Below are 288,358 nucleotides of genomic sequence, written 5' to 3' on the forward strand. Positions count from 1 at the left end.
CACCATCTTTCCTCACAGAACCTGACCTTTTCTGCTCTGAGCTTTTTCTGAGCGTAGGTTTTTTTTATCAACTCCTCTGGAGATTACCAGGAGTGCTGCTATCTAAAGATACATCTTTTCAGAGAGACAGTCCTGAAGCATCCAAACTACAAGGCAAAATGCACTCTTTGTACAGCAATGTGTTTCTGTGTGGTTTGCAAGATTTCAGACTGGTTTAAGTAAATAATAGATAGTGCAGGACCAGATAGTCAACAATCTTGCATCCCCTGTGCAAAATACACAAGCTACTGTAGCTGTCCTACTATCTGTAACCACAACATTTTACCTAAATAAGAAATAATGAGTGTATTTGCTTGCGCAAGCGCCTTGTGTGTTTTTAATCCTACAAATTAAAACACAATGGTAAATTTAGACAAATAATGCAGCACAAGATGAATGCAGTGGAAAAGCAAAGCAACCATTTTAAACGCAACAATCAAAAAAATATACTGTGTAAATGTATGAATTAAAACCAAAAGACACAATACCACTGTGACAAAAATGTAACTGACAACAATTGAATTGTCAACCGCTGAATTGATAAGCATTGAATTGACAATGCAAAACACTTTTTTTTACCTGCACGCTGTATGAATATATAATGAGATGGTTTTTTTCGAAGGACTCTGGCTTTCTTTCAGATAGTGGTTTTGGTTGGGTGGGAGGGAGGCAATTACTAGACACACTCTTGCTATCTAGAGGTTTTACAGTGCATTCAGGAAGTATTCAGACCCCTTCCCTTTAAAAAAAATGTTGTTACGTTACAGCCTTATTCTAAAGTTGATTAAATTCATTTTTTCCCCTCATCAATCTACACACAATACCCCATAATGACGAAGTGAAAACAAATGTATGAAAAATAAAAAACAGAAATAACTTATTTACATAAGTATTCAGACTCTTTGCTCTGAGACTCGAAATTGATATCAGGTGCATCCTGTTTCCATTGATGATCCTTCAGATGTTTCTACAGCTTGATTGGAGTCCACCTGTGATGAATTCAATTGATTGGACATGATTTGGAAAGACACACACCTGTCTATATAAGGTCCCACAGTTGACAATGCATGTCAGAGCAAAAACCAAGCCATGAGGTCAAAGGAATTGTACATATAGAGCTCTGAGACAGGATTGTGTTGAGGCTCAGATCTGAGGAAGTGTTCCAAAAAATGTTGACAGCATTGAAGGTCCCCAAGAATACAGTGGCCTCCATCATTCTTAAATGGAAGAATTTTGGAACAACCAAGCCTCTTTCTAGAGCTGGCCACCCGGATAAACTGAGCAATCGGGGAGAAGGTCCTTGGTCAGGGAAGTGACCAAAAACCCGATGGTCATTCTGACCGAGCACCAGAGTTCCTCTTTGGAGATGGGAGAACCTTCCAGAAGGACAACCATCTCTGCAGCACCCCATCAATCAGGCATTTATGGTAGAATGACCAGACGGAAGCCACTTTTCAGTAAAAGGCACATGACAGCACACTTGGAGTTTGCCAAACGACAGTGAGACAATGAGAAACAAGATTCTCTGGTCTGATGAAACCAAGATTGAACTCTTGGGCCTGAATTCCAAGCATCATGCCTGGAAAAAACTTGGCACCAACCTTACAGTGAAACATTGTTGTGGCAGCACCATGCTGTGGGGAAGTTTTTAATCGGCAGGGGCTGGGAGACTATTCAGGATCAAGAGAAAGATGAACGAAGCAAAGTGCAGAGAGATCCTTGATGAAAACCTGCTCCAGAGCGCTCAGGACCTCAGACTGTGGTGAAGGTTCACCTTCAAACAGGACAATGACCCTAAGCACACAGCCAGGACAACGCAGGAGTGGCTTCGGGACAAGTCTCTGAATGTCCTTGAGTGGCCCAGACAGAGCCTGGTCTTAAAAATGTGATACGTAAATGCTATATTTATTTTTACCTGTTTTCGCTTTGTGATTATGGGGTGTTGTGTGTAGATTGATGAGGAAAATGTTTTATATAATCAATTTTAGAGTAAGGCTTTAACGTTAAATAAAGCGGAAAAAGTCAAGAGGTCTGAATGCACTGTATATCCAATGCTACTGAGACTTATTTATTCACATCATAAATAGATCATGGTATCTGTCAGATGAAAACAGCCCAGTTGGGTCCAGCCCTCAGGTCCATATGCATGGTGCAATCCCAAGACCTTAAGCTTTTATTTTATCCAACATGTAATAAATGATGATTGGATTATTCCTGGAGAAGACCAAATGTACTGTGTACAGTATCATATCATATCAAATGTCATCTGTCATCCTTTCCCACCACCCATTACAGAGTAACTACTGTTGGCACATAATCTGAAGAGTTTGTTTATTAATAGGATGTCCACATAAATACCATAATCACACAGATTCCCGGCCATACAATTCTCATAAAAAATAACCACTATAACTTAATCCAATTCATCAGGATGAAAAAAAAAAACACTTTCTAGCATACATTGGAAGACAACACTATTGGAGCCGTGGGACTGTCTTGAGAGCCCATGGCCATAGGTGCTTGTTATCTGACAAACTGAAGTTTCTCCCTTACTTGCACTTTACCACCATTTACACATTTATAAAACCAATAATATTTACCAATGACCAGAATATTTCACATTTTCTAAGGCTCGATGCTGGATGCATTGTTAATACAAAACAAGCTGTTTCTAGAATGCTTATTGTTTGTGTTGTGCACGCAGTCTTGCATCGGTACATCTAAGGTGGGCTGTTTTCGTTAACCCCGTCCAGTGCCATAAACGGGTCACCACTCTGGCGAGGTGATTATCCTCTAGCCTGGGTAATGGTACTCACTGACAGCACTTAATGAAAATGAATGTTGAGCTTTAAGACTCCATATACACACAAGGAAAGGAGCAACTCTCTGTTTCCAGTGGTTTTAATAATACTGTATCTTTAGACCCGCTATGAATCCCAACACAAACAGGGCTAAGGAAGAATGTAATCAACCTGAAACTATGTCATTATGAAGGGTTACTCATGGAAAATGCTTGTATAGCCTCCAGCATCTTCTTAAAAACGTCACACAAACATGTCAATCAGGAGATACAATGTGTTAGTACAGATTCAACATAAGGCAAACTTCCTACTCTACTTTCTGACAAGCAATATCATGTCTCCAACATGACACTTAATTTCAAACCAACTTCAGGCCAGTGCAGAGATGGATGGTGTCTGCTTTCTTTGAGCAGCCCATTAACTATATTAGAACCAAAGCCTCTGACCAACCCTCAACTAGCTTGGCATCTGCCAGCCTTCGCCCCTCTCCAACAGGAAGCCCCACCACATTTTGGCAATGTGATGATGGTGATGATAATGGTGATCATAGGGATCATGCTCCAGCTTGGTTCATGGGCCTATAATTCCTCTAATGAGAATGAATGAAGGCCTTTAAATCCCTGATCCACACCAGAATATGGATCAGTGCCCTCTTAACCTGACCATAGCCCAAAGAGCACTGACTTAGTTCATCCCCAAATACTTTTTTTACCTACTGACTGTCTCTCAGATCTCTATCACTATGGTGTCATTTTGGGAAGGGGCCTGACAAAGGCTTACACTGTTACCTGGACATCTTAAATGGCAAAAAAGATACAGTAATTCTGTGGTTTCATGTACTGTGTTTGTATGTTTACGGTGACGTATTGTAACAGAAACTGATGTAACAATGCTGTTTCCATTTGATTGACAAGGGAGCAATGGGGCGGTCACAGTTTGGATGCAACTTTTATATTCCAATGTGACATCAATCTCTCTGATGGTATTCGTCATAGTGATTCGTAGTCATGACAGGATGGCCAGGGTTTTGAAGGTACAGTATAACAGTAGGATTATACAGCACCAAAACAGGCACATAAACTGTTAAGCTGATGCAGCAAACACATTTTATCAGATCAATGTCTTCCAGACTTATGATCAACATTTGATGAGACATTTCCATATCTTCTGGCAATAAAGTGCATTTTCCACTTCATATACTTTAAGCCTTACAGTGCCATAGTGCAGGACACAGTAATCAGAGGACTTGCTGAGTCTGTTGGTTTACATGCAACTAAAATAGAACTAATCATCGATATTACACACGGATGTGGAAATCCATCCAAATATCAATTTCAAGTGAGACAGAGAGAGATGTACAGTTAGCGCCGGCATAATATGTGTATGCATGTGTGTGTAGACTTGTGTGTTACTATAGTCCTATTCCAGGGAAGGCCAAGGCATTGGCAGTCAATGCTAATGTAGCATGAGATATCTGAAACTATAGCAATTTATGGGCTTTGTTTCTGCTGATACAGCCTGGCTGTCAAAATCATCAGTGTGCACACAAACATTGGTCCTGCTGGAGGCACAGAAACACATACAGAGCAGACATGCTGAGAAAAGAAGAGAATGCAAGAGGGGGTTTTCTCTTTCTTTCTTTCTCTCTGCCATTCAGAAATTATCTTGTGTTTCCTCTACTTCCAGAGCAGCAAAGCTCCATCAATAACAAATTAGGATTTGGGGTGGAAAACTGTCACTCACTCCCCCCAATGCCTGCTTACTCAGATAGTGTAAAGAATTGAAGTACAATTGCTAAGAACAATTTTTGCATATTTTGCAGCCAAAATGCACAAAAAATACTAACTTCAATGAGAAAATATTTAGTTCCCCAAATACAATGTGCCATTATTTGACAAATGTCAAGTTTAGACAGTTTCTTCAGGGATGCAGAATGGCTGATGGAGTCTTTTTACACTTTAAAATAATGACTGACATATTTTTGAATTTCATTGGCACTGGTTGGCTTGTTCATACATCCTTAGGGTGCATCATTATCATTATGGTCATCGTCATCATCATTTTTCCTCGTCAATGTTTTCTGAGAAAATAGGCTTACTGAATATCTCAGTGGTGAAAATAAAATGTTTTTCCATATCTGAGTTGATCAATACATCACCGAGTTGAACAATGTCATCCACCTATGTGTCAACTTTAGATTAGTCTGCTCCCCAACTCTGATATAGTGTCTCCTTATAAAGAGTAACCATATGTGGTAATCTGCTGATGTGTCAGAACCCTACTGATGAACTGAGGAGCAGGGGAATTGAGCTAGAGTGTCATAAGTGATCTGTTGCTGATGATAAGGATGACTGTTCAGACAGATACCTCACCGTGGTTTCTCCAGTGGCAGCCTCTAACATAACGGTTTGTATCAGGAGTAGTTGTCAATAGCATCAGAGTGATTGGATTTGTGCCTCTGGGCCCTGTGATAATTACACTGCTGGTGCATCAATGAGGATTTATTGGGCTTCGCTCCACGGTGCACAAAAGAGCCTGTCTTTAATCATGGCGGGGTAAGAGGCTTCGACTTTTTAGCAATGGCCAAGAGGCCCGTAGTTTCTTTATCCTCCACTGATGATTATGGGAGATTAGCATGACCAGGATGGACAGAGCATTGGATATGTCATACAGACAGTGTGAAATACAGAGCCACAGTCATTATCTTCAGTGTAGATGGAGTGTTTATAATCACTGGTCCAGAGCGGGATGCTTGCCATCCAGGCAGAGTTACAAAGAAAAAGCCATATCTCAGACTGGCCTATAAAAAGAAAAGATTAAGATGGGCAAAAGAAAACAGACACTGAACAGAGGAACTAATTGATAATTGTCTGTCCAGTGTCTGTGTTATGTTGCCCATCATAATCTTTTCTTTTTATTGATCAGTTGAGATATGGCTTTTCCTTGCAACTCTGCCTAGAACGCCAGCATCCCGGAGTCACCTCTTCACTGTTGACGTTGAGACTGGTGTTTTGTGGGTACTATTTAATGAAGCTGCCAGTTGAGAACTTGTGAGGCGTCTGTTTCTCAAACTTGACACTCTAATGTACTTGTCCTCTTGCTCAATTGTGCACTGGGACCTCCCACTCCTCTTTATATTCTGGTTAGAGACAGTTTGCGCTGTTCTGTGAAGGGAGTAGTACAAAGCGTTGTACGAGATCTTTAGTTTCTAGGCAATTTCTCGCATGGAATAGCCTTCATTTCTCAGAACGAGAATAGACTGATGAGTTTCAGAAGAATGTTCTTTGTTTCTGGCCATTTTGAGCCTGTAATCGAACCCACAAATGCTTATTCTCCAGATAATCAACTAGTCGAAAGAAGGCCAGTTTTATTGCTTCTTTAATCAGAACAACAGTTTTCAGTTGTGCTAACATAATTGCAAATGATCAATTAGCGTTTTAAAATGATAAACTTGGATTAACTAACACAACGTGCCATTGGAACACAGGAGTGATGGTTCCTGATAATGGGCCTCTGTACGCCTATGTAGATATTCCATTAAAAAATCTGCCGTTTCCAGCTACAATAGTCGTTTACAACATTAACAATGTCTACACTGTATTTAAGATCAATTTGATGTTATTTTAATGGACCAAAAATGTGCTTCTCTTTCAGAAACAAGGACATTTCTTAGTGACACCAAGCTTTTGAATGGTAGTGTAGAAGAATAATAATGAAGACATCAAAACTATGAAATAACACATGTAGTAAACAAAAAAAAGTGTTAAACAAATCAAAATATATTTTATATTTGAGATTCTTCAAAGTAGCCACCCTTTGCCTTGATGACAGCTTTGCACACTCTTAGCATTCTCTCAACCGGCTGCATTAGGTAATCACTTGGAATGCATTTCAGTTACACGTGTGCCTTGTTAAAAGTTAATATGTGGAATCTCTTTCCTTCTTAATGCGTTTGAGCCAATCAGCCCTATTTGGTAAAAGACCAAGTCCATATCATGGCAAGAATAGCTCAAATAAGCAGAGAGAAATGACAGTCAATCATTACTTTAAGACATGGAGGTCCGTCAAATAGAAACATTTCAAGAACTTTGAAAGTTTCTTCAAGTGCAGTCACAAAAACCATCAAGCGCTATGATGAAACTGTATCTCATGAGGACCACCACAGGAATGGAAGACCCAGAGTTACCTCTGCTGCAGAGGATACGTGCATTAGAGTTACCAGCTTCAGAAATTGCAGCCCAAATTAATGATTCACAGAGTTCAAGTAACAGACACATTTCAACATCAACTGTTCAGAGGAGACTGCGTGAATCAGGCCTTTGTGGTCGAATTGCTGAAAGAAAGAAACCACTACTAAAGGACACCAATAAGAAGAAGAGGCTTGAAGAATAGACTTGCCTGGGCCAAGAAACACGAGCAATGGTCATTGGCAGAAATTAGTATTTTGGTCGGAAGAGTATAATTTTGAGATTTTTGGGTTCCAAGCGCTGTGTCTTTGTGAGACGCAGAGGAGGTGAATGGATGATCTCTGCATGTGTTCTCTGCATGGTTCCCACCGTGAAGCATGGAGGGGAAGGTGTGATGGTGTGGGGGGTGCTTTGCTGATGACACTGTCAGGGATTTATTTAGAATTCAAGGCACACTTAACCGGCATGGCTACCACAGCATTCTGCAGGGATACACCATCCCATCTGGTTTGTGCTTAGTGGGACTATCATTTGTTTTTCAACAGGACAATGACCCAACACACCTCCAGGCTGTGTAAAGGCTATTTGACCAAGAAGGAGAGTGATGGAGTGCTGCATCAGATGACCTGGCCTCCACAATAACCCAACCTTAACCCAATTGAGATGGTTTGGGATGAGTTGGACCGCAGAGTGAAGGAAAAGCAGCCAACAAGTGCTCAGCATATGTGGGAGCTCTTTATACACTGTTGGAAAAGCATTCCAGGTCAATCTGGTTGAGAGAATACCAAGAGTTTGCAAAGCTATCATCAAGGCAAAGGGTGGCTACTTTGAAGAATCTAAAATATATTTTGATTTGTTTAACCCTTTTTTGGTTACTACATGATACCATATGTGTTATTTCACAGTTTTGATGTCTTCACTGTTATTCTACAATGTAGAAAATAGTGAAAATAAAGAAAAACCCTTGAAGGAGTAGGTGTGTCCAAACTTTTGACTGGTACTGTATGTACTGCAGATTAGGCTCCTAAGAGGAGGAACGGGAGGACCATCCTCCTCAGTGAATAAATTATTTTTAAATTGTGAAACATTAAAAAAGTTATCCTTTACTAAATAACTATACTACATATATTCATGGCACCAAATAATTGATTAAAACACACTGTTTTGCAATGAAGATCTTCAGTAGATTCAACAGCACTCTGTAGGGTAGCACCGTGGTGTAGACCAGGTCTGGGAAAAGGCCGGCCCGTGGGTAGTGTGCAACCCGCGACCTGATTTCAATGTGGCCCACGGAATCATGCTCAGATCACATAAAGAATTTGCGATAGTAAAGTTTTGAAAAATGTATTTGTTATTCAAATTAAAAGCCCCGCGAATACTTGCCTTTGTGCAATGATTTATCTCCCACCTCTTGTGGGACATTTATTTTGAAGGCACATATAAATAACAGCTGCACAGACAGACAGTGACTGACAGGCTGACACAGTTACAAATAGTAGCTAGCTAGAAATTGCGCAAAAATTTGTTTTTCAAAGATTTCAAAGAAAAGGAAAGTAGACAATTAATGTATGTTTTTTTGGCCTTTTTGCACAACAGATGTACAGCCTTGTCAAATCCTTCAAGGGAAAATTACTCCTCCTGACCCTCTAAGTAGAAGCCAACAATCTCACCAACATTCCGACACTACTAGTCTGATCCATATCACATGACCAGCGGGAGAAGTATACATCGCTGCTGCGTGCTTTGAACGGTGAGTAGTTTTTAGGATTTCAAAGTATTGGAAAATGACATGCTGTTGGTTTCCTCTCCTTTCACCTTCAATGTGGATAACACTCTCATTGACTTGCAACTTGAGCTTATTGATCTTCAGTCAACCTATGTATGTGATGAAATATAACAAGTCAAGGCAATCTTACTAACTCTCACCTCTCAGCAATCCTGCGCATAGCAACGTCAGAAACTATACCTGACTTCACTGCTCTAGTCAATGCCCATCAGAGACTTAACTCTTCACGCTGATTGAGTAGTTTAAATGTAATGTTGAGCTCTCTCTTGTTCTTGTGTTTTTATGCATACCCGTTAACAAGAGTTCTGTCCGTGGTGCTGAATGCACAGTGTACTTTTCCCTCTGTGTAGTTTTTTCATGTTTAATAATGAAAATACCTGCCAAAAGTAGAACATGGATGTGGGTTATTTCTGTGCATGTTAAAAAAGTAAAATAAGTAGCATATCTGGACGTTATTTACAGTAGATATATCTGTCAACACAGTTGACACATGATGTATAATCCTGTAATTTGATTCTTGCATGCAATGGCAAAAATATATTCTAATGTGGCCCTCCATGGAAAATAATTGCCCAGGCCTGGTGTAGACAGATTACAGATAGTTTCCGTCCTCCTCTGGGCACATTGACTTCCCAGCTTTACTCCTGAACCTTTATAAGCACACATTAGCAACACCTGATCTGTTGCTGTGGTTGTGTGCATCCCTAACATGGGGAATGTAATCAGTCAGATATCTGGGCGAAGAACCATAAATAATCCTGTTTACCAGACCCAGTCTAATCAGGGACACCCTAGCCTCAATGTGCAGCCAGTTGAGTTCCTGAAAGCAGCTCCTGCCATTGTAAGTACTTGGACTCACCTTCAATACTACCCTGATCAGCTTATTCTGGGCTATCTGGAGCTTCCCCTTCAGAAGCTTAGATAAGCCCCCAAACCATGAATTGCCACCATAGTCAAAATGGCATTGAATGAGGGCAGATGCTAGTGTAACAGTATAGCTTCCGCCCCTCTCCTCGCCGCGAACCAGGGACCCTCTGCACACATCAACAACTGACACCCAGGAAGCATCGTTACCCTTCACGCCACAAAAGCCACGGCCCTTGCAGAGCAAGGGGAACAACTACTTCAAGGACTCAGAGCGAGTGACGTCACCAATTGAAACGCTATTAGCTAACTAGCTAGCCATTTCACATCGGTTACACTAGCATTCTTATGGAGTCCTTATCAAGCAGCATGGACTTTCTAGCCAAAAACTTGGTCCTGGCATTAACCCCACCTAGAACTTTCGGGGCCATGGTCAAGCTTCCATCAAGGATACACCTCAGGTAGCTAACAGAGATTTTGGCAGTCAGTGTCTCAGCCCCTATCTCCACTCTGATTTCAGAGGACCTACACAATTTAGGCCTGGACCCAGAAAGAATTGCCTCAGTTTTACCTAAGTGCAGAGATAGCATATTATGTCCAAGCCATGTGCTAATGTTAGTAAGCTCTGTGCTAAGTATGCTCTCTAATATGGTTTTACTTAAAAAGTGTAGAGTTATCTGCATAAAGAAAAAGATGACAAGAATAAGCATCTTTCATATTGCTTATCTACAGTAAAAACAGTAGTAGCCCAAGCACACTCCCCTGCGGAACGTCACAGCTTATTCGTTTTGCCTGAGACAGTGAACCAATAACCGCCACCATTTGCTCCCTACCTGACAAGTAGGACTTTACCCTGCCTAGAGTGATACTGCTTAACTCCAGTTTGGAGATTAGGAGGCAGTGGTTAACTGTATCAATGGCCTTCTGTCAGTCAAGCAGTACCATTCCACAAAGATTTCCCTCATCAATCTCTTTACTGATGAAGTCAGTCAAGTAAAATTTACATGAATCCGTGCAGTGTTTTTCTAAACCCCTGACTGAAAATCATACATTAGGCTTTGTTTGTTGACATATTCATAAATCTGCTCATGAACAACTCTGTCCAGGATCTTTGAAGTTACACTGAGAATAGAGACCTATAATTCCCTATAATATCCCCTTTTTTTACAAAAGTATAACTTTAGCTTGTTTCATGTCCTTGGGAAAGATGCATTGTTCAAGAGAGAGATTAACGATATGCGTGATACAAGTGGAAATGTGCTCAGCAGAATCTCTAAGGAACATTGCAAGCATATTATCCAGGCCTGTGGCTTTGGAGCGCTTAAGCTTTGCTATCATACTGGCTACTTTGGCCGTTGCTACCTTTGCAAAAGAAAGTGTTTGCTTGAACCCACAACTCGGCATAATACTTCTTGACTTCCATACAAACCAGAACTGGTGGGCAGCTTGGTGGGCAGCTTGCTGGCAACAGAAGTTTAAAAAATAGTTGAATTCATTGGCAACTTCTGATATTTTTATGTACCATCTTCTCCTGATGTTCAGTCCTATACTGTTGAATTTGGTTTTGGTAGGACAAACTACAGCTTAGTTCCTTGAATGATTTCCAAGCTTTTTAGGGTAATTTTTGTTCTCAGTGATTTTATCTGAAAATTCTCCCCTCTTAGCTTCATTCATCTTGTGCTGTGCTTCATTTCTGTGGTGTTTTTATAGGCGAGAATCATACTGCTCTTGAGAGTTCTAAAATGTCTTAGATGCTTTATTCCTAGCTTGGATAGATTCTAGGATATCATGATTAAACCAAGGCCTAGACCCCTGCTTTAATATGAACTGTCTAATGGGAGCCAAAGCATTCACCACATTAAGGAGTCTACATTTAAAGGCTTCCCAGGCAATGTCTATGCTACACTCACACTATCCAGCACAGGTTACCAATCAATTTTACCCAGTTGCTCCCAAAGAATTTCAACACAGTATTTTTTGAGTGCTCTGATTCGAACAGTTTTGTGACAGTTAAATATATGTTTTAAAAACCTAGCGCAAAATGTAATAAAATCTACACTGATTCCATAGACTATTATTCCACTCTGCTATATTTTGGATGATCAGTTTTAAGTCAATCGTACTTTACACTGTTCACATACCCTGGAGGGATCTTTTATCATTTGGGTCAGAGCAAATGATCTACAGAAGTGCAATAATACATTGTGGGTTGGGTTATGCTTTTTTCAAACATCAGTATTGAAATCCCCTAACAAAATGATTTCCTTCTCCAGAGAATCATTACAGTTTGACAACATCTTTTTGAGACCTTCATAGAATGTGTTCTGATTGGGCAGCCTGTAACACACCCCCAAGAGCCAGCAGCATACCACCCTGCATACCACTGCTGGCTTGCTTCTGAAGCTAAGCAGGGTTGGTCCTGGTCCCTGGATGGGAGACCAGGTGCTGCTGGAAGTGGTGTTGGAGGGCCAGTAGGAGGCACTCTTTCCTCTGGTCTAAAAAATATCCCAATGCCCCAGGGCAGTGATTGGGGACACTGCCCTGTGTAGGGTGCCGTCTTTCGGATGGGACGTTAAATGGGTGTCCTGACTCTCTGAGGTCATTAAAGATCGCATGGCACTTGTCGTAAGAGTAGGGGTGTTGACCCCGGTGTCCTGGCTAAATTCCCAATCTGGCCCTCAAAACCATCACGGTCACCTAATAATCCCCAGTTTACAATTGGCTCATTCATCTCTCTCCTCTCCCCTGTAACTATTCCCCAGGTCGTTGCTGTAAATGAGAATGTGTTCTCAGTCAACTTACCTGGTAAAATAACGGAAAAATAAAATTAAAATCGGATTGGTTTTGGGAAGGCAAATATCCAGCTAGACAATCTCCAGTTTATTGATTAAGTCCGATCTGACGTTATAAGCAATGTCCGATCTAACAAAGGCATATATCCCCCACGGTCCCGATTCCAATCCTTCCTGACAACAGAGTAATTGCCTATCTCAATTTCTGAGTCACAAACAGATTAATACAACTCTGTATCTGTAAAGCAGATGACATCCACCTCTGATTTACGAACCAGGCGTACTCAAAATGTAAGCCTTTCTTCCCAAAGGCCTTGTTGAATAGGGTATGTACTAGCATGCTAGCAGAATACCCATACACTTCCAGTCATTGCGCTAACGCTAGTTAGCATGGGCTTGCGAAACTACCTCTAACTCTCTGTATCTAGTATGAAGGAAGTTAATCTGACTCTGGGGAAGTAGATAAAGGGCCTCATTGCCAAAATCCCTTATTATCCCTTTAACCCCATGTTCGCAGGAGGTGGATGGGTGCATAGGCCGTTTGATGGTGTTCATGATAAACTGAGGACCAGTGCATTGATGGATTTCACCCTATAAGAGAAGGCATGGAGTTATAAGATCTCCAACATTAATTGGCGTTTCAGACTGGTCTTGGATGATTGTTATGGTTTGTGCCAAGGTGTAATGAAAGGTTGGTATATAACATTCCTTCCAAATCCGAAGTGCTGGATGCCATCAGAAGTGTTGACATGCCTGAGAAGTTGCTGAGAATTTACCAGTCTGTTATTTAGATTGCAGATGTGAATACTTCTAGTGAGGTTTAAACTAAACACATCAAGTAAAAGGTCTGCCACCATGCCAAACTTCCCGATCGCCACCTTGCTTCTTGGGTTCTACCAGGAATCTGTTAGTAATCTATTGTCTCAGACTGAATTTTTCTGAATTGAAATTCCAACGTGAGTTAGAAGAGCACAAGAACAGTGGTGTGTGTGTGTGTGTGTGTGTGTGTGTGTGTGTGTGTGTGTGTGTGTGTGTGTGTGTGTGTGTGTGTGTGTGTGTGTGTGTGCTCCTACATGTACAGGCGGTAGAGAGTCCCAGCCCTTGGCCCAGGCGTGTGAACAGAGTCATTCTGAGGAAGATTTTATTTATTTTTTATTTTTATTTCACCTTTATTTAACCAGGTAGGCTAGTTGAGAACAAGTTCTCATTTGCAACTGCGACCTGGCCAAGATAAAGCATAGCAGTGTGAACAGACAACACAGAGTTACACATGGAGTAAACAATAAACAAGTCAATAACATGGTAGAAAAAAAAAGAATCTATATACAATGTGTGCAAAAGGCATGAGGTAGGCAATAAATCGAATAATTACAATTTAGCAGATTAACACTGGAGTGATAAATCATCAGATGATCACGTGCAAGAAGAGATACTGGTGTGCAAAAGAGCAGAAAAGTAAATAAATAAAAGCAGTATGGGGGGTGAGGTAGGTAAATTGGGTGGGTAGTTTACAGATGGACTATGTACAGCTGCAGCGATCGGTTAGCTGCTCGGATAGCAGATTTTTAAAGTTGTTGAGGGAGATAAAAGTCTCCAACTTCAGAGATTTTTGCAATTCGTTCCAGTCGCAGGCAGCAGAGAACTGGAAGGAAAGGCGTCCAAATGAGGTTTTAGCTTTAGGGATGATCAGTGAGATACACCTGCTGGAGCGCGTGCTGCGGGTGGGTGTAGCCATCGTGACCAGTGAACTGAGATAAGGCGGCACTTTACCTAGCATAGCCTTGTAGATGACCTGGAGCCAGTGGGTCTGACGACGAACATGTAGCGAGGGCCAGCCGACTAGGGCATACAGGTCGCAGTGGTGGATCGTATAAGGTGCTTTAGTAACAAAACGAATGGCACTGTGATAAACTGCATCCAGTTTGCTGAGTAGAGTGTTGGAAGCTATTTTGTAGATGACATCGCCGAAGTCGAGGATCGGTAGGATAGTCAGTTTTACTAGGGTAAGTTTGGCGGCGTGAGTGAAGGAGGCTTTGTTGCGGAATAGAAAGCCGATTCTTGATTTGATTTTGGATTGGAGATGTTTGATATGAGTCTGGAAGGAGAGTTTGCAGTCTAGCCAGACACCTAGGTACTTATAGATGTCCACATATTCTAGGTCGGAACCGTCCAGGGTGGTGATGCTAGTCGGGCGTGCGGGTGCAGGCAGCGAACGGTTGAAAAGCATGCATTTGGTTTTACTAGCGTTTAAGAGCAGTTGGAGGCCACGGAAGGAGTGTTGTATGGCATTGAAGCTCGTTTGGAGGTTAGATAGCACAGTGTCCAAGGAAGGGCCGGAAGTATATAGAATGGTGTCGTCTGCGTAGAGGTGGATCAGGGAATCGCCCGCAGCAAGAGCAACATCATTGATGTATACAGAGAAAAGAGTCGGCCCGAGAATTGAATCCTGTGGTACCCCCATAGAGACTGCCAGAGGACCGGACAACATGCCCTCCGATTTGACACACTGAACTCTGTCTGCAAAGTAGTTGGTGAACCAGGCAAGGCAGTCATTAGAAAAACCGAGGCTACTGAGTCTGCCGATAAGAATATGGTGATTGACAGAGTCGAAAGCCTTGGCCAGGTCGATGAAGACGGCTGCACAGTAATGTCTTTTATCGATGGCGGTTATGATATCGTTTAGTACCTTGAGCGTGGCTGAGGTGCACCCGTGACCGGCTCGGAAACCGGATTGCACAGCGGAGAAGGTACGGTGGGATTCGAGATGGTCAGTGATCTGTTTGTTGACTTGGCTTTCGAAGACCTTAGATAGGCAGGGCAGGATGGATATACAGTGGGGAGAACAAGTATTTGATACACTGACAATTTTGCAGGTTTTCCTACTTACAAAGCATGTAGAGGTCTGTAATTTTTATCATAGGTACACTTCAACTGTGAGAGACGGAATCTAAAACAAAAATCCAGAAAATCACATTGTATGATTTTTAAGTAATTAATTTGCATTTTATTGCATGACATAAGTATTTGATACATCAGAAAAGCAGAACTGAATATTTGGTACAGAAACCTTAGTTTGCAATTACAGAGATCATACGTTTCCTGTAGTTCTTGACCAGGTTTGCACACACTGCAGCAGGGATTTTGGCCCACTCCTCCATACAGACCTCCAGATCCGTCAGGTTTCGGGGCTGTCGCTGGGCAATACGGACTTTCGGCTCCCTCCAAAGATTTTCTATTGGGTTCAGGTCTGGAGACTGGCTAGGCCACTCCAGGACCTTGAGATGCTTCTTACGGAGCCACTCCTTAGTTGCCCTGGCTGTGTGTTTCAGGTCGTTGTCATGCAGGAAGACCCAGCCACGACCCATCTTCAATGCTCTTACTGAGGGAAGGAGGTTGTTGGCCAAGATCTCGCGATACATGGCCAAATCCATCCTTCCCTCAATACAGTGCAGTCGTCCTGTCCCCTTTGCAGAAAAGCATCCCCAAAGAATGATGTTTCCACCTCCATGCTTCACGGTTGGGATGGTGTTCTTGGGGTTGTACTCATCCTTCTATTCCTCCAAACACGGCGAGTGGAGTTTAGAGCAAAAAGCTCTATTTTTGTCTCATCAGACCACATGACCTTCTCCCATTCCTCCTCTGGATCATCCAGATGGTCATTGGCAAACTTCAGACGGGCCTGGACGTGCGCTGGCTTGAGCAGGGGGACCTTGCGTGCGCTGCAGGATTTTAATCCATGACGGCGTAGTGTGTTACTAATGGTTTTCTTTGAGACTGTGGTCCCAGCTCTCTTCAGGTCATTGACCAGGTCCTGCCGTGTAGTTCTGGGCTGATCCCTCACATTCCTCATGATCATTGATGCCCCACGAGGTGAGATCTTGCATGGAGCCCCAGACCGAGGGTGATTGACCGTCATCTTGAACTTCTTCCATTTTCTAATAATTGTGCCAACAGTTGTTGCCTTCTCACCAAGCTGCTTGGCTATTGTCCTGTAGCCCATCCCAGCCTTGTACAGGTCTACAATTTATCCCTGATGTCCTTACACAGCTCTCTGGTCTTGGCCATTGTGGAGAGGTTGGAGTCTGTTTGATTGAGTGTGTGGACAGGTGTCTTTTATACAGGTAACGAGTTCAAACAGGTGCAGTTAATACAGGTAATGAGTGGAGAACAGGAGGGCTTCTTAAAGAAAAACTAACAGGTCTGTGAGAGCCGGAATTCTTACTGGTTGGTAGGTGATCAAATACTTATGTCATGCAATAAAATGCAAATTAATTACTTAAAAATCATACAATGTGATTTTCTGGATTTTTGTTTTAGATTCCGTCTCTCACAGTTGAAGTGTACCTATGATAAAAATGACAGACCTCTACATGCTTTGTAAGTAGGAAAACCTGCAAAATCGGCAGTGTATCAAATACTTGTTCTCCCCACTGTAGGTCTGTAACAGTGTGGGTCCAGGGTGTCTCCCCCTTTGAAGAGGGGGATGACCGCGGCAGCTTTCCAATCCTTGGGGATCTCAGATGATACGAAGGAGAGGTTGAACAGGCTGGTAATAGGGGGTGCGACAATGGCGGCGGACAGTTTCAGAAATAGGGGGTCCAGATTGTCAAGCCCAGCTGATTTGTATGGGTCCAGGTTTTCCAGCTCTTTCAGAACATCTGCTATCTGGATTTGGGTAAAGGAGAAGCTGGGGAGGCTTGGGCGAGTAGCAGCGGGGGGGGGCGGGGCTGTTGGCCAAGGTTGGAGTCGCCAGGAGGAAGGCATGGCCAGCCATTGAGAAATGCTTGTTGAAGTCTTCGATTATCACGGATTTATCGGTGGTGACCGTGTTACCTAGCCTCAGTGCAGTGGGCAGCTGGGAGGAGGTGCTCTTGTTCTCCATGGACTTTACAGTATCCCAGAACTTTTTGGAGTTAGAGCTACAGGATGCGAATTTCTGCTTGAAAAAGCTGGCCTTTGCTTTCCTGACTGACTGCGTGTATTGGTTCCTGACTTCCCTGAACAGTTGCATATCGCGGGGGCTCTTCGATGCTATTGCAGTTCGCCACAGGATGTTTTTGTGCTGGTCGAGGGCAGTCAGGTCTGGAGTGAACCAAGGGCTATATCTGTTCTTGGTTCTGCATTTTTTGAACGGAGCATGCTTGTCTAATATGGTGAGGAAGTAACATTTAAAGAATGACCAGGCATCCTCAACTGACGGGATGAGGTCAATATCCTTCCAGGGTACCCGGGCCAGGTCGATTAGAAAGGCCTGCTCGCAGAAGTGTTTTAGGGAGCGTTTGACAGTGATGAGGGGTGGTCGTTTGACCGCGGACCCGTGGCGGATACAGGCAATGAGGCAGTGATCGCTGAGATCTTGATTGAAGACAGCAGAGGTGTATTTGGAGGGCAGGTTGGTCAGGATAATGTCTATTAGGGTGCCCATGTTTACGGATTTAGGGTTGTACCTGGTGGGTTCCTTGATGATTTGTGTGAGATTGAGGGCATCAAGCTTGGATTGTAGGACTGCCGGGGTGTTAAGCATATCCCAGTTTAGGTCACCTAACAGAACAAACTCTGAAGCTAGATGGGGAGCGATCAATTCACAGATGGTGTCCAGGGCACAGCTGGGAGCTGAGGGGGGTCGGTAGCAGGCGGCAACAGTGAGAGACTTATTTCTGGAGAGATTAATTTTTAAAATTAGAAGTTCGAACTGTTTGGGCATAGACCTGGAAAGTATGACAGAACTTTGCAGGCTATCTCTGCAGTAGATTGCAACTCCTCCCCCTTTGGCAGTTCTATCTTGACGGAAAGTGTTATAGTTGGGTATGGAAATCTCAGAATTTTTGGTGGCCTTCCTAAGCCAGGATTCGGACACGGCAAGGACATCAGGGTTGGCAGAGTGTGCTAAAGCGGTGAGTAAGGCAAACTTAGGGAGGAGGCTTCTGATGTTGACATGCATGAGGCCAAGGCTTTTTCGATCACAGAAGTCAACAAATGAGGGTCACTGGGGACATGCAGGGCCTGGGTTTACCTCCACATCACCCGAGGAACAGAGGAGTAGTAGGATGAGGGTGCGGCTAAAGGCTATCAAAACTGGTCGCCTAGAGCGTTGGGGACAAAGAATAAAAGGAGCAGATTTATGGGCGTGGTAGAATAGATTCTGGGCATAATGTGCAGACAGGGGTATGGAGGGGCGCGGGTACAGCGGAGGCAAGCCCAGGCACTGGGTGATGATAAGAGAGGTTGTATCTCTGGACATGCTGGTCTCAATGGGTGAGGTCACCGCATGTGTGGGGGGTGGGACAAAGGGGGTATCAGAGGTACGGAGAGTGGAACTACAGGGTCCATTGCAAACCAAAACAATGATAATGATAACTAGCCTGAACAACAGTATGCAAGGCATATTGATATTTGAGAGAGACATACAATAAGGCATAAAGTGATTGCAGGTCTTGATTGGGAGAGCTAGCTAAAACAACAGGTAAGATAACAGCAGCAATAACAGGGTGCTAGTCTAACACAGCAACAACAGGTAAAAATGGCGACGACTAGGCAGAGAGGGTCGGATTAACTACACACAGATCCTGAGTTAAAGCACAGAGCCGACAGATAAAACACAAATAAACAGAATGGAGTACCGTGAATTAATGGACAGTCAAGCATGCATCAGCTATGTAGCCAAGTGATCATAGTGTCCAGGGGGCAGCCGTAGATGGAGCAGGGAGGCCTCCACTAAGCTAGCACGCGGCGTTTAAAGTTAGTAGCCCGGGGGGTGGTCTGCTCAGACGGAGGGGGTCTGCTCAGACGTGGTCGTGTCGACAGAGAATCCAGAGAATCCAAGCCGAATGGCGAAAGAGAGGTTGTGAATTGTAGAATTGTGTTTGCTAACTGGTGCTAGCTTCGTGGCAGTGGCGCTAACTGCGCTAGCTGCAAGCTAGCTGTGAGGATCAGAAGTAGTGGCTCAGGGATTACGGCAGGAATCCGGCGTTGTTGTCGAGAGACAGTCCGATGCTGGTAAATTGGTGAGTAATATCCAGGCTAATAACAGGGCTGGTGTCTGTGCAGAAGGTAAAAGCTACTAGCAGCGGCAAAAAAATGGCTAAATTAGCTTGTAGCTGATTTAGACCAGTTGTGATGGATTGGCAGGGCTCTGTGTCGGCAAAAAAAAGGTCCAGTCCAATTGGCAAAAGAGGTATTGTAGCCCAAGAATTCGCTGGTAGACCTCTTCGGCTAGCCGGCAGATGGGCCTAGCTCGAGGCTAGCTCAAGGCTAACTGGTGCTTGCTTCGGGACAGAGGTGTTAGCCAGTAGTAGCCACTCGGTTGCAGCTAGCTAGCTGTGATAATACGGTGTAATTGTCCAGAGCTTGCGTCAGGAATCCGGTGATGTGGTAGAGAAAAAGCAGTCCTATATGCTCTGGGTTGATATCGCGCTTGCAGACTGGCAGGTATTGGCCCGGTATTGAAGCTGGCTGTGTCCGAGTTAAGGGCGAAGACCGCAGCAGTGGCTAACTGACTACTAGCTAGTAGCTAGTTATCTGGCTAGCTTCTGATTGGGGTTACGGTTCTAAAGTATAAAAAAAAAGATGACTCCCACAGTGTGTAATTAAACAACAAACTGCCTCACTAAACATGGCCGCTGCCCTGCTCATCCACAAACTGGCATCTGTGCCCAACACCACCAGACTGGCAGTCTTCACCCACTTCTCATGGTACTCATCACTCCGTCAAACAAGGTAATGAGCATCAGAGGGGGACACTGCACCAAACCATCAGCCTGACAGGCTATAATCCAGACTCTGAAGTGTTTGTTTCACCTGAAGTAACACATCTAAAAGTGCCTCATAATGGCTTTCAGAGACAGAAAGGTAGAAGCTATTAGCATAGTGTCGTGGTGGGTAAGAAAGTTTTGAACTATTTAGTCTCTCCCTGTGCTGTGATCATATTTCAACGTGTACGGTATGGTGACGTACCTGCCTGCTTAGTAATACAAACAAGTCCTTGTGCTGGTCAACTTAAGTACCTCCTAGCCTATCTCCCTCTTAAATATTTGAGGAGTTTTGTAAGTATGCTAAAGAACATGAATCATGGGGATTTTTATTTTTCTGTATGAAGGGAGGTCGTTTTTCAGCTTTATTTCCTGTCCCTGTTTAAATGTGTTTTCCCCACCATATTGATCTCATTATCATAATCCTTATTGCCTAAAAGCATTTCATAAGCAGTTGGTCCAGCTGCTGACATGATGAAGGAACCCACTGCTTGCCAAAGCTGCAAACAGAAGAAAAAAAAGAAAGACATTAAATTGCTCCCTCTGAATTGCAAATGCTGCCACTAAGGAAAACATTCTGATGGATATGCATCATTTTTCAAATTGAACAAAGAAAAAGAAAAAGCATAAGATTTATACTTTTAGCCATAAAGCTTATTATGACATAGTTTTTTTTATTTTAGAGAGAAAAAGGGAGAAAGAGGAAGAAAGATGGAGGACGGGGAGAACAGTGTTAGGTACTGTAGTGATTCAGAGGTCATGCATTATTTAAGCAGTTGCACAAAGCCCCAGGTTTTTGTGCATTAATTAAGGGTTAATCAGCCTGTCTCAGTCCCCTTTGAAGCCCACCCAAGTACCTACCTGACGACACAAAGTCCAAACAAACCACAACATTTTAAATGAAATGGTAGAATTTAACATTTAATCAAATCGGTTGCAAACAATGCAACCTTATTTTTGTGTGAGTTTGGAAATCATTTTTTGCTTTGGTGTTTAAGCATGGTTACCTGTATGAAATAGCCCCAGACTGAGCACGTTATATGATTCGCTCCCAGCCTTCGGCAGTCAAAGCTGAATAATTTACATTGTGCTAAGGTCTTCGTGCCTGGAATGGCTAATGCCAAGAAAGGAGGGATGAAGGGAGGGAGGGAGGGAGGGACAGATAAGACAGGATGAGAAAGAGCTACCACCCCTGTTGGAATGTGACACAGAGTGGGTGTGTCTAGGGATGGGACAATGTGGCATGCTGGGATATCTGCCAGTCTTGCTGAGTCACACAAGAGTTGCTCTTCTAAGCTCTATTCAGTTGTGTCTGTCTCTATGTACCATGATCCAAACACTGTCTGTGTTATTTACATATAGTATAGCCCTGTCCACAGCCTGCTCACTAAAAGTGATGTCTTGGCTGTCTGTCATCCACCAAACAACAATGGAGTATTTTATTTAATAGAAAGGACATAATTAATGTAATTCATTCAAGATGGCAGATCAGTGTCTGGAATTGGGAACATTAGACAAATAATGAATTTACATTACCCACTAGAAAACAAAGTCAGACACGGAGAACACAGTGACAGACACAAATACACTTTTGGCTGCTCTTGCTTCTTTTGAAGTAATTGAACCTTTTACTGCAGTGGGCTATATCAGGGTCACACACAGCGTTTGTTGGTAGTCTTAAACAAATCTACTTTGAAACAAAAGTAAACACCTCACACACATGGTAATGGGTTTAAAAGAAGAAGACACCTGTACCATGTCAGATACAGAGTTGGAATATATTCAATTTTGAGTCTGCATCCCAATATTACACTTTACATACATCACAGAATACTAAAATATAACAAAACCATTTGACATAGAAACACCGGATTTTCTGCAGAAAATATATATATAATGTTTATTAAATATGAAATTAGGAAAAAAGTATTGACATTCCACCCATGAAGCCACTAGATAGGACTTTGGTCATTTGACTGCAGGAAAGAGCTACAACTTCAAGAATAAATGCAATCAATTGCAAATGATATATTCATTATTAAACAATGACTCAATATGAATCTTCATACTGCATGTCAATAATGATCTTTAAATGATATTTAAATTGTGTTTTACTAATAAAGCATGTTATAAAAAATCTAAAGTGCTAAGGTAACTATAATCCCTAATATAGAGTTAAAGTTAATGAGCTGTTAAATTCTAAGTTCTGGTACAAATCCAGTCAGACACCAAAATATTTATTCACCACAATGGGCGTTGCAGCTGCAAACGCACCCATACAATTCACACAAGCATACAGTGCATTCGGAAAGTATTCAGACCCCTTGACTTTTTAACACATTTTGTTACGTTACAGCCTTGTTCTAAAATGTATTAAATAGTTTGCGATTACAGCCTCGAGTCTTCTTGGGTATGATGCTACAAGCGTGGCACACCTGTATTTGGGGAGTTTCTCCCATTCTTCTCTGTAGATACAGTCAAGCTCTGTCTGGTTGGATGGGGAGCGTCGCCGCATAGCTATTTTCAGGTCTCTCAAGAGATATTTGATCAGGTTCAAGTCAGCGCTCTCGCTGGACCACTCAAGAACTTTCAGAGACTTGTCCCAAAGTCACTCTTGCATTGTCTTGGCAGTGTGTTTAGGGTCGTTGTCCTAATGGAAGGTAAACCTTCGCCCCCAGTCTGAGGTCCTGAGCGCTCTGGAGGACGTTTTCATTAAGGATCTCTCTGTACTTTGCTCCGTTCATCTTTCCCTTGATCCTGACTACTCTCCCAGTCCCTGCCGCTGAAAAACATCCGCACAGCATGATGCTGCCACCACCATGCTTCACCGTAGGAATGGTGCCAGGTTTCCTCCAGACATGACCCTTGGCATTCCGGCCAAAGAGTTCAATCTTGGTTTCATCAGACCAGAGAATCTTGGCTTCCGTCTGGCTACTCTACCATAAAGGCCTGATTGTTGGAGTGCTGCAGAGATGGTTGTCCTTCTGGAAGGTTCTCCCATCTCCACAGAGGAACTCTGGAGCTCTGTCAGAGTGACCATCGGGTTCTTGGTCACCTCCCTGACCAAGGCCCTTCTCCCCCGATTGCTCAGTTTGGCCGGGTGCCAGCTCTAGGACGAGTCTTGGTGGTTACAAACATCTTCCATTTAAGAACGATGGATGCCACTGTATTCTTGGGGACCTTCTATGCTGCAGAAATGTTTTGGTACCCTTCCCCAGATCTGTGCCTCAACACAATCCTGTCTCGGAGCTCTATGGACAGTTCCTTCGACCTCATGGCTTGGTTTTTGCTCTGACCATGCACAGTCAACTGTGGGACTTTATATAGACAGGTGTGTGCCTTTCCAAATCCTGTCCAATTAATTGAATTTACCACAGGTGGACTTCAATCAAGTTGAAGAAACGTCTCAATGGTGATCAATGGAAACAGGATGCACGTGAGCTCAAATTCGAGTCTCATAGCAAAGGGTCTGAATATTTTTATTTAAATAAGTGTATTTCTGTTTTATTTATTTTTATTTGCAAACATTTCTAAAAACCTGTTTTCGCTCTGGGATTGTGAGTGTGTGTAGATTGATGAGGAAAACATGTAATTTAATCAATTTTAGAAAAAGGCTGTGGAAAAAAAGGAAGGGGTCTGAATACTTTCCCGAATGCACTGTATATTTATACCTTCCAATTAGGTGGAATCACCTCCTTGTATTTTGAGGATAAACAATCAGTTTCTGTTGCTGGGCAAGAACTGAGTCTCGTCCTCCTATTGCTGTTATCATGGCCCAGCCTAAGTCAGGAGGCTTTGTGCTTCTCCGTGCCTTTCACAGGACTTCTTATCAGTCAGGAGAGGCCCACATTCTACTGTCTACTGCAGTCAGCTAAATAATTACACTTCTCATACACAAAGAGCTTTAACCTAACACTACTTTAAATCCAATATATAAAAACCTCAAAATTCATACTAAGAGTACAGTGCCTTGCAAAAGTATTCACCCCCTTGGAGTTTTTCCTATTTTATTGCATTACAACCTGTAATTGAAATTGATTTTTATTTGGATTTCATGTAATGGACATACACAAAATATTCCAAATTGTTGAAGTGAAATGAAAAAAATGACTTGTTTCAAAATATTCTAAAAATAAAAAAACGGAAAAGTGGTGCATGCATATGTATTCACCCACTTTGCTATGAAGCCCCTAAATAAGATCTGCTGCAACCAATTGCCTTCAGAAGTCACATAATTAGTTACATAAAGTCCACCTGTGTGCAATCTAAGTGTCATATTATCTGTCACATGATGTCACGCTCGTCTTCCTCCTCGTCTGAGGAGGAGAAGTTTGAAGGATCGGAGGACCAATATGCAGCGTGGTATGTGTTCATCTTGAAATTATTAACACAGAGAACACTAAACGAAACTAAACGAAACTATACAAAAATAACAAACGAACAACGAACGTGAAGCTATAATGAGAAATGTGCTGACACAAGCAACTAACATAGACAATCACCCACAAACCACAATGACAAAACAGGCTACCTAAATGTGGTTCCCAATCAGAGACAACGACTAACACCTGCCTCTGATTGAGAACCATATCAGGCCAAACATAGAAACAGACAACCTAGACATACAACATAGAATGCCCACTCAGATCACACCCTGACCAAACAAAACATAAAACATACAGGCTCAGGACAGACGGGCGGCTCTAGCGGCTCAGGACAGACGGGCGGCTCTAGCGGCTCAGGACAGACGGGCGGCCCCGACGGCTCAGGACAGACGGGCGGCTCAGACGGCGCTGGACAGACGGGCGGCTCAGACGGCGCTGGACAGACGGGCGGCTCAGACGGCACTGGACAGACTGGAGACTCTGGCGGCGCTGGACAGACAGGCGCACCTGTAGGGAGGAGACGGAGAGACAGCCTGGTACGTGGGGCTGCCACAGGACCCACCAGACTGGGGAGACCTACAGGAGGCCTGGTGTTTGGAGGAGGCACCGGAAGGACCGGCCTGTGGGGGAGCACTGGAGCTCTGGTGCGGAGCCTTGGCACCACTCTCCCAGGCTGGATAACTACTCTAGCCCGGACCCTCCAGAGTGCAGGCACAGGTTGAACCGGGCTGTGGGTGAGCACTGGAGATCTAGTGCCTACTACGCGCACCTCTCCCTTGGGCTCCACTCCCACATTCGCCCGGCACGAGCCGAGCGCAGGCATAGGACGCACTGCACCCTCCCAGCGCCCCGGAGACACAGCACGCAGAGCCGGCGCAGGATACCCTGGACCGAAACAGCGTACCGGAGACCAGACACGCTGAGCAGGCACAATACGCCCTGGCTGGATGCCCACACTCGCATGACACTTTCGGGGGGCTGCCCTATAGCGCACCGGGATATGGGCACGTACTGGCGACATCGTGCGCTTAACCGCATAACACGGTGCCTGACCAGTAACGCGCTGCTTACAATAAGCACGAGGAGTGGGCTCAGGTCTCCAACCTGACTCTGCCACACTCCCCGTGTTCCCCCCCCAAAACATTTTGGTGCTGCCTCTCGTACCTGTCGCGCTGCCGTGCTGCCTCCTCATATCGCCGCCGCTCAGCTTTCGCTGCCTACAGCTCTGTCTTGGGGCCAGGGTCCTTTTCTGTCCAAAATCTCCTCCCATGTCCATGAGTCTGGAGATCGCTGCTGCCCGATACCACGCTGCTTGGTCCTTTTGTGGTGGGTGATTCTGTAACGTCCATCGTTAGGAGAAAGAGAGGAGGACCAAGGTGCAGCGTGGTAAATATATATTTTAATAAGGATACTTGAACAAAGAACAAAAAAACAATAAACCGACAAACGAACGAAGACGAAACAGTCCCGTATGGTGACAACGCAAACACAGGAACACAGTAACAGGAACAATCACCCACAACCCACAATACAAAACAGGCTACCTAAATATGGTTCCCAATCAGAGACAACGACTAATTGAGATTGAGAACCATATCAGGCCAAACATAGAAACAGACAACCTAGACATACAACATAGAATGCCCACTCAGATCACACCCTGACCAAACAAAACATAAAACATACAAAGCATACTATGGTCAGGGCGTGACACATGATCTCAGTATATACTGTATACACCTGTTCTGAAAGGACCCTGAGTCTGCAACACCATTAAGCAAGGGGCACCACTAGGGAGCTCTCCTAACAGGTCAGAGACAAAGTTGTGGAGAAGTACAGATCAGGGTTGGGTTATAAAAAAATATCAGAAACTTTGAACATCCCACAGAGTACCATGAAATCCATTATTAAATAATGGAAAGAATATTGCACCACAACAAACCTGCCAAGAGAGGGCAGCCCATCAAAACTCACAGACCAGGCAAGGAGGGCATTAATCAGAGGCAAAAAAGAGACCAAAGATAACCCTGAAGGAGCTGCAAAGCTCCACCACAGAGATTGGTGTGTCTGTCCATAGGACCACTTTAAGCTGTACACTCCACAGAGCTGGGCTTTACGGAAGAGTGTCCAGAAAAAAAAGTCATTGCTTAAAGAAAAAAATAAGCAAACACGTTTGGTGTTCGCCAAAAGGCATGTGGGAGACTCCCCAAACATATGGAAGAAGGTACTCTGGTCATATGAGACTAGAATTGAACTTTTTGGCCATCAAGGAAAATGTCTGGCACAAACTCAACACCTCTCACCACCCCGAGAACCCCATCCCCACAATGAAGCATGGTGGTGGCAGCTTTATGCTGTGGGGATGTTTTTCATCGGCAGGGACTGGGAAACTGGTCAGAATTTAAAGAATGATGGATGCCGCTAAATACATGGAAATTCTTGAGGGAAACCTGTTTCAGTCTACCTTAGATTTGAGACTGGGACAGGTTCACCTTCCAGCAGGACAATGACCCTAAGCATACTGCTAAAGCAACACTTGGTTTGGTTTAAGGGGAAATAGTTAAATGTCTTGGAATGGCCTAGTCAAAGCCCAGACCTCAATCCAATTGAGAATCTGTGGTGTATGACTTAAAGATTGCTGTACACCAGCGGAACCCATCCAACTTGAAGGAGCTGGAGCAGTTTTGCATTGAAGAATGGACAAAAATCCCAGTGGCTAGATGTGCCAAGCTTATAGAGACATACCCCAAGAGACTTGCAGCTGTAATTGCTGCAAAAGGTGACTCTACAAAGTATTGACTTTGAGGGGGTGAATAGTTATGCACGCTCAAGTTTTTTTGTCTTATTTCTTGTTTCTTTCACAATAAAAAATATTTTGCATCATCAAAGTGATAGGCATGTTGTGTAAATCAAATGATACAACCCCCCCAAAAAACCAATTTTAATTCCACATTGTAAGGAAACAAAATAGGAAAAATACCAAGTGGATTCTTTCGCAACCCACTGTATGTAATGATATGAAACAAGATAGATTGTAAATGACTGTTCTATAAAACTATCACCTCTAACCCCCAGGCTACTATTGAACCCTTTTGGAATCATTCTTGCAGTCAGAGACAGGCCCCCTTTGTACTTTCCCTCTGCCCAAATACAATGCACATACTGTAGATCATTCCATCTAACACATAACACCATAATTGCTAATGCTAGGTTAATTATACAATTCGAAACCGATTTAAAACGCTCTCAAGTCAGTCACATTGTCTTTTGTGTGTTTGTGTGAGTGTAAAATAGGTTGTTCTCTCCATTCCCTTCTGGCACTGACCTTGGATGGCTCTGCTTCTCCATCACAGGTGAATGCACTTCAACAAAGGTGCAGCCTCCTAGCTCAGCCTGCTCCCAAAGGCCCCAGGAACTGCAAGATGGGGAAAACAAAAATACAACTGTGGATTATCCTTTTTTCCCTCTGTTTCTGCCTTCTATCATTTAACAAAGGGCAGAAGTAAAGGAGGTTCATGTTGCATGAACAGTTCGTCTCAAATAGGGAACATTAGATAAGATATGAAATTAAACAACAAACTCAAACAAGTCAAACAGATTAGCTGCACCAAACCAACAATCATTCTAAGGAAACAACAAAACCCAACACATATGAATATTTATCACCAACAACATTAAAATGTGCCCTTGAGAATGTTTTGCTCATGCAATTAAATTGGAAAAAGACGAAGCCAGTAAATAGTGATTCTGTTTGATGATTATCTTTTATTTGTGCCGATGAGTGTCTCTAATCACATTGGAGATGGAATGAAAGTGGAAGACCACAGGCTGCTCAAAGTTAAACCAGAGAAGATAAGAAACTTCAGCAGCCTGTAATTGGACCTCATTGATCCGTTGGGTTTTATAGATCATTATCATGTCACATTATGTAAATGTCTCTTCCTCACAAGAGCATTAGCAAATATCCCGTTCCTTTTATTTAAATCATCGTGGAACAGCTGCCGTGGACCTTTATGACTCACAGGGTAGAGTGGCAGTGGCAGCCAAGTACACAATGCATGACCATGTTTAAGGCAGGTGCTCTTGACATGTTGAGAATGTAAACATGGCAGTGAAGCCACAGAGAGTACCGTGTGGAAAGCAGTGACTCTGTTGTCAATAACAAAATTGGAAGCGATGTTAATTTGTGAAGGACCTGTTCTCATTGTTTCAATTCCATTCACATGGTGGTGAGATGTATTGATCTAAAGCTGACCTTGATGTTAGCATATTGTAGTGTATCCACTGTGAACTGAGTATGTGCTTACACACTTGAGATTAGCGGCCTGCCCATGTTCTACCCGTGTGAGCTTGTGTCCATGGAGACCCCGCAGGCAGAGACAGATGGAAAGGCACTCTCTGCCACACACAGATGCCCACCTCTTAGCTATCTTTACCATGTCTTCATAGGACAAAACACAGAGTGGAAGAAATATAGGCTCTTTATGTAAACACAATCACAGAAGAAGAGAAACCGCTAGTAGTAAAACCAAAACACAGCAAATCGGTGAGCCTGAACAGCCACACTGACAGCTTTGAGTCTGATTCAAAAATCACATCTAGTGTAATCTCGATTAACCCAGAACTAAAGTCTACTGTAATTGGTCAGCTGCTCGATGAAGTTCTGTGTCCAGAGAAGAGAAGAGATGAAGAAACGTTAAAACAAGGAGCGGAACAGGAACGAGGATCTCCACCCTCTCTCTTTGCAAGAGATTACATCTAATGTGAGATTGCATCTAATGTGTGGGATATATGTTTTGTGACATCTTTCAAAGGATTATGGCAGTGCAGTGCCAAAATGTGTATATCAACAACTCAACAATCCTCCTCTTTGATCTCATCTGATGGAGGTGCTTTGTGCTTTTTGTCTTTCGGGTAGTTAAACAATCACCCATTTATCTGTTTCCATGTACAGCCACTTCCAGCAACCTCTGCTACATGGTTTGTAACACAAGCCTCCAGATTGGCCCACAGCTTGGGGTAAAGGTTAATGGAGTAGACCCACAAATAAGGATTCACCGGCTCCAGCTTGTGTTGCTGCAACCTTGGCATCAACACCTCCTAATTCCTGGAGAAAACCTGGAAAAAAAAGATATGGTAACGTAAAAAACAGAACTTGTTCTTTATCTTCAGCTTACGTTATGATCTTTTTCTCTGTATAGACCGTTTCACAGATGATTCCCATTCAAGTGTCATCACCTGAATTTGGTGTCAGGAAGACAAACGCTTGAGGCAGATGGAGGTGATTGTGGCAGAGTTAAGATCAAAGGAAATGGGTTTATACATGATCCAGCAGCACTAAGAACATGGCCTGGCTTAATGTGAACATGAAGGTGATAGAACAGGGCTGTCCATCACCCTGGAGATAGTTGCCTGACGGGGAGGATTCTGTCACAGCCACTTTGCATACACATGCTGCAGACACACACACACATATGCCGGGTCTCTACATTCGCCATCTATTCAGGTGTTAATCAACGTGGACATCCATTAAAAGGTTATTGTTTTCTAAACTCATTAGTTCTTTCATCCTTAGAGATTTCAGTTTCTGTCTTCTTTATAGATCATTATTATGTCACATTAAGTAAATGTCTTTTTCTCATAATGTAACGGCTTTCTTCCAGGGGTGAAGGAGAGGACCAAAGTGCAGCGCGGTTAGTGTTCAACATGTTTAATTTGACGACAAGTGAACACTACAAACAACAAACAAAACAACAAACCGTGAAAACCGATACAGACCTATCTGGTGCAGAACACAAACACAGAGACAGGTAACAAACACCCACAAAACCCCAGTGAAACCCTGGCTGCCTTAGTATGACTCAATCAGAGACAAACGATACACACCTGTCTCTAATTGAGAATCATACCAGGCCGAACACAAAACCCAACATAGAAATACAAAACATAGACTACCCACCCAACACTCACGCCCTGACCAATAAAGACATACAAAACAAGAGAAAACAGGTCAGGAACGTGACACATAAGAGCATTAGCAAATATTCCGTAAATTTTATTTAAATCATTGTGAATCCAGAAATATGAGTTAATGGCTGTGCTGATTAGGTACTGTAGGTACAGTAAATATATGTCAATAAGGAAGAGCCTGTCAGTCGCACTTTTTTTGTGCATGAAAAATATACAATGCACCATCATATCTGAATCCAGTACCTCAGCTCCCTACAGCACAGTTTAAAGAAGGTATCAGTGAGGGACCTTAAAAAGACAATTGAAAGATCAATCCATAAAGTGCAGAGCGATGACACAGGTGTGCCCATGGGCTGTATTTCCCGAGGAGGAGAATTCACAGCCGTGGTCCATGGGCTGTATTTCCTGAGGAGGAGAATTGACAGCCGTGGTCCATGGGCTGTATTTCCCGAGGAGGAGAATTCATAGCCGTGGTCCATGGGCTGTATTTCCCGAGGAGAATTCACAGCCGTGGTCCATGGGCTGTATTTCCCGAGGAAGAGAATTCACAGCCGTGGTCCATGGGCTGTATTTCCCGAGGAGGAGAATTCACAGCCGTGGTCCATGGGCTGGCGCTGCTGCTGGATCCAGAACTTCACAGGCTATTTATTGTTTCACCCCTGTCAGCAGAATAGTCTCGGCTGGTTGAACTCCATCCAAAAGTAAACTCATCAGCCAAATTGGATGGGAGCGGATACATAAGTCCCTCTACAGGGTGGTGTGTTTTAAAAGGAGCAGAGAAAGTGTCAGAATAGGTGTCTGGCTCCATTTGAAGGAGTGCGCTGAACACAGGTAAAATGTCACAGCCTTTTTGGTTAATGCCCATCAAGGGGATAGGGAGTATAAGCAGGAAGGGATTCCAGCATCGTCGACAGACTCCGTGAAAGATATTTAGATAAAAAATGTACCATAAAAGACAGCTATGATCACGGTGACCTATTCATGTCCCTATGCCATTCTGAGGGATGGAGTTACTGAAAAGGTTGTATCCAGTTCTCTCAACTCAACAGAACTAACTTTAATTGGCCTCAACTCCACTAAACCCACTCCCCTAAACTCCACTCCACTTTCTAATGCTCAAGGCCTTTCATCTAATGTAAAATGTTTTCCCAATATGCTAGCATTGATTCTTAATGAATTTGAGAAGTGTTAGTGTTATTTCTATTGATGTCACAAAAGGCTCTGTGATAACATGTTACTCTGGCAGCAGCATGGGGTTCTAAGTAAACTCGAAATGTTCCTGTGAGTGGTACACACTGAACAACATTATAATGTTTGATGAACTACTGTGTGCTCAGTTACACATTGTTATACTGTATGCTCTGAATGCCTCCAACATATTTCAAAGATGTTACACTCAAACCCTTTTAACACCAGAACCTCCAAGGGTTGACACCTACATAAAGTGCCAAGTGCTTTCAAATAAAACATCTAAAAATACTACACACATGAAATGATCAAATGAGACATGAAACATGGCATACATATTTAATATGACAATATGTTATATTCCTTTCTCTTCATATCTGTAAAGTCTGTTTCACCTTGGAGTTAATAAATGTTACTACCCCAGAGTCAATGACACATTACACATTCAGCTGTGTTATTGCTTGTTTTAAAACATCCAGCACTGCAAATGTTGCATGGGTGGTGCCGAGGGAATAGAATCGACAAAGTGCCACTGGCATTCCAATAGAGATTAGTGTCAGAACCCACATAGTAAAATGCCACAGACATCAACAACAAACAACAACAGCTAAAATATAGTTTTAGATCAGAAATTTACTGGCTACATATTTTACAATATTTTTACTGGATACATTTATCCTTGATTACTTCACCAGAGATGTGTTAGAGTTCAATATCCTGAAACTTCTGCAGAAAAATAAACAGGAAATATCTCCTCTAGTCTTGAAGTTATTCTTAACATTTAGCAAGCATGCTATCCCTAACTAGATCAACTGTGAGCTTTTGCTTGTTTTTCCCTATACAGTTACAGACAAACCTGAAAGACTATGATTGAGTATATGTACATTTACAATTGAAGTTGCAGGATATACACTGAACAAAATGTAAACGCAACATGTAAAGTGTTGGTCTGGTTTCATGAGCTCAAATAAATAGTCACAGAAATGTTCCATATGCACAAAAAGCTTATTTCTCTCAAATTTTGTGCACAAATTTGTTTACATTCCTGTTAGTGAGCACTTTGCCAAGATAATCCCTCCACCTTACAGGTGTGGCACATCAAGAAGCTGATTAAACAGCATGATCATTACACAGGTGCACCTTGTTCTGGGGACAATAAAAGGCCAATTTAAAATGTGCAGTTTTGTCACACAACACAATGCTACAGAGCATGCAATTGGCATGATGACTGCAGGAATGTCCAACAGAGCTGTTGCCAGAGAATTTTATGGTAATTTCTCTACCATAAACTGCCTCCAACGTCGTTTTAGAGAATTTGGCAGTATGTCCAACCGGCCTCACAACCGCAGACCACATGTAACCACGCCAGCCCAGGAATTCCACATCCGGCTTCTTAACCTGCGGGATCGTCTGAGGAGGGGTGAGGAGTATTTCTCTCCATAATAAAGCCCTTTTGTGGGGAAAAACATATTCTGATTGGCTGAGCCTGGCTCCCCAGTGTGTGGGCCTGGCTTCCAAGTGGGTGGACCTATGCCCATAGCTGCAATCATGGCTGCCCAGAGATGTGAAACCCATAGATTAGGGCCTAATGAATCTCTTTCAATTGACTGATTTCCTATGAACTATAACTCTGAAAAATCTTTGAAATTGTTGCATGTTGCATTGATATTTTTGTTCAGCATATACAGTACCAGTCAAAAGTTTGGACACACCTACTAATTCAAGGGTTTTTCTTAATGTTCTACATTGGAGAAAAATAGTGAAGATATCAAAACTATGAAATAACACATATGGAATCATGTAGTAACCAAACAAGTGATAAACAAATCAAAATTAATGTTATATTCTTCAAAGTAGCCACCCTTTGCCTTGATGACAGCTTTGCACACTCTTGGCATTGTCTCAAGCAGCTTCACCTGGAGTGCTTTTCTAACAGTCTTGAAGGAGTTCCCACATATGCTGAGCACTTGTTGGCTGCTTTTCCTTCACTCTGTGGTCCAACTCATCCCAAACCATCTCAATTCGGTTGAGGTCAGGTAATTACAGAAAATTGTAAAAATAATATATAGTTGAAGTCGGAAGTTTACATACACCTTAGCCAAATACATTTAAACTCAGTTTTTCACAATTCCTGACGTTTAATCGTAGTAAAAATGTCCTGTCTTAGGTTAGTTAGGATCACCACTTTATTTTTAGAATGTGAAACATCAGAATAATAGTAGAGAGAATGATTTATTTCAGATTTTATTTCTTTCATCACATTCCCAGTGGGTCAGAAGTTTACATACACTCAATTAGTATTTGGTAGCATTGCCTTTAAATTGTTTAACTTGGGTCAAACGTTTCGGGTAGCCTTCACAAGCTTCCCACAATAAGTTGGGTGAATTTTGGCCCATTCCTCCTGACAGAGCTGGTGTAACTGAGTCAGGTTTGTAGGCATCCTTGCTGGCACACACTTTTTCAGTTCTGCCTACAAATTTTCTATGTGATTGAGGTCAGGGCTTTATGATGGCCACTCCAATACCTTGACTTTGTTGTCCTTAAGCCATTTTGCCACAACTTTGGAAGTATGATTGGGGTCATTGTCCATTTGGAAGACCCATTTGCAACCAAGCTTTAACTTCCTGACTGATGTCTTGAGATTTTGCTTCAATATATCCACATCATTTTCTTTCCTGATGATGCCATCTAATTTGTGAAGTGCACCAGACCCTCCTGCAGCAAAGCACCCCCACAACATGATGCTGCCACCCCCGTGCTTCACGGTTGGGATGTTGTTCTTCGGCTTGCAAGCCTCCCCCTTTTTCCTCCATACATTATGGCCAAACAGTTCTATTTTTGTTTCATCAGACCAGAGGACATTTCTCCAAAAAGTACGATCTTTGTACCCATGTGCAGTTGCAAACCATAGTCTGGCTTTTTTATGGTGGTTTTGGAGCAGTGGCTTCTTCCTTGCTCAGCGGCCTTTCAGGTTATGTCAATATAGGACTCGTTTTACTGTGGATATAGATACTTTTGTACTTGTTTCCTCCAGCATCTTGGAATTATGATACTGTGATTTATAAGTGAAATAACCTATCTGTAAACAATTGTTGGAAAAATGACTTGTCATGCTGTTACGTCCGTCGTTGAATGAATGAGACCAAAGTGGAAAGTGTTCATGATATTTAATACTGAAAACACCGACAAACCAACAAAATATATATTAACTTAAAGTTCTGCAGGGCAGACAGCAACTGTGCAAAAACAAGATCCCACAAACTAGGGTGGAAAACAGCGATAGACAGCTGCCAACAAAGAAATAGAAAACTAGAATGCCCACCCAAATCACACCCTGACCTAACCAAATAGAGAAATAAAAAGGCTCTCTAAGGTCAGAGCGTGACAGTAGCGTGACAGGACTCCGGCCGCAAAACCTGACTCTATGAGGGAGAGTCCGGGTGGGCATCTAGCCTCGGTGATGGCTCCGGTTCGGGGCGTTCACCCCGCTCCGCTTGCTGATCCCTCCACTTCCGTGGAACCGGACCGTGGATCGTCGCCGAAGGCTCCGGACAGTAGACCATTGCCAGAGGAACCGGACCGTAGATTGTCGCTGAAGGAACCAGACTGTAGATCGTCGCCGGGGACTCCGGACCGTGGATCGTCGCCGGGGGCTCTGGACTGCCGACCGTCGCCGGAGGCTCTGGACTGCTGACCGTCGCCGGAGGCTCTGGACTGCTGACCGTCGCCGGAGGCTCTAGACTGCAGACTGTCGCCGGAGGCTCTGGACTGCAGAACGTCGCCGGAGGCTCTGGACTGCAGAACGTCGCCGGAGGTTCCATACTGTGGACCGTCTCAGGAGGTTCCGGACTGTGGACCGTTTCAGGAGGTTCAGGACTGTGGACCGTCTCAGGAGGTTCAGGACTGTGGAGCGTCTCAGGAGGTTCCGGGCCGTGGATTATCACTGCAGGCTTCGTGCCATGGATCATCACTGGAGGCTTCGGGCCATGGATCATCACTGGAGGCTTCGGGCCATGGATCATCACAGGCTTCGGGCCATGGATCATCACTGCAGGCTCCGGGCCATGGATCATCACTGGAGGCTTCGTGCCATGGATCATCACTGCAGGCTCCGGGCCATGGATCATCACTGGAGGCTCCGGGCCATGGATCATCACTGGAGGCTTCGGGCCATGGATCATCACTGGAGGCTCCGGGCCATGGATCATCACTGGAGGCTTCGGGCCATGGATCATCACTGGAGGCTTCGGGCCATGGATCATCACTGGAGGCTTCGGGCCATGGATCACCACTGGAGGCTTCGTGCCATGGATCATCACTGGAGGCGCCGGGCCATGGATCATCACTGGAGGCTTCGTGCCATGAATCATCACTGGAGGCCGGGTGCGTAGAGCTGGCACAGGATGCACCGAGCTGGAGAGACGCACTGGAGGCCTGGTGCGTACAGCGGGCACAGAGCTTACCAGGCTGGGGAGACGCACTGGAGGCCTGGTGCGTAGAGCTGGCAAAGGGCTTATCGGGCTGGGTAGACGCACAGGAGATCGTGTGCGTGGAGCTGGCACAGGATATACTGGGCCGTGAAGATGCACCGGAGGTCTGGAGCGCAGAGCTGGCACAACACATCCTGGCTGGATGCTCACCCTAGCCCGGCAACTGCGTGGCGCTGGCACAGGACGTACAGGGCTGTGAAGGCGCACCGGGGACACAGTGCGCAGGATATCCTGGGCCGAGGAGGCGCACTGGAGGTCTGGAGCGTAGAGCTGGCACAACGCTTCCTGGCTGGATGCTCACCCTCATATACTGGTCAAACGTTTTAAAACACCTACTTATTCAGGGGTTTTTCCTTATGTTTACTATTTTCTACATTGTAGAATAATAGTGAAGACATCAAAACTATGAAATAACACATATGGAATCCTGCAGTAACCAAAAAAGTGTTAAATGAATCAAATTTGATTTTATATTTTGAGATTCTTCAAATAGCCACCCTTTGCCTTGATGACAGCTTTGCACACTCGTGGCATTCTCTCAACCAGTGTCAACTGGAATACTTTTCTAACAGTTGAAGGAGTTCCGACATATGCTGAACACTTGTTGGTTACTTTTCCTTCACTCTGACTCATCCTAAACCATCTCAATTTGGTTGAGGTTGGGGGATTGTGGAGGCCAGGTCATCTGATGCAGCACTCCATCACTCTCCTTCTTGGTCAAATAGCCCTTACACATCCTGGAGGAGTGTTGGGTCATTGTCCTGTTGAAAAACAAATTATAGTCCCACTAAGTCCAAACCAGATGGGATGGCGTATCGCTGCAGAATGCTGTGGTGGCCATGCTGGTTAATTGTGCCTTGAATTCTAAATAAATCACCAACAGTGTCACCAGCAAAGCACACCCACACCATAACACCTCCTCCTCCATGCTTCACGGTGGGAAATACACATGCAGAGATCATCCGTTCACATCTTACAAAGACACGGCAGTTGGCACCAAAAATCTCCAATTTGGACTACAGACCAAAGACTAATTTCCACCGGTCTAATGTCCATTGCTCGTGTTTCTTTGCCCAAGCAAGTCTCTTCTTATTGGTGTCCTTTAGTAGTGGTTTCTTTGCAGCAATTCGACCATGAAGGCCTGACTCACACAGTCTCTTCTGAACAGTTGATGTTGAGATGTTTCTGTTACTTGAACTCTGTGAAGCATTAATTTGGGCTGCAATTTCTGAGGCTGGTAACTCTAATGAACTTATCCTCTGCAGCAGAGGTAACTCTGGGTCTTCTTTTCCTGTGGCGGTCCTCAAGAAAGATAGTTTCATCATAGCGCTTGATGGTTTTTGTGACTGCACTTGAAGACACTTTCAAAGTTCTTGAAATGTTCCATATTGACTGACCTTTTTGTCTTAAAGTAATGATGTACTGTCGTTTCTCTTTGCTTATTTGAGCTATTCTTGCCATAAAATGGACTTGATCTTTTACCAAATAAAGCTATCTTCTGTATAGCCCCCCTACCTTGTCACAACACAACTGATTTGCTCAAACGCATTAAGAAGGAAAGAAATTCCACAAATTAACTTTTTACAAGGCACACCTGTGAATTGAAATGCAACCTCATGAAGCTGGTTGATAGAATGCCAAGAGTGTACAAAGGTGTCATCAAGGCAAACGGTTACTATTGGAAGAATCTCAATTATAAAATATATTTTGATTTGTTTAACACTTTTTTGGTTACTACATGATTCCCTGTGTGTTATTTCATAGTTTGATATCTTCACTATTATTCTACAATGTAGAAAATTATAAAAATAAAGAAAAACCCTTGAATGAGCAGGCATTCTAAAACGTTTGATCTTTAGTGTTTATATAAGCATCCAGTTTAAGTTTCCAGTGAGGCTCATGATTATCATCTTGTATCTAAATCAGTACTCAGATGATCAGGTTATGATCTTGAGTATGTGTCTAATCAGCATCACTCTGTAGTCAGTTACACATGGTTCCAGCGGTAATAAATGCAACGCAGGATCTCAGTAAATTCCCTCAACGTACATTGGAGACTGGCAACAACAGCCAGCCAGTTCAGCACCTGAACAGCGATCAGGACGAGCTTCTCGTTGCACTCCATTGCACTCCAATGCGCCCTGCTTCCATTTCAGCACTGGACAGCGACTCTGGTCACGCATGCTGTTTGAGTTATTTGCACAATAGTGAAACTTGATAAAACAGAGGGACGGCAAATACGCTATATTAACTTGTTTCTTTCTTTGGGTTAATGTTGTATTCCCAAAACTAAAGTGGCATACAAACACCGATGCAAAGGTTCAGATATTATTTGATGTAACAATCCATCAAACAAACAGCCTTACAGCACAGAGTTGTTTATTACTCTCATTGCATGAGAATTCAACCAACAGCACGGGCAAAACTGTAGGTTTCTGCATTAAAGACGGGAGGTAAAGTGCACATTATCCGTAATTAGTTCTGCGACGAGGAGCCGCGGGAGACGTCCGATAAAAATGACAGCCATGACCGGGCATCTTGTTCCATTAAGTGTCGTTGTGCGCAACCCCTATTTATGCTTGAAACCTTCAGAGACTAAATGCGCCGCATCCAGCCAGCCAATGTGACACGCTCAAATTAACTTTATTCCCCAACCAACCCAAGTTCTGAGTTGCTTTTTTAATCGCAAATAAAATTGAGGACTGGTGCATACTATTACCTGGTTTCTATTCTCCGTGGTGTCTAGGCTATTGCGTTTTCTCTCTCGTACATTAGGCTACAGTAAAAACACAATCTCAAATCGCACAATCAAACAATTGAAAACGGTGAAAGTACATGTAGCCTTCCATTAGGCATAAATCTAGGCTAGTGTGCTAATTGCTACCGTGCAAGAGAGTGTCCATTGTCAGCATCAGAGAATGTCCCTTTCTCTCTGACTATATTTTTTCAACATATACACAGCCGGCAGAGACGTGTACTGTATGCTGAGGGAAAGCCGAGGGAAATATATATTTATGCGGGGGTACTCTCTCACCAGAAGAGGGCATTCCGATTCTGCCTGAAAAAGTTGCCGTGATACACGCGGAAGTGTTAACTACTCAAACGCTTGCACTTATGTTCTATCTGGTTTCAGCGAGGAGGAGAGATAATAGAGGTGAAAGGGGGAATGTTCATCCTGAATGATTTTGGTTTGTTTACCGAGTTAAACTACCGTTAGCAGACCCTTTGAATTTTCCTCTGATCAGGTAAAGCTTCTTTAGGTGTGAATACCCTGTCAGTCATCGCAAGATTTATATGTCGCTTTTCACTGGGGAGATCTTCTGGTGTTCACAAAGCCTCTTGGGCAAATCGTTGTTTGCGCTTTATGAGATAATGGATGGATAGAGAGTGACGAGAAAGTATCAACTGGAATCTTTCAACTGTCATGCTTATTTTTGGATTGTCATTTGTGACTTGGATGTGGCATTGTTTACTCTCTGTGGCGCTGTTGATATTGGACCCAACAATTTTACGCGGGAATTATGTGCACGGATATGATAGAAAACTAGATCGGGATTTTCGTCTGTCGTTGGGAATAGCGAGATATGTTCCATGGTGAATCTAAGGGATTGACACACGGATACCCCTCTGACTCGCTTAAATTCCGGGGTCAGCGACGGGCAGGTGCGTGTTGGAATCGGCGGCTGCGCGCAGTGACTGGGGTCGTGGATTAGAACCACACCGTTTGAGGAGAGCGCGTGTCATGCGGACTCGGGTGTCGCACGCTGGAAGGCTTTAAAACCTGTGGCCAGGAGCTGACAGATAAGCGGATATGGGTAAGTAGGCTATATGTGCCTGTAAATGTATCATATCTGCTTCATGTAGGGAAAACGAGAGTAAGCTAATGCGTCTTTTCCCTAAAATTCTCTCACACAATGCCAGTAACGCGAAATGATCTGGGATGTTCAGAAAAAAAAAAGTATTATTGCAATTTCGAGATTTCACAAAGCATTGTTAATTTGTAAGTGTTATAAAACCAATTCAGCACACTCTTATCGTTTTGAATAGCCATGATGTGCCCAAAACAGTCAACAGTCACAGAGCTGCAATATGGTTCGTTTTTTCTATCTCCTTGCGGTATTACATGCGATGAATGTCTTTGTGAGATTAACAATTGGACACATAACAAATACGCAAATATGCCGTTCTAGCTTAGCCTGTGATTGCATCTGAAATAACTGTTCCGTTTACAAAAAAGCTCTATAGTCGAATGCATCCGTTCATTAGCTTATGTCTAGAGCCTCCTATTTCTTCTTTACTGCTTTAAGAAGCAGACTGAATCCAGATCATTGATTGGGACTGGAATGCTAATCATGTTTTATGTTGGATGCAAGTCAACTTCACAAAGCGTGGTCCTGCATAATTATCGACAACCCGTTCATGGTTGTGTTTTCCTTCATTTAGTGATCTAAACGTGTCAGTAGTAGCCTATGTCCAACAATAACCGAGAACAGATCATTTGAGTTTCATGAGTATATATGCGTTTTGTATTTGTATTTATTGTGGATACCCATTAGCAGCAGCTACTCTGCCTGGGGTCCTGCGAAATTAAGGCAGTTATTTACAATTAAAAACATTGCATTACATTTCACAACTGATTTCACAACAGATTAAGTGTGTGCACTCAGGCCGCTACTCTTCCACTACATACTACAACACAAAATCCATGTACGTGTGTATAGTGCGTATGTTATCATGTGTGAGTGTGTATGCGTGTGTCTGTGTTTCTCTTCACAGTCCCCGCTGATCCATAAGGTGTATTTTATTCTGTTATAAGCTGTAATTTTTTTATCTGTAGGTCGATACATTAAGCAACATGCAGATTAATTACGCAGATAAACTTTACTCATGAGATCATCATTTTGCTTTGCTATATCAAATCATACATATAGGCTAGTCGTGTGTGCACCTGCTCTTTGATAAGCGGTGAAGACAGTCTGTTATGTCCTCTCTTGCTCTTTGGTCGTTGAGAGACGATTGGGAAGCATTTCTGTTATTTGACCTGGCATCTACAATAGGCTTAATGAATGCAATTTGGAGCGCGAACAGCCTGCAAATCGTGCATCAAATTGTGTGAGCATGTTCGCTCAAGTGTGTGTGTGTGTGTTCGGTGCGTGTGTCTATGCATGTGGTTGCTTGAGTTTCTGAGTATTTAAATCATCAGTATGTTTGTGTTGACAGTTCATTTAGGCCTACGTGTTTTTCTCTCTGTCTTTGCTACCTCTGTTATTGTCGCCCGAGGTATAGCCTAATCTCCACAGCCTTTATTTAACTTACACAGATGGCCAAGTGCACTGGCTATGCAGTGCCATTAATTGTAAGGTGGCACGATGTATCGACCTACAGTAGGCTACTGCACTGCATCGATACATTGTTTACCTAAAGGAACATTGGAATCAAAGAGCCATTGAAATATGAATGGGCTCAGTTTTAAATTGTACAATTGCTCTGAAATAACAATAATAATAATTCTAAATGCTCACATATAAATATGACTACACATTATTTAATAGTTAGTTTTGCACTATCCTGTTCACTCCTAGGAAAAAAAAGATTCTGGATAGAACATAGAAGGGTTCTATTGCTTGCTTCATATATGGCACCCCTAAAGGTTCTATATAGGACCCTTTTATAGGGTGCTTTGATCAAAAACCCAGGGGTTCTTTACTGAACCATAATTGGTTCCATATAGAAGCCTTGGGTACCATATATATTCCATTTCTATGGAACCAATTTCAGTTCTATATAGAACCTTTAGGGGTGCCATATATGAAGCAAGCATTGCACCCTTTTTGGTTATATCTAGAACCTTTTCTCTAAGAGTTTAGTCTATATAGATATAGCTTGAGCACTTGGAATTGCTAATGACAATGCAGGATGGATTGCATTGATCGTGCTTTTACTCTCTTCCTTAGGCAACAGGCAAAATACTCGTATACTTGTACTTTAATGCATTGTTTCCTGTTTTTTGTTTGTTTGTTTGTTTGTTTTCTATGAATATGCTTCTCAATCCAACCTGGTCTCAGAGCATTTCATATTATTCTGTATGTAAATCCGAGAAACTCAATTTCGTGTGATATGTCACGTTTCATATGGTATGTATTAATTTGTGGATGCCCATCACCATTTGTTACTAATTACAACTCACATTATATGTTCCCGAATTTGCAAAACGTACAATATTTGAGAAATTTGCAAAACATACTATACAAATTAGCGAAACCTATGATATCTTACTAATTTTAACTAGGTTGCTAACATTAGCTAGCTGGCTAACATTAGCTAGACTAGGGATTAGGGTTAGAGGTTAGAGGTTAGGGTTAAGTTTAGGAGTTAGGTTAAGGTGTTAGGGTTAGGGGAAGGATTAGCTTAAAGGGTTAAGATTAGGGTTATCTAAAAGGGTTAAGGTTAGGGTTAGGGAAAGGGTTAGCTAAAAGGGTTAAGTTTAGGGTTAGGGGAAGGGTTAGCTAACATGCTAAGTAGTTGCAAAATAGCTAAGAAGTAGTAAGTAGTTGAAAAGTTGCTAATTAGCAAAAATGCAAAAGTTGTCCGTGATGAGATTCGACCTCGTAAACCTTTATGTTGCTAGACATTCCCGAATATATCCCTACCCATCAACCCTGACCAACCACCCTACTTTCGTTTTGCCTTAAGTAACCATCTGTCTATGTAACCATACCAAACGTAACATTTGCTATGTTATGTCTAGTCTATGAGACCAGGCTGTTTCATCATATCCCCCATTTGCACAACATACTTGCCAGCTTGCAATACAATATTTCAACCACTAGCAGATGCATATGTATGGTCTAGAGTTTATGGGGTGGAGAGCACATTCTCACATCAAGTACATTTTTTATCAATGCCAACTTTTGTGTGAACTGGCGCACGCACATTTTGGGGTAAATTTTGTATGTATGCTCGGTTGAGGCCCATGGGGCCTCATTTATCAAAGGGGTGTGGGCACATAAAAGACTCTAAAACTTGTGTGCGCCAGTTTTCCCGCAAAGGTTTTGAACTTGATGGAAAGTGTGCGTATCTCCACGCAAATCTCAAACCATGCATGCACACAACTTCTAGAAGGTTGATCTACTGTATTGCAAGAAATAGGCTTATTTTTCATTTGGGGAAATGGGAGGTGTTTGATGCACTGGAATTATACTATTGGTAGGCTAATAAAAGCATTAGATATAGACCTGATGATAAAACAGAACCATTTGCCCTGGGTAAAGAGATTGCATAGCAGCATGTTATCTAATGTGTTTATTTCACTTTTATTATAGGCCTAAATCATAATCATATTGCAGGACATGTCTCTCCTTTTCTGACATAACTGGTTTAAATTATTCCCACTACAGAAATAGTAGGCTACCATTTATCAATCGCTCATTCAATAGCAAAGCATGCTCAAAAGTACTGTACACTGAACGAGAATATAAATGCAACATGTTACAATTTCAAAGATTTAACTGAGTTACAGTTCATATAAGGAAATCAGTCAATTGAAATATATTCATTAGGCCTAAATCTACGGCTTTCACATGCCTGGGAATACAGATATGCATCTGTCGGTCACAGACACCTTAAAAAAAAGGTAGGGGCGTAGATCAGAAAACCAGTCAGTATCTGGTGTGACCATCATTTGCCTAATGCAGCGCGACACATCTCCTTCACAATGAGTTGATCAGGCTGTTGATTGTGGCCTGTGGAATGTTGTCCCACTCCTCTTCAGTGGCTGTGTGAAGTTGCTGGATATTGACGGGAACTGGAACACGCTGTCATACATGTTGATCCAGAGCATCCCAAACATGCTCAATGGGTGGCATGTGTGGTGAGTTTGCAGTGGAAGAACTGGGAAATGTTCAGCTTCCAGGAATTGTGTATAGATCCTTGTGACATGCATTATCATACTGAAACATGAGGTGATATCGGCAGATGAATGGCACGATAATGGCTCTCAGGATCTCGTCATGGTATCTCTGTCCATTCAAATTGCCATCAATAAAATGCAATTATGTTCGTTGTCCATAGCTTATGCCTACCCATACCATAACCCGTGGGGTACTCTGTTCACAGCGATGACAGCAAACCGATCGCCCACACGACGCCATACATGCTGTCTGCCATCTGCCCAGTAAAGTTGAAACCGGAATTCATTTGTGAAGAGGACACTCCTCCAGCGTGCCAGTGGCCATCGAAGGTGAGTATTTGCCGACTGAAGTTGGTTACGATGGTCAGGTCAAGACCCTGGTGAGGACAACAAGCATGCAGAGGAGATTCTCTGAGACAGTTTCTGACAGTTTGTGCAGAAATTATTAGGTTGTGCAAACCCACATTTTCATCCGCTGTCCCTCTGGCTGGTCTCAGATGATCGAAGGTGAGCATTTGCCCACTGAAGTTGGTTACGACGCCAAACTGCAGTCAGGTCAAAACCCTGATGAGGACGATGAGCATGTAGATGAGCTTCCTTGAAATGGTTTCTGACAGTTTAGTGCAGAAATGATTCGGTTGTGCAAACCCACATTTTCAAATGCTGTCTGGGTGGTTGGTCTCATACGATCCCACAGGAGGTCCTGGGCTGGTTACACGTGGTCTGCGGCTGTAAGGCTGGTTGGACGTACTGCCACATTCTCTAAAACAACGTTGGAGGTGGCTTATGGTAGAGAAGTGAACATTAAATTCTCTAGCAACTGCTCTGGAGGACATTCCTGCAGTCAGTATGCCAATTGAAAGCTCCCTCAAAACTTGAGACCAAAATTTGGTAAAGGAGAAATGCTCACTCTCAGGGATGTATTCAAATTTGTGCGCAAAATATGAGAGAAATAAGCCATTTGTGCATATGGAACATCTTTTATTTCAGCTCATGAAACATGGGACCAACACTTTACATGTTGCCTTAATATTTTTGTTCAGTGTAAATAGAACAGTAAATTGACAGTATGTGACAGTATGGGTTGGCTACTGTTTTGCTGTGCGATAGGTTTAGGAGCACGACATCAAAGTCTATTTCATTTCAGAGCCTGTAGGCTACAAAGGCAGTATAGAAAAACCCAATCATGTATTGATAAACAAAATGTTGAATAACAATTTGTCTTTCGCATAGAGTTGTGGGTTGTTGCATTTACTTTTAATTTGTTTGAAAGGACAATCAAATTTGTAGAATACACAGCTACTGTTTGGAACTCGCTAAGCAGCATGCATTTTTTATTTGGATAAGTCACAACAACGTTCTGCCCACACCTCTACAGAAATCAAATTTGCCATTGATTTTTTGGAGGGAACTTTCATGGCCCAGTTCCACATCTCCAAATCATACAGCAAATACATTTTTTATTTATTAACAAAAAAGGTGAATGGAGGGCGTTTTCCAGTCGAGGTTGTGGCGCTCGTTTTACGACCGCACATATAATATGGCTCTGATTTATCAATGAAAACATGCCTGTATGTTGCATGTGACAGTTTGATAATAACAATAATTTTTTGCGCACACAAATCCTAGAACCTCCACGTACGCCAGAATTTAGTATGAAATGTACGCATGGTTGATAAATGAGGCCCCCGGAGAGGGCAGCAGGGCAGGGGTGGCTCTGAGAGAGGATGTGACAGAGTCATCAATAGTGTTGTGAGTGCTGGGGGTTGATTGGTTATTCTCAGTCACTCCACCCTGACGGAACCCTTCCCGCCAGGGGAAATCAGAAAACAGACACAAGGACAAAACAACTCTACACTAACACACGTCTCTGTGTGCGTGCACGCACATTTGGATACTGGTGTATTGAGGAGAATCCACCACAAACTTTCTCTTCATCCAGTTGCCCTTGTTTGTACTGTAGACCACCTACTTCAGTAACTGCAAATAGCCAATGTATCTGCTCTGCATTTCTGTGATTACACAAAGACATCTGCGTATCCTCAGAACATTGGGGCAATACACACAGGACAGGAAGCGCTGGTTCCCAAGCACCAGGGAAATGGGACTGCTTTGGCTGGCTAGTACTCATCTCAATGTTAATTGGAGACTAATAGGATGGCTTAGGCTGGTCTGAGGGGACGTCCTTCCCTAAGCGTTAGGCTCGTGTCCAGACACAATGTGGGCATGGCTGCGCCTGATAGCAGTTTTGTTAATGGCAAAAAAACACAACAATGAGCCACTTGGGTGTTCAAAGATCATAGCGTAGTGCATATTTGCCAGGCTATGATTTATTTATCTTGACAGTAGGTCAGCTGTGTGCTCTTCCTCTCATTCTTTGTTAAAGTTTAAAAACAAAAGGATCCATATCCCTGCCATCGTAGTTGTATTGTAGTAGTCTTAGTAGTAGTGGTAGTAGTATTGGTAGTAGGAGTAGCGGAAGCAGAGAGATTCTGTTATTATAAGGGGATAAGTAGTAAATTGACTTATACAGTTAATCCTAGCATGGCAATCACAATAAAAAGCAAAGGTGTACCAAGGATATGGGGAACAAACCAATGATTGGAACATGGATGATTATGGCTATGCAGTTCAAGGGGAAAAAATAACAACTGAAGTGGTAATGGGAGAGTGTTAGGAATGAAGAGGTGATATATAGTTAATCGGCTGATATGGTAACCAAATGGTAATGATAAGGGAAGTATGGTAGAGAGGTGGTTCTCGCTACACACAGCTCATGAGTGACACCTCTGAAGGCGACCTATGTTCCTCTCCGAATAAGATAAGAGGATATGAGGAGAGGAAGATGGCTTAGTGAATCATTAGTGCACAGAGTGCTCATTAAACCACACATAGTGTCAGTCAGGGCATAAAGGTGCCGAATGAAGAAGGCTCAAGCTAAAGTATGTATCTCACAAGCTATGTTAATAAAGCTACACATCTCTTAGGAGGATGTGTAAATGTACACTAAATCTGATGAACACACAATTCATTTAAGCTGCCCACAATATATCACATGAAAGACATGGAAAAACATGCAATGACATTTTCTTTACAGTAAATAAACAATGTTGTGTTCTATAATGTTGAATTGCCTAATTAGAGTAAAAAAAATACAAAACTTTGTTTGTTTTTGAAACACAGGAATATACATTTTTTGTTGTTCTGTTGTACTGATATTTTAACAAATTTGACATGAGTAAAAAAACACTGCAGATAGAGAAATCATGTGTTAAGCTTTTGATCAGCATTTTCTTGTTAGTAATTTATCTACTAGACTAGAGACTAACTAAAGACTAACTAAAGACTAACTAAAGAAAACAAAAGAATTGATGGAGGACCTGGTTCAATCAAAAGCTGTCATACATTATCTTTAGAATCCCAAGGTTCACACACATACACACACACACAAACAAACAAACAAACAAACAAATAAACAAACAGAGAGAGAGAGAATCAATCAATAACATGTATTTTATAAAGCCCTTTTTACATCAGCAGTTGTCACAAAGTGCTTACAGTGCATTGGGAAAGTATTCAGATCCTTTTTCCACATTTTGTTACACTACAGCCTTATTCTAACAAACAGTTTTGTATCAATCTACACACAATACCCCATAATGCCAAAGCAACATTTGTAAAAATATTTTTTATATTTTTTAAAATATTTTTTTAGCAAATTCATAAAAAATGTTATTTTTTAAATATCACATTTACATAAGTATTCAGACCCGTTACTCATTACTTTGGCAGCGATTACAGCCTCGCGTCTTCTTGGGTATGATGCTACTAGCTTGGCACACCTGTATTTGGGGAGTTTCTCCCATTCTTCTCTGCAGATCCTCTCAATATCTGTTAGGTTGGATGTGGAGCGTTGCTGCAGGTCTCTCCAGAGATGTTCGATCGGGTTCAAGTCCGGGCTCTGGCTGGGCCACTCAAGGACATTCAGAGACTTGTCCCGTTGTCTTGGCTGTGTGCTTAGGGTCATTGTCCTGTTGGAAGGTGAACCTTCGCCACAGTCTGAGCACTCTGGAGCAGATTTTCATCAAGGAAGAAGGATGCTTGCTCTTTGGGGTTTTAAGCTGGGTATCTGTATACTGTACATTAATACTATATGCCTATGGATTCTTGAAGAGTAAATAAATTATTTGTGCCTCATAAGCTTAGTTCAACTGTCTTACCTCATCAGAACCCAAAATATAAGCTTGTTTGACTCCAGTGTTTGTAATAAAAAAAAAAATGGAAACAAACACTGTAGGCTCAAAACATGGTTAAAACTATACATTTGATATCATGGATTTTTCCAGGCCCGTTTCTCAGCTGTTTACAAAAGAGGGGTGATTGCTTTTGTTATTCTTTCAACTAAGAATTTTAGCTTTAAGCCTCAAGTACCGTCAAAGGTATTTTATTATATCTCACTGATACTCTGGGTTCATAATTTGTTCAGTTTTGCAACACATCTGAAACGTTAGCATGCAGACACCATCACTGTCACATTTCCCATCATAGAGGAACATCTAGGATGATTGGAGTGTCACACTAACCACGTTTCCATCCACGGTTTTTATGTGAGTAAAGTCATACCGTGTAAAAAAATAACAGCTGTAATGGAAACTTTCGGTACAGTTTGATAAATGCTGATATACTCTGTAATTTATTATTTCGGTACAGTTTGATAAATGCTGATATACTCTGTAATTTGTTATTTCGACATGGTGGGATATTTTTGTGTCAATAAAAACAATTATGCAAGAAATGGCGGTGGAAATGCCTTTATGTGCAAATATTGATATAATAACCATTATATTGAAGTAAACTTGGAGTCAAGTGATGATATGGTGTGTGGTCCTCCTACTACGACTGGGGAAGCCATGCAGTTTATTAGGCTACAGATGAAATAAATTATGATGAACTTCACAAGGTGGTGAACGTGCATGGTGATGAGCTTGATGCTCCTTTACAATAAATATATCGTAAAGATATTATTCTGGTTACATGATGATTGATGCTTAATATTCTCACTCTTATCCATAATAATTTCATCATGTAGACTATCCTATCCACACAGCCTACTTGCACTGTATCTGTGAGCTGTTGTCTAGAGCACACGTGTCAAGACCAGAGTAGGTATATTTGCTATTTTATAATTTTTTATTTAACTAGGCAACTTCTAACACAACAGTTTTTGTGACAAAACTATCGAGTTAAAAATGCAATGGACATGCGTTGAACTTTAGATTTTTATTAGGTACCTGAAAACTTAAGCTGAAAAGTACATTTTGTGTGCACTATGTCAGCACGCACAGATTTCTCTCCTAAACAAGTCTGTTTGGTGGAAACACTACAGGTGGGAAAATACGCATATTTTCTTTATGCTGATGTTTTTTAAATATTCGCATGAAAATCTGTCGCCAACCTGCCTATGACATACATGTGATAACCAATTAAACACAACTATGGGCTGTATTAAACCACACATTCATCCTACCTTTTGATTAAAGGATGTTAACCAGGTATTACAGGGGTTTAGCCCAGAGAAAAGAGCACACAACCAGTGGATGCACTCCTCAAGAGGAAATCAATGCATCTTAATGACAGATCGTTAGTGACTCTGTAAGGGGAGTGCTTTTAATGGAAACAGCTCACTCTCACCTACGGACAAAGACCGATTGCACTGGGCACACACTGGTTGAATCAACGTTGTTTCCATGTCATTTCAATGAAATTACGTTGAACCAACATGGAATAGACATTGAATTGACGTCTAGGCCCAGTGGGATATCAAACCTGGCTACAGTATACTGACCGATTCTCATTATCACCATCAGTGGTTCAATAGTCTGCATCTGCAGTATTTCTTCTATATCATTTCTAGTCCCAAGTAGCAGTAACATTATATCTAAGGACACAGCACAGCATGATCAGATTAATGTTTTTGTCTGTCCTTATATTCAAATGGTTAGTGTACAGTGTTAGTGTACATGTACATGTACAGGTAACTACCAACATAAAGTGTCTTAATAGGGCATTCGGCCAACACGAGCCAGAACAGCTTCAATGCACTTTGGCATAGATTCTACAAGTGTCTGGAACTATATCAGAGGGATGCGACACCATTTTTCCATGAGAAATTCCATCATTTTGGTGTTTTGTTGATGGTGGTGGACAACGCTGTCTAAGGGCCACTCCAGAATCTCCCATAAGTGTTCAGTTGGGTTGAGATCTGATGACTGAGACGGCCATGGCATATGGTTTACATCATTTTAATGCTCAAACCATTCAGTGACCAATTGTGCCCTGTGGATGGGGGCATTGCCATCCTATGGGGGCGTAGCCATGGTAGCCAAAATAATGGCCTGCCCAGCATTTTTATACATAAAATAAAACGTTATTTGTCACATGCGCCAAAAACAACAGGTATAGACTTTACTTTGTAATGCTTACTTACGAGCCCTTTTCTGGAGTGGCCCTTAGACAGCGTTATACAAGGAGTACCGGTACTGAGTACTGAGTACTGAGTCAATGTGCAGGGGTACGAGATAGTTGAGGTAATATATAGAGTACATGTACTGTAGGTAGGGGTAAAAGTGACTAGTCATTCAGGATATATAATAATATGAAGAGTGTTAAAGAGTGTGGAAGTGTGTCAGTGTGAGTGTGTGGGGCGTCAATATGCATGTGTGTGAGAGTATGTAGTGTGTGTGTGTGTATTGGAGTATCAGTGTGGTGTGTGTGTGTGTGTGAGTGTATGGGTAGAGTCCAGTGAGTGTGCATAGATCCAGTGCAAGTGGGTCAGTGCAAATTAAGAGGGGGTCAATGTAAATAGTCCGGGTGGCCATTTGATTAACTGTTCAGCAGTCTTATTGCTTGGTAGTATAAGCTGTTCAGGAGCCTTTTGTTCCCAGACTTGGCGTTCCGGTACCGCAGTAGCAGAGAGAACAATCTATGACTTGGGTGGCTGAAGTATTTGACTTTTATTTTTTTACATGACCCTAATCATGGTGGGATGTTAATTGCGTAATTATCTCAGGAACCACACCTGTGTGGAAGCACCTGCTTTCAATACACTTTGTATCCCTCATATCCCTCAAGTGTTTCTATTATTTTGGCACTTACAGAACATTTATATATGTTGCTTGTGCACAGCAGAATTGTTTAACTCCATAGAGTTTTTAGAGAGCTGACTCTTTATTGAACTTGGTGGAAGTGAACACCATGATTTACTCAGACACCTTAACTATTCTGTTATGGTTCAATGTGAAGTGGCTAAATTCTAAATTGATACTCCTCCAGATTTGTAAACACAACCGCCAGCTCCTGAATGTTAATTTGCTGGGAGCCGGCTTGCTTTTACGACTTCTTTTGTTTGCCTTAAGCACTGTGGCGGCTTGTGGGAAGACTAAATTCAGACAGAGACAGGTTGCAGTTAAAACCAAATTAAAACCACCATTTTCTTCACCTGTTGAATACATTATATCTGAACAGTAAGCAGATAGTGGTAGTCTTGGGTGCTGAGGAATAATTGACCCACATGGTTGATAATAACATGGACCATCATTGCCACCCACATTTAACGTGACAGATGGGTTGTTGTTAGATGCGTTCAGTAAAAAGTGATATTCTCTCTCTCTCTCAATCTGTCCCTCTCTGCAGGCTCTGCTATGCGGCGCCGCTGGCTGATGGTACCGCTGCTCATGCAGGTGTGGCTGGCTGCATCTCCGTCCCTCAGCGAGCGCCCATGCCCCAAAAGCTGTCGCTGCGATGGGAAAATCGTCTACTGTGAGTCAAGCGCCTTTCGTGATGTCCCCAAGAACCTCTCAGGGGGCTGCCAAGGCCTGTCCTTACGTTACAACAGTCTGGCCAGTCTCAGAGCCGGACAGTTTGTGGGCCTCAACCAGCTCATCTGGCTCTACTTGGACCACAACTACATTGCCTCTGTGGATGTACTGGCTTTCCAAGGCGTTCGGAGGCTCAAGGAGCTGATCCTGAGTTCCAACAAGATCACAATGCTCCACAACACCACTTTCCACCCTATACCCAACCTCCGCAATCTGGATCTGTCTTACAACAAACTGGCGGCCCTGCAGCCGGGCCAGTTCCAGGGCCTCCGCAAGCTCCTCAGCCTGCACATGCGCTCCAACTCCTTGAAGAGCATCCCCGTGCGTCTGTTCCAGGACTGCAGAAACCTGGAGTTCCTGGACCTGGGCTACAACCGCCTGCGCAGCATCACCCGCAATGCCTTTTCAGGCCTGCTGAAGCTGACCGAGCTGCACCTGGAGCACAACCAGTTCTCCAAGATCAACTTCTCCCACTTCCCACGCCTCTACAACCTGCGGGCGCTGTACCTGCAGTGGAACCGCATCCGCTCCATGAGCCAGGGCCTCACCTGGACCTGGACCTCCCTGCAGAAGCTGGACCTGTCTGGCAATGATCTGCAAGAGGTGGATGCTACGGTCTACCAATGCCTGCCCAACCTTCAAACACTCAATCTGGATTCCAACAAACTGACCAACGTGTCCCAGGAGACCGTGTCGGCCTGGATCTCCCTGACCACCATCAGCCTGGCGGGGAATGTGTGGGACTGTGGCCCTGTGATCTGCCCCCTGGTGGTCTGGCTGAGGAACTTCAAGGGGAACAAGGAGACCACCATGATCTGCGCCGCCCCCAAGGAGGCCCAAGGTGAGAAGGTCATGGATGCCATAGACACCCACGGTGTGTGTCGGGCTACCGCCATCACACCCCTCACAGCCAGCACCCGGCCCACCCCCTCTAAAGGCCCAGACCAGACAGAACGCCACCCAGCCTACCCCACGCCCCACACCGGAGCTGGGAAGAGGGGAGAGGAATCCAGAGGTGGCCCTACATCTTCAGCTGTCACCCCGCCCATGGAACCACCACCTGAGCATGAGTTTGAGCCTGTGTCCTTTCACAAGATTGTGGCGGGGAGCGTTGCCCTGTTTTTGTCTGTGGCGATGATCCTGTTGGTGATCTACGTGTCGTGGAAGCGCTATCCCAGCAGCGTCAAGCAGCTGCAGGAGCACTCTGCCGCGGCTCGCAAACGGCGGAAAAAAGCCAGAGAGACAGAGCACACGCTGAGCTCCCCACTGCAGGAGTATTATGTGGACTACAAGCCCACCAATTCGGAGGCCATGGACGTGCTTGTCAACGGGACTGGCTCCTGCACCTGCACCATCTCAGGCTCCAGGGAATGCGAGGTATGAACCACACCATCCGCCACCCCTCCTAAACAAATCTCTTCCACAGCGAGGCTACCTGAGGTAAATTCTTACACTGCTTTTGATAGATATTAACATATGTGGCTTTTACTTTAGTATCTCCCCTCTTGGATTGACTGTATCTATTTTTTAGAGGTTAGGAATGGTGTGTTGTGACGGGTAGCAGTTATGCGTCGCTTTGGGATCGCTTTGGGAATTCCTTGAGTAGTTTTCATTGTGTTCAAAGAAGAGTTTCGGTATTCACTTACACCCTTGTCTCTGTTGAGAGGAAAACATTGTTTGATGTAAAATTTTGATGAAACGCAAATAAGTAGAACCAATTACATTTACGATCCTAAATAATATCACTAGCTCAAAGTGTGCTGCTGGCTTTTTGTGATAAGTGATAGCTTTTTTCCATGAATTCTGAGAGGTAGTTTCAATTTCTTATTTAGGTTTTTTCTCCAAAATGGCAAAGGCATTGTTTTGTGTGTGTTTACCTTATCTCGGGTCTGTTTTTGATGAGCCACTTTGTTCAGATTCGTCCCTGGACACATGTTCGGGATGCTAATGGTCACTGTTGTGACAGCAAAGAGGTTCAAACTCCATTGATGACTTCATCTTATTCCTGATATAGCAATGACTCACAATGTATTTCCATCTTTGCCTCTTTTTCTTCATCTTACATTCATAATTACAGGTGTAAGTTACACACACTCACACAGGCCGTGTCCGTAGTCTTGCCTACTACTTACTAAAACGACATACTGTGTGCTAATACTTTTTAAAAGGCACTGTTTGGTTTAACAAATGCAGTGAGCAACACATCTCAGCATACTGTACGAGGCTCATCTACACTAATAATGAGTCATCTAATGCACAAGTTGCGTTTATTCCAGCCATTGGTTCATTTTGGTACAGCATGTCACCTTATGTGATTATCAGCTGTTGTCAAACACGCTTGGGTCTAGAAAGACGATTCTCTTCCTCAATAGTGAGCAGCAAATTCTAGTAGATGAAAGCCAAAATGAGTATAACATCCTGGCAATTAAAGCATACAACATTTTCTAAATGTCACATACTACAAGACGTTCTATTTTCACAAACCCCACATGCCTACTATTTAGAACGCAAGTGCAGGTTTCAGACATGGCCACGGCCTCACAGCCACACACGGCCTCACAGCCACACACGGCCTCACAGCCACACACGGCCTCACAGCCACACACACACACACACACACACACACACACACACACACACACACACACACACACACACACACACACACACACACACACACACACACACACACACACACACACACACACACACACACACACACACACAGTCTTGTACAGCTAACCTTGTGGGGACATACAATTCAGTCCCATTCAAAATCCTATTTTCCCTAACCCCTAACCCTAAACCTAACCCTAATCCTAACCCGTACTCTTACCCTAACCCTAACCCTAACCCTAACCCAAAAACCTACACTTTATCCTAACCCTAAACCTAACCCTAGCGCCTAACCCTAACCCCTACAACTAACCCTAGCTCCTAACCTTAATATTTAACTTAATTCTAACCATAACACTAATTCTAACCTTAACCCTTAACCCCCTAGAAATAGCATTTGACCTTGTGGGGACTAACAAAATGTCCCCAGCTGGTCAACTTTTTGTTCATTTACTATTCTTGTAGGGACTTCTGGTCCCCACAAGAATAGTTAAACACGTCCACACACATTACATTACATTTAAGTCATTTAGCAGACGCTCTTATCCAGAGCGACTTACAAATTGGACACACGCACACACGCACACACACACACACACACACACACACACACACACACACACACACACACACACACACACACACACACACACACACACACACACACACACACACACACACACACACACACACACACACACACACACACACACACACACACACACACACACACACACACACACACACACACACACACACACACACACACACACACACACACACACCTCAAACCCCTCCCCACAAACAAACACACACACACACACACATTATAGTGAAAACAAAAAAGGGACCAACCCAGCTCTGAAACGTCAGAAAGCATTTTAACCTTACTATAAAATGCTAACCTTATTATAAAATGATTAGCTAGCTGCTCTATAGTATGAGTCACTAACGATGTCCAAAGTATGATGTAGGACTGCAACATTTCCATTTACAGCAACTTGTCCTCTAAACAAAATAGACAAACAACACACACCACACACACCACACTGTGGTACATGTACTACTGCAAAGATGCAGTGTCTGAAACTCCCATAAGGAGTGCCACTACTTGGGAATGTTTAAAATTAAAATAAACAAATGTCCAGTTATTTTTTGACAACATGGCAGAGTCTCAACAGAGATAAACTAAGCATACATTTCATTGTAATTTAAAAGTTTCCATGAACTCCTACGGTCTGTTCTGTCCTCTAAGTTGCACCATCTGAAAAAGTTTGGTTTATTTTTAGGATTGTATTATATATAATGTGTTGTTTCTCTCAGATAACTTGCATATGGCCTCAAATACGGATCTGAATAAACTGGTCTAAGATCAGTGTTCTCTGTGTTCAATGTGACTGTTAAGCTTTGATAATGCTAAGTGTCTTTTTGTATTCTGATGCTTGCCTTTGAAAACAGTCTGTCTGTCTGTCTGTCTGTCTGTCTGTCTGTCTGTCTGTCTGTCTGTCTGTCTGTCTGTCTGTCTGTCTGTCTGTCTGTCTGTCTGTCTGTCTGTCTGTCTGTCTGTCTGTCTGTCTGTCTGTCTGTCTGTCTGTCTGTCTGTCTGTCTGTCTGTCTGTCTGTCTGTCTGTCTGTCTGTCTGTCTGTCTGTCTGTCTGTCTGTCTGTCTGTCTGTCTGTCTGTCTGTCTGTCTGTGGATTTTGTGGCTTTGATGAGTTGGCCCACTCATATGCTTTTTTAAATACTTTGTTCCGCAAAATGTTAGCCTTACATGGAAGGTAATTGCTCAAAATGGTTCTTCAGAAAGTACAAAGTTAAAAGATACATTAATATTCCACTGCAATTTCAGGTTATTTTCCCCTTCTCCTTTTGGCAACTCTCATATTTATTCAGGCCTAAAAATGTGACAAGCAAAACAGTGTCTGCTAAAAGGATACAAAAACTTCACATTAAAGTATAATGATACATTTTTCTAATGACATCAGGGTCTTCCCTGAGGTAAATTTATATTTATTACTTATCAATATCAGGGTCATAAAGTCAGATTGTGAATTGCTTGAAAGCAAATACACCTCAAACACTCTGAGGCTTGCCGGGGGCAAAAATATTATAGAAAAACGTATAGATGCTAGTGTCTTCGGTCGACAATTAGGCATGTGTGGGACTTCAAACATTCACCGCTAGTGAGAGAACAACTCTCTCATCCTCCTAATCCTGTCTCTTACACACTGCGGTTCTGTGCCGTCGCCTTTCGCAGCGCTGTTTGATCCGTTCTTAATGAGGGTGTTAGATCACCAATATAGCAATCACATTACCTGGAAAGGAAGCAAAGACTGCTCTCTTACTTGGCACTCTGAATTTATACTCGCTACCTTGCTATCTCTCCTTCTTTCTTTCTCTCCTTGTCCTGCTCATGTTATTATCTCTACATCTTCCGTTCTTATTCTCTTATTCTCTGGCCTTTTCTCCTTTTTTTCCTTTTAAAATATACTTATACTTATTTAACTTAAGCCTCTACAGATATTTTATAACATGATGGGCCACTATTCTCTAGTAATGTATATCCAACCCTAGGGTATGTGTGTGTCCTGAATTAGTTTATTCCTACTGCGGCATAGAGAATTGTAGCATATAGGTTTACTTGTATTTCAGTATTTATAAAATGCTATGTGTGTTTTCAGATACTTTATGTTAATGGTCGCTGTGTCAATTAATGTATGCGTTTCTTGCATGTGTTATAATTTTTGTTGCAGTTACGTATCTGATGCTTGCGATTGTAGTGCAGACCTTTTTCTCCTCGGGACAAAAATAACCTTGTCAGGTTATTGTGGCTGACGGTGCCATTAGAGGCATCCTGTGCTGGAGGCACAGCAGCCTGGAGAGCTGGGAGGCAGGCACAACAGACAGGCAGACAGGCAAGCTGGCAGGTAGGCATATAGACAGCTGGAGATACTGGCAGAGGTAGGCTGGCAGGTAGGCAGCGAGATAGGCAGAGAGACAGGTAGAACAGTAGGCTGGCAGCAAGACAGGTGAAAGCAGGTAAGCTTGCAGGGCAGGATACATAGATGGTAAGGAACTTGACACACAGACAGGTAAGGCAGTTAGGCAGGCCGAGAAATCGGCAGCCATCCAGACTAGAAGATGGATTGGCAGGGCTGGGTCCACACAGACACGCAAGACAGCTCTCCACAGACGGCTGTCCATCCTGTGATCACTGCCACATTTTTTTAGGGAGATCAGAGGTCTGTAGAGCAAAGTCCAGCAGATTGGCCTGTTTTCCTCTGTGGCTGGACCAAACTGCAAGGCAAAAGTGGAAACAACAGAGATTAAGTATCCTATCAAATCCTTTTACCTAATTAAGACCGGGTCAATTAGTATGTCTGTAACTTATTGAGGCAAGCTGTGCTGAATATATCATGATGTGACACACTACTACTCATAGATTCACTTTTGAGGAATGCACTATATATTCAAAAGTGTGGATTCAAATTAGTGGATTTGGCTATTTCAGCAACACCTGTTGCTGACAGGTATATAAAATCAAGCACACAGCCATGCAATCTCCATAAACAAACAGTGGCAGTAGAATTGCCTTACTGAAGAGCTCAGTGACTTTCAACGTGGCACCTTCATAGGATGCCACCTTTCCAACAAGTCAGTTTGTCAAATTTCTGCCCTGCTAGAGCAGCGGTCAACTGTAGGTGCTGTTATTGTGAAGTGAAAACGTCTAGGAGCAACAACGGCTCAGCCGTGAAGTGGTAGGCCACGCAAGCTCACAGAACAGGACCACTGAGTGCTAAAGCGCATAGCACGTAAAAATCATCTCTCTTCGGTTACAACACTCACTACCGAGTTCCAAACTGACTCTGGAAGCAACATCAGCACAAGAACTGTTCACCAGGAGCTTCATGAAATGGGAATCCATGGGCGAGCAGCCGCACACAGGCCTAAGATCACCATGCGCATTGCCAAGCGTCGGCTGGAGTGGTGTAAAGCTCGCTGCCATTGGACTCTGGAGCAGTGGAAACGTGTTCTCTGGAGTGATGAATCACGCTTCACCATATGGCAGTCCGACAGATGAATCTGGGTTTGGCGGATATCAGGACAACGCTACCTTCCCCAATGCATAGTACCAACTGTAAAGTTTGGTGGAGGAGGAATAATAGTCTGGGGCTGTTTTTCATGGTTCAGGCCCTTTAGTCCCAGTGAAGGGAAATCTTAATGCTACAGCACACACTTACATTCTAGACGATTCTGTACTTCCAACTATGTGGCTACCATTTGCGGAAGGCCCTTTCCTGTTTCAGCATGACAATGCCCCCGTGCACAAAGCGAGGTCCATACAGAAATGGTTTGTCGAGGGGCCTCCCGAGTGGTGCAGCGGTCTAAAGCACTGCATCGCAGTGCTGAAGCGTCACTACAGACCCGGGTTTAATCCCGGGCTATATCACAACCGGCCGTGATCGGGAATCCCATAGCGCACAATTGGCCCAGCGTCGTATGAGTTAGGGGAGGGTTTGGCCGGGGGGGGGGGCTTTACTTGGTTAAACGCACTTTAGTGACTTCTTGTGGCGGACTGGGCATGCCTTGACCTTTGCCTCCTGACAACATTGAAATTGGGGGGAAAAAGTGGGGGGGAAATCAATTAAAATACAAATAAATGGTTTGTCGAGATCGGTGTGGAAGAACTTGACTGGCCTGCACAGAGCCCTGATCTCAACCCTATCGAACACCTTTGGGATGAATTCGAACGCAGACTGCGAGCCAGGCCTAATCGCCTAACATCAGTGCCCGACCTCAAGAAAGCTATTGTGGCTGAATGGAAGCAGGTCCCCGCAGCAACATCTAGTGGAAAACCTTCCCAGAAGAGTGAAGGCTGATATAGCAGCAAAGGGGGGACCAAGTCCATATTAATGCCCATGATTTTGGAATGAGATGTTCGACGAATACTTTTGGTCATGTAGTGTTTATAGTTTAATTCATGCTTTCCTGCTTATGGAGTACGACACAGTTTCACAGTTCATATACCTTCTTCCTGTGCTTAAATGTGTGTCTCTGCTTGACTACTTGTGCAGGATATGGCTCATGCTAGGCTATTCTTCGAGGTCTCATATCTTATTTTCTTTTTTACTCTTTTCCCATGCTTCTTCGAGCACACATCATGTTTAGTTAATTATCTATCTATCTTTAGCCTTAGCCAGGCTCCTGCTCTATGGCAGTACTGCTACTGTTGCTGCTGCTGCTGCTGCTGCATAGACTCTAATGCCGTTTGGCTGCATTCGACTGCAGGAAAATGCATGCCACTCATGATTGATGAGCTCTATTCTCCCATGCCGTGGTTTAGTATTCCACCCTCACATGTCCAGCGTACAGCCTTTTCACTTCAGAGGGACAGGATAGATTCAAACACGTGTTTGAAGTCGTTTACCGTCTCAACAACCTGTGTTTTCATCAATGTCATGCATCCCAAGTGTTGACTGGCATGGATGGGTGCAAGAGAGAGAGATATGGGGGAGGGAGGAAGGTAGAGAGAAGCGATGGAGGCATGACAGAGAGACAGAGCGAGAGAGAGCATGCGAGAGAGGGTTCAATGAGGGAGCGTGGGCACTCACCCACACACCTTCTCTAGAGTTATCTGGCCCATGAAGCAACCCTGAGAGCACAGCTTGCCATAAATGTAATATATTCTATGTCCGTCTTTCACTTTGAAATATAATGTTCCCTTTCATCGATTAGATTAGCAAGGTAATAAAAGGTCTTCATTGACAAAATCAGCAATGGATATGTTTGGGATTGATTGTGCCATGACGCCAGCAAGGACACTTATGGACCAGAGCCCCTACATCCAACTCATTGATCGCCTCTTGGAAGATCATAATTATTGATTATAATAAAAGAGAGGATACATAATGCAGAATTCCACTCAGCCTCTTTTCATGATTTCAATCACATACATCATTGTGGGACATAAATTACGGTAACTATACCTGGAAATCTGTCCAGAACCAGCTATTCGTAACCATAGTTGTGACTCCACTCTCTGAGGGGAGTTTCACGGGGAGTTGGGATATGCAAAAAACAGATTGTCCATTTCACACATGTATATAATATACACTTGTACATGGGTTAAACAGGACAAATACAAGCACCCACCAAATGATGATGATGATTATTATTATAACTCATGGGAATGTATGTGGAGATTTTCTTAAAATGAGCCTCCATACCCACGGACCTCTATGGGGAATATATCCCACAATGCCCCTCTCATGGTGTCATCTGGTACTTTCTGATTGTTTTTGCATCAGTGGCCAATCAATCATGCTTCATTTCCAGTGATAGAGATATAATACCAACAGCTGTTTAGCCTTTGATGGCTGCATCTGTAGAGGGTATAGATTTTTTAGAGTCTCACTCTGAAGGGATGGGGCTTCTGCTTTCTCATTTCAGACCATTCATCAGTCCATTCAAGTTACTGTACTGTATGTCCTGTTAAGATCAGTGGACATGTTGCCTTTTGCTTTGGGTTGTTACTATCTAAAGTGGGACGCTTTCCAAAATGCAGCGTAATCAGTGCAAAGGGGGGGTGCACTTTTAATCAGACTATGCCACACACTACTTTGAGTCCATTTCTCTTAGGCTTAAATCTCTCTCATTTAATGCATTTCTGAATTGCTACTGTAGCTTCTCTCCGCTGACACATTTCAGCTGGCTCCCATTTTACAAGTGAGATTCATATGGTCATAATGCCTTGAGTTATGTCTTTGCACACCCAGGAGGGTAAGAGAAACGGCTATTTTCTAATGTAAGCCTGTGACTAGTGTGGATGTCCTTGTGGTTTTGACCCAAGGATGTGGCCCAGTGGCAGCTACGCTGGCATTTCCATGTCAGAGCAGAGATAAACCAACCACTTTCACATTAAAGGATTAGGCAGATAATACTATTCGTTTTTTTCTATTGTTTTAATCAAGGCCCACTACTTCCATTTGCACATAATAATGGCAATGTTAAAGGCAGTAATCAACAGTCAGTGGAATAACCAGATTTAGTTTGACCGCTATAGATGATGAAAGTGGATTAATCCGTGCAGTAGACAGTGCAGTGCTTGAGTGAGATTAAAACTGGCGACTTCAATCTGGCTATCAGTTGAAGCGTGAATTACATCAATAATAAATTAGAAAACACCCCCAAACATATATAGGTCAGCATGGATAGAATGTAGGACAGAGAAAGGAAAATGTACTTTCATTGGTAAATGGTGAGTGCCTATAGTTTAATTAGTTAAAACCGCTTTCTTGCAAACGTTTTAAATCCTGTCTCACGGAAATACCGGTAGAACACTTTCCAAATCAATTTTAACATGTTTTAGCTGTTGTATCTGCATTTCTGGTTAAAACAAGTTTTAAAAGTTTTAAAGTGATTATGTTTACCAGTTCATTCATTCTGCTTCAAAGAGGAGATAAAGGAGAAGTGCAGTTAGCTAGAAATAATACCAGATTGAGCAAGTGCAGTTAGGTAGAAATAATACCAACTGAGCTGAAATATACAAAGTTAAATAGAACTTATGGAAGGGAAGGGCAAAAGCCAGAGAGCAGGGAAGAGGTGAAGAGTTGTTGAAAGAGAGACAGACAGAGATGGATAGTTGTAGGGAGAGATGTGGACAGAGACAGGCTGCCTGGCTGCACATAGTTCTCACTCTGACCTGAGAGGTACAGCCTGCTTTATTTAGTGCCAATCACAGTTTTTAATGTCTGCATGGCGCATCATAATTTATTAGGATTATCATAAATTTGTGCTGGGAGCTGGTGCAAGGACACTTGTGCTTCCCCCTCAAAATGAAATACTTGCTGCCAGGCCGGGCGTCAATCAGGCCAGAAATGGACTTCTCCAGGTTTTTCCACTTTGTTTTTCCCCAACCTTTCCCTGGAGCTTGGCAAAGCCAAGACCCTGATGAATATTAATCCTGTCATTCTCCACCATGGAGAGGGCCAAGGATGTTAGGTGGGAAAGGGCTGAAGGGGCTTGGCTGTTCTCTGTTTCTGTGTGGGGAGTAGAATGAACCCAAGGAACACTCAGCAAAGCCCTCTCCCTCTGTTTGATTATGCAGGGTGATGCAAGAGCCATTGAAAGTGTCTTCTTGAATGCAGTGGGGAGGCTATATTCTGTCTTTACAAGTAGTAAGGGCCCCGTCTCCCTGGTACTTGCATAAACTGGATTTTGATCCATTGATAATAAATTAAATTACTTACAGTAGGGTTGGCAGATGAGTGTGTAGGCAGGGGAACAAAGGGCAGGATTGTTGAGGAAGCTTTGAAGTTCGTGACCCAAGAATACCTTTTGGAGAGACCTGAAGTATTCTTGGAGCACTCCAAAAAAATTTTTTTTAACCTAATAAAGGGATTTTAATTTGATTGCTGTATCAAAGCCCTGCCCTCTGACTCATTGCACTTCACGTGGGTGTAAGTGTCTTAGCACTGCAAACACTCACCCTCAGCCTATACCCCTTCAGTGCTCAGTGAGTGAGCTCATGACTTTGTGTTTTCCTGCCTATATGATGGATTCTGGCAGTGCATCTGGTGAGGAGAGAGTATTACGTTAGACATGTTTATTTCCTCTTCAAATGAAGTGCTCAATTATGTGACCTCGATTCTCCTCCTAGTCTCCCGTAGGCTCAGACAGCCATGCAGTTAGCGTTAACTTGTTTTTCTGCTGAGATTATTGGCCTTTACTTTGTGTTTACCGAGTGTAAAGCTCCCACGCCCCATTGTGCAAGCTAAGGCATGACGAGGAACATGCAGCACATTACAACGAATGAAGCAGGCAAATCCATGTAACAATATGCAGACGTAGGGGTGGGGGGTGGGGGGGGGGGGGGGGGGGGCTGGCACTGAGCTCAGTGGGAGTATGAGAGGCAGTCAGACTGAAAGCCTAATTAATCCAGCCTCCCTTAATTAGCCTCTGTCCCCTCTCTTATGCAAGTTCCAGTGCTCTCTCTCTTTCTCTCTATGTCTCTCTGCTCTGTCTCGCTGTCTGTTTTGCCATCTTTCTCCCTCGGCCTGTGAGGACGGTGACAATATGCTGCAAGGTGATAAACAAGCTCTTTTTGCTGTGGAGGGCAGCTTAGGCGGAGGGTGTAGGTGTCTGAGCTGTTGCCTGTGTCGCCGCGAGAGGACGAGACAAAAGCCCAGCTGTGGGTCTGCGGGTGTTTTGGTCTTACATTGTTTTGGGGGAGATCTGCGGCGTGTCTTGCGAGGCAGGTGGTCATTGTGTTGCGTGATGGCACAGAGCCCCGAACACTGTACCTCCCTCCGTGTTTGTGTCGATTACTAATGCATCACTTTGGTGGACCACAGCCCATGCCATTGGTGAAAACAGAGAGAGTGGCCTCCAGCTAGACATGAATGTCAGGCTGTGGCTCTAGCTGCTGTGGCTGGTGCTGCTGCTGCTAAACCATGCCAGCTATGCTGGGAGGCAAGATGTCGGCATGACTGACGTTTCCCTCTCTAAGGCCCAGGCGTTCTGTCTGTTACCAGCATAATGATGGCTTAAGTCTGTTATTCCATAGCAGCCCTCCCTGGCCTGACCAATCATCCTGAGTGTACTGCTGATCATGACTAATATTCTCTAGCGCCATGCTGCTATTTTGATGAACTTCATGATTAATTCGTGTTTTGATCAGGGTTTCTCCTTGTCAAATGTCTTCAGTGAAGTTTGATGCCAGATTAAGGATGACAAAAGTGATAAAAGTGTTGATATAAGAATGACTTGGCTATTTAATGCTAAAAGAAAAACATGTACAGGCTCACTTTAATTGTATAGATTTTTACCTTCATCAACATGAACTCATTTATCAGCATAGCACTTCATCGTATTAATGGTAATACCGCATTGTAGTATTAACTTTCATCTCAGTTTATTATGACACATCCTAAGTCAATAACCAGTTCTTTATGGTTATTATTGAAAGAGCAGGCCTTAAGGAAAAGTTTACCAATGTAAAACGTGGCTGTTTCTCAATGGTGTTTAAATGCTCACATGCATGTAAAAGACAGCTCCCAACCCCCATTTGATATATAATAAAGACTATGAAAAATTATGCTGAATAGATGAAGATAATTAAATGAATCTACCTCACTGCCAATGGACCCTGATATGATAAATATCTTTCTGGAAGATATTTTTTCTAAAGATGGTCTATTTGCATATCAAGGTCATAGTTCTCTCCCACTGCGTTTCAACAGGACACTCGCCAGATCGTTTTGCTCTTTCTCTTTTATCATCACCCACTCTTTTTCATCTGTGACCTCTCATTTCCATGGGGGAGGACACACTTTGTTGGATTATGGGTAATGGAGGAGTGGAGGTAATGGTCAAGGGATGGTTAGAGGTGAAGCTCTCTCTTTGAGTCATGAAATGTAAACATCTCTTTACTTTTTGACTACCCTTGGATAATGTGATCATGGCATCCAATGTGTTTGATCTCTCGCATGTTGAGTCAGAATCTAATTATATGCACCACTGAAATGCTTATAAGCTAGTTATTTATAATGTATACTTTAAGATGTTCATATTGGGGATATTTTATGATGAATACGTTTCAGGTACATGCCTTTGAAAACCTTGGACCACCTTTAAGGTTTGATTGAACTTCTATACTGTGTATATGCCCATTTCTATACAGGCTAGAGTTTCACTTTGTGAAATGTTGCCTCGTCAAGCAGAGATGTCCTGAAGGTAAAGCATGGTCCTGCAAAGAGCAACCTCCAATCTCACCTCGAGCAATGACAGGTCAGGGTGGACAACATTGTAACACTGCACCTGTACACTGTAGAAAGCAACATGTCATGCCAGAAAAAGAGCTGTTGCTTTCAGAGGTGGTGTCTTTCTGCCTTACATGTTCCAGTGTTTCTTGGTTTGCTTGGTTCTCTCTAGGTGGTCTGTAAAAGCCTGGTGAGTTTGCATCTCTCCCTCCTGTGCCAGCAGACCTCCGCTCGGTCTATGAAGGCTCTACAGTATGTGAGGCTCTGTGGTCCAGCTGGTGTCAGCGGTGGCTGCAGACTTAACGACCGTAACCCTCAGGCTCCACCATAAGTCTTTAATTGGAAAACTATCTACTTTCTTCTTTTTTTGTGACCAACTTAGTATTTCGTTTTATAATGCCTCCAACCCCTTTCCATCCCACCCAGCAAACCGAGGTTACCCATCAGTCGCCCTTCCACCTATCCATCCCCTGAGTCTCCCCCCACACCCTCCCCCATACCACCGCTTCCTTGTGGACCTGAAAGCAAATAAAGTAACAAAAGTCTAAATATATATCTAAATAATTGGTTTGTTTCTGTGGGGCTTTATATATTTGTCCAGGCCTCAATTGTTCCTTGACTACCACCATTCATTCTCTCTGTGGATAATTCTGATGTTAGAACTTCTAACAGAAACTGATGGGAGAGAGTGGTTGGCGTCTTAAAGCCAATTTTTTTTGCAGCACTGCTGCCTGCCAGCAGTAATCTTCTCTAATTGATTGAGAGATTCAAGGGGCTATCATCATTAAGTAACATAATAGTTGAAATGCATTGAATATTTAAATTCATGCACTTCTAAATTCGTTTTGTAACTTTTCCCAAAAAGCTTTTAACTGCAGGGCACTCCCACATATGAAGGAATGTGCCTAACTGATTTAGGGTACACAGTGAACAGCTTGTACTGTAGATGGGTCCAATTTCATCGTAAAATGTATCCATGGTGTTAAATACAGTTTGGATCAAACTTTAAAGGTGCTACACAAAGGATTTAATTGTATTTTTATATAGAAATTTCAGAAAAGGTCCTTAATATATCTGGCGCTAATAGTAGAATGATAGTGTTTCACTACTTAACCGCCAATGTTGTGATTGGATGTGATATTTGCCTATTGATTTTTTCCTCCGGAGCAGCATCTGTTGTTATCGAGTGAAAATCGCTAATTTCCTAGTTCTACACTTGTTCGCTCAATTTCAGTTTAAGTGAGAAAACAAGAACTTAATAGTATAGGGAATCATTGTACCATCTAAATCACTGTGAAATACACTATCGGTTGAAAGTTTTAGTACACATACTCATTCAAGGGTTATTCTTTATGTTTACTATTTTCTACATTGTAGAATAATAGGGAAGACATCCGCACTATGAAATAACACATATGGAATCATGTAGTAACCAAAAAAGTGTTAAACAAATCAAAATATACACTGCTCAAAAAAATAAAGGGAACACTTAAACAACACAATGTAACTCACTAACTGTGAAATCAAACTGTCCACTTAGGAAGCAACACTGATTGACAATAAATTTCACATGCTGTTGTGCAAATGGAATAGACAACAGGTGGAAATTATAGGCAATTAGCAAGACACCCCCAATAAAGGAGTGGTTCTGCAGGTGGTGACCACAGACCACTTCTCAGTTCCTATGCTTCCTGGCTGATGTTTTGGTCACTTTTGAATGCTGGCGGTGCTTTCACTCTAGTGGTAGCATGAGACGGCGTCTACAACCCACACAGTGGCTCAGGTAGTGCAGCTCATCCAGGATGGCACATCAATGCGAGCTGTGGCAAGAAGGTTTGCTGTGTCTGTCAGTGTAGTGTGCAGAGCATGGAGGCGCTACCAGGAGACAGGCCAGTACATCAGGAGACGTGGAGGAGGCCGTAGGAGGGCAACAACCCAGCAGCAGGACCGCTACCTCCGCCTTTGTGCAAGGAGGAGCAGGAGGAGCACTGCCAGAGCCCCGCAAAATGACCTCCAGCAGGCCACAAATGTGCATGTGTCTGCTCAAACGGTCAGAAACAGACTCCATGAGGGTGGTATGAGGGCCCGACGTTCTCCACGGCGTCTGTGGACGTTCTGCTGCCTGCAACATCCTCCAGCATGACCGGTTTGACGGTGGTTCAGTCATGGTGTGGGGTGGCATTTCTTTGGGGGGCCGCACAGCCCTCCATGTGCTCGCCAGAGGTAGCCTGACTGCCATTAGGTACCGAGATGAGATCCTCAGACGCCTTGTGAGACCATATGCTGGTGCGGTTGGCCCTGGGTTCCTCCTAATGCAAGACAATGCTAGACCTCATGTGGCTGGAGTGTGTCAGCAGTTCCTGCAAGAGGAAGGCATTGATGCTATGGACTGGCCCGCCCGTTCCCCAGACCTGAATCCAATTGAGCACATCTGGGACATCATATCTCGCTCCATCCACCAACGCCACGTTGCACCACAGACTGTCCAGGAGTTGGCGGATGCTTTAGTCCAGGTCTGGGAGGATATCCCTCAGGAGACCATCCGCCACCTCATCAGGAGCATGTCCAGGCGTTGTAGAGAGGTCATACAGGCACGTGGAGGCCACACACACTAATGAGCCTCATTTTGACTTGTTTTAAGGACATTACATCAAAGTTGGATTAGCCTGTAGTGTGGTTTTCCACTTTAATTTTGAGTGTGACTCCAAATCCAGACCTCCATGGGTTGATAAATTTGATTTCCATTGATAATTCTTGTGTGATTTTGTTGTCAGCACATTCAACTATGTAAAGTAAAAAGTATTTAAAATGAATATTTCATTCATTCAGTTATTGTTATTTTAGTGTTCCCTTTATTTTTTTGAGCAGTGTATTTTATATTTGAGATTCTTCAAATAGCCACCCTTCGCCTTGATGACAGCTGTGAACACTCTTGGCATTCTCTCAACCAGCTTCACCTGGAGTGCTTTTCTAACAGTTGAAGGAGTTCCCACATATGGTGAGCACTTGTTGGGTGCTTTTCCTTCACTCTACGGTCCGACTCATCCCTAACCATCTCAATTTGGATGAGGTTGGGGGATTGTGGAGGCCAGGTCATCTGATGCAGCACTCCATCTCTCTCCTTCTTAGTAAAATAACCCTTACACCGCCTGGAGGTGTGTTGGGTCATTGTCCTGTTGAAAAACAAATGATAGTCCCACTAAGCCCATACCAGATGGGATGGCTTATCAATGCAGAATGCTGTGGTAGCCATGCTGATTAAGTGTACCTTGAATACTAAATAAATCACAAACAGTGTCACCAGCAAAGCACCCCCACACCATAACACCTCCTCTGTGTTTTACAGTGGGAAATACACATGCGGAGATCATCCCACACCGCGTCTCACAAAGACACAGCGGTTGGAACCAAAAATCTCAAATTTGGACTCCAGACCAAAGGACACATTTCCTCCGGTCTAATGTCCATTGCTCGTGTTTCTTTGCTCAAGCAAGTCTCTTCTTATTATTGGAGTCCTTTAGTAGTGGTTTCTTTGCAGCAGGGGGTCGGGGTTCAATAGTCCGGGTGGCCATTTGATGAATTTTTCTGCAGTCTTATAGAAGAGGTAGAAGCTGTTAAAGAGCCTTTTGGAACTAGACTTGAAACTCCGGTACCGCTTGCCGTGCGGTAGCAGAGAGAACAGTCTATGACTTCAGTTACTGGAGTCCTTGATATTTTTTTGGGCCTTCCTCTGACACCGCCTAGTTTAAAGTTCCTGGATCAAATCAAATTTTATTTGTCACATACACATGGTTAGCAGATGTTAATGCGAGTGTAGCGAAATGCTTGTGCTTCTAGTTTCGACCATGCAGTAATATCTAACGAGTAATCTAACAGTTTCACAACAACTACCTTATACACACAAGTGTAAAGGAATGAATAAGAATATGTACATAAAAATATATTGATGAGCGATGGCTGAACGGCATAGGCAAGATGCAGTAGATGGTGTAAAGTACAGTATATACAGTGGGGAGAACAAGTATTTGATACACTGCCGATTTTTGCAGGTTTTCCTACTTACAAAGCATGTAGAGGTCTGTAATTTTTATCATAGGTACACTTCAACTATGAGAGACCGAATCTAAAATCAAAAATCCAGAAAATCGCATTGTATGATTTTTATGTAATTAATTTGCATTTTATTGCATGACAATTGTATTTGATCACCTACCAACCAGTAAGAATTCCGGCTCTCACAGACCTGTTAGTTTTTCTTTAAGAAGCCCTCCTGTTCTCCACTCATTACCTGTATTAACTGCACCTGTTTGAACTCGTTACCTGTATAAAAGACACCTGTCCACACACTCAATCAAACAGACTCCAACCTCTCCACAATGGCCAAGACCAGAGAGCTGTGTAAGGACATCAGGGATAAAATTTAGACCTGCACAAGGCTGGGATGGGCTACAGGACAATAGGCAAGCAGCTTGGTGAGAAGGCAACAACTGTTGGCGCAATTATTAGAAAATGGAAGAAGTTCAAGATGACGGTCAATCACCCTCGGTCTGGGGCTCCATGCAAGATCTCACCTCGTGGGGCATCAATGATCATGAGGAAGGTGAGGGATCAGCCCAGAACTACACGGCAGGACCTGGTCAACGACCTGAAGAGAGCTGGGACCACAGTCTCAAAGAAAACCATTAGTAACACACTACGCCGTCATGGATTAAAATCCTGCAGCACACGCAAGGTCCCCCTGCTCAAGCCAGCGCATATCCAGGCCTGTCTGAAGTTTGCCAATGACCATCTGGATGATCCAGAGGAGGAATGGGAGAAGGTCATGTGGTCTGATGAGACAAAAATCAAGCTTTTTGGTCTAAACTCCACTCGCCGTGTTTGGAGGAAGAAGAAGGATGAGTACAACCCCAAGAACACCATCCCAACCGTGAATCATGGAGGTGGAAACATCATTCTTTGGGGATGATTTTCTGCAAAGGGGACAGGACGACTGCACCGTATTGAGGGGAGGATGGATGGGGCCATGTATCGCGAGATCTTGGCCAACAACCTCCTTCCCTCAGTAAGAGCATTGAAGATGGGTTGTGGCTGGGTCTTTCAGCATGACAACGACCCAAAACACACAGCCAGGGCAACTAAGGAGTGGCTCCGTAAGAACCATCTCAAGGTCCTGGAGTGGCCTAGCCAGTCTCCAGACCTGAACCCAATCGAAAATCTTTGGAGGGAGCTGAAAGTCCGTATTGCCCAGCGACAGTCCCGAAACCTGAAGGATCTGGAGAAGGTCTGTATGGAGGAGTGGGCCAAAATCCCTGCTGCAGTGTGTGCAAACCTGGTCAAGAACTCCAGGAAACGTATGATCTCTGTAATTGCAAACAAAGGTTTCTGTACCAAATATTAAGTTCTGATTTTCTCATGTATCAAATACTTATGTCATGCATTAAAATGCAAATGAATTACTTAAAAATCATACAATGTGATTTTCTGGAGTTTTGTTTTAGATTCCGTCTCTCACAGTTGAAGTGTACCTATGATAAAAATTACAGACCTCTACATGCTTTGTAAGTAGGAAAACCTGCAAAATCGGCAGTGTATCAAATACTTTTTCTCCCACTGTACATATGAGATGAGTAATGTCGGGTATGTAAACATTATATAAAGTGGCATTGTTTAAAGTGGATAGTGATACATATATTACATCCAATTTTTTATTATTAAAGTGGCTAGAGATGAGTCAGCATGTTGGCAGCAGCCACTCAATGTTAGTGATGGCTGTTTAACAGTCTGATGGCCTTGAGATAGAAGCTGTTTTCAGTCTCTCGGTCCCTGCTTTGATGCACCTGTACTGACCTCACCTTCTGGAAGATAGCGGGGTGAACAGGCAGTGGCTCGGGTGGTTGTTGTTCTTGATGATCTTAGTGGCCTTCCTGTGACATCGGGTGGTGTAGGTGTCCTGGAGGGCAGGTAGATTGCAACCGGTGATGCGTTGTGCAAACCTCACTACACTCTGGAGAGCCTTACGGTTGTGGGCGGAGCAGTTGCCGTACCAGGCGGTGATACAGCCTGACAGGATGCTCTCAATTGTGCATGTGTAAAAGTTTGTGAGTGTTTTTGGTGACAAGCCAAATTTCTTCAGCCTCCTGAGGTTGAAGAGGCGCTGCTGCGCCTTTTTCACCACGATGTCTGTGTGGGTGAACCATTTCAGTTTGTCCGTGATGTGTACGCCGAGGAACTTAAAACTGTCCACCTTCTCCACTACTGTCCCGTCGATGTGGATACGGGGGTGCTCCCTCTGCGGTTTCCTGAAGGCCACGATCATCTCCTTTGTTTTGTTGACATTGAGTGTGAGGTTATTTTCCTAACACCACACTCCGAGGGCCCTCACCTCCTCCATGTAGGCCGTCTCGTTGTTGATGGTAATCAAGCCTACCACTGTAGTGTCATCTGCAAACTTGATGATTGAGTTAGAGGCGTGCATGGCCACGCAGTCATGGGTGAACAGGGAGTACAGGAGAGGGCTGAGAACGAACCCTTGTGGGGCCCCAGTGTTGAGGATCAGCGGGGTGGAGATGTTGTTTTCTACCCTCACCACCTGGGGGCGGCCCGTCAGGAAGTCCAGGACCCAGTTACACAGGGCGGGGTCGAGACTCAGGATCTCGAGCTTAATGACAAGTGTGGAGAGTACTATGGTGTTAAATGCTGAGCTGTAGTCGATGAACAGCTTTCTTACATAGGTATTCCTCTTGTCCAGATGGGTTAGGGCAGTGTGCAGTGTGATTGCAATTGCGTCGTCTGTGGACCTATTGGGGCGGTAAGCAAATTGGAGTGGGTCTAGGGTGTCAGGTAGGGTGGAGGTGATATGGTCCTTGACTAGTCTCTCAAAGCACTTCATGATGACGGAAGTGAATGCTACGGGGCGATAGTCATTTAGCTCAGTTACCTTAGCTTTCTTGGGAACAGGAACAATGGTGGCCCTCTTGAAGCATGTGGGAACAGCAGACTGGGATAAAGATTGATTGAATATGTCCGTAAACACACCAGCCAGCTGATCTGCGCATGCTCTGAGGACGCGGCTAGGGATGCCGTCTGGGCCGGCAGCCTTGCGGGGGTTAACACGTTTAAATGTTTTACTCACGTTGGCTACAGTGAAGGAGAGCCCGCAGGTTTTGGTAGCGGGCCGTGTCAGTGGCACTGTATTGTCCTCAAAGCGAGCAAAGAAGTTGTTTAGTTTGTCTCGGAGCAAGACGTCGTGGTCCGGGCTGGTTTTCCTTTTGTAGTCCGTGATTGACTGTAGACCCTGCCACATACGTCGTGTGTCTGAGCCATTGAATTGCGACTCTACTTTGTCTCTATACTGACGAGTAGCTTCTTTGATTGCCTTGCGGATGGAATAGCTACACTGTTGGTATTCGGTCATGTTTCCGGTCGCCTTGCCCTGATTAAAAGCAGTTGTTCGCGCTTTTAGTTTTGCGTGAATGCTGCCATCAATCCACGGTTTCTGGTTGGGGAAGGTTTTAATAGACGCTGTGGGTACAACATCACTGATGCACTTGCTAATAAACTCGCTCACCGAATCAGCGTATTCATCAATGTTATTTTCCGACGCTATGCGGAACATATCCCAGTCCACGTGATCGAAGCAATCTTGAATCGTGGAATCCGATTGGTCAGACCAGCGTTGAACAGACCTGAGCACAGGCGTTTCCTGTTTTAGTTTCTGTCTATAGGCTGCGAGCAACAAAATGGAGTCGTGGTCAGATTTTCCAAAAGGAGGGCGGGGGAGGGCTTTGTATGTGTCGCGGAAGTTAGAATAACAAGGATCCAGGGTTTTGCCAGCCTGGGTCGCGCATTCGATATGCTGATAAAATTTAGGGAGCCTTATTTTCAGATTGGCCTTGTTAAATTCCCCAGCTACAATAAATGCAGCCTCAGGATATGTGGTTTCCAGTTTACAAAGAATCCAATGCAGTTTTCTCAGGGCCGTCGATGTGTCTGCTTGCGGGGGGATATACACGAATGTGATTATGATCGAAGAGAATTCTCTTGATAGATAATGCGTTCGGCAATTGATTGTAAGGAATTCTAGGTCAGGTGAACAAAAGGACTTGAGATCCTGTATGTTGTTATGATCACACCACGTCTCGTTAATCATAAGGCAAACACCCCCGCCCTTCTTCAAACCAGAGAGATGTTTGTTTCTGTCGGTGCGATGCGTGAAGAAACCAGGTGGCTGTACCGACTTCGCTGACATATCCCGAGTGAGCCATGTTTCCATGAATCAAAGAATGTTACAATCTCTGATGTTTCTCTGGAAGGCAACCCTTGCTCGGATTTCGTCTACCTTTCGTCAAGAGACTGGACAGTGGCGAGTAGTATGCTCGGGAGCGGTGCGCGATGTGCCCGTCTACGGAGCCTGACCAGAAGACCGCTCCGTCTGCCCCTTCTGTGGCGCCGTTGTTTTGGGTCGCCGGCTGGGATCCGATCCATTGTCCTGGGTGGTGGACCAAACAGAGGATCCGCTTCGGGAAAGTCGTATTCCTGATCGTAATGTTGGTGAGTTGACGTTGCTCTTATATCCAATAGTTCCTCCCGGCTGTATGTAATAAAACTTAAGATTTCCTGGGGTAACAATGTAAGAATTAACACATAAAAAAACTAAATACTGCATAGTTTCCTCGGATCGCGAAACGAGGCGGCCATCTCTGTTGGCGCCGGAAGTTTAGATCAGCCGGATGGCAGGAAGCTTGGCCTCAGTTATGTACTGGGCCATACGTACTACCCTCTGTCGCACCTTGCGGAATGCTGATGAGCAGTTGCCATACCAGGCGGTGATGCAACCGGTCAGGATGCTCTCGATGGTGCAGCTTTTAAGGATCGGGTGACCCATGCCAAATCAAGTCTCCTGAGGGGGAAAAGGTGTTGTAGTGCCCACAACTGTCTTGGTGTGTTAGGACCATGTTAGTTTGTTGGTGATGTGGAGGAACTTGAAACTCTCGACCCACTCCACTACAGCCTCGTCTGCCCTCCTTTTCCTGTAGTCCACGTCAGCTCTTTTGTCTTGCTCACGTTGAGAGAGAGGTTGTTATCCTGGAACCACAATGCCAGGTCTAAGACCCCCTCCCTATAGGCTGTCTCATCGTTGTCGGTGATCAGGCCTACCACTGTTGTGTCGTCAGCAAACATAATGATGGTGTTGGAGTTGTGCTTGGCCACACAGTCGTGGGTGAACAGGGAGTTCAGGAGGGGACTAAGCACGCACGCATCACTAATGATCAGCATGGCAGATGTGTTGTTGACTACCTTACCACCTGTGGGCGGCCCGTCAGGATGTCCAAGATCCAGTTGCAGAGGGAGGTGTGTAGTCACAGGTTCCTTAGCTTAGTGATGAGCTTTGTGGGCACTATGGTGTTGAACGCTGAGCTGTAGTCAGTGAACAGCATTCTCACATAGGTGTTCATTGTGTCCAGGTGGGAAAGGGAAGTGTGGAGTGCGATTGAGATTGCATCATCTGTGGATCTGTTAGGGCCCTTTGTGAATTGGAGTGGGTCTAGGTTTTCCGGGATGATGGTGTTGATGTAACCAGCCATAACCAGTCTTTCAAAAAACTTCATGGCTACTGACGTGAGTGCTACAGGGCTGAAGTCTTGTAGGTAGGTTACCTTCACTTTCTTGGGCACAGGCACAATGGTGGTCTGCTTGAAACATGTAGGTAATACAGACTCGGTCAGGGAGAGGTTGAAAATGTCATTGAAGACACTTGACATGGTCAGCGCATGCTCTGAGTACATGTCCTAGTTATCCGTCTGGCCACGCGGCCTTGTGAATGTTGACCTGTTTATAGGTCTTGCTCACATTGGCTACGGAGAGCGTGATCACATAGTCGTCCGGAACAGCTGGTGCTCTCATGCAATGTTGCTTGCATCGAAGCGAGCATAAAAGGCATTTAGCTCGTCTGGTAGGCTCACGTCACTGGGCAGCTCACGGCTGGGTTTCCCTTTGTAGTCCATAGTGGTTTGCAAGCCCTGCCTCATCCGTCAAAGCCGGTGTAGTAGGATCCAATCTTAGTACTGTATTGACGCTTTGCCTGTTTGAAGTTTCGTCTGAGGGCGTAGCGTAATTTCTTTATAAGTGTCTGGATTAGTGTCCCACTCGTTGAATGCCACAGCTCTAGCCTTTAGCTCAGTGTGGATGTTGCCTGTAACCCATGGCCTTTGGTTGGGATATGTACGTACGGTCACTTTGGGGACGGCGTCGTCGATGCAGTTATTGATGAAGCCGGTGACTGATATGGTATACTCCTCAATACCATTGGATGAATCCCGGAACATATTCCAGTCTGTGCTAGCAAAACAGTCCTGTAGCGTAGCATCCGCGTCATCTTATCACTTCTGTATTGAGCGAGTCACTGATACTTCCTGCTTTAGTTTTTGCTTGTATACAGGAATTAGGAGGTTAGAATTATGGTCAGATTTGCCAAGTGGAAGTTGAGGGAAAGCTTTGTATCTGTCTCTATGTGTGGAGTAAAGGTGGTCCAGAGTTTCTTTCCCCCTCTGGTTGGACATGTGACATGCTGGTAGAAATGATTTAAAACGGATTTAAGTTTACCTGCATTAAAGTCCCCGGCCACTAGGAGCTCCATTTCTGGATTAGCATTTTCTTGTTTTCTTATGGCCTTTTACAGCTTGTTGAGTTCGGTCTTAATGCCAGCATCGGTTTGTGGTGGTAAACAGACGGCTATGAAAAATATAAATTGAAACTCTTGGTAAATAGTGTGGTCTGTAGCTTATCATGTACTCTATCTCAGGTGGGCAATACCTCGAGACGTCCTTAATATTAGACATCGTGCACCAGCTGTTATTGACAAGTATACACACATCCACACCCCTTGTCTTACCAGACGTAGCTTTTCTGTCCTGCCGATGCACGAAAAAAATGAATATTACAGTTTTTAATGCTCCGTTGGTAGGATAGTCTCGAACGGATATCATCCAGTTTATTCTCCAGTGATTACACGTTGGCCAATAGAACGGATGTTAGAAGTGGGTTACTCACTCGCTGACGAATTCGCACAAGGCACCCTGATTTCCACCCCTGTATTTCCGTCTTTTCTTCACACGAATGACAGGGATTTGGTCCTGGTCTCAGAGAAGCAGTATTTCCTTCACGTCGGACTCATTAAAGATTAAAGTTGGAGATAAGTATTCGCAGTTCTGATATCCAGAAGCTCTTTTCGGTCATAAGAGATGGTAGCAGCAACATTTTGTACACAATAAGTTACAAAAAATGCAGTTTTCAGGATGCCAAGGTCATATTTTTCCTATTCTGTTCCAGGGAGCCCATTCCTAGAGTCAAATGACCAACTCGCCCTCTAGGGGCCTCATGGGTGAAATGTCATTAATATGTAAAAAAAACGCTGGAAATAAAGTGTTTCTATGTCAAACGGTTTTGTTATATTTCAGTCTTCTGTGATGTATTTAAAGTGTAATTTTGGGATGCAAACAAAAAATTTAATACATTTCATCTCTATATATGACATGGTACAGATGTCTTACATTTTTTTTAAGCACATAACGATGTGTGAGGTGTATACTTTTGTTTCAAAGTAGATTTCTTTAAAACTACCAATAAACACTCTGTGTAACCATGATTTAGCCCACTGCAGTAAAAGGTTATAGGGTTGTTCAGATTCAATTTGATCTATTGACCATACTTTTTTAATGGCTAGCTTAGAATATGAGCTTTCCAAAAATATATATATATATATTATAGAGCTCAGTCCTTTCGGGAATCCAGATAATTTATAAATCTCATAATTGGATGGCTCAGTAGTTGGGTTTCCCAAGGGACTCCATAGGCCAGCATAGCTGACCTAAGTTGTAAAAATACAGTTGAAGTCGGAAGTTTACATACACTTTGGCCAAATACATTTAAACTCAGTTTTTTCACAATTCCTGACATTTAATCCTAGTAAATTTTAATCCTGTTTTAAAAAAACTTTTAATGACTCCAACCTAAGTGTATGTAATCTTCCGACATCAACTGTAGCTACAAGTGTAAGCCATGGAAAGCATTTAACTACAGAAATTTAGTCGTGACAATATATACATTTTGACAAGAGGTATTCTGCCGGATATTATTTCATCTACTGAGGTCAGATTGAATTGATTTGAGCGTTCTGTTAAAGTTTCTGGCTATTGTTCTATCTAAGGAAGGAAATATATAGAGATGTTGTCACGCCCTGATCTGTTTCACCTGTCCTTGTGCTTGTCTCCACCCCCCTCCAGGTGTCGCCCCTCTTTCCAATTATCCCCTGTATATGTATACCTGTGCTCTCTGTCTGTTTGATGCCAGGTCGTCTCGTTCGTTCAAGCTAACCAGCGTTTTTCCTGTCAGCTTCTATCGTTTCCCAGCCTCTCTTTCCTCGTCCTCCTGGTTTTGACCTTTGTCTGTCCTGACCCTGTACCCGCCCGCCTGACCTCTCTGCCTGACCCTGAGCCTGTCTTCCGTCCTCTACCTTTGCTCCACCCCTGGATTACTGAACTCTGCCTGTCCCTGACCCTGAGTCCGCCTGCCATCCTGTACCGTTGCCTTACCCTGGATGTTCGACCCCTGCCTGCCTTGACCTGTCTTTGCCTGCCAGGTTGCTACACTAAAAATTGTTACTTCGACAGTCTGCATCTGGGTCTTACCTTGATCCCCGATAGTACTAACTGGCCAGAACTGTCCCAGCAGACTTGGACCAGCTCTGCTACACCACCTCCTCCCAAAGAGCCACCATTGGTAGGCACGAGGAGTTGCTTCGCTGTATGATGGAGGGGTTCCAGGCCACGGCCGAACGTCACGAACAATGTTACTTCGACAGTCTGCATCTGGGTCTTACCTTGATCCCTGATAGATGTAGTCCTCCATCTGGGTCTTACCTTGATCCCTGATAGATGTAGTCCTCCATCTGGGTCTTACCTTGATCCCTGATAGATGTAGTCCTCCATCTGTGTCTTACCTTGATCCCTGATAGATGTAGTCCTCCATCTGGGTCTTACCTTGATCCCTGATAGATGTAGTCCTCCATCTGGGTCTTACCTTGATCCCTGATAGATGTAGTCCTCCATCTGGGTCTTACCTTGATCCCTGATAGATGTAGTCCTCCATCTGTGTCTTACCTTGATCCCTGATAGATGTAGTCCTCCATCTGGGTCTTACCTTGATCCCTGATAGATGTAGTCCTCCATCTGGGTCTTACCTTGATCCCTGATAGATGTAGTCCTCCATCTGGGTCTTACCTTGATCCCTGATAGATGTAGTCCTCCATCTGGGTCTTACCTTGATCCCTGATAGATGTAGTCCTCCATCTGGGTCTTACCTTGATCCCTGATAGATGTAGTCCTCCATCTGGGTCTTACCTTGATCCCTGATAGATGTAGTCCTCCATCTGTGTCTTACCTTGATCCCTGATAGATGTAGTCCTCCATCTGGGTCTTACCTTGATCCCTGATAGATGTAGTCCTCCATCTGGGTCTTGCCTTGATCCCTGATAGATGTAGTCCTCCATCTGGGTCTTACCTTGATCCCTGATAGATGTAGTCCTCCATCTGGGTCTTACCTTGATCCCTGATAGATGTAGTCCTCCATCTGGGTCTTACCTTGATCCCTGATAGATGTAGTCCTCCATCTGTGTCTTGCCTTGATCCCTGATAGATGTAGTCCTCCATCTGGGTCTTACCTTGATCCCTGATAGATGTAGTCCTCCATCTGGGTCTTACCTTGATCCCTGATAGATGTAGTCCTCCATCTGGGTCTTGCGAGGCAGTAGGGCTGATTTGAAATTAGTGCTGTATTCACATCTCTTTGTGAATGGCTGTATTAATCATTCTGAGTAATAGTGGACCTAATTGATTCCAAAATGTTAAATAAGCCTAGAGGAATACCTCCGTCCAGGTGATTTGCCTTTATTCATGCTATCCAATGCCCTTTTGAGTTCATTGAGAGAGATTTGGAAAGGACTTAGTCTGGCTTGGTGTAGATTTACAATCAGAGGTGTATAGTTCTTTATTGAAGTGGGAAAATATTTGATTGATTAATTTGGTGTCTGATAACTCCCCTGTTTCAGATTCCATAGTTGCTATATCTGCTAATTGACAATTACTGCATAGCTTGTTGGCCAGTAAACGACTGGGACGATTACCATGGAAGTAATGGTTAAGTGTTACTCGATGGATGGCAAATTCTGCTCTCTGTCTTATCAATAAATTAAGTTCTGTCTTTACTTTGGAAAGAGCAATAGCTACCTGGTCTGAAAAGAGTGTTTGTTGAGAACACTCTAACATAGTTAACAACAATTCTTTAATTGTGAGAACTCTCTACTTTTTATTTACTTGTTCATTCATTTTTCTTTATCTTCTACATTTTTGCACTCTCTCTCTCTCTCTCTCACTTTGTTCTGTCTCTTACTGTATTGTTCAATCTCCTCTCGCTCCTCTTGCTCCCTTCTCTAAAACTCATGAACTCAATGTGTTTGTCCCTGTTCTCGCATGTTCCTTGTATTGTGTTGTTAGGTTGGATAAAGCTCCCAGCCACTCTTCCTCTGCTCTGGTGAACAAATCCATTTCTTCTGTGTGATTCTGTCTGCACTCCCTTTCCCTCTTCCCAAGCCTCTCCCTCTCCCCAATCCTCTCCTCTCCCTCTCAGTCCGTGCTTGGTATGATTTGCATGGCCTACTTTCTGTTCTGTGTGGGGTTCAGTTAATACCGCCATCGAGGGGCTCCTGAGCAGTAAACACTTTACTTGCCATGAGTGCCAGCGGGCCCTCCCCAATGAAATGATACACTTAAGGCCCACTTGGCCTGTGCCCTCCGCATCCTCAGGAGCCAAAATCCTCCCACCCGTTTCTCTCGGAGCCAATCACACATCTGTGTGTCCAGATAATGCTGGGCTCTAGCCCTCTAAACCAATCAATCACCAGTGTGAGCCCATAGTAAATTCACCACAGACAATCGTGTGTAGTACCTTTAGGTTTGTCCTCAATATCATAGATTAATGTCTTTCTCACACAAACAAACTATTGGTCAGCTATTTCACTCTTCTTTCCACATATTGCATTGAAACACTTATAGCTGAGAGTACAGTACACTATTGAATTTCTGAGAAGTTTGTTGTGTCAGTCTTCCATCATCTCGCCGTACACACTATATTTAGGTAGGAGTTGTGTGCGCATGTGTGCTCATCAAGAACAAAGAATGTCGGAAAGTTAATCTCCCTCTACGTAGCATTTTGCAAGGCATTCTGGGACAGGAGTTCCCCATGAGGGAACGACTGCCCTATAAACAACTTCTCCGAGTTTTGTGTCTGATTTTATTTGAGGGAGCAGAAGAGAGACAGAACATGGCTAACCTAGATAGGGGAGGAGATTCACATAATGAAACCCCCCCCCCCCCCCAAAAATAAAATAATGGAGAAGTCGAGAGAGATGAAGTAGGGAGAGATGGGGATGTCTAGTTAACGGGAGACTGACAAAGTAAGAGAGGAGACAGTTCTTGTTTCACCTGTCAATGGTGCCGGAGTGCCTGTCACAACAAGGGCAATTTCATCATGACCCGGGTGTTGCCATGGCAACACAGAGTCCTTCCCCTTTCGTTTCGTTGTTACAATAGGGACCCTCGCTGTTACTGCCCCTCGCTGAACTAACTCAAGTGAAAAGTGGAATACGGCCTTGTTCTGCCTGTGCTGCGACGGCCTTGTTTTATTACTCCTTTTCATCCCCCTCATTCCCCCTTCAGATCTTTCTTTTTTTGGTTTGCGTTTTATCTTTGTCTAATCAAACCTCTTGATTGCCATGCGACTTTTTCCCACATCAAATGATGCCGGAGGGAGTCAATTTATAATCAGGCGAGCCCCGCCCATCTAATGTCATGTTTTTCATCCTGACCAAAGTCAAACAATCAGGTCATCGTCTCTGAAAGCCTACACTCTTCTACACTCGAGCAAAAAGGGTTCCAAAAGGGTTCTTTGGCTGTCCCCATAGGATAACCCTTTTTGGTTCCACGTAGAACCCTTTTATGTTCCATGTAGAGCTCTCTGTGCAAAGAGCTCTACATGGAACTCAAAAGAGTTCTACCTGGAACCAAAAAAAAATCTTCAAAGGGTTCTCCTATGGGGACAGCCGAAGAACCCTTATAGGACATTCTAAGAGTGTAGGCTTTGCTAGCCGCCCACTAAGCCAGAAGAAGGATTGCAGATCAAAAAGAACAAAGAGTTCACAGGTTTAGATCCCAAGGTGACTGTATCCTTGAGCAGGGTGCTTATCCTGGATCTCCTTAGTGATACTCTTTATCTATAGACATTGATGGAAACTGTGTGAAAATATAAAATACCTATGTATATTGTATCGTCCTATGGAGAATGTAAAGGTTATTGTCCAGTGGAAGACATTATATATGCAGTGTAATAAACACACAAATGTTGCCATATCATTATAGGATACTTGAACCTACTAACAGTAAATGGTAATGATTATTTGGCAAGATACATGTTTTGGCTATCAACACATTGACCAAATCCCTTAAATCAGAGAGGTAGTTTGAAAAGTTGCATATTATACTGAAGAAAAGTATAGAGCACTTCTAAGCAGTGAGATGGTGAGCCACTCTCTCCCACGCATGCAGAGAGGTCTCCTGCGGACTGATCTGTAGGCAGGTCATTGATGTGCTATTCGATCTGTCCAGCGTCTATGTGACCGTTTCTTCATTATTAGAGCAGCAGGTGGGCCACACTATCTGACTGTCCAATGTTCTCCAGACAACTGAGTCATTGTCACACACAGAAGGTGTTGGCTTCAAAGTGCACTTAGGTAACCTGACCTGCATAGAACGTGAATGATCCTATCTGATTTTGTGTGTTGAGTTAATCTCTGTAGCATTGGCCCCTAGTGTCTTAGATGCACTATTTTTTATTTAACCTCTATTTTACAATGACGACCTGGTCACTACCAGGGGAGTTTCTCATCATCATGAATTGAACCCCTTTAGTTATAACATGGGCCTATTAAATGGCAATATGTCCATGTTAGTTTTATGTGTTATGTTACATGGTGTGGTGAACCTCATAGAAACACAAGATGCCACATTGGCCTTCAGAATGAGTGTCAGGGGTGAAACTTGAGTCTAAATTAGTCCCTCTGGAGGGAACATTAGCACAGAGAGTCCCTCAGTTCAGTATGATGGAAGCGCATTGAAAAGTGTACATTGATTTTCCCATCATGTGAAGAGTTTCAGCACCGCCAAAGTCCTCCCCAGTCATCCCCAATTAGCTTTCAGCCCAGGGAGCTCTGTCCATCCCCATCTGCTCATCTGCCTATCAGTGGCTTCACTCCACTAAAAAAGGGGAGCGAGTGAGGGAGGGAAGAGAGGGAGGGAGTGAGGGATAAGTCTCAGTTTGACTCTATGGACGAGGGGCTTGGCAGAGCAGGGTTAGGCAAAAGCCAGTAAGGGGGTTTTGGAAGCGGATGCCCTCCCTCTGGGAGAGAGGGGAATTTGGATGATAGAGCGAGGAACCAATCCCACTCCCTCTCCCTGCAACCGTTTATCAATGAAAACACAGGACTCTGTTTCCATACCCACTCTGCCAAGTTGGGATGCAGTTTGAATTTTTCCTCTAGCAGCAAGACTTTCTGGGTGTCTGTCTGTGTGTTTGTATTTCTGTCCGTTGGGCTGTGCTGTCACCACAGTGCCCTGGAGGTGCAGGATCCCAGTCCAGATAAGGGTCTGCACTGAGGGGAACCATCCTAGTCCTCCAGAATCCCAGAAGGCCTTGGCGTCTCGACCATTCAGAGCCAGATGGACTGTGTGTATGATCGCTGTTTCTTCTTCCCAGTCTCTTCTCCCCCTATTCCCCCTCTATATGAGATATGATGTACTTGGCCTATGTTTTTCGATAGAGGAGATAGGCCCCTCTCAATAATAGAAATAGTTTAATCTTACCCTGTATGAATGTAGCCCCTCTCCAATTCAAATAGCCCAGAAATGCCACTGTTGTCAACTGGGAAAAACAGAAGGAGAAATCCATAGTCAGTAGATAAAGAACACATTATATTTGACAACCAGTGTGCTCCTTCTGAGGGTCGCTTCCACTCTGTTTTCCATTCTTTACTTTGTAATTGAATTTCTATGGAATAGCTGTTATATGCCATCCCCAGCGAGTGGTGTCATCCATCCGTAGTAGTGGCCCCGTGCTTCAGAGGAGGAAGCTGAGTCCATGAATGGATGAATGAGTGTATATGCTGTCATGGCTGCTTTGTTGTTCTCCCTCCCTCCGTCTCATGTTGGTATTCGTCTGTCAGGCTCCATCCTGATGGGTGGTGTAATTACTAAGCCACAGGGAAGCCAGGGAGGTTTGCACGGGATAGAGGGCCTGCTGGGTGATGCCCACTAGTGGTGAGGCAGAGAAGTACACTAACCTAATGCTCTTGCTACTCTCAGTACAAAAAGCACATCAGACAACTGACACATGCATATAAAGACAAGGCATGTGCACGGACACATGCATTGATGCATCGACACAGGTACACGTGCTTTGACAGTGACATCAGCACACACACTCAACACCAATACTAGGAAACTCATATATATTCACCCTCACGCAGCGGGGACTTACACACACTCTGTCAAAATGGACCTGTCCACCCCTGCGCACAAACACATAAAGTCACCATGGGCCAAGCTCAGAGCCTATTCATTTCCCACATCCTTTTATGATTTGTGCTTTTTATTTTGCAGCACTGTTTTATATGAGGGCAGTAGGAGCTGCATCCACACAGCCCAGCCATCCCTGGGCACTGCAGGGACTTCGCCCACAGTGCTTTAGCTCTCACAAGAGAGATGAGTTCTGTGATGAAATGGCCCACCACTCACATTCCTTATGGAACACAACCCATCGAGACGGGTTTACCCACAAAGATCTAATCCACTGAAGGGAGGGGGAGAGGGAGAGGGAGAGAGGGAGCGAGAGAGAGAGAGATCTGACTTCAGAGTCTGGAAAGGCTGTTTTGATGTTGTCGGCATGATGCGTTGATAATGAAGGGGGCTGTGCTTTTACTGGTTTGTTCTCCTCCGTGTCGTTCTCATTCAAACACCCACACGCAAAGCCACACACCACCCCCTTCCATTACAGATGTTGGATTTTCAAGTCCAAACAACGATAGGTCTCAACCCCCCAGGGAAAAATTTCTTTTGAGAGAACCAATCACTGCATCGTCACAATTTCTGAGCGAGTACTGGTACAGTGGCCTCCTGTCCAGACCAGTGTGTCACAGCTCTCCCTGCGATGTAAGTAGGGTCAGCCAGGCTAGATGATAGGGGGGACAGAGAGCGAAAGATACATTCAGAGACAGTGAAAGGGATCTCCATTCGAGTGTTGTGTGTGTGTGTGTGTTTTTGCAGGTCTGTGTAGGTCTGTGTATATCTAGATGACCCAGCTATAGAATCTGGCCCCAGGGAGGAGGAGTATGTGGCCTGGCAGGGCAATGGAGTGTGCTGTATATGTGTAGTGTTGTGCTGTGTGTGAGGTTTGCCTGGCAGGTAACTAACTTGTTGCATAGAGAAAAAGTGAGAACAAACATCAATAACACCAGTAGCAGTAGGGGTCAACTGGCTTCTGCTTGTACATATAACCCCAGCAGTGGTCCCAGTGGAGATATGGAGGCAGCATTCATGTGCATGTGAGTGAGGCACTGGAGGGCCATAATGACCACCGACGACCATTAGATTAGCGAGGTGTAAGGTGAGCTGTGGTGAGCTGTGGTGAGCTGTGGTGAGCTGTGGTGAGCTGTGGTGAGCTGTGGGCTCCCAGTTTTGTGGAGGTGTACACTGCCCAGCTTTGACAGGCTCAAACCTGATTTTTGTCTAATCTTGTTGTTGTATTGCTGCTTTCCCCCTCTTCACCTCCACGTCTGTTGGAGATAGGAGGAGTATGGATGCTGCGTAAAACACCCCAGCATATTCATCCAGGACCAGTCAATAACCTGCATGGGAAGTCTCACAAATCTAGATTTCACAAATCCTCAATCCACTTCTTCGTCTTTGGTACTTAGCTCTTTCCCCAGTACACAGGTGTGGTCCAACATGATAACCTAGACTGCCATTCAATCCTCAGGGATGTGAAGAGCTACAAAAAATTCACTTTGGAATACAGCTAACACTGTATTTCATCAAAGAGGCATGTAAGGTAACTTGAGTCGGAAAATGCTGCAGTTTCTGGCAGTTTATTTATTTTAAACACATACTGCACTGTAATTGCAGATGAGACAGTCTTGGGTCTACCTGTGGTTTCAGACAAGCAACAATCCAGCAATTATACCCCTGGCCTCTCTTACTATTTATCTTTCCATATCGCTCTCTCACTTTCTCTCTCTCAGCATCGTTTGAAATCTATTTTATTTCAAGCAGCCTCCTCCCTCACCCCTTCCTCCCCCTCTCCTCCACCCTTCACTTCTTCCTCCTCCTCCCCTACCTGTCGTTATGCTTGGAGAGGTTTACTGTGCCACCCTGGCACGGCGGGGCCCGCCTCGGAAGAGCTCTAATTCCCCCAGTGCTAGCTCTGTCTCTGTTTGACTGGAGGGAGATCCACTAAGCCCCTCTCCTGGGGAAAGGGTGCTCAGAAGCAGAGGGAGACCGAAGACTGTGGAAATTAGCTTCACTGGTCCTCTATCCCTCCCTCTCTCTATTTTCTACCCCCCCTTGTTTCTCTTCCCTTTTCTTCCTCTCTAAGCTGGTTTAGATTCCATCACGGCTAAGCTGAACAAATCCGCCAATATTTCCCAGAAAATTGCCTAGTGGAAGTAGGGGCTGCGAATCAGCTTCTTATTTAAAAAAGGATGTTGTAGAAGGAGAGGAGGAGACTATTATAGAACATGAAGTTAAAATGGTGTATTAATGTGTTTGTTTACTTTTATTTACATGGAGTGTTTCTCACCCAGCCCAGATCTGTATGACTTGTGGTCCTGTGTGCTTCGCAGTGGAGCTATAGTGTGTGTGTGTGTGTGTGTGTGTGTGTGTGTGTGTGTGTGTGTGTGTGTGTGTGTGTGTGTGTGTGTGTGTGTGTGTGTGTGTGTGTGTGTGTGTGTGTGTGTGTGTGTGTGTGTGTGTGTGTGTGTGTGTGTGTGTGTGTGTGTGTGTGTCTGTGTCTGTGTCTGTGTCTGTGTGTGTGTGTCTGTGTGTGGACCAAAAGCCTTAGCGTTATCTTTTTACTTGCCTAAGCAGAATTTTGTTTTTTTATCCTCTCTTAATTCGTGTTGTTTAAAGTTTAAAGTAAAATGGGTTTTCATCATTTTAAACACACTTTATCCTTTGGATTCTTCTATCGATCAGTAATCTCAGCCGAAACAAACTTCTTATCTCTGAGCCTGCTTCTTTGTGGCCAGGTCTTGTCCTTTATGGTTCTTCACGGTCCTGCATGGTGGATCAGGCAAGGGATGGGGCAGCTTTAGTTGGGCTCAGCTGGTGGTCATCTCCCAACCCTCTCTCTAAAGTGGCCGAACAGAGGACAGGCTGAGGCATGGACGTCTGCAGCACAGCCGGAGAAAATGAATGAAAGGGCGACCAAATCGAATTTAACAGAGCTGACTGTGAATCAGCCGAGCTGTGGGCTGTGGTGGGCTGTGGGCTAGCCAAAAACCACCAGGCATCAGACCCTGGCCATAGACATGCCGCCACAGTGCCACTCCATTTCAGATCGGTCACACTTGCTTGAACCCAGCGGGGCTCCTATGGCACTTTCTTTATTTTTCATTGACTCTCTATATGATTGACAGGTATCTGCATTGATTGATGCTTTGCCTCAGACCCTTTTGGCAGGGTGGAGAGAGGGGAGGGCGGGGGCTAATTGACTGTCATCCAGCTGGTAGATGTATGGCTGCATTCAGAAGAAACTGCAGACCAGGGGGCATCCAACGAACAACGCCATGTTTCCCCGCAGCCACAAATGACAAATTCATTGTTTCACTAGAGACCAATGAATTACGGCAGTCTATTATCACTTTGTCTGTTTCAATAACATACATGTGGATATGTAGAGGTGAGTCATCGTTGTCCAGGGTTTGGGGATTTTTCCTAGCCGTTATAGATATCGTTGTCGTGCCGCTCCAGAGACAGAAATATGAATTAGACAGAGCCAGGGGGTCTACTAAATAAGGCATTTGGGCGGTTAAATTATTGAACAAACAGAGATGTATACCTGCAGCGAAATAGCAGTTCCTTATGGTCTTTCTGAGCAAAGCGGCTGAGGCAGCCATGTATTAAATTACGTGTTCCAATGCGGTGCTCCAGCCTCCCCACTGCACTGAAGTGTTAGATTTTTCTGAACAAACCTGTGATTTGTAAATAATGTATATGACTTAGCTAGCTACCTAAAACATAAGCCGGTTCCCCAAAATGAAAAGCCCGACTGTGCCAGCTCCAACAGATAGACTGTAGGCCATTTCCAAATCAACTCATGGAGGGGGAAGAACATGTACTGTAATGTATGATTTAATGGTCGTATATAAACATGGAGGCACACGCTCAGTTATTTAACTATGGGTGCAACCTAAAGTACACATACCTTTTCTATCATGCACACATACAGGCTACTTTACCATTCACAATTAATTTACCATTTTATGTACTTATGTACAAAGTTACATTTGAAATATAATAGCTTCATTAAAAAGCTGAAAAGGGAATATGGTAATCTGATTGATCCGTATCTCGCATTGAACCTGTTAGCTAACACTTTCCTTTTTGAGTGAAGCAAATCAACACACCAAGCAAAGATAGAAAAAACAGTTTTAGGTAACGTAAGGAAAAGCTTGGTGCTCCTTTGCCACACTAACTTAACATTACAAAGACCAAAGCATACATTGTCTGATTCACATCCAAATAGAAACCACTACTTATGACAATAAACACCTATTGTTTTTATTATTCTCTTTGACATTTTTCCTACCGCTCAAACATGATTTAGCTGTTGCCAGGAAAGGTTATGTGATGAAGCAAAGGACTGATGAACAATAAAAAAGGTTCTTACCAGCCGTTATGAGTTTCACTTGTCATTGTAATTATCAACTCAAGAGTGGCAGGGCCTTTACTGTAGGCTACAGAGAGACCTCTTTGAATACGGTAAAGTGGCCAGTGTGGAATTTGGATTGGCTATTAATACATTTTCCGCTTCAGTAGGTGCGTGTGTGTGGAGGTGCTCATGTGTGTAGAAGGTTAGGTTTGATGGGGAAGGGTAGGTTTGGGTGGTTACCCTAGACTAGAGAAATCCAGAGCTCTGAGCGAATCACGTGAATACATAAATATATATAAAAATATGGAAATAAATACATAAATAATTAAATACTACTAATAAGAAAATATGAATGTAACTGCAGGTAACTGCCAAAATAAAAAATAAACAACAACATACGAGCCAGAACAGCTTCAATACACCTTGGCTTTGATTCTACAAGTGTCTGGAATTTATGGAAGCCCTGAAGCCCAACGCAAAAACACACAAAAAAAACGTAGATTCTTTGAAGTATATCTTTTGAACGACTTAGTATCTTATATATACATTTATTTTACTAAGTCGTTCAAACGAGATAATAAGACATTCAAAATAAATACTAAGTTGTTTGAATGACTTATCTCCTTTGAACAGCTTAATTGTTATTTTGTCTAATTAGGCTTAATTTGTTATGCAACTTGTCAGACCATGTAATGGTCACTGCAGCCATTCATTCACTGATGCCATCCATTTATATTATTATTCATTGAGAGTTCTTTGATAGCCTAAAGCAAGGCTGCTTTTAAATGCTAGAGCATGTAAGTGGGCAAGTGTGGAGTGAGGAGCAGATTTAAAAAACAATGTCTCTCTCCTGCTCCAATTTCGCTCTGGTACTGCTGCGCCACAAGCTCTGGGCATGCTCTGCATTTTCATTTCCTTTATCACTATTCTTTATCACTATTCATCTAATTACTGTGACCCCACCCACATTAGTCTATATGTGACCGACCGGCTCGATTCGTTCTTATGTAGCAACATTTTGAAAGAGTGTCTTATAGACAGTATAGTCTTGTACAGTAACAGCGTCTCCCTTGTACGCTGGGCAGATGACTATAGAGGTGTCATTCTAAGAGATTTAAGGGCTTGTTTCTCAGACCGGGTGAAGTTATTCCTGTTATAGGGGATAGAGGGCTCTAGCTTGGATATGTCTTTATGCACCAGTCTGTAGTACGTATCCACAGCTCGGTCAATAGACCAAGGTGGAATGAACATACAGTAGATGGAGACGTAGACACACTTTGATTTGCTCCAGTATGTTTTTTGTCTATATTTTCTGTAAATAGTTCCAAAAAAAAAAATTCCCCCCACCTTTATTTAACCAGGTAGGCAAGTTGAGAACACGTTCTCATTTACAATTGCGACCTGGCTAAGATAAAGCAAAGCAGTTCGACGCATACAACAACACAGAGTTACACATGGAGTAAAACAAACATACAGTCAATAATACAGTAGAAAAATAAGTCTATATACAATGTGAGCAAGTGAGTTGAGATAAGGGAGGTAAAGGCAAAAAAAGGCCATGGTGGCGAAGTAAATACAATATAGCAAGTAAAACACTGGAATGGTTGATTTGCAGTGGAAGAATGTGCAAAGTAGAGATAGAAATAATGGGGTGCAAAGGAGCAAAATAAATAAATACAGTAGGGAAAGAGGTAGTTGTTTGGGCTAAATTATAGATGGGCTATGTACAGGTGCAGTAATCTATGAGCTGCTCTGACAGCTGGTGTTTAAAGCTAGTGAGGGAGATAAGTGTTTCCAGTTTCAGAGATTTTTGTAGTTCGTTCCAGTCATTGGCAGCAGAGAACTGGAAGGAGAGGCGGCCAAAGGAAGAATTGGTTTTGGGGGTGACCAGAGAGATATACCTGCTGGAGCGCGTGCTACAGGTGGGTGCTGCTATGGTGACCAGCGAGCTGAGATAAGGGGGGACTTTACCTAGCAGGGTCTTGTAGATGACCTGGAGCCAGTGGGTTTGGCGACGAGTATGAAGTGAGGGCCAGCCAACGAGAGTGTACAGGTCGCAGTGGTGGGTAGTATATGGGGCTTTGGTGACAAAACGGATGGCACTGTGATAGACTGCATCCAATTTACTGAGTAGGGTATTGGAGGCTATTTTGTAAATGACATCACCGAAGTCGAGGATTGGTAGGATGGTTTTTATTGCGCCGTACTGTTCTTTCGACAATCAAATAAAATAATGACTACAATAGACACTAAGAAATATATTTAAAAAAATTGAATAGCATCCACATATGGGGGCGGTTTCATTTCAATGTGTTATAAAATGTTTGGCTTTTCAAAAATATTCCATTCTTCATTCTCTTGTTTATATTATGGCTATAATATACCTTTATGTAACTAAGCTTTCACATATGTATGTTTGTCTTTATAATAATAATATTTAATTTGTTGAGCACATTTCCCAAGTTCAATGCACATCTGCAAATTTGTTATGCTTGCTTCTGTGCGCAGATCATTTGACCGTGTCACGTTGGCATGAAGGATCTGGAGACAGATGCAGGAATGCGTAATATGTTTTTTTATTAAACCCAAATTACAGCGTGCCATGTAAAGGCACAGGGACGAAGACCAAACAAACACGTAACAAAAACACAGGGTTGAAACCTAGACAAAAGAGCGACGAATACCTTGAATGATTATACACGCGCACAATGATTAATCATCTGCGCAATCCGCAATGGCACAAAAGCCAAAACACACAGGACAGGTACTCACACGCACTAACAGACATAGTAACAATAATGGACAGCCCAATGGAAACCAAAGGGCACACTTCTACAAATACTAATCCGTGGGAATAGGGGACAGGTGTGCGTAATGAAAGTTCCGGAGGGATCCGTGACAGTACCCACCCCCCTCCCCCCCGACTCGCTGCACCAGCAGCGCAACAACACCAGCCTCAAGGACGATCACAGGAACGCAGTGCGGGTCGATCAGGACCCGATGCAGCTGCCAAAGTTGCGTCATCGCCGAACGGACCAGTCGCAGCGTCGTCAGACGGGCCATTCAAGCTGTTTCCCTGAACCTCTCCAGGGTACGTGGGACGGTAGCGCCCCACCTCTTCAACAGCCAGTGAAACTGCAGGGCGCCAAATTCAAAACAAGAGAAATCCCATAATTAAAATTCCTCAAACATACATGTATTTTACACCATTTTAAAGATACATTTGTTGTAAATCCAGCCACAGTGTCCGATTTCAAAAAGGCTGTACGACGAAAGCAAACCAAACGATTATGTTAGGTGAGTGCCTATTCACAGAATAACACAGCCATTTTTCCAGCCAAAGAGAGGATTCACAAAAAGCAGAAATATAGCTAAAATGAATCACTAACCTTTGATGATCTTCATCAGATGACACTCATAGGACTTCATGTTACACAATACATGTATGTTTTGTTCAGTAAAGTTCATATTTATATTCAAAAATCAGAGTTTTCATTGGCGCATTACGATCAGTAGTTCCAAAACATCCGGTGATTTTACAGAGAGCCACATCAATTTACAGAAATACTCCTTATAAATGTTGATGAAAATACAAGTGTTATGCATGGAATTTTAGATGCACTTCTCCTTAATGCAACCGCTGTGTCAGATTTCAAAAAAGCTTTACGGAAAAAGCAAACCATGCACTAATCTGAGGTCGGCGCTCAGAGCCCAATCAAGACAAAAATATATCCGCCATATTGTGCAGTCAACAGAAGTCAGAAATAACATTATAAACATGCACTTACCTTTGATGATCTTCATCAGAATGCACTCCCAGGAATCACAGTTCCACAATAAATGTTTGTTTTGTTCGATAACGTCCATCATTTATGTCCAAATTCCTCCTTGTTGTTCTAGCGTTCAGTACACTTTCCAAACTCACGACGCGCGGGAAAGTACGGACGAAAACTTTAACCTCTAATTCCTCCCAAACCCGGATCCGGGAGCACCCCCCACAGTAAAAAAGCTGACTAGCATAGCCTAGCATAGCGTCACAAGTAAATACTAGCATCTAAATATCATTAAATCACAAGTCCAAGACACCAGATGAAAGATACACATCTTGTGAATCCAGCCATAATTTCTGATTTTTAAAATGTTTTACAGGGAAGACACAATATGTAAATCTATTAGCTAACCACGTTAGCAAAAGACACCACTTTTTTTACTCCACCAGTTTTTTACTCCATCAGTAGCCATCACTAATTCGACCAAATAAAGATATAAATAGCCACTAACCAAGAAACAACTTCATAAGATGACAGTCTGATAACATATTTATTGTATAGCATATGTTTTTTTAGAAAAATGTGCATATTTCAGGTATAAATCACAGTTCTACATTGCAGCTGCAATCTGAAATAGTGCCGAAGCTGCCAGAATAATTACAGAGACCAACGTCAAATACCTAATTACTCATCTTAAAACATTTCTGAAAAATACACAGCGTACAGCAAATGAAAGCCCAACATCTTGTGAATCCAGCCAATATGTCAGATTTTTTAAGTGTTTTACAGCGAAAACACAATATAGCATTATATTAGCTTAGCACAATAGCCAGAAACACAAGCAATTTACCAGCAGCACAGGTTAGCGATCGTAACAATACAGCAAAAGATATATAATTTTGGACTAACCTTGATATACTTCGTCAGATGACAGTCCTGTAACATCATATTACACAATGCATATAGGTTTTGTTCGAAAATGTGCATATTTAGCAGCACAAATCGTGGTTATACAATGTGATGAGTGGCAACAGGTCATGCATTCTGGCCGGCGCCATCTTGGAAAGGCACCTAAGTTTACGATTATTTATCGATTAGATTGACTAAAAAATACAGGTTGGACAGCAAATGAAAGATGCATTAGTTATTAATGCAACCGCTGAGTTAGATTTTTAAAATTAACGTTACTAGACATACAGTGTGCGTTACAGCCAGACTAGTGCCGCAATAACGGCGGACAAATGCGTTTACATTTTTCCACATAAATACGGAATAACATCATAAATAGTTCTTACTTTTGGACGAGCTTCCATCAGAATCTTGGGCAATGGGGCCTTTGTCCAAAAGAATCGTTGCTTGGTTGTAAAACGGCGTCTTCAACTTCGGAATTAGCAGCTAACAATAGCTATGTGGAGCAGACATGCCCAAATCCTCAAAATGCAATACTAAGGAAATTCCGAAAATAGCAATATACTCGCATAAACTGATATAACTCGGTTTAAAATAACTTCGTTATGATGTTTCTAACACCTATATCGAATTAAATTACAGACGGATACATCTAAGGCCGATAACTGAGCGTTCCAAAATTTCATCCTGAGGTCTTGCTTCGCGTCATTACGAACGACAAAAAGAGAGGTCCCTTCGTTCCTTGAAGCTTTATAAGCTCTGAGATCTACGTAGACACTCCATTCCAATTCTCATTGGTTACTGACATCCAGGGGAAGGCGGGTGCAGTTCATGTCGACCCATAGGATACATACAGAGTTTTAAACTGATCTGAGAACAGAGCCTCGTTTTCAGACCTTCGCAGTTCCTGTCATGATTTTCGCTGCAGAACGAGTTCTGGTTCACCCACAGACATAATTCAAACGGTTTTAGAAACTAGAGATTGTTTTCTATCCAATAGTAATAATAATATGCATATTGTACGAGCAAGAATTGAGTACGAGGCAGTTTAATTTGGGAACGCTAAATGTCCAAGTTGAAACAGCACCCCCTGTAGTGTCAAGAGGTTTAAAAGGTTATATTACAGTCCGTAAAAACATGACAAACGAAGTATTGAATCAATCTTTAAGATGTTTTTAACATAATTCTTCAATAATGTTCCAACCGGAGAATTCCTTTGTCTTCAGAAGTGCGATGGAACAGAGCTCGCTCTCACATGAATGCGCATGGTCAGCGCATGTTCAGCTCATGGTAGACCTTACTCAATCCCCTCTCATTCGCCCCCACTTCACAGTAGAAAGATCAGAAAAGGTTTTAAAGACTGTTGACATCTAGTGGAAGCCTTAGGAAGTGCAACATTACCAATATCCCACTGTATCTTCAATAGGAGCTGAGTTGAAAATCGACCAACCTCAGATTTCCCACTTCCTGGTTGGATTTTTTCTCAGGTTTTTGCCTGCCATATGAGTTCTGTTATACTCACAGACATCATTCAAACCATTTTAGAAACTTCGGAGTGTTTTCTATCCAAATCTACTAATACTATGCATATTCTAGCTTTTATGGCTGAGTAGCAGGCCGTTTACTCTGGGCACCCTTTTCATCCGGACGTGAAAATACTGCCCCCTACCCCAAAGAAGTTAATGGTTGTTTTATTCTGTCACGTTGGTAACAATGATTCGATAGACAGGCGCAGGAATGCGTAATATGTTTTTTTATTATTCCCCAAATTTTGGCGTGCCGTGTAAGAGCACGGGGACGAAGACCAAACAAACACGTAACAAAAACACAGGGTTGAAACCCAAACAAAAGAGCGAGGAATACCTCAAATAAATAACACAATGATTAACACACGGGACGAGACCCATAATCATCTGCGCAATCCACAAGGGCACGAAAGACCAAAACACACAGCACAGGTACTCACACGCACCAACGGACATAGTAACAAGAAACGACAGCCCAATGGAAACCAAAGGGCACACATATACAAATACTGATCAGTGGGAATAGGGGACAGGTGTGCGTAATGAAAGTTCCGGAGGGATCCATGACAGACCACTGAAGGCTTCCTTTTCCGATTTTGCATGTGCTTAGCTATATTCCGTTACTTTTTAACCCCCTAAAAAAAACTCTAGTTCTTGCCGATGACAAGCATAACATGATGCAGCCACCACCATTCTTGAACATATGAATAGTGGTACGCAGTGATGTGTTGTGTTGGATTTTCCCCAAACATAACGCTTTGTATTCAGGATTTTTTTTGCAGTATTACTTCAGTGCCTTATTACAAACAGGATGTATGTTGTGGAGTAACTACAATGTTCTTGATCCATCCTCGGTTATCTCCTATCACAGCCATTTAAAAAAACTGTGACTATATTAAAATCACCATTGGCCTCAAGGGGAAATCCCTGAGCAGTTTCCTTCCTTTCCGGCAACTTAGGAAGGAATCCCATATCTTTGTCGTCACTGGGTGCATTGATTCACCATCCAAAGTCTAATTAAAAGGGATATTCAATGTCTGCTTTTTTTACCCATCTACCAATAAGTGCCCTTCTTTGTGAACGATTGTAAAACCTCCCTGGTCTTTATGTTTGAATCTGTGTTTGAAATGCAATGCTTCAATGAGATACCTTACAGTAAAAAATTCTAAAAATAATTCCACTTTGATCATATGGGAAATGTGTGTAGGCCAGTGACGCAAGATCTCAATTTAATACATTTTAAATTCAGGCTTGTTGGGGACGAATCAGAATGAGTTGGGTAACATAGATAAGATGTTTAATTTTTATCATATGCTTGTGAGATACTTGTCATTAAAATCTTTCCCTTTGTCTATAGGGTTGGTAGTTGCAGTTATCACTTCTCAGCTAGGGCTTAGTCACATTGGGGCGCAGAGAGGGGAGAGGTCAGGCTTGTCATCATATGTCAATGTATCTGTTAAACCATGTGGTGCTATGTAGAATATCAGAAGGGGAGGAGGACAGAGTGGAACGTTGTTTTATTATGGGAATGTGTCTGTAACTATTCCTAAACCATGTGAAGGGATGGCGTTATTAATGGGGAACCATTGTCACTATCTCATACAATGTCTGTACGCCAGTCACTCCCTACTTTTCTCATTGGGGGAAAGAGTATGGCTGTGTCTAGAACCATTGTATTTCCCCTCTGAGGTTGCCCTTATCTTGACCTAGTATTTGACCTAAGAGGCTCACTGTCTGATTTTGAGTTTGTCCAGGTTTGGGAGTATCTAGGATTGACAATTGATATATGCCATCGGATGAGGTAATGTTTTGGTAGACAGTGAAGTATCAAGGATGAAATTAGAACCTTGTTTAGGAGACCAAACTGAACGATAATTTATAGCGAATGCTGTCTCTGTATGAGATATTCCATCATTTGGTGTTTTGTTGAGGATGGTGTCTCACGAGCCGCTCCAGTCTCTGAAAAAAGTATTAATTTGGGTTGAGATTTGGTGACTAAGACGTCCATGACAAATGGTTAACATCGTTTTCATGCTCATCAAGCTCTTCAGTGACCACTGGTGCCCTATGGATGGGGGCATTGTCATCCTATGGTGACATAGCCATTGCAGCCAAAATAATGGCCTGCCCAGCATTTTGTTACGTTTATTATAATTTTTTTATTTAACCTTTATTTCACTAGGCAAGTCAGTTAAGAACAAATTCTTATTTACAATGGTGGCCTACCAAAACGCAAAAGGCCTCCTGCGGGGACCGGGGCCTGGGTTAAAAAGAATATAATAAATACAATATCAATAGAAGATAAAACACACATCACAACAAGAGAGACAACACAACACCACATAAAGAGAGACCTAAGACAACAACATAGCAAGGCAGCAACACATGACAACACAGCATGGTAGCAACACAACATGACAACAACATGGTTGCAGCACAACATGGTAGCAGCACAAAACATGGTACGAACATTACTGGGCACAGACAACAGCACAGAGGGCAAGAAGGTAGAGACAACAATAGAACACGCAAAGCAGCCACAACTGTCAGTAAGAGTGTCCATGAATGAGTCTTTGAATGAATAGATTGAGATTAAACTATCCAGTTTGAGTGTTTGTTGAAGCTCGTTCCAGTCGCTAGCTGCAGCAAACTGAAAAGAGGAGCGACTCAGGGATGTGTGCGCTTTGGGGACCTTTAACAGAATGTGACTGGCAGATCGGGGGTTGTATGTGGAGGATGAGGACTGCAGTAGATATCTCAGATAGTGGGGAGTGAGGCCAAAGAGGGTTTTATAAATAAGCATCGTGACGCTAAGCGTGATGGCATGTTAATTGCTTAATTAATTAACTCAAGAATCACACCTGTGTGGAAGCACCTGCTTTCAATATACTGTACACTGAACAAAAAATATAGACGCAACATGTAAAGTGTTTCATGAGCTGAAATAAAAGATCCCTGAAATGTTTCATACGCACAAAAAGCTTATTCCTCTCAAATTTAGTTCACAAATGTGGTTACATCCCTGTTAGTGAGCATTTATCCTTTGCCAAGATAATCCATCCAACCTGACAGGTGTGGCATATCAAGAAGCTTAATAAACAGCATGATCATTACACAGGTGCACCTTGTTCTGGGGACAATAAAAGCCACTCTAAAATGTGAGCTGTTGACTGAGAATTTTATTTTAATTTCTCTACCATAAGTTTTAGCGAATTTGGCAGTACGTCCAACCGGCCTCACAACGGCAGACCACGTGTATGGTGTCGTGTGGGTGAGCAGTTTACTGATGTCAACATTGTGAACAGAGTGCTCCATGGTGGCAGTGGGGTTATGGTATGGACAGGCATAAGCTACGGACAACGATCACAATTGCATTTTAAAAGTGAAAATGTGAAAGCACATAGATACCGTGACGAGATCCTGAGGCCCGTTGTCATGTCATTCCTCCGCCGTCATCACCTCATGTTTCAGCATGATAATGCACGGCCCCATGTCACAAGGATCTATACACAATTCCTGGAAGCTGAAAATGACCCAGTTCTTCCATGGTCTGCAGACTCGCCAGACATGTCACCCGTTGAGCATGTTTGGGATGCTCTGGCTCGACGTGTACGACAACGTGTTCCAGTTCCCGCCAATATCCAGCAACGTCGCACAGCCATTAAAGAGGAGTGGGACAACATTCCACAGGCCACAATCAACAGCCTGATCAACTCTATTTGAAGTATATGTGTCGTGCTGCATGAGGCAAATGGTGGTCACACCAGATACTGACTGGTTTTCTGATCCACACCTCTACCTTTTTTTTTGAAGGTATCTGTGACAGATGTATTCCCAGTCATGTGAAATCTATAGATTTGGGCCTGATGAATATATTTCAGTTGACTGATTTCCTTATATGAACTGTAACAGTAAAAGCTTTGAAATTGTTGCATTTTGCATTTATATTTTTGTTCAGTATGTAATGTGTACAATACATTAAGAACACCTTCCTAATATTGAGGTGCACCCCCACCTTTTGCCCTCAGAACAGCCTCAATTTGTTGGAGCATGGACTCTACAAGGTGTCGAAAGCGTGCCACAGGGATGCTGGACCATGTTGACTACAATGCTTCCCACAGTTGTGTCAAGTTAGCTGGATGTGGACCATTTGGGTGGTGGACCATTCTTGATACATACGGGGAACTGTTGAGCATGAAAAACCCAGCAGCTTTGCAGTTCCTGACACAAACTGGCACCTACTACCATACCCCGTTAAAGACACTTAAATATTTTGTCTTGTCCATTCACCCTCTGAATGGAACACATACACAATCCATGTCTCAAGGCTTAAAACCTGTTGGGGACTGGAGTGCCGCTAGCGCCACTCCTCCCACATTCCACTGAAAAGGCAGAGCGGCAAATTCAAAAAAACATTTTTTTTAAATATTTAACTTTTACACATTAACAAGTCCAATACAGCATATGAAAGGCAGACATCTTGTGAATCTAACCACCATGTTCGATTTTTAAAATGTTTTACAGGGAAGACAAAATATGTAAATCTATTAGCTAACCACGTCAGCAAAAGAGAGCACTTTTCTAACTGCATCAGTTTTTTACTCCGTCACTAGCTATCACTAATTCGACCAAATGAAGATATATATAGCCACTAACCAAGAAACAACTTCATAAGATCACAGTCTGATAACATATTTATTGTATAGCATTTTTTTTTTTTGAAAAATGTGTATATTTATGGTATAAATCATAAATTACATTTCAGCTACAATCAGAAAGCAGCCATAACATTTACAGACACCAACATCAAATACCGAATTACTCCTCATAAAACATTTCTGAGAAATACATACTGTGCAGCAATTGAAAAACAGGATTCTTGTGATTCCAGACAATATTTCCGATTTATTAAATGTTTTACATCGAAAACTAAATGTAGCGCTAAATTAGCATAGCCACGCCAGACAGACACACTTGGGCGCGCGCGACCAGTTGACATGCACGACAGATATATGAAATAACATTATAAATTTGGTCTTACTTTGGCTGATCTTTCATCAGAATGTTGATCAAGTTGTCCTTAGTCCAGAAGAGTCGTTCAATCCCTTCAGAATGGCAACTTTCCATCTTCATTTAGCAGGGGTACTCGTCGAGTGGCACGGAACTCTCCAACGTAAACAAAATAAACATTACGGAACACGGCAAAACTCCCGAAAAAATTCAAATAATCTGATTAAACTATATTGAAAAAACATACATTACGATGACATGGTCTCATTTATCAAATCAAATCCGAGCTGGAGATAGTTCACATCCGAAACGGCAGCAAAACAAAACATGATATCTCTCCCAAGTCGCACGCTTCTGACTTCCTGAAATTGACGGTCACGTCAAAGAAATAGGTCTTATTTCACGTCAGAACAAGATAAACGCATGATTTCTCCTCTGACGTACTCTTGACACCCAGAGGAAGGCGTACGAGGTGTGTTTCGGGTCATAAGTGGCATGACCATGTATAGGCAGAGCGTTGAAGCGAGCATAAACATCTTGCATTTTACTTCCTGGTCGGGGAAAGTGCTGCCAAAGGACTTGTGTTCCACTCAGAGAAAAAATTAAAACGGTTTTAGAAACTTGAGACTCTTTTCTATCCAATACTATTAACAATATGCATATTGTAATAGCAGAAATTGATTAAAAGGCCGTTTGAAAATTTGCGCATATTTTCCAGTTTTTCCAATTCGCCCCCTAGAGCCCAAACAGGTTAAAAATCATTCTTTAACTTCTTCAGGCTGCAGGGCGGTGCCGGTACACTTATGACAACATCCAGCTCAAGTGCAGGGCGCGAAATTCAAAATATATTTTTTTGAAATATTTAACTTTCACACATTAACAAGTCCAATACAGCATTTGAAAGATAAACATCTTGTGAATCCAGCCAACATGTCCGATTTTTAAAATGTTTTACAGCGAAAACACCACGTATATTTATGTTAGCTCACCACCAAATACAAAAAAGGACAGACATTTTTCACAGCACAGGTAGCATGCACAAAGCCAACCTAACTAACCAAGATCCAACCAAACTAACCAAGAAACAACTTCATCAGATGACAGTCCTATAACATGTTACACAATAAATCTATGTTTTGTTCGAAAAATGTGCATATTTGAGGTATAAATCAGTTTTACATTGATGCTACCATCACAGCTACCGTCAGAAATAGCACCGAAGCAACCAGAGTAATTACAGACACCAATGTCAAATACCTAAATACTCATCATAAAACTTTTCTGAAAAATATATGGTGTATAGCAAATGAAAGACAAAGATCTTGTGAATACAGCCAATATTTCCGATTTTTTAAGTGTTTTACAGCGAAAACACAATATAGCGTTATATTAGCTTACTACAATAGCTAACACACAACAGCATTGATTCAAGGCAAACGGTACCGATAGCACAGTTCGACAGATATATGAAATAGCATCCCAAAATGGGTCCTACTTTTGTTGATCTTCCATCAGAATGTTGTACAAGGGGTCCTTTGTCCAGAACAGTCGTTGTTTGGATTAAGAACGACTTCTTTCCCTCTTGAATTAGCAAGCACACTGGCCAAGTGGAGCGAAGCTCTCCTTCGTGAACAAAGTCAAACAACGCAACACGCCTAACGTCCCGAATAAATTTCAATAATCTAATAAAACTATATTGAAAAAACATACTTTACGATGATATTGTAACATGTATCAAATAAAATCAAAGCTGGAGATAGTATTCGCCTATAACGACGGCTTTCCAGAAGGCGATTCCAGGTTCAACTTCGCGCTTTCGAAAATACAGGAAATGGCGGACCAGTCATTCCAAGAGGATTTATTCCACTTCAGACCAAGATAATCCATTCATTTCTTCTCTCACTTCCTCTTGACATCTAGGGGAAGGTGTATGACGTGAATGTAAACCAATACGTATCATGCCCATTTATAGGCAAGCCCTTGAACAGAGACCTCGGATTTCAGAAACTCACTTCCTGTCAGGAAGTGGGCTGCAGAATGAGTTCTGTTTCACTCAGAGAAATAATTCAAACGGTTTTAGAAACTGGAGAGTATTTTCTATCCAATAGTAATAATAATATGCATATTGTACGAGCAAGAATTGAGTACGAGGCCGTTTGAAATGGGCACATTTTTCCAAGTTAGTCAATACGCCCCTGCAGCCATAAGAAGTTAACCTGTTTCCTCCCCTACATCTATACTGATTGAAGTGGATTTAACTAGTGACATCAATAAGGGATCATAACAACACCTGGATTCCCCTGGTTGTCTATGTCATGGAAAGAGCAGGTGTCCTTAATGTTTTGTACACTCAGTGTTTCAATTATTTTGGCAGTTACCTGTATATATAGAGATAGAAATAAATACATAGTGGTCCAGAGATTTAGAGTCAGGCACTGACATGGCCGACCTAATGAAAGGAGTGTGGTGTTTTTCCAGAGCAAGGGCCCTGGCCTTGGCATTGACAAGCTGTCCACATTGCACTGTAATTTAGAGACCTTCCCCCAGAGAGCAGGCCTGAGTTATAACATTTCTTTCCATCCTCCTCCCTCCCTACTGACTCTACCCGTTACCTCTCCCTCTCCTACCATCCACTCACTCTATCACAACCTCTACCTTTTCTTACACTCCCTCTCTCAGATTTTCGGTTTACCCCATCTCCCCTAATTCCTTACAGTGTTCCATTCTCTTTCTCATTCTCTCGCCCATTCTATTTTATTTTTCATCTCTTGTCTCCCTGCCCTCCCTCCCCACTCCCCTGTGCATTCCCATCTCCCTCTCTTCCTCTTATTCAGACTGCTCATGACTCACCCCTGGCCTCTATTACCCCCTGCATGTGGCCATGACCCATGGCTCCCTAGCTGGCTCCAGGCCACTCTACTGGCTCTAGGACCAGCCTGCAGGGAGGCCTATTGGGAGGCCTGCCACAAACTCATAGAGCACGTAGACCAGGCCTGCCATAGACCCACAGAGCACGAATGCCTAGCCTGCCACAGACCAACAGGGCACGGACGCCTAGCTTGCCACAGGCACACAGGATATAGCCTCAAAGGGCCTGCTCTGATCGATAACAAGATGGAGCCATATAGATGTGTGTGTCTATATTATTACATTCAACAGATGCTCTCTGTACTATATGTGTTGTTTGTTGCACAGGTAGAGAGTTGTATAGGGTTTGATTGCACAGTACTGTATTATACTGCCATTTTGCATACTGCCATTATGCAACCAGCCATATGTTCCAAAACATTTATTTGCTTATAACAAAGAGGATGTCTCCAACCAGAGCCAGTCCTTGATCTGACATCCCAGCAGAGTGGTTACCAGTGTGTTCCTCTATACATGAGTGATAAACAATTACAGCCAATGAAATCGGCCATCCCCGTGGACATTAAAAGGATAGTTTATCTCCCATCCAATTTTGCACAGCCAAATTACACAGTGATCCTGGCCACTTGCATAACAGATGCTTCTGATTGGGCTTTAGAAAGATACCAAAATCTACAAAATAGCAGAAGAGTTCTCAGCGTACCAAACAGAAGCGTTTTCTCTAGGGGAGGGTCTTTTACCTCATCGATGTTGTTATTTCCCTCCGTTTTGTGGAAATTAAGACTGCCAGCTTTAGATGCTAATTTAACGGCTTGGCTCATGATTTCCTCTTCCAACTCAAGCCGGCTTCTTCCCAAAAACCTGTGGCTATGTGTTCACTTAAACAAAATATGTTAAAATACACTGCAGAACTCAATACCCACTCCGAGAGGCATGACCGCCTTCATTACGTTGGGTTTTAATCACATTTCCGCTCTAATATATAAGTAAACAAATCAAACACATCTAAATAAATGATTGGTTGGAGTCGTTCTGTAATAGCATGTCAATCTTTCAAAGCTTGTAATCAGCTACTCTCTCCATTGGGCTTGGGAAGCAAAAAGCGAGAGCCGAATGTGTCACGCCCTGATCTGTTTGCATTCTCCTTTTTTCTAGTCCTCCTGGTATTGACCCTTGCCTGTTTCTGGACTTTGTACCCGCCTGCCTGACCATTCTGCCTGCCTTGATCACGAGCCTGTCTGCCACTTTGTACCGCCTGGACTCTGATTTGGTTTTAACCTTTTTGCCAGTCCACGACCATTCTCTTGCCTATCCCTTTGGATTAATATACATTTCCATGTAAGACTCCAACCATCTGCTTCCTGTGTCTGTATTTGGGTCTCACCTTGTGCCTTGATAGAAGGCATAACAACGCAGTCTCTGACTTCCAACTCGAATGAGGTGCCATAGAGAAGCTAGGAGAATTGGAGGGTTTGTTTGGTAGAGTTTTGTTAATCCATCTGTACGTCATAGTCCCCTTGCTCCCGTGCAAATTAAGGAATAGTCTTTCTTTTTTTTACTTTCAAATTTATGTTGAATGTGTTATTTCTAAGTCTCTTGAAGTCCTTTCAATATATTTTCTGCCACAGTAGGTCACAAAAAGCCATGTCAGAAGGATGCAAAAGAATGCATAACAACTGCAGTTAAACTTCTCAAAAGCAATCATACTCCGTTATGTCCTTGACTTCATCTTGCAGTTGACCAGAGCACCGAGTTCATCTTTTCACTGCATCTGAAATCATCCTGTAACGGGTGTCGTCTTCCTCTTCCTCGGACGAGGAGAGGAGAGAAGGATCGGTAGACCAATGCGCAGCGAGGTGTGATGACATAATGATTTATTGAAAAAAACAGACGAACACTGACACGAACTAGACTTCAGAAATACAAAATAACAAACGGACAACGTAGACGAAACCTGAACATGGAACTTACAATAAAAGACACGAAGAACTCACGAGCAGGAAACAGACTACATCAAACGAAATAACACCGAAACAATCCCGTGTGGTGCGCAGACACAAACACAGGAGACAGGAAACAATCACCCAACAAACAAACAGTGTGAACAGCCAGCCTATATATGGTTCCCAATCAGAGGAAAACATAAACCACCTGTCTCTGATTGAGAACCATATAAGGCTGATTAACAGTGATCTAAACACAAAACATACAATGCCCACCCCAACTCACGCCCTGACCAACTAAACATATACAAAAATAACATAAAATAGGTCAGGAACGTGACATAACCCCCCCCTCAAGGTGCGTACTCCGAACGCACCACCAAAAGTCTAGGGGAGGGTCTGGGTGGGCATCTGACCACGGTGGTGGCTTAGGCTCCGGGCGTGGTTCCCACCCCACCATAATCAATCCCCGCTTCTTTATCCCCCTCACAATGCCCACCCTCCAAATAACCCCACCTAAATTAAGGGGCATCATCAGGATAAGGAGCAGCACCGGAATGAGGGGCAACACCGGAATGAGGGGCAACACCAGAATGAGGGGCAACACCAGAATGAGGGGCAACACCAGAATGACTGGCGGATCCTGGCTGGCTGGCTCTGGACGCTCTTGGCTAGCTGACGGCTCTGGACGGTCATGGCTGGCTGACGGCTCTGGACGGTCATGGCTCGCTGACGGCTCTGGACGGTCATGGCTCGCTGACGGCTCTGGACGGTCATGGCTCGCTGACGGCTCTGGACGGTCATGGCTCGCTGACGGCTCTGGACGGTCATAGCTCGCTGACGGCTCTGGACGGTCATGGCTGGCTGAAGGCTCTGGACGGTCATGGCTGGCTGAAGGCTCTGGCTGATCCGGTCTGGCGGAAGGCTCTGGCTGATCCGGTCTGGCGGAAGGCTCTGGCTGATCCGGTCTGGCGGAAGGCTCTGGCTGATCCGGTCTGGCGGAAGGCTCTGGCTGATCCGGTCTGGCGGAAGGCTCTGGCTGATCCGGTCTGGCGGAAGGCTCTGGCTGATCCGGTCTGGCGGAAGGCTCTGGCTGATCCGGTCTGGCGGAAGGCTCTGGCTGATCCGGTCTGGCGGAAGGCTCTAGCGGCTCCTGTCTGGCGGACGGCTCTAGCGGCTCCTGTCTGGCGGACGGCTCTGTAGGCTCATGGCAGACGGGCGGCTTTGCAGGCTCATGGCAGACGGGCGGCTTTGCAGGCTCATGGCAGACGGACAGTTCAGACGGCGTATGGCAGACGGGCAGTTCAGGCGCCGCTGGGCAGACGGGCAGTTCAGGCGCCGCTGGGCAGACGGGCAGTTCAGGCGCCGCTGGGCAGACGGGCAGTTCAGGCGCCGCTGGGCAGACGGGCAGTTCAGGCGCCGCTGGGCAGACGGGCAGTTCAGGCGCCGCTGGGCAGACGGGCAGTTCAGGCGCCGCTGGGCAGACGGCAGACTCTGGCCGGCTGAGACGCACTATAGGCCTGGTGCGTGGTACCGGAACTGGAGGTACCGGGCTAAAGACACGCACCTCAGGGCGAGTGCGGGGAACAACAACAGGGCACACTGGACTCTCGTGGCGCACTCTAGGCCTGGTGCGTGGTACCGGAACTGGAGGTACCGGGCTGAGGGCACGCACCTCAGGGCGAGTGCGGGGAGAAGGAACAGTGCGTACAGGGCTCTGGAGATGCACAGGAGGCTTAGTGCGCGTTGTCGGAACTGGAGGCACTGGGCTGGAGACACGCACCATAGGGAGAGTGCGTGAAGGAGGACACGTGCTCTTGAGCACCGAGCCTCCCCAACCTTACCAGGTTGAATGGTCCCCGTAGCCCTGCCAGTGCGGCGAGGTGGAATAGCCCGCACTGGGCTATGCAGGCGAACCGGGGACACCACCTGTAAGGCTGGTGCCATGTACGCCGGCCCGAGGAGACGTACTGGAGACCAGATACGTTGGGCCGGCTTCATGGCACTCGGCTCGATGCCCAGCCTAGCCCTCCCAGTGCGGCAAGGTGGAATAGCCCGCACTGGGCTAAGCACGCGTACTGGGGACACCGTGCGCTTTACTGCATAACACGGTGTCTGACCAGTACGACGCTCTCTCACTCCACGGCAAGCCCGGGGAGTTGGCTCAGGTATCCAACCCGGCTTCGCCACACTCCCCTTTAGCCTCCCCCCAAGAAATTTTTGGGTGAGCCTCTCGGGCTTCCAGCCTCTCTTACGTGCTGCCTCCTCATACCACCGCTGTTGGGCTCTCGCTGCCTCCATTTCCTCACGAGCGCGGCGATATTCCCCAATGTGCGCCCAGTGTCCCTTTCCTTCCAAGATCTGTTCCCAAGTCCAGGAGTCCTGATTGCTCTGTTGAGCTCTCCCCCGCCGCTTGGTCCTCGGTTGGTGGGTGATTCTGTAACGGGTGTCGTCTTCCTCTTCCTCGGACGAGGAGAGGAGAGAAGGATCGGTAGACCAATGCGCAGCGAGGTGTGATGACATAATGATTTATTGAAAAAAACAGACGAACACTGACACGAACTAGACTTCAGAAATACAAAATAACAAACGGACAACGTAGACGAAACCTGAACATGGAACTTACAATAAAAGACACGAAGAACTCACGAGCAGGAAACAGACTACATCAAACGAAATAACACCGAAACAATCCCGTGTGGTGCGCAGACACAAACACAGGAGACAGGAAACAATCACCCAACAAACAAACAGTGTGAACAGCCAGCCTATATATGGTTCCCAATCAGAGGAAAACGTAAACCACCTGTCTCTGATTGAGAACCATATAAGGCTGATTAACAGTGATCTAAACACAAAACATACAATGCCCACCCCAACTCACGCCCTGACCAACTAAACATATACAAAAATAACATAAAATAGGTCAGGAACGTGACACATCCATTTGAATTCAAACAATAAGGGTTGTTTAGCTGACTGACTGTCCCTGCATGGTCTCTAGGCAACAAGAAAATCCACATTCCAATAGCCCTCCCTCTCTACCCCCCCTCTCCCACCCTTAAATCCACATTCCAATAGCCCTCCCTCTCTACCCCCCCTCTCACACCCTTAAATACACTCATTTGAGAACAAGTTGTGAAGATGTTTTTCAATCCACATCTTTTGTGGGCTTTGCTCTTGGATATCAAACTATGAGCCCCTCATCACAGGGCTAGGGGGTTAGTGAAGGGCAGGCAGGCAGGTAGGCTGCCTCACTCCCACAGAGAAAAAGCAGGGATTGAGGGATGGAGACTGCTGAGGGGGGATATATGGAGGTGGAGTTCAGTGTCAGCTAGTCACCACACCTTTTATATAAATCAAAGAAGAGAGCGAGGTTAGTTAGAGTGAAGTGTGTACGTGTGCGTGTGTGTGTATGTGTGTAAGAGAGCGAGAGGGAAAAATAGTGTGTGAAAAAAAAGAGTGTGCAATTGGATTGCATGTTTGCATCATGATCTGTATCTGTTATAGTGCAAACCATGTCAATTACTTCTAAAGGTAAATGTTACCAGTCAGTAATCAGTCCACTCATTTCATAGCATTACAGTTACATAACCTCAGTCTTTACAGTAACAGCTTGCAGCACACAGGCTTGCCTCTGTTAATGGCCGAGTTATCACGGAAATGCTGTGGTGCCATTTTCCCTAAAGAATAGTGATGAGGAAACTTTACAACCCACTAATGCTTTATTCAGCAGAGCAATTAATAGTTCAGAACATTATGATATGTAATAGATAACCCTGGTAAGAACTAATAGCCATACATTAGCAATTTGCCTTATCAAAGTGGAATGGAAAGGGTGAGGAGAATTACTCTTGAAGTCATATATGCATTTAAATACTTTTCAATTAAATGGATGATTTATAGCCTTGCATTATTAATTGAGGACCATATCAACATTTGTCTTAATTTATACTTTTAAGAAGCAGTCTTTGCTGAACCCCAAAGCTCAATGAAGACTTCATAACAAAATAAAGCATTAGGACTCTCTCTGGCTTTTGTCTTTTAAAACGTATTGGATTTTCTGGGATCTTACAAGCTGAGGCTGATGGACAAAACTAAATAAAGGTTAGAGAACACATTTTTCAGTAATAGAGTTTAATTTCCTTCTTTTTAAAATGTTTAGAAAATGTTAAGAAAATCTCAACCCGCAGCCTACATCATCTAGGCTATTTCGTCTAATGTACTTCCAATTCCACATCCAACTGAAACAGTACCACAGTGTTTCATCCCATTAATCTGTTCCGTTCCAGTGAGATGAGACTGGGACACACAGTGAAGCAACATAATGCTAGTCTAGGTCAGATAGTGTGACTCGGGTATACACTGAGTGTATAAAACATTAGGAACACCTGCGCTTTCTGTGTCATAGACTGACCGACACCTTCCGACACTTTGTAGAGTCCATGCCCCGATTAATTGAGGCTGTTCTGAGGGTAAAAGGGGGTGCAACTCAATATTTGGAAGGTATACACTCAGTGTAGGTTGCTATCATAAGCTTCTAAAAGTGTCACAGTAAGCAATCGCAGTTTCAATTTCCAGGTGGTGGACATGCATATTTCCAAGCAATGGATTTGGTGGTAGAGTAAACACTGGTATGACTTTCCATGAATTATCACAACACACCTAACATTATGTCAGAAGACACGCATACCCAGGCAACAAACTGAGTCAGGAGAGTAGAAGTTCAATATTGCTGTGTAACCGTATTGGCTATGAAGTCACTCAGCTTCTCAAATAATCAAATCAAATTGTATTTGTGACATGCTTTGTAAACAGCAGGTGTAGACGAACAGTGAAATGCTTCACAACAATGCAGAGAGAGAAAAAAATGAAATAATAGAAAAAGAATAGCACTAGGAATAAATACACAATGAGTAATGATAACTTGGCTATATACACGGGGTACCAGTACTGAGTCGATGTGCAGAGGCATGAGGTAATTGAGGTAGATATGTACATATAGGTAAGGATAAAGTGACTAGGCAACAGGATACATAGTAAACAGTAGCAACAGCGTATGTGATGATTCAAAAGAGGTAGTGTAAAAAGGGTCAAGTCAGATAGTTAAATAGTTAACCAATAGCTAGACGGACTAACTATATAGCAGTCTTGTGGCTTGGGGGTAGAAGATGTTCAGGGTCCTGTTGGTTCGAGACTAGATGCATCAGTACGGCTTCCCGTGCTGTAGCAGAAAGAACAGTCTATGACTTGGATGGCTGGAGTCTTTTACAATTTCTACGGCCTTCCTCTGACACCACCTGGCATAGAGGTCCTGGATGGCAGGGAGCTAGGCCCACCAGAGTGCTGTACTGGGTCGTATGCACTACTGTAGCACTTTGCAGTTGGATACCAAGCAGTTGCCATATCAAGCGGTGATGCAGCCAGTCAAAATGCTCTCAATGGTGCAGCTGTAGAACTTTTGGAGGATCTGAGGGCCCGTGCCAAATCTTTTCCGCCTCCTGAGGGGGAAGAGGCGTTGTCGTGCCTTCTTCACGACTGTGTTGGTGTGTGTGGACCATGATAATTCCGTAGTGATGTGGACACAGAGGAACTTGAAGCTCTCGATCCGCTCCGCTCTCGACCCGCTCCGCTACGGCCCCGTTGATGTAGATAGGGCGTGCTCGACCCTCCGTTTCCTGTCGTCCACGATCAGCTCCTTTGTCTTGCTGATGTTGAGGGAGAGGTTGTTGTCCTGGCAACACACTGCCAGGTGACTGACATCCTTCCTATAGGATGTCTCATCGTCACCGTTATCCCATCTGGTCATGATAAAACTGAGGGTGTAAATCCGTTGTGGATGAACCAAGAAACATGGATATAGCTGGAGGGGTGAGATACTGGAAACAGTTGATGAATGCGGGCTCACTGGTGACAATTCACAATGACCGCTCCAGTGACATAGCCCTGCTTTCTGCACAGAGCCGTCAACCTCAAGCCCTCCATTGGGGTGCTGCTGTACCATCCACCTACATCACACTACCACTTTGCACTTTCCCACCACAACCGCCACCACATGACTCAACAGTGTTACTGCTGAATGAGTGGGAAGACGTTGAAATGCCTCTTCCCCATGTTTTTTATGTTTTATTTGTATGTAACCTTTATTTAACTAGGCAAGTCAGTTAAGAACAAATTCTTATTTACAATGAATGCCTACCCTGGCCAAACCCGGACGATGCTGGGCCAATTGTGCGCCGCCCTATGGGACTCCCAATCACAGACGGATGTGATACAGCCTGATATAGTGGGCTGGCCCATGGGTTCATTCTATTTCATTATTGCTTGGTGGAGTGGAGCTCCTGGCAGGATGTGAGAAGAGAGATGTGTTGCTGCTCTTACTGCTGCTGCTGGGCCAGCTGTTAATTAGGTGCATGGAGACTGTCAGGGCGTCTGTCTGTATGAGTCTGTATGAGCCATGCTTTTCAGAATCACTAGTGAGAGCTGCACTCTAATCCACTAGCTATATATGGGCATCTGAAGTGGAGTACTACTGTGTACAGCTCATACCCTCGGTCAAACTGAAGAGAATGTCATATGCATTTTGCGCTCTGTTATTATTCTCACCCACACTCTGACTCACACACAGAAAACATATGTGCATCTAGATCATAAAAAAACAAAACACGTCTGAGTTTTGAAGCATGAATAAAATGTCCATGCTGTAATTTACACCTGATCAATGCTTAGAAGAAGAGAATAGTGCCAGTGGGGAAAATAAACGTAGCTTTTGTTGCGGTTTGTGTTGTTTTTTCCAGAAGGACTTCTTATCTTAATCCCCCTCTCCTCAGGGGGCAAGGAACATCTGAGCCACGAAACATCCTCTCTTCTCTTCTCTTCTCTTTAATACCTCTTTCTACTACTATTATAGCCACAAAGCTAATTGCTTTTTTTCTTTCATGGAGGATATGCAGGAAATCAAGCAGTGCAGTTCCCCCTTTTCAATTTTCCCTCTTTATAAATTGTTCCTTTTTTCTCCTCGTTCCAATATAATGGCAAATTAGAATTCATTGAATTCCAATGTGTTCATTAGCTTTTGAAGTTGAGCTCTCTTCCAGAGAATGGGATGCTTTAGTCACCTTGTCGGTTCCTGCATGTGAGGAGAGAGAGAGAGAAAGAGGGGGAGAGAGAGAGCAGAGAGAGAGAGAGGGGGGGAGATAGAGGAAGAGAGTGAGAACAATAGCATGATAGAAGGCATATCTGGAAAGTTAAGCGCATATCCCTTGGGTTGAACATTTTCATTTTGGGAAATTTCAGTTATGCTATAGTGAAATATAGTCAGAATGTTTATTTTTCATGTGAATGAATAAAGAATGATATACAAAGACAGTGTGATCTTCAGAGTGTCTGTTAGATACAGAGAAAGGAATAAAAAGTTAGAAGATAAAGTCACCCTGCAACAATAATGAGTTGTTAGGACGTCCCCAGTATGTCACAAAATGGTTGCCCACGTACAGGGAACTAGACAAAGGTCCCCCAGAGAATGTTCCCTTGGGACCATTAAGTGACATTCTTAGAACGTTCTCAGAATGTTAGTGGGATAACATCGCACATTAAAGAGTGATTGCCTTTAAAAACCAATTAATCCCTTTGAAAACTGCCAATGTGGCATCAATATGAGTCAGAAACAGTTGACTACAAAGTGTAAACAGGATACATTTGGGTCATACAGTCAGTCTCATCTAAAACGAGTTTGGAACATCCGTGCGTTACAACGGGTAAATGAAGGGTGGATTTTGATTTTGACCACTAACATGGGGTGAACAGCTGTGGTGATTACTCTCTATCCAATAGCATAGACAGTGAGACAGACCTGCCCAGCAGTGCCAACTTGGTTTACATAAGACAACATGTCATACATTTAAAAAATGTGTTAGATGTAAAATGTATCAAATAAAATAACTTCTGCAAAAAGTCAAAATTAATTACAGATTTCTTGAGTAATCTGAGATTCATTCATGGGATTTTGAGAAAGTGAAATAGGCTTCCATTTCTGCAGTGTCTCATTTGGAACAAACATAATTAACCAAATGTGTAATTGGTCAGGAAACACACCTCCAAGACTGACATCTCCTTTGTGTAATGAGAAACAGAAAAACACAAGTTCCAATTGCAGTTTTTAGTCGCTCTTTAAGGGACCTAATCGAAACTTCGCTGAATGCCCTCAGGGTGTCCCCTGTTTGCTGGGGAGCCTCAAAGAGATGAGTAAATAGCAGTCCCTTCTGTGTTGAGGGCTCCTTTTGAAAACACAAGTCATGAAACAGTCATGCAGTGCCATGGATACGCATGGCAACACTCCATGCCCTCCAATTAGCCTGTCACTCTGTTGTATTGTGTGGTGGTTAGAATAGCCTGTGTGCTTAGTGTTGCTCTTCCAATTGCAAGACAAAGTTAAATCCTCTGTCTAAACTGATAGATAAACAATGTTAATTATTACTGCCTCCATAGACAGTAATGGATTTATAAATACACAAAACATACAGTAGGGTAGTCTATAAAGCATGCATTAAAAAAGACAGTCTAGTGCCTCATTTGACTGTGGTGGCTGTGTAATTATGTAAAGTCCCTCCTTCTAGTCTTCCCATCCTGTTTTTAGGCAGCCTACAGAGAGGGAGAGGGAGGGATGAGAGACAGAGAGAGAGGGAGAGAGAGAGAGGAAGAGAGAGTTCAGCAGGTCTTGGGCAGCAGTTCAGGGTGGTAAAGCAAGGACAGCTATCTCTGCCTTCCCTCCCGGACTCTGTGAAAACAGGTCATGACTGGCATTTTAATGGCCTTGTGAATAGCACTGCTTCATCTCACAGGGCTCGGCCATATACCACACACACAAACATTAACACACCACACGCAGACTGCATGTGCCCACACAGGCAGACTACACTTGTTTTTCTGTCCTTCTATCCCTAACCCATAACCCTAACCTTAACCCATAACTCCAATCCGAACCCAAACCTAAAATTAAACTTAAACCCTAACCCTAACCCCTAATTGTAACCGTAACGCTAAATGATTTCTGTAACTGTTAGCTTACCTGTGTAATATTGAACCAGTTGTGTATAGAACATGATGCTGTTTTATCCATTGCTGTGCTGATCAATGGACAGTTCATTACCTCTTTCAAAATAATATGTAGTTTAAAGTTATGTTTGTTTTTATTTTTGCAATAAAGATGGCGGTAATACACATTTACAATAGGCCTATGTCTAAAAATACATACAGACAAATGATATTAAATTATGCATGCTGGTATGCATAATTTCAATAGCAAGACGCTGTAAAGTCCATTATCCCTCTGAAGAATATGAAGAATATGAATTAGTGTCACGCCCTGACCTTAGTTATCTCTGTTTTCTTTATTATTTTGGTTAGGTCAGGGTGTGACGAGGGTGGGTATGCTAGTTTATATTGTCTAGGGTTTTTTGTATGTCTAGGGGTTTTGGTAGTAGGTATATGTTTATTTATTTATTTATTTATTTCACCTTTATTTAACCTGGTAGGCAAATTGAGAACACGTTCTCATTTACAATTGCGACCTGGCCAAGATAAAGCAAAGCAGTTCGACACATACAACAACACATAGTTACACATGGAGTAAAACAAACATACAGTCAATAATACAGTGAAAAATAAGTCTATATACAATATGAGCAAGTGAGGTGAGATAAGGGAGGTGAAGGCAAACAAAATATATATATAAATAAATAAAAATATAAAAAGGCCATGGTGGCGAAGTAAATACAATATAGCAAGTAAAAAAAAAAAGTGGAGTAGAGATAGTAGAGATAGAAAAAGTAGAGATAGAAATAATGGGGTGCAAAAGAGCAAAATAAATAAATAAATACAGTAGGTAAAGAGGTAGTTGTTTGGGCTAAATTATAGATGGGCTATGTACAGGTGCAGTAATCTATGAGCTGCTCTGACAGCTGGTGCTTAAAGCTAGTGAGGGAGATAAGTGTTTCCAGTTTCAGAGATTTTTGTAGTTCGTTCCAGTCATTGGCAGCAGAGAACTGGAAGGAGAGGCGGCCAAAGGAAGAATTGGTTTTGGGGGTGACCAGAGAGATATACCTGCTGGAGCGCGTGCTACAGGTAGGTGCTGCTATGGTGACCAGCGAGCTGAGATAAGGGGGGACTTTACCTAGCAGGGTCTTGTAGATGACCTGGAGCCAGTGGGTTTGGCGACGAGTATGAAGCGAGGGCCAGCCAACGAGAGTGTACAGGTCGCAGTGGTGGGTAGTATATGGGGCTTTGGTGACAAAACGGATGGCACTGTGATAGACTGCATCCAATTTATTGAGTAGGGTTTTGGAGGCTATTTTGTAAATGACATCACCGAAGTCGAGGATTGGTAGGATGGTCAGTTTTACGAGGGTATGTTTGGCAGCATGAGTGAAGGATGTTTTGTTGCGGAATAGGAAGCCAATTCTAGATTTAACTTTGGATTGGAGATGTTTGATGTGAGTCTGGAAGGAGAGTTTACAGTCTAACCAGACACCTAGATATTTGTAGTTGTCCACATATTCTAAGTGAGAACCGTCCAGAGTAGTGATGCTGGACGGGCGGGCAGGTGCAGGCAGCGATCGGTTGAAGAGCATGCATTTAGTTTTACTTGTATTTAAGAGCAAATGGAGGCCACGTAAGGAGAGTTGTATGGCATTGAAGCTCGCCTGGAGGGTTGTTAACACAGTGTCAAAAGAAGGGCCAGAAGTATACAGAATAGTGTCGTCTGCGTAGAGATGGATCAGAGAATCACCAGCAGCAAGAGCGACATCATTGATGTATACAGAGAAGAGAGTCGGTCCAAGAATTGAACCCTGTGGCACCCCCATAGAGACTGCCAGAGGCCCGGACAACAGACCCTCCGATTTGACACACTGAACTCGATCAGAGAAGTAGTTGGTGAACCAGGCGAGGCAATCATTAGAGAAACCAAGGCTGTCGAGTCTGCCGATGAGGATGTGGTGATTGACAGAGTCAAAAGCCTTGGCCAGGTCAATGAATACGGCTGCACAGTATTGTTTCCTATATGTATGTCTATGGTGGCCTGAATTGGTTCCCAATCAGAGGCAGCTGTTTATCGTTGTCTCTGATTGGGGATCATATTTAGGTTGCCATTTTCCCTTTTGGTTTTGTGGGTTCTTGATCTATGTTTAGTTGCCTGTCTGCACTATCCATATTAGCTTCACGGTTCGTTTTGTTATTTTGTTTGTTTTGTTCAGTGTTCGTTCTTTTAATAAAGAAGAATGTACGCTTACCACGCTGCGCCTTGGTCTCCTCCTTTTGATGTCTGTGACAGAAGAACCCACCATAAAAGGACCAAGCAGCGTGAAAAGGAGGAGCAGCGTTTTATGGAAAAATGGACCTGGGAGGAGATACTGGATGGAGCAGGACCCTGGACACAGGCTGGGGAGTATCGCCTTCCGAAGGAGGCAATTGAGGCAGCAAAAGCGGAACGGCGATATTATGAGGAGAAATACAAACAAGGCAAGCACGAGAGGCAGCCCCAATAATTTTTTTGGGGGGTGGCACACGAGGAGATTGGCTGATTCAGGTTGGAGACATGAGCCAACTCCTCGTGTTTACCGTGGGGAGCGTGTGACTGGTCAGGCACTGTATTTTGCAGAAATGCGCACGGTGTCTCCAGTTCCCATTCATAGCCCGGTGCACTCTATTCCAGCTCCTCGCATTTGCCGGGCTAGAATGGGCATCCAGCCAGGACGCATTGAGCCAGCTCTACGTTCCAGATCTCCAATGCATCTCCACGGCCCAGTGTATCCTGTGCCTCCTCCCCGCACTCGCCCTGAGGTACGTGTCCCCAGCCCGGTACCACCAGTGCCGGCACCACGCACCAGGCCTCCAGTGTGCCTCCAGAGTCCAGTACGTCCTGTTCCTACTTCTCACACTCGCCCTGAGGTGCGTGTCCTCAGCCCGGTACCACCAGTTCCGGCACCACACATCAGGCCTCTAGTGCGCTTCCACAGTCCAGTACGGCCTGTGCCTCTTCCCCGCACTCGCCCTGAGGTGCGTGTCCTCAGCCCGGTACAACCAGTTCCGGCACCACGCATCAGGCCTCCAGTGCGCTTCCACAGTCCAGCACGGCCTGTGCCTCTTCCCCGCACTCGCCCTGAGGTGCGTGTCCTCAGCCCGGTACCACCAGTTCCGGCACCACGCATCAGGCCTCCAGTGCGCTTCCACAGTCCAGTACGGCCTGTGCCTCTTCCCCGCACTCGACCTGAGGTGCGTGTCCTCAGCCCGGTACCACCAGTTCCGGCACCACGCATCAGGCCTCCAGTGCGCTTCCACAGTCCAGTACGGCCTGTGCCTCTTCCCCGCACTCGCCCTGAGGTGCGTGTCCTCAGCCCGGTACCACCAGTTCCGGCACCACGCATCAGGCTTCCAGTGCGCTTCGATAGTCCAGAGCTTCCGGCGACAGTGCCCAGTCCAGAGCTTCCGGCGACAGTACCCAGTCCAGAGCTTCCGGCGACAGTACCCAGTCCAGAGCTTCCGGCGACAGTACCCAGTCCGGAACCTCCAACGACGGGCCACAGTCCGGAACCTCCAACGACGGGCCACAGTCCGGAACTTCCAACGACGGGCCAAAGTCCGGAACTTCCAACGACGGGCCAAAGTCCGGAACCTCCAGCGATGGTCCCCAGCCCGGGGTCTCCAGCGAGGGTCTCCGGTCCGGGGCCTCCGGCGATGATCCGCAGTCCAGAGCCTCTGGTGATGATCCACGGTCCGGATTTACAAAGTCAGAGGGATCAGTGTAAAGAGGGGGGGGCGGCGTCCAGAACCAGAGCCGCCACCGAGGGTAGATGCCCACCCGGACCCTCCCCTATAAGTTCAGGGATCAAATTTAGGTTGCCATTTTCCCTTTTGGTTTTGTTGGTTCTTGATCATGTTTAGTTGCCTGTCTGCACATGTCTATGTTATTTTGTTCGTTTTGTTCAGTGTTCGTTATTTTAATAAAGAAGAATGTACGCTTACAACGCTGTGCCTTAGTCTCCTCCTTTTGACGTCCGTGACAATTAGGCTGTTTGAGAAGTTTTGAATCCTAAGCAACCTGCCTACACATAGTTTGAACTACAATACCAACATAGCTACTGTAGTAGGTCAAAGCTGTGTGCTGGAAAACCTTTGTAAAACATGTATTCCTTATTCTAAAATGTATTAAATTAAAACATTTTCCTCATCAATCTACACACAATACCCCATAATGACTAAGCGAAAACAGAAATGAAAGCAAATGTATATCTTTTTTTATTTTACTAGGCAAGTCAGTTAAGAACAAATTCTTATTTTCAATGACGGCCTAGGAACAGTGGGTTAATAAATCCTCTCTGGGATAGGCATCCCGCTAGCGGGACACCTGTCGACAACTTCCGGTAAAATTGGAGGGCGTGCAATAAAAATAAATAATCATAAAAATTATAGATATTAAACATTTTGGTACATACAAGTATCTTATATCGCTTAAAAGCTTAAATTATTGTTAATCTAACTGCATTATCCGATTTACAATAGGCTTTGCAGCGAAAGCATACCATGCGATTGTTTGAGGACTTCACCCCATATCAACATATTTTTCAACCAGCACAGGCTTCATAAAATCACAAATAGCGATTAAATAATCACTTACTTTTTGAAAATCTTCCTCTGTTTGCAATCCAAACGGTCCCAGCTAAAACATGCATGGTCGTTTTGTTAGATTAAATCCTTATAAATATCCTAAAAAGTCTAGTTGGCGCCATCGTTTTGAGTAATCCACTCGTTCAACTTGCAGACTAAGGAATTCAAAAAGCTACCGCTAAACTTTGTTAGAACAAGTCAAACTACATTTCTATTTAATCCTCAGGTACCCTAAAATGTAATTAAACTATAATATTTCATACGGAAAGAAGTATGTTCAATAGAAAACTAAAATTAGCAGGCGCACTGACTGATTTCCAGATATGACTCCCCAAGCCACAACTCCAAATTCTTCCTCGTTTGGGAAGAAACAAGCCTGAAACCTTGAACAAAGACTGTTGACATCTAGTGGAAGCCATAGGAATTGCAATCTGGGACCCGGATTTAACATTGTCCCTACACGTTCTAATGGAAGAGCATTGGATCTAAAAAAAAAGAGGATTTTCTCCTACCATATCAATTGTGTTATAGTCTAATGCATTATTTTAACATTTCTACAACCTTCAAAGTGTTTCCTATCCAATGCTACCAATTATATGCTTATCCTGGCTTCTGGACCTGAGTAACAGGCAGTTTACTTTGGGCACGTCAGTCAGACAGGAAGTGGAGAAAATAGGGGCCTAGCCCTAAGACTGCCTTGTTCAGGGGCAGAACAACAGCTTTTTACCTTTTTACCTTTTTACCTATTAGTCAACACTCTAACTACTAGGCTACCTGCCGCCCATATGTATAAAAAAAAAATGAAATACCTTATTGACATAAGTATTCAGACCCTATAATATGAGACTCAAAATTTAGCTTAGGTGCATCCTGTTTTCATTGATTATCCTTGAGATGTTTCTACATCTTGAATGGAGTCCACCTGTGGTGATTGTGGTGATTTGTAAAGGCACACACCTGTCTATAGAAGGTCCTACAGTCGACAGTGCATAACAGAGAAAAAACCAAGCCATGAGGTCAAAGGAATTGTCCATAGAGCTCCGAGACAGAATTGTGTCAAGGCACAGATCTGGGGAAGGGTACTTTCAAATTTACGCAACATTGAAGGTCCCCGAGAACACAGTGGCCTCTATCATTCTTAAGTGGAAGAAGTTTGGAATCACCAACACTCTTCCTAGAGCTGGCCTCCCAGCCAAACTGAGCATTCAGGGGAGAAGGGCATTGGTCAGGGAGGTGACCAAGAACACGATGGTCACTCTGACAGAGCTCCAGACTTCCTCTGTGGAGATAGGAGAACTTTCCACAAGGACAATCATCCTTGCTGCACTCCATCAATCAGGCCTTTATTGTACAGTGGCCAGACAGAAACCACTCCTCAGTAAAAGGCACATGACAGCCCTCTTGGAGTTTGCCAAAAGAGACCTAAATGACTCTCAGACCATGAGAAACAAGAATCCCTGGTCTGACAAAACCAAGATTGAACTCTTTGGCCTGAATGCCAAGCGTCACATCTGGATGAAACCTGGCACCATCCCTACGGTGAAACATGTTGGTGTCAGCATCATGCTGTGGGGATGTTTTTCAGATGCAGGGACTGGGAGACTAGTCAGGATTGAGGGAAAGATGAACGGAGCAAAGTACAGAGAGATCCTTAATGAAAACATGCTCCAGAGTGCTCAGGACCTCAGACTGGGGCAAAGGTTCACCTTCCAACAGGACAACGAACCTAAGCACACAACCAAGACAACACAGGAGTGGCTTCGGGACAAGTCTCTGAATGTCCTTGAGTGGCCCAGCCAGAGTGGACTTGAACCTGATCGAACATCTATGGAGAAACCTGAAAATATCTGTGCAGCAACACTCCCCATAAAAGCTGACAGAGCTTGAGAGGATCTGCAGAGAAGAAACTCCCCAAATACAGGTGTGCTATGCTTGTAGCGTCATACCCAAGAAGATTATTCGCTGCCAAAGGTGCTTCAGCAAAGTACTGAGTAAAGGGTCTGAATACTTATGTAAATGTGATTTTTCATTTTTCTATTTCTAAAAACCTGTTTATATACATACTGAACAAAAATATAAATGCAACATGCAACAATTTCAAAGATATTTCTGAATTACAGTTCATATGAGGAAATCAGTCATTTTAAATATTTAAATATTTAAATTAAATGTACATTTAAATATTATTGAGCCCTAATCTATGGATTTCACATGACTGGTCACAGATACCTTAAAAATAAAATGGGCCTCACAATGGGCATCAGGATCTTATCAAGGTATTTCTGTGCAATCAATTTGCCATCGATAAAATGCAATTGTGTTCGTTGTCCGTAGTTTATGGCTACCCATACCATAACCCCCACTGCCACCATGGGGCTGTTCACAGCGTTGACATCAGCAAACCGCTCGCCCACATGACGCCATACACGTGGTCTACGGTTGTGAGGCCAGTTGGACGTACTGCCAAATTCTCTAAAACAGTGGTTCCCAAACTTTGTAAAGTCCCGTACCCCTTCAAACATTCAACCTCCAGCTGAGTACCCCCTCTAGCGTTATGGTCAGCGCACTCTCAAATGCTGTTTTTTGCCATCATTGTAAGCCTGCCACACACACACTATACGATACATTAATTAATCATAGCCTCAATTTTGTCCTTCACATTTAATATGGTTGCGGAGAGTCCCTGTAATCCTAGATTCAGATCATTCAGGCGAGAAAAAACATCACCTATATAGGCCAGTCGTGTGAGAAACTTGTCATCATGCAAGCGGTCAGACAAGTAAAGACAACTTTAAGCTCGTCTCTCAGTTAGCTTGGCTAACAGAATTACTGATGCTAGCATTGGATGTGGTCATGGAAGCAGAACAACTTGTGTTGTCGACAGTTGCATGTGTAGTACTGCTGGTAGTAGCATTATTACAAGTAGAGCTAGTATGTGTCTCTATGGATGCGGGCCTTTCTTTTTTTAACCATTTATCAATTTTCGAGCAAACGGAAAGAGCAGCAGCTACTTTTGGCTACATACATAGTGGAATTCCAGCGAAAGAGTAACAGTTAATGTGATTGGATGTTAATTATTTGACTAGGCTACCTGTATTTGACATTGTTGTTATTTCGCTGAACACTAGATGGTTTAATTTTATTTTTGGCAGTGAAACTAGGCTACTCAGGTGAGAAAAAAACCTAATCCAAAATGTATAGCCCAGTTGGATAATATAAATGGACTTGTCACGTGTGCTCCCTCTTCGGCCTCTAGGTCATTAGGCTGCTCGTTATGGCGCACACCTGTCACCATTGTTACATGCACCTGCGCGTCATCAGACTCTCCTGGACTCCATCACCTCCCTGATTACCTTCCCTATATACAGTTGAAGTCGGAAGTTTACATACACTTTGGTTGGAGTCATTAAAACTTGTTTTTCAACCACTCCAGAAATTTCTTGTTAACAAACTATAGTTTTGGCAAGTCAATTAGGACATCTACATTGTGCATGAAACAAGTAATTTTTTCAACAATTGTTTACAGACAGATTATTTTACATACACTAAGTTGACTGTGTCTTTAAACAGCTTGGAAAAATCCAGAAAATGATGTCATGGTTTTAGAAGCTTCTGATAGGCTAATTGACATAATTTGAGTCAATTGGAAGGTGTACCTGTGGATGTCTTTCAAGGCCTACCTTCAAACTCAGTGCCTCTTTGCTTGACATTATGGGAAAATTAAAAGAAATCAGCCAAGACCTCAGAAAATAAATTGTAGACCTCCACAAGTCTGGTTCATCCTTGGGAGCAATTTCCAAATGCCTGAAGGTACCACGTTCATCTGTACAAACAATAGTACGCAAGTATAAACACCAAGGGACCACACAGCCGTCATACCGTTCAGGAAGGAGATGTGTTCTGTCTCCTAGAGATGAACGTACTTTGGTGTGAAAAGTGCAAATCAATCCCAGAACAACAGCAAAGGACATTGTGAAGATGCTGGAGGAAACAGGTACAAAAGTATCTATATCCACAGTAAAAAGAGTCCTATATCGACATAACCTGAAAGGCCGCTCAGCAAGGAAGAAGCCACTGCTCCAAAACCGCCATAAAAAAAGCCAGACTACAGTTTGTAACTGCACATGGGGACAAATAGAACTGTTTGGCCATAATGACCATCGTTTTGTTTGGAGGAAAAAGGGGGAGGCTTGCAAGCCAAAGAACACCATCCCAACCGTGAAGCATGGGGGTGGCAGCATCATGTTGTGGTGGTGCTTCACAAAATAGACAGCATCATGAGGCAGGAAAATTATGTGAATATATTGAAGCATCTCAAGACATTAGTCAGGAAGTTAATGCTTGGTGGCAAATTGGTCTTCCAAATGGACAATGACCCCAAGCATACTTCCGAAGTTGTGGCAAAATGGCTTAACGACAACAAAGTCAAGGTATTGGAGTGGCCATCTCAAAGCCCTGACCTCAATCCAATAGAAAGTTTTTGGGAAGAACTGAAAAAGCATGTGCGAGCAAGGAGGCCTACAAAACCTGACTCAGTTATACCAGCTCTGTCAGGAGGAATGGGCCAAAATTCACCCAACTTATTGTGGGAAGATTGTGGGAGGCTACCTGAAATGTTTGACCCAAGTTAAACAATTTAAAGGCAATGCTATCAAATACTATTTGAGTGCATGTAAACTTCTGACCCACTGGGAACGTGATGAAAGAAATAAAAGCTGAAATAAATCTTTCTCGCTACTATTATTCTGACATTTCACATTCTTAAAATATAGTGGTTATCCTACCTGACCTAAGACAGGGAATTTTTACTTGGATTAAATATCAGGAATTGTGAAAAACTGAGTTTAAATGTATTTGTCTAAGGTGTATGTAAACATCCGACTTCAACTGTATGTCACTCCCTTTGGTTCCTTCCCCAGGCGTTGTTGTTTCTGTTCCTGTGTCATGTCTGTGCGTTGTTCGTGTTTCTTATGTTGTGTTTATTTATTAAAACACTCTCTCCCTGAACTTGCTTCCCGACTCTCAGCGCATATCGATACAGAATAACGCCACACCTAAGGTGAAGCATCAGGGAGTTTATATTTGTTGTTTTGGGGGGGGGGTTGGTGGGAATGACGTCTGGTCCGGGAGCCGCTACAGGCTCTTATGCCTCAGACAGATCACCAGGCTCCCCTGCCTTCGCCGGATCGCCAGGCTCCCCTGCTTCCACCGGTTCGTCAGGCTCTCAGGTCTCAGCCGGATTGCCAGGCCCCCCTGCCTCAGCCGGGCTGTCTGGTTCCCGCGCCCCAGCTGGCGACAGGTTCCCGCGCATCAGCAGGGGTGACCGGTCTGCTCCTAATCCCCGGGATCGTCCCTTTAGTTGGCGTCCTGCAGATGGAGGCGAACGCGCCGGGGAGGGGGTACTGTCACTAATGCTCTAACTCCGGTGATCTAGATTGCCATGCTCCTGCATCTCAGCCGGACTGACATGTTTCCTGCGCCTCAGCAGGGTTGACCGGTCCGCTCCTGATCCCTGGGATTGTCATTTTGGTCTGCCTCCTGTGGCTGGAGCCGTGCGTCGGAGAGGTGGTACTGTCACTTGGGCTCCCTCTCCGGCCTCTAGGTCACCAGGCTGCTCATTATTGCGTACACCTGTCACCATCGCTACGTGCACCTGCGCGTCGTCAGACTCACCTGGACTCCATCACCTCCCTGATTACCTTCCCTATATATGTCACTCCCTTTGGTTCCTTCCCCAGGGGTTATTGTTTAAGTTCCTGTGTCATGTCTGTGCGTTGTTCGTGTTTATTATGTTGTGCTTATTTATTAAAACACTCACTCCCTGAAATTGCTTCCCAACACATCGTTACAGGACTGTTGGGGGTACGCATCATTTGGGAATAGCTGTTCTATAACGATGTTGGAGTCAGCTTATGGTAGAGAAATTAACATTAAACGATTTGGCAACTGCTCTGCTGAACATTCCTGCAGTCAGCATGCCAATTGCACACTCCCTAAAAATGTGAGATATCTGTGGCATTGTGTTGTGTGACAAAACTGCACATTCTAGAGTGGCCTTTTATTGTCCCCAGCACAAGGGGCACCTGTGTAATGATCATGTTGTTCATTCAGCTTCTTGATATGCCACACATGTAAGGTGGATGGATTATCCTGGCAAGGGGAAATGCTCACTAACAGGGATGTAAACAAATTTGTGCACAGAATTTGAGAGATAAGCTTCTAGTGTTTCTGGAAAATTTCTGGGTGATTTTATTTCAGCTCATGAAACATGGGACTGACACTTTACATGTTGCATTTATATTTTTTGTCAGTGTATATACACATATATTCACATAGGCGGGGACACACGAATGCAGAAGCCTGGCAGAGATGTTTCTGTGGGCAGATGATTAAATTACTGCCGTGGTTAAACTATAAACTGCAAATGAAGTGGCTGGCCGAGGCTGCCACAAGGGAAGACCCTCACCAGCAGCCAAATGCCATTCCTGTCCAGGCTCAAGCAGGAGCAGCACAGGAGGGCATAGAGGAGCATACACGAGGAGAGGAGCATACAGGAAGCTTCACATTCCATCTAGCCAAGCAGCCATACATCTGGGTGACAATGACGAGTAGGAGGGAATCGTGGGATTGCATTGATTGCAATACACTGCATTGGAATAGGATTAAATATTATCTGCCTATAGAACATAGGGATGTATCATGCAGAGCTAGCTAGTGCAGCAGAGACTGGAGAGTATCTGTGAGGAGTGAACTGATTTGGATAGATGGGAGCTGTTAGCAACTAATGCAGATGGGCTTACAATGCACACAACCACACACAGTGCAGGTTTAAGTTATTAACCAAAGCTCTCAGTGTGGATATAAAAAATAAAAAATAATGTCATTAGGGTTAAGTGCCTTGCTCGAGCACATCTACAAATGTTTCACCTAGTCAGCTCTGGGATTCACTCAAACCAGCGACCTTTTGGTCACTGGTCTGACACTCTTAACCGCTAGTCTACTTGCCTAGTGTAGATTAGTGCGGATGCAGTGGAGTAGATCAGTGTGGATTCAGTCAAGTGTCCTCCCTCTGTGTTGGATGGTTGAAGTCCTGATTCCTCATTCACACATATCCATCTATGTAGGTTTGTCACATTGGTCTGTGGCTCTCCGCTTGGATGCATATGGCCACAACATAATATCATCCTCTACTCATATTCACTCAGACCACTGGGGATAAAGAGAGGAAGTACGATGTGATCCAATCGTTTATAGATTACACTGAAACGTTCTTCTCTTCGCTGTTCTTTTTCCTCTTCAGAGACATGTTCAGTTATTTTTTCTCCTTTTTGTAACAAGAGCGGAACAATTTGTGTAAGATGGGGCGAGTATAGAAACAGCAGCTGAAGAAGAGACCAAACTAATATGTTGACCTTTTAAACTGACAAGTGTATAATATGATTGCATTCACAGAGCCAACGCGTTTTCTGGATATTCTTTCTTCACACTGCAGGATAAGGGCTTGAGAGGGGGATCATGGCGATTTGTATATCTCTCACCCTTTAAGCAGGCCAGAGATTGAACAGTCCAATGTCTCATTGCAGATAAATCCATTCTGATTAGCTTTGCTGTCTACATGTGGCCGTTTTCACATATTCCCTGTTTCTGGTCTCTGTTGCCATCCTCTCTGAAGTGTATGTAATAATAGAATGCTGGTTGGTTGAGGAGGTGTGTGGAATGGATTTACAGATGTGGGATATCAATTTGATCACCCTGTTGCAGGAGAACTTTCCTGCAATGCAGGACATTTACATTTTGTAGTGTATTTTAGTTTTTAAAATGTCTCTCCACCCGGCACTGCCAGAAGAGGACTGGCCAACCCTCAGAGCCTGGTTCCTCTCTAGGTTTCTTCCTAGGTTCCTGCCTTTCTAGGGAGTTTTTCCTAGCCACCCTACTTCTACAGCTGCATTGCTTGCCGTTTCGGGTTTTAGGCTGGGTTTCTGTATAAGCACTTTGTGGCATCTGATGATATAAAAAGGGCTTCATCAATACATTTGATTTGATTTCAGAAGTTAGACATTTCCATTTAGAAATTTCAGACTTAATTTTCCTTAAGAAAAATGTATCAACCCCTACGAAAATGTCCATTAATTAAAAATCCACATAATAATTCCCGTTTCCTGTTGCTGCAGGATTATTTTCCTGCTGTAGCAAACTGAAATCAAATTAAGATCCTACATCTATACATCATTTTACATCAAAGGAAATGTGATTAGCCTCTTTGTGTATTCATTTAGCATGTCATGTCTCATCATATACCTCCACAAGCACTTACAGATACACACACACCCACACAAACATTAAACCACACACACATAGAGAAAATCCATCTGTTTATCATCACCTCTTCTGTTGTTAATTACATTAAATTTGATAAGCATTAGGTTTTGATAGCCCATTTACAATTATATCATTATACCGCATATAATCATTATCCAAAAAATGTCTGATTCACAAATAATTAGATTGAGCATAATTTATTCAAAACCAAATAAATTATTTCCCCATTTATACCAGTATTGGAACTCTCAGAGTATCCTTTTTCACTTTACATGTAACCATTGATACAATACAGTATTTATTTTCCCCCTCAGAGCACACGTATCCAGTGGGCAAAACCTGTTTGAAAATACGTGTTTTTATGAATTCTAATTCTGGTGGCAAACTGGTTGAAAACATTTTTATTTTTACTGATCAGAATATGACATATTTTTCTGACAACAAGGTTGGTACTAATTGTGACCTCTATCTGACCAACTGGTCATAATTCTGAAGACTATATTATGTGCTATATTATGTACTAGTCATAGTTAAGACCTCATCATAACCTGGTAATGACCTCCTGACTACAGTTTATTACCTACTGTAAAAAGTATTGCAGAGGATAAAGTTGGATATTAAAAACATGGTTCATTACATTTCTATTTGTTTCCAAAGGCATCAATTCAAATTTGCAACACATTCTGACATTTGAAATAGATCATGCAATGGCAAAAACATATGCATGTCAGGTAAAATAACAACCCAATGTTCATTTCCCAGGACAAACTAGCTAGCAACAGTTAGCTAGCTAAATGTCCATGAATGTTTCATGTGTGTTTCAACCTGCCCCCAAATTAATATAGCTGGTTCACAATTTGTTTTGATATTTTAACCTGTGTGTCATGATCACGTCTGGTGTGGATGGACAGAATCTTCTCTAAAACTGTGAACCTGCGTAACTTTGAGTGAGCAACAGAGAGAATGAGCAAGACAGAAATGGGAGAAACTTTACATGACTTACAAAGACAAATTAAAGTAGGATTTGGTTTGCTTAACAAACTTATATTATTAGAAGTAGTGCTCTTTCAATTAGTTCTACTAAGATCATGCAATCATGGGCAGCTGAAAAGCATATCTCTTGGGGAATCCAGTCTCAGTGAGACCTGATGCAGAGAAAAGATGTTCATGATCGTCAGCATACCTAGTACAAATATAGCTCTTACCAAGCTGGTTAGTAAGAATCAATACACATTAAAAATCTAAGTATCAAAGTAAAAAAATACAACATTTTGCACACAAAACTTACTGTCAATAGCCACGTTTCCATCCACAGTTTGGAAATATAAAACCATGACAGCTGTGACGGAAACAGAACGTTTCGGTAAAAAAATATAAATGCAGACAGATAATTTGTTTGTTCGACATGGTAGGATAACATTATGCAAAAATGGCAGTGGCAATGCCTTTATGGGCAAATATTGATATAATAACCATAATTTCGAAGTAAACTTGGAGTCACGAAATTATATGTTGTGTGGTCCACCCGCTACGAATCAGGAAACCATGCAGTTTATTTGGCAACAGATTAAATAAATTATGATGTACTTCGCAGGGTGGTGAAAGTGTACGGTGATGGGCTTGATGCGGCATTCCAATAAATAACGAGGGTCTTATTCTGGTGACATTATGATCGATGCTTGACTGCCGTTTGACAAATAAACATATTCTCGCTCTTATCCATAATAATCTCATCATGTAGACTAGCCTACCCGCACAGCCAGAGCTGTTGGCTGGAGCACACATGCCAAGACCAAAGTAGGTACATTTTCTATTTAACACAACAGTTTTTGTGACAAAACTATCTCTAGAATAGAAAATGCAATGGAAAATCATTTATTCGGTACTTAAAAACCTAAACAAAAAAATACATTTTGTGTGCAGTATGTCATCATGCACTGAAGACAGTTTGGTGGAAACACACAGCTGGTGGGAAAATGCGCATATTTTCTTTATGAGGATTGTTTTATATTCACATGAAAATCTGTCGCCAATTGGATGAAAACCTAGCTAATGACTATGGATTCAAGGAAGGATGGTTCTGCTCTCTCCTTTCCCTGGTATTCGGCAGAATAGGTCACTGGTAAATGAGTGGGTGGCCAAGCACTGCTGTAGAGGCCATGCATCAGGTCATTGATATGTTTCAGGAACAGTAAAGACAGAGACAAGTCATGATAAACCGTTAGCTAAGGTCTTCACTAACTTAGACTTAGCCTAGCAAGTACATTGACTATGTTTCCCCTCAGCAATCTGGCAGTCAGGTATAGAGAGATAAACTGCAAAATGGTTTGTGTAAAGAACTGCAATGCTGATTGGTTGGAATGCTTTCAACACCTTGTAGAATTGAGTCTGTTCTGAGGGCAAAATGAAGAAGGGTGTTCAATATTAGGAAGGTGTTCTTAATGTTTGGTACACTCAGTGTACTATAAATGTATTAATCCTCTCTCTCTCTCTCTCTCACTCACATTTACTGTCATTAACTGAACAAATATCAAAATGAAAAAACATTAGCTAGCTAACAACAACCAATGGCTACAACAGGTGAAAATGTACCATGTCGATGGAGGATTAGCCAGAGCTAACTTTAGCTAGCTAGCAAATCTTTCCTTGACGTTCTTCTCCCCAACAAACCGCCGCTTTACTTACAAAAGTAAATCAAGAATTGGGGAGAACAGTCAAATCTTCTGAAATGTTTTTGTGTAAATTTAGAGAAACTGTTGTTGTTTTCCAGGTGTGTTGTTGTGTAGCCTACTGTGCGCTCTGTCCCAATGGCAGTATGGAATGTTGATGCTCGAGCAAGCAGGCTACCTGCGCAGAGATCTATTTCTGTGCGCAAGGGACATATTCCATTCCAAGTTTTTTATTTATTATAATTTTTTTTTTTTTTTATAATTTTTTTTTTTTGGGGGGGGTGGATCAGCTTAATATTGCGGAAAGAATGTTGTTTCCAATGTAATTGTCTGCATCATTTCCAATCCCCCATATTTTTGGGGGTAAATATATATATCCATTCACGTATGCATACATATACACATATATACATACACATACCTACATAGACATACATACTTTTTTTTAAAGAGTATACCTTTATTATTATTCCCTGCAAACCCTACCACCGATCCCCCAATTGGAGTAAACTGATAAACATTTCTGTTTTTACCTTCAATTTATACATCTTATACACATTTACAGACACAGTCTACTTTATAATAGTTCTCTCTTGTTTGTTCTTAGTCCTTCCTCTATTTCTGTTGTCCATCCAGTTTGATTTCCACTTGTAACTGTGCTATTTCACAATAGCTCCGCACCTATACACATTTCACAGATCCCGTATGCCCTACATTGTTTATCTTGTTATTAGTCCCACCCTTCAGCTCCACTCAACCTTTCCCATCTATCTTCCAACATCATCCATTTCGGATTTTTATTTGCCATATATTTTTATTTTTCCATTCCAAGTTTTAGCTGGAACTGATATGCCTACAGTACCTCCCTATTTAGCTACTGAAATTAAAATAAAATTAATGCACACATTATGTTAATTGCATACAAACTTTAAGTGAAAATATAATAGTCGTATTTTCAGTGTCAAATTCAGGTTGGGACGGCAGGTGGCCTAGTGGTTAGAGCGTTGGTTACCGGAAGGTTGCAAGATCAATCCCTGGAACTGACAAGGTAAAAATCTGTCATTCTGCCCCTGAACAAGGCACTGTTCCTAGGCTGTCATTGAAAATAATAATTTGTTCTTAACTGACTTGCCTAGTTTAATCAAGGTAAAATTAAAAGGTGCAATAATGTTTTACTCATTATAGATGGAAATAAATGTGATAACAGTAGGGTTTTAGAAATCCCTGGTGGATTGTATTAGGATATTGAAATAACCTACATAGGCCTACATGTTATTTGTTAAATTCTGAAAACCTGACTTTGCATATTCGATGACTTAGAGGTGAAATATAGCACATTTCTTTGTTTTAAAAAATTGCCATTTAATCACCTGTGGAATAAAAACCTCAAATGGCCCTACTCCTGAAAAAGTAAAATCGGGCTGGATGAGCTGAAGTGGACTCGGTTGGAGTACCATTAACCGGAGCCCAGAGTAATATGATTCTGCCTGACTGGAAGAGCTCAGCAAGCATGATACCCCCCCGAGTCCAATTCCATGCCTAGTCCCCTGAGTCTCTAATGGAATAGGCCCGAGACCAGCGGTTTTACTGGATACAGTATGCTATGAGAGCCTGAGACACTTTGGTGCGCTCTGCCAGCTGTTGTTTGCCAATTGTGCTAAGCTGAGTCATGCAAACCTTGCTGAAAAATAAAATGTATCCTATTTTAATGATTGTAATGGTTCTAGTTTCTTATATCCAAATGGGTGCATGGCCCACAAACACTATGCACGTGTTTATATAGACTAGTGACTATTAAGGACAAGGGAAAGGATTAATTGAGTAGCATTTAGATAACTGGTCAGTAGTCAACCAAAAAACAGATATCAACCAACGTCTAAAGACGTCATGAAAAATAAGTGTTCATCTGGTTGTGACTTCCCGACCAGATTTCAACCAGAAAAATAAGTCTTTATCACGTCGCATGCCCCCTGGGTAAACATTAAACCCCTATGTGTGTAGGCTCTGGCTCGTCCCCTTAGATTATTGGAATTGCCCAAGGGGCATTGACAGAGGAGGTTTAATGAATTAAAGTGGACATAGCTGACTCAGTGCAATCGATACCTGGTCCGCCGTGGAGCCCTCTACTCACTGTGCCAGCAGCAGTAGCAGGAGACAGAGGAGGAGAGAGGGATGAGAAGAGAAGGATGTGGAGAGAGAGGGGTAAAAGTAGAGGGGGCTAAGAGGAGATGAATGAGAAGAGCGGGTTGAAGAAGAGCGTTGTGAAGAATGAAGAAAACAAGTGGGGAAATGAGACCAAGGAAATGAAAGGGTGGAGAGGAGGAGAGAGGAGGAGAGGAGTAGTTAACCACCTCTATGACTGATGGGGTTTATACTCCGGGGATGTTCACTAGATCCCAGGGGATCCTAACTAATAACACAGGATTCTATACGCCTGGAAACAATAAGGCCTTCGAGACACATGGCCCTATTCAATCTAAACTGGTTATAAATAACATATGTATTACTCTCCAAGAGAGCATATCTGAATTAAAATGATGTCTTAAACCGTAAACTCTATTTTAACTGAGTGCTTGAATCCAAACATGTATTCCCGCAGTAATCTGAAGAGCATAATGTTTTATTATACCCCAGAAACCAAGTAAATGGTTTGTATTGAGTTGGGGCCACAGTTTATGAAAAATACTGAGAAAGAACAGCATCTCAAGGCCCCATGCCCTAAATCGGCAATTCTCAACTAGTGGGTTTTATGACAAAATACTCCAGCTTGAACTTAAATGATTTAAACCAGGTATAAAATGCGTAGAAATTGTAATGAATTTACATTTTTAAATAATTGAATCTCTGAAAATTGTTTCTTAAATCACAGTATTTTCAATGAAGAGCTATTAGCAGCACCATTTTGGTTGATTTTGTGGTCTCAAGTCAGTGAGTTTATTAACATTCCTCATTAATAATAGGGGCAAAATTGTATTATTGACAATGAAAGAAGTGGGAATGTTCTTTCCTTGTCATATAATTGCTATATTTACTATCAATATAGCATTAAAAACACGTTTTCTTATTGTATTTTGGCGATTCATTTTTGGGATGCGAATATTGGGTCGCGACTGAGACAACCAGGTTCCATTTGGGCCCTGAGGCAAAACCAGTGGGGAACCACTGCCCTAAATGCATCTCTCTCCTTAAATGCACTGTTATGGGGAATGGGGATCACTCCACTGATACTATACAGATCCCTTGGCTATTTGCATCATTATCACACAAATGGTGACAACAGAATGTCAATCCTATAGTCCAGATTTTCCTCAATTTTTATCTTTACTAAACATTGATCACAAAGCCGTGGTGAAGAAGTGTGAGGGCTGTATTTTGCTATGCTGAGGTCAAAGCTTCATTCTAGAGGGGGCAGGTGAGCCTGGTCAAGGTTGCAGCTCTCTGCTCCGTTTGACGCAAGACCCCAGTGAAGTGAGGATTCATCGTGGCGATGGTTGTCATGTGAGACAGAATGTCAGAATAGGGTAAACAGAATCATACAGTTCAAGATGGGGCTCTTCTCTCTGGTGTTCTCCTTCTCCCTCCTCTATCCTTCTGTCTCACTCTCTCTCTCTATTTACCCCACCCCATACCTTGTGTCTGTCTTTTTCTGCTGAGACGATGAGAGTGGTTTTAGCTGTCATGTCACACGTGTCTGCGTGTGTGATGGATGGTACTATATGCAGGTTTACGCTCGCATCTGTTTAAGGCGCACAGCATGGCTCCATCTCATCTCCCCCCGCCTGTCACTCGACTCACCATCACCATATTCACGTCTACCTGCATTACCTAGTCCCATTCGATCTTTTCCTCTCTGAAGCCCACCCTTTTAATGTTTCCCCACCTTTCATTTCCTTGGCCTATCTGCCCTGTCGGTTTATTTCAATATTTCCCTTTCTGTCCTCCGTTATATTTTTCTCACCCCTTAATTTATGTCATTTAACCAATGAAAACCACTTGAAATGTTGTGCCTGTGAGAAAATGTCATTAGTGTATTAAAAGTGTGGAAATACCACAAATGCCATGTAGAATTTTTGAAATTATGAAGTAGTGGGGTATTTGCTTTTAACATACCATTCAGTTCCATTTATACCTTACCATATATTTGTCTTAAGATAAGGGCATTGTAATGTATTGATGCTCTCCCTCCTCCTCATTCTCTTTCTCCCTGCAGCCGCCTTTCACTTAGCAGGCTAATCACACTCCATGTCAATGACAAAGTGTTGAAATTGTGTTATGCTAACAAGGAAGAGGAAGGAAAAAGCAGGCTTTTTAGGAAATGTTTCCATAATGGGCCCTTGATTGATTGACAGGCTCATTCTCTGCCTCCTCTGAGTGACAAGTCCACAGTCACCGTGGCGATACAGGAAATGAGAGTGGAATTCTCCAACCCTGTCACCTCCTCAGGGGACAGGAGAAAAGGGAAATACAATCACACTCTCCAACAAAAACCCACACCCACAAACGCACAGGCTCTGTCGCAGCATTTGTACCTGTTATTCTACCGCTGCCTCCATGCAGCTTTAAGCTGTTGTTTTACATGGCCTTCACAGCACCTATTATGGAAATATAAAGGGCTTGTGCAGTTGAATGCCTCATTGTAGGAAATTACTGAATGCTGCTTTTTGGCAGTGAACCTTCAACCCGTGGGTCAAGACTGGTTTTATTCACTTTGCGTAAGAAAGCCTCGGCACACTTAGTGTCCATGTAAATTCAGATTTATTGTGCAAAGCTTTCGGTCGATGTGACCTTTGTCAGAGCTTACAAAACACAGTGAGACGCTACATAACAGGCCAGAGTGTAAAGGTGCAATTAAGGCACAGAACATACGTGCGTGCGTCAGTGTGTGTATGTGTGTGTTGAGGTGGAAGCACTCTTTGTTTCCTCAGGAGATTAGTCTGCCCCAGGCCCTGACCCTGGCCTGTAGAAAGTTGACAGAATCCACAGCGTCAATCTTCCCCAAATTAACCAGTAGGCACCAACAGCACTGCTATTGTCCAAGCTCAACACCACGTCACTTCTCCTTCTCTATACCACGTGTCTTGTGTCCTCACGGTCATTACTAGGCCTGTTTAATAGGATGCTTGGATAGATTAAGGTCTAAGAGGGGACATTTTCCATTAAACCCTTCTATTATACGTGTTTTTACTTGCAGATAGCTAGTGTTCCAGCTTGTGTTTGTGCCGCGTTTACTGCCGCCATTCACCTTCTTCCAGCCTTCTTTTTAATGCTCGCGGTGCTAGTGGGGTTGTTTACGAGTTTATAAAGACTCATGACGCATCATCTCGCTTTTATAAATTCGGGTATGAAACCCCCCCACGCCCACCGCCTCATACCACCACCGCCACTGCACACTCATTTAACCTTGTTAAACCCTTTAAAGTGGGCCGCTCAAGGGCTGTTACACGCCACAGTAATCCCGAACAAGAGATTAATTTCCTGTGCCATTAAAGGCAAAAGGTTTACATCAGCCCTATATAGTTCTCAGGGCCCATGGATCCATTGTAGTGGCGTTTGATGAGGCTGTGGCCTGGGGAGTCAACGACAGAGTCACATAGAGGCAGCCAAGCTGAGGCAGCTTAGAGATAGCAGGGAGAATACATGGCAGTGTTAACTGTTAGAAGTAGCCCAGGCTGTAGCAGTGTCAGGAGAGGACAGCCAGGGTACTTGGGGCTGTAGAAGGGAGAAGACAGGGCCGTATTAGTAGTAGCCCGTGCTGCAGTGTCAGCAGAACGAAAGAGAAACCAGGTGGTTAGGCCTGTAGGAGAGCAGAGGACATGGCATTGAGGGCAGAGAAGACATCCAGCTCCATGTCTTTAAGGTTGAAGAGGGCAGCTGCTGGGGCACTGGCACTGGCCACTGATAAACTCTATTGAAGGTTTGCAGGATGGGAGGCAGGTGGCTGGTGGCTGGCCATTCACAAGTGGCTCAAAAGCAATCAGCTCTGTGGCATTGTGTGGAAGGGAATCAGTTGGAGGATGGAATTGGGTACATCATGGAGTGATCCTTTCAAGAGGGTTGGAGTGCTGCTGGTGGCTTGGATGGTATTGTACTGTAGGCTTCACAGAAGCTATTTGAAAAGCCCCCACTGTCTTCATTATAGTTAGAATAGGGCTTTGGTGTTGTTTAGTAAAAAAAAACTTCAATAATTCTATTCTGACAATTGACGGCTTTGAAACCCAGGTAATCTTTGCGAAGTTATACGCCCATGGTTGAGGAAAAATGGTTATAGAAAATGGTTTCAACAAAGGGATGTGTTTTTTGTCCACTCCTGTACATCTTGTACACCAACAGTTGTACAAGTTCCCATCCTGACAGACACCTCATCAAGTTCGCTAATGACACTGCCTTGCTCAGCCTGTTGCATGATGATGAGGAAGACCATGGGCCAGTCCTAAATTACTTTGTAGAGTGGTGTGATGAATCCCACTTGGTGTTCATTACCAACAAGACCAAAGAGATGTGCATAGGCCTGAGGAAGCGAACAGCCACCTCTGCAACATCTATCAGAGGTCAGAACATAGAGCATAGTCAAGGATCATATAATCTGTCACCCTAGACCCACTTTCATTTGCTTACCGCCCCAATAGGTCCAGAGACGATGCAATCTCCATCACACTGCACACTGCCCTATCCCATCTGGAAAAGAGGAATACCTATGTAAGAATGCTGGTCATTGACTATAGCTCAGCATTCAACACCATAGTACCCTCCAAACTCATCATTAAGCTTGAGGACATGGGTCTCAACCGCGACCTGTGCAATTGGGTCCTGGACTTCCTGACGGGCCGCCCCAGGTGGTGAAGATAGGAAACAACATCTCCACTTCGCTGATCCTCGACACTGGGGCCCCACAAGGGAGACAGCCTACAGGGAGGAGGTGGGGGCACTCACAGGACAGCAACCTCTCACTCAATGTCAACAAAACAAAGAAAATGATCGTGAACTTCAGGAAACAGCAGAGAGAGCACCCACCAATTCACATTGATGGGACAACAGTGGAGAATTTGGAATGTTTTAAGTTCCTCGGCATACACATCACAGACAAACTGAAATGGTCCACCCACACAGACAGTATGGTGAAGGAGGCTGAGGAGGCTGAAGAAATTTGGCTTGTCACCTAAAGCCCTCACATACTTTAACAGATGCACAATTGAGAGCATCCTGTTGGGCTGTATCACCGCCTGGTACCGCAATTGCAACTCCCACAACCGCAAAAGGCTCTCCAGAGGGTGATGCGGTCTGCACAACGCATCCCCGGGGGCACCTTACCTGTCCTCTAGGACACCTACAGCACCCGATGTCACAGGAAGGCCAAAAAGATCATCAAGGACAACAACCACCTGAGCCACTGCCTGTTCACTCCACTACCATCCAGAAGGCGAGGTGCATCAAAGCTGGGACCGAGAGACTGAAAAACAGCTTCTATCTGAAGGCCATCAGACTGTTAAACAGCCATCACTAACACAGAGAGGCTGCTGCCTACATACAGACTTGAAATCATTGGCCACTTTAGTAAATGGATCACTAGTCACTTTAATAATGCCACTTTAATAATGTTTAAATATTTTGCATTACTCATCTCATGTGTAGATACTGTATTTTATGCCATCTATTGCATCTTGCCTATGCCGCTCTGTCATTACTCATCCATATATTTAAATGTATATATTCTTATTCCATTCCTTTACTTAGATTTGTGTGTATTAGGTAGTTCTTGTGGAATTGTTAGATTATATTTTAGATATTTCTACACTGTCGGAACTAGAAGCACAAGCATTTCACTACACTCGCAATAACATCTGCTAACCATGTGACCAATAATATTGTATTTTATTTTATTTGAAGAAATTGTAGATGTATACAAATATCTGGGTGTCCTCTTGGACAATAAACTTGTGGATTAAATGCACAGATGTAATCTACAAAAAGGGTCAGCAGAGACTGTATTTTCTGAAAAAGGTGGGATCTATTCATGTTAAGTACTATACCGACTCTGTTTATCATATACTGCAGTTTAGGTACAATGGGAAAGTAATTCTGCTTTGAAAGTTGATAAACTTGTTATCCCACTTTTGAGAAAATGGCCTGTTTTGGTACACCTTCTGGGGAGCTCTTTTTTGTCCACACCCATTCAGCGTCGTTCACACCCTCTTAAGCCTCAGCCCCACCCATCTTTTTAAGGATTCACAGAGTAGTAACAAAACTAAGATTTCAAGACTAAATGTGGTGAAAGTAGTAGCAAAAAGTAGTAGTAAAAATATGCTTAATCTAGTCCTTGGCCTATATCCTAATCTGATTTTGTTGCAGGTCATGCTGTTCTTCACATTCCGTTTCTAGCAAACACACCATATATCAAATAAATCAACGTTTATTTGTCACATGTACAAGATACAGAAGGTGTAAACGGTACAGTGAAATGGTCACATTCTTTTGTTTAGACATGTAGCTAGCAAGCTAAATAATGAACCATAATCCCAACTCTAATGCGATGTTCAAAATCTCAGACTTCCGAGCATTCAAAACAACTGGGGAAAAAACGAACTCTGACTGGGAAAAATCTATTTGAACGGTCATCCAACTTGGAATTCCAACTCAGGCATCTTTCTAGAGCTCCGACTTTCTCACATGAAGATCACTGATGTCATGATTTGACCTTCTATTTTTCCGACTTATCAGTTGTTTTGAAAGCGGCAATACAACCATGCATGAATCTGCAGGTAGCTAATGCAATGTTAGATAGCTAGCTAATATTAGGCTATAACCAGCATTGCAAATGCCTTTCTGAGATACAATAAAATTATTACACAGATCATACACGTAATGTTAGCTAGCTAGCCAGCCAGCTAACATTAGCTACCTTGCTAAAAGTCTGCTTTAACTTGCAATGAAAACGTATTTCGGCCAAAATTAGAATATCTGAAAATGTAGCTACTCTTACCCGTATACATGAATTAATGTTTCTCCCGCTCTGTCATGGATGCCATGGTTGCCCTTAGTTTGAAGATGTAAACCGGCGACAGGTGCGTTAAACAACAGCCTTCTTTCTATGTTCTATTTTTGGACTCTCTCCACATTTGGCAATCATCTCTTTTCATCCACTGTGCATTCCAATGATTTCAAAACCCTGTCAACTTCTTTCCGTGACAACGACACCGTTTCTTCCCCACCATTGTCATCAGAAGACTCTACAGTGTCTAGTTCAATGAATATGTTTTTACCTAAATCAGGGATTTCCTCATTGTCTGATTCATTTTCAGAGTCAGAGAGTCAGCATGGCACGATCATCCTCTAGAAAGTAGTCCATCACAACGTTTTCCCACTGAGCTTTGTCGATAGCGCTATAAACTTCAGGGCAGCAATACTGAGAGCCGTAGCAAACCTTTTTCAGTTCTTCATGATATATTTAAAAAAAGCTGTGTTAGACAGGATTATCCACACATTCTGAGTAGCTCATTTTATAGACAGAAGCATGCTACAGTACATGACAGACCAATCCAAACTCATCTCTTGGCATGTCCAGCTCATCCATTACCTCAGCCACTCATGGCTAGCGGGAAGGTTCCTGTATTTTTCCATGGCTGAACCAACTAGGCTCGTAATTTAACAGTTTTATTCGTATTGACAGATGGCATACACATTTGTTATTAAGGCACATGAAAGTTCACATGTTCCAGAAGGCATTTCTGCCCCCCAAAAATATATATATACATTTAAATGCCTCTCCTGTGAAGTAGTGACGTGCAATATAAGCCTAGTTTCTTGAAACGGTTTACAAATATTCTGAGAAGGATTATCGCCAGAGCAAAAAAGGTGGATGAGATCTTTAAGGTCAGGGCCCTCAGCAAGGCTCACAAAATCCTTTTAGATGCAAGCCACCCCATGTACCTGGACTTTGATCTATTCCCCTCTGGGTGCAAGTGTGATATCACTCCTAAACAGCTCAGGGTAATGTTTCTATCCTACCACTAATGTCAGGCTGGTGGGTGTAGCTGGTGTAGAAAGTCAGGCACAGGAGAGCAGAGATGAGTGAAACAACGCACTTTACTCGACAGCACAAAGTAAACAATTTACAAAGTGCGAAAAGAACGGTTGCCACAAAACATGGGTGATAAACAGCACCCGGTACAAACCAGCCGGAACATTCCGACCTGAACAAATAACAATCTCAAATACATGACCAGTAATTGGGAAATGAAAACCAGGTGTGTGGAAAAATGAGACAAAACAAAGGGAAAATGACAAATGGATCGGCGATGGCTGGAAGACCGGTGACGTCGACCGCCGAACACCACCCAAACAAGGAGAGGCATCAACTTCGGCCGAAGTCGTGACAACTAAGGCCAGCAGGCTGGTCTTCTTTCATCGGTATATACAGTATGTAACTGATATCAATTTTGCGTTGTCAATTTGTTGTCTACTGTATTTAAATGGCACTTTAAACATTCACATAATACCACAGAGAAAGTGGTATTAAAGTTAAAGTTTCCAATCTACAGTAAGACTAGAGGATCCTTATATTTAATTGCATTCAGTAAGACCAACTCTCCTGGAGAGTATAGATACTGGCTTACCTGTGCAACTATATGAACAAGGAGTGTGAGTCTCTATGTCATGCTGTTTAGGAGTATAATGTAGGCGTAAAATGGAAAAGTAATGGTTCCACTTAGATATGTACTCCTTAACACTCCCAACATGCAGTCTGTTTTCTAGATTAAACTCCAGATGTTTGAGCGTCGTAAAAAACACTGATAAATCTTCTCAACTTCAGCAACAACCGAGGAGGCTAGCATGAGAGCACAGTCAAATAGCACTTTGTAATGGCAACCCACGATTTTGCTATCTTAATGAGCCCCATTGATTATTACCCTTCCCCTCTCTCCTCCATCTAATTCCAATGCCGCTCACTTTCAGCTCCTATCGAAGGCAGCTATATTTCAAAATGCATTGCTTCCCAGTGCTAATGCATTTAGTATCAATGGCTAATTAGAACTGTGAGATGGCTTTGGCAAAACATCTGTTCCACTCTAAACAGGCAGGGTTGTCTTGAAGCGTTAAGTGTCATTAAGTACTGATCAAACGATGCTGGCCGGTGAATGGCGGTAAACGCCACTGACTGCTGAGGAGTGCGTGCCCTGAATGGTAATACATCCACAAAGAACACACACACCATCCCATTACCCACTATCCACTAGCCGAATCCAATGACCTCCTGTCTTTTCATCTTTTCCTTTTTAGACTTCATCCGGTCTCCAAGTATCAAATTCAACTGGCTGTTGCATTTATCGTTTAATCATTTATTTTATGGCGCAAAGTAAGCTAATTTAAGATAATTCATGTTGTATTTGTCCTCTTGTGCATGATGCAGGCGTATACAGACTGGTTTCATAGACTAGTAAATGTAACATAGTAAATGTAAATCCGGGACACTCAAATTAGTATAATATGATACGTTTGGTATGGTTATTTAAGGCAAAAATAAAAGTAGGATGGTTGGCCAGAGTGGATGAGTGGGCCTATAACACGAATGTCTAGCCACCCAAAGGTTGCGTGTTCAAATCTCATCATGGAGAACATTTTAGCTAATTAGAAACTTTTCAACTACTTACACATTTTTTGCTACTTTGCAACTACTCGGCATGTTAGCTAACCCTTCCCATAACCCTAATCCTAGATGTATCCCCTTTAGCTAACCCTTCCCCTATCCCCTTTAGCTAACCCTTCCCCTAACCCTTTTAGCTAACCCTAAACTTAACCCTTTAACCTAACTCCTCAACTTAAACCTTAACCCTAAGCCCTAATCTTTAGCCTAGCTAACGTTAGCCACCTAGCCACCTAGCTAGAATTTGTAACATATCATAAGTTTAGCAAATTCTTAATATATTGTATGTTTTGCAAATTTGTAACATATAATATTAATTGTAATTCATAATGTATCATACGAAATGGGTGATGGACATCCACAAATTAAAACATACGACACAAAATGTAACATATCATATTAAATGGAGTGTCTTGGATTTATGTACCGAATAATACAAAATTCTCTGAGACCAGGTGAGCGTATAAAATTACAGGCACTACCCAGTCAACAACAAATGTTCCCACAACTTTAGAGAATGTTCCCCTTAAGAGTCTCATTTGGTCATTAGCTAACGTTTTCATAGGAATGTTTCAGTGAAGTGCAAGGACGGTTTCCAAGAGATAATTCCCTTAATGTCAAACAGAACTTACCTAGAACATGGTTACCATGTTCTCAGAATATTCAAGATTAATGTTCTAGACACGTTTCATGGGAATGTTGAAGAACGTTTTTGTTCTGAGAACATGGCAACCATGTTCTGTGTAAATTTGGTGGGACATTGATGGAATATTCTCCTAACCATCAGAAAACCGGACACAAGAATGTTCATGCAACGAACCCATGAAAAGTTGTGACTGGTTGTTATGATGGTATGTAGCATCAGGTTATTGCATGTTTATGCAGGTTATGGGCATACCTGATTGACTAAGCTAACTTAATTTTGTCGTCTTCGTTTTCATGACAAGCAGTTAAGATGATGGCTTTAATGTCTATGGTTGACTCTCTCCGGCAGGATGAAAACGACATCATCTACCATGATCCTTTGCTAGTTACGGCCCTTTTCACCATGATGCTTAGTGATTTTTTTGTGCCATTCAGCCCCATTAAGCAATATGGTGCACATCAAATTCTATTTCTTCCAGCTTCATGCGCCATCAGGAGTTTGCATTAGGAATATGTGGATGACGTCAGCGCTATCACTATCTAACGTTACTGGTTTTAATGTCTATGCATGAAACGTGTCGAGAACATTAATATCTTATATTCTGAGAACATGGCAAGTTGAAATAATGTTCTCCTAACCTTTAGAAAACTGGACACGAACGTTCCCATGTAACATTTATAGAAAATTAATATTGTATATTCTGAGAAAAAGGTAACCACGTTCTGGGTTTGTTCAAGCATTTCGCTACGACAAGCATTTTGCTACACTCGCGTTAACATCTGCTAACCATGTGTATGTGACAAATACAATTTGATTTGATTTGATTTGGATTCTGTTTGACATAAAGGGATGTTCTCCTAACTCTTTAATGCAAAAACATGCTAAAAAGGTTCTCAGAAGGTTTTTGCTAAACATAGATAGAATGTTCCCCTAACTGATGGAAAACTGGACACTCAAACATTAGGGGAACATTACAAGTAACATTACAAAAAAAGTTCTCTCACCCTAGAAATGTTAGCTGGGTACAGAACACTATATATCTGTTTATCTCAATTACCATGAATAGAGAAACTCAGTCAAGTTTTGTTAGCTTTGTAAGTACATACTGTATCTGCAGATGCAGCAGCACTAGCTTTCGAAACGTTTCTCCTTGTTATCTAGGGTAACCATTTACATACAGACAAAAAGAAGGGAAAGAAAAGAAAGAGCGATAAATGAAAATTATTACTTTTAAAGTCAGATAAAGGAAGCAGGAGAGCCTTGAGAGGGAGGGTTGTTGAGAGAGACTGATAGCACGTTCCTTAACTAGCTCAGAGAGAGCAAACACAGAGATCTGACTCACCTTAATGTAGCATTCGTTAGCCTCATAGAGAACACTTCTACTTTGTAGAGCTCTTGATAATCTGCTCCAGAGGCCTGGTAACGACAGGAATCAAAGGAAATGAGGGGAGTAGTCATAGGTCTTGAGGTTGACAAATTGTCCATGCCAGCAGCCCCTACAGGGTTAAATGATATGATGGACGAAGGAGGACATTAGTCAAGGCTGTGGCCACTAAAATACAGTAGGCTAGACAGACAGTACACAGCACATTTATGGACAGCATGACTGTGCCTTTTGACTGTGAAAGTGTCAAGTCACAAGTGTATGACTACAGGAATTGCTCTTGTGAACATGTTGAATACATCAAAAATATATATATCTGAAGAATCGTGAGGCTTTCTGTTGAATAATGGTCTCTGTGCGTAGGGGAGCCTTAGTTCAAAGTCCTCTGATTTCTCTCTGCTTCCAGAGAGAGCAAAAGGTGCATAGAGAAACAAAATCAATATTGATACATACGATTATCCATTCAGATACTATAAGGTTTCCTCTAAAGAGTGCCTGGAGACTAGCTTGATGCCCTTTGTTTGATAATAAAAACTAAAGAGAGAATGTTGTCAAGATATATGGAGTCCATGTCAAGTTTACTGGCCTTACAATGGACCTTTATTAAAAGTTAATGGGTTGGCTTGGCCAGACACATCTCTGAGGTTCCTGTTTCAAACCATTCTCTATTTTTCACTCTAGACATTTCGTTTTTTGCTCCTTCCCTTTACCCTCTGTCCTCTTTCTGGCTCCCCATTCCTTTCATTTACCTATTCCTATTCTATTTTTGTTTGTCGTTCATCCCCACATCTAGTCTAAGAGGGAGTCTCGTCAGTTATATTGAGTAAAGCATTGGTGTGCATTGCTGAACTAATAGCTTTTAAGATGTCAAAAATGAAATGTAGTGAAAGAAAAAAAATCCTTGGCCTCTGTGGGTTTTCAACCGGAATTGGTTTCTGTAGAATACTGGATGACTGACATTTACGGCACTATGACCATTCTCTGTTCTCTCCGAGGGTAGTTATTAGCAGTCACCTGCAATGTCAAGTCAGGTCTGTACATACATATTCTAGCCTTTTAAGCCTACTGTATATGAACAAAGCCTTTCAGTCACACCCACGGGCACATAAATACATGCACTACATACAACATGAATTTCAATCTACACATGTAAGTGTCTTTGTTTAATCTCTGGTGACTTGTCAAAAGAGGACCATCACATTCTGCCAAAAGTTTGGTTTGCACACAGAGAATATTGGGCCAAGACGCTAGCCTGCTGCTGCAATTTCACAGGCAGACAGACCTGGGCAACCATGCACTAACCAAACGTTTGGGAGAATGTGATGGTCCTCTTTTGACAAGTCACCAGAGATTAAACAAAGACACTTACATGTGTAGATTGAAATTCATGTTGTATGTAGTGCATGTATTTATGTGCCCGTGGGTGTGACTGAAAGGCTTTGTTCATATACAGTAGGCTTAAAAGGCTAGAATATGTATGTACAGACCTGACTTGACATTGCAGGTGACTGCTAATAACTACCCTCGGAGAGAACAGAGAATGGTCATAGTGCTATAAATGTGAGCCCACTCCATTCTTAGGTGTGGAAGGACATTTTTCATAATGAATAGGTGCTCCATCAGCTGTCTCATATAGATTGTTACTTTGCTCATGCAATCTTTTAATCGACAAATCAACGTCTGGACTAGAATTGTATCATTTTATCAACGCCACCATCCCCACACTCTGTGATTAGGCAATATGGTGGAGAGTGGTTGTGGTATGTGTCTGTGCTCTGCCGCTGTCTGCTGTTGCTACGGACAACAACATGTTCTGTTCTGTATGCTTCCTCTCAGGATATGGCGCTGGACGAGAGTGTTTCTATGCGTCGGATGATGTAGTTGAACACATTGGGGTATTACCCTCTGATAGATTCGGAATAAGACATCTGCCAAACTGTTTAGAGAGTCACTTCTCTCTCCGGTGCTTCACAGGAGAGTGGAAGCTATTTGATGCCTAGATTGGTACGGTTAGGAAGTTACTGTTCTCATGCTTTTATCAGAGCAATGTAGTAAAATGGGTTACAGTTGTACAAGAAAGCCATTCACAGAGGCAATTGATGATTAAAGGCTATGGGAAAAGCACTACAACAGGTTTTGTTCTATATACTGTACCAGTGGAGGCCGGTGGGCGAAGCAATAGGAGGATGGGCTCATTGTAATGGCTTGAATGGAATAAATGGAACGGTATCAAACACATCATACATATAGAAACCACGTTTGACTCCGCTCCATTTATTACATTCCAGCCATTACAATGACCCTGTCCTCCCATAGCTCCTCCCAGCAGCCTCCACTGTACTGTACATAGGATAAAGTCATAAGTAAAGGATTCAAACTGTTGTTGAGGGGTATAAAGTCAAAGATGCTAGAGGTTGATGGAATACATTCCTTTATTCAGGAAAACAAACATCAACAGTAGTGTCAAGGTCAAGAGCCTAGTGGTGTAGCTAAAGGGAATTTCTATGCATGCCTGTTAAAAAAGTTAATTATTTTCAGGAATGTTGCATGATTTGGGCTTGAGTCAATGAGCTACAGGCTTCTCTTCTTCAACTAAGTGTTAATGATTTAACTAGGTAGGCTACCTCTCGCGTGCATTACTTGCATGTCAATTATTCAACCATGTTCCCTTACACGCAGTACCATACACACTAACGGGAGGCAGGTAGCCTATCAGTTAGAGGGTGGGGCCAGTAACCAAAAGGTTGCATGTTTGAATCCCTGAGCCGACAAGGTCGATGTGCCCTTGAGCAAGGCACTTAACCCTGATTGCTCCAGGATAGCCAATGATAATAGCTGACACTGGCTGTGTGACCTCACTCTCCGAGGGTGTCTTGGGGAGTTGGGATATGCAAAAAACACATTACCAATTCACACATGTGTATAATACGACAAATTCAAGCAGCCACCATATTATTATTATTAATCACAGTGTGATTAAACTCTTCTCTTAAATGCGCTAATCATTATCATTGTTAGTAAAAGCTAATCATTCTTATACCTTTCTTATTAGTGTTATTAAGGCTGTTCTCTTCTGGACCAATGACTCTACTTTTTCAAAAGATGTCCTTCAGTCGACTATATGCTAATGAAGTTAATTTTGAAAATCAACCTGCAGGCTTTGAAGCTCTTCTTCTCGCTCCATTTCGTGTGCTTTGTTTGTTTGTTTGCTTCTTTTTTTTACAGTCTTCAGTGAGATGTTTCCTGAAGCTTTCTCTTTTTTTCTCCCCTCCTATTTCCCCAGACATTGCCGCTGTAAATAGCTTTGCCTTTCCCGATAGCAAAGTCCTTCCTGCATCTTTTCGCCGCTCCGCAATCCACACTTTCATCCGTGACTTTAGCACTCTCTCTCTCTCTCTTCATGCCCCACTGTGAACTCTACAGATGGGACGGATAGATTCAAGGTTTCATGTTAATAACAGCCCCCCTCTGCCATTCCAACGTTAACCACAATAAGATAGCTTCATTAATTTTTACTTCCCAAATCAGCTTGCATATGGCGTAGTGTTTACTTTGTCCCTAGTCAATTGCTCACTCTATTCCATCTTATTGAAAAGAAAGTATATAAATCAATATTAAAATGTGAAATGTGTCCTTGGGCAGAATATTTCAACTTTGGAAACTCTCTTATTGAGAATACCTGTTTGTTCTGCTGCTGAAAATACCTGTTTGTCATAAACACGCTAAAACAGCCCACCCTGCTGGGTCTACATAACATCTTGGCCTACATAACATCTTGGTCTACATAACATCTAGTTCTAAATAGCATCTTGGTCTACATAACAGTGTTGTACCCATAACATTGTGCGTCCCTCCCTAGCAAGCCCATTGTTGTTTGTCTATATCCTCCTCCCCGTGACCTCTTCACATATATGCCATTAGAAGGAGGAGCGATATGGTGAAAACAACAGTAGCTACAGTAATAAATCCTCTCAGTGATTGCTCTAACCACCACAGTGTCTTTACTTCCAGTGACAGACAACATGACTCAGTGTGACAGATGTCATACATAAGTCATCCTTGTCGGCAGTCGTGAGATGTTATGCATCTTTAATAATGTCTCCGTCAGGCTTCAGGAAACCCTGTCGTATCATGAAGGCGGCAACATGTTGCTCGCTCTACCACAATGTCTCTCCAAAACAAATACAACATCCATTTCATGCCGAGAAAAATATGCAAGTCTTAGAGCTGTTAAATGCACAGGGTGACTAAACCTAACATTTTTAATTCTTAATCTTTTCCATTGATATTCATACACAGTATCTCATTAAAACAGCAAAGCCCTCTAGTATCTCACAGTGTCTGGTTCACCCTGGCTAAATGCCAATCTCCAACAATTCCCACCCTCTGTGTTCAGGGTGATGTCTCACGCTGTGCCACGTTGCCCATGGTTACCTCGGTCCATGTCCGACGGTGGGCAGGAAAACACGCGGCACGTTTGTCCACAGCGTTTCCTTTTCCACATGGTTTCTGCCAAGCCACTGAGACATACAGGGTCTTGCAAAAGTATTCACCCCCCTTGCCAATTTTGTTACATTATAACTTGTAATTTAAATAGATTTTTTATTTGGATTTCAAGCAATGGGCATACACAAAATAGTCCAAATTGGTGAAGTGAAATTCAAAAATTAACTTGTTTCAAAAATAGAAATACAAAAAGGAAAAGTGGTGCATATTTATTCATCCCCTTTGATATGAAGCCCCTAAATACGATCTGGTGCAACCAATTACCCTCAGAAGTCACATAATTAGTTAAATAAAGTCCAAGTTTGAGCAATCTAAGTGTCACATGATCTGTCACATGATCTCAGTATATATACACCTGTTCTGAAAGGCCCCAGAGTCTGCAACATCACTAAGCAAGGGGCCCCACCAAGCAAGCGGCACTATGAAGACCAAGGAGCTCTCCAAACAAGTCAGGGACAAAGTTGTGGAGAAGTACAGATCAGGGTTGGGTTATAAAAAAATATCCTAAACTTTAAACATCCCACATTATTTAAAAAAATGAAGAATATGACACCATAACAAACCTGCCAAGAGAGGGCCGCCCACCAAAACTCATGGACCAGGCAAGGAGGGCATTAATCAGAGAGGCAACAAAGAGACCAAAGATAACCCTGAAGGAGCTGCAAAGCTCCACAGCGGCGATTGGAGTATCTGTCCATAGGACCACTTTAAGCCATTCACCCCACAGAGCTGGGCTTTACAGAAGAGTTGCCAGAAAAAAATAAGCAAACATGTTCGGTGTTCGCCAAAAGGAATATGGGAGACTCCCCAAACATATGAAAGAAGGAACGCTGGTCAGATGAGACTAAAATTGAAAGCATTTTGGCCATCAAGGAAAATGCTATGTCTGGCGCAAACGCAACACCTCTCATCACCCCGAGAACACCACCCCCACAGTGAAGCATGGTGGTGGCAGCATTATGCTGTGGGGATGTTTTTCATCGGCAGGGACTGGGAAACTAGTCAGATTTGAAGGAATGATGGATGGCGCTAAAGACAGAGAAATTCTTGAGGGAAATCTGTTTCAGTCTTCCAGAGATTTGAGACTGGGACGGAGGTTCACCTTCCAGCAGGACAATGACCCTAAACATACTGCTAAAGCAACACTTGAGTGGTTTAAGGGGAAATATTTAATTGTCTTGGAATGGCCTAGTCAAAGCCCAGGCCTCAATCCAATTGGGAATCTGTAGTATGACTTAAAGATTGCTGTACACCAGCGCAACCCATCCAACTTGAAGGGGCTGGAGCAGTTTTGCCTTGAAGAATGGGCAAAAATCCCAGTGGTTAGATGTGCCAAGCTTATAGAGACATACCCCAAGAGACTTGCAGCTGTAATTGCTGCAAAAGGTAGCTCTACAAAGTATTGACTTTGGGGGGGGGGGGTTAATAGTTATGCACGCTCAAACTTTCAGTTTTCTTGTCTTATTTCTTGTTTGTTTCACAATAAAAAATATGTTGCATCTTCAAAGTGGTTGGCATATTGTGTAAATCAAATGATACAAACCCCCCCAAAATCCATTTTAATTCCAGGTTGTAAGGCAACAAAATAGTAAAAAATCCAAGGGGGGTGAATACTGTAATCTGTAATCCCATGCCCTGCTCAACAGGGCCCTGCTCAACAGGGCGCTGCGAGCGCCGGAAACTCCTTCCAAACAGTCCAGAGGAAAAAAGAGGAGGGAAGGGAAGCGGGAAAACGGAAGACAAGGGAAAGTAATTCTCTTTGAGGATGATCTGGCTTCTGAACTCGCTGAGCAAATATCGTCTGCCAAAATCCACTAAAATGAAATGCAACCTAATGAATGGGAATAGAGAGCGAGGGACTGGCATACACAAACACAGGCCGTCTGAATTATTCCATTAGAAAACAGTCAATGTTCATTTGGACTATAATAAGGGCTTCTCTCCCAAAGACATGCTGGACTGATAGATAGTCAAATTGAGGCAGATTGGATTTGCTCTTTCATCCTTTCTTTGCAGGTTTTTCTCTTGTCCTCTCCTTCATTCTTCTCCTCCCTCTATCGTCCGTTTCTTCATGAATAAACCAACAGAAGGGCCGGAAGTTTTGAAACAGGAAACAAAATTACCGTAAACTCAAGGTACAACTCTCCAAAGGAAGCGTGGAGGGTCTGTGGAAGATGTATCTTTTCATGCTGGCAGCATGCCCAAACATGTTTAGCTTAACATTGTGTTTTGTTTGTCTGTGAAAGGGATAGTGAAAGTGAGAGTAGGAAAGACTGTCGCACAAACACATTCTGTAAGCCACACACTCTCAGAGCCATTCGTTGAGAGTGGAGTGGATAGTGGCATAGTAGGGCCAGGCCAGAGTTGGGAATATGCCTTGGCATCAGTCTGATCTGATGTCACCCCAGCTGCCCAGAATACGGCAGACATACAGCTGCTGCTGCTTCTCCTACTGCAGCATGGAACAGCTCTCAAGCACTGGGTCACAAGTCCTCCATCCCCTGCATTTTATTAATCTCCCTCCCTTCCCACCCATCACAATACAATCCTACATGGGTAGACAATGAACTGTTGTATGGTCAACAACCTGAAGAGGGCACCTTTCCCCTGTACTGTTACAACAAAGCTGCATATACTGTACAGTTGAAGTCGGAAGTTTACATACACTTAGGTTTTTCAACCACTCCACAAATGTCTTGTTATCAAACTATAGTCTACTTTGTGCATGACACAAGTAATCTTTCCAACAATTGTTTATAGACAGATTATTTCACTTATAATTCACTGTATCACAATTCCAGTGAGTCAAAAGTTTACATACACTAAGTTGACTGTTTTCTTTAAACAGCTTGGAAAATTCCAGAAAATGATGTCATGGCTTTAGAAGCTTCTGATAGGCTAACTGACATCATTTGAGTCAATTGGAGGTGTACCTATGGATGTATTTCAAGGCCTACATTCAAACTCAGTGTCTCTTTGCTTGACATCATGGAAAAATCTAAACACACACAAGACATTTTAGACCATTACATTTAGATCATTTTAGACCTCCACAAGTCTGGTTCATCATCAATTTCCAAATGACTGAAGCTACCACGTTCATCTGTACAAACAATAGTACGCAAGTACAAACACCATGGGACCACGCAGCCATCATACCGCTCAGGAAGGAGACGCATTCTGTCTCCTAGAGATGAACGTACTGTGGTGCGAAAAGTTCAAATCAATCGCAGAACAACACCAAAGGACCTTGTGAAGATGCTGGAGGAAACGGGTACAAAAGTGTCTATATCCACAGAAAAACGAGTCCTATATTGACATAACCTGAAAGGCCGCTCAGCAAGGATGAAGCCACTGCTCCAAAACCACCATAAAAAAGCCGGACTATGGTTTGCAACTACACATGTGGACAAAGATCGTACTTTTTGGAGAAATGTCCTCGGGTCTGATGAAACAAAAATAGAACTGTTTGGCCATAATGACCATCGATATGTTTGGAGGAAAAAGGGGGATGCTTGCAAGCCGAAGATCACCATCCCAACCGTGAAGCACGGGGGTGGCAGCATCATGTTGTGGGGGTGCTTAGCTGCAGGCGGGACTGGTGCACTTCACAAAATAGATGGCATCATGAGGCAGGAAATTATGTGGATATATTGAAGCAACATCTCAAGACATCAGTCAGGAAGTTAAAGCTTGGTCGCAAATGGGTCTTCCAAATGCACAATGACCCCAAGCATACTTCCAAAGTTGTGGCAAAATGGCTTAAGGACAACAAAGTAAAGGTATTGGAGTGGCCATCACAAAGCCCTGACCTCAATCCTATAGAAAATTTGTGGGAAGAACTGAAAAAGTGTGTGCGAGCAACGATGCCTACAAACCTGACTCAGTTACACCAGCTCTGTCAGGAGGAATGGGCCAAAATTCACCCAACTTATTGTGGGAAGCTTGTGGAAGGTTTCCCGAAATGTTTGACCCAAGTTTAACAATTTAAAGGCAATGCTACCAAATACTAATTGAGTATATGTAAACGTCTGACCAACTGGGAATGTGATGAAATAAATTATTCTCTCTACTATTATTCTGACATTTCACATTCTTAAAATAAAGTGGTGATCCTAACTGACCAAAGAGAGGGAATGTTTACTAGGATTAAATATCAGGAATTATAAAAACTGAGTTTAAATGTATTTGGCTAAGGTGTATGTAATCTTCCGACTTCAACTGTTTCTCTGAACTATACTTTCAGTTCAGAAAATAGAATAGAAACATCACAAAGACCATGGATACATGATAGTGTACAAGAGTGCAATGTCTCTCTGTTAAACTACACTTCTATTACAGTATTATTTGCCTTGAACTCCCCCCTGACAATTGAATATAATTTGTGAGCATTTTTAATGGGTGCTTTTCCAATAATTGGGGTTGAAATGAATAAGACATCTCATAGACATTATTAAGATGGACTAGGACTATCAACAACCCGCTGTCATCATCAGAGTCAGACCAATTGCTCCCAGTCTTTAATGAGTCCAGAAAGAGACGTCAGCCCCACAGAGCATCAGCGATGAGACACATAGTCTGTATGGCCCTGTTCTGTCTCCAATCCCTCAAACACACTATGTGTTGCTGTTTAATTGACTTGGTCCAACTGGAATAACTCCTCTGTGTTTCTGAGGCTAAAGCTGCTTGTCAGTATCATAAGTGCGACCTGTGAGACCTCAGGATAAAACAATGTTCTCAAACAATTCCTCCCCGGAGTCTTTATTGTTCCCGAGAGCTGACTCCCAGTGCCAGCATAGCCATAGACAGACGAAGGAACATTTGGATGATTAAAAGGATTTGGTGGTGCGCTGTGTCATTTTCCTTTAATCTCAGTCAGATAAAGGATTAGGGGTTTGCCGTGTCATACTCCCCTAATCTGCCTGGATGGGATGACATCTCCATGAGGAGTCCCGGCCCCAACCCGGCCTTGCCCAACCCCGGACTTGTTGCCCACGCCGCCCTACCAGCAGCCCCTGCTGCCCCTGCTGCCCCCTGAGAGGCAGTGGAAGTAAGACCCATTCAACCATGTCACACCACAATAGAGGGCCACGAGCTGCCAACTGTCACAGAGCATCTTAATCTAGAGCATTTATCTCAGCCAGCCGTGTGCCTGTGGTAACCCGGCCATGTGCCGGTGGTAAATCGACCGTGTGCCGGTGGAAACTGGCCGTGTGTGCCGGTGGTAACCGGCCGTGTGCCGGTGGTAACACAGTGGACTGTAATGCACAGATTGTTTTTCTAAAATTACACAAGGCCTGTGAGGGTTGAATTGATGTCTTTGCTCTTGATGTTGATCTCCTGGGAAACGCCTACTCTTTCATATGTAAATGAGCACTCATGTTAAAGACAGTGGGGTTTTATAAGGCCCCAGAAATATGCACCGGGATTTGTCACTTATACTCTTAATTTGCAGAGGATCGCACTGTCTATTTCCCCAGATAATAAGGAGTTTATTTTGCAGTGTGGGAGGGGTGTGGGGGTGCAATGAGATACCAAAGGGTTGCCTGTCTCATCATAAGTAAGGAAATGAGTATATGGATGGGCATGGAGAGAGAAGAGGTGTATATATCCGGGGGAATTACACATTCTGTATTCCAGGGGCACATACTGCAAAGCCGAAGGGATTTGTCATCCTTACTATCTGACATAATACACATTCTCACCTGTCATCCGTACCATCATGATTGTCTCACATTACTCTGTGAGATTTGGAATATATGGAAGTTAGGCTATTGCAATAATACTATTAGGAAAGGTGAAAAGAGAACAAGTGTGTTCCTTGCCACTTTATTCATGGCCTGGATAGCAGGAATAGCAAGAGGTCACTGACTCAACACCTGAGAGAAAGTAGACACCTGTCTTTATCAGGCTGTCTTCATGCATATAATGAAGAGCGAAAGGGATTAAAGGGTCCAGAGAGGTACTGGAGATGGGCACCCAACAGTCGTCCTGTCACCCCTCTCAAAAGAGCAGACGGCCTAGTGACATCTCAAGTGAAATGTCAGGGGAAAAATTATTCTCCCGTCCAATTTGTGAGGTAGGTGAACTTTAAACTTGCTCTCGATGACAAAGGGGAACAGAAAATCACTGACAGGTCTATGTGGAGATTTTCTTTCTTACCTCCTTGACATGACATTTTGTATTCACTGGTCCTGAGGATGCACTCAGCCGAATCAGGAGGAAAAGCAGAAAATAAACTAATAGGTGCAAATATCATTTGGAGAAGTGGCTGCATCACAACCGGCCGTGATTGGGAGTCCCATAGGGTGGTGCACAATTGGCCCAGCGTTGTCCAGGTTTGGCCGGTGTAGGTAGTCATTATAAATAATAATTTGTTCTTAACTGACTTGCCTAGTTAAATAAAGGTTAAATAAAAACAATTTAAAAGTGTGAAATGTATCATTTTAAAACCTAGCTCAAAGGGCTGCTGATCAGCTTCCTGTGTTTTGAAGCAGAATTCTATTAAAGGACAGCTGTAAATACTCCTGTGAGCGGCTGGAACAGAAAGCTGCATTACCTATTTGCTGAACAAACACCCGACCCAGCACACCCCTCTTCCATTACACACATCTGCAGCACACAGTGTGACATTTACCACAACCAAGCAGGAGGTATGGGGACGCTGAGGGCCCTCGGCACCGAGTGTAGCAAATTAGAAGTGGTGATGAAGGTTACTGCTCTACTGTTAGTCACTGGAATATATTCTACACAAAACCATCAAGACACTAGGTGCTGTACAAGCCATCAAGTCACCCAGTACAGCATGTTCTTACACTGTAATACCAGCCTAGCAGGCACGAGGAAGCTGTTGTTCATGAGTGCTATAGTGACTCAGGGATATAAAAAAAAAAACATATTTTAACACATGGGGTTAAAAAACATCATGATTCAGTCAATCAAGCACCAGAATAAGTACCTCTCCTTTTATATACCCCTAGAAGTGGAGGCTGGTGGGAGGAGCTATAGGAGGACGGGCTCATTGTAATGCCTGAAATTGAATAAATGGAACGGAGTCAAACGTGGTTTCCAAATGTTTGATGTGTTTTGTACAGTTCCATTTATTCCATTACAGCAATTACAATGAACCTGTCTTCCTATAGCTCCTCCCACCTGCCTCCACTGGTAGGGAGGGACAAAGAATATGGGATCTAGCGCATGTGTCACCTATTGACGTTTCACTTAATGCCAAACAAAGCCATTAACACCCTTCAAAGGATCTGAAGAAAGAACCTGAAATTCAACACAAGCAATTACTGCTGAGCAGGATAAGGGAGAGAGCGAGACCACAGAAAGCCTCCACATCTAGCCTGCCTTTCACACTTATCCATGTCTCTCTCCCTGTAGCTCCTTGTTTGTGTGTGTGTGTGTGTGTGTGTGTGTGTGTGTGTGTGTGTGTGTGTGTGTGTGTGTGTGTGTGTGTGTGTGTGTGTGTGTGTGTGTGTGTGTGTGTGTGTGTGTGTGTGTTGGGGGGGTTGGGAGGTGCAGTGCAGTTACGCAGCATTTCAAGCCTTGTCTTTCTGTGGTTGTATTTATAGCTGAGTGGTTTACACTGGAAGGAGGGATCACCTACTAGTTTGATTGCTATCTGACCCCCATTCTGATGACTTGTAGACAGTGGATGGAAGCTGTGATGCTTAGCGTGCAAACAGCTTGAAGTGTTTAGATTGTAATTCTCATTTATTTGTATAAATAGGAAAGCAAATGTCAAATCAGTATACATACTGTATATACTGTATGCCATTTTGTTTCATTTTAAAAGTAAATATGGGAGTTAAAGCTGCAATATGTAACTTTTTGGGCAACCTGACCAAATTCACATAGAAAAGGGCGTTATAGATCTGTCATTTTCATTGAAAACAAGTCTATGTCTATTTCTATGACTCCCGTTCTTCGGTTTAGTTTTTGCGTCTTTTACTTTCGGTTTTGTACACCAGCTTCAAACAGCTGACAGTACAATATTTGTGGTTATGGAAAATAGATGGTACAATGATTCTCTACACTATACTTGCTTGTTTTGTCAGAAACTGAAACTATTCGAATTTCAAATGGCGGAGCGATCTTTAACACAGATCTTTATGACAGAGGTTCAAAGTTCACAGCGGGTCCATGTGTTGTAAACATCCCATTCGTGTTCATCTTCTCCCGTGTCCTCTCTCAAACTCAGCCTTGCTGTATGTAGTTTCCCTGCCCTGCCCCAGGGAGCATGCCCAGTAGCATCATGGCAGTAGCACATTCAGTGTGTTGGATCTGCAATGCCAGTCCAAGTCTATTTGGGTCTATGTTATTGCACTGTGTTTTTAGGCCTGTCCTCAGCTTGATGACAGCCAAAGCTGGCTAGTGTTGGAGAGCAGCTACGATGGCAGCTGCCAGGGCTTATAGCAGGCAGCCTATTCACTTCAGTCTAATGAGACTCCACAGCCACATCACCTACCTGTACCAGCTCAGCACATCACTATGCGCATAAAACATAAGGTTGCATCACTATACAAATGGTATGCTGTCCCTCCAACTGAGGTGGAATTATTATGTGCATATATTTTACTAAGAATTGATACTGATGTATTCTATGCATACCGCGAGCACACTCAGGGGGCACACTCAGAATTTGGCCCTGGCATTTTATCTACACCAGCCTACGTCACTGCGCGCCGCCAAGTTAATGACTCACACGAACCCAAACCAGCTGCGCGCGTGCATAAATGTATTTTGTCCCCCCACACCAAACACGATCACAACATGCAGGTTCAAATATCAAAACAAACTCTCAACCAATTATATTAATTTGGGGACAGGTCGAAAAGTATTAAACATTTATGGCAATTTAGCTAGCTTGCTGTTGCTAGCTAATTTGTCCTGGGATATAAACATTGAGTTGTTATTTTACCTGAAATGCACAAGGTCCTCTACTCCGCCAATTACTCTACACATAAAACGGTCAACCGAATTGTTTCTAGTCATCTCTCCTCCTTCCAGGCTTTTTCTTCTCTGGACTTTATATTGCGATTGGCACCTTTCATAAATTAGGTGCATTATCGCCACTGACCTCGTTCGACTTTCAGTCACCCATGTGGGTATAACCAATGACGAGATGGCACATGGGTACCTGCTTCTATAAACCAATGAGGAGATGGGAGAGGCAGGACTTGCAGCGCGATCTGTGTCACAAATAGAACTGACTTCTATTTTAGCCCTTGTTGGCCCGCCCGAGCAGTGTGGGTGCAATAATTGAATAATATAGATAAAATATATTTTGTAACACTCGTTTCCCCTGAATCTACACCTACCCTACAGTAGGTGTTAATTACTATTACAGGGCTCCAGACTAACATGTGTCAGTGTCAGTAACCATGTGTCAGTAACTATAAGAGTTGTGTTGCACAAGCTCATGATTTTGTCGGACCTAAATCATGAGTAATCATCTTATAAAGTAATTCAGAGTGCTTTATTAAATGTCCATTGCAGACGTTTTTATCAAATTATCAAATAATTTCTCGGTATCAACTAAGTACCTTACTGTGATTGTTTTCAATAAAATGAAAAAAAAAAAAAAAAGAGCAATTTCTCAAGCAATCATTTTTCTGGGACTTTCTGGGACTGTCTGGGAGGGTTTTGAGTATGGAAGGGAAAACTGGCTGTTGTTGGCAGACGGGTTTGGAACTCTCTTTCTCATTATTTTTATTTATTTAACTAGGCCGTAAGTCAGTTAAGAACACATTCTTATTTACAATGACAGCCTACACCGGCCAAACCCTGACGACGCTGGGCCAATTGTGCGCCACTCTATGGGACTCCCAATCACGGTCAGTTGTGATACAGCCTGGATTCGAACCAGGGTCTCTGTAGTGACACCTCTAGCACTGAGATGCAGTGGCTTAGACCGCTGCGCCACTCAGTTAGCCCTTTAACTGCCTACGTCAGGAAATATATGCACATATTGACTGATTTACTGCATGATGATGATGTCACCATGTAAGGCCAAAACCCACTCCCACCAAAACAAGCAGAAATTTCAGGCAGTATTTTCCAACAGCTCTTACACTAAAGGGTATTATAATCAATGTCACACTATTATTCCGACATTATAGTGTGGAAACACACTGAGTGTACAAAACATTAAGGATACCTGCTCTTTCCATGACGTAGACTGACCAGGTGAATCCAGGTGTTGCTATGATCCCTTATTGATGTTAAATCCACCTCAATCAGTGTAGATGCCAGGCGCACTGCCAACCGGTTTGAGTGTGTCAAGAACTGCAACGCTGCAGGGTTTTTCATCCTCAACAGTTTCCCGTGTGCATCAAGAATGGTCCACCACCCAAAGGACATCCAGCCAACTTTGACACAACTGTGGGAAGCGTTGGAGTCAACATGGGCCAGCATCCTTGTGGAATGCTTTCAACACCTTGTAGTCCATGCCCTGACAAGTTGAGGCCGTTCTAAGGGAAAAAGGGGTTGTAACTAAATATGAGGAAGGTGTTCCTAGTGTATATATAAAACCCAGGAGAATATTGTTTTGGACCTTTATAATCAATAGACTGGTGTAATCAATAGACTGCTAAGGTATTACAGAAAAAGTTGTTCCATATAACATGTCCAAGCAGGAATGCATAATTCAAGATATTTTGATGGGCATCCTAATCCAGCGGTTGTCATGAATTGTCGGTTAACAATTAGACTATAGTTGTTATTTTACTGTCAAAATAGGACTCCAGAATGACCTTTTTTTGTGTTCAATAGAGATGAATTACATACATCTTTATGCGCACTAACTAATATCATAGTCTAATTCATTTGGGGTTCAACACCTGAGGAAGTGGAAACTCAAAACACATTAAATAGACCACTAACTCTAAATGTAATTCCCTAACACTTTTAGCAATGTAAAACGTAGCATATAATGCTCAGGAAGTTGATTTAGAAGACACTTCGTTATTTTACCTTCTGTTATTCGTGATAAAGACACTCAAGGAACTGTCCTGTTACATAGGTTGACATAAATGTCAGTAAGCAGTGAGCACTTTTCTTTGCCAAAGTACATAATGTACATCCCCCTTAAGTTCCCTATAGGTGAACATGTATATGCAGCAGAGTGTTGAGTTTTGGCATTGTGGGGTTTCGTTTCAACTCTAAGAGATTTAGATTGCTTTAGATCGAGACAAACAGTCATCATGGGCACAGGCGGACGTTGCTATGGAAACAGAGGATAAGTAAGGAGAAGGTTGATGGCAGGCGGGCGGTTGGGGGTGACATCCTGGAGCAACGGGGACCGATGGATGGTGTGACGGCGTGACACTCAGATGCAGCTGGGGTTTTCATGAAGTCGCAGCGAAAGCTCAGTGGCACGTCACCGTAACTGGCTTTCAAAGAGTGGAAATGACACTGCCTGTGGGCTGCCAGACACCGAGAGAAAGACTAAGAGAGAGAGACCCACTGTTGAGCATCAGCCTATGTTAGTCTCAAACAGAGGGGAAAGGCTGCTTAGTAATGCAGTCATTTCAGTTCGTCCCAACTAAAATCAAGCTGGGGGAAAAAAACATGAACGCTCACTTGACAGCCCGTGTCATTGGTCCTAACTGGCAAAGCATGCATTGTTCATGTTTCATAGCATGATACAGATATAAGTATCAAAGCAACATACAAAAAGGAAACTGTTTTTGCAGCATCTAAAATTCCGCTCACAGCATAATGATATTGTTCTGTTATTGTTCTCCCCATAGCCTGTAGCAGAGCGCTAGATTAAGCTCCCCTCTCTTACTGCTGAGTGGGTTCTGCAGCCACAGAGCTCTTGGCTTCACAGAGTCTTTGACTTCTCTGATTAGGCCTGCACCCTGAGTCACAGTTAAATTAAAATGATTATAGAGTTAGCCTTGAAAAACGTCCGCAGAAGCCATTCAATTATGCACCAATCAGCCAAAAGGAGCCCTGCTTTTAGCCCAGCTGATTTGTATCCCACTAGCAGAAAGTGGAGAGGCCAGTAGACACACACCCCCTCCATCCAACAAAGAGTTTGATGCAACTTAAATAGTTTCCCTGCTTTTATATTGTTAGTGTGGATGGTTTAGGGAGTCATACACTACACCAGTATAATGCCATTTTTGTTTTAACACAAAAACACAGCAAATTACTCCAGAGGTGTAGGATCTGAAATGATCTGTTGGCTGAAACCGGTCACTCTGATGTTTATAGGAATAAATATGTGCAGCTAATTGTGGTGACAAACCATAGCTAATATGTTAGGAAATATCACAGCACTTTCCTAGATACAGTACATGTACCAGCAGGGGTTTGAAGGAGAAAGTACTTCCTTTAATAGGCCTAGAGTGACACACAGGAACAGTTGTGTCCTTTCAGACATCTGACTTGCTGTGAATAAACACACTGATAATGATGCCTGCCCCTGTGAGCCTTCCTTAATGACTCCAAATAGGCTCCAACAGCCACAAAGGAGATACATCAACTTAGCATAATGGAAGTAAAAGGCAACTTTAGCTGCACATGCGAAGCAGGACAACAAGAGACTACATTTCTGAAAGCTATAATGAGAAAACATGCATGGAATATTTTTCTATTCTCCTCATACTCTCCTAATGCATGTGCTGCATGCTGATTTTTGTTTCACTGTCCTGTTACTTGAAATTCAGTCTCATTACATTTATTATGTCATGTTTACGACAATATATTATGGTACTGTTATGACGTATACTTCAAGTAAAGTGTTACCGGATTTATAACTAAGCAGCCTCCCTGTGAGAGGTTTTGAACCAGCTATTGTCAGTCGAGACCTGTTTCCATTTGTCAGTGCCAGATGTTCACAATGTATTGACATATTCAGATCACTTATATCGGGGAGCATAAAGGAGTACTGTGAATCTGGGCTTCCTTTGATATCAGCTTTTTCTTATTATACTGAACAAAAATATAAATGCAACATGCAACAATTTCAAGATTTTACTGAGTCGAATAAGGAAATCAGTTCATTTAAATAAATTCATGTCATCCTAATCTATGGATTTCACATGACTGGCAATACAAATATGCATCTGTTGGTCACAGATACCTAAAAAGAAAGGTAGCGAAAACCAGTCAGTATCTGGTGTGACCACTATTTGCCTCATGTAGCGCAGCACATCTCCTTCACATAGAGTTAATCGGGCTGTTGATTGTGGCCTGTAGAATGTTGTCCCACTCCTCTTCAATAGCAGTGTGAAGTTGCTGGATATTGGCGGGAACTGGAACACGCTGTTGTACACGTCAATCCAGAGCATCCCAAACGTGCTCAATGGGTGACATGTTTAATGGGTGACATGTTTGGTGAGTATGAAGGCCATGGAAGAACTGGGACATTTTCAGATTCCAGGAATTTGTACAGATCCTTGCGACATGGGTCGTGTATTATCATGCTGAAACATGAGGTGATGGCCGCGGATGAACGGCACAAAAATGGGCCTCAGGATCTTGTCACGGTATCTCTGTGTATTCAAATTGCGATCAATAAAATGCTAATGTATTCGTTGTCCATAGCTTATACCTGCCAGTACCATAACTCCACCATCACCATGGGGCACTCTGTTCATAACGTTGACATCAGCGAACAGCTCACCCACATGACGCCATACATGTGGTCTGCGGTTGTGAAGCCGTTTGGACGTACTGCCAAATTCTCTAAAATGACGTTGGAGGCGGCTTATGTCAGAGAAATTGACATTTAGACATCTGTTGCATTGTTGTGTGAAAAAATGCACATTTTCGAGTGGCCTTTTATTATCCCCAGCACAAGGTGGACCTGGGTAATGATCATACTGGTTAATCAGCTTCTTGATATGCCTCACCTGTCAAGTGAATGGATAATCTTGGCAAAGGAGAAAGGGTCCCTAACAGGGATATAAGAGAGAAATAAACTTTTTGTGCATATGGAACATTTATAGGATATTGTATTTCAGCTCACGAAACATGGGACCAACACTTTACATGTTGCGTTTTTTTGTTCAAGCAGTCTCCTCTGAACAGTTGATGTTGAGATTTGTCTGTTACTTGAACTCTGTGAAGCATTTATTTGAGCTGCAATTTCTGAGGCTGGTAACTCTAATGAAATGATCCTCTGCAGCAGAGGTACTGTAACTCTGTAACTCTGTGGCGATCCTCATGAGAGCCAGTTTCATCATAGTTATCTCCTTCATGGTTTTTGCGACTGCACTTGAAGAAACTTTCAAAGTTCTTGAAATGTTCTGGATTGACTGACCATATCTTAAAGTGGACTGTCGTTTCTCTTTGCTTATTTGCACTGTTCTTGAAAAATATGGACTTGGTATTTTGCCAAATATGGCTATCTTCTGTATAAAACCCCTACCTTATCACAACACAACTGATTGGCTCAAACGCATTAAGAAGGAAAGAAATTCCACAAATTAACTTTAACAAGGCACACCTGTTAATTGAAATGCATTCCAGGTGACTTCCTCATGAAGCTGGTTGAGAGAATGCCAAGAGTGTGCAAAGCTGTCATCAAGGCAAAGGGTGGCTACTTTGAAGAATCTCAAATATAAAATATATTTTGATTTGTTTAATACTTTTTTAGTTACTACATGATTCCATATGTGTTAGTTCATAGTTTTGATGTCTTCACTATTATTCTACAATGTAGAACATAGTAAAACCAAAGAAAAACCCTTGAATGATTAGGTATGTCCAAACTGTTGACTGTATATAGACGGTGATGCTTGGGTTACCTCAAGGCTGTCATTTAGCTCCTCAGTCAGGCTGCCTGAGCTATCACAGACACCAGGAAACAGCAATTACCTCAGGAAGATGGCAACATGGGAGAACCACCGACCCTCTTTTAAGTCTTAACTGAAACTGTATGTGCTACATGATTGAAGGGGAGAAGTGAGGATAAGAGTAGCAGTGCTGTATTGCTCTCCTTCTCCTCCTCCACAGAGTGTGCTCTATGTTTTGAGTATTACCTGATTGATTTAGAGCTAGTAATACTCTGAATCAGGATCAGCCCACTGTTAATCCTGTAGCTATACATCATCACATCAGAGAATATCAAACAGGCCTTTCCGTGCAAGAAGGACCTTGGTCAGTGAGGTGACCAAGAACCCAATGACCACTCTGACAGAACTACAGAGTTCCTTGGCAGAGATGGGAGAACCTGCAAGGATACCAGTCTATACAGTACTTCACCAATCTGAGCTTTATAGGAGAGTGGCCAGAGGGAGGCTGCTCCTGAGAAAAAAGCACATGTCAGCGCGACTGGAGTTTGCAAAAAAGTATGTGAAAGACTGAGATCATAAGGCAAAAGATTCTATGGTCTGATGAGTAGGTGTCACGATCGTTGGAATGAATGGACCAAAGCGCAGCGTGCATAGAGTTCCACATGTTTTAATAAATGAAACTCACCAAAAACAATACAGAACAAACAAAACGTGAAGTAAATGCAGTGTTCACAGGCACTACACAAAAACAAGATCCCACAAACAGGTGGGAAAAGGCTGCCTAAATATGAGACAACGATAGACAGCTGCCTCTGATTGGGAACCATACCAGGTCAACATAGAAAATGAAAAACTAGAAATGCCCACCCTAATCACACCCTGACCTAACCAAATAGAGAAATGAAAGGATCTCTAAGGTCAGGGCGTGAAAGTACCCCCCACCCCCTCCAAAAGGTGCGGACTCCGGCCGCAAAACCTGACTCTATAGGGGAGGGTCCGGGTGGGCATCCAGCCTCGGTGGCGACTCTGGTGCGGGGATCATCGCCGGAAGCTCCGGACCGTGGATCGTCGCCAGAGACTCCAAACCGTGGATCGTCACCGGAGGATACGGACCGTGGATCGTCACCGGAGGATCCGGACCGTAGATCGTCGCCGGGGACTCCGGACTGGGAAACCGTCGCTGGAGGCTCCGGACTGGGAACCGTCGCTGGAGGCTCCGGACTGGGAACCGTCTCTGGAGGCTCCGGGCCATGGATCATCATTGGAGGCTCCGGGCCATGGATCATCACTGGAGGCTCCGGGCCATGGATCATCACTGGAGGCTCCGGGCCATGGATCATCACTGGAGGCTCCGGGCCATGGATCATCACTAGAGGCTCCGGGCCATGGATCATCACTAGAGGCTCCGGGCCATGGATCATCACTAGAGGCTCCGGGCCATGGATCATCACTGGATGCTCCGGGCCATGGATCATCATTGGAGGCTCCGGGCCATGGATCATCACTGGAGGCTACGGGCCATGGATCATCACTAGAGGGGCCATGGATCATCACTAGAGGGGCCATGGATCATCACTAGAGGGGCCATGGATCATCACTAGAGGGGCCATGGATCATCACTGGAGGCCTCGGGCCATGGATCATCACTGGAGGCCTCGGGCCATGGATCATCACTGGAGGCTTCGGGCTGTGAACCGTTGCTGGAGGTTCCGGACTGTGAACCATCGCTGGAGGTTCCGGGCTGCAGACCGTCGCTGGAGGCTCTGGACTGGACACCGTCGTTTGAGGCCTGGTGCGTGGAGCTGGCACAGGATGTACTGGGCCGTGGAGGCTCACTGGAGGTCTGGAGCGTAGATTTGGCACCACGCGTCCTGGACACATGACCACCTTCGCACGGCAAGTGTGGGGAGCTGGCACAGGACGCACTGGGCTGTGAAGGCGCACTGGGGACACAGTGCGTAGAGCCGGCGCAGGATATACTGGACACTGGAGGCTTCCCGGAGACCAGGAGCGCTGAGCCGGCACAACCTTTCCTGGACAGATACCCCCTTTAGCACGACAAGTGCGTGGAGCTGGCACAGAAAACACCGGGCTGTGGAGGCGTACTGGAGACACGGTGCATAGAACCGCAAAACATGGCACCTGAACGATGACCAACTCCACACGGTGAGTACAGGGAGTTAGTTCTGGTTCCCACCTTGGCTCCGCCAACCAACCCGTGTGCCCCCCCCCAATTTGTTTTTGAGGCTGCCTCTCAGGCTTCGTTGTGGCCGCGAACCCCGGTGTCGTCGTTGTTGCTCCTCCGCTGCTTCCGCCGGCTTCCCCGGCAGGCTTTCGTGTCTTGCCAAGACTTCCTCCCAAGTCCAGGATAATCTCTCCTTGACCTCCTCCAAAGGCCAGGATGGCATCTCCTCCCGGGCACACTGCTTGGTCCAGTTGTGGTGGGATCTTCTGTCACGCTCGTTGGAATGAATGGACCAAGGCGCAGCGTGCATAGAGTTGCACATGTTTTAATAAATGAAACTCACCAAAAACAATACAGAACAAATGAAACGTGACGCAAATGCAGTGTTCACAGGCACTACACAAAAACAAGATCCCAGAAACAACAGGTGGGAAAAGGCTGCCTAAATATGATCCCCAATTAGAGACAATGATAGACAGCTGCCATTGATTGGGAACCATGCCAGGCCAACATAGAAAACGAAAAACTAGAAATGCCCACCCTAATCACACCCTGACCTAACCAAATAGAGAAATAAAAGGATCTCTAAAGTCAGGGCGTGACAGTAGGGCTGGTGATTGTCAAGAAAATAACTGCCGGTCTCACGGTAATTGACCGTTAATGAACATAAACATGTTTATTATCTCCTGGCTTCCACACATAGCCTACAAACCAGACCTTTGGAACATCTACATTTTAAAAAGTCTAATGAATCCATTACCATTACAATAAATGCATTTATTGTAGACCGTTCTGAAGAAACATGATATGAAGAAAATGTAGTCTATTTCAAAAGAACAGAATAGCATACTCTGAGTTGTCCTTATGTTAGGCCCTGATATGGCGATGCCATATGGCTGTGGGCTACACTAGTTATTTTAGCAGACCATTTTTGCTTAGAATTCCATGGCATTATTTTTTTATTATTATTTTATAGTATGAAGAATACAATTGAACAAAGCTTAATGAAATAGAAAGGATATTTTCTCTGAACGATTTCAAAGGAAGTGCGCACATGCGGCTATTCTGTGTTAAGCGGTTAACAAAGAATCTGTTCTTCCTATATGCTTAATTTAGAGTTATTTATGCATCTTTAGTTGTGATACAAACATTGGGCTATATGTTTATATTTTTAATACATTCTAAGGCTGCATGATGGAACTCTAATGATGAAGTCTCAAGCTGCACACACTTCATCAGTCTTTCATTCCCAATTTGACAAGAACTTGACAGTATTCTCACTAGGCCTCGAATTTTCCGGCATCCCCCTTGTGTGGCTGTAATACCCACTAAAAATCCATGCCTTTTGCGGCCAAAATGGCCGCTGTGCCCTTGGGCTGAATATAATGATTATAATTCCCTTCTCGCGGCTGCCGTGCTCCAAAGCACCAATCACTCACATGGCTGTCTCAGATGTAGCCAATACCCGTCATGTGATTGGGTCCTTATCACAGTCATTTCAGCAAAGAAGTAGGCTACAAGTTAATGAAGACAGACAGATGTTGGAACTGTCCACATTTAACCTACTTTTTGTCTGCCAACAAGATGAGTAGGCCTTATGAACAGCAAAAGCGCTAGCCTGTTGAGAGAGAGAGAGAGATAGAGAGAGAGAGATGAGAGAGAGAAAGTAAAGCCCTTAAATTGAATTGAGAGAGTAAAAGTAATTGTAAGGAAAAGCTTTATATGGGAGGCAGCTGTGCCATTTCCATCTGCTGCATTATGGTATCTAGGTCTAGGGATGTTGCATTGTGGTATCTACGTCGAGGGATGTTGCATTGTGGTATCTACGTCGAGGGATGTTGCATTGTGGTATCTAGGTCTAGGGATGTTGCATTGTGGTATCTAGGTCTAGGGATGTTGCATTGTGGTATCTAGGTCTAGGGATGTTGCATTGTGGTATCTAGGTCTAGGGATGTTTCCCAGTTTGTTCACTAATTACCTGGCCCTACACTGTCTGAATAGAGCCTAACTCTTCCTGCCTAGCAGTCCTAACCTGTATACATCACCTCTGATTGATATTCAGTGCTGTGATGCACAAGCCTCAAAGCTGCTGCCTGGTCAAGGTTTCTCAGTGAAAGGTTATGTTTGATTGTGAACCGTGATCACGATGTAAGCTGCGTGTTTGCAAACAACATGTCTCTTCAGGGACTGTTTGTAACTACCTGGGTTATTGTTTCCCCCATTACTTTAGCCCCCATGGTTAATTATTTTTGCAGATGAAAACATACGCCCCCTCATTAATTCCGCACTCCACAATCTATCATAATTACAGCCAAATATGTTGTTGTTATCGCTTTCATTTAAATTAGTGGCTGTGATACTCACTCATAAGAACACCCAGTATCATGCATGCACACACTCACACACACTCAAACACACACACACACACACACACACACAATCACATACAGTGGGGCAAAAATGTATTTAGTCAGCCACCAATTGTGCAAGTTCTCCCACTTAAAAAGATGAGAGGCCTGTAATTTTCATCATAGGTACACTTCAACTATGACAGACAAAATGAGAAAAAAATATCCAGAAAATCACATTGTAGGATTTTTAATTAATTAATTTGCAAATTATGGTGGAAAATAAGTATTTGGTCACCTACAAACAAGCAAGATTTCTGGCTCTCACAGACCTGTAACTTCTTCTTTAAGAGGCTCCTCTGTCCTCCACTCGTTACCTGTATTAATGGCACCTGTTTGAACTTGTTATCAGTATAAAAGACACCTGTCCACAACCTCAAACAGTCACACTCCAAACTCCACCATGGCCAAGACCAAAGAGCTGTCAAAGGACACCAGAAACAAAATTGTAGACCTGCACCAGGCTGGGAAGACTTAATCTGCAATAGGTAAGCAGCTTGGTTTGAAGAAATCAACTGTGGGAGCAATTATTAGGAAATGGAAGACATACAAGACCACTGATAATCTCCCTCGATCTGGGGCTCCACGCAAGATCTCACCCCGTGGGGTCAAAATGATCACAAGAACGGTGAGCAAAAATCCCAGAACCACACGGGGGGACCTAGTGAATGACCTGCAGAGAGCTGGGACCAAAGTAACAAAGCCTACCATCAGTAACACACTACGCCGCCAGGGACTCAAATCCTGCAGTGCCAGGCGTGTCCCCCTGCTTAAGCCAGTACATGTCCAGGCCCGTCTGAAGTTTGCTAGAGAGCATTTGGATGATCCAGAAGAAGATTGGGAGAATGTCATATGGTCAGATGAAACCAAAATATAACTTTTTGGTAAAAACTCAACTCGTCGTGTTTGGAGGACAAAGAATGCTGAGTTGCATCCAAAGAACACCATACCTACTGTGAAGCATGGGGGTGGAAACATCATGCTTTGGGGCTGCAAAGGGACCAGGACGACTGATCCGTGTAAAAGAAAGAATGAATGGGGCCATGTATCGTGAGATTTTGAGTGAAAACCTCCTTCCATCAGCAAGGGCATTGAAGATGAAACGTGGCTGGGTCTTTCAGCATGACAATGATCCCAAACACACCGCCCGGGCAACGAAGGAGTGTCTTCGTAAGAAGCATTTCAAGGTCCTGGAGTGGCCTAGCCAGTCTCCAGATCTCAACCCCATAGAAAATCTTTGGAGGGAGTTGAAAGTCCGTGTTGCCCAGCAACGCCCCAAAACATCACTGCTCTAGAGGAGATCTGCATGGAGGAATGGGCAAAAATACCAGCAACAGTGTGTGAAAACCTCGTGAAGACTTACAGAAAACGTTTGACCTCTGTCATTGCCAACAAAGGGTATATAACATTGAGATAAACTTTTGTTATTGACCAAATACTTATTTTCCACCATAATTTGCAAATAAATTCATTAAAAATCCTACATTGTGATTTTTCTGGATTTTTTTCTCTCATTTTGTCTGTCATAGTTGAAGTGTACCTATGATGAAAATTACAGGCCTCTCATCTTTTTAAGTGGGAGAACTTGCACAATTGGTGGCTGACTAAATACTTTTTTGCCCCACTGTACATGCACACACACTCAAACACACACTCACATACACGCACACACTCATTCAAACACATACACATACACATACACATACACACACACATATACAGCCTAATCACATAAAGAAAACTAAGTATAACTAAACAATACCACACACACAGACATACTGTACACACACACACACACAATCAAATAAGCTACCCAGCGTTGCACCGAGGCTGCTTCTCACACTGAGGTACCTTCTCGCTAATGTAATCACACAGAGAGTGGTGGGTGAGGAGAGAGGAGTGGCATTACATCAAACTAATTACAGCCTGGCATTTCACAGCAAACTCCCCATCTCATCTGTGTAAGCCCTAAACAGAATTCTGTTGATCCAGGAAATCAACGTTAAGAGTAAAAACACTGTTGAATCTGCTGCACCTGCATTATACTAGAGAAAATGGCGCCGACAGATAGAGCTGCCGTGCTTCTAGCTCTTAGGAAACTCTGCAGTATTTCGTTTTTTGTGTGTTATTTCTTACATTATTAGCCCAGAAAATGTTTGTGTTATTACATACAGTCGGGAAGAACATTGGATATCAGAACGGCGGTAACTCACCAGCATTACCAGCATTATGACCAGAAATACGACTTTCCCAAATCGGATCCTTTGTTCGTACCCCCCAGGGCAATCGATCTGATTCCAAAGGCTGACCCAAAACACAGCCGGTGGAGGAGAGGTATTCGGAGTGGACTATTAGTCCAACTCAGGAGGCGCACACACCACCCACCGCTTCCGAAGTCGCATTTATTGTACCTGGGGATTTTAACGAAGCAAATTTAAGAAACACGCTACTGAAGTTCTATCAACACATTGACTGTAGTTCTCATGCTGCTAAAACACTCAACCACTGCTACTCCAACTTCCGGGATGCCCACAAGGCCCTTCCCCGCCCTCCCTTTGGCAAATCTGATCACGACTCCATTTTGCTCCTCCCTTCCTATAGACAGAAATTCAAAAAGAATTACCCGTGCTGAGGATTATTCAATGCTAGTCTGACCAATCGGAATCCATGCTTGAAGATTGTTTTTATCACGTGGACTGGGATATGTTCTCAGTAGCCTCCGAGAATAACATCGACGACTGTGTTTTTCAGGAAGTGTATAGGAGATGTTGTACCCACTGTGACTATTAAACCTACCCTAACCAGAGACCTTGGATAGATGGCAGCATTTGCACAAAACTGAAAGCCCAAAACATCGCATTTAAACATGACAACGTGACAGGGAATATGGCCGAAAACAAACAGTGTTTTTAATCCCTCCGTAAAGCAATCAAACAGGCAAAACGTAAGTATACAGACAAAGTGGAGTCGCAATTCAACGGCTCAGACATAAGACGTATGTGGTAGGGTCTACAGACAATCATGGACTACAAAGGGAAAATCAGCCACATCGCGAACACCGACGTCTTGCTTCCAGACAAGCTAAACACCTTCTTCGCCTGCATTGAGGATAGCACAGTGCCACTGACGTGGCCCACTACGAAGGACTGTGGGCTCTCCTTTTCCGTGGCAGTCGTGCGTAAGACATTTAAGCGTATTAACCCTTGCAAAGCTGCCGGCCCAGACGGCATCCCTAGCCGCATCCTCAGAGCATGTGCAGATCAGCTGGCTGGAGTGTTTACGGACATATTCAATCTCTCCCTATCAGTCTGCTGTCCCCCTTTGCTTTCTGTACCCAAGAAAGCAAAGGTAACTGAAGTAAATGACTATCGCCACGTAGCACTCACTCCTGTCATCATGAAGTGCTTTGAGAGACTAGTCAAGGATTATATCACCTCTACCTTACCTGACACCCTAGACCAGTGGTCACCAACCTTTTCTGAGTCAAGATCACTTTCGCAGTCAAAAAGAGGGCTGAGATCTACTGCTCAGATTTTTTTGTTTCAAATTAACCTGACACAAACAGTTTTGTAGGAATGAGGTTTGGGCAGTTGACCTAATATATTATCACAGCATATTGGCTAAATGATCGGGCTGCCAATATTGTTAATCAGACAATAATATATTTAAACACTTGAGCTTTGATAACAAAATAGATCAGTTGGTTTAACACTTGTGAGGCACTGTGGAGCATGAATTGAAATAATTAGCTTTTTTATTTTACTGGACTGATGGTACCTGCATCTGATGGTCAACGAGGTCAAATCACGACGTCAGTGATCTTCAGGTCGAAAAGTCGGAGCTCTAGAAAGATGCCCGACTTGGAATTCAGAGTTGGATGACTGTTCAACACAATTTTTCCCAACCGCCTCTCACGGTCCCTGCTCTCTCTTTTCTTTCCTCTGGTGAGACTGACCAGGGAGAGGAGAAACCGTCTTCCACCTGATGGTGAAACTCGAGTCATCTGCCTCATGTACAAATTGATGTTGTTCCTATGACCAGAGAAAGTTAAATATTCCTTAATATTAAAATCGACACGTCGAGCTGCTAATAATAGTAAAACGCAGGGCTATCAATACTACTCATTCATTGCAGCTACAGCCCGAGCGGAAGTACGGAGAAGCGCGTTTTGTAAATAGTGTTGAATAAAAACAGTGACAGTTGTGAATATAAACTTAAACATGAACTCACTCATAAAAACAGCAGCTATTTGCTGTATTCATTGACAGTCTCTCTGTGGTCATGGTTTTAAAAGTTATTACATCTTACGTAGGCTAGTAGCCTATTAAACTTGGCTGTGGCCAGGGTCATGGAAGCTCTGTAGCCACGGTGATTTGAGCTATCTGACTGGACAGCTCAGTAGGTGCACTCAATTTAGTCACAGATTTGTCGGTCCGCCGGATAGGCGGAGTTTGTCTCATGGCAACACTTTGCTTACCCGGTGTGCAGGACTTTTGAATCAAGTGCACCTACTGGCAACAGCTCAACATTATTTTTTTTTAAAGGAGCACAAGCCTTTATCGTTTGTTGGCTTCGACCGGTTGACGACCACTATCCTAGACCCACTTCAATTTGCTTACCACCCCAATAGATCCACAGACGATGCAATCATCATCGCACTGCACACTGCCCTACCCCATCTGGACAAAAGGAATACCTATGTAAGAATGCTGTTCATAGCTCAGCATTCAACACCATAGTACCCTCCAAGCTCATCATTAAGCTTGAGGCCCTCGGTGTGAATCTACCCTGTGCAACTGGGTCCTGGATTTCCTGACAGCCGACCAAAGCTTCAACTTCCTTGGCGTACACATCACTGAAAAACTGAAATGGTCCACCTACACAGACAGTGTGGTGAAGAAGGCTGAAGGATGAAGAAATTTGGCTTGGCACCTAAAATCCTCACAAACTTTTACAGATGCACAATTGAGATTCGAGCTGAATTATTAGATATTACTTGTTAGGTATTACTGCACTGTTCGAGCTAGAGAAAAAAGCATTTTGCTACACCAGCAAGAAAATCTGCTAAACACGTGTATGCGACAAATAAAATGTGATATATTTGTATACTTCCTTTTGTCTGGTACCTACCAGCAAAGCACCCAATGCTTTTACTGTCTAAGAACGGCATGGCCGAGGAGTCATGGGGAAATTAAGTGAACTCAAAGTTCTGCCCGTCTTTTAAATTATTTTTGTTCGTATTTCCTTTGGAGAGAAGAAGAGACAGGGACGGAGAGAGCTACGTAGCTACAGTAAAGGTATATATTGGGCTGGTCGTCACCCATGTCGTCCTGACGTGTTATTAGTCAGGTCTTTAAAGCCTTGGCCTGGGTACACAGACAGGCACACTCCTTCCCAATATCTCTGATTAAAGTCAGACAGATGCAGCCCAGCATAGAGCCAAGACTGGCCACACAGCGCTTACTTTGGGCTGCGCTCATCACTCAGACACACAGCCAATGGTCCTCCTTGACAGAGCACCCCAGGAGAAAGCCATTTTAGGCCAAGCGAAAAGTGAAAACTGGAAAGTTTCAATTCACAAAGAACTGCAGAAAAATATGAAAAGAATGGTATCCCTTTGACACAAAAAGCACCTCACGGTAATTTTTTTAATGTATCTTAGTGCATTGCCACAGACACACCTGATTCAGAGCGGAGGTTTTAGCTGTTGCTGTTAGTGTTTGCATCAGATTCAGACTATGTAGAAAACAGCGTTTTACTCCTAATTACAGTATGTGAAAGATGTGTTGACAGCCTGTAGTCAACACAGCATTAGCATGATGAACTATAGATGACTCACTCTACAAGGTATAGCCCCATGCTATAGTGATGGTTAAGTTCGGGTCTTTTCTCCACTCGTTCAGTCAAAAGAACAAATCTTTCAACTCATTTTGTTCAATTGAGTCAGTAATGCATGCAGGACTCCCTACCGGCGAATGATGAACAGAGCATTTGAAAGAGTCGTCATGTTTCTACAAGCCTCTAGTTCACATGTCATTCACCATAGGTGGCTTTTTGGAGCTGTCATTTGTGACTGAGACTTGTAAAAGTGTGCTTTAAACAATGTACATTTGTTGATTGCTAGGCATACAAATGAGATTATTTCTTGATACATTTGAAATGAGGTCTAGTTGTGGCCGCAACCGGACTAGATTGTGAATGACTCTTGGGGAGTGCATTGCTTGACTACCTTGAGAGTGATAAGCATAATATCTTTGCGAACTGCAGACCCCTAAATTATAAATTTTTGTTGAGCAGAGGGTGTGTATGTTTTGGTTCTATGTGTCATTCATCACATTCAATAATACATTAATTGCCAATTAATTGCAAGTCATTCTTGCACCATGCAATCAATTATCAGTTCTATACATGTATTTTTCTTCTCTATGCTGCCTGCCTGCAGCATTATCTATTTTTCTGTGCACATTTATGACAGACAGTTGTAGGTCGAAGCACGTCTCTGGGGCCGCTGATCCAGAGGAGCGTGTATCAATCCTGCTGTAGGACTAATTGCGGCCAGCAAGTCAAACAAACAACTAAAATTAAGAAGTCACTCAGAAAAACGAATCATGAAATAATTGTTCCGGAACTACACATCACTACCATGCTGACTTCAACTAAATGAAAGCCATATGAAGTATAGTACCCACAAAGACACTCTGTTGTCTTTTTATGGTCATTCTCATCCACTTTGTTTGAGTTAACTGAATAAGCCCCATCCGCTGCCTTATTCATGAGGGATGCTTGGTGATGACCTTGAATGAGCAAATACACTAAGCTCTCCTATTGAATAAAAAAGAAACCATAAAGGAGTTTATGGACAGATTCCCTGATGAATATATCTAAGGACTTTGACCCCTATGTCAAGTCAGTGCAGACAGAGATTTGTCCTTGAACGATGCAGGGAACTGTGGACTGAGAGAGCAGCAAATGAAATGTTACAACACAATCTCTTATTCCCACTCTGAGTACAGGAAAAGCAAAGGTTTTATATTCCTTAACAACAGCAAGGTGTTAGACAGCTAGAGCCTGTCAGACTGCGAGAGATAGGTTAGAGTTGTTTGCCATCTTAGACTTACCTTTTCTCAATGCAGCTGCAGAAAGTCAGCAGAGAAATCATTAGCACCGGTAATTATGCACTGTGTTGAACATGTAAGAAAAATACTTAGGCATGCAGTACAGGAAAGAGACTTCGGCAGGCAGTACAGGAAAGAGACTTGGGCAGGCAGTACAGGAGAACTAGTGTTGAGCATTGAGTAACATTTCACGTCCCATTTGTTGTCTGTAGAACCTCCTCTGGTGTCTGTACAGTGTGAGAGCAGAGTGATAAGCCAACGGTGGGCAGGCGCTGGTGCGTGAAGGGGGCAGCGCTCAAATTTTTGGGAATTGGGCGTATGTGTGTGCACGCGTGCGTGCAAACGACGAGCGTGTGTGTGTGTACTTGTATATGTGTCTATGTAGAGTGGAGTGAGGCAGGGTTATCCGTGGGGTGTCAGAGACCTGTAATCAACACTGCAGTGCACATAAAGGGAGGGGCGGTCATTAAGGAATTAGCAGGAGGGTAGCAGCTTGTTTAGGGAAACACTCAGCTGTAAATGCACACGTGTATAACACACTCAGAGCTCGATTTTAACAAACCTAACACAATGGTAAATCTAAGGTAGCGCTATAGGTACATCATGGCGGCATGTGTACAGCGCGAGGGTCGGCGTCTACCCAGATTTTGCGAATTAGCTGTAATTTACTTAATAGTTCTTAGTTTATTCACTCAGTACAGCCCGACATACACTTTATATAGCCAACAAGAACTCCTGGATATTGGAACACAATGCACAAAGAGAGTTTTTGACAACTTACAACTTCCACTGGAGATTGCGAAGACGCCCCGGGAGACTGAAACATCGCCGAGAGGAAGTGCCCGGAAGCGGCGTCGAGATCATAAACAAAGGCGAGAGAAGCGGGTTGGCCTCTGGGCTAGGCAAAAGCTAACCCCACATCATCTTCCACTACCTAGCCTTTTCCTTGCTAACGTCCGGTCACTGACGAACAAAATGGACGAAATACGACTAAGAATCATCTCACAAAAAAGGATGGATGGATTGCAACGCCATGATTTTCACAGAAACGTGTCTAAACAACAGCATACCCGACAACGCTATTGGGCTAGAGGGACGCGACGTCTTCAGGGCTGATCGTACGGCAGAGGACTCTGGTAAGACCTGAGGAGGTGGTCTGTGCATTTATGTAAACAAAGCATGGTGTACAGACAGTAACATAACCGGGAGTCACTGCTCAACCATTCTGGAGTACCTGATGATTAGGTGCAGGCCTTTCTACTTGCCTCTGGAGCTTACATCCATTGTTGTTACTGCAGGCTACATACCTCCGGATGCTAATGCTAACTAGCAATGAAAGAACTGCAGGTTGCTATTAGCAAACAGCAAACTGCACATCCTGATGGTGCTTTTGTTGCAGGGGATTTTAACCACTCAAACCTGAAAACTGTTTTTCACAAATTCCACCAAAATGTCTCCTGCCACACTAGAGGAGACAATACACTAGACCACGTGTATACAAACATTCCTGAGGCTTACAAAGCCATTCCCCTCCCTCACATGGGACAGTCTGATCACCTTTCACTGGTCCTACTCCCCAAGTATTTACTCCTCATTAAACGCATGAAACCATCAGTGAGAACAGTCAAAGTGTGGCCAGAGGGGTCAGACTCATTACTACAGCACAAGTTTCAACACACAGACTGGAGATTGTTTGCCCCTCAGGCCACCCTTGACTCCCATAAGGACATTGAAACATATGCTTCTTCCATTCTGGATTACATCAACATCTGCATCAACAATGTCACCACCCATAAACTAATAAAGACCTTCCCCAACCAGAAGCCTTGGATGAACAGAGAGGTCCGACTACTACTAAAGGCATGCAACGCTGCATTCAGATCTGGCAATGCGGAAGCCTACAGCTCATCCAGGGCCAACCTGAAAAAGGGCATCAAGATGGCTAAACATGACCAAAAACTTGGATTGAGGAGCACTTCAACAACAACTACGACTCTCGACGCATGTGGTAGGGCATCCAAGCCATCACAGACTACGACCAAAAAAGAAAACCTGCCCCCACAGCCAACGATGTCTCCATCGCCGACGAGTTAAACAGGTTCTATGCTCGCTTTGATAGAGACAACAAAGATCCAGCCATCAAAGCTGAGCTCCCCCCAGACGACTTCCCCCTCAGACTATCCATCGCAGATGTGTTGTCTGCACTGAGCAGGGTGAATGCACGCAAGGCTGCTGGTCCTGATGACGTCCCCGGTCGTGTGCTCAGAGCATGTGCTGGGCAGCTGGCTGAGGTCTTCACTGACATTTTCAACCTGTCATTGGCCCAGGCCTGTCATTGGCCCAAACTCCATGACCTAGGGATCAGCCCCTCTCTCTGTAACTGGATTTTGGACTTCCTAACCAACAGGCCCCAGTCTGTCAGGTTAGACAACTTCATCTCCTCAACCCTGAACCTGAACACTGGTGTGCCACAGGGCTGTGTGCTGAGCCCCCTCCTTAACTCCCTCTTCACCTACGACTTCATTCCTATACACGGTTCCAACACCATCGTCAAGTTCACAAACGACACCACGGTGGTAGGCCTGATCAGACAATGACGAGTCAGCCTACAAGGAGGAGGTCAAGCATCTGGCTGCATGGTGCACTGACAACAACCTGGCCCTCAATGCAAAGAAAACCAAGGAGCTCATTGTGGATTACAGGAAGTCTAAAAGCTGCAGCCACGCCCCAGTTCTCATTGATGGCACTGAGGTGGAGCGTGTACCCAGATTCAAATTCCTGGGTGTCTACATCCCTGTGGACCTCTCCTGGACCCTCAACACCTCAACCTGGATCAAAAAGGCGCAGCAGCGCCTGTACTTTTTGAGGAGGCTGAAGAATGCCCGCCTGTCTCCCAAGATCCTGGTGAACTTTTACCGCTGCACGGTCGAGAGCATTCTGACCAACTGCGCCACAGTGTGGTTTGGTGGATGCTCCGTGGCCAACCGGAAGGCCCTGCAACGGTTGGTGAAAACCGCCCAGCACATCACTGGTGACCAGCTCCCTGCCATCGTAGACCTCCAGCGCATGCGGTGTCTGCGTAGGGCGTGCAGCATCATCAGGGACACTAGCAGGCTCAAGAACAGTTTCTTTCCAGCTACTGTAACCCTGCTGAACTCTGTGACATGGCACTAGCCATATCCACCTGCCCTCCGATTAGTACTGCCTCTCAGGGACCTTGTTGCATTACTCTCTTTGCACTCTTCACGGTACTACTGGACTCTGATATTGCTTCGCAAAGTCTGAATAAGGACATTATTCAGTTGTACATGTACATGTCTACCTCGGTAACTTCATTGCTGCTATTCCTGCATTTCAGTTGCGTGCCTCATTGCACTTTCAATTTGCCTTCACTGAACATTTATACTTCCCATTTAATAACCAACATTGTACTTAATTGTTTCACTTGTACATTTTTTGGTACTCTTTTACTTGCACTTCTGGTCAGATGCTAACTGCATTTTGTTGTACTGTACTTGTACTTGTTCAATGACAAAGTTTAATCTAATCTAATCTAGGTTCAGGGGTGTGTCAGAAATATTTTTTGTATTTTCACGATCTCAATTATCGGCGCACTTGCTGGGGTTTGTACGGAAGGGTTAGGTTTTGATGAATAAACAAGTTGTGGGTGTCTCGGGGCTTGGCCCCTCACTGGCCAATCAGAACGTTCTCCTTGGCAAAATATGTGGTTGCTTCAAGGTGTGTATTTACAGTCTTTTATGTATTGCCTTGGAATTAACTCCAATTCCAATGTTAGTCCGTTATAGTTTGTTAAATAGCTTACAGAAACGAAATAACAAAATATAGACCTATATTTGCTAAATACCGTTAACTTAAACCCATTTGCAGTCCACATTGTTCTAAGTAATTGCATGGGTTCAATAGCCTTCGCACTGATATAGGGGCTAGCCAACTGTAAATTGCATTATGGCTGAGCATGAACATGCCAAACATTGTCAATAAGCAAGATTACAGTAATTATTGATAAGGCCTAAAAAGAGAAGGAATAATTTAAATCAAATTCTAATCAAAATGAAACTACAAATAGACAATGTCACATTTTCAGGCACCATCATTTCTCCCAGTGGGCATATAATATTAAAACAATGCAGACTATAGAGAGTTTTTTACGCACATCCATACTTTTCACAGTAGCTGGAAAAAGATCCTATACAAATAGAAAGGGAGAATGTCCACTCACTGTTATACTGCTCCCAAATAGGCCTGTGTTTTATGAACATAATCGGGTCGATCATACAGATCAGATAGCATTCATTGACACATCTCCAGAAGTTGCATTGCCAGCGCGCCACAGATGTTGTCACTTAAAACCAGGAAGGTGAATCATTCTAATCAGGTTGGCTGTAATCAAATAGAACAAAATTGAAAACCGTTTTTTTGAAATTGTTGCAAATGTATTAAAAATAAAAAAAGTATTCAGACCCTTTGCTATCAGACTCGAAATTGAGCTCAGGTGCATCCTGTTTCCATTGATCATCCTTGAAATGTTTCTACAACTTGATTGGAGTCCACCTGTGGTAAATTCAATTGATTGGACATGATTTGGAAAGTCACACCCCTGTCTATATAAGGTCCCATAGTTGACAGTGCATGTCAGAGCAAAAACAAAGCCATGAGGTTGAAGGAATTGCCGGTAGTGCTCCGAGACAGGTTTGTGTCGAGGCACAGATCTGGGGAAGGGTACCAAAAAATGTCTGCAGCGTTGAAGGTCGCCAAGAACACAGTGGCCTCCATCATTACTAAATGGAAGAAGTTTGGAACCACCAAGACTCTTCCTATAGCTGGTCGCCCCACCAAACAGGGCAATCGGGGGAGAAGGGCCTTGGTCAGGGAGGTAAATGCCAAGCGTCATGTCTGGAGGAAACCTGGCACAATTCCATACGGTGAAGCATGGTGGTGGCAGCATCATGCTGTGGGGATGTTTTTCCGCAGCAGGGAGACTGGTCAGGATCGAGGGAAAGCTGAACGGAGAAATGTACAGAGAGATCCTTGATGAAAACCTGCTCCAGAGCGCTAAGGACCTCAGACTGGGGCGAAGGTTCACCTTCCAAAGGGACAACGACCCTAAGCACACAGCCAAGACAATACAGGAGTGGCTTCGGGACAAATCTCTGAATGTCATTGAGTGGCCCAGCCAGAGCCCGGACTTGAACCCGATCGAACATCTCTGGAGAGACCTGAAAATAGCTGTTCAGCGATTCTCCCCATCCAAACTGATAGATATTGAGAGGATCTGCAGAGAACAATGGGAGAAACTCCCCAAACAGGTGTGCCAAGCTTGTAGTGTCATACCCCAAAAGACTCAATGCTCAACGTTTTTTATTTTTACATTTGCAAAAACTTCTAAAAAACATTTTTTTCTTTGTCATTATGGGATAGTGTGTGTAGATTCAAGAGAGACATTTTTTTTTAAATTTCATTTTAGTATAAGGCTGTAAAAGAATGGGGGAAAATGTCAAGGGGTCTGAATACTTTCTGAATGTGGTTCAATTCCAGCCCACGCCCTTCTGGCACAAATAACTTAATGCCCCCCATTGACTTAATTTAGTTACACATTTAAAATATGGACAATCTAGCGATAGTTTACCCCCGATCTTAATTTCAGTGATACCCATCCCGGATCCGGGAGCATCCTCATCAAAAAAGCTGACTAGCATAGCCTAGCCTAACGGGACAGGGATATCATATAATATAATTTCATGAAATCACAAGTCCAATACAGCAAATGAAAGATAAACATCTTGTGAATCCAGCCATCATTTACGATTTTTAAAATGTTTTACAGCGAAAACACAATATGTATTTATATTAGCTAACCACAATAGCCAAACACACAACGGCATGTTTTCACCATGTTTCCACCGCATAGGTAGCTTTCACAAAACCCAGAAATAGAGATAAAATTAATCACTAACCTTGAACAACTTCATCAGATGACAGTCTTATAACATCATGTTATACAATACATTTATGTTTTGTTCGAAAATGTGCATATTTGAGGTATAAATCGTAGTTTTACATTGCAGCCACCATCACAAATAGCACCGAAGCAGCCAGAATAATTACAGAGAGCAACGTGAAATACATAAATACTCATCATAAAACATTTATGAAAAATACATGGTGTACAGCAAAGGAAAGATAAACATCTTGTGAATCCAGCCAATATTTCCGATTTTTTAAGTGTTTTACAGCGAAAACACAATATAGAATTATATTAGCTAACCACAATAGCCAAACACACAAAAACATTTATTCACCGCCAACATAGCTTTCGCAAAAACCAGCAATAGAGATAAAATGAATCACTAACCTTTGGACAACTTCATCAGATGACAGTCTTATAACATCATGTTATACAATACATTTATGTTTTGTTCGAAAATGTGCATATTTAGAGCTGCAAATCGTGGTTATACATTGTGAACAAGCCAAATTTCTTCAGCCTCCTGAGGTTGAAGAGGCGCTGTTGCGCCTTCTTCACCACGCTGTCTGTGTGGGTGGACCATTTCAGTTTGTCCGTGATGTGTACGCCGAGGAACTTGTGGTGTGAAATGGTGGACCATTTCAGTTTGTCCGTGATCTGTACGCCGAGGAACTTACCTTAGCTTTCTCGGCTGTCCACGTGTTATTTTATTATATTCCAATAGGCTACATTCTGTAGGCTACCCAATTAGCCTATCCATTGTCACAAAATGAAAGGTGTGGGAACCGATAATAGGCTACGGATTGTGTTTCCCTGACTGAGTTGATGAGCTGATTTGGGCCATCAATTGACTGACAGATGTAGGCCTACTGTAAAACAATAAACTTTCCTTGAGTGTGGATGCTCGTCCACATTTTATAGTTAGGCTATGTATAATCTGTCAATATAGTTACGGTCTTTGGTGTGGATGGCCCTTACAGTGGGTAAGATTTCCATTGCTAAATTGTGTGCCGGCTACAGTAGCATCGGCCTACTGTACTTTCATTTTGATGCCAACATTTGAAGTCATCTTTGTTGTCAGTGTTGGGGAGTAGTGAACTACATGTAGCTCAACTAGTAAATGAACTACATTTTGCAGTAGTAAACTAAAATCTAATCTAGGTAATTCTAATCTAGGTAATGTTAAAATGGTGCCAGAGAAGAAGGCAGACGCTTTACTTCCCCCAAGCCGATTGTGTTTTTTTGTTCGTTTATTTGTGTTGTTTGTAACTTTTTAACTTATTTTGTACATAATGTTGCCGTTACCGTCTCTTATGACCGAAAAGAAATTCTAGACATCAGGACTGCAATTACTCACCACGGATTAGCAGAATCCTTTTTCTCCTTTCACGACTCTGACGAGCCCGACGCGAAGGATATACTGCTTCCTCAGGAACAGGACCCAATCCCTGTGATCTGCGCAAAGAGGAGGTGGAGAAAGAGGGGCTGAAGGTCAGGCTGCCTTCTGAGAATTCGTAGGCAATCGAATAAACCCCCACTTCCCTCCATTCTGCTAGCAAACGTGCAATCTTTGGAGAATAAAATCGACTAGTTACGTGGAAGATTAAACTACCAACGGGACATTAAAAACTGTAAAATCTTATGCTTCACGGAGTCGTGGCTGAACAATGACAATATCAACATACAGCTGGCTGGTTATACGACGTACCGGCAGGATAGAACAGCGGCATCTGGTAAGACAAGGGGTGGCGGTCTATGTGTTTTTGTAAACAACAGCTGGTGCATGATATCTAAGGAAGTCTCGAGCTATTGCTCGCCTAAGGTAGAGTATCTCATGATAAGCTGTAGACCACACTACCTACCGAGAGAGTTTTCATCTATTCTTTGTAGCTGTTTACATAACACCACAGTCAGAGGCTGGCACTAAGACAGCATTGAATGAGCTGTATTCCGCCATAAGCAAACAAGAAAACGTTCACCCAGAGGTGGCGCTCCTAGTAGCTGGGGACTTTAATGCAGGGAAATTTAAATCCGTTTAACCAAATTTCTATCAGCATGTTAAATGTGCAACCAGAGGAAAAAGAACTCTGGACCACCTATACTCCACACACAGAGATGCATACAAAGCTCTTGCTCGCCCTCCATTTGGAAAATCTGACCTATCCTCCTGACTCCTGCTTATAAGCAAAAATTAAAGCAGGAAGCACCAGTGACTAGATCAATAAAAAAGTGGTCAGAGAAAGCAGAAGCTAATCTACAGGACTGTTTTGCTAGCACAGACTGGAATATGTTCCGGGATTCCTCCAATGGCATTGAGGAGTACACCACATCAGTCATTGGCTTCATCAGTAAGTGCATCGATGACGTCGTCCCATCGATGCACTTACTGACGTCGTCCCCACATACCCCAACCATACCCCATACCCCAACCACGTACATACCCCAACCAGAAACCATGGATTACAGGCAGCATCCGCACTGAGCTAAACGTTAGACCTGCCGCTTTCAAGGAGTGGGACTTATAAGCTTATAAGAAATGCCGCTATGCCCTCCAACGAACCCTCAAACAGGCAAAGCATCAATACAGATCAATACATCAATAAGATCGAATCGCACTACACCGGCTCTGACGCTTGTCGGATGTGGCAGGGCTTACATACCATTACAGACTATAAAGGGAAGCACAGCCGAGAGCTGCCGAGTGACACAAGCCTACCAGATGAGCTAAACTACTTCTGTACTCTCTTTGAGGCAAATAACACTGAAACATGCATGAGAGCACCAGCTGTTCCGGAAGATTGTGTGATCACGCCCTCCGCACCCGATGTGAGTAAGGCCTTTAAACAGGTCAACATTCACTAGGCCGCAGGGCCAGACGGATTACCAGGACGTGTACTGCAAGCATGCGCTGATCAACTGGTATGTGTCTTCACTGACATGTTCAACCTCTCCCTCTCCGAGTCTATAATACCAACATGTTTTATGCAGACCACCATAGTCCCTGTGCCCAAGAACACCAAGGTAACCTGCCTAAATGACTACCGACCTGTAGCACTCACGTCTGTAGCCATGAAGTGCTTTGAAAGGCTGGTCATGGCTCACATCAACACCATCATTCCCGAAACCCTAGATGCACTCCAATTTACATACCGCCCCAACAGATCCACAGATGATGGAATCTCTATTGCATTCCACACTGCCCTTTCCCACCTGGACAAAAGGAACACCTATGTGAGAATGCTATTCATTGACTATAGCTTAGCTTTCAACACCATAGTGCCCTCAAAGCTCACCACTAAGCTAAGGACCCTGGGACTAAACACCTTCCTCTGCAATTGGATCCTGGACTTCCTGATGGGCCATCACCAGGTGGTAAGGGTAGGTAACAACACATCCGCCACGCTGATCCTCGACACAGGGGCCCCTCGGGGGTGCGTGCTCAGTCCCTTCCTGTACTTCCTATTCACTCATGGCTACACGACTCCAACACCATTAAATTTGCAGTTGACACAACAGTGGTAGGCCTGATCACCGACAACACGAGACAGCCTATAGGGAGTAAGTCCGAGACCAGGCCGTCTGTTACCAGGACAACAACCTCTCCCTTAACGTGATCAAGACAAAGGAGATGACTGTGGACTACAGGAAAAAGAGGACAGAGCTGCAGTGGAGCAGGTTGAGAGCTTCAAGTTCCTTCGTGTCCACATCACCAACAAACTAACATTGTCCAAGCACACCAAGACAGTTGTGAAGCAGGAAGGACAAAACCTATTCCCCCTCAGGAGACTGAAAAGATTTGGGATGGGTCCTCAGATCCTCAAAGGTTTCTACAGCTGCACCATCGAGGGTATCTTGACTGATTGCATCACTGCCTGGTATGGCAACTGCCTGGCCTCCGACCGCAAGGTACTACAGAGGGTAGTGTAAACGGCCCAGTACATTGCTGGGGCCAAGCTTCCTGCCATCCAGGACCTCTTTACCAGGCAGTGTCAGAAGAAGGTCCTAAAAATTGTCAAAGACTCTAATTAGACCTAGTCATAGACTGTTCTCTCTGCTACCACACAGCAATAGGTACCAGAGCACCAAGTCTAGGTCCAAGAGGCTTCTAAACAGCTTCTACCCCCAAGCCATAAGACTTCTGAACATCTAGTCAAATGGCTACCCAGACTATTTGCAGTGCCCCCCCCCACCCCTCTTTACACCACTGCTACTCTCTGTTGTCGTCTATGCATAGTCACTTTAATAACTCTACCTACATGTACATACTCCCTCAACTAACCGGTGTCCCCGCACATTGACTCTGTATCGGTAACCACCTGTATATAGTCTTGCTAATGTTATTTTACTGCTGCTCTTTAATTACTTGTTACTTTTATCTCTTATTCTTATCCATATATATATTTTTTTAATCAACTGCATTGATTTGATTTTCAGTAGTTAATTACTTTCTTGCCATGTCACGGTGTAGCTAACTATTAGAACTACTGTACACACTACTTTTTGTGCAAAAATGTTTATAAAATATGGGCGAAGGCAAGATTTTCCAACAATTTTTTTTGTTTTTAATAGGCTAAATTACACATTCTGTTACCATATGACGCCAATGTGATGTCTTGCAATTTGTAGTCTACAACATTTCAGATTTACATATGAATTTTTTTCCGGCAGTAGTTTGGATGATTTACAAAATGTACCATTTTTTTTACATTTTCACTAATGAAAAATAAGTCTAAACCCCAACAAATATGCCAATTGATTACAATAATTCACATGAGACGTGATGTAGCCTGTACGTAGCCTACATAGGCGACTTTGACTGGTGCCTAAGGTAAAATTTGGGGCGGCAGGTGTTGTTGCTTGATCGAATTTTTTATTTTTATTTTTTTATTTCACCTTTATTTAACCAGGTAGGCTAGTTGAGAACAAGTTCTCATTTGCAACTGCGACCTGGCCAAGATAAAGCATAGCAGTGTGAACAGACAACACAGAGTTACACATGGAGTAAACAATAAACAAGTCAATAACATGGTAGAAAAAAAGAGAATCTATATACAATGTGTGCAAAAGGCATGAGGTAGGCAATAAATCGAATAATTACAATTTAGCAGATTAACACTGGAGTGATAAATCATCAGATGATCATGTGCAAGAAGAGATACTGGTGTGCAAAAGAGCAGAAAAGTAAATAAATAAAAGCAGTATGGGGGGTGAGGTAGGTAAATTGGGTGGGTAGTTTACAGATGGACTATGTACAGCTGCAGCGATCGGTTAGCTGCTCGGATAGCAGATTTTTAAAGTTGTTGAGGGAGATAAAAGTCTCCAACTTCAGAGATTTTTGCAATTCGTTCCAGTCGCAGGCAGCAGAGAACTGGAAGGAAAGGCGTCCAAATGAGGTTTTAGCTTTAGGGATGATCAGTGAGATACACCTGCTGGAGCGCGTGCTGCGGGTGGGTGTAGCCATCGTGACCAGTGAACTGAGATAAGGCGGCACTTTACCTAGCATAGCCTTGTAGATGACCTGGAGCCAGTGGGTCTGACGACGAACATGTAGCGAGGGCCAGCCGACTAGGGCATACAGGTCGCAGTGGTGGATCGTATAAGGTGCTTTAGTAACAAAACGAATGGCACTGTGATAAACTGCATCCAGTTTGCTGAGTAGAGTGTTGGAAGCTATTTTGTAGATGACATCGCCGAAGTCGAGGATCGGTAGGATAGTCAGTTTTACTAGGGTAAGTTTGGCGGCGTGAGTGAAGGAGGCTTTGTTGCGGAATAGAAAGCCGATTCTTGATTTGATTTTGGATTGGAGATGTTTGATATGAGTCTGGAAGGAGAGTTTGCAGTCTAGCCAGACACCTAGGTACTTATAGATGTCCACATATTCTAGGTCGGAACCGTCCAGGGTGGTGATGCTAGTCGGGCGTGCGGGTGCAGGCAGCGAACGGTTGAAAAGCATGCATTTGGTTTTACTAGCGTTTAAGAGCAGTTGGAGGCCACGGAAGGAGTGTTGTATGGCATTGAAGCTCGTTTGGAGGTTAGATAGCACAGTGTCCAAGGAAGGGCCGGAAGTATATAGAATGGTGTCGTCTGCGTAGAGGTGGATCAGGGAATCGCCCGCAGCAAGAGCAACATCATTGATGTATACAGAGAAAAGAGTCAGCCCGAGAATTGAACCCTGTGGTACCCCCATAGAGACTGCCAGAGGACCGGACAACATGCCCTCCGATTTGACACACTGAACTCTGTCTGCAAAGTAGTTGGTGAACCAGGCAAGGCAGTCATTAGAAAAACCGAGGCTACTGAGTCTGCCGATAAGAATATGGTGATTGACAGAGTCGAAAGCCTTGGCCAGGTCGATGAAGACGGCTGCACAGTAATGTCTTTTATCGATGGCAGTTATGATATCGTTTAGTACCTTGAGCGTGGCTGAGGTGCACCCATGACCGGCTCGGAAACCGGATTGCACGGTGGGATTCGAGATGGTCAGTGATCTGTTTGTTGACTTGGCTTTCGAAGACCTTAGATAGGCAGGGCAGGATGGATATAGGTCTGTAACAGTTTGGGTCCAGGGTGTCTCCCCCTTTGAAGAGGGGGATGACCGCGGCAGCTTTCCAATCCTTGGGGATCTCAGATGATACGAAGGAGAGGTTGAACAGGCTGGTGATAGGGGGTGCGACAATGGCGGCGGACAGTTTCAGAAATAGGGGGTCCAGATTGTCAAGCCCAGCTGATTTGTATGGGTCCAGGTTTTCCAGCTCTTTCAGAACATCTGCTATCTGGATTTGGGTAAAGGAGAAGCTGGGGAGGCTTGGGCGAGTAGCAGCGGGGGGGGCGGGGCTGTTGGCCAAGGTTGGAGTCGCCAGGAGGAAGGCATGGCCAGCCATTGAGAAATGCTTGTTGAAGTCTTCGATTATCACGGATTTATCGGTGGTGACCGTGTTACCTAGCCTCAGTGCAGTGGGCAGCTGGGAGGAGGTGCTCTTGTTCTCCATGGACTTTACAGTATCCCAGAACTTTTTGGAGTTAGAGCTACAGGATGCAAATTTCTGCTTGAAAAAGCTGGCCTTTGCTTTCCTGACTGACTGCGTGTATTGGTTCCTGACTTCCCTGAACAGTTGCATATCGCGGGGGCTCTTCGATGCTATTGCAGTTCGCCACAGGATGTTTTTGTGCTGGTCGAGGGCAGTCAGGTCTGGAGTGAACCAAGGGCTATATCTGTTCTTGGTTCTGCATTTTTTGAACGGAGCATGCTTGTCTAATATGGTGAGGAAGTAACATTTAAAGAATGACCAGGCATCCTCAACTGACGGGATGAGGTCAATATCCTTCCAGGGTACCCGGGCCAGGTCGATTAGAAAGGCCTGCTCGCAGAAGTGTTTTAGGGAGCGTTTGACAGTGATGAGGGGTGGTCGTTTGACCGCGGACCCGTGGCGGATACAGGCAATGAGGCAGTGATCGCTGAGATCTTGATTGAAGACAGCAGAGGTGTATTTGGAGGGCAGGTTGGTCAGGATAATGTCTATTAGGGTGCCCATGTTTACGGATTTAGGGTTGTACCTGGTGGGTTCCTTGATGATTTGTGTGAGATTGAGGGCATCAAGCTTGGATTGTAGGACTGCCGGGGTGTTAAGCATATCCCAGTTTAGGTCACCTAACAGAACAAACTCTGAAGCTAGATGGGGAGCGATCAATTCACAGATGGTGTCCAGGGCACAGCTGGGAGCTGAGGGGGGTCTGTAGCAGGCGGCAACAGTGAGAGACTTATTTCTGGAGAGATTAATTTTTAAAATTAGAAGTTCGAACTGTTTGGGCATAGACCTGGAAAGTATGACAGAACTTTGCAGGCTCTCTCTGCAGTAGATTGCAACTCCTCCCCCTTTGGCAGTTCTATCTTGACGGAAAGTGTTATAGTTGGGTATGGAAATCTCAGAATTTTTGGTGGCCTTCCTAAGCCAGGATTCGGACACGGCAAGGACATCAGGGTTGGCAGAGTGTGCTAAAGCGGTGAGTAAGGCAAACTTAGGGAGGAGGCTTCTGATGTTGACATGCATGAGGCCAAGGCTTTTTCGATCACAGAAGTCAACAAATGAGGGTGACTGGGGACATGCAGGGCCTGGGTTTACCTCCACATCACCCGAGGAACAGAGGAGTAGTAGGATGAGGGTGCGGCTAAAGGCTATCAAAACTGGTCGCCTAGAGCGTTGGGGACAAAGAATAAAAGGAGCAGATTTATGGGCGTGGTAGAATAGATTCTGGGCATAATGTGCAGACAGGGGTATGGTGGGGCGTGGGTACAGCGGAGGCAAGCCCAGGCACTGGGTGATGATAAGAGAGGTTGTATCTCTGGACATGCTGGTCTCAATGGGTGAGGTCACCGCATGTGTGGGGGGTGGGACCAAGGAGGTATCAGAGGTACAGAGAGTGGAACTACAGGGTCCATTGCAAACCAAAACAATGATAATGATAACTAGCCTGAACAACAGTATGCAAGGCATATTGATATTTGAGAGAGACATACAATAAGGCATAAAGTGATTGCAGGTCTTGATTGGGAGAGCTAGCTAAAACAACAGGTAAGATAACAGCAGCAATAACAGGGTGCTAGTCTAACACAGCAACAACAGGTAAAAATGGCGACGACTAGGCAGAGAGGGTCGGATTAACTACACACAGATCCTGAGTTAAAGCACAGAGCCGACAGATAAAACACAAATAAACAGAATGGAGTACCGTGAATTAATGGACAGTCAAGCATGCATCAGCTATGTAGCCAAGTGATCATAGTGTCCAGGGGGCAGCCGTAGATGGAGCAGGGAGGCCTCCACTAAGCTAGCACGCGGCGTTTAAAGTTAGTAGCCCGGGGGGTGGTCTGCTCAGACGGAGGGGGTCTGCTCAGACGTGGTCGTGTCGACAGAGAATCCAAGCCAGATGGCGATGGCGAAAGAGAGGTTGTGAATTGTAGAATTGTGTTTGCTAACTGGTGCTAGCTTCGTGGCAGTGGCGCTAGCTGCGCTAGCTACAAGCTAGCTGTGAGGATCAGAAGTAGTGGCTCAGGGATTACGGCAGGAATCCGGCGTTGTTGTCGAGAGACAGTCCGATGCTGGTAAATTGGTGAGTAATATCCAGGCTAATAACAGGGCTGGTGTCTGTGCAGAAGGTAAAAGCTACTAGCAGCGGCAAAAAAAATGGCTAAATTAGCTTGTAGCTGGTATTGTAGCCCAAGAATTCGCTGGTAGACCTCTTCAGCTAGCCGGCAGATGGGCCTAGCTCGAGGCTAGCTCAAGGCTAACTGGTGCTTGCTTCGGGACAGAGGTGTTAGCCAGTAGTAGCCACTCGGTTGCAGCTAGCTAGCTGTGATGATACGGTGAATACGGTGAATCCCTGAGTTGACAAGGTAAAAATATGTCGTTCTGTTCCTGAACAAGGCAGTTATAACCCACTGTTCCTAGGCTGTCATTGTAAATAAGAATTTGTTCTTAACTGACTTGCCTAGTTAAATAAATCATGTAGGTAAAGTACTGCATTGTATACAAACACTACTTCTAGCTGCCCCCTGACAGAGTTTCTAAATATTTGTTTTCAGATATTCAAATCCTCCAGCTGCAGGATTATTTTCGGGTCAAATTAAGATGGTACATGGTTCGCTTTCCTCTGGCGCCATGCTTTGTTTTTGTAAATCTGATGATGTTTGGCTAAATTCCCCCTCAGACAGTTCTGTGTGTTTTATCTGGGCTGAAAGCCTGTCTGGTGGGCTCCATGTGATGGATGCCCCCAGTCCAACATCTGTGCCGACTACGCATGCACGCTAGGAAAGGACAACATTCAATATGAAGACTCACAGACTAACAAAGTGAAACACACATGGCAGTATAAGTACTGTACCAAAACAGCACTCTGGGACACAATGCTTAACTATTTCCATGACAAGTGAATAACATTGCATTAAATATAGAAATCACGTTTAAATACATTATGGTAATGTATTTCCACACTGTATTGTTTTTTAGCAGTTGCAAATGACAGTGTGTTTCTGTTCTCCACAGCACAGAGTATCAGAGGCCCTGAATGCCTCTCACCTCCTGCTTCCTGAGAGACTAACTGGAAACATAAGGTCACATTGCACATGTATGAGTGTGGGTATGCTCTCCTCCTCTACAGTATCCTAGTGCCCAGACAGACCGACGAGGCAGAGCTGAGAGGACAAAGTGAAGGTTTTTTGTCAAAGTGGTCCAAGTTTCCTAAAGCCAAGGGGAAACATTTCCCAGAAAAGAAACACCACGTCCCAGCAGCAGAGAAACTCAGTAAAACTGCATTTTATGGAGTGTGTGACTGGGGATTTATTGCGTGGGGCACTGGTGGCTCCTCATAACTATATCTCTGTGGGATTATGTACAGGGTAAGAACATAGTGTTGCTACAGTGAAAATATATTTCTGACAAATCTTGAATATCAATTAATGGGGATTTTTTTAACCTCCTTAGAGACAGACAAAAATAACAATGTAAGCCTATTAATAATCTGGTCCATCACACCAAATGTATCAGTCTGAGATTTACACCTAACACCTAAGACCACCTCTCTGAGGTGGTCTTTCAATCACAAAACGCTGAGGTCAGAGACTACTGTGGATATGCTGCTAGACCGTCAGGTGTGTGTTAACAAGTTCTCTCTCTCTCACACACTCATTCCTACACACACACACACACACACACACACACACACACACACACACACACACACACACACACACACACACACACACACACACACACACACACAGACACACATTCCCAGCACACGGGCCAGATTAATGTCCCAGCACTAGGACAGAATCCGCTGAAACGGTTAGGAGTTAATATCCGTTAATTAATTCGTAGGACCTGGGCAAGCAGGGAGCTGTGGATAGCAGAGGGGTCAGGGGGAAGGGTGGGGGGCTCAACAGAGAGAGAGGGGAGTAATCCGCTGAGTGCCCATAATGTAATGAATACAGGTCTAGCTTAATGGACTCCATTTGAGAGAGGGGGGGGGGTCTATTATAAGGGAGAGGGACACATTTGTGAAAAGAGGTCTGATATTTGCAATGTGACCTCAAAGAGTATCTTTATCATACTTTTTCGGTAGTGTGTACAGTGTTTGTTTGTTAGCTGTATTTATTGACATAGCCCAATATGTTCTCAGTCAGGTCAGTGTATTGATACTTTACAGCCTAGCCAGGAATGGGAACCCATAACACCTCACTCCTTAGCAACCATATTAACTTAGCTCAGCGGGACTATATTTTATGTACTGTATGTTCTCTTTAACCTTGCTCAAGGTTACATATGGATTGTTCTTCTAGACATAGGGGTTATTTCGCTTGTGGCAAGTCTTCTGTCTGAACGACTGATCTTACTCCACTGACTGAGTCCATGAATTCTACTCTTACATAGACCTTGAAACTCGGGTACGAGTTTTGTTTTTGCTCTGTCAGCCAACAGACTAGAGCACGTAGCCTATAGGAGGGCTGAATTTATGAGCCGTGCCCAGTTCCCATCATCCACCAGACAGCACCCTTGTCATTATTTATCTCTCCCTGTATTCTTTCTTGGTCTCCTATTTGTTGTTGTTTTTTTATTTTCTTATCTCGAGCGCCATTGTAAGATCTGATTGTCTGTCACTTCTGTCAAGCACTTCATTCCCGACGACTGCCATCTCTCCCCACTTTTTTCTGTGCCCCTTTCAACCTTCGCTAATTGGTCTTTGTTAAGGCAATGAACTCAGGCAGTGAGTTGGGGAAAACGCCTGGCAGTCGCTCATCTGTTTGTTTTTAAAAGTGGTGTGTGTGTGTGTGTGGGGGGGGGGGGATTTAGTCTCATCGTGGTCGCCTATTTGAACATGTGAATGAGCATGTTGTAGTGCATTGTGCAATTTGAGTGTGCATTATGAGTCACTGGCAGGTGGAGTTCACACTGTATGACAAGACAGACGTATGCTCACGTTGGGTAAAAATACCTCTGTTGTCTTCTGCATACATATCCATGGACCTGGCACTGAGATGACAGCCCAGTGGTAATGGTTGGATTAGTGGGTACATTTTAACATCACATTTAGGCAGTTAATACCCATTGTTATTGTTTTCTGACAAAATAATCACTGTTTGACAAAAACTTAATTGCAGATATTATTTTAATTATTGATGATTATTTGTTCCCATCTGCTAGTTGGTATCTAGAGGGCTTATCAGAGCAATCAACAGATTGAGATTGACATCTCTAATGTATATTTCTCTCTTTTTTTCTCCCCCTCCTCTCCCTCTCCCACCTACATATAAATTCCCTTAATTACTCACACACATTCTCTCTCCCTCTGCCACTCTCATTCCCTGTCACCCTCCCTCCCTACCTCCTCTACACAGGTCCCGCACCAGATGGGCACGCTGGCGTATTACCGGTACGAGCAGCCTATCGTGGACTACTGCCAGGCCCATCAGCCCCTGCGGCTCAACATGGGCTATGAGGGTCCCCCGCAGGGCCTGGAGGAGCTGGGGCCACGTGAGAGAACCACCATACAGACTGTATCGCTGCCCGCTGTGCCCTCTGCTGCCACAGTGGGGGCCGGGCCCCGCTCACCGCCCTCCATCCTCAGAGCCCCGTCCCAGGTCCCCGGTGGCCCCTTCCCTCCCCAAGAGTGCACCACCACGCTCACCTTTGGACGCTAACAACTGGAGCGAGAGTCTGTCGTTTGAGGTGGGGGGGATGCCACAGATCCACCATGACTCTTGAATAGAGGGCAAGGGCGCAGGGGGGTTCTGTGGGGCCTTTTTCGGCACATTGACATGGGATGGCCACAAGGGGGCAGAGGTAAAAAGAGGAGAACAAAAAGTATCAATTTAAAAACATGGCTAGAGGCCATTGGCATCCGGAATGTGACCATTATGAAGGCTGATGCATCCTGGGAGTTCTGCTATTATCTCTTTTTCTTTTTCCAAACACTTCAAAGTGGACCTGCTACTCCCCTCCTCTTGGCTCCTGGGAAATAGAAACGTGATGCAACGTGCATGACACGTTAAAGCATCGATTTGGTTATAGCTCTGGCCAATGTGGCGACAATGCTGTATGGTGCCTGTTCCAAGGAATGGATCATGGCAGTTCTCTCATGCTGTGTTAGGAGTGAGAAAGGAATGTGCAATAAACTATGTGTCTGGAGGACAAGAAAAGAAAGAGAGCAACATCATGAAACAAAATAATGTTTACCAGAACTCAAAGGCTCGCTCTTTTTCCCATGAAAATTGCCAGTCAGGGGTCATAATGCCATGGAAATCATTATTTCATTAAAAGGAGTAAATTCTCAAAAAAGAAGAATGTTGTCGTGAGAGAAAACAAGTAGATTATTGTATTGTTTCCATACTGTATTGTCAGTATGTTCAACTATGGAAGTCAAGGTCTGAGTTTTATTCATGTGCTCATGTCGTACCAAAGATGTATTATTTTATGTACAATAATAGCATTTGTTTTCTTTATACTTTTGGTTTCTGAAAACATAACTGGTACACATTAAATACATGCATTAGATGGTTTCCCTTTTTATAAATGTACGTCTGCCATCTGCATACAGTATGTACAACCAAACCACATAATAATCTACAGAGGCTGCCGAGTCCTGTGTCTGTAAATGGTTGAGAAAGCCTACTCAGTTATCATTACAAAAATACAATTTCATGGAGTCCGATAGAAAAAATGTAGGAAGCATGTGCAATGGGGTGTCAAGATTTGGCAGCTGGCTCGAGTTGGCCCACCAGATTATACTATCTATGGTCTGACTAATTCATGAGATGTATATCTATTTCATTAAATACTTTTAAATGGAATTGCTGGATGTGAAGTGTTCGGGCAGAATTAAGGTATTTTAAATGCTGATGTTTTGCAATGCTCAATTTGATCAAATTTGGCAAAGCAATGAACAAGGAGGTATGTAGGTCCTTCGAGGGGGTCAACTAAAGGTTGAATCTCTTACCACCTGTAAAGGCCTAACTAATCATTTTATATATTTGATTTCTAAAAACAATGCTTGATTTTCTTGCAACTGGCCTGTTTGTGAGGTGAGCAGCAGGTATGCTGATGGATTGGTGATGCACTGCTCCTGTGCTACCCTCTCCTCTCTACTCCCTTAGAAACACAGCAGACAAAGAGCCCAGTGCCTCACAGGGGGCTTGTTGGGCTGACGGACTGGCACGTTGATGCGTCTTTGACATCCAGATGAACTCATTGACTGTGGTGGACTACCACTGGGGATGGATATTGCCTGTTAATAGCACAGCCCTTTGCCAGCAAGTGTGCCTGACTGTGTTTGAACTCCAACCAGATGAATGTGGACACTGTCTCTGTCGCCCATGAGCACTATTGGACATCCTTTACCGTCAATTGATGGAGTTGATGATGGACTGGATCCTTTGTGGTGGTGGCTTTTCAACGGGCATTCCCCACCCCTCACTCCCCATGTCCAAATCAAACACACACACTGCGGTCATTTTTTTATCTGTCAAGTTCAACACCCTGAGGTCCGTATAATGGAGGAGGGAGCACATCAAGCCACCTATGTACATGGCTCCCCATGAAGGAGAAAGCCTGAGAGGGCAAAGAGAAGGGAGGGCCAGGAGACTGCCGGCCGGGGGGGGGGTGCTTTTTTGTATGTTTCTTGATCGGAAGCAAAAGTGTACATTTTTGAGATGATCAATGATGTCAAGCAATTCTATAAAAAGACTACATCAAAAGGACAAAATCCTTCGGGACTTATTTATCTTGTAAATAGAGAATCTTTAAAAAGGAAAAAGTTACGTATTTTGCTTCTTCTGAAACACAAACTGCTTGTGGCCAGAAGAGGAGCCTTATCCACGAGCCGGAGTGAGGGGGGGAGTCTGTCCAGAAGATGGCTTTGGGAGGGAGATGATGATTCCCACCATATCCTCTCCTCTCCTTGTTTTAATTATAAATATTTTTCTACCTGCTCCCACCTCCCTCCAGCATGTCACTATTCCTGCAAACATTGTCCATCACTGAGGTTATTACTAATGTCTCAAAGTCACACCCCTACCAGAACCACAAATGACAAGGAATTTGGGAGCAAAATCATTAAGATTTGAAGTGTCAAATGTACAAAGGGATAGTATATTATTCAATTCTGGCCTGTAGTAGAGTATTTCAAATAAATCAAATAAATATAATGTATTGGTCACATGCACCCCCCCAAAAAAGTATTGTTCGCATTACAGTGAAATGCTTACAAGCCTATTCCCAATAGTGCGGAATTTTAAAGTCAGACAAATATTTGCTAAATAAAAAAGGAAATAGTAACACAATAAAAACAATAATGAGGCTACAAGGACTACCAGTACCGAGTCAGTGTGCAGGGGTACGAGGTAGTTGAGGTAATACGGTATGTAAAGCGGGTAGGAGTAAAAGTGACTAGGCAATCAGGATATATAATAAACAGAGTAGCCGCTGTTCAGGCCGGTGTTACTATTAATATTTTTTTTTTATTCAACCCCATGTTCTCGTGTATGACTCGTTTTCAGTATGCTTGAGATACAGTATGTTATTTCTACTAAAGTCGTTTTTTTAAAGGGTTTTTGTTGTGCCATGACAACTTTGTTTAATTTAATAATTTACCAACCCCCAAGCAAAAACACACAGATAATGCTCTGATAATTATATCAAGATCTAGAAGAGTTTTGAGATACTGTATGCCCCACATATTACATACAAACTGTTGGTTTACTCAAAATGGTTTCTGACTACATGCTGGTTTTAGTTGACCTTGTAGTAAATGTTGTGCCAATGTCTTTACAAATGGGACATTCCACTCTCAGTTCTAGCAATGTCTTGTCTTGCCTTGCTCTTTAAACCTCCCCTGTCCCCTGCCATCTCCTGGCCTGGATATCATGTCTGCCTTGGGTGACTTTGGTGAACCTTTTTATAATGTTCTATTTCTGTCCGCATGCTGACGATTGGGCGAACCACGTCAAAATATAAGGGTGTGCACTGAACGAGAAACAGATAGTATAGAGCTAGACTATTTCCTGTCTGACATGCCCTAGAACCACAAGCATGTGTTTCCACACACACGCTGGCCACTTTGGTGTCTCTCAAGCAAGCTGTTCACTGACCCCTCTGTAGCCCATCCTCTCCAGAGTAGATGTCTCCAGCCCCATGGGCCCTACAGTCTCCATGCTGTCTTTATGCACATTGCAGAAAGAGATGCTTGTGTTGGACGAGGCTATACTCCAGAGAGAGGCTTCCCTCTTCTATTATGGTAACACATTTACAGACCAATTATCATGATTTAGTTTCCTTGAGCAGTAATCACTCAACAGCAGTCCAACAACGATCAAAACCATATGTAATTGGAAGTTTAAATGGAGTCATGGTGACCACAATTAAATTAGCGGCTAATAAGTCATCGGTTTACCATGATCTACATCCCTGATAAGGCCATTGGAATAAAAAGACCCTGCTCTCTTCCATGAACAAGTCTTTTGTCCCATTTTTCTAATGTCGTACTGTACGGGGCTTTCAGCACAGGGGATGCATGCAACTTGTGCAAGTTTAAGCTGAACTTCAGGAACGTCTGTGCTAGCCCAGCAACGCCGACAGGCTTTGTTTTTTCCTCTGCCTTGTTTGTTTTGGGATCTGTTCCCCCCTCTAACCCAATCCTCTAAGTTTGGGCTCAAATCCCTTTTGGGAACAGATTTAGCTGAAGGGAGGGTGAATGAAGGTCTGAAGTATTGCAAGGAAGCCTTTCATATTTCCGTGTCTATGCTCAGAGGAATGGCTAAATGCAAATCTCTAGGGGAAAGAGGAATGAGGCAAGAGAGTTGGGGGGGAAAGGGAGGGAGGGGGAAAGAGAAAATTCGGGAAAAAAGAACAGAAATGAAGAAAAGCGGTAAGAACAAGAGAATTGTATTGTATTTGGTTAAAACAAAGGTTTCGCATCCCATGCACACCAGGGGATGCTATCCTAACACCTTGGTAGACATGTACAGTACCTCATTAACACATTGAATAAGGCACACAGACACCTGCATCCTCCTAAATCTCCCAAACCCTACTTCCACACCCTGGCTGTATGCAGTCTTATCACACGTGATGCACATGGCTGAGGATGCAGGAGGGTGTAGTGAGCGGTCTCATCATCGTGAACTGCACCCCCCCACAGGGTTCAACATCTGCTGCTGATGTATCGTGGCTTTTGTTGTCTAGGCTCTGTCACTGCTGGTGCACACCAAGTTTATGCTGTCTCAAACCTGGCCCTTACATCTCACCACGGCTCTGGACTCTGCAGCGCCTCACCTCCCTGCCATCAACACAACACATTTCCCCTTCCAGTTCACCTGAAGCCAACCGCAGAGATTCAATGACTTCTAAGTCATTACCTGATAAATACGTTTGAAAATGTAATTCCCAGCCAGATGTGGCTTTGCGTCATTTTCTCATCTTCTCTATTCCCTCCTGAACTGAGGCATTATACAGTTACAGTATAGAGCCCCTATAGGGCCTCTGTAGGGCCCAGAGCATGTGGAGACCTGAGGCATACAGGACAGTAGGAGAAGCTCTTACATCATTAGCTGAAAGTCTTTGCCCTTTGGCATAAGCAATGGTTACAAACCAGGGTCAAGACAATAGGGGTTCTATGCATAACCATTAACCTCTGTCAGAGATATAAACTATTTCGGTCTAACAAGGCATGTTTAAACCACTAATTGGATTTATGTGAACAGAATAAGAAAAGGAACACTAATTTCATATAGAATCAATTTTGCTGCCAGAAGCAATGTAAAGATGTGAACGTGCAGTAAAACGGACAGAAAGCAATATTATCATATTTAATTCCTTACGTGCTCCAAGCTTCTCCACATTCTCCCCTCCCACCAATATCACTTGTTCTTTCCCATGATATTCCATGTGAATTTCTGCTTTTCCCTCTCATCTATCTCCTACTGACGGCATTGATTTCTGTGGGATGTAAATATGAGCTGCATTGTTTATTCTGTAGTTGGTTTGTTGTTGTTTTGGTTTCAATTCTTATTTTCTGTGCTCAGACCTAAGCGGTGTTGTGGAGACCTGGTCCAAACGCAAAATATGGCTTCTCTTTGAGTATATTATTGTCAGAAAATGTTTTGTAAAAATTTTGATGACGAAATCAAAAATAAAGAAATTTAAGGGTTAATATTTGTGATGCCATGTTCCTCTGTGTTGTTATTGTTGTGTAACTCCAAATCATATAACCACCAATTATGATGTCTCAATACCATGTTCTATACAGTACATACAGTTGAAGTCGGAAGTTTACATACACCTTAGCCAAATACATTTGAACTCAGTTTTTCACAATTCCTGACATTTAATCCTAGTAAAAGTTACCTGTCTTAGGTCAGTTAAGATCCACACTTTATTTTAAGAATGTGAAATGTCAGAATAATAGTAGAGAGAATGATTTATTTCAGCTTTTATTTCTTTCATCACATTCCCAGTTGGTCAGAAGTTTACATACACTCAAATAGTATTTGGTAGAGTTGCCTTTAACTTGTTTAACCTGGGTCAAGCGTTTCGGGTAGCCTTCCGAAAGCTGCCCACAATAAGTTGGGTGAATTTTGTGTCCATTCCTCCTGACAGAGCTGGTGTAACTGAGTCAGGTTTGTAGGCCTCCTTGCTCGCACTCGCTTTTTCAGTTCTGCCCACAAATCTTCTATCGGATTGAGGTCAGGGCTTTGTGATGGCCACTCCAATACCTTGACTTTGTTGTCCTTAAGCCATTTTGCCACAACTTTGGAAGTATGCTTGGGGTCATTGTCCATTTGGAAGACCCATTTGTGACCAAGCTTTAACTTCCTGACTGATGTCTTGAGATGTTGCTTCAATATATCCACATAATTTTCTTACCTCATGATGCCATCTATTTTGTGAAGTGCACCAGTCCCTCCTGCAGCAAAGCTTCCCCACAGCATGATGCTGCCACCCCCATGCTTCCCGGTTGGGATGGTGTTCTTTGGCTTGTAAGCCTCCCCCTTTTACCTCCAAACCTAACGATGGTCATTATGGCCAAACAGTTCTATTTGTGTTTCATCAGACCAGAGGACATTTCTCAAAAAAGTACAATCTTTGTCCCCATGTGCAGTTGCAAACCGTAGTCTGGCTTTTATATGGCGGTTTTGGAGCAGTGGCTTCTTCCTTGCTGAGCGGCCTTTCAGGTTATGTCAATATATAGACTCGTTTTACTGTGGATAAAGATACTTTTTTACCTGTTTCCTCCAGCATCTTCACAAGGTCCTTTGCTGTTGTTCTGGAATTGATTTGCACTTTTCACACCAAAGTACGTTCATCTCTAGGACACAGAACGCGTCTCCTTCCTGAGCGGTATGATGGCTGCGTGGTCCTATGGTGATTATACTTGCGTACTATTGTTTGTACAGATGAACGTGGTACCTTCAGGCATTTGGAAATTGCTCCCAAGGACCAGACTTGTGGAGGTCTACAATTCTTTTTCTGAGGTCTTGGTTGATTTATTTTGATTTTCCCATGTCAAGCAAAGAGGCACTGCGTTTGAAGGTAGGCCTTGAAATACATCCACAGCTACACCTCCAACTGACTCAAATTATGTCAATTAGCCTATCAGAAGCTTCTAAAGCCATGTCATAATTTTCTGGAATTTTCCAAGCTGTTTAAAGGCACAGTCAACTTAGTGTAAACTGTAAACTTCTGACTCACTGGAATTGTGATACAGTGAATTATAAGTGACATAATCTGTCTGTAAACAATTGTTGGAAAAAGGACATGTGTCATGCACAAAGTAGATGTCCTAACCGACTTGCCAAAACTATAGTTTGTTAACAAGAAATTTCTGGAGTGGTTGAAAAACGAGTTTTAATGACTCCAACCTAAGTGTATGTAAACTTCCGACTTCAACTGTTTCTCAGTCATAGTAAGTACATTTTTCCTCAATAAAAATGTACCCGGACAATGAACAGCTTTGACTGGGCTGAGGACAGCAAATAGCACCATATAGTTCCAATACCCTGACAGTGCATTACTAAAACTAGGCCCAGGCATAGAGTTCTATGAATCAAAAGCTGCACTGAAATATAACAATACCGCTCCAAGTATCATCTTATTAACCATTTATTTTACCCATTTAACCGTTACTTTTACACTTCCATTCTGACCTTGAAAACATTGTGTCCAAAAAAAAAAACACTCATGCAAGACAAACCTTGTGGTCATGTGATTAGCCAAATTCCAATGATCACAAATATTCAACAGGAGTTTCACTTCTCCTTATCCCATGATTGACCAGGCCACTTTGCCCTAGAGAGTGGATATGGAAGCAGGTCCATGCCAGACCCCCCAAATACATGTCCTCAAAGATGGAACGCAGGTGGGAGGAGGCAAGATCAGGTGGGACCAATCTAGCCAATGAGAGGGCAGATATGCATGTGAACAAGAAGCACAACTCCGATATAAAGATGAGCGGTGTTGAATATTCGATGAGGGGTGTTGTCGTCAACTGCCTGAATTCTATGGCGAAAGTATTTTAAATTCATCGACCTCATGAATATGCATAGCCCATCTTGAATTTGAACAGGAACAATTCCGATATAAAGTGTTTCATCTCAACGTTTCTGGGATGTTACGTGCATCACACTTATATCAGTACACTCGTAATAACCTAAGCCTCACGTATCAAAATAGCAATTCATGTTAATCTTGATTAAATTAAATACTCTCATTGCCCCCCATACAAAAACTGCTGACCTAATTATAAGGATCTGCTTAATGTGGACATATGTTGGGTTGCGATATGGCTCTCGATTCACCTCCCTCTCTCTGGTATGGTTCAGTTCATTCTACAACTCGGTTCCCATTCCCATTAGGTCCCTTTAAGGGTTTCAGCAAGAAGTTATCCCAGTCTAGGAACATTAAAACATTATGTTAACCTCAGAACCATAAGAGGACGCTCAGTACAGGTCCCGGTTTGGTCGCAGCATAACATTATAATAAGATATTTTGATGTCCATTAAGGAACGTTTCAATTTGGTTCTGGTTTCAATTTGGTTCTGATAGAACGTTATCCATGGACATTCAATGACCACAGTTTCCTGTAAGTTACCAGGACATCACTGAGGACCATGTCAGGATCTTTATAGGACGTTATCAGATTTTTGATGTTACTAGTCATTAGGACATTACATGATGATCCCAAGGGAACGTCCTTGCAAACAACAATCTGTCTTTAGGAAGTCCCCGACACGTCACAAAATGGTTGCCTAAAGTGGTCAGGACGTTGTGTCATGGTCCACTGGAGGTTTTGTCTAGTTTCCAGTTTGTCCCAGGGGCATCCCCGAGGGTGTTTTTAGGACATTCTTGGGATGTTGTGTCATGTTCCCCTGGAGGTTTTGTCTAATATCCGGTTTGTTCCAGGCACATCCCCAATAAAAAAAATGTAGGACGTTCTTGGGACGTTGTGTCATGGTCGGCGGAGGTTTTTATCACTTAATGGTCCCAGGTGTGCCAAACCATTATAAGTAAAGTAATTGAAGTTATGGGGTGTTTAAGGTAAGTGGTACGCTGTTAAGCTAAAAGTGTAAAAATCTTGAATCAATGACAATATGATTACATTTGACATGATCACTTAGCATTGACTTGGAATTTGACCTCTGGATTCTGGGTATTCTGATCTACACATTCATACCTATAATAAAGCTCTGCCATCTGCACTGCTATTTTAGATATCAGTAAATATGACTATTTCCTCATCATTGATTTAATTTGCTTTTCAGCAGTTTCATTTTTCATCATAGTTGTCTAATGTTGGTGGGAAATATTATTCCGTTTTAATGTTACTGCGGAATCACTATGATACATATAATAGTTTTTCTTGAGTATTTTTAACAGAACTGAGATTTACTTTGAAGTGCAAAGTATAGGAATACAAGTCATTGACACCGACATTGAAGATCGGAAGAGGTTGTGAGTTTAAATCTCAGGTGAGGACATGTAATAATTACTGTATGAATAAACATACACAATGTAATCATGTATGTCAAAGTGTGCCAAATATGTACATTTAAAAAGCACTGTGTGTGTGCATGTGTGTTTTTGTGTGTCTGTCTAACTAACATTGCCAAAAGACAAAGAGCTGTGAAAGGATCAGTGGTTCACCAATCAGGGCCTTGGCAACAGTCACAAGGGGTGATGTGTAATGAAACTAGGCTGTGTGTGTCCTGGTAGATAGTAATTCTTTAAGATTAAACTATTTCATTATGACCATCAGGTGTTGACCATCAGGTGTTGTCCCTGGGACAATCCGGATACCAGACAAAAACCTTCAGGTGGACCGTGACACAACGTCCCAAGAATGACCTAAAAATGTTCTGTGGGACATCCACGGGACAAACTGGGACAAACCAGGGATGTCCTAACAACTCAGTTTTTGCAGAGTTATATCTATAAAAACATACAATTTTAGTCGAGATTTTAGTAGTAGCTTGAAAAAAGACGATTTGAAAAAAAAACACACAGACAGACACACACACATACACACTCTCCCTACAGTCTGCTACCATTCTCCATAGTTTCCCATTAAGGTTGTCTACAGTACCTTCAGAAAATATTCAGACCCCTTGACTTTTCCACATTTTGTTACGTTACAGCCTTATTCTAAAATGGATTATATATTTTTTTTAAAGTCCTCAGCAATCTACACACAATATACCATAATGACAAAGATATATGTCTTTTTTTGCAAATTTAGATTTTTTTTTTCAATAAAATAAGTATTCAGACCCATTGCTATGGGACATAAAATTGAGCTGAGGTGCATCCTGTTTCCATTGATCATCCTTGAGATGTTTCTACAACTTGATTGGAGTCCACCTGTGGTAAATTCAATTGATTGGACATGATTTGGAAAGGTACACACCTGTCTATATAAGGTCCCACAGTTGACAGTGCATGTCAGAGCAAAAACCAAAGCCATGAGGTCGAAGGAATTGTCCCTAGAGCTCCAAGACAGGATTGTGTCGAGGCACAGATCTGGGGAAGGTTACCAAAAACTTTCTGCAGCATTGAACGTCACCAAGAACACAGTGACCTTCATCATTCTTAAATGGAAGAAGTTTGGAACCACCAAGACTCTTCCTAGAGCTGGCAGAGCTCCAGAGGTCCTCTGTGAAGATAGGAGAACCTCCCAGAAGGACAACCATCTCTGCAGCACTCCACCAATCAGGCCTTTATGGTAGAGTGGCCAGACGGAAGCCACTCCTCAGTAAAGGCACATGACAGCCCGCTTGGAGTTTGCCAAAAAGGCACCTAAAGACTTTCAGACCATGAGAAACAAGTCTCTGATCTGAATGCCAAGCGTCACGTCTGGAGGAATCCTGGCACCATCCTTACGGTGAAGCATGGTGGTGGCAGTTTGATGAGAGAAAAAAAACAATTTCCTTCATTTTAGAATAAAGCTGTAACTTAACTAAATGTGGAAAAAGTCAAGGGGTCTGAATACTTTCGGGAATTCACTGTATTCCTGGTGGCTTATCATTATTGATGGATAACAATAGTTTTTCCACATCTCCCACACTAACTTGATCAAATTCAAAACAGCAATCCTTCTCTTTCAGACATTTTATACAAAAATATGATGGTTCACTATTCAATATAATAATTTCACTTCTGAGTTTTTCCACTTTACTAGTGAAATACTCATTGAAATTATTGGCAATATCGAAAGATTTTGTCATAAATGACCCATCAACTTCAATAAATTATGGAGATGAATTGGGTTTTCAGCCCATAATATAATTTAAGGTACTCCAAGTTTAGTCAAAAAATGCCTCAATTTACAGTATGTCAACCAATCAGCTGAGCAGCCCGACTTGTTTGCCACCTCTTTTGCAGCATTTGTTTGAACCATATATATTTTTTCAATCTTGGGGGCTCTAACAGTTATCACAGTTAATTTCTCAACTGGTGCATGCTTGTCAACAATTGGCATGAATATATACTTCCAGTGCTGCTTCTGGATTCACTTCCTCATACACATCAGACCAAAATATTGTTTTACATCTTCAACAAAAGAGTGCTGAGAAAACCTTTGTATGATCTCTTAGAAACAACCTTTGGGACTTTGGCTTTCCTTGTTATTGCCACAATGTTATACTAGTCACTCATTTATGTAATCCCTTCTGTAATCCCTTCAGCCACATTATACTGTCAGAGAGGGACACGGTCCTGCTTGAGAGGCCTGTCAGTTCATATGCACACATCAACATATCAGCATGTTGGAGGAATACGACAGCACCGTTTACAGTGTAGCTTGCGGTGGCTGTCATGGCACGAGGCATGACATCTTTTGCCTCTCAATCCAATGATCTTACCCTGAGAGGAGATGTTAAAATGTTTTAAATATGGAGTAATTGCATGGTTAATACATCATTCATAAGAGGGTTGGTGTATTTTTTGTCACATAAAAGCTATTCAGGCATTATCAATAGAATGAGGACATAACCACCAAAATAGGTGTTAATAACATTGGCAACACTTTCCATCAACTAATGGCTCCTTATAACAACCTATGTGAATGTATATCCCAGTAAATGCATCTATAATGCATTGCCTAGAATCTGATATACACTACATTACCAAAAGTATGTGGACAGACTACATTACCAAAAGTATGTGGACACACCTTCAAATTAGTGGATTCGGGTATTTCAACCACAGCCGTAGCTGACAGGTGTATATAATCGTGCACACAGCCATGTAATCTCCAAAGACAAACATTGGCAGTAGAATGGCATTGCTGAAGAGCTCAGTGACTTTTAACATGGCACCGTCATAAGATACTACCTTTCTAACAAGTCAGTTCGTCAAATGTCTGTCCTGCTAGAGCTGCCCCGGTCAACTGTAAGTGCTGTTATTGTGAAGTGGAAATGTTTAGGAGCAACAACTGCTCAGTCGTGAAGTGGTAGGCCACACAAGCTCACAGAACGGGACCGCTGAGTGCTGAAGTGAGTAGCGCACACAAGCCTAAGATCACCATGTGCAATGCCAAGCGTTGGCTGGAGTGGTGTAAAGCTCGCCGTCATTGGACTCTGAAGCAGTGGAAACACGTTCTCTGGAGTGATGAATCACACTTCACCATCTGGCAGTCCAACAGACAAATCTGGGTTGGATGCCAGGAGAACGCTACCTTCCCCAATGCATAATGCCAACTGTAAAGTTTGGAGGAGGAGGAATAATGGTCTGGGGCTGTTTTTCATGGTTAAGGCCCCTTAGTTCCAGTGAACGCTACAGCATACAATGACATTTTAGATAATTATGTGCCTCCAACATTGTGGCAACAGTTTGGGGAAGGCCTTTTCCTGTTTCATCATGACAATGCCCCCATGCACAAAGCGAGGTTCATACAGAAATGGTTCATTGAGATCGGTGTGGAAGAACTTGACTGGCCTGCACAGAGCCCTGACCTTAACCCCTTCAAACACCTTTTGGATTAATTGGAATGGAGTGGCATTAAAAGTTTGCCAGGCCTAATTGCCCAACATCAGTGCCCGACCTCACTAATGCTCTTGTGGCTGAATGGAAGCCAGTCCCCGCAGCAATGTTCCAACAGTATGAAATGGTCCACCCACACAGTCAGTGTGGTGAAGAAGGTGCATCTTGGCACCTAAGACCCTTACAAACCTTTACAAATGCACAATTGAGAGCATTCTGTCGTGCTGTATCAACGCCTGGTACGGCACCTGCATCGCCCGCAACCGCAGGGCTCTCCAGAGGATGGTCCAGCCAACGCATCACCGGGGGCACACTGCCTGCCCTCCAGGACACCTACAGCACCTGATGTCACAGGAAGGTTAAAAAGATCATCAAGGACATCGACCAGCCGAGCCACGGCCTGTTCACACCGATATCCTCCAGAAGGCGAGGTCAATACAGGTGCATCAAAAGACTGGGACCAAAAGACTGAAAACAGCTTCTATCTCAAGGCCATTAGACTGTTAAATAGTCATCACTAGCCGGCGACCACACCGTTACTCAACCCTGTACATAGAGATGGAATCACTGGTCACTAATGGAACACAAGTCACTTTAATAATGTTTGCATACTGCTTTACTCATTTCATTTGTGTATGTACTGTATTTTAGTCAATGCCACTCCGACATTGCTCGTCCTAATATTTATATATTTCTTAATTCCATTCTTTTACTTGTAGATTTGTGGGTATTGCTGTGGAGCTAGGAACACAAGCATTTCTCTACACCCGCAATAACATCTGCTAATATGTGTATGTGAATAAATACATTTTTATTTGACTTGATCTAGTGGAAAGCCTTCCCAGAAGAGTGGAGGCTTTTATAGTAGCAAAGGCGTGACCAACTCCATATTAATGACGATGATTTTAGAATTAGATTTTCGATGAGCAGGTGTCCACATAGTTTTGGTCATGTAGTGTATGTGTAGGCCTGCTTACAGTAAAATTATTTTAAAGTCACCATGAGATTTACCAGTCTGTTTGGCCTTCAATTACCCACACAAACTAATCAAAGTACTTTTAGCAGAAAAAAAATATTAATTTCACATTAATTCCAATTTTGTTTTGAGGTGTGTGTCTGATTATATTGAAACCCAGCACTGGATATGGGCTCCAAATTAATGAAGTCATTCAATTCCTAGCACTAAACAGACTGTAAACCCCAAAACATAAAAGGGTATTGTGCCTGCCAGGTCAGTCTCTCTCACCTGACACCTTCTTCATTTTAATCTGGAGAAAATGGCACACAGCTTGTGGCTGATTGGTCAGATGTCTCCTCTGTATTTGGAGAGTGATTTTCTCCTGACCTTTTCCTCTGTGTGATGCTGCTGAGAGGCAAAAAAACAAGAGGAGAAAGTGCTGGCGTGGAGAGTTGAGCGGTGTTGGGGATGCTCTCTTGCATACATGGTGATTTATTGTGTTGTCCAAGTTTTAAGCAACTGGCAATGCAGTCAATTATTCTGTTGCAACATGGTAACATCAGGTCAAGTAATGGATTTAATGTGCAGGGAGAGAGGAAACTATTGTTCCTGGTTAGGGCCACCATCACACTACTGTTTGAACCTCTTATATATCTCAGTACAGTCTGAACCTCTTATATATCTCAATACCAGTGGTGGTCAGTGCCGTTTAAGATGAGGGAGGACAATTCTTTTTTTCATGAGCATGGCCTTATTTCTATTACAACATATTGGATGACCGTCATTCATATTCCATTCACCTAGTTCAATGTAACATCGATAGGTTTAGGCTACTACATCATACTTCAATTTTTCCTATACCCATCATGAGGTTGCTACAACCTAACCTATGAATGAAAGTTTACAACTTAGGTGCACAAAGGTAGAGAAAAAAATTTGAGGTGACAGAGTGACACATGGACAGACAGTAACACATTCAATACTGCCTTGCACACTCTTGAATGCATCTACAGTAGCTGATATGGGGTGTAATCATGAATCCATCACTTGCAATTGTGAGTTTTTATTGGACAAATTAAGACATGTTTTGTTTTGTCTAATAAACATTTTTCAACAGATTCAGCAGAATGAATACAACCCTGATCACGCTTAAAAACAGTTCATTCACAACAGCCACGTTGTATTCCTTCTCACATCTATGCGCTCTCCTCCTCTCACCTTTTCCCTTCATCGCTTGTGGATGTCAATGAACAACACATCAGATGTATGTGACCAGGCAAAAAAAACTTTCCAAGCTAAACCATATCATAACTGCTACTCACGTCCTCCATTGCTGTCACCATATTAGCTAAAGTAACATCATTGTCAACATAGCTAATAGAACTACTGCGTTAGTAAACCTAATACAATCATACAGTAACGTTACAGTGTACAGTCAAATTCACCCAAGGCTGAAAATGACAAAAACAAATTGGCTAAGCTGGAACACTTGCGCGAGCCCATAGCAAATGAATGGAAATGGAACATTCGCAGAGGATGTTTTGACTGGAGTGATGCTTAGAATTCCATTTCGCCTAAATGGAACCAAAAAATGTATCCCTTTTTATTTTACCACTACAATCTGTTCTTAGGACGAAACTGAAAAATAACAACGTGTGTAGAAAGTTAACATCCGCACCTCGATGGTGCCAGGTGTGCTCATGTCTGCATAACGAGGAAGTAGGAAAAAAAATTCAATTTCTGACTATTTCTGGTCTAGCGTTTGATGACAGCGAGATACACTGCCCAGCCTTACATAATTCGAGAGAGGAGATTATCATGATTAAAATGGTGTCCGAAATGAAAAAATCGAAATATACACATTGCGAGATATTTGGCGAAATATGCTTCTCCATAGGAAAACAATGGGGGGAGATCAGCGTTCCAAGGGCAAAAGGTATTTTGGGGCTAGCTTTTGATGACAACGAGATACACTGCCCAGCCTTACATATTTAGAAAGAGGAGATTCTCATGATTAAAATGGTGTCCAATTGAAAAAAATCTAAATGTACACATTGTGAGATATTTGGCAAAATAGACAGACACACCTATATTTCCCTATAGTAAACAATGGGATGACCTCAGAGTTTCATGAGTTATTTTTTGTTGTTTACATTTTAAATATAAACAACACTGTGTCACCAACAATAGCAAAGCAGGCATTGTGACATAGTACAATAAACTGGGATTAGAATGTTCAGAAGGCGCCAGTGGTGCCAGTGTGTTCAATAGAACTAATAGGAGCTGGCAGGGTGAAAAATGCCCTAAAATAAGGCCTGTTTTTGTGTGCTTACTTCAAAACTACGTCAAGCAGCTGGGACATATGGTAATATTATGAAACTGGGCTCCACCGCAGATGCAATGAACTAGTTTGTATTAGAAAGCATTGTTAAAAATGTCATGTGTCCAGCTTAGTTTGAGAATGGTGTTTGAGTAGGCTAAACTAGCTAGCTGCATAGGCTAGCTAAGTAAGTGAAACTGAAAGTGAAAAAAATGAAATCTCTGTATCTCTCTTGCTTCTCCTTCATTTGGAAGAAATTAATTTGTTAAAAACTGTTTAACTATTGTCTTTCTCTCTCTTTGAGTCAACTACTCACCACATTGTATGCACTGCAGTGCTAACTAGCTGTATCTTATGCTTTCAGTACAAAATTCATTTTCTGATCCTTTAATTGGGTGGACAACATGTCAATTCATGCTGCAACAGCTGATAGGTTGGAAGATGTCCTCCGGAAGTTGTCATAATTACTGTGTAAGTCTATGGAAGGAGGTGAGAACCATGAGCCTCCTAAGTTTTGTATTGAAGTCTATGTATCCAAAGGAGGACGGAAGCTAGCTGTCCTCCGTCTACACCATTGTGCTACCTTACAGAGTGCTGTTGAGGCTACTGTAGATCTTCAGAGCAGAATAGTATGTTTTAATGAATTATTTGGTGACGTGATTATATTTATACACAGTTTTATCTAAAAATTATTACTTTTTAAATGTTTAACTTTTTTTCTGAAAATCACTGATGAGGATGGTCCTCCCCTTCCTCCTCCGAGGAACCTTCACTGCTCAATAGTCTGAACTTGTTGTATTCACCATCTCTGTACAGTCTGAACCTCTTGTACTCACCATCTCAATACAGTTTGAACCTTTTGTATTTGAGGAGCTGAGGAGCTGGCTCTTCTCCATGTTCCCCTCGGCAGAATCCTCCAACATCCCATGTCCTCCTGCTGACCCTATGTTCACACACACAAACTACTACTGTATATCAGGGGTTGGCCACAAGGGCCATTTATTTCCAGGTCAACATTTAATATTGCACAGTGTTGTTCTGGTTTTTATTGTCCCTTCTTTTACTCTCTCGCTCTCTGTTTCTCTCCGGATGTTTACCCAATGCAAATGGCTTTTTGTAATTGCCTTAGAGGATTCTCAGTGCTAAATAATATAGGATTACAGTATGCTTACCGGTATGAACTCTTACTGCAGTACATAATGGATTACAGACTCAGGATGTAAGAGCAAAAACAATGAGGATGGGGACAATATGGTGAGATTGCAGAAAAACATATATTTTAAACATTTTGCGTACAGTACAAAATGGCATATTTTTTATTTTATTAATAGGCTACACATGATGAGAGGCAGTGTGAATGAAATAAACAGAAGGCAGGCAGAGGGAAATTCATAATGCTCTTTTTTATCCCATATGGATAGTGAAAATAAATGGCACCCTGGTTGGTAAAGTTTTGCAGGATGTAATGTTACAGTCTTGCAAGTGTATTTCCTATTTTTCACATCTCATATCAACATATCCAATGTCTATGTCAGCATGTGGCTGCGAATGTCAATCTGATTTACTCTGTAAATGTTGTTTTATCTTCCCTTGCTATTTTATGTTTAGATAAAATGACTTTTAGTTGGGCTAATGAAAGGCGCCTTGACCCCAGCCACCAGCAACAGAGCACTGCAGAAAGCTTAGACGAGACAGCAATTTATCAAAATAATAGGGCAAATTTATCAAGCCACATTGGTCTCTGCAGGGCATGGAATGAGCTGGCAGGGGTCTAATGGCTGGAGGGGAAAATAATAATCATCAAGGTGAAGAGAGACGGCCAAAGAATAGGAGGGATCCATAACCTTCGACCTCCAGCTCCTGCAAATTTTAGAAAGAGAAGGATTATGGGAGATGCAGGGAAGCAGCGTTTTGTACCGGGATATTATTTGGCGTTGGTCCCTGGGAGGAGAGCAGGTGGCACAGTTAGAATACTCATTTATATACAGTACCAGTCAAAAGTTTGGACACACCTTCTCATTCAATGGTTTTTCTTTATTGTTACTATTTTCTACATTGTAGAATAATAGTGAAGACATCAAAACTATTAAATAACACATATGGAATCATGTAGCAACCCAAAAATGTGTAAAATAATATATATTTTATATTTGAGATTCTTCAAAATAGCCACCCTTTGCGTTGATGACAGCCTTGCATACTCTTAGCATTCTCTCAACCAGCTTCATAAGGTAGTCACCTGGAATGCATTTCAATTAACAGGTGTGACTTGTTAATTTGTGGAATTTCTTAATGCGTTTGAGCTAATTAGCTGTGTTGTGAAAAAATAGGGGTGGAATACAGAAGATAGCCCTATTTAGTAAAAGACAACGTCCATATTATGGCAAGAACAGCTCAAATAAGCAAAGAGAAATGACAATCAATCGTTACTTTAAGACATGAAGGTCAGTCAATTCAGAACATTTAAAGAACTTTGAAAGTTTCTTCAAGTGCAGTCGCAAAAACCATCAAGCGCTATGATGAAACTGGCTCTCATGAGGACCACCACAAAAAAGGAAGACCCTGAGTTACCTCTGCTACAGAGGATAAATTCATTAGAGTTAACTGCACCTCAGAGTGCAATCCAAACAAATGCTTCACAGAGTTCAAGTAACAGACACATCTCAATATCAATTGTTCAGAGAAGAATGCGTGAATCAGGCCTTCATAGTCGAATTGCTGCAAAGAAACCATTACTGAAGGACACCAATAAGAGATTTTTGGTTCCAACCGCCATGTCTTTGTGAGACGCAGAGAAGGTGAACGGATAATCTCTGCATGTGTGGTTCCCACCGTGAAGAATGGAGGAGGAGGTGTAATGGTTTGGGGGTGTATTGTTGGTGACACTGTCGGTGATTTATTTAAATGATTTATTTTAATGCACACTTAACCAGCATGGCTACCACAGCATTCTGCAGTGGTACGCCATCCCATCTGGTTTGCGCTTAGTGGGACTATAATTTGCTTTTCAACAGGACAATGACCCAAAACACACCTCCAATCTGTGTTCTCTCTGCTACCGCACGGCAAGTGGTACCGGAGCACCAAGTCTATGTACAAGAGGCTTCTTAACAGCTTCTACCCCCAAGCCATAAGACTCGTGAACAGCTAATCAAAAGGCTACCCAGACCCCTCTTTTACACTGCTACTCTCTGTTTATTATCTATGCATAGTCACTTTAACGCTACCTACATGTACATATTACCTCAATTACCCCGACTAACCGGTGCCCCCGCACATTGACTCTGTACCGGTACCCCCTGTATATAACCTCGCTATTGTTGTTTTACTGCTGCTGTTTAATTATTTTTTACTTTAATTTTCTATTTTTTACTTAACACTTATTTTTCTTAAAACTTCTTAAAGCAATGTTGATTAAGGGCTTGTAAGTAAGTATTTCACAGTAAGGTTGTATTCGGCACATGTGACAAATACAATTTGATTTGACCAAGAAGGAGAGTGATGGAGTGCTGCATCAGATGCCCGGGCCTCCACAATCCCCCGACCTCAAACCCAATTGAGATGGTTTGGGATGAGTTGGACCGCAGAGTTAAGGAAAAGCAGCCAACAAGCGTTCAGCATATGTGGGAACTCCTTCCAGACTGTTGGAAAAGCATTCCAGGTGAAGCTGGATGACAGAATGCCAAGACTGTGCAAAGCTGTCATCAAGGCAAAGGGTGGCTACTTTGAAGAATCTAAAATATTTGTTTAACATTTTTTTGTTTACTACATGATTCCATGTGTGTTATTTCATAGTGTTGATGTCTTCACTATTATTCTACAATGTATCCAAACTTTTGACTGGTACTATATGTTTGAACTTTGCCTATGAAGAAAGGGTTGAAGCTCTATGGGTATACTGTATATGGGTTTGGGTTTGCGGTAAATCATTATAGTAAGTCGCTAATGGAATAAGTCTGAGAGTCATTGATGTTTGAAATACTGAAAAAACCCTAAACTCAGTGTCCACAAGTTACGGAGAAATGTTTTGTACCCATACAGTACTTTAACCATCACATTCATTCAAAGACAAATAAGTAAACAGGTCTGCTGTTTTGATATCCTTCCTCTCAGACTCCCAACTTCCATCTCTAACTCTACTTGTGGTCATCTGTAAGGTCAGGGAGTCCAAACCTTATCGTCCCGAATCTGTCTCAGCCAGAGAGCTCAACAGTCTAAAAAAAAGAAAAATACAAAAGAACTCTGTATTTTCCAGTAACAACAACAACAAAACAGGAAAAATATTTATTCTGCATTTCGTCTTTGAAAATGTGTTGCGTGTTATTTTTAGTTGGCATCAATGCTGCTGTCTCGTAAAGAGATGCAGTGCACCACAGCGATAAGAGCAACAGGCGTAAACCAGCTCCCATCACTCTGTCCTTTACAACACTTTGATAGAGCATCATCCTGAGACAGGGCTTGTCCTAGACTACACAATTTGTCCTGTTCAAAAAGACATATCACTTTTAAAAAAACTATGTCTGCTCATAGAAAATAGGTATTACACTTTTATCTAGGTTTATTGTATTCCTGGAGAAAATATATAATGTAGTAAAGCACAGAAGAGTCATTTTGGCATCTCTGAAAACATTATGTGAATCATTTAGGCAGCCAGGTCAGCGGAGTCAATCACCACCTTCCGGAGACACCTGAAACCCCACCTCTTTAAGGAATACCTAGGATAGGATAAAGTAATCCTTCTAACCCCCCCCCCCCCCCCTTAAAAGAGTTAGATGCACTATTGTAAAGTGGTTGTTCCACTGGATATCATAAGGTGAATGCACCAATTTGTAAGTCGCTCTGGATAAGAGCGTCTGCTAAATGACTTAAATGTAAATGTAAATGTAAATGTAAATTTATACTAGTTCTTTTAACTAAGGCAATAACTCCCTTGGAGGAGCAACAGAGGAACCCAACCATCCACAATGCCCTCTCTTGGAAATCACTCCTCCTGCCAGCTCCATGGAAGAGCACAGAATGTGTACTCAGCTAGTAGCACACTGTTCCGTTACAGCTTAAAGATAAGTCATCCTGATTCCTATTACAATACAATCACTGCTGTTCCTTATTTATTACTCTGTTTGAGGTATCTAGGCAATGTAAGCCCTTAAGCTATGTTGTGTACATGTGTATTCTGTTCATTTGCATAATCATGTATTTACTTCGATTTAACTAGGCAGACATCAAGCTTTACTTAAAAGGTTTACCAAGGACATAAATATGATTCTCCTTATCTGAACATGTGTATGTTCAAACAAATGTACCTAACTATGGTATGGTATACAGCAGCTATAACACTTAACTCCCTGAAGGAAAAGACAGATGAAGAGAGATCCTGTGAAGGTGAGTATTAAACTTCTTTACAAAGAGCTACGAAAACATTTCTCAATCAAACCGGAATGCTTCAATGGCAACCACATCAATACCAGCATTTAATGAAAAGCCTTTTGAGTTGTAATGGCCTTGCTCAGAAACAATACATCAATAAGCAGGCCGCTTCTATGCAGCATACAATGTCGAAAACACAATTTGTTTATTTGTTTTGTTTTAAAGATGATATATATATCGTATTAGTAGTCTAGCTACCTCAGAAGGAGCCTGTAATGACAGATATTCTAGTGTATCCATCTTAATTTACATAATTTTCTGTCTGACTTCTGTCTCTGTGTAACAGCAAAAATACTCAGACAGAGTATAGAGTAGATGACAGAGTAAATGAGCTATCTGACAGTTTGAATATTAGGTCTCAAAAATACATAGCTGTGCTTAAATAAGTGTTGTGGTGAGTCATCGTTGATCGTTGGCCGGAAGTTGTTCTTTGCCACTGTGCCTGAGAAGTGAGCGAATGTGAGAGATCTATAGGGAATGGAGCAAGACTAAGACCCACAGCTGTTGGCTTTGAATCCAAAACACATTGCAAGGACTGGAAAAGTGCTCATTTGAACAAAGATGCGAGGTCAGCAGTATATAATGATTGTTAAACATAATGATTTTTCTATATTTTAAACATTGTACCTGTAAATAATTAAAATGTAGCCCGCATACACATTGCTGTGCACTTCAAGAACGATAAATATTGATTTAATGTTCTATCACCCACTGTTTGGCCGTATTTTTGCTGTTTCCTCCATGTGGAAATAGTTAATAATCATTCATTTAACCCTTTAGAATTCATATCGGCCGTCGACGGGCTTTCTTTACATTACTATAGCGGCCGCGAATGACCTTATTTTTCAAAAAATTATATCTTTGTCAATATTGAAAAATTAACATGCTAACAACCTAGCGTAGTTGCGTGGCTGTTGTCATCAACCAGAACCCGGAAACAGGGTATGCTGTCATTTGGCATTTCAATTCATTATTCAAAATCACAGTGCTAAAACAGACATGACTTTTCACTGTGAAAGAGGCTTTATCTATGTTGGTTGGTGATACGGATTCGCACATGTTCTTGCACTTTGAAAAGCAATGATGTGTAGGTTAGTGAAATAAGTAAACAGCAGATATACATTTGGTGTTGTTGATGTTTGATGCTGTGAAACTTAGGGAATAGCTAAAAGATTAGCAAATCCTGTCATGTCATGATAACTTTGTTGGGACAGGCGAGCAGATCAGTGGTGGAGCTCGATTGATTGCTCTCTGTCTCATGGAAATAGTTGCGGTGTTGTTATTTTTTTTGTTGTATTTTTTTAGGAGGCATATCAGCTTTAATATTGCATATAGATTGTAGCTTCCATCAATGTTATTGTCACAACTTCTGCCGAAGTCGATGCCTCTCCTTGTTCGGGCGGTGCTCAGCGGTCGACGTCACCGGTCTTCTAGCCATCATTGATCTATGTTTCATTTTCCATTGGTTTTGTCTAGTCTTCTTACATACCTGGTTGCAATCCCATTCATTAATTGTTGTGTATTTAACCCTCTGTTTCCCCTCATGTCCTTGTCAGATTGTTTATTTGTTATGTTCATGTTCTATCAGGAGACGTGGAGGAGGCCGTAGGAGGGCAACAAACCAGCAGCAGGACCGCTACCTCCGCCTTTGTGCAAGGAGGAGCACTGCCAGAGCCCTGCAAAATGACCTCCAGCAGGCCACAAATGTGCATGTGTCTGCATATGGTCTCACAAGGGGTCTGAGGATCTCATCTCGGTACCTAATGGCAGTCAGGCTACCTCTGGCGAGCACATGGAGGGCTGTGCGGCCCCACAAAGAAATGCCACCCCACACCATGACTGACCCACCGCCAAACCGGTCATGCTGGAGGATGTTGTAGGCAGCAGAACGTTCTCCACGGCGTCTCCAGACTCTGTCACGTCTGTCACGTGCTCATGTGCTCAGTGTGAACCTGCTTTCATCTGTGAAGAGCATAGGGCGCCAGTGGCGAATTTGCCAATCTTGGTGTTCTCTGGCAAATGCCAAACGTCCTGCACGGTGTTGGGCTGTAAGCACAACCCCCACCTGTGGACGCCGGGCCCTCATACCACCCTCATGGAGTCTGTTTCTGACCGTCTGAGCAGACACATGCACATTTGTGGCCTGCTGGAGGTCATTTTGCAGGGCTCTGGCAGTGCTCCTCCTTGCACAAAGGCGGAGGTAGCGGTCCTGCTGCTGGGTTGTTGCCCTCCTACGGCCTCCTCCACGTCTCCTGATGTACTGGCCTGTCTCCTGGTAGCGCCTCCATGCTCTGGACACTACGCTGACACACACAGCAAACCTTCTTGCCACAGCTCGCATTGATGTGCCATCCTGGATGAGCTGCACTACCTGAGCCACTTGTGTGGGTTGTAGACTCCGTCTCATGCTACCACTAGAGTGAAAGCACCGCCAGCATTCAAAAGTGACCAAAACATCAGCCAGGAAGCATAGGAACTGAGAAGTGGTCTGTGGTCACCACCTGCAGAATCACTCCTTTATTAGGGGTGTCTTGCTAATTGCCTATAATTTCCACCTTTTGTCTATTCCATTTGCACAACAGCATGTGAAATGTATTGTCAATCAGTGTTGCTTCCTAAGTGGACAGTTTGATTTCACAGAAGTGTGATTGACTTGGAGTTACATTGTGTTGTTTAAATGTTCCCTTTATTTTTTTGAGCAGTGTATATATAAACCTTTTAAATAACACATGGAATCATGTAGTAAACAAAAAAGTGTTAAACAAATAAAAACATATTTTAGATTTTAGATTCTTCAAAGTAGCCACCCTTTGCCTTGATGACAGCTTTGCACACTCTTGGCATTCTCTCAACCAGCGTCACCTGAAATGCTTATCCAACAGTCTTGAAGGAGTTCCCACATATCCTGGACACTTGTTGGCTGCTTTTCCTTCACTCTGCGGTACAACTCATCCCAAACCATCTCAATTGGGTTTGAGGTTGGGTCATTGTGGAGGCCATCTGATGCAGCACTCCATCACTCTCCTTCTTGGTCAAATAGCCCTTACACAGCCTGGAGGTGAGTTGGATCATTGTCCTGTTGAAAAACAAATGATAGTCCCACTAAGCGCAAACTAGATGGGATGGCGTATCGCTGCAGAATGCTGTGGTAGCCATGCTGGTTAAGTGTGCATTACATTCTAAATAAATCATAGACAGTGTCACCAGCGAAGCACACCCACACTATCACTCCTCCTCCATGCTTCACGATGGGAACCACACAAGCGGAGATCATCTGTTCACCTACTCTGCGTTTCACAAAGACACAGCGGTTTGAACCAAATATCTCAAATTTGGACTCATCAGACCAAAGGAAAGATTTCCACTGGTCTAATGTCCATTGCTTGTGTTTCTTGGCCCAAGCAAGTCTCTTCTTATTATTGGTGTCCTTTAGTAGTGGTTTCATTGAAGCAATTCGACCATGAAGGCCTGATTCATGCAGTCTCCTCTGAACAGTTGATGTTGAGATGTGTCTTTTACTTGTACTCTGTGATTAATTTATTTTGGCTGCAATTTCTGAGGCTGGTAACTCTAATGAACTTATACTCCGCAGCAGAGGTAACTCTGGGTTTTCCTTTCCTGTGGTGGTCCTCATGAGAGACAGTTTCATCATTGCGCTTGATGGTTTTTGCCACTGTAACTTTCAAAGTTCTTGACATTTTCCAGATATTTTCCAAATATTATATAAACAATAAAAAATAAAAAATCCCTAGCCTTTCTCGTAACTGGCCCAGAGACAACACATCCAAATTAAGCATTACTTGGAGATCATTCCACATGATAAGGGCCTGGTAGGAAAAGGCAGATTTACACAACTGTGTGAATACATGTGGAGTCTCCATCATTCACCAATCCTATGATCTAGCGTTGTAATCCGAGTTTCTATATTTCAACAATGATGTTAAGTAAATTGGTAGTTTATTGAGTAAGGCTTTATAAACAAAAACACAATAATGATGTGCCCTATGTGTTTTTATCGAGGTCCAACCAACTTTATGATAAAGGATGCAGTGGTGAGTGGAGTGTCAAAACTGTCAGATGTTATAAAACTAACAATCTGTCACAGAAAGGAATGTAGACCTGATCTGTTTTCTACTATTTAATGAAAGACAAGCCCTTTTCCTATAGAAGAAGACCAATTTAATTCTTAATTTATTGACTAACTTGTCAACATGCTTTTTAAAAGATAGCTTTTCGTCAATCCAGATGCCCAAATATTTCTAGGCGGGGACACGATCAATGAGGGCACCATCTAATGTACTTATGCACAAATCATTAGTTACATTATTACATGATTTGGAAAATAACATGTACTTGGTTTTACCAGCATTTAGTACCAACTTCACGTTAACCAAGGCTTTCTGCAAGGTAGTAAAAGCAGATTGAAGAGGCAACAGAGACTGAGCTGCCGTAGGGGCAGTAGCATATACAAAAGTGGCATCTGAGTCCAGATGAAAGTTGCAGTTTTGTACAAATAGACCAATGCTGTTAATATTAATAGTGAAAAGAACTGGACCAAGAACCGAACCCTGTGGGACATCTTTTGTTATGTCTAGAAATACTGATTTAACGCCATCAGTAAGTACACACTGTGTTCTGTCTTTTAAATCATTTTCAAACCAGCTACAAGCAGCCCGATCTAAGCCAATCGTAGAGAGTTTCTGAATAAGTAAGGTGTGATCCACAGTGTCGAATGCCTTGGACATGTCAATGAATTGGGCAGGACAGTGTTTCTTCGTATCTAAACAATTTATGGCATCATTTAAAACCATAGATGTAGCAGAGATGGTACTATGACCTGGTCTGAACCCTGACAGTTTTACATTCAGAAAAGATGTAGCAGTTAAAAGGGATCTAAGCTGAGTATTAATCAATGATTCCAGGATTTTTGCTAGGCAAGAGAGTTTGAAAATGGGACAATAATTTAGATCACTCGGGTCGACACCTTTATGTAGAGGAAGTACATGGGCAGCCTTCCAAAGTCTAGGGATAGTACTTGATATAATTGTCAAGTTAACAATATGTGTTAATGCTTCCACAGTCAATGGAGCAGAAAGCTGTAAGAAGGGATCAAGCATATCAGCCCCAGTAGATTTTTTTTTTTACATCAATCATAAGTAGTTGTTCCAATACATCAGAAGTAGACAGTTTCTCCAGAAAGTACAAGGATTAACTGGGGGTCGACTACCGGCTGGGAGAGGAACGAGCAGTTTACTGACTGACCCGGGTGTATTAAACCAAGATTTCTTTCAAACAAAAACCAGTGGAAATAAAATGTTTATTAAAAGCATGACATATCTCTTTTTTTATATAATGATGTCAGAGTTCAGTATAACTTGCTTGGGTAGGGAAGGAGAGGAATTTCCACACTTTAGCAGCATTAACTGTTTTCCAAAATGTAGATGGATCACCAGCAGTGTCAGCGATAGAACTTTGGAAGTAACTTGATTTAGCCTTTTTAACTAAGGACATGCATTTATTTCTCAGTTGCCTGAAAATCTGCCAGTCCACAACAGCATCAGTTAATCTAGCTCTTGCCCAGGCATGTTTTCTTGTTCTAAAGATATCTGAAAGTTCTATAGAAATAGAAGGGATGTCACGTTCTGACCATAGTTCTTGTGTGTTTTGCTTGTTTTAGTGTTGGTCAGGACGTGAGCTGGGTGGGCATTCTATGTTGTGTGTCTAGTTTGTCTGTTTCTATGTTTGGCCTAATATGGTTCTCAATCAGAGGCAGGTGTTTTGTGTTGTCTCTGATTGGGAATCATATATAGGTGGCTTGTTTTGTGTTGGGGTTTGTGGGTGGTTGTTTCCTGTCTCTGTGTTTTCTCTGCACCAGCTAGGACTGTATCGGTTTGCCACATTTTGTTATTTTGTAAGTGTTCACTGTTTAATCGTCATTATTAAATATGTTGAACAGGAGCTACGCTGCGTCTTGGCCCGATCCCTGCTACACCTCCTCTTCAGATGAAGAGGAGGAAGGCTGCCGTTACAAGGGATTTTGTCGATAGCATTTTAAAGAAGCATGTTTATCTGCCAGTGATATAAATTGATGAGAAATGCTCAAGAGCTAATTTAGGGTCAGGTATACACTTGGAGGAAAGTTCAGAAAAGTAGAAGTCATGCATAAACGCTTGGAGAGACGTTTAAAAAAAATCTGTTTCTCAATTGCTTAGACACAATTCCTGGAACAACTCACCATTTTCTCAAATCTTCACACACAAGTTTAAAAACTCAAATCCAACAGTATAAACATCTAACTTCTGGGTCCCAATTAAAACTTTGCCCACAGACAACACAAGCTGTCAAACACAGACTACATGACTGTTAGTTACACACTGGAAGGATTCATTCAAAACATGTTTTCAGATAAATTATTTGGAACTTTGTAAAATCACAGCACTGACTATCCAGATCACCCTTTCAGGAACACCCTGGCGAGAGAAATTCAAAACCGTACGGTAAAATACCTCTTACATTAGTGGATTAAGGGAATACTACTGTAAATGCTGTTTTGGTCAAAAGCCTGACCTTTGAAATGTCACACTGACAAAACATGTAAGGAAGAGTCTATGCACGGTAAAATACCCAATTTCCAAAAGCTTTAATTACAAAGCTTTAATTCCAAATCGGCAAATATACAGATTACTCAGCATCAGCATTCTCATCATCTCTTCTCAGGTCTGGGTTAGGCCATAATATCTCATCAACGTCACATATGTTTGCTCTTGCCAGGCAGCGTGGGAAAAATGCCCTGTGTGCCTTAGAAAACCCTAGATAGACTCCACAGACACATCACCACTCCACAGACACATCACCACAGGCGTCCATCATTGCCTCAAGGGGGTTTTGATGTGCGTAGGGGTTGAGGTCATACTCTCCACCGCAATGCTGAGAAATAATCCTCAATCGGATTTAGAAATGGGGAATATGCTGGCAAAAAAGAACGGTGAACCTGGGATGGTCATTGAACCAGACACAAACCAGAGCAGCCCGATGGAAACTCACGTTATCCCAAATGACAACATATTGGGCTGTCTCTGGTTGCCCTGGCTCCCCTTCCTGTTGAAGAAAGTTATTGTGCAGCTGATCTAGAAATTTAAGGAGTTGTGCCGTGTTGTATGGACCCACTTTGACATGGTGGTGGAGGATGCCATGATTGCTGATGGCTGCACATAGGGTGACTTTGCCTCCCCTCTGGCAAGGAACTTGTATGAAGGCACGGTGACCAATGATGTTGCTCCACCTTTTGCGCCTTTTTGTTAGGCTGAACCCTGCCTCGTTGATGAAGATGTACTCCTGTGGGTCAGCCATGGCATCCAGCTCAAAGATTCTCTACAGATGTAAAAAATAAAAATAAAAACATGTTTCTGTACTACAAATACAGTACTGTAGTGTACTACTGTACCGGAATGAAAGATTGTGTACTGCAGTTACTGTAACAGTAATATACAGTACAGTTTTGATATGCTGGAGAGACGGGCCATACTCTACATACTGTAAAAATTCTGTACAGTATAGCAATTACCTGCACATATTGGAATTGTTGCTCCTTAACTCTGTTTGAATTCCTTTCAAAAGGCACACGGTACAGCTGCTTTGTCCTTATGTGGTTCTTCTGAACGATCTGGTCAATGATGGAAATGCTGATGCTGTCAGTTCCTTGGAAGAATACCTGGGGCCTGTTGCACAAAAGTAGAATTAAGACATCCGGGATAAATGACTCAGCTGAGCTCAATGAAGCCAAAACATGTGCGTCCAGGCTTAATTGGTTGCACAAAGACCAAGCCAGGATGAGCAGACACGGATTCATTAAGCCAGGTGAAACCAATCCTGGATAGGTGCGCGCTCACGGCTCACTCAAATAGACCCCGCCACAGATCACAGATTAACTGATTTACCATGGCAACTAGAGCCGCGTACTTTTCCCCGTCGGAAGCACAAATCCTCATGGAGGCATACGAGGAGGTAAAATATATAATTAAGAAGAAAGGCAACACCGCCACAGTGATAAAGCAAAGAGAAAAAGCGTGGCAAAGTATTGCAGACCGCCTGAATGCGTAAGTAGTGCACAATTACACACTCACCGCTCCGCTGAAACATCACAATTACAATTCAAATATTTAATTCACATCTCCAAAAATGCAGTTGTACTGTAATTATGAAACGGTTAAATTTTTAATTGAAATGCACTGCAGATATGAGTGAAATTGTGTAAAGTAACTCCATCACACTGTATAAAGCTATGATAAATTTTTTGATATTTTTACTGAAAACAAGACAAAAATACCAAGTAATTTTTTGCAGTGTGACTCCATTAAATGTGTGTGTGTGTGTGTGTGTGTGTGTGTGTGTGTGTGTGTAGATTAAACATGAACGGGCCAAAACGGACATGGCAGCAGGTCAAAATCAAATACAAGAACATTCTGCAGAATGGTATGGTCCCTGACTAATATTTAACAAAGCACAAGCATATATTGTACCCAGAAGGTGCCTGCTCACACATTGTCTGTACTGTTTTAGCAGTGAAAAAGAATACCCACAGACAAGGCACGGGTGGTGGGTCACCAAAGGCTGACCTTACCCCAGCAGAGGACATGGCCTTGGAGCTAAATAAAGGCAGGCCCGTCTTAGAGGGGATCCCTGGGGGGAAAGAGACGAGCATAGGTTCCTCCCAAGATGCCACCCGCTTCATTCAAGGTATGTCCTTCCATCTCTACATGGGATACAACCACATTCATATTGAATCAATTTGGACTGTCTGACTTTGGTTTACCTATTGCCTTGCAGTGTCTGGCAGCACTGTGTTCCTGTTAGAGCCACCAGCACAAGCACCAGACGATGCTGATCCAGTGAGTACTCCATCAAAGGCATACTGTAGGCCTGGCATGTCTTGTCTACTAGCTTCAATATGAATCCGATTAAATGTGATAGGGTGAAGGCCCCAGTGCAGCAGCAACAGCACATGATGGAGACGATGATGAGGAGGAGACCATCTCTCTGGATTCCAGAAGGCATGAGGTATCATGTTAAGACTGTGAAAGTACTATTTACTCTACAATGGTGAGGAGTCCTCATCAAAATCAAAAAATCTAATTTATTTTACAGGACCCAGATGCTATACAGTGGGAAAACCAGCCTGGCAACATAGTGCGTATTAATAAAAGGACACCACATCCTGCCAAATTCCAGCTGCGCTAATTGTATTGTGTTCACAGAGCTCACAAGCTATCAGAAAGTTGTATGGCAACCACCTCCGGCGCCAAATAGAACTGGCAGACATAGACATTCAGTACAAGAAGAAAAAGATGGAAAATCTTGCACTGGAGTCCGAAATAAAAAAGAGGACAATTAGGAAACTGGACCTTGAAATAAAAAAACTTGAGAGGGAGGTGAGATATGCCTTCAATGTACACTGTATGCTAACTGTAACACAAATGTATTAATCATTATTTTTCTTTCCTCCCCCAGCTCCAAGAAGATGACACAGCTCAAAATAAAAATTAGGTATATTCTCGTAAAGTCAAGTGAGCCATGACATATGAGCTCTTATTGTGAGCACACAGGACGGTGGCATCTTTCTAAGTTTTTTTTTATTTTCCCAGCAATCAGTACAACCAAGTCATCGTTATAAGGCATCGCCCTCTTTTGCCCACCCCCCCAGCACCAGGTGTGGCCACTAGCCTATATGAAGGCCCAAAATTGTGTGTTCCTTTCTGCTCTGACAATGGCATGCCCATTCGTGCGAGATGTGGTGGATGAAGAAGCACTTGTGCTGAGGAGAGCCTTCAGGCGAGAAAGGGTCTTCAGGGACCGGTTGGACCCACTGGCCTTCCCTGATGACCATCTATATGAAAGATACAGGTTTTCTGCAGATGGCATCAGGTATCTATGCAGACTACTGGGTCCCAGGATTAAGCACCGCACTGCACGGAGCCATGCACTGAGTGTGGAGCAAATGGTTTGTGTGGCTTGCGCTTTTTTGCTAGTGGAGCCTTCCTGTACTCAGTGGGGGATGCAGAACAGCTGAACAAGGCCACAATTTGCCGCACAATAAGGAGTGTGTGTCTGGCTATCAAAGCATTAGCAGATGTCTTCATCTCCTTCCCTGGCCACAGAAGACTCTGTGACATCAAAGAGGAGTTCTATAGGATTGCAGGTAAGAGGATCTACAAATTACAGGACAACTGTTAACACATAGTAGGATACTCATTACTTTGTGTGACAGGTTTCCCCAATGTCATTGGTGCAGTGGACTGCACACACATAAGGATAAAAGCCCCCTCAGGTGCCCATGAGGCCGATTTTGTGAATAGGAAATCCTTTCACAGCATTAATGTTCAGGTGAACATAACTTTTTGATATTGTCCATTGACGAACACTCTGCATTGCCAGTGATGTGCATTGATTGGTGTAATATTCCTCATCTTATGATTTCAGATGGTCTGCAATGCTGACTGTGTGATCAGCAATGTTGTGGCAAAATGGCCTGGCTCAGTCCATGACTCCAGAATCTTTCGGGCCTCTGAAATCTATCAGTGCCTATCACAAGGTAAGCCACACAACCCCTATTTATAACCATCATGGCTGTGTCAAGAATAGCACTGTGTTTATGAGGTAGTAATGATGAGATTTTGTGTTGACAGGTGAATTCTCTGGTGTGTTGCTGGGAGACAGGGGGTATGGCTGCCAGCCTTTTCTCCTGACACCTTTCACAGACCCCCAGGAAGCACAGCAGGCCTACAACCATGCCCATGCCAGGACCAGGGCCAGAGTTGAAATGACCTTTGGCCTCCTGAAGGCACGCTTTCACTGCCTTCACAAATTAAGGGTCAGCCCTGTTAGGGCATGTGATATTACTGTGGCTTGTGCTGTCCTCCACAATGTGGCCTGCCTGAGGAAGGAGAGGGCCCCCAGAGTGCCACCAGCCATGGACTGGGACAATCCGGCAATCTTCCCTGATGACGACAGTGGTCGGCTGCTGAGGGACCAATATGTGTTGAATTATTTTAGTTAGAATGTGTGCTTTCAATTTTGGTTAAATATGTCCTGCGGTGGCAGAGGAATTTGGTTTTTTTTGGGTTCGTTTTTTGACGAATTTGGCCTCTTATGATGTTTGTGCGGTATACTGTGTGTAATACAAGGCTGCAGGGAGGCTACTGCATCCATTCATTTGTCTGTTCAGTTGATGTGTATGGATTTGTCCTGCATTTATTTTAGTGTGCAGACATGCAGGGTGTGTTATATACAGACCTTTGAATGTGTATGTATCATTTTGTATAATATGCTTGGATTCTGTGCTTTCCATCTTGTAGAGTCACTGTGACTTCAGTTTCGAAAGGAGCTGATGGTTTACCTGCTTTGTTTTGTCCTTATTCAATAAAGGAACATAATGTTACACATTGTGTTTTTATATTCATATGGAATGTGTATTTGTTTATATGACAGAGTACTAGGGCCACACTGAAGAAAAGGATAAAGTCATAAATTTATGAGGCTGGTTCTTTCTGCAGAAAAGCTACATATTGTTTTTACAGTTTTGATACTTATGACAATGTGATACTTAATATTCTGGCACATCAGCATGTCTTTGTTTATGAAACCATACTGAAGTACAATTTCACGAAATGCCCCACATCTGTCATTTTAACAACTGTCCTCTTTTAAAACAACTGGTTACAATATTATGACTTGTGTTTTTTTCCCCTCTGTGGCCCTAATATTCTATCATTTTATATATAGCCTTATAGTCTATGGGAAACTGTAAATTATCTAATGATAGCAACATCATCTAAAAATCATTTTTTATCCAAAATCATTGAAATTAATGATCACAAACGTTTAAATAATAACAGTGGGTCTAGTTATATGTGATAACAATGTATAGTGAGCAGTGAAATAACTATTGGTTTCCATTTGTGGTGACTGCTGACTGACATTAGGGATGAGATTAAATAGATCCTGGAATTTAGCCTGGTCTGGAGCAGGCTAGCTCCACAGAATAAATCTCCATGGTAATTTATACCATAACATATCCTCCTGCCCCCTATCCATCTTTAGTGCAACCGGATTACGGATCAATTGAGCCAGGATCACCAAGATATCCTGGCTTAATCCCTTATCCTAGTTTTGTGCAACAGGCCCCTGGTCTTCAACTATTTGGGTTTGAATTTCCCTCAAACGAATGGCATTATTGGCAATCGCCATATCCACCAGGGCAGTCTCCTGTTCAGCTGTGAGAAGTCTCTGCCTACCGCCAACAGATGGCTGCCTCTCAGCTCTGCAAAAATGAAATGTGACCATTACTGACCTATGGTCATCCATTAGTGTGGTAAAAACTACACTGAGCACAAAGTGGAGATTCAGTCTATATGCACTACAACATTACATGTATCACAGTAACAATGAGGCAAATTACCTGTTTTCCCTTCTGAAAGTACAGACAGTGGATGCAACCTTGTAATGGCTTAGGTTTGGTTGCACAAGCTGTCCAGCTTCTCTCATAGTACATGATGAACTAGGGTGGCACGGATTTCATCTGAGATTACTTGTCTTTGTCATTTTCATTTTCATCCTCATCCTCATCCTCATCCTCATCCTCTCTGTTGTCTTGCAACTTCGGCATTGTTAGGATCCATTGTTCCAAAGCACATGGACATGCCTCTAGGCCCTATTTATTGATCCTTCAATTCTGATTGGTGTGTTAACAATTATGAGGCTTAGTGTTTGCACCTGGAGAAAGGTGTGCTCTTTGAGTATAGGTTGTGATGACTTGAGTTAATTATATTGAGAGCATGTGTTTGCTGAATGAATATACACTGCTCAAAAAAATTAAGGGAACACTAAAATAACACATCCTAGATCTGAATGAATGAAATATTCTTATTAAATACTTTTTTCTTTACATAGTTGAATGTGCTGACAACAAAATCACACAAAAATGATCAGTGGAAATCAAATTTATCAACCCATGGAGGTCTGGATTTGGAGTCACACTCAAAATTTAAGTGGAAAACCACACTACAGGCTGATCCAACTTTGATGTAATGTCCTTAAAACAAGTCAAAATGAGGCTCAGTAGTGTGTGTGGCCTCCACGTGCCTGTATGACCTCCCTACAACGCCTGGGCATGCTCCTGATGAGGTGGCAGATGGTCTCCTGAGGGATCTCCTCCCAGACCTGGACTAAAGCATCCGCCAACTCCTGGACAGTCTGTGGTGCAACGTGGCGTTGGTGGATGGAGCGAGACATGATGTCCCAGATGTGCTCAATTGGATTCAGGTCTGGGGAACGGGCGGGCCAGTCCATAGCATCAATGGCTTCCTCTTGCAGGAACTGCTGACACACTCCAGCCACATGAGGTCTAGCATTGTCTTGCATTAGGAGGAACCCAGGGCCAACCGCACCAGCATATGGTCTCACAAGGGGTCTGAGGATCTCATCTCGGTCCCTAATGGCAGTCAGGCTACCTCTGGCGAGCACATGGAGAGCTGTGCGGCCCCCCAAAGAAATGCCACCCCACACCATGACTGACCCACCGCCAAACCGGTCATGCTGGAGGATGTTGCAGGCAGCAGAACGTTCTCCACGGCGTCTCCAGACTCTGTCACGTCTGTCACATGTGCTCAGTGTGAACCTGCTTTCATCTGTGAAGAGCACAGGGCGCCAGTGGCGAATTTGCCAATCTTGGTGTTCTCTGGCAAATGCCAAACGTCCTGCACGGTGTTGGGCTGTAAGCACAACCCCCACCTGTGGACGTCGGGCCATCATACCACCCTCATGGAGTCTGTTTCTGACCGTTTGAGCAGACACATGCACATTTCTGGCCTGCTGGAGGTCATTTTGCAGGGCTCTGGCAGTGCTCCTCCTGCTCCTCCTTGCACAAAGGCGGAGGTAGCGGTCCTGCTGCTGGGTTGTTGCCCCCCTACGGCCTCCTCCACGTCTCCTGATGTACTGGCCTGTCTCCTGGTAGCGCCTCCATGCTCTGGACACTACGCTGACAGACACAGCAAACCTTCTTGCCACAGCTCGCATTGATGTGCCATCCTGGATGAGCTGCACTACCTGAGCCACTTGTGTGGGTTGTAGACTCCGTCCCATGCTACCACTAGAGTGAAAGCACCGCCAGCATTCAAAAGTGACCAAAACATCAGCCAGGAAGCATAGGAACTGAGAAGTGGTCTGTGGTCACCACCTGCAGAACCACTCCTTTATTGGGGGTGTCTTGCTAATTGCCTATAATTTCCACCTGTTGTCTATTCCATTTGCACAACATCACGTGAAATTTATTGTCAATCAGTGTTGCTTCCTAAGTGGACAGTTTGATTTCACAGAAGTGTGATTGACTTGGAGTTACATTGTGTTGTTTAAGTGTTCCCTTTATTTTTTTGAGCAGTGTATATAGTGCAATGAATGATTTATTTGGCCACTTTTCTGTAAAGTTTTGCAGAAAGAGTTTTGAATATTGAAGCGTATGGAAACAGGTGAATAGTGTTTACGATTATGGGAAATGTGTGTGTGTTTTGGGGAATAACGTAAGGGTATGGGTTTTTGTGCTACAGGAAACAGTTTTTGTGTTTAAGCAATCGAGAAAAACTGTAATACTGGGAATCAGAATTATCCTGTCTAGTATCTCTAATACAATGATCACTAAGGTAATTTGCAAACACACCAAAATACATGTTCTTATGGGGGTTATTTGTGAAAATGAAATCTAATAATGAGGATCCATCTAGATTTTTCACATTTACCCGAGTCAGTTTTGTGATTAGCTGGGTTAGATTAAGATCAAGACAAATGTTATTAAAGTTATCTGAGATAGGTTTCAGCCAGTCCAGGTTAAAGTCACCTAAGACCACCAGTTCAGATGATTAAAAAATGATTTAAATCCTCAGCTCTGATACTAATCACATCAACTAAAGCAGCAGGAAGCCTATACACTCCAGCAACAAATACACATTTTGGCTCATGGTCATCTCTAAAACCAGGATTTCACATTTCTGGGGTAAAGTGATATTAAGAGTGTATGACGCTATAAAAGTGGATTTCACATACATCTCCATCTTTTCTCTGCCTATCATCTACAAATGTTGTAATTAGCCATGTCAATATCCTTATCCATGATCAAATCATTTAACCAAGTCTCTGATAAAACAAGAATGTCTGTGTTCACGTCATGCATCCAGATATCAATAAAATCTATCTTGACATTATACTTTGCACAATTAAATGTAACAAACCCAGCACTTTGCAAGACTTAAAACCAGCAGGTGTGCCCATATTTACCCTAACCAGGTCATTATAAACTTGATCATTAAGTAATTCACAAGATTTCATAGGAATAGAAATTAGGTCATCAAAGCTTGACCCGATGGGCCTGTGGCTGTATCTATTAGGTGGCTGTTTAAATCCTATTGAAATGCATTCCAGGTGACTTCCTCATGAAGCTGGTTGAGAGAATGCCAAGAGTGTGCAAAGCTGTCATCAAGGCAAAGGGTGGCTAATTTGAATAATCTTACATTTTAAATATATTTTGATTTGTTTAAAACACTTTTAGTTACTACATGACTCCATATGTGTTATTTAAAACTGTTGATGTCTTCACTATTATTCTACAATGTAAAAAATATTACAAATAAAGAAAACCCTTGAATGAGTAGGTGTGTCCAAACTTTTGACTGGTACTGTACAGTACGTATGCACATACATATACAATACCGTTCAAAATGTTGGGGTCACTTAGAAATGTCCTTGTTTTTTAAAGGAAAGCACATTTTTTGTCAATTTAAAATAACATAACATTTATCAGAAATACAGTGTAGACATTGTTAATGTTGTAAATGACTATTGTGTCTGGAAACGGAACATTTTTTATGGAATATCTACATAGGAGTACAGAGGCCCATTATCAGCAACCATCACTCCTGTGTTCCAATGGCACGTTGTGTTAGCTAATCCAAGTTGATCATTTTAAAAGACTAATTGATCATTAGAAGACAATTATTTGCAATTATGTTAGTACAGCTGAAAACTGTTGTCCTGATTAAAGAAGCAAGAAAACGGGCCTTCTTTAGACTAGTTCAGTATCTGGAGCATCATCATTTGTGGGTTTGATTACAGGCTCAAAATGGCCAGAAACAAAGAACTTTCTTCTGAAACTCATCAGTCTATTCTTGTTCTGAGAAATGAAGGCTATTCCATGCGAGAAATTGCCAAGAAACTGAAGGTCTCGTACAACGCTGTGTACTACTCCCTTCACAGGACAGTGGAAACTGGCTCTAACCAGAATAGAAAGAGGAGTGGGAAGCCACGGCGCACAACTGAGCAAGAGGACAAGTACATTAGAGTGTCTAGTTTGATAAACACACGCCTCACAAGTCCTCAACTGGCAGCTTCATTAAATAGTACCCGCAAAACACCAGTCTCAACGTCAACGGTGAAGCGGCGACTCCAGGATGCAGCCTTCTAGAAAGAGTTCCTCTGTCTAGTGTCTGTGTTATTTTGCCAATCTTAATCTTTTCCTTTTATTGGACAGTCTGAGATATGGCTTTTTCTTTGCAACTCTGCCTAGAAGGCCAACATCCCGGAGTCGCGTCTTCACTGTTGACGTCATTATTTTCCACTAACCCTTCCACCCGTCCTCTAATTGGAGTAAACTAATGAATAACAGCACTTAGGCTTCTACTTCCAGCTTATACATACTAATTACATTTTACGGACAGAATCTATTTTACAATAGTTACATTTTCCTTGTTTTTGGTCCTGTCCTTCCTCTGCCCTCAACCTCTCCCATCTATTTCTAATGTCCATCCAATTTGATATATAGATACAGTGGGGGAAAAAAGTATTTGATCCCCTGCTGATTTTGTACGTTTGCCCACTGACAAAGAAATGATCAGTCTATAATTTTAATGGTAGGTTTATTTGAACAGTGAGAGACAGAATATCAACAAAAAAATCCAGAAAAACGCATGTCAAAAATGTTATGAATTGATTTGCATTTTAATGAGGGAAATAAGTATTTGACCCCTCTGCAAAACATGACTTAGTACTTGGTGGCAAAATCCTTGTTGGCAATCACAGAGGTCAGACGTTTCTTGTAGTTGGCCACCAGGTTTGCACACATCTCAGGAGGGATTTTGTCCCACTCCTCTTTGCAGATCTTCTTCAAGTCATTAAGGTTTCGAGGCTGACGTTTGGCAACTCGAACCTTCAGCTCCCTCCACAGATTTTCTATGGGATTAAGGTCTGGAGACTGGCTAGGCCACTCCAGGACCTTAATGTGCTTCTTCTTGAGCCACTCCTTTGTTGCCTTGGCCGTGTGTTTTGGGTCATTGTCATGCTGGAATACCCATCCACGACCCATTTTCAATACCCTGGCTGAGGGAAGGAGGTTTTCACCCAAGATTTGACGGTACATGGCCCCGTCCATCGTCCCTTTGATGCGGTGAAGTTGTCCTGTCCCTTTAGCAGAAAAACACCCCCAAAGCATAATGTTTCCACCTCCATGTTTGACGGTGGGGATGGTTTCTTGGGGTCATAGGCAGCATTCCTCCTCCTCCAAACACGGCAAGTTGGGTTGATGCCAAAGAACTCCATGTTGGTCTCATCTGACCACAACACGTTCACCCAGTTGTCCTCTGAATCATTCAGATGTTCATTGGCAAACTTCAGACGGGCATGTATATGTGCTTTCTTGAGCAGGGGGACCTTGCGGGCGCTGCAGGATTTCAGTCCTTCACGGCATAGTGTGTTACCAATTGTTTTCTTGATGACTATGGTCCCAGCTGCCTTGAGATCATTGACAAGATCCTCCTGTGTAGTTCTGGGCTGATTCCTCACCGTTCTCATGATCATTGCAACTCCACGAGGTGAGATCTTGCATGGAGCCCCAGGCTGAGGGAGATTGACAGTTCTTTTGTGTTTCTTCCATTTGCGAATAATCACAGAAACTGTTGTCACCTTCTCACCAAGCTGCTTGGCGATGGTCTTGTAGCCCATTCCAGCCTTGTGTAGGTCTACAATCTTGTCCCTGACATCCTTGGAGAGCTCTTTGGTCTTGGCCATGGTGGAGAGTTTGGAATCTGATTGATTGATTGCTTCTGTGTACAGGTATCTTTTATACAGGTAAGAAACTGAGATTAGGAGCACTCCCTTTAAGAGTGTGCTCCTAATCTCCGTTCGTTACCTGTATGAAAGACACCTGGGAGCCAGAAATCTTTTTGATTGAGAAGGGGTCAAATACTTATTTCCCTCATTAAAATGCAAATCAATTTATAACATTTTTGACATGCATTTTTCTGGATATTTTTGTTGTTATTCTGTCTCTCACTGTTCAAATAAACCTACCATTAAAATTATAGACCGATAATTTCTTTGTCAGTGTGCAAACGTACAAAATCAGCAGGGGATCAAATACTTTTTTCCCTCACTGTATATAGATATATATATATTCTATTTGCCATATAGTTTTAGCTGTGCTGTTTCACAAACATTCTGAACACATGTCCATTTTACGGACACAGTATATTTTACATTAGTTATCTTGCAGATATTAGTCCCACCTTTCAGCTCAATTCAACCCCTCCCATCAATCTCTTAACATCGTCCATATTGGATTTCTATTTGCCATACATTTTTCCACTGTGCTGTGAGGTTTCACAAAAGTATTGAACCTTTCTACTGTCATAGTCTCAACAGGTTGTTAATTAAAGATAAACATTTTTGCTAAAAGTATTATTATATTATTGACCGATTGAGTATGACTTGTCAAATCTCCCAGTAGTGCTATCTGCAGAGTGAGCTGCAGGTAAATGTTGCAATTCTTCAGCCATTCCTGGACCTGTGAACAAAAACTCGCTACGTATTGTAAGCACTCTCAGAGAATTCATTTATAGACACTGAATTGATCTGAGAGTCAAAAAAGGGCTTTGGTGAAGCTCATATATATATATTAAATATGGATTTTATAATATAACTCTGACTTGTGTGTGTGGTTGGCTCTCTCTCTCTCTCTCTTCATTGAGTAATACAGGAAATTACCACGACATTTGGCGCTGCGAGCAGGGTGTGAATCTTCACTCGGTGACCGTTCCTGACGATCTAGGTAAACGAGGGATCCCTTAAACTTGGGATCTCAGGGAAACCACACTTCGGGAACGAAGCAGATGGACCAACCTTTGATCTGAGAGGCAGCGAGCCGAGTGGATACCACATCTCGAACTGAGGTTTTTTTTGAGAGAGAGGTGAGCGAACCACACACACTTGATGTCGAGTTTTTAGATAAGCCTCTGTTACGTGGGCTCTGAGTGTATTCCTTTGAAAGAGAGGGTACCTTGGAGGCGTAAACAGGGCCGAGATCAAATGAATCACTAACCTTTGATGATCTTCATCAGATGACACTCATAGGACTTCATGTTACACAATACATGTATGTTTTGTTCGATAAAGTGCATATTTATATCCAAAAATCAAATTTTACATTGGTGTGTTATGTTCAGTAGTTCAAAAACATGCTATGATTTTGCAGAGAGCCACATGATTTCACAGAAACAGAAAATGTGTTTTGCATGGAACTTTAGATACACTTCTCCTTAATGCAACCGCTGTGTCAGATTTCAAAAAAACGTTATGGAAAAAGCATAATCTGAGAACGGTAAACCAGCCAAAAGAAATATCCGCCATGTTGCGCAGTCAACATTAGTCATAATAGCATTATAAATATTCACTTACCTTTGATGATCTTCATCAGAATGCACTCCCAGGAATCGCAGTTCTACAATAAATGTTTGTTTTGTTCGATAATGTCCATCATTTATGTCCATTTATGTCAAAATAGCTTCTTTTGTTAGGGCGTTTGGTAAACAAATGCAAAAGCGCGTTCAGGTCCAGCCGGACGAAAAGTTCAAAAAGTTATATTACAGGTCGAAGAAACTTGTCAAACTAAGTATAGAATCAATCTTTAGGATGTTTTTATCATAAATGTTCAATAATGTTCCAACCGGAGAATTCCATTGTCTGTAGAAAAGCAATGGAACGAGAGCTACCTCTCATGTGAAATGCGCATGACTGAGAACAAGGCTGCTGGCAGACCCCTTTGTCAAACAGCTCCCATCCGGCCCCCCTTCACATGAGAAGCCTGAAACAACATTCTAAAGACGGTTGACATCTAGTGGAAGCGTTAGGAAGTGCAACATAACCCATATCCCACTGTGAATTCGATAGGGGCTGAGTTCAAAAACTACAAACCTCAGATTTCCCACTTCATGTTTGGATTTTTTCTCAGGTTTTTGCCTGCCATATGAGTTCTGTTATACTCACAGACATCATTCAAACAGTTTTAGAAACGTCAGAGTGTTTTCTATCCAATACCAATAATAATATGCATATATTAGCATCTGGAACTGAGTAGGAGGCAGTTCACTCTGGGCACGCTATTCATCCAAAAGTGAAAATGCTGCCCCCTATCCCAAAGAAGTTTTTAAGCATCTCCATTCCAAAATTAAATCTAGAATTGGCTTCCCATATTGCAACAAAGCATCCTTCACTCATGCTGCAAAACATACCCTCGTAAAACTGACCATCCTACCGATCCTCGACTTCGGCGATGTCATCTATAAAATAGCCTCCAACACTCTACTCAACAAAAAGAAAGGAGGACCAAGGCACTCTTCATATAATTAATTAAAATGCCTTTATTAGTATGGCATGTTCAATAGAAACAAAGTTGTTTAAAAACCGACGCGTTTCGGCTGCATGGCCTTCGTCAGGGAGTACAGAAAAAGGAGAATACAAAGTCCTCTTTTGAAAGGCTTTTCCAATTAGCCCTAATTAGAAGAGGGAGTGGTTAAAAAGGAAAATTTCAGAACACAGTGATATTTCTAACAAAGCACAATGTGATGAGATCTTGAAAGAGAAAGTAGACACATTCACTCTGACATTGAAGCAAGACAAGCTAAGAAAATTTAGAAGAGATGAAGTAGATTATAGAGATGGCAAGGTCTTTGCCTGGAGAAGACCAACACGCAAGAATTCAGAATCACATCTGCAGAGAAGGAAGCCTAGATCTGTTTCTTTCAACTTTACAAGCAGTGACGATGAGGATCACCCCAGAAGCTCAGAGGCCAGCTCCTCCCAAGATTTTTTAGATCAGGAAGAGGAGTCACGCAGGTTCCTCAACAAGAGAGGGAGAGGACGCGGAAGAGGCCAACACGGAGGGGGAGGAAGAATTCAAGACTATCCAACCACACGGAGCAGGACCAGAACAAGGCTGTGATCAACATTTCTGGAGAACCCCTTTCTGATGATTGCATAAGGGTCTTGTCTAAAGGACTGTCCTTTGCCCCCACATATTCAACTAATGAATTTAATACAAAGATTGACCTATTTCGTTTCTACATCTGAAGGCCTGGTACAAGCAAAACATCTCTCCAACTACAGACGCCAGTGTCTCAGGTCAGGCAGTTTCTGTTCCCTCAAAAACACCTTTTAAGCCCAAGTCCACTTTTTGTCCCATAGTCCAGAATGCCACACTAAATACATTTGCCAAGAAAGTTAATTTTGATGTGGAGAATCTGTTTAAGGGTAAAATTGATTCCAACAAAACACGACGTAATCTTTCTAAGACAGAGAGGGATGCAGTTGAATCATTGTCCAAAAATGAACGGATTGTAATTAAAAAAGCAGACAAAGGTGGTGCTACAGTAGTGTGGTGTAAAGACAAATATGTGACAGAAGCCTACCGTCAATTAGACAATGACGAATTCTACCAATCTCTTACCTTCAACCCTACAGAGGACCTAAAAACTGAATTGAAAGGGATCCTCACAGAAGCGAAGGAAAATGGTTACATTTCAGACAATGAGTTCAAATTTCTTTTCAATGGCAGTCCGCGTATGGCTTCTTTTTACCTTCTTCCAAAAATCCACAAAAATCTTGAAAACCCCCCAGGCAGACCAGTCATTAGTGGTAATGAAAGTCTGACAGAACCCATCTCTAAGTACATTGATTACTTTATTAAGCCTTTTCTGATGTCACTTCCAGCCTATCTTCAAGATACCACAGATGTGTTGAACAAAATTAAGGAATTGAAGAATATAGGTACAGCTTCCTTTTTAGTCACCATGGATGTGGAGTCTCTATACACCACCATTGAGCATCAACAAGGTTTGGCAGCGATGCACCATTTCTTGAGTACCCGGCCTGAAACTGAGATGCCTCCTACAGAATTCATTGTCTCACTGACTGAATGGACTCTTAATCATAAAATCTTTATCTTCCAGGACCGTATTTTCAAACAGGTCAAAGGATGTGCCATGGGAGCTTGCTACAGCCCTTCCTACGCTGGTTTGTACTTGGGTAAATGGGAAAATGACTTCATTTTGGATCCTTCTAATAACCATTTCTTTGACCGGATTATATGGTGGGGACGCTATATTGATGATGTTTGCCTGTTTTGGTCCGGCTCAGAAGATTAACTTATTTCCTTCCACCAATACCTTAACAGCATTAACCCTAACATCAAACTAACTATGGAATAGAGCAAGGATAACATTCATTTTTTGGACCTCGACATTAGTAAAAATGACAAAGGTTGTTTGCACACATCAATCTTTAGGAAGCCTACAGATGGGAATACCATTCTGAGGGCAGACAGCTTTCACCCCAAAAGGCTAAAAGAGAATATTCCATATGGCCAATTCCAAAGAGTCCGCAGAATTTGCGATCAGGAAACAGACTACAGTGTCAAATCTGCTGAATTGGAGAATCGCTTTTTGGATCGGGGCTACAGCGTTCAGGTCCTAAAAGATGCAGGTATAAGGGCTGGATTACTTGACAGAGAGAACTTGTTACGAAGAGGAGTGCCTCGTGATACATCAGAGAGAGTGTATTTTGTTACAAAATACAGCACTGAAGCAGAGAACATTAAAAGAATCATTAAAAATAATTGGGGAATCATCCAAAGTGATACGCTACTACGCCAAGTCTTTCCTGAACCACCAGTCATAAGCTTTAAGAGATGTCCTACCCTAAATGACAAATTAGTCCACAGTTATCTTCCGGGTGACTCTCAAAAAACTTGGCTTGACCACAAACCCAAGGGCTCTTTTAAATGTAACCAGTGCAACCATTGCAGTAATATTGCACAGAAAAAGTATTTTGTTGACACAGTTTCTAAAATGGAGTATTACCTCAAACATTTTATTAACTGCAAAACCACTCATGTCATCTATAGATTGGAATGTCCACAGTGCAAGGTGTTCTACATTGGACGGACAAAGAGACGCCTTCAAGATCGCTTGGCGGAACACAAGTACGCCATACGGGTAGGCAATGAAGACTACCCCATGGCAAGGCACTACAAGTCCTTACACCATGGTAACCCTGCCTCCCTACAAGCTATGGGTATTGATCATGTTCCGGCCTCTATTAGAAAAGGGGACCGTCTTAAACAGTTAAACCAAAGGGAAAGTTTTTGGATTTACAAACTACAGGCCACTAAGTACCCTGGTTTAAATGAAGATATGGATTTCTCACCCTTCCTGTAGGGTCGTGATGGGTCCATTTGCTGTCATCTAGTGGACATTTTGCTCAATTGCCCTCAGCTATGTTTGGACTGTTGTTCATGTTTTGCTGTGTTCTAGTGTACTGTGGAATATATTGCTTTCTTGTTCTGGACACTTCTCCCAGTCATGGTTAGGGTTGGAACTGCCTCTCTGGGTGTTCTGATGCTTCTAGCTTGGAGTTGTATGCTCATGATAACATAGCTACAGTATTTCACCTTTTCATGTGTATATTATTGCTTACTAGGTGTGTCCAATTTGGTAACCACTCCCTCTTCTAATTAGGGCTAATTGGAAAAGCCTTTCAAAAGAGGACATTGTATTCTCCTTTTTCTGTACTCCCTGACGAAGGCCATGCAGCCGAAACGCGTCGGTTTTTAAACAACTTTGTTTCTATTGAACATGCCATACTAATAAAGGCATTTTAATTAATTATATGAAGAGTGCCTTGGTCCTCCTTTCTTTTTGATGACCAATTTACACCTTTTACCAAAGAGCACCTTCTATCTACCAAAATATACTATAGTGTACCTTAGTAGCGCTTCCCTTCCTCCTCTTTCTACTCTACTCAACAAATTGGATGTAGTCTATCACAGTGCCAGCCGTTTTGTCACCAAAGCCCATAATACCCACCACTGCGACCTGTACGCGCTCGTTGGTTGGCCCTCGCTTCATACTCGTCGCCAAAGCGACTGGCTACAGGGTATCTACAAGTCTCTGCTAGGTAGAGCCCCGCCTTATCTCAGCTCACTGGTCATCATAGCAGCACCCACTTGTAGCACGCGCTCCAGCAGGTATATCTCACTGGTCACTCCCAAAGCCAAATCCTCCTTTGGTCGCCTTTCCTTCCAGTTCTCTGCTGCCAATGACTGGAACGAACTGCAAAAATCACTGAAGCTAGAGACTCATATCTCCCTCACTAGCTTTAAGCACCAGCTGTCAGAGCAGCTCACAGATCACTGCACCTGTACATAGCCCATCTGTCAACAGCCCATCTATCTAACCCATCCCCATACTGTATTTATTTATTTTGCTCCTTTGCACCCCAGTATCTCTACTTGCACATCTACCATTCCAGTGTTTAGTTGCCATATTGTAATTACTTCGCCACCATGGCCTATTTATTGCCTTAACTCCCTTATCTTACCTCATTTGCACTCACTGTATATAGACTTTTTGTTTTCTTTTTTCTACTGTATTATTGACTGTATGTTTGGTTTATGTGTAACTCTGTGTTGTTGCATGTGTCGAATTGCTATGCTTTATCTTGGCCAGGTCGCAGTTGCAAATGAGAACTTGTTCTCAACTAGTCTACCTGGTTAAATAAAGGTTAACATTTTTTTTTTTTTTATGTCTTGAGATGTTGCTTCAATATATCCACATAATTTTCCTCCCTCATGATTCCATCTATTTTGTGAAGTGCACCAGTCCCTCTTGCAGCAAAGCACCCCCACAACATGATGCTGCCACCCCCGTGCTTCACGGTTGGGATGGTGTTCTTCGGCTTGCAAGCATCCCCCATAACGATGGTCATTATGGCCAAACAGTTCTATTTTTGCTTCATCAATCCAGAGGACATTTATCCAAAAAGTACGATCTATGTCCCCATGTGCAGTTGCAAACCGTAGCTTTTTAATGGCAGTTTTGTAGCAGTGGCATCTTCCTTGCAGAGCGGCCTTTCAGGTTATGTTGATATAGGACTCGTTTTACTGTGGATATAGATAAGTTTGTACCTGTTTCCTCCAGCATCTTCACATGGTCCTTAGATGTTGTTCTGGGATTGATTTGCACTTTTCGCACCAAAGTAAGTTCATCTCTAGGAGACAGAACGCGTCTCCTTCCTGAGCAGTATGACGGCTGCGTGGTCCCATGGTGATTATACTTGCATACTATTGTTTGTACAGATGAACGTGGTACCTTCAGGTGTTTGGAAATTGCTCCCAAGAATAAACCAGACATATGGGGATCTACAATTTTTTTTCTGAGGTCTTGGCTGATTTCCTTTGATTTTCCCATGATGTCAAGCAAAGAGGCACTGAGTTTGAAGGTAGGCCTTGAAATACATCCACAGGTACACCTCAAATTATGTCAATTAGCCTATAAGAATCTTTTAAAGCCATGACAATTTTCTGGAATTCTCCAAGTTGTTTAAAGGCACAGTCAACTTAATATATGTAAACTTCTGACCCACTGGAATTGTGATGCAGTGAATTACAAGTAATATAATCTGTCTGTAAACAATTGTTGGAAAAATTACTTGTGTCATGCACAAAGTAGATGTCCTAACCGACTTGCCAAAACTATAGTTTGTTAACAAGAAATTTGTGGAGTGGTTGAAAAACTAGTTTTGATGACTCCAACCTAAGTGTATGTTTGATCATATCATTGTGCATATCTCTGTTTGGTGTAGGTGTCTTTTGAAGGGAGAGATATAGGGAGAGGGTGTATACCAGGCACATGATACCGGTCTCCACCAAATTGCGAGATCAGTGTCTTAATTACCATCTGTAATCAGCCAGTGGAATTACTGTTCTTTCTGCACATTACCTGAAGTGCTAGTGTCACAATAGACTTCCCATGGCTGCAACTGCTATTTGGCTATGCCAAATTAAATCTAAGTAAATTTCCCTCGCTTAGGTAAACTTCAACTGTAACTTGAAATAGCCCTGCGTGAGGGGAAGGAGTAGGAGAGAAGAGGTAGCTAGAGCGAAATAAACAAATTGGCAAATTGCTTTGAGATGAAGCTGACACAAATAATTTAGATGAGCTGTCGGTGGATGTGTCCTGTCTGTTTACGTTTCAGTAGTGACTGTCGTGTTTCTCCATCAGTAGGCCTGAGGCCTGGGGCTAGGGTAGGAAAGGAAGGCACTCTGGTCCTAGATGACTGACAGCAAGCCCTCTGGCTGGAGAACATGTATAGGCTACAAACACTTACCACCTGGGGTACTGAGATGAGAGGACTGGACTGAACACATGTTGGAGTGAGCAGCTTTGGTCATGTTCCTGTTCCTCTCACATGTGGTCTCCCTGGTGCCTAGTCTCTTGATGTAAAACAGACTGCTGTCCACAGTAGAGGTCTTCACAGGTCCATCCGAATCCGATTAGCCGGGTCCGCCCTGAAAATTCAGTAGATGACTCTCGGATCCAGGTCGGTTTTGATTTGATTGTCACTGGTCTCGGGTATGTGTAATTATAACTGATTTGCCGGGATGGACACGTGCAGACCCAATGCGACTGCTGCAGTAGAGAGAGTGCGAGAGAGAGAATTGTCTCATTCATGCTGGTGTTCAGGCTTTTCACGAGTGACACGTGTAGTTTGTTGTTGTTGGCCAATCACAAAACATCAAAGCTGCACTAACTTCATGGCTCTGTGTGTGCTGTGGCAAGCAAGTTAGGAGATCAATGGAAGATGGAATTCAAATTAGGGAATTAAAAGTTAAATGAGATGGATAGCCCCCATAAAAAAAACACTATAGTATACTTAAGCAATAAGGCATGAGTGGCGTGGCATGTGGCCAATATACCACAGCTAAGGGCTATTCTTATGAACGATGCAATGCGGAGTGCCTGTACAGCCCTTAGCCGTGGTATATTGGCCATATACCACAAACCCCAGAGCTGCCTTATTGCTATTATAAACTGGTTACCAACGTAATTAGAACATTAAAGAAATGTTTGGTCATACCCGTGGTATGTGGTCTGATATACCATGGCCTTCATCCAGTCAGCAATCAGGACTCGAACCACCCAGTTTATAATATTGTATAAAAACTATAGTATTCACTGTAGTGTTTTGCAAATTTTACTGTAGTATTCACCATAGTGTTTACTCTAGTATACTGTAGTATTTACATTTAACTATAGTATAAATACTGTAGTAAAAGATAACTGTAGTATATATTATAGTAATTGATGTAGTTTATTTGCGGATTGTAGTACACTGTAGTATTTACTGTGGTGTTTTTGCAGACATTACTGTAGTATTTACTATAGTGTCTGTCACGACGTCGTTACGTGAAAGAGAGGAGGACCAAGGCGCAGCGTGATAGCAATACATCTTTACTTTAATAAAGACGAAAACGAAGAACACTATACAAACAAAATAATAAACCGACGAACGTGAAGCTAAACAAACTAAGTGCTAACATGCAACATAGATATAGACAATCACCCACAAACTACCTAATGACTATGGTTGCCTAAATATGGCTCCCAATCAGAGACAACGATAGACAGCTGTCTCTAATTGAGAACCAATCTAGGCAACCATAGACATACATACACCTAGACTAAACATTGCCCCATAAACATACAAAAACCCCTAGACAATACAAAACGCATACCTCCCCCATGTCACACCCTGACCTAACTAAAATAATAAAGAAAACAAAGATAACTAAGGCCAGGGCGTGGACAGTACTCCCCCCCCAAAGGTGCGGACTCCGGCCGCAAAACCTGACATAGAAGGGGAGTGTCCGGGTGGGCCTTCTTACGGCGGCGGCTCGGGTGCGGGACGTGGCCCCCACTCCACCATAGTCAATACCCGCTTTGGTTGCGCCTCTGGAGTGAGGACCCTTATAGCGAGTCCCGGACTGAAGACCATCCTAGGGGGCGCCACTGGACTGAGGGGCAGCTCCGGACTGAGGGGCAGCTCCGGACTGAGGGGCAGCTCCGGACTGAGGGGCAGCTCCGGACTGAGGGGACTGAGGGGCAGCTCCGGACTGAATGGCAGCTCCGGACTGGAGGGCAGCTCATGACTGGAGGGCAGCTCATGACTGGAGGGCAGCTCATGACTGGAGGGCAGCTCATGACTGGCGGGCAGCTCATGACTGGCGGGCAGCTCTGGCAGGTCCTGGCTGACTGACGACTCTGGCAGGTCCTGGCTGACTGACGACTCTGGCCGGTCCTGGCTGACTGACGACTCTGGCCGGTCCTGGCTGACTGACGACTCTGGCCGGTCCTGGCTGACTGACGACTCTGGCCGGTCCTGGCTGACTGACGACTCTGGCCGGTCCTGGCTGACTGACGACTCTGGCCGGTCCTGGCTGACTGACGACTCTGGCCGGTCCTGGCTGACTGACGACTCTGGCCGGTCCTGGCTGACTGACGACTCTGGCCGGTCCTGGCTGACTGACGACTCTGGCCGGTCCTGGCTGACTGACGACTCTGGCCGGTCCTGGCTGACTGACGACTCTGGCCGGTCCTGGCTGACTGACGACTCTGGCCGGTCCTGGCTGACTGACGACTCTGGCCGGTCCTGGCTGACTGACGACTCTGGCCGGTCCTGGCTGACTGACGACTCTGGCCGGTCCTGGCTGACTGACGGCTCTGGCAGGTCCTGGCTGACTGACGGCTCTGGCGGCTCCTGACTGGCGGGCGGCTCTGGCGGCTCCTGACTGGCGGGCGGCTCTGGCGGCTCCTGACTGGCGGGCGGCTCTGGCGGCTCCTGACTGACGGACGGCTCTAGCGGCTCCTGACTGATGTACGGCTCTAGCGGCTCCTGACTGATGTACGGCTCTAGTGGCTCAGGACAGACGGGCGGCTTTGACGGCTCAAGACAGACGGGCGGCTCAGACGGCGCTGGGCAGCACGGGCGGCTCAGACGGCGCTGGGCAGCACAGGCGGCGCTGGGCAGACGGACAGCTCAGATGGCGCTTGGCAGACGGGCAGCGCAGGCGGCGCTGGGCAGACGGGTAGCTCAGACGGCGCTGGGCAGGCGGACAGCGCAGACGGCGCTGGGCAGACGGCAGACTCTGGCCGGCTGAGGCGCACAGTAGGCCTGGTGCGTGGTGCCGGAACTGGTGGTACCGGGCTGGGGACACGCATCTCAGGGCTAGTGCGGGGAGGCGGAACAGGGCGTACTGGACTGCCGAGGCGCACTATAGGCCTAGTGCGTGGCGCCGGAACTGGTGGTACCGGGCTAGGGACACGCATCTCAGGGCTAGTGCGGGGAGAAGGAACAGGGCATACTGGACCCTGGAGACGCACATTAGGCCTAGTGCGTGGTGCCGGAACTGGTGGTACCGGGCTAGGGACACGCATCTCAGGGCTAGTGCGGGGAGCAGCAACAGGACGCACAGGACTCTGGAGACGCACAGGAGGCTTGGTGCGTGGTGTAGGCACAGGTGGTAATGGGCTGGAGACACGCACCACAGGGCTAGTGCGTGGAGGAGGAACAGGGCTCTGGAGACGCACTGGAAGCCTGGCGCGTGGTGTAGGCACTGGTGGTACTGGGCTGGGGCGGGGAGGTGGCGCCGGAAATACCGGAACGTGCAGGCGTACTGGCTCCCTTGAGCACTGAGCCTGCCCAATCTTACCTGGTTGTATGCTCCCCGTCGCCCGACCAGTGCGGGGAGGTGGAATAACCCGCACCGGGCTATGAACACGTACAGGAGACACCATGCGCTCTACTGCGTAACACGGTGTCTGCCCGTACTCTCGCTCTCCACGGTAAGTACAGGGAGTATGCGCAGGTCTCCTACCTGACTTCGCCACACTCCCTTTCAGCCCCCCCCCCAAGAAATGTTTGGGTTGTACTCACGGGCTTCCAGCCTTGCTTCCGTGCTGCCTCCTCATATCGCCTCCTCTCGGCTTTAGCTGCCTCCAGCTCTTCACGAGGGAGGCGATATTCTCCCGGTTGTGCCCAAGGTCCCTTTCCATCTAATATCTCCTCCCATGTCCATGAATCCTGTGTAGGTGGGTCCTGTTGCTGTTTCACACGCTGCTTGGTCCTATGGTGGGTAATTCTGTCACGATCGTCTTGCGGTGAGAGATTGGACCAAGGCGCAGCGTGTGAAACATACATCTTCTTTTATTTAGAAGAGAGAAAACATGAAACGAACACTATACACAAACTAACAAAATAACAAACTGACGACCAAAAACAACAAACGATCGTGAAGCTAAAGACGTAAGTGCACACACAAGCTACAAACGTACAACATAGACAATTACCCACAATAACCTAGTGCCTATGGCTGTCTTAAATATGGCTCCCAATCAGAGACAATTAATGACATCTGTCTCTGATTGAGAACCATTCAGGCAACCACAGACACAGCTAGACACCTACACTAAACACAAACCCATCTACTCTACTTAACCCCCTAAACCATACAACCACCCTAGACAATACAAAAACACATACATTCCCCATGTCACACCCTGACCTAACTAAAATAATAAAGGAAACAAAGAATACTAAGGCCAGGGCGTGACAAGCCCAGCTGATTTGTAGGGATCCAGATTTTGCAGCTCTTTCAGAACATCAGCTTTCTGGATTTGGGTGAAGGAGAAGCGGAGGGGACTTGGGCAAGTTTCTGCAGGGTGTGCAGAGCTGTTGTCCGGGGTAGGGGTTGCCAGGTGGAATGCATGGCCAGCCATAGAAAAATGCTTATTGAAATGATCGATTATCGTAGATGTATCGGTGGTGACAGTGTTTCCTAGCCTCAGTGCAGTGGGCAGCTTGGAGGAGGTGCTCTTATTCTCCATGGACTTCAGTGTCCCAAAACTTTTTGGAATTAGTGCTACAGGATGCAAATTTCTGTTTGAAAAAGCTAACCTTAGCTTTCCTAACTGACTGTGTATATTGGTTCCTAACTTCTCTGAAAAGTTGCATATCGCGGGGGCTATTCGATGCTAATGCAGTGCGCCAAAGGATGTTTTTGTGCTGGTCAAGGGCAGTCAAGTCTGGGTTGAACCAAGGGCTATATCTGTTCTTAGTTCTACATTTTTTAATTGGGCATGCTTATTTAAGATGGTGAGGAAAATACTTTTAAAGAGCAACCAGGCATCCTGTATTGAAAGTGATGTGGTCTATATCCTTCCAGGATACCCGGGCCAGGTCTATTAGAAATGCTTGCTCGCTGAAGTGTTTTAGGGAGCGTTTGACAGTGACGAGGGGTGGTCATTTGACCGCGTACCTTTTACGGACGCAGGCAATGAGGCAGTGATCGCTGAGATCCTGGTTGAAGACAGCAGAGGTGTATTTAGAGGGAAAGTTGGTCAGGATAATATCTATGAGGGTACCTGGTAGATTCCTTGATAATTTGTGTGAGATTGAGGGCATCTAGCTTAGATTGTAGGACGGCCGAGGTGTTAAGCATATCCCAGTTTTGTTCACCAGTACAAACTCTGAAGACAGATGGGGGGCAATCAATTCACATCTGGTGTCCAGGGCACAGCTGGGGGCTGAGCGGGGTCTATAACAAGCGGCATCAGTGAGAGACTTATTTCTGGAAAGGTGGATTTTTAAAAGTAGACGCTCAAATTGTTTGGGCACAGACCTGGATAGTATGACAGAACTCTACAGGCTATCTCTGCAGTAGATTGCAACTCCACCCCCTTTGGCAGTTCTATCTTGACGGAAAATGTTGAAGTTGGGGTGGATGTTTGGTAGCCTTCCTAAGCCAGGATTCAGACATGGCTAGGACATCAGGGTTGGCGGAGTGTGCTAAAACAGTGAATAAAACAAACTTAGGGAGGAGGCTTCTGATGTTAACATGCATGAAACCAAAGCTTTTACGTTTACAGAAGTCAACAAATGAGAGCGCCTGGGGAATAGGTGTGGTGCTGGAGGCTACAGGGCCTTGGTTAACCTCTACATCACCAGAGGGACAGAGGAGTAGGAAAAGGGTACGGCTAAAGGCTATAAGAACTGGTCGTCTAGTGCGTTGGGACCAGAGAATAAAATGAGCAGATTTCTGGGCATGGTAGAATAGATTCAGGGCATAATGTACAGACACGATTATGGTAGGATGTGAGTACAGTGGCGCTAAACCTAGGCATTGAGTAACGATGAGAGCGGTTGTGTCACTGGAGACACCAGTTAAGCCAGGTGAGGTCTCCGCATGTGTGGGGGGTGGGACAAAAGAGCTATCTAAGGCATGTTGGGCGGGCTGGGGGCTCTACAGGGAAATAAAACAATAATAACTAACATAAACAGCAGTAGACAAGGCATATTGACATTAGGGAGAGGCATGTGTAGCCGAGTGATCATAGGGTCCAATAAACAGCAATAGGTGTGTCAGGGAGCGTTTTGGTAGTTGCTACTACGCTAGGCGCGCTGGAGACACGGCGATTCAGAAAGCTAGCGGGCCGGGGATAGCAGATGGGTCTTCGGCGACGTCGCAACGGAAAAGCATTTTGAAACCTCCTCGGACAATTATGTCGGCAGACCAGTCATGATGGATCGGCGGGGCTCCCTGTCGGCAATAAGGGTCCAGACCAATTGGCAAAAGAGGTATTGTAGCCCAAGAATTAGCTGGTAGACCTCTTCGGCTAGCCGGGAGATGGGCCTAGCTCGAGGCTAGCTCAAGGCTAACTGGTGCTTGCTTTGGGACAGAGGCGTTAGCCAGCAGTAGTCACTCAGGTTGCAGCTAGCTAACTGCGATGATCCGGTGTAATGGTCCAGAGCTTGCGGTAGGAATCCGGTGATGTGGTAGAGAAAAAAGCAGTCCGATGTGCTCTGGGTTGATATCACGCTGTGCAGACTGGCAGGTATTGACCGAGCTGAAGCTGGCTGGTGTCCGAGTTAACGGTGAAGACTGCTAGCAGTGGCTAACTGACTACTAGCAAGTAGCTAGTTAGCTGGCTAGCTTCTGATGGGGGATTCCGGTTCTAAAGTATAAAAATAGCAGATCCGTACCACGTTGGATGAGGCGGGTTGCAGGAAAGTATATTCAGTCCGTAGATGGAAAGTGAGATTAAAATATATACTAAATATATACCAAAAACACGAGGAAAACAACTATTTACATGGGACAAGACGGGACAAGACAAACACACGTCCGACTGCTACGCAATCTTGGATATATGAATTCTATAGTAAACTGTAGTATTTTTTTATGTGGGAGGATACAATGACCAAGATCCAACAGGTAGGCTGCCACTTAATACTCTGGAGTTGTTGAGTTGTTTTTATGATTGTGTAACACGGCGTAAAGCACAACCTATGTAGCCTCAATTAGCCTACCAAGCTAGCAGTCAAAACAGGTACTATGTAATCAGATTGGATGATAACCTAGCTTTGGCAGCTAGAAGTTAGTAACTGGTGGGAGTCAGCTTGGTTGCTGCTGTCTCTCTCTCCCTCCTCACCGCGCCTCGCGCAAGTCACACACCGCACAGCCCCTCCTCCACCTGCAGCTAGAGCTCCTTTGTGTCTTTCTTCCTCAGCTTGTGTATAAACAGCTTCAGTTAATAGCATAGTTTTTTTTTAAATGGCTTTCTGCTGCTTCCCTCACATGGATCAGATCAGACCGGGTCTGGAGATGAATGGGTCTATACAGGAAATGGTCTCTTTGTACTTGAGTCCGTTTGGACCGGGTCTCCATATTAAAACAATTGGAGATACGGGGTGAATGGGTAAGATCTGGGGAGGAAAGCCCCGGGTCCATTTCAGAGAAGACCTCTAGTCCACAGGCAACCTCACAGGCTTTAGTAGCCATTACAAGGTGCTGCAGTCGTGACCTTTTGTTTTAGAGTGACCGCTTTCTTCAGAGCTTGCCGCCCCACTAGCCTGTTGCTGTGGGCTTATTCTCCACCTTAGCAACAGATCCATGCCCACGCTGCACAAAGACAATAGAGAACAGTCATCCTGGACACAACGCCATCGCAACTGCCGCCGCCACCATGCCAAGCTGCACAGTTAATTACCTTCGCTTTGTTGCCGTGGCACCCAAATGAAATATCCAGCCAACTGTAGAATTCAGTCACTGTAACATTCATCCTCCTTCACTTCCATCAATAAATCAAACAGTCAAATGTGTCTTTACTTGAAGACGTTTGACTGACATCACACCATGAATCACAGCAATTCGAAAACATACTTTTGACGATCTATATATTTTTTAAATATATATATACAGTTTTGAAACATGAAATGGATGTATTTGATTGCTGTGGGAGCAGTAATGTGTGCACACAATTCCCCTCCTTATGATTCCCTAGGTAAACAATTACATATAATATTTTGGACTCCTAGCACGGTTTAATTTTCTGTGAACATGGCTGTTTAGGAACAAAATAATAGAGACATTTTACAAATTGAGTACTCATGGGAGGAAGTGCGAGAGGAATAACGAAAGTGGGCCCATTATTTTTCATTGCAATTACTTCAGATACAAGACCAAAAGCAATTTCTGTCTCATTTTAAGTGCTACACAAAACCAACTTTCCCATGAACAAAATATTTCCCCATCCTCTCCCACACACGACTCATGTTCTATTTGTGATTCAAAGTCATACAGTGGAGAGAGGAAAACACCTGTTCAAACCTTCAGCGGTCAGGTAGACATGCAGGGGCCTTAGAGGCATAACTAAGGTCCAACTTGTGTTTGGAATCTTTAACAATGTTGGTTGTTTTTGTCTCTTCTCCATGGTTCTCGTGGATTTGGGTAATTAGTTGCAGACAGGTGTTAATTAGCCCAGGCGAGGGGGGATTCAGGGGATTTGGTTCTGATCCATCCTCATCCTGTACTGTATGTCTTCAGGAGCTCAGTGTTTCTTTGATCTCACCTGCAGGGCTGAATGCGCCACAGCGCTTGTCATTTCCAATTAGGATGTTAAACAGATCTCCCAATGATATCCTAAATGTTTCTATCTTTTCCTCTTCCCAATCAGGTGGGAGGAACAGTGTAGACGAAACATCTGTGAAGAGCTGGGGGGTTTCTGCTTGCATTTTTCTCTTTCAGCTGTCCGACGGGAAACTGTAGCTGGTGGTTGGAGAGACACAGGAGCTCCATGGTGAAGAAGAGAAAGCAAAGTCAAAAAGGCCTGGAAACACTATTCATCTGGGTTGGAATATACTATATGAGTGCATAAATTATATTTGTCATTGCTGCTATTTCAATGACAGCTTTGAGAGGGCCTAATAAAGTTGTACTGGCCTACTTTGTCAGCTGCTCTTGATATGTAATTCAAGGCCTCCTATTAAAATACGTTTTGAGAAAGAACATCAACACAGCCCTCTCTCAACCTTAGGAATAGCAATGGCATACCTTTTCCAATAGATCTGTATTGAGAAAGACGTTTTGGATAACATTGGTAGTTTATTATGAAAATAATAATCTAAATATAGTATTATTCTAAACATACATTATATCTCTCTGCAGCTCTCTGACATAGCCCTGATGAATCATGGTTCCTACATTTCTTTGTCACATAGTGCCTTCAGAAAGTATTCACACCCCTTGACCTTTTCCACATTTTTTTTGTGTTACCACTTGTATTCGTCACTGGCCTACAGTGACACAAACCCCATAATGTCATTATATTATATATATATATATTTTTTTTTAAATAAATTAATAAAAAATGGAAAGTTGAAATGTCTTGAGTCAATAACTAATCAACCCCTTTGTTATGGCAAACCTAAATAAATTCAAGAGTAAAAATATGCTTTACAGATCACATAATAAGTTGCATTGACTCACTCTGTGTGCAATAATAGTGTTTAACATGATGGTGCTTGCTTCAGGACAGAGGCGTTAGCCAGCAGTAGTCACTCAGGTTGCAGCTAGCTAACTGCGATGATCCGGTGTAATGGTCCAGAGCTTGCGGTAGGAATCCGGTGATGTGGTAGAGAAAAAAGCAGTCCGATGTGCTCTGGGTTGATATCGCGCTGTGCAGACTGGCACGTATTGACCTAGCTGAAGCTGGCTGGTGTCCGAGTTAACGGTGAAGACCGCTAGCAGTGGCTAACTGACTACTAGCTAGTTAGCTGGCTAGCTTCTGATGGGGGATTCCGGTTCTAAAGTATAAAAATAGCAGATCCGTAAGGTCCCTCAGTCGAGCACTGAATTTCAAACACCGATTCAACCAATAAGACCAGGGAGGTTTTCCAATGCCTCGGAAAGAAGGGCACCTATTGGTAGATGTGTAAAAAAAAAAAACGAATCAGACATTGAATACCCCTTTGAGCATGGTGAAGGTATTAATTACACTTTGGATGGTGTATTAATACACCCAGTCACTACAAAGATACAGGCTTCCTTCCTAACTCAGTTGCCGGAGAGGAAGGAAACCGCTCAGGGATTTCACCATGAGGCCAATGTTGACTTTAAAACAGTTTCAGGGTTTGATTCACTAAAGTAAAACTGCAAGAAATGTGGCAAAGATATTAACTTTATGTCCTGAAAACAAAGCTTTATGTTTGGGGCAAATCCAACTCAACACATCACTGAGAAGTACCACTCTTTATATTTTCAAACATGGTGGTGGATGCATGCTTGTCATCGGTAAGAACTAGTTTTTTATTTTTTATTAAAAAGAAACAGAATAGAGCTAAGCACAGGCAAAATCTTAAAGAAAAACCTGGTTCAGTCTGCTTTCCAACAGACACTGGGATTCAAATTCACCTTTCAGCAGGACAACAACCTAAAACACAAGGCCAAATATACACTGGAGTTGCTTAACAAAACTAGATTGAATTTTCTTGAGTGGCCTAATTACAGTTTTGACTTAAATCATCTTGAAAATCTATGGCAAGACTTGAAAATGGCTGTCTAGCAATGATTAACAACCAAATTGACAGAGCTTGAAGAATTAAAAAAGTATGTGTAAATATTGTACATTCTAGGTGTGCAAACTCTCAGAGACTTACCCAGAAAGACTCAAGTCTGTAATCGCTGCCAATAACATGTATTGAGTCAGGGGTGGAGAAGGTGGAAAGTTTTAAGTTCCTCGGTGTACATATCACGGACAAACTGAATTGGTCCACCCACACAGACAGTGTTGTGAAGAAGGCGCAGCAGCGCGTCTTCAACCTCAGGAGGCTGAAGAAATTCGGCTTGTCACCAAAAGCACTCACACACTTCTACAGATGCACAATCGAGAGCATCCTGTCGGGCTGTATCACCGCCTGGTACGGCAACTGCTCCGCCCACAACCGTAAGGCTCTCCAGAGGGTAGTGAGGTCTGCACAACGCATCACCGGGGGCAAACTACCTGCCCTCCAGGACACCTACACCACCCGATGTCACAGGAAGGCCATAAAGATCATCAAGGACAACAACCACCCAAGCCACTGCCTGTTCACCCCGCTATCATCCAGAAGGCGAGGTCAGTACAGGTGCATCAAAGCAGGGACCGAGAGACTGAAAAACAGCTTCTATCTCAAGGCCATCAGACTGTTAAACAGCCACCACTAACATTTAGTGGCCGCTGCCAACATACTGACTCAACTCCAGCCACTTTAAACAATGCCACTTAATATAATGTTTACATACCCTACATTACTCATCTCATATGTATATGTATATACTGTACTCTATATCATCTACTGCATCTTGCCATCTTTATGTAATACATGTATCACTAGCCACTTTAAACTATGCCACTTTATGTTTACATACCCTACATTACTCATCTCATATGTATATACTGTACTCTATACCATCTACTGCATCTTGCCTATGCCGTTCTGTACCATCACTCATTCATATATCTTTATGTACATATTCTTTATCCCTTCACACTTGTGTGTATAAGGTAGTAGTTGTGGAGTTGTTAGGTTAGATTACTTGTTGGTTATTACTGCATTGTCGGAACTAGAAGCACAAGCATTTCGCTACACTCGCATTAACATCTGCTAACCATGTGTATGTGACAAATACAATTTGATTTGATTTGATTTGGGTGTGAATACTTATGTAAATTATATATTTCTGTATTTCCATTTCAATCAAGTAGAACATTTTTCTAAAAACATGTTTTCACTTTGTCATTATGTGTTATTGTGTGTAGATGGGTGACAAAAAATAAATATTTAATCAATTTTGAATTCAGGCTGTAACACAACAAATAAGTCAAGGGGTATGAATACTTTCTGAAGGCACTGTAATTTTCCCTAATGAAATTGTGATTTATGAAAGAGACTACTCCATGGGAAGTAAGGCCTGGAAATAGATTAGAGGTTACAGTCTCATTTGCATCTGCACAGACTCAAGCCATGTTCCTCATTTGCTACAGTGAATCATGTAAGGACCTTTGTTTTGTAAGTAATGAGGGATAGGTAGGGCGTTCCCAAATCCTCTGAAGCGCATGTAAATAGAGAATAATGGAGGATTAAAGAGTAGAATTTGCATATGAACTAGCAATTACCTTATGGGAAGTGCTTGCCTTGAAACTGTAATGTCTGAACACTACAGCCAGTAATGTGCCTTGTGCATGAACATGTACAGAAATAGCTCATATTTTTTTCCCTCATTAAGGTCCTATTGACGGGTTTAAACAGAATTATCAGGTCTTTGCAATATAGCATTTGGCATTACTGAAATGTTGACAGGTCATTTAGCAGCTGTTGCCATGCTCTGGAGCAATGTGATCAATGTTTGTTGATGTAAATTTTAGTCTCTATGTGCAATTCGGCACCATTTCAACAGCAAAATTATATTAACAAATCACATAGGAAAGGGCCACATAACAAATGTCCTCCTATTTACCACTGCTATGGTAATGAATGACTGTAATGTACTGTCAGGTGTTAACAAAACATTTTATAAGTAACAGAGCAAAGTAACGTGTTACTTTTTCAAATTGGGTAATATTATTACAGTTACTTTGTCAACTAATGTGTTGACAAACTAATGTGTTTGCTTTCAGAATCAAATCTCTACAGGGCGCATGTTTCCATAATCCAATCGTAACTTGTTTCCTCATTTAGTTCTCAAGCGAGTGTCACACCCTGATCGGTTTCACCTGTCTTTGTGCTTGTCTCCACACCCCTCCTTCCCCATTATCCCCAGTGTATTTATACCTGTGTTCTCTAGGCAGAGCTACGCTGTCTCCAGCTGAACTGCTGTACAGGACTCACACATACAAGTGTTGCCTGTATTGTGGGACTACTGGTCATTCCGTCTCCACCTGTCCACTAAAAGACCAGGCTCACCGGTAGGAGCGAATCCTCTGGTGGGCCATATGGAGAACTTTTCCTCTCCCCTTACTCGCTCCCTTTTCATGCCATTTTGCTGTGGGGAAACCAGTCGAAATCTCTCCGTGTACTCATCAACTCTGGCGCCGATGAGAGCTTCATGGACGCTACCTTGGCATCCGAGCTAGGCATCCCCACTCAGCCCCTCTCCATTCCTATGGACTTTAGAGAGCTGGATGGGTGCTCTATAGGCTGGGTCACCCACAATACCACCCCCATCAACCTACGGGTGTCAGGGAACCACAGCGAGATGATCCATTCCTGCTCATTAAGTCTCCTCAGGTTCCCGTGGTATTGGGATTCTCTTGGCTCCAGCGACACACTCCCGTTATTGACTGGTCTGCTGGTGCCATCATGGGTTGGAGCACATTCTGCCACACTCAGTGCCTGAAGTCAGTAATAAATAAATAAATAATGTTCTAGTAATAAACTTTTGTTACTTCGACACTGTCTGCATCTGGGTCTTCCCTAAAACGTGATAGCGAGGGGAGAAATGGTGTTGGGAGAAATATCATGACAGCTGTCTCCATACACATGTATGGAGGGCACACCTCTGATCTTTGGCATTGAAAGCTTCTGTGATAGCAAAGTCCATAGCGGTCTTTCCCTTCTAGTGTCAAGGTCTGTGTATGTTCGGTCTATAACCAGAACTGGTGGCTGTAGAGAAAGATTTGTAATTAAAAGATAGGAAATCTATACAGATGTTTGATTTACAGTATGGCTAATTAAGCAACCCATACGATAGATTAACACAGGAACGGAGAAGGTTGTAATTGTGGCCCACAATTCAGGGACATTCCTGCATGTGTGCATTCCGGGCATCTGCAGGAACCCCTCTTTATACTTCTATTGGTCCATTTTTAAGCTAGGACTCTGGTACCCAGGCGAGAGGCGGGGATGCTCGAGTGCAGTAGGTGGCGGTATTGCACCATAACGTTGGATACCATCTGCAAATAAACCCCACAGAAGAAGAAGAAGAGGCAGTGCCACAACGTTAGTAACCAATGGCGTGCACGAGGGGGGGGGCACATGCAGGAATGCCTTGAATTGCCGGCTGCAATCACACAGTATTGCAGGAAAGCAACACCACAGATGAAACGAGAAACTAGTGATCAGTAACGCAGAGTAATATAACATGTTACTTTCCACACAAAGTAATTTTGCAAAAGAGAGAGAGAGAGAGAGAGAGAGAGAGAGAGAGAGAGACTGGTGGAAGAGGGGTAGAGAGAGAGAGAGACTGGTGGAAGAGGGGTAGAAAGAGAGAGACTGGTGGACGAGGGGTAGAGAGAGAGAGAGAGAGAGACTGGTGGACGAGGGGTAGAGAGAGAGAGAGAGACTGGTGGAAGAGGGGTAGAGAGAGAGAGAGAGAGAGAGAGAGAGAGAGAGAGAGAGAGAGAGAGAGAGAGAGAGAGAGAGAGAGAGAGAGAGAGAGAGAGAGAGAGAGAGAGAGACTGGTGGAAGAGGGGTAGAGAGAGAGAGAGACTGGTGGAAGAGGGGTAGAAAGAGAGAGAGAGACTGGTGGAAGAGGGGTAGAGAGAGAGAGAGACTGGTGGAAGAGGGGTAGAGAGAGAGAGAGACTGGTGGAAGAGGGGTAGAGAGAGAGAGAGAGACTGGTGGAAGAGGGGTAGAGAGAGAGAGAGAGACTGGTGGAAGAGGGGTAGAGAGAGAGAGAGACTGGTGGACGAGGGGTAGAGAGAGAGAGAGAGAGAGACTGGTGGACGAGGGGTAGAGAGAGAGAGAGAGACTGGTGGAAGAGGGGTAGAGAGAGAGAGAGAGAGAGAGAGAGAGAGAGAGAGAGAGAGAGAGAGAGAGAGAGAGAGAGAGAGAGAGAGAGAGAGAGACTGGTGGAAGAGGGGTAGAAAGAGAGAGAGAGACTGGTGGAAGAGGGGTAGAGAGAGAGAGAGACTGGTGGAAGAGGGGTAGAGAGAGAGAGAGACTGGTGGAAGAGGGGTAGAGAGAGAGAGAGAGACTGGTGGAAGAGGGGTAGAGAGAGAGAGAGAGACTGGTGGAAGAGGGGTAGAGAGAGAGAGAGACTGGTGGAAGAGGGGTAGAGAGAGAGAGAGACTGGTGGAAGAGGGGTAGAAAGAGAGAGAGAGACTGGTGGAAGAGGGGTAGAGAGAGAGAGAGAGACTGGTGGAAGAGGGGTAGAGAGAGAGAGAGACTGGTGGAAGAGGGGTAGAGAGAGAGAGAGACTGGTGGAAGAGGGGTAGAGAGAGAGAAACTGGTGGAAGAGGGGTAGAGAGACAGGGCTAGACGAAGGTTTTAAAATAAAGATCTTCAAATAAAGGAAAGAGAGAAGTGGGGTGCAACGAGAGACAGTGAGAGAGGTTGCCAAGACTACTGCAGAGTGTTGAAAGAAAGACTTACACAAGAGAAGAAAAAATAAGAAATTGCTTTAATTGAGAGTAACATATAACGTCTCTGGAGGATTTTCATCGCCATAGGTTTGTTTGTTTCCGCTTTCAACCCAACTCAAGTTCAGTGTTACATATTTGAAGCAAATACTTTCAATAAAGTACAAAAGAAAACATATGAGAGAGCATACATACAGTAAAGTAAGCATCTGTGTCACCCTTCCCCATGGTCCCCAACTCCATATGGTCCCACCATACTATGCATCCTGCTTGAACCCTATACTCTTCTGCATGTGATGGCCTATTCATTTTTTATTCATCTTTTATTTAACCAGGAAAGTCAGTTAAGAACAAATTCTTATATACAATGGCGGCCTAACCCGGCCAAACCCTAACCCAGACGATGCTGGGCCAATTGTGCACCGCCCTATGGGACTTCCAATCACAGCCAGTTGTGATACAGCCTAGAATCAAATCAAATCAAATCAAATCAAATCAAATTTTATTAGTCACATACACATGGTTAGCAGATGTTAATGCGAGTGTAGCGAAATGCTTGTGCTTCTAGTTCCGACAATGCAGTAATAACCAACAAGTAATCTAACCTAACAATTCCACAACTACTACCTTATACACACACAAGTGTAAAGGGATAAAGAATATGTACATAAAGATATATGAATGAGTGGTGGTACAGAACGGCATAGGCAAGATGCAGTAGATGGTATAGAGTACGGTATATACATATGAGATGAGTACTGTAGGGTATGAAAACATAAAGTGGCATAGTTTAAAGTGGCTAGTGGTACATGTATTACATAAAGATGGCAAGATGCAGTAGATGATATAGAGTACAGTATATACATATGAGATGGGTAATGTAGGGTATGTAAACATTATATTAAGTGGCATTGTTTAAAGTGGCTAGTGGTACATTTTTACATAATTTCCATCAATTCCCATTTTTAAAGTGGCTGGAGTTGAGTCAGTATGTTGGCAGCGGCCGCTAAATGTTAGTGGTGGCTGTTTAACAGTCTGATGGCCTTGAGATAGAAGCTGTTTTTCAGTCTCTCGGTCCCTGCTTTGATGCACCTGTACTGACCTCGCCTTCTGGATGATAGCGGGGTGAACAGGCAGTGGCTTGGGTGGTTGTTGTCCTTGATGATCTTTATGGCCTTCCTGTGACATCGGGTGGTGTAGGTGTCCTGGAGGGCAGGTAGTTTGCCCCCGGTGATGCGTTCTGCAGACCTCACTACCCTCTGGAGAGCCTTACGGTTGTGGGCGGAGCAGTTGCCGTACCAGGCGGTGATACAGCCCGACAGGATGCTCTCGATTGTGCATCTGTAGAAGTTTGTGAGTGCTTTTGGTGACAAGCCGAATTTCTTCAGCCTCCTGAGGTTGAAGAGGCGCTGCTGCGCCTTCTTCACGACGCTGTCTGTGTGGGTGGACCAATTCAGTTTGTCCGTGATGTGTACACCGAGGAACTTAAAACTTTCCACCTTCTCCACTACTGACCCGTCGATGTGGATAGGGGGGTGCTCCCTCTGCTGTTTCCTGAAGTCCACAATCATCTCCTTTGTTTTGTTGACGTTGAGTGTGAGGTTATTTTCCTGACACCACACTCCGAGGGCCCTCACCTCCTCCCTGTAGGCCGTCTCGTCGTTGTTGGTAATCAAGCCTACCACTGTAGTGTCATCCGCAAACTTGATGATTGAGTTGGAGGCGTGCATGGCCACGCAGTCGTGGGTGAACAGGGAGTACAGGAGAGGGCTCAGAACGCACCCTTGTGGGGCCCCAGTGTTGAGGATCAGCGGGGTGGAGATGTTGTTACCTACCCTCACCACCTGGGGGCGGCCCGTCAGGAAGTCCAGGACCCAGTTGCACAGGGCGGGGTCGAGACCCAGGGTCTCGAGCTTGATGACGAGTTTGGAGGGTACTATGGTGTTAAATGCTGAGCTGTAATCGATGAACAGCATTCTCACATGGGTATTCCTCTTGTCCAGATGGGTTAGGGCAGTGTGCAGTGTGGTTGCGATTGCGTCGTCTGTGGACCTATTGGGTCGGTAAGCAAATTGGAGTGGGTCTAGGGTGTCCGGTAGGGTGGAGGTGATATGGTCCTTGACTAGTCTCTCAAAGCACTTCATGATGACGGAAGTGAGTGCTACGGGGCGGTAGTCGTTTAGCTCAGTTACCTTAGCTTTCTTGGGAACAGGAACAATGGTGGCCCTCTTGAAGCATGTGGGAACAGCAGACTGGGATAAGGATTGATTGAATATGTCCGTAAACACACCAGCCAGCTGGTCTGCGCATGCTCTGAGGACGCGGCTGGGAATGCCGTCTGGGCCTGCAGCCTTGCGAGGGTTAACACGTTTAAATGTTTTACTCACCTCGGCTGCAGTGAAGGAGAGCCCGCAGGTTTTGGTAGGGGGCCGTGTCAGTGGCACTGTATTGTCCTCAAAGCGGGCAAAAAAGTTGTTTAGCCTGTCTGGGAGCAAGACATCCTGGTCCGCGACGGGGCTGGTTTTCTTTTTGTAATCCGTGATTGACTGTAGACCCTGCCACATACCTCTTGTGTCTGAGCTGTTGAATTGCGACTCGATTTTGTCTCTGTACTGGGACTTAGCCTGTTTGATTGCCTTGCGGAGAGAATAGCTACACTGTTTGTATTCGGTCATGCTTCCGGTCACCTTGCCCTGGTTAAAAGCAGTGGTTCGCGCTTTCAGTTTCACGCGAATGCTGCCGTCAATCCACGGTTTCTGGTTTGGGAATGTTTTAATCGTTGCTGTGGGTACGACATCGTCAATGCACTTCCTAATGAACTCGCTCACCGAATCAGCATATTCGTCAATATTGTTGTTGGACGCAATGCGGAACATATTCCAATCCGCGTGATCGAAACAGTCTTGAAGCGTGGAATCAGATTGGTCTGACCAGCGTTGAACAGACCTGAGCGCGGGAGCTTGTTGTTTTAGTTTCTGTTTGTAGGCTGGAATCAACAAAATGGAGTCGTGGTCAGCTTTTCCGAAAGGGGGGCGGGGGAGGGCCTTATATGCGTCGCGGAAATTAGTATAACAATGATCTAGGGTTTTTCCAGCTCTGGTAGCACAATCGATATGCTGATAGAATTTAGGGAGTTTTGTTTTTAGATTAGCCTTGTTAAAATCCCCAGCTACGATGAATGCAGCCTCAGGGTGTGTGGTTTCCAGTTTACAAAGAGTCAGATAAAGTTCGTTCAGGGCCATCGATGTGTCTGCTTGGGGGGGAATATATACGGCTGTGATTATGATTGAAGAGAATTCCCTTGGTAGATAATGCGGTCGACATTTTATTGTGAGGAGTTCTAGATCAGGTGAACAGAATGACTTGAGTTCCTGTGTGTTGTTATGATGATCACACCACGTCTCGTTAATCATAAGGCATACCCCCCCGCCCCTCTTCTTACCAGAAAGATGTTTGTTTCTGTCGGCGCGATGCATGAAGAAACCAGCTGGCTGCACCGACTCCGTTAGCGTCTCTTGAGTTAGCCATGTTTCCGTGAAGCAGAGCACGTTGCAATCCCTGATGTCTCTCTGGAATGCTACCCGTGCTCGGATTTCATCAACCTTATTGTCAAGAGACTGGACATTGGCGAGTAGTATGCTAGGGAGTGGAGCGCGATGTGCCCGTCTCCGAAGCCTGGCCAGGAGACCGCCTCGTTTGCCCCTTTTACGGCGTCGCACAGGGTCGCCGGCTGGGATCAGATCCATTGTATTGGGTGGAAGGCAAAACACTGGATCCGTTTCGGGAAAGTCATATTCCTGGTAGGAACGATGATGAGTTGACGTTAATCGTATATTCAGTAGTTCCTCCCGACTGTATGTAATGAAACCTAAGATTACCTGGGGTACCGATGTAAGAAATAACACATAAAAAAACAAAATACTGCATATTTTCCAAGGAACGCGAAGCGAGGCGGCCATCTCGTTTCGGCGCCGTTTCGGCGCACTGAGATGCAGTGCCTTAGACTGCTGCGCCACTCGGGAGTCCATGTAATGGCTTTGCCACTTCATGACCCCTCTCTGTCAAACACAGCCTGTCAGTCTTAGGATACTTTAAGTGAATGCAAAAGCCATTTTGGTTAAGCAAAGCATAGATAGTATTTTAGCACCATCTCAGATCACTGGCGCTCTCTGCGAATAGAATGGCACCCGCCACAAAGCATGCACGCAAGCTCTATCCAAAACCTGTCTTCTGGAGTGGTCATGGCAACCTGACGGCTTTTTTCAATCAATTTTCTTAGCAGAAAAAATTATGCCGAGATCCACTTCTAAACCCAAATAATCTCGATGCGTCGTCTTCTTGGAAATGTTAAGTGGCAAGGCTGCCATTCAATGGCGGAAATTGAAAAACATGCTGTCGCGCCTGAAGGGCGGTTGAATGGTTTTGATAACAGAGGACCGGAAAATAGTTTATTTCTACCACTCACATCATCTGCACATCAGCTAATTGAGATGGGCTGAAATGTTCTCGATATAAAACACTAAAGATTTCTCTCCACAAAAGAACTTTCAATGATACATGAGAGTATGTGAATGGAGACTATCCACAGACCCTGAAATCATATATCTCCCATGGGTTTAATTCCAAGTGGTTAATAAGCATAGGGCATTTCTCTCTCTCTCGCTCTCGCTCTCTCTCGCTGAAAATAACATGGATTCCTCTATATCATTCTCCCCCTTACCTCCCTCCCTTCCTTCATCCATTCCTTCCTCCCTCCCTCCTTCCCTTCCTTCCTCCCTTTCTCCCTTCCTCTCCTCTATATGCAGTGGAAATCAAAGAGTGCTGAGCCAGGGGGAAAAGATGCCATCAATCTCAACTTGTCTCGAACAGTCACATTTGCCTGACAGAGTAAGACAGCATTCTCAGAGATGCGGATTTCTCCTCTTTTCCCAAGCCTTGAATAGTGCTCTGTTAGGAACCTTCTCATGTTATCCAGCACTTTCTATTTAAACACACACCATTGATGGGAGGACTCACACAGCGGCCTTATCTTTACATAACCCTTATATGTGTATACCATGACTATGATTCATATTTAACATAATAGAAATCATTTGAAAATGTATTAATACACTCCAGTTGCTGAATCACATATGAGAGCAATTGTATATGAGTAAAGGTATCTTTTTTGCAGAGACTCTCCAAAGTTGGAAAAAATCTGTTAGGAGGTTTGCATCTAATTATTGTATAAAATGAATGAGTAAAGATGAAACTATTTGTGAAATGACACAATGCTAGGTTTAACCGTTAATGTGAGAGCATTGTATGATCTGGCTCATGGGACAGCCCTTTTCTACTGTTATGAATAAAAAACCCTCCTGAAGAAATCCTCTTCAGACCACGCGTACCTCGATGGACAACGAGAGGGCACAGGTTGAGTTCAGACCACAAAAACCTCAGTATAAGCTAAGGTTGTAATGGTTGTTGAATTCCTAACCATACCACGTGGAGCGTCGGCTACACGGCGGAAAATGGTTAAACTCTGAGACTATCGATCCCGACAGAATAAGAGCAAATCTTAGATACTAATTACTACTCTGCAGCTAGAAATTATGTCAACCTGGGATACGAAGACTGACAACATCTATTCTATAAGAACATTTCTGAATGGTACTCTGAATTATCCATCCTAACCACGAAAGACTTCAGGGAAGCAGAGAGAGACGCTCGGATGAACTTTCCAACAGAAAGACGGATGATTCCAACAGAGATCACACTGACCGTAAATATATATTGATTGCAATTAATTCCCGAATTATTAATATAATTATCAACTGTGTAGTGACTCCTTTTTGTCTTTCCCGCCCTTCTCAGTCCACACCCACTTCCCTTTGTCCACCAAGCCGTCATATCGGCTTAGCCCACTAGGGAACCTCCCATATCATTTCCTTGTAACCATATCAACTGTTTGTTTGTTTATGCATTTCTGTGATTTTTTATTTATTTAGTAAATAAATTATTAAGACAATTGGTGTATGGATGATTCATAGTAAAGGCTGGGTTCGTGTAGATAACCAACAAATTACGACTTTTAGAATGAGACTAACATTAGGTAAAGATTAATTGATTAATTAGTAGACTAATTGATCAGATATTAAAATATCTGAAGAGTTATATTAGGAAAATTATAACTTTGTAATCTGAAGATTTTCCTTGGTGTCCCAACTTCTCAGTTAATTACATTTAGATGATTAGATTACAGGGGTATGTGACCCCTCAGATTTGTCCAGTTAATTTTTTTAAATAAATTAAGCAATTCTCTGTAATACTACTAGCCACCTAGCAATGTGCTTTAGCTAGCCCAGATAGGTTCGCAATCTCCCAACTAGCTACCAATTACATGATATTATTTTTTTAGTCTTTTAGCAGATGCTCTTATCCAGAGAGACTTACATAAGTAATTAGGCTTAAGTGCCTTGCTCATTGGCACATCGGCAGATGTTTCACCTGTTCGGCTTGGTGATTTGAACCAGTTACATTTTGGTTACTGGACCAACGCTCTTAACCTCTAGGCTACCAGCCGACTAAGAAGCCATATCAGCTTATGATAGCTTGGCAAGATTGGTAGACTAGAAAAGCAAGCAATAAATAAATATACTTATTCCTCTCTATCTTTTAACCAGATTTTAGTATACATGCAGAAAAGCATATACAGTACCATTCAAAAGTTTGGGGTCACTTAGAAATGTCCTTGTTTTCCATGAAAACATACATGAAATGAGTAGCAAAATAAATAGGAAATATAGTCAAGACGTTGACAAGGTTATAAATAAGATTTTTTATTTAATAATAATAATTGTGTTCTTCAAACTTTGCTTTCGTCAAAGAATCCTCCATTTGCAACAATTACAGACTTGCAGACCTTTGGCATTCTAGTTGTCAATTTGTTGAGGTAATCTGAAGAGATTACCCATGCTTCCTGAAGCACCTCCCACAAGTTGGATTGGCTTGATGGGCACTTCTTACGTACCATACGGTCAAGCTGCTCCCACAACAACTCAATAGGGTTGAGATCTGGTGACTGTGCTGGCCACTCCATTATAGACAGAATACCAGCTGACTGCTTCTTCCCTAAATAGTTATTGCATAGTTTGGAGCTGTGCTTTGGGTCATTGTTCTGTTGTAGGAGGAAATTGGCTCCAATTAAGCGCTGTCCACAGGGTATGGCATGGCATTGCAAAATGGAGTGATAGCCTTCCTTCTTCAAGATCCATTTTACCCTGTACAAATCTCCCACTTTACCACCCCCAAAGCACCCCCAGACCATCACATTGCCTCCACCATGCTTGATAGATGGCGTCAAGCACTCATCCAGCATCTTTTCTGCATCTCACGAATGTTCTTTCTTGTGGTCTGAACAGCACAAGCTTAGATTTGTCTGTCCATAACACTTTTTCCAATCTTCCTCTGTCCAGTGTCTGTTCTTTTGCCCATCTTAGTCTTTTTTTTTTTTTGGCCAGTCTGAGAAATGGCTTTTTCTTTGCAATTCTGCCTAGAAGAACAGCATCCCGTTGTCGCCTCTTCACTGTTGACGTTGAGACTGGTGTTTTGCGGGTACTAATAAAGTTGCCAGTTGAGGACTTGTGAGGCGTCTGTTTCTCAAACAAGACACTCTAATGTACTTGTTCTCTTCCTGTAATCGAATCCACAAATGCTGATGCTCCAGATACTGAACTGGTCTAAAGAAGGCCCGTTTTCTTGCTTCTTTCATCAGGACAACAGTATTCAGCTGTGCTAACATAATTTAAAAAGGGTTTACTAATGATCAATTAGCCTTTTCAAATTATAAACTTGGATTAGCCAACACAACATGTCATTGGAACACAGGAGTGATGGTTGCTGATAATGGGAACTCTGTACGCCTATGTAGACATTCCATAAAAAAAATTGCCGTTTCCAGCTACAATTTACAACATTAACAATGTCTACACTGTATTTCTGATCAATTTGACGTTATTTTAACGGACAAAAAAATGTACTTTCAAAAATGAGGAGATTTCTAAGTGACCCCAAACTTTTGAACGGTGGTGTAAATATACATATTTTTTACGAATATTTTTAAGATATGAAAAAATATGGATTTCTTTTTTACATAGAATTAAGCATAATGACTAGGGTTCTAGATTATAGGAAATAGCTGTTTCAGGTGTTAGAAAAAGGCTAAATTCTCCAACTTCACAATGGGGTCCTAAACCTCCTGAGACAACGATCAGAGACAACGATAAACAGCTGCCTCTGATTGGGAACCATAACAGGCCAACATAGACACACAAACACCTAGATGACCCACCCTAGTCACACCCCGACCCAACCAACATAGAGAATAAAAAGCTCTCTATGGTCAGGGCGTGACAGTACCACCCCCCCCCCCCCCCCCCAAAGGGGCGGACTCTGACCGCAAAACCTGACTCTGACTCAATAGGGGAGGGTCCGGGTGGGCATCTACCGCCGGGAGCGGCTCCGGTGCGGGGCGAAGTACCCACTCCGCTCGCAGATACGTCTTCCTCCATGGCGACTCTGGTGCGGGGATCGTCGTCGGAAGCTCCGGACCGTAGGTCGTCGCCGGAGGTACCGGACCGTGAATTGTCGCCGGAGGAACCGGACCGTGAATTGTCGCCGGAGGAACCGGACCATAGATCGTCGCCGGGGACTCCGGACCGTAGATCGTCGTCGGGGACTCCGGACTGAGAACTCCCCGCTGAAGAACTCGAAATGAGTAGACCAAGGCGCAGCGTGCATGTTCCACATGTTTTTTTTCGATGAAACTCACAAACAAAAATAACAAAGAGCAACAAAATGTGACGCTATGTAGTGCTCGCAGGCAACTAGACAAAGACAAGATCCCACAAAGCACAAATGGGAAATGGCTGCCTAAATATGATCCCCAATCAGAGACAACGATAAACAGCTGCCTTTGATTGGAAACCATAACAGGCCAACATAGACACACAAACACCTAGATGACCCACCCTAGTCACACCCCGATCCAACCAACATAGAGAATAAAAAGCTCTCTATGGTCAGGGCGTGACACCGGCATAGCGAATGTTTTGGCAGTGTCAGAGGTAGAACTGATTTTGAGCCTTCAAATCACTGAGCAGCTGCTCTTGCGATAATTGTCAGGAAGCCACACCAGGTTAAAAGTTCAGAACGAGAAATAATAATGCTCAAATTTAAAAATCATTCAACTAAATAATGAATATTTCTGTGTTCAAACTTATAAACAAGGCTGCATGGGATTTATTTTAATACGACTCTGTGTAGCCAATGGCAATGTCCGCTGTAGGTATAATGCCAGGAGCCGCTTGTGGTTTGACAGCTCTAATACAGTTCCACCTCCGGCACCGCCAAAACAACCACTATGCGGATGTCAGCTAAAGCGGATCTGATTGAATAGAGCCCTTGCTCGTAAAATGATGTAACATCAGGAGTCTGCCGAGCAGAACATTGCAAGTCTAGCATAGCTATGGTCTGTTGGGCATTTGAAATATCCCCCTCTCTCTGTAGCTCGAGGCGGGATGAGACACAGTTGCTTTGTGTAGGTGTTTCTGTCATGAGATGACTGGAGCTGGCTGAGGTACTTCTTGTGTTTACAAAGAGATTAGCGGTATTTTCCACACAACTGCACATAGGTGACAAAAGCCAGTTAGTTTGATGAGCAACATCTATTTTAATCACAATAGCCCATCTTAATATTGAAGGAAACAGTATATCAACCGATTTGGAAAGACTGGCAGGGTCTAATGGTGTTCCCAAGTCCCATTAATAGATTATGAACACAGTTCAAGGTGTGATTATGATAGATTGACAAAACCTGTGAACCTCTGGGGAGAAAACTGAAAAAGCACTTTCTGATTTCTGTACGGTACTACTTTTCTGAAGTTGTTAAAAGATTGAGGCTACTCAAAGGGCTTTGTGTGAAAAGCTCATGGCAGACTCCTTGTCTCCAAGGCCCTCCTCTATTCTTCCTCATTGTGAGCTTCAATGGCAAAGCCTTTACTCTAACCACAACCAAGGAACAGTGAGAGGACTGAGAAGAGAGAAATGACATGTGCAATTAGCTATTTGAGATGGGAGACCAACTACAGCCATTATCATCATGGGTTGAGAGAGAGAGAGAGAGAGAGAGAGAGAGAGAGAGAGAGAGAGAGAGAGAGAGAGAGAGAGAGAGAGAGAGAGAGAGAGAGAGAGAGAGAGAGAGAGAGAGAGAGAGAGAGAGAGAGAGAGAGAGAGAGAGAGAGAGAGAGAGAGAGAGAGAGAGAGAGAGAGAGAGAGAGAGAGAGAGAGGCACTGGCCCTCTGCAGCTTCTGTGGTAAATTATAATGCATTAAGAGAATTGGCCTCTTTTTCCAAATGAGAACATAAACAAATGATGGACAGCAGTAGTCTGAGCAGTCAGCAGAGCACGTTGAAAGCCTCAGCGCCCACACGGCCATGTTGAAACACTGGGAGGATGTAGATGGGGAGGGAACCAGGAAACCAAATAGGATGTTAAAAATAGCCCCTCTTCCAGGGTCAATATTAGAATCCCTCCAGTATTCCAAACAGAGCAACGACGCTGAAGACATGCAACAGCCTCTGAGCTTAAATACAGTATGCATATACAGCTGCAAACTGAAGACATGCTACAGCCTCTGAGCTTAAATACAGTATGCATATACAGCTGCAAACTGGAGACATGAGCTGAGAGGAAATGTTTTCACTGCAGCTCTGTTCAAATGCTAACCATGCCATGTAGTACTCTGGGCCAACAGTGAGTGTGAAGCAGAAAGTTTAGATCTATTCCCCCTCAGTGTCTATCCATACAACAGAACACAACAGAACTTAACCTTACCCGCTCCCTCACCTTAGTATGACCGGACCATGTGTACTGTGATGTACTGTATGGTTTCAGAAAGTTTAAGCCATGTCAGCTGGCTTAAATAATGCCATCACCCAAACAGGTAGGCATCAGCAGTGCAGTGGGGGAGGATTAGCCATTGGGCTGCTGGCTGCTTCTTGTCTCGCCTGCTGAAGGGCACATGGAAATTGCTTCTGGGAAAAATCATTTTATCACCAATGTCAATATTAATATTAATCACTCTAAGAGCAATTGTGTGAACAAAACGCAGCCCAGGGTTGGCGAGGCAAAAAGACACCACACAAGAACCTCTTCACACACACACACAAACATATTGTCTTGCTGGAAGATCCACTTGAGACCAAGTTTCAGCCTCCTAGCAGAGGCAACCAGGTTTTTGGCAAAAATATCCTGGTAATGGGTAAAGTTCATGATGCCGCTGATCTTAACAAGGGCCAAAGAGCTCTATTTTCCTGTCATCTGACCAAGCACCATTTCCAGTCCAAGTACCAATGGTGTTTAACTCCAGGCATTTACATTTGTTGGATGACATGAAAATCGATCTCTTTGGCCACGCACACCAGTGGTGGGTTTGGCGTCGAAATGAGAATGCATGGGCAGAAAGGACCCCATAGCTACTGTAAAATATGGTGGTGGATCTATAATGTTATGGGGCTATGTTGATTCTACTGGTCCTGGGGCCCTTGTTAAGGTCAACAGCATCATGAAATTTACCCAGTACCAGAATATGTTTGCCAAAAAACCTGGTTGCCTGCCAGAAGGCTGAAACGTAGCTGCAAGTGGATCTTCTAGCAAGACAATAACACCAAGCGCACATCAAAATGCTTAATAGGCCATCTCAGTTTCCGGATTTGAAACCCATTGAAAACCTGTGTGCATTCCATAAGCACAGGTGAAGGATGTCAAAGATCTGGAGGATTCTGTATGGAGGAATTGTCACGTTCTGACCATAGTTCTTGTGTGTTTTGCTTGTTTTAGTGTTGGTCAGGACGTGAGCTGGGTGGGAATTCTATGTTGTGTGTCTAGTTTGTCTGTTTCTATGTTTGGCCTAATATGGTTCTCAATCAGAGGCAGTTGTTTTGTGTTGTCTCTGATTGGGAATCATATATAGGTGGCTTGTTTTGTTTTGGGGTTTGTGGGTGGTTGTTTCCTGTCTTTGTGTTTTCTCTGCACCAGATAGGGCTGTATCCTCGGCAAGGTTTTGAAAACAGAAAATATATATTACTTGTTAAAGAAAATCTCTTTCTCTGAGCGATTGTATTAGTATAAAATAATTGTAATTTCCCAAAAATGTTTAGCATACAATATAGTTATAGTATTTCAATTAGTTATTTTATACAAAACATTTTGCTCATCTTTATCAAGGGTGTCAATAATTTTGTACCCCACCGTACCTTTAACCTTCAGTGTGTCAGTGCAAGTCATGTATGCATGACCACCACAAACAAATACAGCCAGGAAAGCTCCTACACCTTCTGTCACAATTGCCTTTTGAACTTCTGTTGACAGTGTTCTACAGGTAACTGCCAAAATAAAGGAAACACTTGAGTAAATTAGGGATACAAAGTATAGTGAAAGCAGGTGCTTCCATGCAGGTGTGATTCCTGAGTTAAATTAAGCAATTAACATCCCATCATGCATGCATAAAAATGGCCTGTCACCCATTATGTTGGCTACTATGGCTAGAAGAAGAGATGTCAGTGACTCTGAAAGAGGGGTCTCAAATGAGCTAGGGGGTTTAAAGCGTGTGTGCGTGCGTGTGCATGTGCGTGTGCATGTGTCTCAGTCACCAGATCTCAACCCAACTGAACACTTATGGGAGATTCTGGAGCAGCGCCTGAGACAGCGTTTTCCACCACCATCAACAAAACATCAAATGATGGAATTTCTCGTGGAAGAATGGTGTCGCATCCCTTCAACAGAGTTCCAGACACTTATAGAATCTATGCCAAGGTGCATTGAAGCTGTTCTGACGGCTCGTGGTGGCCCAACGCCCTATTAAGACACATTATGTTGGTGTTTCCTTTATTTTGTCAGTCACCTGTATATTCAATACAAAAACATATATTCCATACAAACAGTGAATGGGTTTCCAGGACATGGTATAAAAACATTTCTCCTGTTCCGGAAGACAGCATGTTTGAATTCATGCATTTGTTTCCTGCAGTAGACATTTTATATCTAGGCTATCTAAAGGGATAAAGAGATCTAATGCATTGGGACATTACCATTGTTTGGATCAGTACATGGCCACCGGTATGTACAGTAGAGGGGATGGTAAAAGCACAGTTTTAAAATAAAATGTATCTCATTACCCCCTGGCTGTTGTTGTGGTAAGCGGACAGGGAGGCGGCATAATCTCCAAAGATATATGGCAGATGGCAGGATGTCTGAGAGGGCTGCTTTGGGGAGAGGGAACGAAGGAGTGGGAGAGGGAGAGACTCTCCCTCCCCTATCTCTTCTCCTCTTCTCGTGCCTCCAAGGATCCATCAGTAAGTTAAAATCAATTCAGCACTCTGTGGCACATTAGAATGCAAGTCGTCCGAATCCATCCATTCATTTGGCCTCTCGATATTCCAACAGGGGTCAGGCCAGAGAATGAGTCAGCGTGGAGGAAAGGAGAGGAGAGAAGAGGGGCTTCTCCATTTTAATGTGCAGAGAGAACAGTTACACCTGCTGCAGGATACACTTTTCCTTGACTTTTTGTTACTCATCATCTCCCTACTCTCTCGGTTGCTGTACTGTATAACTTACAAGTAGAATTCAGAATAACAGTTTTAACATAGCTACTTTTCTTCAAATCACAACCAAAATCGCAATTGATTTCTGCCTGTAATGACAAATTCTCTGGGTAGGAGAGGTTGCGTGTGTAATAACTTGTGTAGTAACCCCTATAATATGGTAGTAGTAAACAGTATTGCTACTCTAGCTCTCTTTTTCAAGTGTAAATTGTTCTTGAAGTATGATATTACATTCTTGTCCTTGTCATAACAAACAAAACCAGGTAGGAGACTGTTACGTGATTGTGTTTAGAGGTAGGTGAAGGAGTCAAGCGCAGGAGAGCAGAGATGTCCGAGATGCGTTTTTTAATAGGCAAGTCCACAAACATATAGGTCAGGTACAATAACAAAATAAACGCCCTCGACAAAAGAGAAACCAGTTACTCACGGAAGGAGGAAAAAACAACGCTCCTAAACTTATACACACTTGGTATAATACGTGAAAACAAATAAGGCACAACCTTAACGAGTAACATCACACAAATAATCCCACACAAACCTAGGCAGTCAACAGGGGTAAATATACACACAGAAATTAAAGCAAATGAAACCAGGTGTGAAAGAACCAAAGACAAAACAAACGGAAAAGGAAAAAAGGATCGGTGATGGCTAGTAGGCCGGCACCACCTGTCACGTTCCTGACCTGTTTTCTGTTGTTTTGTATGTGTTTAGTTGGTCAGGACGTGAGCTGGGTGGGAATTCTATGTTGTGTGTCTAGTTTGTCTGTTTCTATGTCAGCCTAGTGTGGGTTCTCAATCAGAGACAGATGGTGGTCGTTGTCTCTGATTGAGACTCATATATAGGAGGCTTGTTTTGTGTTGGGATTTTGTGGGTGTTTGTTACCTGTCTCTGTGTTTGTGTTCTGCACCAGATAGGTCTGTATCGGTTTTGCACATTTGTTATTTTGTATGTTGTTTGTAGTGTTTCACTTGTTCTTGTTCTTGTATTAAACATGTTGAACACTAGCCGATACAAAACCTGCACTTTGGTCCTCTCCTTCACCTATGGAAGAAAACCTTTACACCACCGAGTACCGCCCGAACAGGGAGAGGAACCACCTTCGGTGGAAGTCGTGACAGAGACCTTATTGCTTCAACTCAGCAATTGTAACCATCAAAGCAGCCCTCGTAATGTCTCTGAATCTCCTCTCCTTCATGCTCTCTCTTTTTCATTTTCTCTCTATTTTCCTCTTTCTCCATATGTCTTCTCCTAACATTCTATAAGTCTCTGTCAGAAAAGCAGTGCTGATGGGCAGTAGAACCACCCCCCAAACGTGTTGTTGTTGTTATTGTTATTAGTTAGATGTCTCTTTCTGACCCTTGTACTCCCGTCTGTCAACCGACGCTGTGCCTGCAGGACACAAGAGAGAAGGACTGGCATCCTCAATGAGGAGGAAGCAGCAGTCGCCCTCACGCTCCACTGCCCACACAAAACCAGGGGAGCGCAAGGAGAGGGGAAGGTGGAGATTGACAGGCCCCTAACACTCCACTTTCGCTTTCACAAATGTATCATGTGAGCACGCATACACGCATACATGTGCACATGCACGCTCACACACAAGCAAGCACACACGTGCGTGCATGCGTACACACACGCACACACATACACGCACACAGAACATGCAAAGAATATTCGCCATATAGACTCAGCAAAAAAAGAAACATCCCTTTTTCAGGACCCTGTCTTTCAAAGATAATTTGTAATAATCCAAATAACTTCACGAATCTTCATTGTAAAGGGTTCAAACATTTCCCATGCTTGTTCAATGAATCATAAACAATTTATGAACATGCACCTGTGGAACAGTCGTTAAGACACTAACAGCTTACAGACGGTTGGCAATTAAGGTCACAGTTACGAAAACTTAGGACACTAAAGAGGCCTTTCTACTGACTCTGAAAAACACCAAAAGAAAGATGCCAAGGGTCCCTGCTCATCTGCGTGAACGTGCCTTAGGCATGCCGCAAGGAGGCATGAGGACTGCAGATGTGGCCAGGGCAATGAATTGCAATGAATTGCAATGTCCGTACTGTGAGACGCCTAAGACAGTGCTACAGGGAGACAAGACAGACAGCTGATCGTTCTCGCAGTGGCAGACCACGTGTAACAACATCTGCACAGGATCGGCACATCTGAACATCACCTGCGGGACAGGTGCAGGATGGCAACAACAACTGCCCGAGTTACACCAGGAACGCACAATCCCTCCATCAGTGCTCAGACTGTCCGCAATAGGCTGAGAGAGGCTGGACTGAGGGCTTGTAGGCCTGTTATAAGGCTGGTCCTCACCAGAAATCACCGGCAACAACGTCGCCTATGGGCACAAACCCACCGTCGCTTGACCAGACAGGACTGGCAAAAAGTGCTCTTCACTGACGAGTCGCGGTTTTGTCTCACCAGGGGTGATGGTCGGAATCACGTTTATCGTCGAAGGAATGAGCGTTACACCGAGGCCTGTACTCTGGAGCGGGATCGATTTGGAGGTGGAGGGTCCGTCATGGTCAGGGGCGGTGTGTCATAGCATCATCGGACTGAGCTTGTTGTCATTGCAGGCAATCTCAACGCTGTGCGTCACAGGGAAGACATCCTCCTCCCTCATTTTGTACCCTTCCTGCAGGCTCATCCTGACATGACCCTCCAGCATGACAATGCCAACAGCCATGTTCTGTGCGTTATTTCCTGCAAGACAGGAATGTCAGTGTTCTGCCATGGCCAGCGAAGAGTCAGGATTTCAATCCCATTGAGCACGTCTGGGAACTGTTGGATCGGAGGGTGAGGGCTAGGGCCATTCGCCACCAGAAATGTCCAGGAACTTGCAGGTGCCTTGGTGGAAGAGTGGGGTAACATCTCACAGCAAGAACTGGCAAATATGGTGCAGTCCATGAGGAGGAGATGCACTGCAGTACTTAATGCATCTGGTGACCACACCAGATACTGACGGTTACTTTTGATTTTGGCCCCCCCTTTGTTCAGGGACACATTATTAAATTTCTGTTAGTCACATGTCTGTGGAACTTGTTCAGTTTATGTCTAAGTTGTTGAATCTTGTTATGTTCACACAAATATGTTAAGTTTGCTGAAAATAAACGCAGTTGACAGCGAGAGGATGTTTATTTTTTTGCTGAGTGTAGTATGTACTGTATATATAAAGTCTCAGTTATCCTATTTATCATATGCAACTCCCTACTATTTCAGAGTCATGATTAATTACCAATCTTCCAGCTGCCTACATACTGTACATAGACCTGCAATGAAGCACCCTACATTCATATGCTGTTTTAGTGATTGAGATATTATGCATTTGGCAAACTGTGATTATGTCGTCTACTTTTCCTCAGGCAGGTTTTCCCATATGGGAAATATACTTCTTGCTGAATGTTATTTTTGATCTTGCATAGTGAGATTCCTAGGTGTTTCTGCTGCAAATCCATACTGTGTGTGAACCCTGGCAGCTGGTATCAGTGAATAGTCCTTTCTCAGCATGGTGAAATGACTGGCTTAGACTCCGTTCTCTCCAGACGCTAGTTAAAAAAGCAATGTTGACCTATGCATGGCTCCAGGACTGTATATCTCAGCCAGAACAGCACAGAGGAAATAATCTGCCTATTTTGAATTATTATGTATTGCTGAGTCCCTACATGGATTTTCTTTTGAGCAACGTAGCTGTGGCAGTTGGACATCAGAGTATTTTGCATTGATTTAGTATTATAGCTATACTTCCATGATACCACATATTTAATTGGATTTCTGCACAGTTTTTCTCTGATATAGGAAAAAAATTACTAATCTGATTTGGACATATGTTGGAGTGTCACGATCGTTGTCCTCCTCATCTGAGGAGGACAGGAGGAAGACTCTGGCAGCGCTGAGCAGGCGGGAGCACCTGTAGTGAGGAGACGGAGAGACAGCCTGGTGCCTGGGGCTGCCACCGGAGGGCTGGTGCGTGGAGGTGGCACCGGATAGACCGGACCGTAAAGGCGCACTGGAGGTCTTGAGCACCGAGCCTGCCCAACCCTACCTGGCTGAATGCTCCCCGTAGCCAGGCCAGTGCGGCGAGGTGGAATAGCCTGCACTGGGCTGTGCTGGCGAACCGGGGACACCATGCGTAGGGCTGGTGCCATGTACCCCGGCCCGAGGAGACGCACTGGAGACCAGATGTGCTGAGCCGGCTTCATGGCACCTGGCTCGATGCCCACTCTAGCCCGGCCGATACGAGGCGCTGCTATGTACCGCACCGGGCTCTGCCTGCGCACCGGGGACACCGTGCGCCTCACGGCATAACACGGTGCCTGCCCGGTCCCTCTCTCTCCACGGTAAGCACGGGGAGTTGGCTCAGGTCTCCTACCTGACTTAGCCACACTCCCCGTGTTCCCCCCCCAAGACATTTTTGGGGCTGCCTCTCTGGCTTCCAGCTGCACTTTCGTGCTGCTTCCTCATACCACCGCCTCTCCACTTTCGCTGCCTCCAGCTCAGCCTTGGGGCGGCGATATTCTCCAGCCTGTGCCCAGGGTCCCTTGCCGTCCAGAATCTCCTCCCAGGTCCAGGAGTCCTGCGATCGTTGCTGCTGCTGCTGCTGCCCGTTACCACGCTGCTTGGTCCTTTGGTGGTGGGAGATTCTGTAACGGAATTCTTCGTCATCCTCTAACGAGGAGTAGTAGTAAGAAGGATCGGAGGACCAAAATGCAGCGTGATGATTATCCATTTTAATTAGAAAACTTGAAAACAAAGAACAAAACAATAAACGGACAAACGAACGAAAACGCAACAGTCCCGTATGGTGACATACAAAAACACACAGAAACAGGAACATACAAAGCAAATTATGGTCAGGGCGTGACATGGAGATTAATTAGGCATGTATTTAGACGTGAACTCTAACAATGGGCTGCTTCATATGCACATTCAAGGGAGAAGGTTAACCTTTTTTATTTCAATAACCTACATGAGTTTAATTTCACTGCCATACAGTGTTTGTCTGACTCGAGGGTATTTGTTTTTTGAGTGACCACTGTTAGGGTTTCTGAGTGTGTTTTATGACTGAAGCTTTAATTTGTGAGTATAATCTGATACAGACATGACATTTCCAGATGTAGCCTTCTCTTTTCAAGAGCTCCATGTTTCAAAGGTGTATTGGGCTCTGGGAAACAGGTGATAGTGTGTCTGGTCACATCCTCCCAATCTCTCAAAGGTCAGGCTGGACATCGCTCAGTGCTCTCATTATGTCTCTGTGAAAACTAGTGTCTGGGGAGCAACAGTTGAGCCTTTCTTTCATTGCAGCACTATCAGGGTATTAGTTTCTATTGGGTTGGTGGGTGGGAGTTCACCGCTAAAATTGTATCACTCTCTCTGTGGTCAAGAAGTGACCCCACTCCTCCGACAGACAGAATGTCTTGAGAGTACATGGTTGATTGCCTCCCTCCATCTTGTGCCTCTTCCAATTGATGGTATCAATTGTTGCCTGCTGTGATGGATAAACTTTCATCAAAAATACAACTCTGAAAAACCTTTCAAATCCTGAAAGCTGCTTTTTTTATACCTCTCTTTGCTTTTGATGTCTTGTTGTCTCCCCATTGGAAAATATGAAAGTGTCTCCTCTTCTCCCTGAAGGCAAGGCAGCCACAAAAAAGCAAAAGCACCAAGAAAATCAATATAGAAATGCTTCAAAGAGGGCACCTGGGAGACAAAGGAGGAAAAGCTCAAAACATGTCTAAAAAAGTCTGAGATTGATCGTCCATAATCTTCCTCTTTACTTCAATTTTTCAGAATTGGGGGAGGGTTAGAAGACTTCAACTATGTTCTGCTGATCGAAGTCACCTCCAAATACTTTACGTATCGCAATTAAACTTTGCAGCATTGAACAACTACGGTAAACAACACCTGTGGATGTAGTGTATAATCAAACCAGCAACACCTCATGTATGTCTAGCAACTCCTTTCAAGAAATAATAGACATCCATACTATCTCTCATGCATACATTCACACACAAGGATCTGTTAAACAGATTTGATAGTTAAGAGCGGGGGATGGAGATATGTAGTTAGAGAGAGGCATCTATTCACATTCAATCCTCTGTAGCTCAGAGCATGGTGCTTACAACACCAGGATAGTGCATTCAATTCATGGGACTAGCTGATTCTAAAATGTATTAATGCATGACTGTAAGTCACTTTGGATAAAAGTGTCTACTAAACACTTCTATGAAATCTGAGTAAATAAGTGAGTGCACTAGGGTAAGCAATGGAAAGTATGATCAATTTAAAATGTTTTTTGTCAAAAGACCATCCTAAAATCCTTAGAAGCCTACTGTCAGACCAACTTCAGTGACGAATGTCTGGCAGCCTCTATCCCCAACATGTTAATAGCAGGGAAGGTGACCTCCACTAAACAAGTGTCTGAACTCCGGCTTACCTTACCTGCATCTCTTTACTTCCACATGGGCAATCAGGGAGCCAGGCACAATCCTCCATATCTAAATTGCTCTCCCTTAATGGAACACTTTGACTTCCTCCCCACATATATATAAATAGCTATGGGGAAATGAGCCCCTCAAACTTCGGTAGCAGTGGCTGAAAATTGGACTCATCAAACAACACTTTTCCAGAATTGCTTGACAGATGCTTTCTCCTGGAAATCTTTGCTGAGAGGAAAATTAAGTTACCTGTTTGACATGGGGTGTAATAGTACCTCGTCTTTCACAGCCTTTTCCAGACAATGCGTATGTCAACAGTTTCTGTAGCATTGCTCTTCAGGGGAGCTAAGGAGGCTCCTGTGTCTTGTTTCATAACTATTATTAACTGCTTCTCAGTTAACTCCGGTAAGACCTGTAGGCATTTTTTTTGCCTTTTCCCTTTTCCAAGAGCAAGCCTATACAGTATATCCTCCTTACAATAAAACATTTTTTGGAATTGAACAACAATTGAACAATTCCGCAGGCACTCTTGTTGCAATTTCCACCAGGTGGTCTGTAGGCGCTGAAAGCACAAATATCCCTTCAGATGAAAGAAGTCAATCTGATAAAGCTGCACAAATCAAAAAAAGTTGCACAAATCAGAGACATTGGGAGAAATAACATTTGAAACTCTCATGGAGACCAAGTCATGATATAGCTGGCCAAATACGGGCCAATGAAACTGTATATGGGTACATATACTGTAAGAGGGGATATACAAGTTACATTAGTCACACTCAGTAATTTTACCACTTTATATTTATAGAATAGGTATTTAACTTGCCTTAGAATACTTCAAACACAGCTATTTTCTACCTTTTCACTGATTTCTGACGCAATCCATACTGTTACAGAAGGGAACTCTTCATTTAGTTATGTAGAAGAGTAGGGCAAGCAGGAGATTGTATATAGCAAGCATTAGGGATTGGCTAAAAAGCAGAAAATTAAGGCTAAGTATTATCAATGCCTTCATCTGACTGACCTGCCATGAGATTTGTATGCTATCCATGTCCCTAAATGACATGATGGGATGTACTTTCACTGCACACTAGTCCCGCCAAGTTCAGTTGGAAAACCTGAGAGAGCACTGAGCACTGTAAGGCATCCACAAACATTAAATCATGCCAGATAGAATCTAATTAATAATGATCGCTGACTTTAGTGACAATTTATGCGACGCAGAAGGACATATTTGCCAAATGCAGAGAGATTAAATACATTAGGATTAAGAATCATTCCCATCAGCTGGCTCAGTGGCAAAAGTCACCTTAATTATCAATAATAAGTATTTGACAAGTAGATATTTAACTTTTTTTTTTTTTTACATCATAACAGCCCAAATAACTCTTAGGTAATGGGAATATGACCTCCCAATGCATCATGGGCCTTATTCAGACTTAGGAAATCAGATAAAATCCAATCCAATACAACAGGTCTTACCGTGAAATGCTTACTTACAAACCCTTAATTCTTGTCAGTTTTAAGGGGTGGGGGATGGGTTCAATGCAAATTGTCCGGGTAGCCATTTGATGAGCTGTTCAGCAGTCTTATGGCTTGGAAGTAGAAGCTGTTAAGAAGATTTTTGGACCTAGAATTGGCACTCCTGTACCGCTTGCCGTGCGGTAGACAAGAAAATAGTCTATTACTAGGGTGGCTGGAGTCTTTGGCAATTTTTAGGGCCGTACATGCCCTCTTCACAACCGTCTTGGTATGTTTGGACCATGATAGTTTGTTGGTGATGTGGACAAAAAGGAACTTGAAGCTCTCAACATGCTCCACTACAGCTCCGCCGATGAGAATGTCGCGTGCTCGGCCCTCCTTTTCCTGTAGTCCACTGTAGTCCACGATCATCTCCTTTGTCTTGATCACGTTGAGGAAGAGGTTGTTGTCCTAGCACCACACTTCTATGTCTCTGATCTCCTCTCTACAGGCTGTGTCATCATTGTCGGTGATCAGGCCTATCACCGCTGTGTCGCGGCAAACTTAACGATGGTGTTGGAGTCGTGCTTGGCCACGCAGTGATGGGTGAACAGGAAGTACAGGAGGGGACTAAGCACGCACCCGTGTTGAGGATCAGCCTGGCAGATGTGTTGTTGCCTAGCCTTACCAACTGGGGAGGCCCGTCAGGAAGTCCAGGATTCAGGTGCAGAGAGAGGTGTTTAGTACCAGGGTCCTTAACTTAGTGATGAGCTTTGAGGGCACTATGGTGTTGAATTCTGAGCTGTAGTCAATGAACAGCATTATCACATAGGTGTTCCTTTTGTCCAAGTGGGAAAGTGCAGTGTTGAGTGCAATAGAGATTGCGTCATCTGTGGATCTGTTGGGGCGGTATGCAAACTGGAATGGATCTAGGGTTTCTGGAATGATGGTGTTGATGTGAGCCATGACCAGCCTTTCAAAGCACTTCATGGCTACAGACATGAGTGCTACGGGTCTGTAGTCATTTAGGCAGGTTACCTTGTTGTTCTTGGGCACAGGGACCATGGTGGTGTGCTTGAAACATGTTGGTAGTACAGACTCAGTCAGGGACAAGTTGAAAATGACAGTGAAGACACTTGCCAGTTGATCATTCCATGCTAGGAGTACACGTCCTGGTAATCCTTCTGGCCCTGCGGCTTTGTGAATGTTGACCTGTTTAGAGGTCTTGCTAACATCGGCTACGGCGAGCGTGATCACTCAGACGTCCGGAACAGCTGGTGCTCTCATGCTTCAGTGTTGCTTGCCCGAAGCGTGCATAGTCATTTAGCTCATCTGGTAGGCTTGTGTCCCTGGGCAGCTCGTGGCTGGGCTTCCCTTTGTGGTCGGTAATAGTTTGCAAGCCCTGCCACATCCAACGAGCGTCGGATATGGTGCTGTAGGTTTCTATCTCAGTCCTGTATTTACTCTTTGCCTGTTTGATGGTTCGTCTAAGGGTATAGCAGGATTTCTTATAAGCTTCAGGGTTACAGTCCCGCTCCTTGAAAGTGGCAGCTCTACCTTTTAGCTCAGTGAGATGTTCCCTATAATCCATGGCTTCTGGTTGGGGTATGTACGTATGATCATTGTGGGGACAACGTCATCGATACACTTATTGAAGAAGCCGATGACTGATGTGGTATACTCCTGGAACGTATTCCAGTCTGTGCTATACGTCATTGAACGTATTCCAGTCTGTGCTAGCAAAACAGTCCTGTAGCTTAGCATCTACGTCATCTGACCACTTCCGTATAAAGTGAGTCACTGGTACTTCCTGCTTTAGTTTTTGCTTGTAAGCAGGAATCAGAAGAATAGAAATATGGTCAGATTTGCCAAATGGAGGGTGAAATGTATGCCTTTCCTAAGCACACCTTCCTTACGCACTTCTAAGTAGTTGGTATTCAGATATACCTTATGCAGGTGCATAACGGGCCTTGCAGGTATGGTTCATTGCTCCCGCTGAATACATTTTATTAAACCTCTGAAAACTCTCCCACTTGCTGGCCAAAATATTTTCTTGCAGCGTTTTCCTTCAATAGTGGTTTCAGTACATTTATCTAAAGCTATCCCTTTAAATTTGGTGTACCTTAATTTACAAATTTCTTTCCTCGACAGACTCACTATAATATATGGAGAGAATGGTTCAGAATATTAGGGATCAATTTAAGAAAGCCATGTAAATGCACGCATAGGCCTTATTCGTCTACTTTTCAGCACTATTAATTTCCTTTTCAGTATTGTGACGATTCTCAACTGGTGAAGGAGAAGAGGACCAAAATGCAGCTTGGTAAGTGTTCGTCATAATTTAATTGAAAACCGAACACTACACAAAATAACAACGAGGAGAAAACGAAACAGTTCTGCAAGGTGAACAGACACTACACAGAAAATAAACACCCACAACCAAAATGGGGAAAACAGGCTACCTAAGTATGATTCTCAATCAGACAATGATCGACAGCTGCCTCTGATTGAGAACCATACCAGGCCAAACACAGAAATACAATAACATAGAAAAAATAACATAGACTGCCCACCCCAACTCACGCCCTGACCAACCTAACACAAAGACATAAAAAAGGAACTAAGGTCAGAACGTGACAAGTATATATAAAAATAATCTAATCTTCTATATTATTGAGAGCATTTTGAAGTATTTCTGAATAAAAAATAACAGGTTTGGAGAGCCTTTACACACTAAATATACAGTGCATTCGGAAAGTATTCAGACCCCTTGACTTTTTCCACATGTTGTTATGTTATAGCCTTATTCTAAAATTGATTACATTTTTGTTTTTTCGAATCAATCTACACACAATACCCCATAATGACAAATGTGGAAACAGGTTATTAGAAATGCTAGCAAATAAAAAAAAACGGAAATATCAAATTTACATAATTATTCAGACCCTTTACTCAGTACTTTGTTGAAGCACATTTGTCAGCAATTACAGCCTCAAGTCTTCTTGGGTACGACACACACCTGTATTTGGGGAGTTTCTCCCGTTCTGCTCTGCAGATCTTCTCAAGGTCTGTCAGGTTGGATGGGGAGCGTCGCTTCGCAGCTATTTTCATGATATCTCCAGAAATGTACGATCGGGTCCGGGCTCTGACTGGGCCACTCAAGGACAATCAGAGACTTGTCCCGAAGCCACTCTTGCGTTGTCTTGCCAGTCTGCGTTCCTGAGCAGTTTTCATCAAGGATCTCTCTGTACTTTGCTCCATTCATCTTTCCCTCCATCCTGACTAGTCTCCCAGTCCCTGCCGCTGAAAAACATCCCCACAGCATAATGCTGCCACCATCACGCTTCACCGTAGGGATGGTGTCAGATCCACAGACGATGCGATTGCTATCACACTGCACACTGCCCTATCGCAACTGGACAAGAGGAATACCTATGTAAGAATGCTGTTTATTGACTATAGCTCAGCATTCAACACCATAGTACCCTCCAAGCTCATCATTAAGCTCAAGGCCCTGAGTCTGAACCCCGTCCTTTGCAACTGGGTCCTGGGCTTCCTGAAGGGCCACCCTCAGTTGGTGAAGGTAGGAAACAACACCTCCACTTCGCTGATCCTCAACACTGGAGCCCCACAAGGGCACGTGCCATGCCCCCTCCTGTACTCCCTGTTCACCCATGACTGCGTGGCCAAGCACACCTCCAACTCAATCAGCAAGTTTGCAGACGACAGTAGTAGGCTTAATTACCAACAATGACGAGACAGCCTACAGGGAGGAGGTGAGGGCTCTGGGAGTGTGGTGCCAGGAAAATAACCTCTCACCCAACGTCAACAAAACAAAGGAGATGATCATGGAGTTCAGGAAACAGCAGGGGGAGCACCCCCCTATCCACATCGACAGGACCGCAGTGTAGAAGGTGTAATACTTCAAGTTCCTCAGCATACACATCGCTGACAAACTGAAATGGTCCACCCACATAGACAATGTGGTGAAGAAGGCTCAACAGCACCTCTTCAACCTCAGGAGGCAGAATACATTTGGCATGGCACTTAAAACCCTCACAAACTTTTACAGATGCACAACTGAGAGCATCCTGTCGGGCTGTATCACCGCCTGGTATGGCAATGGCCCCGCTCATAACAGCAAGGCTCTCCAGAGGGTGATGCGGTCTGCAACGCATCACCGGGGGCAAACTACCTGCCCTCCAGGACACCTACAGCACCTGATGTCACACCAAGGCCAAAAAGACCATCAAGGACAACAACCACCCGAGCCATTGCCTGTTCACCCCGCTATCATCCAGAAGGCGAGGTCAGTACAGGTGCATCAAAGCTGGGACCGAGAGACTGAAAAACAGCTTCTATCTCAAGGCCATGTGACCAATAAAATTTTATTTGATTGGATTCATAAGGAAATCAGTCAATTGAAAAAAAATCATTAGGCCCTAATGTATGAATTTCACATGACTGGGCAGGGGCGCAGCCATGAGTGGGCCTGGGAGGGCAAAGGCCCACCCACTGGGGAGCCAGGCCCAGCCAATCATAATTAGTTTCCCCCCACATAAAGGGCTTTATTACAGACAAAAATACTTATCAGATTAATCAGCTGTCCGGGTGGCTGGTCTCAGAGGATCTCCCAGGTGAAGAAATCGGATGTGGAGGTCCTGGGCCGGCGTATTAACACTTGGTCTGCGGTTGTGAGGCCGGTTGGGCGTACTGAAAAGTTCTCTAAAACGAAGTTGGAGGCGGCTTATGGTAGAGAAATTAACATTAAATTCTCTGGCAACACGCTCTGGTGGACATTCCTGCAATCAGCATGCCAATTGCACACTCCCTCATCTGTGGCATTGTGTTGTGTGACAAAACTGCACATGTTATTGTCCCCAGCACAAGGTGCACCCGTGTAATTATCATGCTGTTTTATCAGCTTCTTGATATGCCACACCTGTCAGGTGGATGGATTGTCTTGGCAAAGGAGAAATGCTCACTAACAGGGATATGAACACATTTGTTGACAAGGTTTGAGTGAAATAAGCTTTTTGTGCGTATGGAACATTTCTGGGATCTTTTATTTCAGCTCATGAAACCAACACTTTACATGTTGTGTTTATATTTTTGTTCACTGTAGTTTACTCATTTACCTAGCTCTATTCAATAGCTATTATAAATTTATAAATTACAGTGTATGGAGAATGGTGTTATTTATATAGGAAAAAAATTAAGTAAGGGAAGGGAAGCGGCGCAGGTCCTAATCCAGGCACTTGTCATCTCCCGTCTGGATTACTGCAACTCGCTGTTGGCTGGGCTCCCTGCCTGTGCCATTAAACCCCTACAACTCATCCAGAACGCCGCAGCCCGTCTGGTGTTCAACCTTCCCAAGTTCTCTCACGTCACCCCGCTCCTCCGCTCTCTCCACTGGCTTCCAGTTGAAGCTCGCATCCGCTACAAGACCATGGTGCTTGCCTACGGAGCTGTGAGGGGAACGGCACCTCCGTACCTTCAGGCTCTGATCAGGCCCTACACCCAAACAAGGGCACTGCGTTCATCCACCTCTGGCCTGCTCGCCTCCCTACCTCTGAGGAAGTACAGTTCCCGCTCAGCCCAGTCAAAACTGTTCGCTGCTCTGGCACCCCAATGGTGGAACAAACTCCCTCACGACGCCAGGTCAGCGGAGTCAATCACCACCTTCCGGAGACACCTGAAACCCCACCTCTTTAAGGAATACCTAGGATAGGATAAAGTAATCCTTCTAACCCCCCCCCCCCTTAAAAGAGTTAGATGCACTATTGTAAAGTGGTTGTTCCACTGGATATCATAAGGTGAATGCACCAATTTGTAAGTCGCTCTGGATAAGAGCGTCTGCTAAATGACTTAAATGTAAATGTAAGTAGATGTTGCTCCACTTGGAACTGACAGGCTGCTTGACCTTATTCATTCATTGTTTCATCGTGAGCGTAAAGTTGGTAGAATTATGAGGGAATTAAGTTAATAGCATGCTATTCTCATGCTTAAGTTCAAGGTCAGAATACGTGTAGAGAGAAAAGTGCATAAAAGGGAATTACGTTCCGTTTACGCATGCTTAACTCGGGTCAGAATCTGCCCTCCATGTGCAGAAACTAAAACAATAGCTGTTCCCCAAAGATAGCTACTGTCTCTATACATTATTGCAGTGACAAGAGTCTAGTAAACTGAAAAGCATATCAGTTTTCTCCTCTTTTCTATTTTCCATGTGTTGTAACTATCTTTCTAAACTTCTACCAAACCATAATTTCTGCCTTAAAAGCATCCTACTCTCACAAGAAGTTCAATTTCCCCTCTCATCCATTGTTGATGGGTTACCTCACCTTTCCCCATCAGGATTAGATTTGAGCAGAAAGCATGTGTGTAGTGGGATCTGCCAGGGCCCGCAGCATCCGTAATATATTTCTAAGAAGTCCTTCAGACCCTCTCTAATGTTAGCCCCAGTAGCTAACTGCATGGCACTTTCATCTCGTCTGGAGTTCCCTCGCCTGCTGAGCTGATTCTGATTCACACAGAGGAAGAGCTGAGAGAACCATCCCAGGCCCAAAGGACCAGCAGAGACCAGCACCAAGCAGGATTAGCCTCAGACCAACAGCAAGACCACCAACCAGCCAGTCCCGGGGTGTAAAAAGGAAAACATGTGGACCTTGACTCATCAGAGTAGACTCCGCAAAAGTAGAGCTGCATGGTCATCTGTTTGGTGATGATGACTTTCATGATCCGTGTCCAGTCACAGACACCATACCCACACTGTTAATATTACCCAGGGCCAACCAGGCTGTGAGTGTTATCCAGTAGCAGTCATTTCAAAGGGGACATCATTTTACTTGATGCCCTCATCAAAATACAAGCCTGGTGAAGGACAGATATTAAGGTTCAATTCTATTCTTTTCCATTGTGTTATTGACTGTACGTTTGTTTATCCCATGTGTAACTCTGTGTTGTTGTTTTTGTCGCACTGCTTTGCTTTATCTTGGCCAGGTCGCAGTTGTAAATGAGAACTTGTTCTCAACTGGCCTACCTGGTTAAATAAATAAAATAACCCTTTTCGTTCCAGTTAGAACCCTTTCGGTTTCCATGTAGAACCATTTCCACAGAGGGTTTTACATGGAACCAAAAAGGGTTATCCTTTGGGGACACCCGAAGAACCCTTTGGAACCCCTCTTTGTAAGAGAATAGTTTATGAGGAACACAATTGATGTAGTGCTGAAAGTAATAAACTACAGTACTGTAAATTACATTGGATTACACAGACTTCACATTAAGCAATACACTTACTGTACATTACCCAATAAAATTGACCAAAAAACTATAATTTCCATAATCTCTATCCAATGTGTATTCAACGGTATGATCAATGAAGACATCATCTACAATCTTTCTTGCAAAAATATGTATATACATTTTTCTGATATAATTTCAACATAGGTGTCACGCCCTGACCTTAGTTATCTATGTTTTCTTTATTATTTTGGTTAGGTCAGGGTGTGACTAGGGTGGGTATGCTAGTTTTTGTCTTGTCTAGGGTTTTTGTATATCTAGGGTTTTTGTAGGTCTAGGTAATTATATGTCTATGGTGGCCTGATATGGTTCCCAATCAGAGGCAGCTGTTTATCGTTGTCTCTGATTGGGGACCATATTTAGGTAGCCATTTTCCCTTGGGTATTGGTGGGTTCTTGTCTATGTGTAGTTGCCTGTTCAGCGGGCATTTGTATAGCTTCACGGTTCGTTTTGTTATTTTGTTCGTTTTGTTCAGTGTTCATGGTTCCCAGTCCTCAGCCCGGTACCACCAGTTCCGGCACCACGCATCAGGCTTCCAGTGCGCTTCCATAGTCCAGAGCGTCAGTACCCAGTCCAGAGCTTCCGGCGACAGTACCCAGCACGGAGCTTCCGGCGACAGTACCCAGCACGGAGCTTCCGGCGACAGTACCCAGCACGGAGCTTCCGGCGACAGTACCCAGCACGGAGCTTCCGGCGACAGTACCCAGCACGGAGCTTCCGGCGACAGTACCCAGCACGGAGCTTCCGGCGACAGTACCCAGCACGGAGCTTCCGGCGACAGTACCCAGCACGGAGCTTCCGGCGACAGTACCTAGCCAGGAGCCGCCGGCGACGATCCGCAGTCCGGATCTACAAAGTCGGAGGGATCAGTGTAAAGAGGGGGGGCGGCGTCCAGAACCAGAGCCGCCACCGAGGGTAGATGCCCACCCGGACCCTCCCCTATAAGTTCAGGTTTGCGGTTGGGAGTCCGCACCTTTGGGGGGGTACTGTCACGCCCTGACCTTAGTTATCTATGTTTTCTTTATTATTTTGGTTAGGTCAGGGTGTGACTAGGGTGGTAATGCTAGTTTTTGTCTTGTCTAGGGTTGTTGTATATCTAGGGGTTTTTGCTAGGTCTAGGTAATTATATGTCTATGGTGGCCTGATATGGTTCCCAATCAGAGGCAGCTGTTTATCGTTGTCTCTGATTGGGGACCATATGTAGGTAGCCATTTTCCCTTGAGTATTGGTGGGTTCTTGTCTATGTGTAGTTGCCTGTTCAGCACTCATTTGTATAGCTTCACGGTTCATTTTGTTATTTTGTTTGTTTTGTTCAGTGTTCATTCTTATTATTAAAGAAGAATGTACGCATACCACGCTGCGCCTTGGTCTCCACCTTTTGACGGCCGTGACAATAGGTGTGCTGTCTGAAATCAAATGTAATTAATTAAAAGAAACAAATGTTATTAATGAAAATAAAACATAACGTTTAGCACGCATTAATTTGCATCAAGCCTGTCTTAGCATTTGGCCTTAAATTCTCATCAACATCACAGTGAATGTCCTCATTGTTAATTCACCGCAGAAAAAAACTTTCGGCATACCACCCTGCATCCCACTGCTGGCTTGCCTTTGAAGCTAATCAGGGTTGGTCCCTGGATGGGAGACCAGATGCTGCTGGAATTGGTGTTGGAGGGCCAGTAGAAGGCAATCTTTCCTCTGGTCTTAAAAAATATCCCAATGCCCCAGGGCAGTGATTGCGGACATTGCCCTGTGTAGGGTGTCATCTTTCAGATGGGACATTAAACTGGTGTCCTGACTCTTTGTGGTCACTAAAGATCCCATGGCACTTGTCATAAGAGTAGAGGTGTTAACCCCAGTGTCCTGATAAAATTCCTGATCTGGCCCTCATACCGTCATGGTCACCTAATCATCCTGAGCTTCCATTTGGCTGATTCATCTCTCCTGTCTCATTCATCTTCTCCAAGTCGTTGCTGTAAATCAGAATCTGTTCTCAGTCAACTTACCTAGTAAAATCAGGGTTAAATAAAAACAAAATAAAATTGGCTAATCTTAGCTTGACATTGATCTGCATTGATGTCGTCACATGCCATGGCCAGAAGGAGGGTGGCACGCTCATGGGGATGTTGATCGTACACCTTCCACCTCCATGCTGAAAGAAATTCCTCAATAGGATTGAGGAAAGGAGTGTATGGGGGCAGGTATAGGGTCACAAATCGGGGATGGGCCCGAAACCATGCCTGAACCACCTCTGTATGGTGGAACCTGACATTGTCCCACACAACGACATAGGTGACCCCTTCACCTTGACAAGCCTGCTCAATTTCTCCCACGTTGTCCAGGCACTTGGACGGTCACCTGTTAGCCAATGAGGTTCCACCCAGGCGCCGAGTGTTGGTCAGGTTGAAGCCTGCTTCATCAACAAAGATGTACGTACTTGTGATGGTTCACAGCAGCATCAACCCTCTAAAAAGACTGTATATTTTGGTTAGTTATTTTTACAGTATAGTTCCAATATGATATTGTGAAGTAGTATGTGCATCAAATAGTAACAGTAATACAGTATATAGTGCTGTACCTGAACATACTCGGCCTGCAGTTGTTTCAACCGGTTGGTGTTTCTCTCAAAAGGCACCAGGTAAGTGTGTTTCATAGATACCTGGTGCCTCTTCAAAAGCCTGCTGATTGTTGGTAGGCTGATTGATGCCACATTGGCAAAGGTGTCATCGGTCTCATCAATGGCCTGCTTTATTTCAGACAACCGTGTGTCCTTCCTGGCCCTCACCGTTTCCACCACGGCCACATCCTGCTGATCGGTCAGCACACGGCCACGGCCACCACCATGGGGTCTTCTGTCAATTCTGACAGTAGAACAGAGTATACTGCCAACAAAAGTTGATTTTTTTCCGATTGCGGTGAACTAATCTGGCAGCCTGTGCCATGGTAAGGCCTCTGTTTACCACATGGTCAACGACGATGACCCAGACTTTATTATGCACAACAGTTCCCTGCCGTCTGCCTCCCTCTCTCTGATGTCCAACTCTTTGATGGGACCCATGCCCACCTCTTTGATGGGGCCCATGCCCACCTCTCTGACATGCCCCTTGTCCAGAAGCTCTTTGACTTCTTCCTTTCCCTTGCTGTCTATCCTGCTCCATGTTGAAAAAAATTGCAAGTGTTCACACACACCCTTTTAAATGGTGACCACTTGTGGTTACCACTATGTGAAATCAATTAGCAATAACGAGGAGTCATTATGTATGTTTATCATGTATCATACATATCATTTAGATGTTTATACTTTACAAACACATTTTATTTCTGTAGTTCTCAAAATGCATATATAGTAGACAAACCAGTTTAAAATCTATAGGTTTACCAAACGGTTAAGTGATTAACCATTAAGCGCAGTTGGATTATGTGATGGTCAAATGTATTTAAACAGATGAGAAGAGAATCTTGTGAAAGGTGTTGTGAGCACTACATTGTGAACGTCAATTACTTTATATGAAAGGTATTTCTAGACGAAACACTGATGAAGTTTGGTGAAAAGTTACTGTGTGGTTTTGTGTGTTGTACTGTGTAAAAATGCTAATATCAGTCCCATGACTTGAATGGGATTTGCACCACAAATGCAAAAATGTTAGCATGTGGAAACGATGAC

The 288,358-nt window shown here is 43.5% G+C and overlaps 2 protein-coding genes and 3 long non-coding RNA genes across 8 annotated transcripts; 2 read left to right on the plus strand and 3 right to left on the minus strand.

Moving 5' to 3' along the window:
- Window positions 1–39,290: 39,290 nt before the first annotated feature.
- Window positions 39,291–197,941, plus strand: LOC139552383 (leucine-rich repeat transmembrane neuronal protein 4-like). 2 transcript variants are annotated; one of them, XM_071364097.1, is made up of 4 exons: window positions 39,291–40,065; window positions 44,366–44,489; window positions 51,852–53,413; window positions 192,135–197,941. In XM_071364097.1, exons 3-4 carry the CDS (start codon window positions 51,860–51,862, stop codon window positions 192,435–192,437), a joined length of 1,857 nt encoding a protein of 618 aa, XP_071220198.1. In that variant the 5' UTR covers window positions 39,291–40,065; window positions 44,366–44,489; window positions 51,852–51,859; the 3' UTR covers window positions 192,438–197,941. The 2 variants fall into 2 exon arrangements, with proteins under 2 accessions (XP_071220198.1, XP_071220197.1); XM_071364096.1 differs by lacking the exon at window positions 44,366–44,489.
- A 22,648-nt stretch (window positions 197,942–220,589) lies between these two features.
- On the minus strand, window positions 220,590–221,706 carry LOC139552386 (uncharacterized). Its single transcript, XR_011670424.1, has 2 exons — window positions 221,533–221,706; window positions 220,590–221,339 (listed from the first exon to the last, which is right to left on the minus strand). It is a non-coding gene; the product is annotated as an uncharacterized lncRNA (long non-coding RNA).
- Window positions 221,707–221,867: 161 nt separating this feature from the next.
- LOC139552384 (myb/SANT-like DNA-binding domain-containing protein 4) lies at window positions 221,868–225,423 on the plus strand. Of its 3 annotated transcripts, none has more exons than XM_071364099.1 (11): window positions 221,868–222,064; window positions 222,370–222,440; window positions 222,528–222,704; window positions 222,795–222,856; window positions 222,939–223,025; window positions 223,113–223,154; window positions 223,223–223,511; window positions 223,610–224,163; window positions 224,233–224,348; window positions 224,445–224,556; window positions 224,651–225,423. In XM_071364099.1, exons 1-7 carry the CDS (start codon window positions 221,907–221,909, stop codon window positions 223,448–223,450), a joined length of 825 nt encoding a protein of 274 aa, XP_071220200.1. In that variant the 5' UTR covers window positions 221,868–221,906; the 3' UTR covers window positions 223,451–223,511; window positions 223,610–224,163; window positions 224,233–224,348; window positions 224,445–224,556; window positions 224,651–225,423. The 3 variants fall into 3 exon arrangements, with proteins under 3 accessions (XP_071220200.1, XP_071220201.1, XP_071220199.1); XM_071364100.1 differs by lacking the exon at window positions 224,233–224,348 and having other exon boundaries at window positions 223,223–223,396; window positions 223,476–223,511; XM_071364098.1 differs by lacking the exon at window positions 224,233–224,348.
- A 368-nt stretch (window positions 225,424–225,791) lies between these two features.
- Window positions 225,792–226,653, minus strand: LOC139552387 (uncharacterized). The gene is made up of 2 exons (XR_011670425.1): window positions 226,423–226,653; window positions 225,792–226,284 (listed from the first exon to the last, which is right to left on the minus strand). It is a non-coding gene; the product is annotated as an uncharacterized lncRNA (long non-coding RNA).
- Window positions 226,654–248,527: 21,874 nt separating this feature from the next.
- Window positions 248,528–250,273, minus strand: LOC139551947 (uncharacterized). The gene is made up of 2 exons (XR_011670345.1): window positions 249,997–250,273; window positions 248,528–249,300 (listed from the first exon to the last, which is right to left on the minus strand). It is a non-coding gene; the product is annotated as an uncharacterized lncRNA (long non-coding RNA).
- Between the last annotated feature and the right edge of the window lie 38,085 nt (window positions 250,274–288,358).

The sequence above is a fragment of the Salvelinus alpinus genome, chromosome 24 (assembly GCF_045679555.1).
Source record: "Salvelinus alpinus chromosome 24, SLU_Salpinus.1, whole genome shotgun sequence".
NCBI lineage: Eukaryota > Metazoa > Chordata > Actinopteri > Salmoniformes > Salmonidae > Salvelinus > Salvelinus alpinus.

What these genes read in the sequence shown, in the direction of transcription:
- LOC139552383 (XM_071364096.1), top strand. An exon ending in CAGGCTCCAGGGAATGCGAG is followed by an intron (nt 53,414 to 192,134) that starts GTATGAACCACA and finishes TCCTCTACACAG; the next exon opens with GTCCCGCACCAGATGGGCAC.
- LOC139552384 (XM_071364099.1), top strand. Translation starts at nt 221,907, where the DNA reads ATGGCAACTAGAGCCGCGTACTTTTCCCCGTCGGAAGCACAAATCCTC. An exon ending in ATTGCAGACCGCCTGAATGC is followed by an intron (nt 222,065 to 222,369) that starts GTAAGTAGTGCA and finishes GTGTGTGTGTAG; the next exon opens with ATTAAACATGAACGGGCCAA. An exon ending in AAAACCAGCCTGGCAACATA is followed by an intron (nt 223,155 to 223,222) that starts GTGCGTATTAAT and finishes TTGTGTTCACAG; the next exon opens with AGCTCACAAGCTATCAGAAA.